General features: G+C 41.3%; 5 protein-coding genes and 1 long non-coding RNA gene across 8 annotated transcripts; 3 read left to right on the top strand and 3 right to left on the bottom strand.

Annotated features, from left to right (window-relative positions):
* Positions 1–104652: 104652 nt before the first annotated feature.
* Positions 104653–117201, bottom strand: LOC150065528 (uncharacterized). Its single transcript, XR_016534964.1, has 4 exons — positions 117080–117201; positions 114240–114349; positions 108185–108228; positions 104653–104915 (listed from the first exon to the last, which is right to left on the bottom strand). It is a non-coding gene; the product is annotated as an uncharacterized LOC150065528 (long non-coding RNA).
* Ndufb6 (NADH:ubiquinone oxidoreductase subunit B6) lies at positions 112742–124658 on the top strand. The gene is made up of 4 exons (XM_090330089.1): positions 112742–113020; positions 115254–115346; positions 121326–121370; positions 124478–124658. The coding sequence occupies exons 1-4, from the start codon at positions 112841–112843 to the stop codon at positions 124544–124546; spliced, it is 387 nt and encodes a 128-aa protein (XP_090186215.1). The 5' UTR covers positions 112742–112840; the 3' UTR covers positions 124547–124658.
* Positions 124659–124871: 213 nt separating this feature from the next.
* Positions 124872–126059, bottom strand: Tzmp1 (transition zone microprotein 1). Its single transcript, XM_090330090.1, has 2 exons — positions 125731–126059; positions 124872–125180 (listed from the first exon to the last, which is right to left on the bottom strand). Exons 1-2 carry the CDS (start codon positions 125773–125775, stop codon positions 125058–125060), a joined length of 168 nt encoding a protein of 55 aa, XP_090186216.1. The 5' UTR covers positions 125776–126059; the 3' UTR covers positions 124872–125057.
* Topors (TOP1 binding arginine/serine rich protein, E3 ubiquitin ligase) lies at positions 125978–135040 on the top strand. Of its 2 annotated transcripts, XM_090330087.1 has the most exons (3): positions 125978–126057; positions 127092–127295; positions 131840–135040. In XM_090330087.1, exons 1-3 carry the CDS (start codon positions 125995–125997, stop codon positions 134756–134758), a joined length of 3186 nt encoding a protein of 1061 aa, XP_090186213.1. In that variant the 5' UTR covers positions 125978–125994; the 3' UTR covers positions 134759–135040. The 2 variants fall into 2 exon arrangements, with proteins under 2 accessions (XP_090186213.1, XP_090186214.1); XM_090330088.1 differs by lacking the exons at positions 125978–126057; positions 127092–127295 and adding an exon at positions 127677–127793.
* Positions 135041–146855: 11815 nt separating this feature from the next.
* On the top strand, positions 146856–191345 carry Rigi (RNA sensor RIG-I). The gene is made up of 18 exons (XM_090330086.1): positions 146856–146961; positions 156930–157064; positions 161770–161951; positions 162620–162767; positions 163878–163985; positions 166248–166355; positions 166493–166643; positions 169168–169426; positions 171896–172058; positions 174647–174751; positions 175778–175935; positions 176524–176659; positions 179188–179336; positions 182626–182716; positions 183861–184031; positions 185130–185281; positions 189116–189259; positions 190747–191345. The coding sequence occupies exons 1-18, from the start codon at positions 146856–146858 to the stop codon at positions 191041–191043; spliced, it is 2763 nt and encodes a 920-aa protein (XP_090186212.1). The 3' UTR covers positions 191044–191345.
* Positions 191346–196932: 5587 nt separating this feature from the next.
* Positions 196933–240227, bottom strand: Aco1 (aconitase 1). 2 transcript variants are annotated; one of them, XM_090330084.1, is made up of 21 exons: positions 240130–240227; positions 227072–227190; positions 225899–226067; positions 225000–225137; positions 220160–220229; positions 219853–220036; positions 218274–218413; positions 215747–215918; positions 214496–214596; positions 213493–213609; positions 211615–211774; positions 209734–209869; positions 208775–208859; positions 207728–207884; positions 206216–206340; positions 204793–204897; positions 204106–204248; positions 201308–201455; positions 199593–199715; positions 198589–198774; positions 196933–197747 (listed from the first exon to the last, which is right to left on the bottom strand). In XM_090330084.1, exons 2-21 carry the CDS (start codon positions 227166–227168, stop codon positions 197634–197636), a joined length of 2670 nt encoding a protein of 889 aa, XP_090186210.1. In that variant the 5' UTR covers positions 227169–227190; positions 240130–240227; the 3' UTR covers positions 196933–197633. The 2 variants fall into 2 exon arrangements, with proteins under 2 accessions (XP_090186210.1, XP_090186211.1); XM_090330085.1 differs by lacking the exon at positions 240130–240227 and adding an exon at positions 239323–239369.
* Between the last annotated feature and the right edge of the window lie 48131 nt (positions 240228–288358).

Genomic DNA, 288358 nt, shown 5'->3' with positions numbered 1-288358 from the left:
CTACAAACATCTAATTCCCTCTAGCTTTGAAGCCAGTTTGTCTAGTTAGGCATTAAATAAGACCTATGCATAAAACCACAGGAAACTTTAATTACTGTTTAATTATAAGCCTCATTTTCAACACAATTCCTTCTAGGAGGTAATTTCAGTTTGTCTTTGAACAGCAGGTATACTTTCCCAAGTCAGCAACAATAGTGGGTAGAGGTGAGAGGTGAGATAAAGCTTGGTGCTTAATTTCTTGCTTGTATGGGACAATTTCACTGGGGTTTTGAAACCTAAAGCCATTCTTCCAATGCTGTGAACAGCAGTGTGCAGAAACTTTTTATTGTAAGAGAAAAAAAATTCAGCTTGAAATGAAGTTTTGGCATGCAAACATTACAGGAGACAGAGACCCTTTATTTTTCAAATGATAGAAATCTTGATATCTCACCATTTGTAGATATCTAATAAAATATCTACATCAACTCCTTGTTTTTCAGATGAAGTTCAGAAAGATTTCACTCCTTTCATGTTATTTGGGTATTTCTTTATGCATTTGATATTGTGCTAGGTGCTGGGGGTATAAGTCAAATAAGATATGTGTTCTACCTATATAAAGCAAGAAACATATGTTAATCAGGTCAGAAAAGACTTATAGATGGCAGCAAAAGACTTACAGATTTCCAGGGCCACATGCTTAACATGACTACAGTGGGCCAGCTACAGGTTGTTATGTGTTGTCGTCACAGACTATCAAGTATTCATCTGGGATGGTGCCTGTCTTATAGCAAATGGACAATGAACAGTGCCAACCTAATGGTGACTAGTAAAGCTTCTGCCCTAGACTTTTCCATCACTCTCCATCTCTCAGGCTTTTCCTTATTTTATGTTCTTTGAGCAAACTATTTTACCCTTACAGAATGAAGATAGGGATTTTTATATAATTACTGTAAGGTTCTTGTTGTGGTTGTCACTAAGACTGACAGCTGTTCCATATTGTGCAGGAGAGCTCTTTAAGCCTCAAAGATTCCATTTCCCAGTCCCTTCAGCATGTGACAGTGGACACAGCCACACCTGGAACACAGTACTGTGAAGGCAACATGACGCCAGGTCTGTATTAGCCCTGTTCCTTCTCTGGAATTGTCCTGGAGTTAGTCCTCCCTAAGCCATTCAGTACCATCTGGGTTTGAAGTTTTAGTCCTCAGACCTCATAAAACACGGTTGTATGTATCTTCTTTCTGTATTAGGGTTGTTCTTGAGGTAACAGAAATGTCATTGGAAGTCACTTAAGTCAGAAAAAAGAAGTCTTCCTAGGATTTTCCAGACATCTCAAGGGCAAGGATGCTGGTCCTTCCTTCTCACCCATCTCTCCATTCCTTTCCTCCTCCCCACTTCTTCTTCTCCTCTTTTTATTCTTCTTCTCTTCCTCCTCTTCTTTCTGTCTTCCTCCTCTTCTTCCCTCCTCCTCCTCCTCCTTTATCACTGTACCAAGACTTGAACTCAGGGCCTTTCATATTTGCTCAGCTTTCTTGGTCATGGTGGACACTCTACCACTTGAGACATCCTTCCAGTACATCATTTTGATAGTTAATTGGAGACAATCTTGAGGACTTCTCTACCCAGGCTGGCTTTGAACTGTAACATGGAAGGGTGGGTGGCATTCTCCGTGTAATGAACCACAAGTGTCCGGTTCCACTTGAAAGAGATAAAATTAGAGACTCAATTATTATCAGGCCTTTCTCCTAATGTTCATTTTCTTCCTTCTGCACACATTTTTCCGTGTTGTTCTTCCTATATCTGGTATCTCTGTGGAAAAGCATCGTCTTATCATCTTTGGTGTATAAATGTTACCAAGCAAGTCATATAGAGACAGATGGGGTAACCTTTAGTATGTTCCAGGCAAAGAATTGATTGGATCATTTCAGGATAGCTAGCCATTCAGTCCTATAAGCTGTTAGCTGCCATAGATTATAGGAAGCCCTTTGCTTGGGAATGGTAGAGGAATAGTTCCTAGAGGAAAAGGATTCAATAATTTTCTGGTGCCTGAGCTGCCAGTTTAAGAAGTACCTATATTGTTTATCACGTAAAAGCTTTCTAGAGTCTAAACTGCTTGAAAAAAATGATCTACTTGAGAACAAAGTCTGTAGCTCTGATTTCTTTTTAGAAATATTTTTATTATCTTTAAGTAGTTGTACAAAGGAGCTGCCATTAAATAAAGCAGCTTATAAACACAATGCCTCCTGAGCGATGTCACCCTTTTCAACATTCTCACCCATCCATAGTTCTGACTTCAAACACAGATTGGAAGTATATCCAGCATAGCAGACAAATTGTAAGCAAAATAGGCTCTGCTAACAGATAGTGCTAATGTGAAATGCACCTAGAAAACTAGAAAGCTTTATAGAGATTTTTTTTTTGCCAGTCCTGGATTTGAGCTCAGGGCCTGAGCATTGTCCTTGGACTTTCTCAAGGTTAGAGCTCTACCACTTGAGCCTCAGCACCACTTCCAGCTTTTTTTCTATGTATGTGATACCAAGGAATCGAACCCAGGTACATGCTAGGCAAGCACTCTACCACTAGGCCAAACTCCTGGCCTTTATAGAGATCGTTTAAGGAAAACTGAACTAGTGTGTTTCTTAATGGACTGTGGTAAGGATTCCAACACTTCCCCAAGTAGCTTATAGACTGGCACAATTTCAGTTAAAATCCCAGTGGAAGTTTTATTGGATTTTAAATAAAGCCTCTTAAAGTACATCAGGGAAACCACATTTATGGTTAGTGATATAAGTACCAATAAAGTCAAGGCTTTGCTAACCATGAAAATAAATAAGTTCAATATGAAATAGAATATGCTGATTGTATCATGGTAGTGTGTAAATTACTGTTAATTATAAAAGGTAAAAGACAAAGGTGTTATGAATAACTGCAGCTAAGCTAATTTATCAATGGAAACACAATATTAAAGAGACAAACTGTGGGGTTGGAGGATGGCTTGTTGGCAGAGCTCTGGCCAATGAGTGAAGGTACCAGGTGCTGATTTTCAGTGATAATCTTGGACCTAAAAAAAGAGAAAAGATGAAAATTGTGATATTGATAATAAAATGTTGGTGAGAGGAAAATTCAAACTATTGTTTTTATATGTGATCAGCTTAATGGCTTAAACTATGTAAGGTATTTATGTAAACCTCACTGTAATCACAAAATGGCAGTACAGACAATAGTTACCCTTATACATCATAATTTAATGTAAGTGAATTAAATTCTCCAATCAAAAGTCAAAGTAAAGTGGCTAAAATGTAAGATCCAAGTAGGTAAGATACTCACTTTAGCTTCAAAGACATACATGAGTGGAAAGTGGCTATGGGAACAGATAGTGAGGAATATCCCTAAACGCCACCATCATCTTCCAACTTTCAGGCCCACACAAGCAATCTGAGCACATTCTTGAATTCAGGGCCATGGAACCAGAATAGAGGATCATTTTATGAGTGATATAACCATCATTATCCTCAAAATTTTACTTAATTTAAATGAAATAAATAAAAATCACAGTCTCCGTTATGCTATCTATATTTCTAACGTGCAACAGCTCCAAGTGTTCAATTGGCTACCATGTTAGATCCAAATATAAAACATTTCATCACCACAGGACCTTCTAGTGGGGAACATTGTGCAGTTCTTGGCTCAAGCATTGTTATTGTTTTATCAATCTTTCCTACAGGAATAATTAGTGGCACCAAAACATTCACGTCAAAAACAGTAGTTTATCATGGTATGACCGAAAAATACTGGACAAGCTGGAGATGTCCGGCAGCAGAGGGGCAACTAGATGTTGTATACTGCCTCCACTGGTCATTGGATATTCCGTGGAGAGAATAGCACATAGGCATAAAAGGTTAAAATATTGATTGTAATTCTCCTGAAAATATTCCCAATAAGTATTAAGTGAAAAATCCTAAGAACAAAGAATTCTATGTATGATTAGGCCTTGACTACTAGAGAAACTATAATAGAAAAAAAAGACTGAAAGGAATTCTCTTAAAAAAAAATCAGCAGTGCAGGCTGGTGCTGGTGACTCACGCTGATAATCCCAGCTACCCAGGAGTATCCTGGCCATGCCAGGCTAGCCCAAGACCAAAAGTGTTAACACCATCTCTATAGGAAAAGCGAGGTATGGAGGCATCTAGACAGTCTGTCACCACACGGATGGCAGAAGGCATAAGTAGGAGGATTACTGTCTAGATCATCTTGGACAAAAACATGAGATCTTGTAAAACAAATGAACAAACAAACAAATAACCAGAGCAGCCAGGCACTGGTGGCTCATGCTTGTAATCTTAGTCACTCAGGAGGTTGAGATTGGAGAATCATGGCAGGAAAGTCCATCTGCCAAATAACCAACAAAAATCTAGAGACATGGTTTAAGTAGTACAGCAGTAGCCATAAGAAAGAGAGCGAAGTGAGGATGAGATCCTGATTTTAAGGCCCAGTACCAGTAAATAATAACAGTATTAAGTAATGTTAATAATAATAATAACCAGAGTAAAAAATGGCTGGGGACATGACTGAAGTGGTAGAGTACAAAGCCTTGAACTAAAGCCATGTTGATATAAATTATACATAAAGACTTGAAAGACTGAGTAAATAAATTCAAATCTTTCCAACTTTGCATTGGCTGAAAGTTCATCTTGCCACCATCATGCCAGCATTAGGGGAGGAGATAAGAAATGGATTGGGGAAAGATGTCAGTTGAAAGAGAGCAAGTGAAATATTTATGTTGAGTTGGGGTTGGATCTTGGGGTTGGGGTTCCTCCTGAGTATGTGGTAATCACTTTTGAGATTTTCTTCTAATCTTGTTTCTTTTAACCTAGGAATTAATAAATGTATTGTTTTCTTCTCTTTTTGGCTTGAACATGATGATGATGATGATGATGATGATGATTAAGTAGTTGCAATTTTGTATGTCAAGTTATGAGTACAATGCCTCTTGGTCAGTTTCACTCTTTCTAACATGATGGTTTTAATGAACAAGTAGTCTTGATTTTTATTTCTATTTTTTTTCTGGCTATATCTCTCTGTCTCTGTCCTCTCTGTCTCTCTGTCTCTCTGTCTCTCTGTCTCTCTCTGTCTGTCTCTGTCTGTCTGTCTGTCTCTCTCTCTCTCCTCCACCCCCACACCTTCTCATTCCTTCTCTCTCTCTCTCTCTCTCTTCTTCTCTCTCCTCTGATTTTTTCCTTCTGGTAGCAGTGGGGTTTTTTTTGTTCATTTTTTGTTTGTTTGTTTGTTTGTTTGTTTTTGTGGGTCATAGGGCTTAAACTTGGCCTGGGCTCTGTCCCTGAGCTCTTCGGCTCAAGGCTGTTGTCTTATCCCTGGTTCTAGGTGCTGTCCCTGAACTCTTCAGCTCAAGGCTACCTCCCTACCCTTGAGCCAAGCCCCACTTCCCGTTTTCTAGAGGTTAATTGGAGATAAGAGTCCTTTTGTGCCCAGGCTGGCTTTGAACCTTGATCCTTAGATCTCAGCCTCCTAAGTAGCTAGGATTACAGGTGTGAGTCACTGTGCCCAGCACAAGTATTTTCTTAAGTTAAAAATAAACCTAAGCAACAAGATGAGGGGCGGGAGTGGGGGGAAGGAAAAGGGGACCAGGACTTGAGAAAGGGTATCAATGTATGTGAAGTAATGCACCTCCTATCTGGTGAATATAATGTAACCCTTCTATTAATTACAATAAAAATATATGGAAAAAAATAAACCTAAGCTAGGCTATGGTGACGCATACCTGTAATCCCAGCTACTCAGGAGGCTGGGATTTTCAGATCACAGTTCAGAGTCAGCCTAGACAGGAAAGTCTGTGAGACTCTTATCTCCAATCAAGTGACAAAAAGTCAGATGCGGAGGTATATCTCAAGTGATAGTGTACTAGCCTTTAGCTTAAAAGCAGAGGGGAATGCCTAGGTCCTAAGTTCAAGCCCCATTGCCAGCAAAAAATAAGCAAAAAACTATTTTAAGTTAAAAGTGTTGGGTAATGGCTGGATGGATGAAAACCTTTTTGTTATCTGAGTGATTTATTGCATCACCCATGTTCTCTCTAGGACTGAGCTTTTTCAAAAGTTTAGATCTCCCTCTACTTTTCTCTTATTTCTGCTCAAGATCTTTGGTGTGGGACTGTAAAAGGGCAAGAAAATAGAGAACTCTGATGGAGTTGGCACCACAAAAATTGGTCTGGTTTTCTTTACTAAATACTTGTTTAGACATAGTGACAAGTAAAAAGTTTATATAATTAACATGATATCAAACAAAATTGTGTATCGTTAAGACGTACATGTTATTTTGTTACATGTACATAGCACCTTCCTTCCTTCCTTCCTTGCTTGTTTCCTTCCTTCCTTCCTTTCTTCCTTCCTTCCTTCTTTCTAACAGTCTCTTGCTATATAACTCAAGCTGACCTGAAACTCATGATTCTCCTGCTTCCATCTTCTGAATCCTGCGATTATAGGCCTGCACCATCAAATTCAGATCATGCCCACATTAATTTTAATTGAAACATCATGTGCCTAGAGCACAAATCGTTATATATCTGAATGATATATAATGTCCATGTAACCCACACCAGATCAAGATCATGCTAGCAGCACACTACCTTGATCCCTTCTCATTCCCACACTCCCCCCTCCCTCCAACAGCCATTGTCGTGACTGTAAATCCTAGGTTACTTTTCTTGCTATCAAACTGGTACCACATGAAAGTGTCAAGACCAGAGTGTGGCACTAGCCTCAGGTGCAAAATTCAGCCAGCTAAGTGCAATCATTTCACAGCCCCAAAAAATCAATGAACAAATCCACAAAGAACATAATACCAAAAACTTAAAAGTAGGACTATCCTATTTGTGTCCTGTAGAGAAATGAGACAAATAGGTTCTACCTACCTACTTACCTTTCTGTCAGTTGATTGAGATTTATTTAGGGGAATTGGCTAGCATGATTGTGCAGGTGTGCTGCGTCTAAGATCTGCAGGGGAGATCTTAGCACAAGGATGTGCTGCTGTTTGAGTCCAGGGACAGTCTACTGATAGAATTCCCTCTTCTGGGGACATCCATCTGTTCATCTGAAGATCTTTAGCCAACAGGATAAGGCCTGTGTACATGATGGAGAGTCATCTTTTTTACTCAAAGGCTGTTGGTTAAAAAGTTAATTCCATTGAAGAGTATTTTTTAGCAATATTTAAATAGGTTTCATCAGATAGTATGGTACCATGGCTTAGCCAAATTGACACATAAAAGGATTAAGTTCTGAAATGATTGTTTGTTCAAAAGAGGCCGGGAGTTTGGCCTAGTGGTAGAGTGCTTGCCTAGCATGCATGAAGACAAGGGTTCAATTCCTTGGTACCCCACATACATAGCAAAAAGCCAGAAGTGGTGCTGAGGCTCAAGTGGTAGAGCTCTAGCCTTGAGAAAGTCCAAGGACAGTGCTCAGGCCCTGAGGTCAAGCCCAGGACTGGCAAAAAAAAAAAAAAAAAAAAGATGGAGGTAAAGTGATGGTGCCCAAAGCTCTCCAAATCTGCGAACATTACTTTTTAAGGAAGCAGGGACTGTGAAAGTGAGATTATCTGAATGTGTAATAAATGTTATCGTGAATCCTTCAGAAATGGTAGCAAGAGAGATTTCACCTACGAGGAGGAGGCAACGCGACCACCAACCAGAGCAAGGTGCTACCTGCTTTGAAGATGGAGGAAGGGCCTGTGTGCCAAGGGATATAAGAAATGCCACTTTAGAGGCTAAGCAAAACACTGCCTTGCCAACACCTGGGGGTTTTTTGTTTCTTCAGACAAGTTCCTGCCATGTTGCATGTACCAAGATTATAGGCATGCACAGCCATGCTTGCTGATGCCTGAGGTTTGCCTAGTATTATTGATCTTGGACTTTTGACTTCTGCCACGCTAAGAGAATAAATGTGCATTATTTCAGGTCACGGATTGTACAGTAACTCATTATTGCAGGTATACAATGCTAACAAAAGAAGTGCCCTGCTGGTTGCCAGGAACCTACTGCAGCAGGTTGTGGGCCAACAGCAGCTTCCATTGGTCTCCAAAGAGTCCTGTCCACTCTATCCTGGTGTCTTTCCCCTCAGAGGCCAGTCTTTAACTATAGATTCTTGAGGGATTTCCACTGTGCTTCAAGAACAACAGAAAGCAAGAGGCAGGGGTTTTCTAGGCTAACAGAAGTAAATTAACAAGCACTACAATGAAATCATAAATATGCATTAGGAAAGCTTTATTGAGGAACTCCAAAGGCCAGGCAATTCCCTGCTGATATTAAAATGAACTCCGATGATCAGCCGTGTTCCTTCTCCTGCAGAGACTCAGATCCCACAGCCAGCAATGGGGTCATGAGTGCTTCTGTGGGATGTGCATTTTTTTCCCTCTCAGATATAGACCTCACCAGGCAGAGGGCCTACTTGCATGTTTACCTTTGTCCACTTCAGGGATTGGTCACACTAGACTAGGAAGCACCTCCTGGTTCTTATCCAGTGCTCTAAGCTGGGCACTTCTTAAAAATGCAAAAAGGCAGGTATGTTGATGTATGCCTGTAGTTCCTGCTCCTCTGGAGGCAAAGGCAATAGAGTTGAGTCCATGAGTTCAGGACTAGTCTGGGCAACACAGTGAGACTCTATCTTAAAATCAAAACAACAAAAACAACAAAGAACTTAAACTAGTGTTTCTGAGATAACTAAGGGAACTTGGGGCCGGGAGTTTGGCTTAGTGGTAGAGTGCTTGCTTAGCATGCACGAAAACTTGGGTTCGATTCCTTGGTACCACATGCATAGAAAAAAAGCTGGAAGTGGTGCTGTGGCTCAAGTGGTAGAGCTCCAGCCTTGAGAAAGTCCAAGGACAGTGCTCAGGCCCTGAATTTAAGCCCTGAGACTGGCTAAAACACATTTTTAAATATCTTCAAGTAATTGTGTAAAGGAGCAGTGCATCTTGACTAGTGTCACCCCTTTCAACAATCTCCCCCACCCCTCCCAACCCACCTCTTCCCTCACTTTTGGTAATTTTGTAGGCTATGTGCTGAATTTGTTCACTATTTAACAAAGCACTTTACCAGTACAACATGTCTTGATTTGTGTCATTCCTTCAACATTTTCACCCCCCCTTCAACTCACCCCTTTCCTTATTTTTCTTAATTTAATGGTATATACAATGACTTCTTGATTGCATTCTCCCTTCCCCCTCATTCTCCTTGACCCCCTGTCTTGCAAGTATCCATTTCCTGGTGCTTATTTTGTCAGTCTTTTACTTAGTCTTTTAAAAGAATTATGCTATTTGAGCTTTCCATAGAGTCAATTATATCTCAGTAATTCATTTGTAATGGCTTCCATACCACCCAGTGTGTTTACTTATAAATTTATAGATTTATTCCAGCTACCACAAATGAAGGAAACCATGCAACCTTTGTTTCTCTGGGTCTGGCTTACTTAATATAATTCTTTCCAAGTCTTTCCATTTCCCTATGAATGGTACAATATCATTCTTTCTAGTGGATGAGTAAAATTCCATTGTGTATATATACCACATTTTCTTTAACCATTCCTCCACTGAGGGTCCTACCTTGGCTATGGTAACTCTAAGATATTAATCATGGTCAGTGGCTATTTCTGTTATTGCAAATGACCTGTCATGTTCTCTGGGTTTTCTCAGCACTGGACCCTGCTTTCTCACCTGTCTCCACCTTTCTTCCTAGCTTTTCTCTGCCTTTCATGAGGGATCTGACCCCAATTCTCCTAGGCCTTTGCATATAGACTTGAGAATGTGCTGGGGAATTGTGGGAAATTATGTTCCTTACAGGTTTAAAGGAAGTGAGTTTGGAGGAGTCCATACCCTTGTTGGGAGAATATTTTAGAAAGGGGAGATATTTTTGTAAAGCTCTGGCCTCGGGGAATGTGATTGCAGATGGCGGGTGATGGTAGGGGGAGGTAGTTTAATTGTCTCTGGCTCTAGAGGGAAGGACTTGCCTGAACTTGAAGCCTTACAAAGTTTTCCAACATTGGCACACTGCATACATTTGTTTTTGTTGTTGTTGGTGGTGGTGGTTGTGGGGCTTGAACTCTGGGCCTAGGTGCTGTCCCTCAGGTCTTCAGCTCAAGGCTAGTTCTCTACCACTTGAGCTACCAAGCCACTTCTGGTTTTCTGGTGGTTAATTGGAGATAAGAGTCTCCAGGGCTGGCTTTGAACCTTGATTCTCTCATCTCAGCCCCTTGAGTAGCTAGCATTACACTGGCCCCTGGCTTCTGCATACATTTCTTAACTACCAGTGAAGTGACCAGAAATTCAAAGACCAGAGGGAAGAGGAATGTTGGTCTGCTACACTGCATTGTTACATGTACCCAGCCTGGTTCTCCAAACACTTATTTCTCATCCAGCCCTGCCTGTGAAGGGAACAAGCTGATGAGTAGGGGGAAGTGGGACTAGAACCCTGGGAAGGGCAAGCTCTATTTTTTATTTCTCTACAAGTCCCAGCAAGGGGTAGTCTTGGCTCTTGGTGTATCCGTGGTCCTCCTGCTCTTTCTGCATTTGGCACATGAAAAGGAATGAACCATCCAATATCCACATAAGCTCATACAAGCTTCTGAGAGGACCCAAGAGTATTTTTACCAGTGTAAGGTGGCCGAAAATGATCATTCAAAGGCTCCTCTTCTCCAGTGCTCAGTGTTCAGCTGGCCACACTGTCATGACATCTAGCAGCATATCAGGGCCGTGGCTGGGTCTCACCATACCAAGTCTCTGGGATTTATTACATATATTCACTTCAGCCAGAGATTAGAGTTGCTTCAATGGTGGAGAAGGGGTTCTACAGGGGAAAAGGGAAAACTTGTCTTCTCGAAATGCCTAGATCTCCTCTGGTCTTCTCACCCTCTTTTTCTTCCAAGTGAGTAATGAAAGGAGTTCTTGTGTTACTTGGATTTGAAAACTCTGGCCTTTGCACTTGCTAGTAAGCACTCTAAAGCTGAGCTATATCTCTAGCCTTTTTATTTATCATTCCCCCACTAGTTATTTTTGTTTTGTTTTGTTTTTAGTTTAATTTTTAATTTTTTATTGTAATGTATAGAGGGGTTACAGTTACATTTGTCAGATAGTAAGTCTATTACTTAATTTATTTTTTAAAATATATTTTATTATTATTGTAAAGGTAATATACAGAGGGTTACAGTTGTATGTCAGGTGATAATTATGTTTCTTTTGAACCAGTCACCCCTTCCCTTGTTGGCTCCCAGTTTTCCCCTCTTGTCCTTAGCCACAAATTCATTTTCAACATAGCAGTGCACCACTGCTGTATTTTTCATTACCCTTTGTTCCTCAATTTCTATGCCCCACAATCTGGCTCCACAGACACATAAACTAACAAACAAGACAAAAGGAAAAGACACCAACAAAAATCTCCTTTTTCCACTTCTTGGAGTTCATTTGGCAAATATTATTTTATGTGATCATATATACATAGCCATTGAGCCTTTATGATCCTCTCCTAAGAATGTCTTCTTTGGTCTCACTGCGTGACAGTCTTGTGGCCTGTATAATTTATCCTATTCCAGTGTATTTTTTGCCATTCCCCACTGGTTATTTTTGAGATAGGCCATGCTTTTTATCTAGGCCTGAACCTGGAACATTCTCCTTCCATTTTACACTCCCCAGTGTAGCTGGGTGGTGTGCCACCATGCCCAGTTTCTTCATTTAAAATGGACTCTCATTAATGTGTGTGTGTGTGTGTGTGTGTGTGTGTGTGTGTGTGTGTGTGTCTGGCCTGGAACTACAGTCCTCCCAGTCTCTGCTTTGTGAATATGAAGGATAACAAGCATGTACCACTGTGCTCAATTATTGGTTGAGGCCAGCTTGAATCCTTCTGATCTCACCTTCCAGAGTAGCCAGGATCACAGGCATGAGTCACCACACCCAGCAAAAACCAGAGGGCTTGGAAACAGCTTTGACTCTTAACTACTATTCCAGTATTCAGGTGCTGTGATCATGGGCCGGTAAGTGAACTTCAGCCCTTCATCTGTAAAGTGAGGGTGACAATATCAGTTTCCCAGGGACTGTGATGATTAGTTGAGATGTGAAGTTGGCACTAGATCTGAAGGTCCTAGGAACATGCCTGGTGAGTTCTGTACTGACATTTGCTGTGACATCCCACATGGCCTCATCCAGGCTGCCAGTGGTGCTGGCTGTGATTTATCCCCTTCTCTGGACATGCTGGCTTTTGCACAAAGTACACAGCATGTATTGTGTGATCGCCTTCGAGGACAGGGCTGTGTCTCCAGTTTAGACCTGCTTGTCAGGAAACAGGACCAAAGGGGTAAAAACACATGTGAAAGGTTATTCAGCAGATTGGACGCCAGCGCCTTCATTCATTCAGTGCGAATTGCCTTCTCTCTCTCCTCTATAACTTCCCGTGGATCTTTGTATTCAGTCTCTCCTAGCATGATTTTAAATCAGCCACTTGCTCAGCATATTGTGACACCCCAGTTCATCACTCTTTATCCCTCCGGCTCCTTTCCTTCCCTTGCTGACTGACGAGTCCCCATCTGAGCACTAAATCAAAGGCTTGGCAATATATTCATGTCCAAGAACGAATTCAAGAGGTGCTGAGTTAATTTTTTTTATCAGGGTCCATTCTGAAATGCTTGGAGAATGTGTACTCTAGAAATCAGCTTCTGGAAAGGCAGGCTAGAAAGAATGAGAACGAGGGGCTTGCTGGGCTCTGGTGGGAACCCGTGGTTTTTCTTTTTTCTTTTTTTTCATATAACCCATGTTTTTTCAAGTGGCCTGGCAGTGTCAGCATTTGGTGGGAGGAGTGAATCTTAGAAAGTTTTAATGATTATAAAAACTAAGAGAAGCTAATATTAGAAAATCTGAACAACACAGGACACGTTTTTCTATCTAGTTATTTGCTCTTCTCAATATAGATTCTAGATATACCTTATATTGGCTTTATGTTGCCTAAATATTTCCTATTTTTTGCTGCTATTGTTGTTACTTTTTTGTCCATCCTGGGGCTTGAACTTAGGGCCTGAGCACTGTCCTTGAGCTTTCTCAAAGCTAGCACTCTACCACTTGAACCACAGCACCACTTCTGGGTATGTGGTACTGAGGAATAGAGCCAAGAGCTTCATGCATGTTAGGCAAGCAGTTTACCACTAGGCCATACTTCTGGCCCCAGGGCTTCCAGCTTTTATTTAAATTATTTTTTATTGTGATTATTAGAAGGGTTACATTATATTCACCAGATAGAAGGTGCATAACTTCACAAACATTGATACCCTTTCTCATGACATGGTCCCCACTTCCCTCCTCCCCTCCCCCCCACTCATCTGATTTCCCCCCTTCCCTATCCAATTTCAAATAACCAATTAAGCACATATGTGTGCTTTTGTATGTTCTCTTCTGGCTTACTTCCCCTCAGTATATGGAAGAGTCATGTGGTGATACTAAATCTGGAGAGCAGTAAAGGCCAGAGCTGAAATCCAAGCTTTCCCATTTATGATTCGGTGGCTGAGAGATAATGAATCTCCTAATGTGAATGTATCCCTAATTACCTTGAAGGTCTTAAATGACATGGTAAAAATAAATTTCTTCCTCCATAATAAATATCTTTCCCTTCTGTTCCAGAAAAAAAATATATCAGATAACCAGGTGAAATATTGTAACAATATGAGATAACCAAGGGATGGCAAAAGAGATGAGAGATAACACAGTACATTAAGGACAATAATCACTCATTACATGGCTTTTGTTTCCTTATCCTGGAGGTCCTTACATTTAGTGTCATACTATTTGGCCTAATGTCTCTAGATTTTGTTCTATTGTAAATCTCTACTAGGCGAGCCCAAGGTTCCTACTGATTATGACAAATGAGGAAGACTCTTGGGCCTATGTTCCTTTGAGTCTGGCTTACTTCACTTAATATGATTTTTTTCTAAGTCTTTCCATTTCCTTACAAATGGGGTGATGCAGCATAGAATTCCATTGTGTACAAATACCACACCTTGTTGATCCACTCATCAACTGAGGGATTTCTGGTTTGGTTCCATATCTTTGCTATGATAAATAGTGCTGCAATGAACATAGTTGTGCTAGTGGATTTAGTAAGTCCTTATTTCTGGACAATTGGGTAAATGCCAAGAGGTGGAATTGCTGGGTCATAGGGGAGCTCTATGTTTATTCTTTTGAGGAACTGCCATACTGCTTTCCATAGTGGTTGAATGAGTTTGCACTCCCACCAACAGTGTAGTAGTGATCCCTCCTGGCCACATCCCCTCCAGCATCTGTTGTTATTAGTTTTCTTGATCCTGGCCATTCTAACTGGAGTGAGGTGGAATCTTAGAGTTGTTTTGATTTGCATTTCTTTTATGACCAGAGATGTTGAGCATTTCTTCATGTGTCTATAGGCCATTTTTGTTTCTTCTTCAGAGAAGACTCTCTTTAAGTCTTTGGCCCATCTTTTAATGGGATGGCCCATCTTATTTTGGAGGTTAGTTTTGGAGTGATTCAATTTTTTGAGCTGTTGATATATTTTAGATATGAGGCCTTTGTTGTATGGTTAGTGAAGATCTTCTCCCACTCTGTAGGCTTTCTAGTTAATTTGCTAGCTATGTCCTTTGCCAAACAGAAGCTCTGCAGTTTAATGCAGTCCCATTTATCCAGCCTTTCTCTGATTTGTTGTGTTTTTTGGTCCTTATTAAGAAAGTTTCGACCTGTGCCAAGGAGGCTTAGTGTATCTCCTATTCCTTCTTGTAAAGTTTTCAATGTGTCAGCTTTAACCTCAAGGTCTTTGCTCCATTTGGAGTTAATTCTAGTACAGGGTGACAAAAAAGGATCCAACTTTAGTTTTCTGCAGGTGCTTAACCAGTTCTGCCAGCACCATTTGTTGAAGAGGTTGTCTTTTTTCCATTCTTTCCAGCTTTTTTTGAGTGGTGTATTGGAGATAAAAGTCTCACTTTTCTGCCCCGTTGGCTTCAAACTGATCCTCAGATCTCAGTAGCTAGGATCCTGAGTAGCTAGGATTACAGGTATGAGCCACTGGCACCAGCTAGTATGTCCTATTTTTTTTTTAATGATACTGGTGGTTTAATCTAGGGCCCTGTGCTGGGTTAGCTGCTGCACATTGAATTACACCCACAGTTCCCTTAGTATCTTTTATTTTGAGATAAATGCCTGTTAAATTGCCCAAGCTGGCTTCAAATTCATGATCTTTCTACCTCAGCTTCCTAAGAAGCTGAGACTCCAGGCATGTACCACAGAACTTGTCTTCAATTCCTTCCACCATCTTCTATGATACCTCCAAGCAATTTTAATGTTAGAAAATTTATCAACCTTTTTTCTTTATGATTAGTGTGCTTTCTTTCTTAAATATGAATTTTTCCCCTACCCCAAGGTCATGAGATAGACTCCTATATTTTCTATTAGCTGATTTTGATATATTAATACATATAAAATTTACTTTTTTTCCATGGTAACAGGCAGAAATGTAATTTCTTATTTTTCTACTATGGATACACTATTTGTGGAAAAGCTCATGTTTTCCTCACTGATCTTCAATGTTTTTTTTTTAATTTTTGTATGGATACCAGAGCTTAAACTCAGGTCCTTGTGTTCTCACTCAGCTTGCTTGCGCACCCACCTACACTGGTGCTCTACCTCTTGAGCCACATCTCAAGTCTGACATTTTGCTGCTTAATTGCTGCTGAAATGGTGTCTAGAGGATTTAGCCAGCCTGAGCTGGTGTCAAACCACAATCCTCCAGGTTCCCGACTCCTGAGTGGGCGAGCTATTGGCATTCAGTTTGCAATGCTATTTTTTTAAATCTTGTCTTATATAGACATATAGAAGAGAATCTGTTTCTAGGCTGTTTATCTCTGGTGACTTGATATCTATCTGTGCTTGATGTCTTCGTCATGAGGACGGGAATTCTCTTAACGTATCCTCCTAGAATAACCTAGCTATTCTCTGTATTTCCGTATTAGTTTCAATAGCAGCCTAGCACATTCCAGAATAGATGTATATGAGTTTTTTTAACTTGTATAAAATCTTTAAGATGAATATTTTGCCTCTCTTTTATACGTTTTTCTGTGAATGCTTCACATATTTTTGTTAGATTTTTGAAAATCTTCTAGGCTGGGTGACAGTGGCTCACACCCATAGTCCTAGCTAGCTAGGAGGCTAAACTTTGAGAATCATGATTCAAAGCCTGAGCCGGCAGAAGAAGTCCATGAGACTCTCATCTCCACTAAAAGCTAGAAGTGAAACTATGTCACAAGTGGTAGAGTGCTAGTCTTGAGTAAAAATGTCAGGACACAGAGGCTGGGCTATGAGCTCAAGCCCCTTTACACACACACACACACACACACACACACACACACACACACACACACACAGAATGATGCAGCCACACAGCCATGTATGCAAGCATACTTGTTTTTTAATTGTTGGGGTAATGTATAGAAGGGTTACAGTTACATTTGTCAGGTAGTGGGTTTATTACTTCTTGCATCCCCCTTCCCTTTCCTATTTCAAATAAACGAATAAATGTATATACAATATGCCAGGTAACAAAGTCAGATACTGTAACAATATGAGATTAGCCAAAAGGCAACAAAGAAAAGGAATAACATAGTACATTAAGAACAACAGTCTCCTCTGCCACGAGAGTCCTAGCATACCACAAATTTCATAGCCTTTCATGATAAAAAAAATCTTCTGTGAAATAAGAATGTGTATCTGCCAAAAGCACAGCAAATATCACACTTCATGTGGACTGCTAAATGTAGCCCTTCTATGGTTATAACAGAAAGACAAGCTGTCTAAAACTTTCCCGCCTCAGCCCTGCACTAGGATCTAGCCAAGTCAGAAAAACAACAGAAAACATTTACAACAGCAAATAGCCAGCAGAGAAACAAAACTGCCATCATCAACTGATCATAGAATTATGTCATGAAAATCCAAACAATTTTATAGATAAGTGATTCTAACTTAATAAAGGTATGTTAGCAAGGTTTTTGGATTCAAAATGAGCATTCAAAAATCAGTCATGTACTGACATATCCAATTTTTTTAAATGTCGTTTAGGAAAAGGTGTACTTCAACAATATTCATTGCAGCATTATTTACCATAGCTAAGATCTAGAACCAACCCAGATGCCCTTCAGTAGATGAATGGATCAAGATGCGGCACTTAAACATAATGGAATTCTATGCGGCCATTTTTAAGGAAATGGAAAGACGTGGAAAAAAATCATGTTATGTGAAGTAAGCTAGACCCAAAGGAACATAGGCTCAATGGCTTCCCTCATTCGCAATAATTAGTACACATCTAGGACTCTCCTAGCAGAGGATCACAATAGCTCAAAAGCTATGTACATATGGTCATATAGGATAAGACTAAATGAAATGAACTCTGGGATATGGAAACAAGAGGTTTATCTTTGTGATTGTTGTTCTTAATGTACTGTGTTATTTCTCTTCTCTCTTTTCCCCCTATGGTTAATCTCATGTAGTTACTGTATCTGATTTTGTTACCTGTTATATTGTATATATGTTTATTTGTTTATTTGAAATAGGGAAGGGGGAAAACAAGATGATTGGTAGGGAGTGGGGGGAGAGAAATGGGGACAAAAACATGAGAAGGGTTATCAATGTGTGAAAATTAATGTACCTACTATCTTGTGAATATAACTATAACCTCTTCATGAATTACAATAAATAATTTAAAAAAGGAGTTTGTGGGGTCAGGAGTTTGGCCTAGTGGTAGAGTGCTTGCCTAGCAGGCACAAAGACCTGGTTCCATTCCTCAGGACTACATACATAGAAAAAAAAGCTGGAAATGGTGCTGAGGCTCAAGTGGTAGAGTTCTAGCCTTGAGAAAATCCAAGGACAGTGCTCAGGCCCTGAGCTTAAGCCAAGGACTGGCAAAAAAATAATTTTGTGGTATGCTTTTTAAAAATATATTGAGATAGTAATGTAATTTTCCTATATTATTAATATGGCAAACTGCTTATTGGCTTTCTAATGATAAGACAATGTCATATTCCTGAGTGGAAGCTAGCCTACTGAATTCACTTTGCTAATAGCTTATTTAAAGATTTACTTTCGAGCAGCCAGGCCCAGTGGCTCATGCCTGTAATCCTAGCTACTCTGGAGATCTGAAGATCACGATTCAAAGTCAGCAATACAGAGCCATGAGACTCTTATCTCCAATTAATAACTAGAAAACAAGAGGTGGGGCTGTGGCTCTAGGGTAAGGCAGTAGCCTTGAGCTGAAGAGCTCAGGGACAACGCCTAGGCCAGAGTTCAAGCCCATGACCCCCCAGCCCCCCAAAAAATTTTTACTTGCTCAAGGGTTGTTCTAGAGTAAACATTTTCATAAGTGATATTGTCCAGATAATTTCATTCTTGCATTTTTCCTCCCTGGGTTTCAGAATCACAGTTCTGCAAGCCTAGATATTCTGAAGACCTTTGGATATTATAGTAGTACTGAAATACTGGTAGAAAATGAATAGACTTGGGGTTTGAGGGTGGGAGATATTTTTTAGATTTGATTTTGGGAATATAATATGATAGACTCTTCATGTGTTCTACCTCTTTGTGAATTAGCTTGAATTTATAGTTGTAAAGGAATCACTCATCGTGTATAAGCTAATCAGAGTTGGTTCATGTAATAGAAGTGGTGTTAACTGTCATTATAACACTTGGAGCTCTTTTACTCTGTGATTCTCCTTGTGTGTGTGTGTGTGTGTGTGTGTGTGTGTGTGTGTGTGTGTGTGTGTGTGTGATGGGGCTAGAACTTGGCCTGGGCACTGTCCCTGAGCTCTTCAGCTCAAAGCTACCACCCTACCCCTGTGCCTAGGCGTTGTCCCTGAGCTCTTCAGCTCAAGGCTACCGCCCTACCCTTGAGCCAAGCCCCACTTCTCGTTTCTAGAGGTTAATTGAAGATAAGAGTCTCAGGTCCTTTTGTGCCCTGGCTGGCTTTGAACCTTGATCTTTAGATCTCAGCCTTCGGTATAGTTAGGATTACAGGCATGAGCCACCTGCTCAGCTATGATTCTCCTTTTATTCTATCCTAGTTATCTTGATAAGGCTTCTTATTTCAATCAATCTTTGCAGAGAACAACCATGAAATCTCACTGATCCTTGGCATGCCAGTTCTAGTTCATGAATTTCTGCCATCATCTTCCTTTATTTCTACCTCCTTGGTTTGGATGGACATCTGGTTTGAACTCCATAGCCTTTATGGTGCTTTCAGCAAAACACTGTTTTATCCTCAAATTCTTCCCTAGATTTGGGTCTGATTTGTTCTTTTTGTTTAGAAGCACATAGAGCTTTGTCCCTTTCAGTCTTTGGCCACTGGCCAAGGCAAGGATGGCCTGAATGACGGTCCCTATCTATGTACACACACCTCTTTCTCACTCGTGGCCTCCCTTTTGTAGTTTATCAGAGGGCATATTTGTTAAAGTGTTGCAAATTTATGACTGACAATAACTTCAAGATCAGAGAAGAAGACCTCGTATGGACAGAGCAGGTTAGACCTATAAAAGTATGCTCTGCCGCTTTTCCCTCTTTTTCCACCAACACAACAGTCTCGCTTCATTTCTAGGCAATTAGTGATCACTGTGGGGATACAAATCACGCACATAAAGTATGCCTCCTGCACGGTCTCACCAAACCACAGGAGGATTAGTGCATCTTTCTCCCCTTGTCCCCCGTTTTCTGTCATGTGGAAAAAAATTAGTCTTGGGAATTAAAAGCAATTTGAAATATGAAACTTGGGAAACTATATCTTTGGAGCTAAAGTCCTTTAATAGCATTACTTATCCTGGAGTCCCCTCCATCCCAGTTGCCAACCATCTCCTCCAATGCCAGAGAAAAGAAAGTCCATCGGTAAGTGTGATTGCATCTGCAGTGGGCAGAGCACTGTCCAGAGAGCTTCATCAACTCTTTTCCCCTCAGAAGCTGTCCTGGAGCACAGTGCCTCATGGTTCCCATTCTTAGAGCAGACTTTTCCTGTCACAGAATCCATGAGATAGATCTTGGCACAAAGGCTTTGTTCCCAATTTCTTCCATGTTATGCGACAACTCTGGCAACAAATAAAGGAGAACAAATAGGTGAAGATGCTTGGAAGTCAAAAGAAGGAAGTTACCCAATGAAGATGCTGGGATGGTTCAGAAAGCCGTGAGTTTTTAATCACTCTGTGATGATTGCTAAATTCCATCAAGAGATTTGTTTGACACAATCAGTCATCAGCCTCAGCTCCATCAACACATGAACAGTGCCATTTTCTTCATTCATCCCTGGCGGTGCTGTAGAAAAGGAGATACGTTCCAGGACCCACGGGCCCTGGGAACACCGACAGCAGATGCCCCCAAAGCAGGCCATATGGCACTTATTTTTTTTTAAAGCTATTGCCTTAAATTCAAACTCAACAAATAATTCTTAGGGCGCAACACTGAGCTTAGCTTTGTGATGGTACAACCACTAATGAGAGTTGGTTCCTGCTCTTAGGGACCTCTGTAGAGAAATGTCAACACAGAATTGTTTATTTATATATTTATACTTTTTTTTTTGCCAGTCCTGGGCTTGCGCTCAGGGCCTGAGCACTGTCCTTGGGCTTTCTCAAGACCAGAGCTCTACCACTTGAGCCTCAGCACCATTCCAGGCTTTTTTCTATGTATGTGATACCGAGGAATCGAACCCGGGTCTTTGTACATACTAGGTAAGCACTCTACCACTAGGCCAAACTCCTGGCCCCTGTATTTATACTTTTAAATGATCTTTAAGTAACTGTACAATGAGGTTTGAACTCAACATGTCAGCTTATGAGTACCATGCATCTTGATCAGTGTCACCCTTTCCTCTTTCTCTCCTCTCTCTTCTACTCACCCCAGCTCCTTCAAGTTACCTGACTCTATTTCAGTAGGTAATTATTATTAAATATAGAAAATGTGAAAAAGAGGTACAAAGGTCCTACAGGATTTAGAAAAGAGCGTGTCCTGTGTGTGGGAGGGAGGGGCATTCTAAGTCCATTTTTGTTGTTGTTGTTGGTGGTGGTTTTGGGGCTTGAACTCCGGTCAGGATGCTGTGGCTGAGCTCTTCAGCCCAAGGCTAATGCTCTACCACTTTGAGCCATAGCACCGCTGCCAATTTTCTAACGGACTTTTGTGCCTAGGCTAGCTTTGAACCATGATCCTCAGATTTCAGCCTCCTGAGTAGCTAGGATTATAGGCAAGAGCCATCAGCATCCCACTCTCTATGTCCATTTTCCACCCTTCTTCACCAGCTCTCTGCCCCAGGAGACTGAGCTGCATGAGCTGCAGCAAGAGGTACCCTTTTCTTCTGTTCCTTGCATTGGTGGCCACAGGAGTGCAGATATGAGTGGGGAGGTGATGTAGCCATGGAAAGTGAGGAAAGGAAGAGAGCTGACATTCATTCACCTGACTGCCTCTGCATTATGATCTGAGCCAGTTACTTCCCTTTCGCAAAGAGGCCTCTGCACAACTTTCCTCATGGTTTCACCAACTCTTCTTCTCTTTGCCTCTGTGGCTTTGGGTGTCAATAGCCCTCCTCTTAATACCCTGTGTACTGTATTAGTCCTTGTATTTTTCTCTATAAATGGTGTATACATCTGTAAATGATCCTTTAGAGGCTGGGGATGTGGCTTAAGTGCAGAATGTTGAGTTCAATTCCCAATGCTACAGCCCCCCCTCCCCCCCACCAAATCCAACTTTTTAGTAAGGCGTCAAATTATTATATCATTTTCCCCTGGGACCTTGACTAATGGTATGTCTAGTCCCTGTCAGAGCTGGGCAGTGTGGTGACCCAGCAGGGAAGTTTCACAAAGGGGTGACATTGAGATAAGGCTTTAAAATCAAAAGAGGATTTTTATTTAAACTGACTTTTATTTTCATTTTTCATGATTCAAAGGCAATAGTCAAATATATAAATCTCCAAGCACAATTCTCCAGGCTGTGTTTTCCTCATTATTTTCCACACTGGAAGAACTCATTACAGTCAAATAAGATGCCCATGTGATGGTAGTTTTCCATTGCTATTTTTGGATTTAAAAATATATTATAATAGGATTTGTTTAAAATGAATTGACATTTAAATGAATGCCAGAAGAACTTGTGTGGATTTGAAAATAGTAATTATATAGGGAGCATTTTAATTCTGTCTGTAGATGATGCTTGGCTTGCATATGGAATTGAGATCCCCTTCTTTCCTCTGAGTTCATGGGCAAAGTCAGGTGCCACCGAGCTAGACAGAGTATGTCTCATCTCATCGCCCACTTCTTCCTGTGCTGCACAGACTCCCAGATCATCTAATACTAAAGCTGGAAGGCGGCATACAATTTATTTGATCCAATCACTCTATTTTACAGATAAGAAAATGGAGGTGAAATTATAGTCTCAGGATAATATAACAGCCAGTGGCTGAGTCAACAGGAAAACATAAGTACCTTGTCTCCTAGTCTCAAGTTTTTCCTACTACTAAACATTTTGAAAATTACCATTATTCCATGGTAACATTTTGTGCCAAAAAATGTGTGATCTCCCAGTGTCCTCCAGATTGAGCACATGGTAAACATTTCCTTTCTCTCCTACCCGCCCACTCCCTGCTCATTCTAAGGCAGCAGGCCCTAGAATGACAGAGAGTCTGTCCCAGTTGAGGACCAGTTCCTATACCATGGGAACAGCGTTGGTGATAAGGCTTAACTGTTTCTGAATTTAATGGCAAGCATGAGCATCTAGCCCCACCCCCAATCCCCAGAGCCAGGGGGCATTAAGACAGCCATGAGCAGAACAGACAGGTTCTCTCTCTCTTTTTTTTCCCCCAGTTGTGAGGCTTGAACTCAGGGCCTGAGAACTGTCCCTGAGCCTCTCAGTGCTCAAGGCTAGTGCTCTACCACTTGAGTCACAGCACCACTTCTGCCCTTTTCTGTTTATGCGGTGCTGAAGAATCAAACCCAGGGCTTCATGCGTGCTAGGCAAGCACTCTACCACTAAGCCACCTTCCCATCCCTGCAGACAGGTTCTTAAAGAAACGAAAGGAGCTCTGATGTGTAAGGCCAGCTGGAAAGCTCTGAGACAAATTGTAGGTAGATCTGTATCATCAGCCATCACTGTGTCTGCATTGCCTTCTGCAGTGCAGGTGAATGCACTCATCTTCATAGTGTGTCTATCCTGAGAAACAGAAAAATAGATACTGGATCCCTGAGTCCCAAGAGAAGCGAGCTGGCCAACCGCACCTGACTTGGGAAGGCAAAAGGATCAGAGGCTTTGTCATCTATAGGCTACCACCTCACCAGAATCCACAGGCCACCTAGAGACTTAAGGGTAGAATTATATCCATTAGGACTAAGTACACTTATGAATATATTTCATTTTTAGGACCAGGGCATAGACATTTGATCCTTTCAGTGATGTTCTCTGGACCAAATAATGATCAAATTTGAAGGACAGAAGAGTCCTTGCAAAGAAAATGCCAAGTCTAGTCCATGCATCAGAGGCATCTATATACAGTTGGAGAATGTTATATCCCACTGAAAACTATGTAGCCCTTCTGAGAGGTGCCTTTTAGAAGCCTGCATGTGTAGAATGAACTAGATCTTATGTGAGTAGCAGTAGTAGTTCTTTATTGCTTTGCTTGATAAGAATGACTTTAGACATATAATGTGAATGAGATCTACTGTGTTTTTATGCTTCTCAGTCCTCTATGGATTGGCCAGAGATAGATATCTGGTCTGAGTGGAGTCAATTGTATTACCTATCCCATTGGCCACTTCAGATTGTCTGAAAAATGCACAGCTGAACCAAGATGGGTCAGTCTAAACCCTTTCCCAGACTCATTTTTTATTAAAGAATTTATTAACATTGATTTTTATATCATATTTCAAATGACGTGTTTAACAAGGAAGTACTTAAGAAGGGACTCTCTACCAGATTCATTTTTATCTTGAGTTATATCTGGAGACAAAGTTACATAATATTAACTGGGTACTGCTGGCAGTCATGTTTCTGGTGACTTAGAGAAGACTTAAGTAAATATAACTGGCATACAACGAGAAGGCTCAGGAGAGAGAGAGTCCAGGTTGCATTCCATGATTTAGTTATATGAGTAAAATAAAATTCTATCTGTTGCTTGCAACCAAAAAAATCCTAGGAAATTCTGATGTGGCTTACTAGTAATAAATGTTATGAAAGGAGGTGTCACATCAGCCTCACATCTTATTTATCTTAAAATCTCTACTGCCTAGTGTGATTTTCACTAAGAAGACCCACAGGGATTCATTTTTAAAATCATTAAATTAAACCTCTATTATTCCAGCTCCCTAAGGTATGGAATGATTATCTACAGATCTATCCTAGAAAAGCAACAGAGTGAAATCTCCAGAGAACTAAGTGTAACTGCAGGAAACACATACCATGTTTAAGAAATGCCTTTCAAATTGTAGATCTGGAATGGCTACTGAGAAAGGAGAATAAAACATGGACAGGATCAAACCAAGCCAACTGGTCCCAAGACCAGTTCTAGAGATTAGGATCCTTAAATTCTCCTAACTCAGGAGCTCATGACATTGGCTGAAAGTGATTTTAGCAGAAAGTTTAGCTACAAGTAAGGAGACAAGTAGGAGAGAGCATTAAAATGAAATACCTTGCTCCTGAGTTTGACTTTCTCCTAGATCACATGTCATGTTTGTGTATTGCTTCTGTCCATTCTTATGTTCTTGAGGAACCTACTGTGTGCCACAACACTGTCCTGGTGCTGTGGCCATTGCCTCGTGATACAACTTGTGGCTCTAGTTAAGTTCTAGTTCAGAGATGATTCTAGTTCACTGAGATTCTGTGCGGCCTTGGTGACAGATGGCAGGGTGTAGGGAGGGCAGCCAGCCTTCCTGTGGTAGAGGAGGTGGGTGGGAAGGGGGTGGGTGGATTTGTCCCAAGTGGCGTCCCAGCTGAACTTGAGGCTGAACCAAAAACCCTGGGACTACTGACTGGTCATGGCAAGGCTTGTAAGAGTTAGGAGATATCATTACAAAGACCTGAGCCAAATGTATATTCTGCTCTCAGCTTTGTTTTCTAGAATACAACTTTCCTCAGGACACAAACTTGTGGGAATCTCCTCCCCATCATCATGGCTATCTTTTTGGAAAGTCTGCTGATTTTCAGTGGGATTCCTGACTCAAGAGCCTAACCCTATTCCTAGATCTCCAAGAATGAGATGGAAAGAAAGACAGCTTGTGTATATTTTCTATGAAAAAAAAGCACTAAGATGACTGTCCAAAAGGAGAAATTAAACAGTTCAAAGTGGATCTATAGTAATAATGCAGAAGATTACAAGCTGCCAAAAGTAAACAATGTATAGCCAACTAAATTTCTCAAAAAAATAAATAAAAAGTAAAGAAATTGTGTGTTTTTATTTATTTATTTTTTGCCAGTCCTGGGCTTGGGCTCAGGGCCTGAGCACTGTCCTTGGACTTTCTCAAGGCTTAGCACTCTACCACTTGAGCCTCAGCACCACTTCCAGCTTTTTTCTATGTATGTAGTACCAAGGAATGGAACCTGGGTCTTCGTGCATGCTGGGCAAGCACTCTACCACTAGGCCAAACTCCCGGTCCTGAGTGTTTGTTTTTAAATAAAACAAAAAAATATTTACAGACTTTAGAGAGATATTTAAATAGCCAGGATTGGAGGAAGTTCTAGAGAGAAAGCAAGTTCACTGAGTTGAGCCTGATATTTCAAACAGCTTTTGCTTCGTAGGCATTTCTTTAAATTCTTAAGCAGCCAAGACCAAGAGCTTGAGAAACCAAGCAGAGAGTGACATCCAAGAGGCAGTGAATTCAAAGAGAGTTGTCATCAGTTTCCCATGGTTGAGCAAATCAAAATTGGAGTTTAGGGCTTACAAGAGACTGAAAAAAGTCAAGAAGCCAAAATCCTGCAGAGAAATGAAGTACTCTGCATAGATGGATCCAAAAGAGACAAAGCTGCCAGAGTGTTCCCACAGTGGACTGGAGGTAAGAATTGAATTTTAGGTCTTTCAAATGGGAAAGTTCCAAATTACCAACCAAAGCAATTCTAGAACCAGAAAAACACCCCCTGCCCCTGCCACTTAGCTACTTCCCTAAATTCTCTGAAATTAATAACACAATAAATGAGTTTCATAGCATGTTGGAGCCATAGTCATCTGAAAACTAGATGAGTATAAAATTTCCAGATTGAAACATGGAAAGCAAAAAAATAAATATATAAAAAATTTTAAAAAGTCTTGGAAAGTACTGCACAAAACCTCTGGAGCTATCCCAGATAGATGAGAAGACCAAGCACACCTATAATTTAAACATAATAAAGAAGAATTATTTGGAAGTAATATTTTATGGAACAGAGGACCCTGGTAAAGTGCATGGTTAGTAATATACTCAAATGTGAGTAATTACATTAAGTGTAACATGACAAACTTACTCAAAGAGCACAAAGGAATAGAAAAGATACTAAAAAATATCAGGGTTTGAATTCAGGTGTCAAGCACTTGGTAGTCAGGAGCTTTTTTCACTGAGCCACACCTCCAGCATTGATTTTGCTGTTGTTCTGTGCCAGTCCCAGGGCTGAGGCACTGTCTCTGAAGATTTTCCTCAAGATTAGTGCTATAGCATGTGAGTTACAGCTACACTTCTGGAGTTTTGGGTGGTATTGGAGATAAAAAAAAATCTCATAAAGTTTCCTGCCGAGGCTGGCTTTGAACTGTGATCCTCAGATCACAGCCTTCTGAGTAGCTTTGATTATAGGTGTGAGTTACTGGTACCCAGCATGCCGAGGACCATTCCTGGTGCGATCCGCCTGTGTTGAGCTTCACATCTAGCCGGTCCTGCAGGTGTGTGCCGTGGTGTCCAGTTCTCCATTGAGAAGGCAGGAATCTTATGAGCTTTTCTGAATGGGTTGACCTCAAACCACAATCCTCCTAAACTCATCCTCCCCAAACTAGCTAGCATTATAGACATGAGCTACCAGTGCCCAGCTTTGATAAAGCAGGATTTAAGCAAGGTCTGTTACTAGAAACAAAAAGGAAGTTTATTTATTTGTTTGTTTTTAGCATTTATGATTCTGAAACTGGCCAAAACTGTAATTTTCAGTTAGGAAGGGTTTTCAGAACTTTTTCATTTTTAAAAGGTTCCTTTTCTTTCTTTTTGCTTTTTGTTTTTGATGTTACTGTTGTTTAAAATTTACTCCTTCAAAGCAAAATTTTGTGCCCTTTGGTTAAGTATTACTCTTTCCTCCCACCCAACCCCCCCCAACACTGGTCATGCCCATGTCACTCTTTACATCCATGATTATCATTTGTTATATTTCACATGTAAGTGAGATCACAAGCTAATAGTTTATTTGCACTTGACTTATCTTACTGAATGTATGTACTCTAGGTTCAACATTATTATCACTAATGATTGGATTTCCTTCTTAAGTTACTTGACCATTCTCTTACTCCATTATCTGTTAATGGACACTCATCCTATCTCAAGTCTTCCTTTTTAGGAACAATGAACCTGGTAGGAGATCAGTTCCTTTGGCTATGTACCCCAAAGTATATTTACATTTTTAGTAGTTCATTTTGGACTATGAATATTAATTACCACAACTGAATTGGCCAACTTAGAACACAATTCAGAAACATAGCGCTGAAGTGAATATTTTCATCAGGGCTGAAATATAGCAGTCGAATTTGCCTAACAAACAAACAACAATAAAAAGAACTGCATCTTGCTACTTGCCTTATATTTCTTGCCTCACATTTATTTTTTTATAATTAAAAATGTCTTTTATTATTTTCTAACAATGAATACTGATAAGACACAGTGTCTGATTCTCTTTTGCTTTATCAGAGGCTGGACTGTCCTAATTTTAGTTTCTCTGTTTGATGAGAGTTTGCCTCACATTTCTTAATATTTCAGCTTTTTTTTGCCAGTCCTGGGCTTGAGCTCAGGGCCTGAACACTGTCCTTGGACTTTCTCAAGGCTAGAGCTCTACCACTTGAGCCTCAGCACCACTTCCAGCTTTTTTTCTATATGTGGTACCGAGGAATTGAACCTGGGTCTTCATGCATAGTAGGCAAGCACTCTATACCACTAGGTCCAACTCCCGGCCCCATATTTCAGCTTTTCTGTTTCAGATTGGTCATAAGGTTTGGATCTAATACTCATTGCCACCTTTAAGGACTATCTCTTAGACCCACAAATTACTATGTTGGGGATTAATAATGAATACATCAGAATCTGCCTTGGATATCTGCTGGTGTTTGTCTTAAATCCCAGACATGTAGGACAAAACAGAGCCATCGACTTACTGCCTCCTGATGCTGAAATACAGCCTGTGAAGCTGAAGCCTTCGTATCTGTCTAACATGTGTCATCTGAAGCAGAGATAAGCCTATTTGGAATCAATCTGTTAGGAGTATTACTTGGCCATACCCATTCCACTAGAATGCCAACAACTTAACAGTGATAGGTTGGATGTCCTGGGTTTTGGATTCTTCACTTGAGAGTACCTAATAGGATTGTTTAATTTGGAGCTTTTATTAAAACAGAAATAAGTTTATTCATAATTACCAACTCTAACTTTAATTAGGACTTCATAAAGTACTGATGGGTCATTAAGTATACACAGTGGATTCTGGAATCAATTTTCAGTCACTTCTCATCAGGACACTGGTGAGCATGCAGGAGCTAAGATCTAGATTAATTTCCTACTTTAATGTTTAGGGATTTTTCTTGGTCCTAAAACAACTGGCCTTGTATTGTTTTTTCCTAGATGTTTATTTTTTTCCCCTTGGTGCCTGCCTGTCTGTCTGTCTCCCTGCCTCTGTCCCTTCCTCCCTCTCTCCCTCCCTTCCTTCTTCCCACCTCTCCTTTCATTCCTTCCTTCATCTCCTCTTTTCTCTTCTTGCTCTTCCCTCACTTCCCTCTTTTTCTCCTTCTTCCTCTCTTTCTTTCTCCTTCTGTCTCTGCCTTTCTCTGTCTTCTGTCTTTATGTTTCTCTCTGTGTCTCTGTCTTTCTCTGTCTGTCTCTCTCTGTGTCTCTGTCTCTCTGTCTCTCTATCTCCTTTCTTTCTTTTGTGAGTTGTGGCTGGGCACTGTTCCTGAGCTCTTTTGCTTAAGGCTAGCCACAGGGCCACTTGAACTTTTCTGCCTTAACTGACTTCGAACCATGATCCTCAGACCTCAGCCTCCTGAGTAGCTAGGATTGTAGGTGTAAGCCACCAGTGCCTGGTTATAAAACTATGAAAATCTGATGTAGTATGCCAATGAAAATTTAAGGATTCCAGGATACAATAATTCCTCCTCCTCCTCTTCCTGCTCCTGCTCCCTCCTCTTCCTCTTCTTGCCAGTCCTGGGTCTTGAACTCAGGGCCTGGACACTGTCCCTATGCTTCTTTTGCTCAAGGTTATCACTCTACCATTTAAGCCACAGTGCCACTTCTAGCTCCTTCTATTTATTTGGTATTGAGGAATTCAACGTAGGGCTTCATGCATGCGAGGCAAGCACTCTACCCAGCCTCATTCCCAGTCCTATTTCAAACCTTTCTAGGGGAAGAAAGGTCTACTTTTTGTTAGGATATAAAAGGAAAACTGACTTATGCTTCTTCTGTGTGGTTATAATTTAAGCCCCTCCCCTCCCCCAGCTAATACCAGGGCTTTATTTATAATCACTTTATTTTGTGCTCCACAAGATGGGGCCTTCCTAACCTGATGCTCCAGGCTGAACTTTTCAGTGGATTTGTCTTGCACATGAATCCAGATGTAACCAACTCTATGTTTCTGAGATTCATTTTTAATTTCAGTGAAATGGCATCATGAAACTAGGGCATGATGAAGAAGGATTCCTGGCAAAAGAAAAGTAGGTTTGGCGGGAGCCTCTGTAGTCTTTGACTCATGTTTGGCTCATACCCACTTTCTGCTCTCCAAGCTGGCATACTCTCTTTCTTGGCACTGGGAAGCCTTGGCCTGATGTTTGGTGTTGTGGACTTTTCCATGACTCTAATCATCAGGGTTGGGACTTGTCACAGAGACATGGTGGCCCTGCGCCCTCCTCCACAGAGCTCATCACTGCTCCTGAAGCAGGTGGGAATCTCACTGTTGTCGCTGCTGCTATCTGCAAGTGACCCAGAGCAAGGCCTGCCACACTGTGCGGCCTCAGCAGCTCCGCCTCTGTAGGACCACAGGTCCACAGCTTCATGGCTGCTTCAGAGAGGCTGCTTGGTGCCCTCCAATGCCTCAGACCTGTCAGTGCCACTCTCCTCCCACCCCACTGGCTCTCTTTGGCTGGGAACCTGGTACTAAAAGCTGCTCCTGTGAGAAATATGAAATCTCTCCATAAGTAATGGTAACCAATAGCAACCACTCGAAAGTACTTTCACAACACAAACATAATCCAAAGTCTTAAAAGAATGGCCTTTAGAATAGTGCAAGTAGCTGCAGTTTATACAATGGGCTGGAAAAACAGCCAACAGGATGTGCAGTTTGAGTTGGTTCGAGTCAGTGAAACTGAACCTGAATAAGAGGAGGAAATTCCAGGAATAAAACAATAAAATATGGCCAGAAACAAGACATGCAGTCAACTGCCTGCTTAACCAAGTGGAAATTCAATAAACCCCTAGCTGAGTCTTACCTAATGTGATTATAATCAATCATTACTCTGTAACTATGCTTCTGCTTCTGTAACCTGCTTCAGCCACCCATAAATATCCCCCTCTCCCCAGCCTAGGTGCGCAAGTCTCCTAGGAGACCTTGTTGCCCCGAGTACTCGTGTTCCTGAATAAACCTCTTGCTGATTGCATCCGACTGCGTGGTCTCGCTGTTCCTTGGGAAGGGGGCTCCGTCTGGAAGACATCCCGCTGAATCGGGAGTCTAACACTCCCAGTTGATGAACTCCTTTGCGTGAAGGCAGTGTCTCTAGAGAGTTTCATTACCTCCCACCCAAATTCAGATTCAGAGGTCACATGACCATGGCCTCCCCTCTTCTGATGGCACCCAAGACCCACTTCTTTCTGCAAATACAGCACCATAGGCCTCTTTCCAGCAGAGGTGGAACCTTCTAGAATTGTAGCCCTCAGAATGAGATTGCACATATTATACTTGAGTTGGCAAAGCTCCATGGGTCTAAGGAAAACTTCTTGTATAATATATCTAATATATATTATAGCTACTCTTAATAGGCTCTGTTGGTGGGGTATATACTGTGTGCTAAGCACTTAATGTGTGTGATAGAATTTAATTTAAAAAACAAAACAAGAAAAAACAGATGACCTCTATTGGCTGATTATTTCTATCTCTATTTCTGTCTCCTGACAGAACTTAAGGAGTATGTTTGAAGTGACAGAGGGACCCTAGAAGTTAAAACTCCGACGGGAGTTTAATGGACAGCAGTGCTTATCCTCTTCCCAGTCCAGGTCTCCTGAGTGGGGGAGGGGAAACCCTACGATGCAATGACTGTAATTCTTTCCTAATGCTTCTGGGCAGTTGATATGCCATGAGCCCTTGCTAGGCTGTTATATAAAACAGAAAGGTCCTATGAGTCTCTAAATCCTATGATGAATGTGGGAGGTTTACAGGAGACTAACTAGTAAGTTCTTCACTTTAGAATTTAATAATTCCAGAAATAAAAACTAAAAGAGAAGTGATGCTTAAGGGATAATATTATATATATGGTCCACGAGACAGGGCTTTCCATCTGTCACAGGAAGAACCTAGCTCGGGCTTTGGCAGAATGAAACTTCCTGCTTGATGCCTCTTTCACTTCTGCCTGGGCTTTGGGTCCAATTTGTATCAGTTTGAATCTGTTCAGCAAATTCTATGCCCGCTTATCCTTTCAGCTGTCCAAATGGAGCCAGCTTTGTATCTCTTCAAATGTAGGAGGAGAATACTCCCAGAAAGGGAGGAGGCCAGTGGGAGAGCAGCAGGCTCAAGGGGTAGAGCCAGGAACAGAGAAGCACTTGGTTGCCGGCTGAATGGTACTCTCCATGCAGAATCTCAGAACAAGTCTGAAACAGGTGGGAAGCAAGAAATAAAGGCCAGCCCCGTCCTTACTCCAATTCAAAGTTCCACCCTCTGGCCATTCGGATCAGTGGAAGTCAGCATATCCCATGCCTTCAAGCAGATCAGTGAATCTTCATCCCACGAGGAGCAACCAATGCAAGAGAGGAAAGAGCAGACAGCATGCTCCTAAATAGCTTCTTCCCGGAAATAAACCCTAGAAAAGAAAAACACGTAGTGGAGAGAATCCCATCAGCAGTAACAGTGCCTTATCCTGCTGGCAATGCTTCAAAGAGGATTGAGGGGACAGCAGCAAGCACCTAGCCTGAGAGTAGGAATTCTAGCTCAACAGCTCCCTCAGACTCTTCTTGCATTCTTTGGATTTTGTAGCTTTCAAAAGTCTCACATGCCACACAGTCTGTGGATAAGACTATTCTGAGATGACATTAGTATTCTATTTTCATTATAGTGCTTATATAGTTTAGACCATTGGCTTTATTTGCAAACTAATTATCCAAAGAGTGAAGACATGGAAACCCCACCAATATCAGAACTTCTGCAGTTGATAGGAACACATTTGATATGTATCAAAACATCAGGAAAGGATCCATTTGGGCCACTTCCAGGGTCAAACAGAATTCAAGGCACTCCCAGGAAGTAAGGAGAATGACTGTACATGTCTCTTCTACACTGAGAGCAAAGGTTGCACGGAATGTGCAGCTTTAATTTTTTCCTACTTGATTACTGCTTATCAAAGTTTGGAGACAATTGTGTATTCCAGAGGGTTGGGTTAAAAAGCAGGTATGATCCATCTTAAGGACCATTTCATTTTTAAAACTGGAGAAGGTCCAATTATAATACGATGGTGCAATGTGTGGGAAGACATAACATATATTTCTAATCATGTTTGAATTAAGTTTGTGTTGCTTACTTTGAAGACATTTATAAATTCTTCTGTCATTTCCTGTGATTCTGAAGACCAATCAAGTCTTTATGATTGTGACCAGAATCTCCCTCTAATTTTCTTTCCCCTTCCTCCAGTTTTCTTCACGCCAATTCTCTTGTAAGCATAGCATATGTCTGAAGAAGTTATTATTGGCCCCTCATGTCTTATCAGGGTATAGAGTGGATTATTATTATTGAAGTCTACCAAATATGAGCATCAGGTTCCAACACAGTCAGGAGGAAGTCATTGTCCTGACTTCCAGCAAATAGAATTTTTTTTAAACCCTCAATGATTAATTCAGCTTTCTCATCCTCTTTAGCTTTAATGTTTTGTTATTCTGTCTAGTGCTGTAAATGAGAAAAATCAAATTTTATAATACAAAAAAATGAGACAAGAAATATAAACAACACATACACCTTACATATCAGAACCGGGATAAATATTACTCATAATGCTAAATCCAACCAGAAGAGTAAAGGATAGAATTCTGGTTCTGAAATGTAATATATGCCACACAGAAGATTGATCTGGTTTCATTTTTCACACTTCCATCCCTTCACTACCTTTTGTTCCAGGAACCCAACTGCTGTATTCAGACTAAAATGTTCAAATATTCTGCTAAATGACACCACAGCTGCTCTGTCAGAAACATCACATTAAAACATGTTCCAAAACCATTTGGCAGTGTTCTAAGGACGACTCTGATTCTGAGAGCTGCAAAACCAGCTCTCAGCAACTGGGGGCTTTGAGCAGTCCATGCTGTCCTTAAAGGGAGGCCAGGACTGCCCTGGGGAAGGAGTGCTGGGGCCTGCCACAGCCCCAAAGAAGAGTGAAAACAAAATGAAAGCAGATGTTCAAACTCAATGTTCTTTCTCTTCTCCCTTTTCATTTTTTTTTTTTTTGCCAATCCTGGGGCTTGAACTCAGAGCCTGAGCACTGTCCTTGGGTTTTCCTCAAAGCTAGTACTCTACCACTTGAGCCACAGCACCACTTATGGCCTTTTCTGTGTATATGGCACTGAGGACTTGAACACATGTGCATGCTAGGCAAGCACTCTACCACTAGGCCAAACTCCCAGCCCCTGTTATTTCAACTTTCCACAGGCATTCACATAGTTCACGATTCTAAAGGTACCAAAGAAAAGATAATGATGTTTCCCTTCCTTCCTAATCTATCATCCACTCAATTTCACTGCAAGCAACCATGTCAGCATTTGATGGACAAAATTACAGATATCTTATTGCATATCTCATATGATTACTTCCACATGTCTTCTCTGTCTCTCCTAATTCATTAGTATAAGTGATATCTACTTTCTCTAGCACAGGTAGAACAGGCTAAGTTAAATGTCTTTCAAGGGAAGTTGATGAAGCTGTCTGATATTTTTTTCACATATTTTTTATTGTAATTAATAGAAGGGTTACATTATATTCGCCAGATAGAAGGTGCATTAATTCACATACACTGATACCCTTTCTCATGTCTTGGTCCCCATTTCCCTTCCCCCACCCCCAGAAGCTGTCTGATATTTTAAGAGCATTTTCCTTTCTTTTCCTGTGGAGTGGTAAGTCCCATCACAAGCTATTTTTGGTCTTTTGTCTAATTAATCCGTGAGCACTCTTTTATCCAAGGCGCTTACCCTTTCTCAGTGATAGAAGTTGGAGACATCTTGGTTTCTGTTGGTGTTGGGTTTTGAAGTGTAGAACCACTGTTTTTTAAATCAAATTTATAATTATTGTCTGACATCTGTGAATGTTTTACAGTTAGGTCTTTCCCATTCTGAGATTATAAAACTATTTGTAATTTCTCAGTGCCTTTATTTTATTTTATAATTTGATTGCCAGTCCTGGGGCTTAGATTTAGGACCTGAGCACTGTCCTTGGATTTTCCTCAAAGCTAGCACTCTACAACTGAGCCACAGTACCACTTATGGCTTTTTCTGTGTATATGGCACTGAGGACTTGAACCCAGGTCTTTGTGCATGCTAGGCAAGCACTCTACCAGTAGGCCATGCTCCCAGTCCCTTCTCAGTGTTTTTATGATGTCACTTCTTACACTTAAATGTTTTATCCATTAGATATTTATTTCTGTTGTTGTGTTTTGTATTTTGATGTCTTTTTATTAAGTTTGATGTTGAGGTAGTTCTCTCAAAAGTTGCCATAATCTGAATAAGCCATGATCTACAAGTGCGAGAACCCTGACCACAGGAAAGTTAGGTCCATGTGTGTGTCCGGTGAAGAAACAAAATAAGAAACATGAAATGGATGACTTTGTATGCTCACAGGTCTTAAGAGAGGTGAGAGGTTAGAAGTCAATAGGAAGTCTGCTGCTGTCAGAGAGATCTACCCAGTGGATGGGGAGAAACAAGGAGATGAATGACGGATCTATGCCTTTATTATGGCATAAACCTTTGGGCTTTCCCTCAGAGTTTGTGAATTGGGGGACTTACTTGCTGATGTTGATAATTTGGTTTTATTATGGTCAGCAGCTGTAGTATCTATTGGCTTTGGAGTCCATGAGATAGGGAACAAGTAGGCTACATTACAAGAAACTACACCGGGAAAAGGAAATCTTAACTAGGCCAAAGGTAATGAGGTAGTATTGGGTTGCAAATAACTCACATTAGGCCCAAAAAGGAATGCTGAGGCAGCAACTATATTAAACAAATTTATGACAGTGTTGTAAGATGTTGAATATGGATCCAACTTTATTTTTGTCTCAGTGGTTAGCCAGCGTCCCAATTTTATATTTTGCATGAATCATTCTTTCCCTGCTAATTTCAGGTATCTCTACATATTAGGTCTATTTCTAGACTTTCTGTTCCATTGCCTTGATCTGTTTGGTTTGATCATATGCCAGCACTGTGCCCTTTTACTACGTCTTCATAATGCGTTTTGACATCTGCCAGTGATTTCTTCTGTGTTTTTCCTTCTGAATATCAGATCATCTGCTGAGTTACAAAAATCCTGTTTTTATTTTTTTTAGTTCACATTTCATTAAATAACTTAGAGAAAACTGATATGGTGCTCTATAGTCCTGGAGTTATATTGTTAAGGACATAGTCTGATGAAGCAGAAGCAGCGGAGAGAATAGAGTCCTCCTTATGCAGAATGTATCTATGAGAGGAATAAAAAGCAACTATCATCAGAACTTCCTTCTGGAATAGCCTTTGCAATAGTGTGTCTCCAAGCTGCTTGCGACTGTAGCAGAAGGAATTCTGTACCAAAAGTGTTGGATACAAAAAGCAGAAGAACAAAGGATGAACAAATGAGGCAGTGGTACTCATTAGACACTATGTTGAAAATGAACTAATCAATTTGTGGATGGGAATGGGGGGGGAAACAGAGAGAGAGAGAGAGACAGAGACAGAGACAGAGAGAGAGAGGTCACATTGTCCCAAGAGAAATGCACTCTTTACCTGACTTACATAACTGTACCCCATTTGTACAACACCTATGAATTTTTAAAAACAATTAAAATTTTTTTTAAAAAGTCTTAGATACACATTACTATATAGATTGTTTGAGATTTATGATAAACAGTAGTAGTCAATAAAGACTATGAGAAGTCCTACAGAAAAGATGCCTAATTACCTCTCTTTAGCATGGTGCTTTCCCAAATTTATCTTGCCATAGAATTATGGCAAGGGACAGGGGCAATATTAGAGTTTGGACTCCAGGTCTTGTGCTTGCTAGGTGAATGCTCTACCACTTGATCCATGACCTCAGCCCTTTTTGCTTTAGTTCACTTTTTCGGAAAGATTTTATGTTTCTGTCCAGAATTGGACTCAGACCATGATCTACCTACCCCAGCCCCTCATGTAGCTAGAATTATAGAACAGTGCCACCAAGCCCAGATTGAAAAAGAAAAAGAAAAAAAGGCACCTCTTATTATTTTACAACACACAGGAAACTCAGTTTTTCTGCATGACAGTCATTTTCAATGTTGATCCTCATTGATTCTGAGGATCAAGAAGCTAAGCATCTAGAAAATAGTATTTAGGAAATTACTTTTTAATCCTCAAGTACATCCTGAGAGTTACAACAGAAGAGCAAATCCTGTTCTTCTTGTACTACTAGACTCCTAAATAACTTCAATAAGATGAAGTTAGAAGTTTGATGCCATCTTCCATTCAGTACCTACTATGTGCAGAAGCCCTGCCTCGTCTCCCTTCATGGCTACAGTGAGTGCCTCTACAGCAGGGTGAGGACACAGGCGCGCTTGAGCCTCAGGGCCCCTCTCTTCCTGATGATTTCCAATCCGTGTTCACTTTGAAGTCCATATTTCTAAGCACTATTTGAAGTATATCAATGCCCTGAAAACTATCATAATCTGGTTCTTCTTTAAGAATACTGTCTCTGGGCCGGGAGTTTGGCCTAGTGGTTAAAGTGCTTGCCTAGCATGCATGAAGACCCGGGTTTGATTCCTCGGTACCACATACATAGAAAAAAGCCGGAAGTGGTGCTGAGGCTCAAATGGTAGAGCTCTAGCCTTGAGAAAGTCCAAGGACAGTGCTCAGGCCCTGAGCTCAAGCCCAGGACTGGCAAAAAAAAAAAAAGAATACTGCCTCTGTCTCTAAAAATGATGGTGACACAGTCGTCTGACTCCAGGTAGGATAAGACAGCGGGGGAATAGAGGAGCGAATAGAACCTGCAAGTGGCAGGGACTCAATTTAAAACATAGCCATTTCAAGGATATAATTTGCAAATGGAAAAGGCACAAGGGTGTGTCAGAAGAGCCTAGAAAGAAGGCCCAGGGGCTCCTATGTGAGTAAAAAATCATCTTCTTTGGTGGTAATCTTTCTCCATTATGAAATTTCTTTCAAATGAGAACAAGGAAGATGAGATGAAGCATTGACTCAGCCGGCTGGGTGACTCAATGCCAAAACCCCTCTAGGCCTGGGATGCTGGAATAATAAGCTTTATTGAGGACATCAGCATTCACAGTGACCCACACTGACTGAAATGCTTTGATAGACTTCTTGCTCTTGATAGGAATTTACAAATGATTCATGTGAGAATGCGAAAAACCTCAAAGACACATAACAGGAGCTCACCTTTAGTCCTATTCGAAATACTAAGTATCTGAATTTGCTTTCAACAACCAAAACATGTACATGTGAGCCTGAGGTGGCTCCTTTACGAACATGGGTGGTAGGACATGTGAGCACCTGGCAGAAGCCAGTACACGTAGCTGACAGATTTGATCTGTCCATCCCTTTCCTTTCTTCTGCCCCAAATGAGTAATTATATGGCCTGTTCTCCACTCTCCACAATTAGCTAGCAGCTGACATTGCCAGTGACATTTTCCTGGTGTTCTCATTAACCAGCATTTTTTGTTATTTCAGAGACAGCAATGCATTTTCTACGCCTCTGTGCCACATCAACAAACGATGAGAAACTAAAAAGTCTACAGCCCCACAGGCTCATAAGAGACTTAGCCATCAGCAGTAGATTTCAAACTGTGTTTAGAAAGCTTCACTCAGAAGTGAAAATACCTGCAAAAATCAAAAGCAAAGTAAACTATCTGGAAAACTTCAAGTTAATAGTAGTATTAGATATGTCTATTGGGCATATCAAGGTATGCCATCTCCCTCTCCTTCCTTGCCTCTTCGTTATCTTTCTTCTGATTTAAAGCCTCTACACCAGAAAGCAGCTAAGATAGCCAAAAGCAACTCTGACCAGAATAAAGAACATCCTTTTTCTGGATGTTTTCAGTAAAAAGTCTTAGAATTGATTCTCTCTGGCCTTGGACAAGTTGTATGTGTTTTTCTAAACCCAGAAAATGGACTGTGTCATCACAAATTTGGACAATTTAAAAACAGCAACCAATCTCCAGGACGCCTTCTCAGGGCCATCACAGAAGCCACAGGGAGAGAAGGGAAGTGGGTAATTCTCCACTCCTGCTTCACATTGAACATCTGCTTTTTACAAGTTTTCTTATACGCTAATGCTCTGCATTAGAAGTAATTCAAAGGAAGTGATGTGTCATTTGCTGCTAAACCAGAATATTCAGAAATGGTTTAGCTCAATGTCCTCACTTTATACATGGAGTCTCAGAGGTGTCCTGTAATTTTTCCTCACAGACACAGAAAATCGTGTCAGAAGATTATGATTTTATTTTGGAGACATTTCACCAGTCAATGTATTTTTAAAGGTCTTTTGTATCAAGTACTGTTAGACATACTGCAGAGAGAGACAACTCAAAAAAAGCTATAAAAAGCATAGCTGAAGAAAATTCACTAGAAGAAAAATTGTCCACATCCTGAGTGTGTCTACAGCAATATTTCTGGTCCCCCATCCTCTCTCCAACATTTGCCACTCATCAAGACACAAAGTCCATTCCTCCTCCCCTTGAGTCTGGCAGACTTGTGAGACTTCACCAACTAGAATATAGCAGAACTCTGGAAACTAGGCTAGAAAAGTAATGCAGCACCCATCAAACTCACTCTCCTCTTCCCTCCTCCCCCCCCCCAGATGTTTTGCTGTGGGCCTCAGCACCATCTGTGAAAAGACCTAAACCATTTTATGGGAGACACCTCAGGGAGAAGCCCATGTGGCAAGGAACTGAACCCAGCAGGCTAGTAGCCCACATTATTGGGCAGGCACTGAGTGAGTAGGCCTTCAGATGGAGCCAACCACTGGCTTAAAGTTGTTCATCTTATATCCAGGCACTATGGAGCATAGTCAATCCATTCTTGTATGTCCCATTCAAATTCTCCCCTCCTTTCCACTTTGGACATTACTGAGATATGAACTCAGTACCTGGTACTTACTAAATAGGCACTTTACCACTTAACTAGCCTTGCATCAAAATTCTTAACTCAAAGAGTATGTGAGGATAATAAGTAGTCATATATGTAAAACAAAGGAAAAAAAACTGGAGCAAAGTAATTCTCCCTGGCTCTTCACGATGGTGTAATCAACTGTAAGAACTAGTTCCATGAACTGTGCAGCGTGTTTTCTTCTTTTCTACCTACTTGTGAGAAAATCCAGTCTCTTTGGCCTGGCTGACATAATTCTTCAGTTCCTTGTGATTATAATAGGTCAGGTGCGAAGTATTCGATGCAAATAGGTTTTTATCAGAGTCTTATTGGATAATGGGCTGGGGGAAGGATATGAAAGAGGTAGAACAAAATTCTAGCTGCAGTACATTCTCTTCAGGCCGACTGTCTATGGCAATCCATTCAAACATGTAGGCCACCTCAATATTCTTCCCAACCACTGAAACCAGTATTTCCTTTATTGTATTTTTTTTTCCTTTTCCTTTCTGAGTTCTGCCTAACTTAAAGGCATTTAGGAAGGAAATGGCATTTGAAGATACCATTTGGAAGATGGTATTGGCATTCTGACTGAGAAAGGGGCTTTTAGCCAAAGGGGTGTTGTCCTGGAGACAGGAAGACATAGCAGGTTTAGAACTTACTTATCACACAGTACTTGGTCTAAATTCTAGTTTCACCTGTTACTTATTCAGAGAACTTGGGCTTAACCTCCTCAAAATGCAACTTTCTCACTCATGAAATAACCAGAACAGCATCTAAGGCATGGAGACATTGCTGGGATTAGATAGGGCCCCAAACCCAAGTTAGCCCAGTGCCTGGTGCATGTCAAATCTTAGTGGCATAGGCAGGGATACCCAATATGCACTATGGAGTGTGGGTGAGGACAGCAGATGGCAGGAGACTGGATGAGAAGAGCTGGAATACGAGGTAGAGCCAGATGCATGAGCGTTATGAATGCCACCTGTGTTAGATGGGCAATGGGGATTAGAGGCTACGTGCTATGAGCAGAAATGATCAGAGGTGAAGAAAACATGTACCTTCCATCAGTTTTGCTCAGAGGAATTCTATTTCAATATGGAGCCACCATGTAGTTTTTGCTAGCATGCGTAGCACATTGGCTGTAATTGTGAAGCTGGTTCCAAGAGCACAGGGAGTCAGATAGAAGATGTTCTCCATTCTCTGCACCTACTACAGGCATAGGTTTGGCTGCTATTCCCTGCACTTTGACCTGGATGAATGTATCAATTTCTCTTTTTTTCTTTCAATTTATGTTTTTATTCCCATCAAGAATGTCTCATACACAAAGCAGTGCTGTAGCTCAAGGGGTAGGGCACACAGGCCCAGACTTCAAGCCCCATGACCGACAAAAAAATGCTCATACTCAAGCACTGATGACCAGATTAGTTTGTTATTGACTTGTGTAGTAGACAATATTTGTCATATTTTCATATTTCCTTCATGCCTCTTTTACTATATTGTACTCTATCCCTGTCCCCAAACTAATACTACCCCCCCCACACACACCTAACACAGTATGTGTAGTTCTTCAGAGGGCTTCCCTCAGGTCTGGGAGCCACTTTTCCTTTATAGCAGAGAGTCAGAAATGCTTAGACACTTAGTCCCTTCCCCTTACTTTGTTGACAGCCCCCTCACCTCTGGATAGGACAACTCCAGCGTTCTTCTGCAGGATCAAGAAGGACTTTGCCTAGGATCTCCTTTTTGCCTGACTTTTTCCTCTTCTCTGTCTTATTTCCCTCCCTCTCCTACTCATCTCCCTTGGGAGTGTCTCCATAAGTTCTTATGCACAAATCCTGGGTTCAAAGTACGCCTTTGGGAAACAGCAACTGGAGGGAACAGTCTACCATGTACATCCTACAGAAAATAACTTCACAGTCTCTCAATCTTTCACCTCTCTCCCTTGGCTAAGATGTGTGTATTTTCTTCTGTCTTGCTAAAGCCTTGATTATTGGCTTACATTCTTGAATTTTTCTTCTCAGTTTCAAATTCTTGCCCCTTTATTTTACAAAGCAATGGACCTCCATATTTACTTCTCAAATTACTAAGATGTAACAACAGAACTCAAAAGTCAGCAGGATGTTCTCTCCATAAAAAGAAATTTAGGGCTACGAGTTTGGCCTAGTGGTAGAGTGCTTGTCTAGCATGCACAAAGACCCAGGTTTGATTCCTTAGAACCACATACATAGAAAAAAAAAGCCAGAAGTGGTGCTGAAGCTCAAGTGGTAGAGCTCTAGAGCCTTGAAAAAGTCCAAGGACAGTGCTCAGGCCCTGAGCTCAAGAAAAGAAAGAAAACAAAAGAAAAGAAAAGAGAAGAAAAGAAAGGAAAGGAAATTTAGAGAGCCATGATTCTGGTGGCTTATGCCTGTGATCCTAGCTACTCATGAAGCTGAGATCTGAGGATCACAGTTTGAGCAGAAAAGCCTGTGAGATTCTTATCTCCAATAAACTACCCTCCTGCCACCCCCACCTTCCAAAATCTGGAAGTGGAGCTCTGGCTCAAGTGGTAGAGCACTACCTTTGAACAAAAAGAAGCTCAGGAATACTTCCCCAGCCCTACACAAAAGTCCCAGGACCAACACAAAAAAAATTGGGGGCCACTTTTTTTTTTTCCAGTCCTGGGACTTGGATTCAGGGCCTGAGCACTGTCTTGAGCTTTCTCAAGGATAGCACTCTACCATTTGAGCCACAGCACCACTTCCAGCTTTTTCTGAGGAATCAAGCCCAGGTCTCCTTGCATGCTAGGCAAGCACTCTACCACTAAGTCAAAGCCCCAGCCTCTGGGGGCCACTTTTTGTCCTAAGATTATGACTTTGAGGGTCACACCTTTCACTCCACGTGATTTAGCAACATAGCATACTGTGGTCCCAGGGAGGAATTACCTTACTATCTGAGCAAACACACTTTTTTGTGTGTAGGGTAGGGGTCATGGGGCTTGAAGTTGGCCTGGCTGCTGTCCCTGAGCTCTTCAGCTCAAGGCTACTGCCCTACCCTTGAGCCAAACCCACTTCCTATTTTCTAGAGGTTAATTGGAGATAAGAGTCTCAGGTCCTTTTGTGCCCCGGCTGGCTTTGAACCTTGATCCTCAGATCTTAACCTCCTGAGTAGCTAGGATAATAGGTGTGAGCCACCTCGCTCAGCAGCAAATACATTTTGACCTCCCATTTTTAAATACATACATACATGCATGCATATATATACATACTTATGTGTGTATATACATACATGTGTACATAAATATGCATACCCATACATACATGCATGCATGGGTACACGTACATGCTAGTCTCTGTCTGTCCAATTAAACAGGTTGTTATAACAATTTGTCTGTGAGAACTGTTTCCCAGTGATTTAATTTTTCGAGTTATAAAAGGAGGTGGGGCACTGGAATGGCACAGAAATGGAAACGCTTCTCTGGGCTTGGGAGAACTTTTTAAGCAGGAAAGTGTAAAGGAGGCATGATGAGACAATGTGCAGATTTCCAAAGCTCTTTTGTTCCCACTCTACAACTCAGATCCTAGAAGTTTCTCTCAACATCTAGGCCTGTTTTTATCATTCCAGAAAGTTCTGTTCCAGAACCCTCATCTACACCTCCTGCAGCAGGTTTCTCAGAACTTCCATGGAAGCCTCTGGCTGCTGGTGCAAGCTAATGAGCATTTTCCTACACAAAGCCTCAATTGAGATTACAAAGCAATTTATTAGGTCCTACTGCAGTGAGCACACAGTTCTTGCCCAGAATGGACTAATTAAAAACTTCCCTACCATGTACAATTTCTATTGTGTTAGGGGGAAAAAAGGATCAAAGCCTCAGTGGTAATTTTTCATAAAAAGGAAATAATAATTATTTCTTTAAAAAATTGGGGAAAAAACATGGAGGCCTTGCCTTACTTAAATAGACAAAACCAGAATCAGTGGATTTGGGCTTATAAGGCAGAACAATATTGTTTTTGTACAGAATAGACATAGATTCTTGCCTCTAACTCTGCTGTGCTGTTCTCTGAGTTTAACTGATGATGTGAGACAGTGTTTGAAAAAGAATTCTGTTCTTGTGATTTCATTTTGGAGGAGCTGTTGCTTTGACACTATAACTCCAGTAGCTTCAGATGTTCTGGGTTCAAGAGTCTTTTCATGGATAATTCCCTTTTGGTGGGGCCATTTCTTTTCTACCAGAATAGCCTGTCCAGGGTGCTCTCAGAATCTCCCAGGAACACTTAGACATTTCGAATTTTACCCTGGCTGCTGTTTATCACCTTGGCCTAACATGAGGCCTTGAACTCTCCATCTATGTAGAAAAGACTATTACAAACTACTTGTACATGGCTTTACCTCATTGGGAATGCCGTAGAAAACATTTCATGAGGCCTTAAGCTTCTCATTCATATTTGCCCACTGAGTAACACTGAGGCCTGCCAGGGCCTTTACCAGCCCATTCTGGACCTACGTGAGAACCACACCAGTGCCTTATTGATTCAAAATCAATTTCAAGTTCAAGGGGAGCTTTACTTTAAACTGATCAGCAATGCAGGGGGTAAGTGTATCCTCTCTTCTTCTTGGTATGATACCTATCCCTTTTATTCTCAACTTGAGGGGAGACATGCTGCTTTTTCTCAAGGAATTTGATTCTTTTCCTGATTGATAATAAACTCTGCCTTCATCTTAAACAATTTTGTTCAATCTATTAACAATAGTTGCTGACCACTGTATTAATTCCTTAAATCTCAACTAAGATGGGAGAAAGTTGGTTATGAAGCATGATAGGAGAGTAGGGTAACAGAGGGAATAACATAGGAAGTTAAGATACCTTAAAACCAGATAGCTAAGACTGAGAAAACGTCTTATTTTTAGAAAGTGGAGGTCTGGTTTGTAACTTTCCTTATATTAATTGGGTAAAAGTCCTTTCCACAAACCACCATCTAGCTTGTGAACTTTGTTAGTTATCGTTTATTTGGTAAATTATGAACTGGTGTAAATTTGTACAATTCATGTATATTGATTATGGCAAAGTTGTACAGATTTCTGTATTTTGGATGAGAATTTTTCTGTCTATATAATAAATTGTTTCTTATCTTGGCATTTAAAAAAACAGATACCACATGTACCTTTCCTCAGATCCTCTGGCACTGCTCTTCACCGATTCCCTCCTGGACCTCCCCTCACCACCAGCCTGGGTGAGTCTGCTGTTGAGTAGAATGCATAGGTCCTGCCTGTCACAGAGGCAGATACCCACTCCCTTAATACCCAAGAGATCACTCCCTTTCTCCCATCTTATCCACTCTCTCAATATCATAGTGGTTCTGGGATGCCTCTGTGTCATCGATTTCGTACCTTTTATATTTTCATGCAGTGCAGTTTACCTCTTTGTCATCTCTAGAAGCTCCATTACAACTAAGGACAATAGCCTTTTATGTAAGGGATCCTGGAAATTTTCTAGATACTAGGAACCATGTACCCATAGAGGGAAATACCAACTAGCATCTTTAAAGGACTAGAGAAATTACTGACAACTTTTTTTCTTTTCTTTTCTTTTCTTTTTTAATGCCAGTCGTGAGGCTTAATCTCAGGTCCTGGGCACCATCCTTGGGCTTTCTCAAGGTACAGCACCACTTTTTCTCTCCATCTGTTTAAGTGGTACTGAAGAATCAAACCCAGGTCTTCCTGAATACTAGGCAAGCACTCTACCACTAGGCCAAGCTCCTGGCTCTTTTTTCTTTTTAACATCCCACTCCCCGTCTTTGGTGTTGAGTAGAAAGCATCTCTACACCTGCAAAGAATCATTTGCTGGTAGCATATGCCAAGCACAGCCCAGAGTTGAAAAGGCAGAGCGATGAGATATGAGCCCTACTCTGAAGAGGCCTAAAGGAAAACCCCACTGAGATGACCATAGGCTATATTCTAATAAAGCATATGGAGACAACAAGAAGCAAGGGAGATGGGAAGGACTGTAAGGAAGAGGCTTTCTGTGAGAATTATTTGAATTGGAAGAACGTATCCAATTGGGGACGAGAGCATGGCCACGAGAACATGGCCACCAGAGCATGGCCAAGTGGTAGAGTGCTCACCTAGCATGCACAAAGGCCTGGGTTCAATTTCTCAGTACCACATACACAGAAAAATCCAGAAGTGGTGCTGTGGCTCAAGTGGTAGAGTGCTAGCTTTGGGCAAACAGTGACCAAGGACAGTGCCCAGGCCCTGAGTTTAAGCCCAGTACTGGCTCAGGGACGTGGCTGCGTTGGTTGTCTTTGAACGATTCTCAGATCTCAGCCTCCTGAGTGGCAGGGATTATAGGTGTGAGCCACCACACCCAGCCTCATTCATTCACTTCTAACTGCATATCTGGTATGTCACGATTTTTTTTTTTTTAAGATCACATAGAAATTGTTACACTGGAAGTGAAGATAGAAACCAGAGTAACAACCTAACTGAGAGGCTCCACAGTGGCAGAAAAGCTCTTAAGAATGTTCATCTCATAGGATCTGTTTCCTGAAGGGTAAGGAATTCGAGGGGATGACACTTCTGATGGGCGGATGACCTTGCGCTAAGAGACTCCAGGGAAGCCAGTCCTCAGGTGGGTAGGGAGGGACTGGGAGAGGTGAGGAAAGAAATGGAATGGCCAAACAGGGAGTCATGAATTTGATTTTAGCCAGGCTTCTTGAGATTAGTGGCTGGATATTCATATCTAAAATTCAGCATTGATGGATGGACTGATGGTGTTGATTTCAAGTACAAATGGTAATCATAAAACTGTTTTATTTACATCAGAGTGAGAAGAGATGGGTAAGGGAATGGCTTGATTTTTGAATCCTGGGATATGTTATCCCTACTTATATAATATCTGCCTCTCTACATCACTAGACTGTTACATGTACTGAGGATATTTGGCAAATAATGTAAAAGAAAATTAAACTCGCTATGAACTGAAGATTCATGCTCAATATCTATTTCTGAAAGAACAGGATAGATAGTCATTTTTGCTTCTTTTTGTCTTAAGCTCTATAGGAGAAGGGTAGCACCTCTGCCCCAGCTGGCATGAGGGCAATTGGCACAAATCAGTGTTGCTGACATAGAGTCACAGAAGGTTAAAAGACAAGAGCAGTTCTAGCCATAGCAACAAGGTTGGGGGCGGCTCCATGCATGGCATTACAGAGCTGTTAAAAAAGAGTGTCTGCTCCCCACGAGTCCTAGCAATAAGCAGCAATGACATCTGTTCACTCTGAGTAACAGATTAAAAAAAATGACCTTGGTGCTCTGGAGAAAGAAGTGTAGGTGGCATGGAGAGATTCATATATAACTTTACAGGGGGAAAAGATCAAGGCACAGTCCCTCAGGACCGCATGACAAACACTAAATCTCACATTTCCATATCTCATTATACATTGACACATGGTGCCCCACACAACCCCCATGGCTGTGACTTGACCCTTGGCTTAGCATTGATGCCAGATCTTGCAGTTGGGATATACAGCAACACTTTTGCTCACAGGGACTGAATGATCATGAAAATTTGAGTCAGTGGTAAGCCTAGTTCCAGGGGCTGTGAATATGACAGTGGAGAGGCACCCTGGTAACACCTTCCAGAGTCGTGATACCTGCTGTAGTATCCTACAGCTACCGACTTCCTGATTTAAGTGTCTTGCTGGAGGAAAGAAATGCTACATATCATTTCTGTCCCAGCTCAGCTACTGAGACGATCCTGTACAAAGAGAATTGTCTCAACTCTTCAGATGACACAACCAAGTCCAACTGCCCTGGGAAGCTTACCAGGACTCAGTTCAGTTGCAGTAGCATGAGAGATGAAGTTGGCCCCATCTCATGATTGCTTATCTGTGGACTTCTACTTGCCAGCACAACAGGTATGTCAGAATTTCTCCAACATGCTAGCCCTTGGAGGATGATGTGTAGAAATGGGTTCGGGTGGACTGACCTTAGACCTCATCTGATGCCCCCACTTAGCCAGCAGTTTTTCAACAAGTGATCACTTTGTTCTGACTTAAGTACTGTGTTGTCAATCAAGTACGGAAGCTTGTTAAAGATTTCCATGGTTCCTTTGTCAAAACAGGTGAACATTATACTATAATAATGTTCCTTACCCTCAGATATTTTTTTTATGTGTGTGAGATGGTGAGGAGAAAAGGATTTTTTTGATAAAATTTGAGTATCATTTTCAGCCTCATCTCTGGAGGCTATACAGTATTCTATAGACCTTTGTCCATTCTTGACCTGCTTCAGAACATGGCAGGCTGAGCCTCAAGCCAACTTCAGCATCCCAGGGTGTGTGCCCAGACGCTCCTCCACTACAGCCTTATCTTCCAGTTATTAGACACCTCTTCTTATCTATGTGCTTCCGGTTGGTACTAGAACTGGTTCTGCCCACCTAAGCTCAATAGAGAAATTCCATCTCCACTTGTGGTGAGTGGTATCTTTTCTCTGTCAACACTTCGGGGGAATCAGTTTGCTCCACTGGGACATGATCCAAACCATAGTACCAGCCCAACTTTCCCTCCCTCCTTTCCCCTTCCCTTCTTCTCGTGGCCTTCATGACCGGCCCAAGTGGTGGAGATGTCAAACTGTGATTGGACACAGTCGCGATGATTTCTAAGCTATGTCCAATCACAATGCAATCTATCTTGAAAACAGAGTTTAGAACTTACATTTTACACTCTGAGAAGAATGAAAACTCTTAACAATAAGGTTCACTTATTGCTAATCTTTTCTTCTCATATAGAGAGGTGAGACTGGGAAGTGCGGTAGAAGAGCATTTGCCTAGCATAGTAGGGCCTGAGTTTAATGCCCAGCACTGAAAAATAAGCAAATCCAGTATATCAACTGGGGGAAAAATGCTGACCCCCTAAGTGGGCCTTTAAAAATGCATGAAAGCATATGGCAGTGTCACATATGAAACATTTTGTAATGCTCGGTAGAGTTTCACACAAGAAAAAACTGTCTCACTCTAGGCTTCTTCAAATAACCTCACTTTTCTCACCTGCTGGAATGCAGGGCTGTGCTGAGATTGCCTCAAGCATTGGACCAGCTTGATTTTGATGGCATTCAACAATCATGTGGTGTGAAATGGGCCTGACCCCACACTAACTCTGGTGGTGGGGTAGGTAACCTATATTTACCAGTCAGCTGATTCCATTCATGTGGTCAGTGATTGGCTTTGGGGAGGGCCCCAGAGTACAACGTGTGACAAACATAATCAAACCCTAAGTAGATTTTCATAAAACCTGTAAGAGGAGATACATTCTGTTTTCGGGTCAAATGGAGCCATGAAAAATATGAGCCTGGAGCTGTGATTGGCTGCCATGATGGGGCCAAGAACACTGCCAGCCCAGAATGAAGCAAAGCTATGATATTAGAGAAGTGATGCATAGATTATCCAAACTTGTGGGGAAGCCAAACCTGGCTTTAAAGATAGCCTGAGAATGAATGTTATATGGGAAACAGATCCCTTTTGTCAGCTAAGCCAAGTGGAACATCTTACAACAGAAATAGAAACCTTGGCTTACCTGGTACTTATCTGTGTCCGCTCTGTCCTCTCCTTGACTATGAGCTGGCAGGCAGTCATTTTTTAAATCTCTCTAGTGCCTTCAAAGAAGTAGATGTTAATGTAATATAAACCAGTGCCCTCCAAATATTTGATGTGTGAGTGAGTACATAAATGAAATGGCATGCATGGATTTTATTCACTTGCAATTACTTTGCAAAATATTTATCAAAGTTCTTGTGACTATTTCCTCATAAAACTTTTAAGATTAGTGTTCAAGCGATGGCATTGCTCACCCAGTTTGTTTTTCACAGTTGTCCCCGTTCCAACTTTGTGCTGAAGCAATCTGTCATCGCTAATGGTTTCCCTCATTAGACGGAGTTTTTGTAGTAAAAAAATCTTTCCAGTTTCATACTCGATATACATGGTAGGAGTTTGTTTTCATGAGCTCTTTCCCCCTTCTCAGTTCTCTCAAAAGCTGCCCTTCCAGAGGCAGCTGAAAAAGGGTATTCCTGTGATCCAAATACCTCCCAGGACTTGAAACCTATTCATAGCTGTGTGAGCCAGTATTGGGGTTTGAACTCAGGTACTTGTGCTATCACTTGGCTTTTTCCACTCGTGACTGGCACTCTATCACATGAACCATACCTCCACTTCTAGCCTTTGTTTGTTGGTTGATTTGCAATTCCTAGGGCTTGAATTCAGGGCCTGGACATTGTCCCTAAGCCTCTCTGTGCTCAAGGTTAGCAATCACAGTGCTCTAGTTTCAGCTTTTCCTAAGTGGTTTATTGGAGATAAGAAGCTCACTGACTTAAAAAAGAGTCTCACACTCTTTCCTGCCGGGGCTGGCTTCAAAACTCACCCAAAGGATCTCAGCCTCCTGAGTAGCTGGGATTACAGGTGTGAGGCACTGGTGTCCAGCCTCTTCTGGCTTTTTACTATTTGATTGGCAACAAGAGTTTCAGGAATTTTTCTGCCACGACTGATTCCAAACCAACATCCTCAGATCACTGCCTCTTGAACAGCTGGGATTACATATGGACCAGTAGTGCCTGGTGGTTCCTGATGGCAAAGTTTTGTTCAGAGGACTATCATAGAGCCCTGCTGTGTACTGGACATTTTCTCCAGGTTCCATGCTCTTGTGGTCGTCACATTTACAATCACCTAAAAGGTGATTCTGGATGTTTTGTGCAAAGAAAAATTTCTAGGATCTAGGAGAAGTAATGTTTGGAGAAAGTAGACAGGCTTGGGATAGGGACATGAGGGTAGAGTAGGCTGCCTCTCCTCTCTGGCAGAAGATCCTATCACCTCAGAAGCCTTCTGAGAACATGTTACATAGAAAGGTGATTAGAAACCCATGAACTTTTACAGTTTATAATCCTCTAGCAATGATATTAAAATGGAGTCTCTCAGCCAAATGCAGTCACTACTACAGTACACTACACATAAAATTACACAGCACAGTGCACATAAAATGGCTTTTTTCATATATTTTATTGTAATTAATAGAAGTGTTACATTATATTCACCAGATACAAGGTGCATTACTTCACAAACATTGATACCCTTTCTCATGTCTTGGTCCCCATTTCCCTCACCCGACCCCCGACCCTCATCTTGTTTCCCCCCTGTCCTATCCTATTTCAAATAACCAAATAAGCATATATACAATATACAATATATCAGATAACCAGGCGAAATACTGTAACAATATGAGATAACCAAGGGGTAAAAAAGAGATGAGAGATAACATAGTACATTAAGGACAATAATCACTTATATGGCTTTTGTTTCTATATCTTGGAGGTCCTTTCATTTAGCATCATACTATATGGCCTTATGTATCTAGGTTTTGCTCTATTGTAAATCTCTGCTAGGAGAGCCCAAGGTTTCTACTGATTATGACAAATGAGGAAAACCATTGAGCCTATGTTCCTTTGGGTCTGGTTTACTTCACTTAATATGATTTTTTCCAAGTCTTTCCATTTCTTCACAAATGGGGCAATGTCATTCTTTCTGACAGAAGCCTAGAATTCCATTGTGTATAAATACCACATCTTATTGATCCAGTCATCAAGTGAGGGACATCTGGGTTGATTCCATATCTTTGCTATGGTAAATAGTGCTGCAGTGAACATCTTTGTGCTCGTGGCTTTAGTATGTCCTTGTTTCTGGACGATTGGGTAAATGCCAAGTAGTGGAATTGCTGGGTCATAGGGGAGTTCTATGTTTAGTCTTTTGAGGTATTGCCATACTGCTTTCCATAGTGGGTGAACGAGTTTCCCCTCCCACCAACAGTGTAGTAGTAGTCATCCCTCCTGGCCTAAAATGGCTTTTATGATAATCCATTTCCTCTTTCTCCACTGCAGGGCTCTGTTCCTGAGTTCTGTGTGTTCTGAAACTGAGGGCCTCTGGCTATATGCTTTCACATCTCCCTTCTGGAGACTTCCCTATGTCAGGGGACTGTGGCAGAGCCCTGAAGGCCCAGAGGCAAAACTAGAAAGTAATTTCCTGTAAGGATGACTTTCTTAAAAGTTCACACTTAATCTTTAAATTTTGTTTAACTGTGTCCTCCCAGAGTATATTCATGCACTTAAAAACCATGTTGGGCCCAGTGGCTCACACCAGTTATCCTAGATATTCAAGAGGCTGAGACCTGAGGATCGAGGTTCAAAGCCAGAGGGGGCACTAAAGTCTGAGAGACTGTTATCTCCAATGAACCACCAGAAAACCAGAAGTGGCGCTTCTGTTCGAGGGGTAGGGCGGTAGCCTTGAGCTGAAGAGCTCAGGGACACTACTCAGTCCTAGAGTTCAAGTCCCACAACTGACCAAAAAAAAACAAACAAACCCAAAGCTAAAAACTACCATGTTGGGAATTATTTGGTATTGAGTCAAACTTTCACTTGGAAGGATACACTGAGGGGTAGAGGAGGTCAGTCATGAGGCTTGAACTCAGGGCCTAGACACTCTTCCTGAGCTCTTCAGCTCAAGGCTAATGCTCTATCACTTTGAGCTGCAGCTCTACTTCTGGTTTTCTGGTGGTTAATTGGAGACAGGAGTCTTACAGGCTTTTCTGCTGATACTTTGATTTAGCATCTCGTTCTACAAATCTGCTGTTTGTTTACTATGAGCATCCAATTAGATAAATGTATCAGGCAACAAATGCAAAAATATCAATCCAATGGGAGATGACATTTTACAAGCAAAGGTAAGATCAATTTGCGAATGTCGGGTTGAGAGGGAAATAAAAGTATGGGTTTGGGTGGAGACTGAGATTTCAGGTAACTATAGATAACCTGGAGCTAGGAATGGCTAAGGCTACCATACTAGTCTAGGCCAGAAAGGGAAGGCCTGGCCTAAGGAGGAATCAGCCTGTGTGAGAGGCTAATCCCCATGGTATCCATGCTTTGCTAACTCCTGAGCTCAGTCACTGACTTTCAGGTTTCTGATATCAGGAGATGAGATGGCAATTGTATAAAGGAAAAAAAACCCTATAGGCTTTTTTTAAAAATGCTTTGTCATTCTGGAATTATATGTGAAATTTTTTAGGAACCCCTATGAAAAGCTAAAGGAAAGTTAGATCTGCATGAATCTTGGTAAGTATCAATACAGGGTATCTTAGGATGGCTTCCTTGGAAAATCGAGTCAATGTGCTAGTACTTCTATTGTATTCCTTTCCCTGCCTTAATCCAAGAAACTTAGCCTGTGTGGAAAGAAGTCCTGGGAATGTGTGCCCTCTGGAGAGGGCACTATACCAGCGTGGCCTGGGAGTGTCTCTCCCAGGGAGTGCTTCCACCTGGCAGTCTTTGCTTCATGAAATGGAATGTGTGTATGTGAGTGTATGTCAGGGGAGGGGTGAGCACGTGTCTGATTTCATTGGGAAAAGGAAAGGATTTAATTCCCGCATATCATCTGAAAGCCACTAAACTAGATCAGTTAAATGCATGGCTGGAAGGAATAGTCATTGTTCTAAATACATAACTGGATTGTTACTACAGACACCAGCCACCCCCAATACCTCTTAGGTGGTAGAGCTCATTCAAGACATGAAATGTAGCCCCAAGACAGACAGACAGACAGACAGACAGACAGGCACACACACACACACACACACACACACACACACACACACACACACACCTCCTTCAAACTACAGGAAATGTAATAAGTTGTCTAATTTCACCACGATTCACAGAGATCAAGTGACTTACCCCTGGGTAAACTGTGGGCAGATGATTGGCTTTTGAGAGTTATCTAGAATATGGCATGTGCTGTTTGGCACCATCATGAGAGACAAACTAGCAAGACAGGGACAGATGGCCTCTGTGATTCTAGGGGAAGATGCTAGGGCTGCTATACAACTTGTTTCTGTATAACTTGGTTTCTATTAGGAAGAAAAAATGCGAATCAAAAGAGTTGAGGGTGTTTATTCTGTGAAGATTGATCAGTGCTTAAGATTGTCGTGCCAGTCATGTGTTCTCCCTCCTGAAGGCTGGGAAAAACTCCCAAATTCAGAAATAAACACATGCTCTCCATTAATATTTCCACATTGGCTTTCATTTAAAAAGAATCTCAGCTGGGTATTGGTGGCTCACATCTGTAATCCTAGCTATTCAGAAGACAGAGATCTGAAGATCCCTCCTGGTTCAAAGCCAGCTGGGGCAGGAAAGTCTGTGAGATTACTATCTCTAATAAACTATTTGAAAAGCTGGAAGTAGAGCTGTGGCTCAAGTAGTAGAACTCTGGCCTTGAGCAAAACAAGCTAAAGGTCAGGCCCTAAGTTCAAGCCCCAAGACATAGACACACACACACACACACACACACACACACACACACACACACACACACACACTTCAAACTACAACTTAACCTTCCTCCAAACATTGTTCAAACATAACCTACCTCCTCCAGATGGGAGCAGAAGTCCCAGACTCAGCTAGAATCCATCAGAAAGAAGTTTCCTAATTTCCTGTCTCTCAAGGAGAAGTCTTCCCTAGCAAAAGGTGAAGTCATGCCACCTTGACTGGAGCCAGGGAGGAATGGCCGCAGAGGGGACCAGGTGTTTCCAGCAACCAATTGCCAAGTGTGCAAAAATGGACTCCCTACTGAGCTGCGCTTGTTCCGGTGACTGGAGGGTCTCATTAGCTGTGTGCATAATGGGTTTCTTTAGGGAAAATTGAAGTCCTTAGGGATATGAAAGCTGGAGAAAACTGGAAACGTGGACGGAGTTTTCCAGATTTCATAGAATGGGGTTTGAATTTATCCTCACCTTCTGGTGTCACCTCAGCTGCCTTGTATTCAGTTGGCTTTTTGTTTTGTTTGTTTTTCTGGAAACCCTGACAGGAGAGCATTTTGACTTCATTATTAAGAATGTGACCCAATCCTAAGTTTGTTAAGGGGAGAAAAGAGAAGACAGAGGGGAAACTGGGAGAAAAAAATACTCGATGCCTACAAGGAAGCCGACAAAATGTGCTTGCTTAGGAAGTGTTTAGTCAGCAGTTTCCACCCCTGAAATACATCAAGCTGTAGGCGACATAAAGGCATCGCCACCCACGAAGCCCTTAGGGCCCTCCCAGTCTGTTTTCCAGTGCCTGCCCTTTCCTCTGTGACCAGCCTCAGTTTGTGAAGAGCCATTCCTTGTAAAGTGATAGTCCCTTCTATATTCCATACCTTTCATCATCAAAGGCGAGCGCCTTGATCGTCCAGGACCCGAGAAGAGCATCATTAAAGCCAGGCCATAGGATATTGTTGCACAATTTTCCTTACTGGAAAGCCCAAATCAGCTGTTTTTTGTTTTGTTTTGTTTTGTTTTTTGAGGTTATAAAGTCCAACGTCGTGTCTCCAGGATAAAACAGTTGCTCTGGCTATTGGGGCACAGCTAGGGAGGGAAGGATGCGTGTGTGTGTGTGTGTGTGTGTGTGTCTGTGTGTCTGTGTCTGTGTGTGTGTCTGTGTTATTATAGTGTGTGAGAGTGTGGAGAAGCGTGGCTACAGGTGTTGATCAAGCAGATCTGTGAGAATCCAAAGGACCAATCATTCTGGAATGAATGGGGGTCAGAATCACGTTGCGACTTCCAACCATCCAAGGCCAGCTCCCAGCCTGAGATGGAAATGTGTATGAGTAGCAAGACTGTTGACCTGGATAAAGAAAACCAGTCATGTCAGAAGGACTAGGAGACGGAGAAGAACCAGGTTCTTCCAATAGATACTGAACATCTATTGCATATTTGACTATCAGAGGTTACTTTCCATAGCTGTCTTTACTTAAACCTAATCTACAGAAACTCCTTGTGAATGAGGTGACTGAGGTGCTGAGAGTCTAATATTATAGAACTAAGTTCCTGGCTGGGCTTAGAACTTGAATTTTTGATTTCTATCCTGGATTCTGGATTTAAAGTTTTTTTAATTAAATTAAGTTTATTTGTTTTTTTGCCTATCCTGAGACTTAAACTCGGAGCCTGGATGCTGTCCCTAAGCATCTTTGGGCTCATGGCTAGGGCGCTACCTCTTGGGCCACAGCATCACTTCTGGATTTTTCGGAATAGTTTAATGAGGATAAAGAGTCTCGAAGACTTTACTGCCCAGTCTGGCTTCAAACAGAGATCTTCAGATTTCAGCATCCTGAGTACCTGGGATTGCAGGCATGAGCCACTTGTCTGGTAGATTCTGGATTTTTGTAGCAGGATGTACTGCCTTTTTTTCTACAGTATTCACACCTTAATTTCAAAGAAATAGCAGATGGCTGCTTCCTCAGTTATCTTCTCCATGTCTTAATTTTTTTCCTTGCTATTTTAGCAGGCTTTCCACTCATGGAATTTCTTTCTGTAGAAAGAGACAGTAACCTAAGCAGATGGTACCTTGGACTGTGGAGTTTTGGTTACTATGATTATAGCATAATCTTGAACATGAGTCTTAGCCATTTCCATTAAGTTAAAAGTATCTGTGTGGTTTTAGTCCCTATGCACTTAGTTTTTTTTAAGCCTCAAGTGCTCATTACAAGCTCTGTTTTGCTTCTTGGTAGAAAAAAATTTTTTTGGGGGGGGGGAGGTCATGTGGCTTGAACTTGGCCTGTGCACTGTCCCTGAGCTCTTCAGCTCAAGGCTACTGCCCTACTCTTGAGCCAAGACCCCCTTCCCATTTTCTAGAGATTAATTGGAAGATAAGAGTCTTAGATCCTTTTGTGCCTGGGCTGGCTCTGAACCTTGATCCTCAGATCTCAGCCTCTTAAGTAGCTAGGATTACAGGCTTGAGCCACTGTGCCAGCTGGCAGAAAAATTATTCTTGATTAATTTCAAGGAAAACCATTTATTTCAGGCTTATGCTTTGAGTTCATTCAAGAATTTATCCTTGTAGATCCCAACCCAAAAAGAGGCTAAATGTTTTACTCTAGGCAATATCTGTTGAAGTTAAGAGTCAAATCCAGGTATTAGGCCTCTGGTGTATATTTTTGGTAGGGAAAGGGACAAGTTCTTGCCATGTGGAACAAGCTAGCCTTGAACTCTCAGTTCTCTCCCTCCACCTTTAAAGTTCTAGTATTACACTTGTGTACCACCATGCTGGTCCTGTCTCAAGTGCTCACAATCAGTACATGGCTTCACAGCTTACATACATTAAGAATAGATTACTTTTGCTGGGTGCGGTGGCTCATGCCTGTAATCCTAGCTACTCAGGAGGCTGAGATCTGAGGACCAAGGTTCAAAGTCAGCCTGGGCACTAAAGACCAAGAGACACTTATTTCCAATTAACCACTAGAAAACCAGAAGTGGAGCTGTGGCTCAAGTGGTAGGGTGGTAGCCTTGAGCTGAAGAGCTCAGGGACAGGGCCCAGGCCCAAGCCACATGAGTGACAAAAAAAAAAAAAAGAATGGCTTACTCTTCTTTCAGACTGGGGCTGAGTTTGTTTCCACTTTTTAAAGCTGTCTTTAAGTAGTTGTACAGAGGAGTTGCTATTTAACAAAGCAGTTTATAAATGCAATATATCTTGATCAACGTCATCCCTTTCAATACCCATTGATCCCTCCCTGACCCTCACTCTTCTTAATTTTGTAGAATATTCATTGGATTTTTGACTGCATTCTCTCCCTCTTTTCCTCTTCCTTTATCTACCCCTTTCCCTTTGACCCTATCCTACCCCTTTCAAATGCCCACTTCCTGGTGTTTTATTTTGCTGAACTGGAATTAAGATAGAAAGGGAATGACATGGTTTCTACAGAAACCTGAGGCTGCTCATTTCCCATGATTTCTCCTTCCTTTTTGAACAAATTTACTATCACATCCTGAGTTATAGATCCTCTTCTCCATTCACATTGGACTTATAATCACTTGTCCAATCTAGTAAAAATGAAAAGCATCTTAGAATGAATCAAGGAAGGCAGATTGTGTGTGTGTGTGTGTGTGTGTGTGTGTGTGTGTGTGTGTGTGTGTGTGTGCAGGCATACATAGACTGGAGAATTCCAGGCAGACAAAACTAGGACTCTAGGTTTTATTCTTGGGATACACCAGAAGTGTCTATTTTATGAGCACTGAATGTTATGAATATTATATTCTACATAATATACTGAACATATTGTGGCAGCTATAATGCAAACTAAAGTTGGCAGTATTGCTCTTCTTTTTTAGATAAACAGTATGAACTAAAACACGTTGTCAAAATCTTTTCATGCATCTATCAGAACTTGTAATAAGCAAGTACACGTGATGACTTTATAAGATACTTGTCTTGTACAAATTTTCCCTTTTACTCTTTCTCCAGGCACACAACAACATTCTCTTTCTTTGGAAGATATGAAATGGGGACATTGCTGGTGACATTTACAATACGGTTTAAGAAGTGAGGAATTTAGAAAGTGATGCAATGCAATAGGATGAGGTGAAACTGAGAAAATTCTTACTTTCCTGGTGGAATTTTGCTAACACGTTTGATGTCTAATTCTGTGGAAATAATATAAAACAAAACTTGGCTTTTCCCCAATTGAAGAAATTGATCTTCATGTATGCATAGTTGTTATCACATGCAAAATAGTTGCGCAATTAGAAAAAAGAAGAGATTTTGACTCTTCATTGAAAAATTCTTGAAAATGTTCTGGGATTGAAGGAAAATGCAAATGGTAAATACATGACCTTTAGTGAATTATGTAAAAAGGTGTTTCCCAAAAGTGGTGGGATCTGGTGACTATAAGGATAGTGACTGGGGCACACATGACAACAGTGGGGACCCAGCAACATGACTAGTTACTGCCCCATTGCTACACTCTAATAATATGACTAACACTTGCCCATATCTTCAGAGTTGTGGATTGATCTGAACACTGAGAACGTGCAAGTGTGAAGAAGCCATCGCTCTGGTCTTAACCCCTCATGGGTTCTACTCAAATCCCTCGCATCTACCTTGATGTTAAGATCTCCATGCCAGACCGGGTTAGACCATTTGTCTTGTCTCTTCAGGAAAGCATCTTGAACTATCTAGCCTCCTCCATTCCACATTTCTGACCTGCTTCCTGGATCTAAGGTCTTTTTGCTAAGGAGTCAGTCAGCTGGAGAAGACAACTGAATTCTAACTGCTGTCCTTCCAGGCATGGTCAGTTTTGCATCTGTGGATGTGGAAATAGGGAGAGGTCTAAGTTCTCCTAAAGGCTTTTGCTCAAGAAACACTTAACCCAGTGTTACCCAAGAAGTGGTATTTTATGCTGAGCTGCGGGAGAGTTCTTCCTTCCAGGTAACTTCATAGCAAGAATTCTGGGAGACGGTAAAAGAACAGGTTTGAAAGGCTGGGTGATTGTGAGACAAGTATTGAGTAGGAATCTTATGTTTATTCAATTATAAAAATAAACTCCAATCCAATCCATCCCCAGTTAGTGCCCAGATAGAGACAGGAGGTCTTAAATAGGACACATGAAACATCCTAAATTGTACATACAGGCTGCGTATCTAAGCATTTAAAAAGAGAGAGAGAGAATTCATTTTTCAGATTGGATTCTTAAAGGAGTCTGTCGTACTCTTCTAGCCCCTGGCACCAAAGGTGAAAATCAGTGAGTGACGTACAGGGGTTAGTTTAGGAATGCCATTTGGTTCATCTTTATGCTGCATTTTTTTCTGATATAAAAACAGTCTGATTAACACAAAATGTTTCATAAATATTGAAGTCCCTTTAGTCTTTTTCTCTTTAAAACAGTTCCTAGGTAGGTCTTGGAAATGTTTCATGACCCTGAACAAGTCCACAAACCCTGTGATAAATTGTCCACCCACAGGTGCAAAAGACTAATGACGGGGTGGCAGGCACTCCTGGTTCATCTTCACAACGGAGGACTTGGTGACTGAGAACCCTTTGTCCCTCCATGTACGAAGGAACTGGTGAGGTTCATTCAGATTAGCAGATTGTGGGAAGGTCCCACCAGTGACATCACCATGATAATTTTCTCTTCCAATCTTCCTCTGAATATTCACATGTTTTGTTTGCTTTAAAAAACACTTTTCTGCTAAAGCAGCACAATGATCCATTTTTTAGGACAATTGTTGTTTGCAAAATCCCATTTGTTCAGCAGAAATATGAAAAAGAGAAATCACATTGATACTTGGCACCTTCAGTGTAGCTGGCTTTGCCCCTCCCAAGACTGAGGTTTGCCTTCCTTGAGTAGAAGTCACATCTGAGGAACAAAGTGAGGAGAATGACAGAATCCCAATCTCCACATAGGGTTTGTCATATGGGAAGTGGGAGAACAGACATTGATTCTCTTAATAAGTAAGTCACAAATGATGTCTTTGCCTGGAAGGGCAGAGATGTATGGAGAAGTCAAGTTCTGATTTAGTGGCTGGGCATACACAGAAGAAGCTGGGGAGAAATAACCAAGACCTTGTTTGAGCATGTTGCATGTGGATCTAAGTAGAGAGCTTTGTCTGCAATGTAGTATGAGGGTTTAAAGATTCAGAGGAGATAGGACTTGGGTGTCAGCAGCTTAAGTATGGCCTGGAAGTTGTTGGAGAATTTCTAAAAGGAACAGCAGAAGAAGCAAGTAAGAAAGAAGCAACTATTTTATTACCATAGCCAAGATACAGAGTCAGCCTAGATGCCCCTCGGTGAAAAGATCAAAGAAATGGGGTATATATACACAATGGAATTTTCCCATCTGTTAGAAAGAATGATTTGCATTATTTGTAAAGAAATGGAAAGACTTGGGGGAAAACGGTGTTAAGTGAAGTGAGCCCAACCCAGAAAAACAAAAGATGCACATCTACCCCCATTTGTGGTAGTTAGAATATGCCTATAAATTGATGAGTAAACACACTGGGTGGTGTGCAAGCAGTTACAAATGAATTAACTGAAGTATAATAGACTCTGTAGAGAGCTAAAATGTCATAATCTTTTAGAAATACTAGGTCAAAGCCCAACAAAATCAACCCCAGGAAGTGGATATAGCCAAGGGGGGGAGGACTAAGGGGGAGGGAAGGCAAATGAAGAGGGTAAGCAGGGATAATGCAGCCAAGAATTCATTGTATATGCCATAAAAGTAAGGAAGGAAAGGGGTGAGTCAAGGGGGGATGAGAATGTTGAAAGAGATGTATTCATAAACTGCTTTGTTAGGTAGCACTTCTTTTTTTTCTCCAGTCCTGGGGCTTGAACTCAGAGCCGGAGCACTGTCCCTGGGCTTTCTCAAGGCTAGAACCCTACCACTCGAACCACAGGCTTTTTCTATGTATGTGGTACTGAGAATTGAACCCAGATCTTCGTGAATGCTAGACTAGGCAAGCACTCTACCACTAGGCCAAACTCCTGGCCCTGGTAGTGCTACTTTTGTACAACTTATTAAAGGTAATTTTTTAAATATTTTTTTAAAAAACTGCTGAAAGTTTGGACTAGTGGTAAAGTGCTTGCCTAGCATGCACAAAGACCTGGGTTTGATTCCTCTGTACCACATGCAAAGAAAAAGCAGAAGTGGTGCTATAGCTCAAGTGGCAGAGCTCTAGCTTTGAGAAAGCTCAAGGACAGTGCTCAGGTCTTGAGTTTAAGCCCCAAGACCAGCGGGGAGGGGGAAAATTTATCATACCAGCTAATTACAGAAAGAACTGGCAAGCCACATGCCCTAATGAACTTATAAAAAACATGGCAAAAAAAAAAAACAATAAGAAAGTTGTCAGTGACTTGGGAATAAGTTGTTTCTATGTGTTAGAAGGGGTGGAAGTCACATCACAGCTGATAGAAGATTGGAAGAACAGAAAAGAACTGGTCAAGTCAAATGATTATCTCCCCAGAAGTGGAGTCCTGGCTCAAAGTGGTAGAGTCTAGCTTTGCACAAAAAGAGCGCAAGGGCAGAGCACAGTAGCTAATGCCTATAATCCTAGCTACTCAGAAGGCTGAGATCTGAGGATCAAGGTTCAAAGCCAGCCCAGGCATAAAAGAACCTGAGACTTTTGTCTCCAATTGACCTCTAGAAAACAGGAAGTGGGGCTTGGCTCAAGTGTAGAGTGGTAGCCTTGAGCTGAAGAGATCAGGTACAATGCCCTGGCTTAGGTGTAGGGCAGTAGCCTTGAGTTGAAGAGCTCAGGAATAGCATCCAGGCTAAGTTCAAGCCCAATGACCTGAGAGAGAGACAGAGAGAGAGAGAGAGAGAGAGAGAGAGAGAGAGAGAGAGAGAGAGAGAGAGAGAGAGAGAGAGAGAGAGAGAGAGAGAGAGAAAGCGCTCAGGGATAGCACTTAACCCCATAGTTCAAGCCCTATGGCCACCCTCCACCCCCTCCAAAAAAAAAATCTTGGTTCTATGCTATTGCACATTTAGAATTTCCAAATCATCTGAATCATTGGTTATTCTAGCCATCATTTCCTTTTCCAATCTTCTCCATGGTATATCCAAGTACTCACTATTCTTCTCTTGCTCCATAGCCCATCCCCAGACACCCTAACTTTAAGTGACAGAATTGAGATAGCCAGGAATAAGCTTTCAGTTCCGCACCTCTATCCACATGTATGTCCACATTTCTGTCCTTTTACAAGGCTAGCACTCTACCACCTGATCCACAGTTCCAGTTCTGGCATTTTTGATGATTAATTGGAGATTCGAGTCTCATGGACTTTTCTTTTTCTTTTCTTTATTTTTTTTCCAGTCCTGGGCTTGAACTCTGGGCCTGAGCACTGTCCTTGGACTTTCTCAAGGCTAGAGCTCTACCACTTGAGCCTCAGCATCACTTCTGGCTTTTTTCTATGTATGTGGTACTGAGGAATGGAGCCCAGGTCTTCGTGCATGCTAGTCAAGCACTCTACCACTAGGCCAAACTCCCAGCCCTCTCATGGACTTTTCTGTCTGGTTTTTGAACTATAATCTTCAGATCTCAGCTTCCTGAGTAGCTAGGATTACAGGTATGAGCCATCGGCCCCCAGCCATTTTGACCATTTATATGTAAAGTTATTATTGTTGTTGCTATTTTAAATATAAACTCTTGAGGATGATGCCAGTTTGTATTTCAGGAGCTGGTACAAACCTGAGTGTTCTCTGGCTTTGTCCTTTCCTTAAATTTTAGTTAATTGCAGGAAAAAAATGTCACCTATGGAGCCCAAGAGGACAGAGCACATCACTATAGCCCATATGACAAATGACTAATAGTAACAAAGTGGGCCCAGGAGGATGATGGGAATGCAAGGAAGGTGTTATGCATCATTCTGACCTAGATTGGAAGGTAAGCCTGAAACCCAGTTAGATGCAGATAGAACAGATGTGCATTGCCCCTAATTGAGGTACAAATCCATCGAAGGTTGATTTCGATGTACTTTTAGAAGACATGTTAAGGATTAAGTGTGGGTTTAATTTGAACACCAGCACAAAACCAAATATTTGTTATGTCTTATGTTGCAAAAATAGGCATTCTGCAAGTGTGCAGTTTAAGTAAAGATACCTATGCAGTTACAGGTAATGAATTGGAGTCTCATTTGCAGAGACACAGTCGCCTAAAAGATTTTATTAGTCAATAAGATCAAGCTGTTCTCGGAATCCTACTCAACTGTTTTGTAACTGGACAGAATCAAGATTGAGTTTATACTTGTGGAGTAGCCACCAGGATCTAGGAAAGAAAATAGTGAAAAGCAAAACAAAAACAGAGCATAGAGTGCCACTGAGTTTCTACTCTGATGGTTTCAGAATGCTCAAACCATCTATTAAGGCAATTCTTGTATACTTCTACAAGATTGAAGTAGGATGCTGTCTGGCCTGTACAAATGCTAACATAAACAAACCCTCCTAAGTGGAGTCTGTCCCCATCTCCTCTTTGATAGGATAGTGTTGATGGCTTTAACATCATCTGATTCCCATGCTCCTAGTCCCTGCTTAACAAACCACTTGCTATGGGTAATTTGCCTTCTTGTGGAGATTCTTCTAAAAAAAATTAGCAATTCCCTGGCATGCTGACATGAATATTCCAGTTTAATTAGCAGTTTTGTCTTTCTTTGTAATTAATGATATAACATTGTAGCTTATTTACCAGCCTCTTGTGAAATGACTAATTAGGATAAATTGCTGCCATGATTTGAGAAGGAAAATGTAAATTTCTCCTTAAAGAAGAAGAACAACAACAAAAAAATGAGAAGAAACAATCAACCCTCTGTTTGTAAGCATGGCTCAGTTGGTAGAGCACTAGTCAGTGAACAAAAGTGTCAGACACTGAGATCAAATCTGGGTGTCGAACCAAAAAAGGAGGAGAAAGAAAAGAGGAGAAAGAGGAGGATGTGGAGAAGGAGAAAAAGAAGAAGAAAGAGGAAGAGAAGAAGGTAAAGGAGGAAGAGGAAGAGGAGGAGGAGAAGGAAGAGGATGAGGAGGAGGAGAAGAGGAACAAGAGGAGGAAGAGAAAGAAGAGCAGGAGGAGGAAGAAGAGGAGAAAGAGGAGGAGGAAGAGGAGGAGGAGAAGGAAGAGGATGAGGAGGAGGAGGAGGAGAAAGAGGAACAAGAGGAGGAAGAGAAGGAAGAGCAGGAGGAAGAGGAGGAAGAGAAGGAGGAGGAGGAGGAAGAGGAGGAGGAGATGAAAATCCACAGATTCTACAAAAATGCTGTCATACCAAGAATTTTTGGATGGGCTACTACCAACATCTTTTTTTTTTTGCCAGTCCTGGGCTTGAGCTCAGGGCCTGAGCACTGTCCTTGGACTTTCTCAAGGCTACAGCTCTACCACTTGAGCCTCAGCACCACTTCCGGCTTTTTTCTATGTATGTGGTACCGAGGAATCGAACCCGGGTCTTCATGCATGCTAGTCAAGCACTTTAACCACTAGGCCAAACTCCCGGCCCCTACTACCAACATCTTACCAAAAAATTTTCTGTTTCAATGAAGACTATGGTTTGACAAATCATATTCTAGTGTCAGTGCCAAGAATTCCCATGAATGGTCTGTACTCCCAGTGTCTTCAATGTGGATGGGGAACCTGGTGAGTTAACGAGGCTCAAACTTCAGTCTCATCCAAAATGCTTATGAAAATGCAGATTCCAGACCTCCCCTTAGAGATCTTGGACCTGAAAGCTATATATTTAGCTCAAAAGAACAGAAATAGGAGGAAATGATACAGAAAAGGAGTAAAAGAAGTACTGTTTGCCTCCGAAAAAGCTGGGAAACTTCCTGCAGGAATACAAGCCAAAGGGAGCAGCTTACCTATGAGGAGAAACCAATTAGTCTGCCTGACACGTTGGGCCCATCATTCTTCTCCCTGGCTTCAAAGCAGAATTCAGGTTTAGAGGAGTATTTCATTTGGCAGAGGAAGAGACTCCCTCAAGCTATCTCAACTCATGTTGGCAGTGTGTTGTGTTATAAATGTGTATGTGACAATACAACTTCTTCCTATCGTCTTAGGGGCCCGCAATATTGGGGTTCTCATCTATAGCTAGTGCTGGAGCCCTTAATAGCTGAATCTTGGCCATCTGATATGAAGAACCAGGGCTAATATAGTCTTATGAGCTTGCTTTGTGTGTGTGTGTGGTACTAGGACTTGAACTCAGGACCTGGGCACTGTACTTAGCTTTGTTGTGCTTAAGGCTGGCACATCTACTAATTGAGCCACAGCTCTATTTCCAGCTTTTTGCTGGTTCACTGGAGAAAGAGTCTCATGGACTTTCCCATTGGGGTTGGCTTCCAATCATGATCCTCAAATCTCAGCCTTCTGTGTAGCTAGGATTTTAGGCCTGAGTCACTGAAGCCTGGCTCTCCTCTTTGGTTTTGAAGATGTGAAACTAAAGCAAAGGAAGCATAGGTGATTCCACAGAGTCAAACAGTCTATTAGAGGGAAGATTTGAACTCCTGACATCAGTTCCCAGCACTGTTCTGTCTGGTTCCAAACCACAACCACAGGATTCTCCAGCATCCCCAGTCAATCAGTGAAGAGCCTGATAGATGTATTGGTTTAAGCATATTTTATCATAATGATAACAGACAATTGTTTTGCAATTCAGTTTTGTTCATTTAGCTCTCCATAATTCCTCACTGCTTTATGCAACCTACTGTGTGTATATGTATATGTATGTTCTTACCAGTGATTTCTCCTAAGACAGCATTCCTCCTAAACTAAGTACAGTTGCCATCTAGTGGCTCAAAGATAGCAACAGAATCTCCTGCAATGCTTTGTATGTAGGCCAGGTGGAACTGGAGAATCTTTACAACCTGAAAGAAAAGCAACTAAATCATTACTTTCAACACTTTTGTGTTATGAGTGAGGAAAACGAAGCTCCAGAGGGTATAAGGCCTCAGTGTAGCTCAGGAAGAGCCCTTTGCCCATACAGAATACAGGGGTCATTGCCTTCTTGCTGTAGGACATATCTTTCCGGAAGTTGGGAGGTATCTGGACTCCAGAGTGCAGGCCCAGTGCAGCATACACAGTCACGTATATCATAGAGGTATGTGGTTGTGAGTGGTTCCTCCATTGTCGCTCCCGTAGTGCCTCCAGGGGAAATAAAGCAAAAGAGCTTCCAGGAACAGGATGTTGGTAGATTGCCTGAATCCACTGGAGAGGATGTTGTGGCTTCCAGCTGGTAGAAGATGCTTTTTCTCCCATTCTCGGCTACATGTGTCTGTACCTTTTCCGGCTGAGCATCTCTTGCCTAGGATACTTTTGTGTTCAGGGAGAATTTTTGGAAGGCAGAAAATCTAAGCTTCCACTGCCAGAAGCAGGGTGAGCACACAGGGTCTCATCCTCTTCTATTTATAACGTGCACTGGTGTCAGACAGCCCCGAGGAGAGTGCTCCGGGCAGAGCTCAGATGCGCGGCCTGCAGCAGGAAGGGCTCTGCGTGGATGGGTCTAGCACGGGAGGCTGCAGATGGTAAGGGTGCCAGGGTGATAGATGGTGGGTGGCAGTTTTCTTTGTATTCCAAATCGGCTGAAAGTGTGTGTGTGTGTGTGTGTGTGTGTGTGTGTGTGTGTGTGTGTGTGTGTATTCAACTGACATCTCCTGGAAAAAGATGAGGACAGGAAGAGTGGCAGATGGAGCCAGGTCCCTTTGCCTGGGGACCACAGAAGGATTTTCAAAAGGGGTTGGGTTCTAAAGCCCTTGTTTTTGTACAGAATTGTGCAGGTTTCATGTCTTAGTCTGATCTTCAGTGCCGAAGGCATTTTTTTGTCAGATCTTTAAAGGATTCCATGACCCAAGCATGTCATAAACAACCAGCACCATAATGAAACCCATCTTCACATTCTTTGGAACTAATTTTTCATGTAATTCTGGAAGGGAGGATTCAACCAGAACTAATATTCTCTCACCAACCTTCTCACGCTTAAACCGTAAGAAAAAGATATGTGCACACATTAGCCATACGATGGTGGCTCACCCCTGTAATCCTAGCTATTCAGGAGGCTGGGATCTGAGGATAGCAGTTCAAAGCCAGCCCAGACACAAAAAGTCCATGAGACTATTATCTCCAATTAACCACCAGAAAACTGGAAGTGGCACTGTAACTCAAAGTGATAGAGCAATAAAGAGCTCAGGGACAGCATCCAGGCCCATAGTTCAAGCCCCATGACTGACAAAAAAAAAAAAAGAAAGATACATGCACTTAGCAAGTATATAAGTAAAATTCTATCTTCTTTGATAATGGGTATATATATATATATATATATATAAAGGGTATATATTTATCCAAACCAAGGCCTACAGAAATTATATCCTTCCACAATTCATATTTATTTCTATTGTGAGCCACTATTCTAGACTTCATTTTGATGTTGGGGATTTTCTATTCCTTTCCCCAACTCCAGAGGAAGGTGTCTCGAAACTGAGTCACTTTCTGAAACAGGGGCATCCAGCTAGGACCAAAGAGATGGGTTGTAATCAAGTGTAGTCCTACGTTCTATGACATTTGTCCATAGAGCAATCTGCTGAGTTCGACTGTTCATCCCCTTGGGTCCTTGGCCCTGGTATGCCACATGTCCCCACCAAGCTGAGCTGTCTCTCTCTGGATCCCAGTGTGGGCAGATATCCCATGATGCTCATGGGGAGTTTCTGCAGCCACCTGTGTCTCTGTCTACCCAAGCTTTGCAGTATTGTTTCCTTCCCAGAGTATTTCCAGACAAGAAAAGGAATCTGAGTTTCTCTTTAAAGGGTTTATGTTTTTAAAGGAAAAGCTGGAAAGTTTTACTTTATGTAAACCTTTCTGACTTGAAATGTTAACACTTTAGTTCATTTTGAAACACAATATCACAATGGGTCAAACAAAACACATCTGTTGCCCAGCTTTATCCTGAGAGTTCCATTTTTCATCTTCCAAAGCTTGGATTTATAAAAAAAAAAAAAGCAAAGCAGAGAGAAAACCTTTCTTCTTCAGTAAGCACAGACTTGACTACCTACTTGAACTGGAGAGAGACACATGGGGATATTTCTGGGGACAAAATGTGAGTCAATATCTCTAAAGCATTAACCTTCTTAAACCTTTCTTTTTTTAAATTAGTGCTTTCATTCCCAGAAAAGGGGGCACAGTATACTTTCATTTAAGTAAAGCCATATAGCAAATGCTTTCTATGGGATTATAGAGCTTCCTAATGGGTCTTTTAAAGGATTGTTTAAGCCAATTCCTGAAGCTGGAGTTAACAAATGAGGCTAACTCAAAGAGGAATGATTAGGCTTCTGTTGTCTAACTAGTCACTGCTGGCCAGACATACAGTTTGTCTTTCAGCTCTGTCCAGTGCCTCTTCTCAGGCCAGCAGAGGCTAGGGCACTGAATTCTGCTTGGGATGAAAGGGGTGTGCCAAGTAAGGATCTACCTGGTGTCCTTAAACTACATCTAGTCCTTTAACACTGTGCGGTCCACCCAAAGAAAACAAACAAGCAAAATAATAGCAAACACCCCAATCCAACTTGTATGCAATAGGAAGAGACTGTACAACTCATAGAGACAGGTGTTCTCACTAGTTTGGCACTCAGAAATATTTCCAGTACCGAGATTGGTGCCTGCCTGACTACAGAAAGGGATTGAATGAATGGATGTTGAGCAAGTCGGTGATCAATTTTCCTTTCTCCTCTTTTCTCATTTATCTTTCACTATAGTGAATCTACACTGTTTTGAAGCTATGCCTTGTTCCTGGACAGAATCACCAGGTATTCCTTCTTAACAAGATTCTGGCTCAGGAAACTTGCTGACCCTGACAGCATTTTTGCAGGCAAAATGTGAACTTATCTTCAGTAATATTCTGAGTATTTCACAGAGATGTGATATATTTTTTTCAGAATGAATATAATACAATTTGAAGACTTTTACTTTTATTCACTATTCACCTTTACCTAAATAAGCTCTGTTTCTCCTCTCTCTTCTCTTTCTCTCCCTCCCAAAGAAGAACACAAATTACACTGAATCATTACATATTGAACATCATTCACATTTGACAAACTGGGCCTCCACACTCTGTCCTGAACTCAAAAGTGCCTCTGCCCAGTGGGCTGAATCAGCACTGAACTTGATGGTCTCTTGTTGACTGCTTATCTTAATAAATTGCTGATGAAGAATGACAGCATGTGAGAGCTGGAAGCGATCTTAGAGATCGTCTGGTTTAACCCCGTGTATTTGATGGATGAGGAGGCTGAGATGCAGAGACATGTCACTTGCCTAAAGTAACACAGCTCATTAGTTGCTGAATAAGGACATCCGCTGGTGCCCTATCTTTTGGTCACCTGCATTTTCTGTTTACCTTATTAGTCGTTCTAGAATCTGCCCTCTGCTGAGTCTGAATTATTTAATGGAGAGATGGCAAGTCATTCTCTGTCCCTCGTGACAAAAACAAGGAGGATTTTAAGAGAATCTTTTGGCCCCTTGAAAATTTGTTGCTTCTGATAAAAAGTAAGACTAGAGATATGTTGCTCTCAGCTTGAGGGAACAGATGGTAATTAGTTATTTATTATTCAGCTATCCAGCTGAAAACACTGGCCTTGACCTAAGTTTTTCTTAAAAAAAAAAAGAAAAAGAAAAAGAAAAAAAAGAAAGAAAACAAAGCAAAACAACAACAAAAAACCCACCCTAAACTCTTTTCTTCCAGACTGAGAATTTCACAAAAGAAGTGAGCCAAGGACTTTGTCTTAACTGAGATTTACCTATTAATCACTCCAGTACAGTTGATATTTATAGATTCTCCTTTTCCTTGTTAATCCACTCTCTCTCCTGGCTGATTTCTAAGAGATGCATCCCACATGGTTTTTTAAATCCACTTTAAGTTTCTAAATGTTCTCTTGAGCACATACCTTGCCTAGAAAAATACCTTCTTTTTTCTTAACTTCTTTAACATTGGTTAGATACTTTATTAATGTTCATCTTATTATATACTAGGAAAATATATACCAGTGTTGGGAGCCAGAGTGTGGAGTAAGACTGAAGCATGAATCTGCATAACTCAGTAAATAACCACACAAAGATAAGCGCTGTCATGTATGGCTCTGTGCCTAGGAACTTTTGAGCTACATTGTCTGTTTTGGGAGCTCCCTGACCTTATCAATTTATTGCTTTATTGCTTTATTGTTTTATGGCCTTGTCCTGCTTAACTGATCTGAGATTTATTGCTTTGTAAGAATGTAACCCCTGGGCCAGGAGTTTGGCCTAGTGGTTAAAGTGCTTGCCTAGCATGCATGAAGACCCGGGTTCGATTCCTCGCTACCACATACATAGAAAAAAAGCTGGAAGTGGTGCTGAGGCTCAAGTGGTAGAGCTCTAGCCTTGAGAAAGTCCAAGAACAGTGCTCAGGCCCTGAGCTCCAGCCCAGGACTGGCAAAAAAAAAAAAAAAAAAAAAAAGAATGTAACCCCTGGTAGGTCCCTGATTTCAAGTAAGTATATAAGACTGGATTTAAGGGGCTACAGTCTTAAGCTCACAGCCTTCTTGGGCTGCTGACTTGGGCTGTAGTTCTCCTGATCCCATCTGTTTGTCTCTTGTCTATTTCTTTTCCAAGTCTTCAACCCCTAAATCAGGAATCCCAGTTCGCTGCTGGCTGGCTCCGGCATGTCAGAATGCCAGATTTATGATTTTTTTTCAATGTATGTTTTGTTTATTTAGGAGGCAGGGTCCTAGGAGGATCTAGGCTGGCTTTGAATTTGTGAGCACTCTGATTTAACCTCCCAAGTCCTGGGATTATAAACACATGTATCAGTATGCCTGGCCACAGTTATTTTTTTAAGGTGATATTAAAAGTCCTCGTGGTTGCAAAATAAATTACTGAAAAATTTAGTGGCTCACTAGATAGATAGACAGATATAGATACTAGGGGTTTGTGTTTTAAAAGTGATTCAATTTGGTTTCATCTAGGCTCCTTTGTATGTCTTAGGTAAATTGCAGATTAGGTAATTGTTTTGGCCCCTGGGTTTGAATATCAGCAAGAGCCTCTCTTTGACCTGCCAGGCTTTTCCTATGAAAGAGCCAAAGAGACTACTTAGACCTGGCACCATCGCTTCTGCTGCATTTTGTTGGTCCAAAAATCACAAGGTAATGTCTTTCTTTTAATACAAAATCATGCTGTTAAGTACCGTGAGTTTGGCTGGGAGTTTGGCCTAGTGGTAGAGTGCTTGCCTAGCATGCACGAAGACCAATTCCTTGGTATCACATACACAGAAAAAGCCAGAAGTGGTGCTGTGGCTCATGTGGTAGAGCTTTAGCCTTGAGGAAAGCACTACAATAGTGATCAGGCCCTGAGTTCAAGCCCCAGGACTGGCACCAAAAAAAAAAAGAAGTACCATGAATATAGAAAGGAGAGGAAAACAAGTGGGGGACACATTGTAATCCATCTACTATACAAGCACATATAAACACATGCTTTAAGGAGATATTGTGAATACCGTGAAGTAATTACTCAAATGGCTGAATAAAGAGAGTACTCCAACCCTCTGATACCTGCTTATACTTGGTTATCGTCCAGTGATTTTGGTTTGACCATCCAGTAGCCCGAGCCTGCAGTTCAGTTTGTATATCTGCATCCTTGCTACCAGATTCCTCACACAGGTCTTGAGGCCTCCCTGAGGATCTCAGGAGTTGAGATGGAGTGTTGGGGTAAGGGAGGATGAGGAGGGGCATTTTAGACTGTGTTGTCTTCCTCCCACTCTACTTGGGGTAGAACAGAGGCTACTCCCAAATGTGTCTGGGCATGGGCTAATCTAGTGTGGGCCAAATGTCTGTCCAGTATTTTGATCCAGCCACCTTACTTAGACATGGTGATCCAGCTGCTTTGAAGACAAGAATATTTTGGTGAGGCTCCAACGATGATAATGACATTTTAGTTTCCTCATGCAAACCTGACATTTATTCACTGCACTTCTGAGCTCTGCCGCAGAGGTGTGACGAGGGTATCAGGTTATACCAAGTCACGCCCTGAGGTCAACTGTGAGGCTCAACTGAGCTTTAGGATGAACTGCTAAAATTAAATTTCAAATCTATTAGAAATATGATTCCTATTAACTCAAGTCTCCACAAGCAACTGCTTACATAACTTGAAAAGTACAAATTGACCCACTCTTGCTGAGGGAGACAGCATAATCAAAATGAAAAGAAACAAAAGAAAGAAAGAAGAAAAGGAGGGCAGGACGAGAAAGAGAAGGGTGAGAAATAAAGAGAAATTTCTCTATAGGGAAGACATTGATCTGTCAAGACCTTCTACAATGCATGAGTGGAAAATTATCTGGTACAATGAGAGACCAGACCTGGGGATATCCAGCGCCTTGTCCTTTCCTGGTAAAACAGTCAGCTGGAATGAGGAGACTCTATTCAATTACCAGGTACTGGGGAAGCAGTGGGGACAGGCTTGGGACAACAACAACAACAAAAGGTTCTTTCATAGTTCTGGAGACTGCAGATAAAGTATTTGTCAGGCAGTGGTCTCTTAGACATCTTTCAAGGAGCTTCCTTTGACTCTTTCAGTGGCAGTGCCCCTGGGATTATCTTGGCTTGTGCCAACCTCATTCCAGCCTCGCTGTCTCCTAAGGTGATGTCCCTGCCTCTCTACACATAGTATTTCCTCTCTGTGCACATCTGTCTCTTTCTCCAAACCTTCCTTTGTATAAAGACATTAGTCATATTAGGCTAGAGCATCACCAATGCCATATTTTAATTCGCCCATTGTTTTAAAGATCGTTTCTCCCAGTAAGTGGACAGTTTATGGTACAGGGTTAGGAGCTGCCATAACCTTTTTGGAGGGACACAATTCACATGGTGCTATGGATTTTGAGCAAGTAGTTTATTTTTTATTATATAAGTAGTAAACTCTTTAATATACTTCTAAAGAAACCATCTAAAGAAACTATTGTTGGATTTTTTTCCATGGGGAAACAATTTTATTTTTTTCCATATATTTTTATTGTAATTAATAGAAGGGTTACATTATATTCACCAGATAGAAGGTGCATTACTTCACAAACATTGATACCCTTTCTCATGTCATGGTCCCTGAAAACAAGAATTACCAATCATGAAATGTTTTTCCTTCAGTAAACCTTGGGGAAAAACATGTTTCAAACACATCTTAAATGGATATATTGAGCTGAGAATGTGTCTTAGTGGTAGAGTGCAAAGTCCTGGGTTCAATTCCTCGGTATCACATAAACAGAAAAAGCTGGAAGTGGTGCTGTGGCTCAAGTGATAGAGCACTAACCTAGAGCACAGAGGCTCAGGAACAGTTCCTAGGCCATGAGTTCAAGCTCCAGGACTGGCAAAAACAAAAGCCAACAAAAATCTGTTGTATTTGTGTATATTCTAAGTCATCTCTTATCGATGTTGTTTGTATTAGCCACAAATAATTGTGTACTCATAAAAGATTGAAAAGCCATAAAATGCCAGGTGCAGTGCTCACGCCTGTAATCCTAGCAACTCAGGAAACTGAGATCTGAGGATCATGGTTCAAATCCAGGTTGGGGAGTAAAGTCCATGAGACTCTTATCTCCAATTTACCACCAGAAAACCGGAAGTGGCACTGTGTCTCAAGGGGTAGAGTGGTTGCCTTGAGCTGATGAGTTCAGGGACAGAATCCAGGCCCAGCGTTCAAGCCCCACAACCGACAAAAAAAAAGCCATAAAATGATGCCAGTTTCAAGGATATTGAGTATTTTTGTGGTTAGTATATCTTACAAATGTGTTAACTTTATAGTCCACATATATCTGGAGCTCTGTCTTGATTTTCATGCTTTATTATATGAGTAGATATGTATGTCCCAAGATTATCATATACTTGGAAAGTGGTTGTATAATGTCAATATCTTTTGACACAATGCTAACAGGCATATATCTGTAACCGGTGGTAGAAGTGTAAGAAAGAGCTGTTTCCTTTTTTCTTGTCTTCTTATATAGACACATATGCATCCAACACACACATATATCTATCTGCCAGTGACTCCTAAAGTAAATGATCCTAGTCTCTCTTCTCGTTCAGTATCTTCTAGCATATAGCCATGTGATTACTCTTTCAATTTCTCCTTTTTTCTTTTTTGGTCAGTCCTAGGGCTTGAAGTCATGCCTAGGCACTGTCCCTAGCTTTTGTGCTTGAGGCTAGTGTTCTACCATTTTTAACCACAACTCTACTTTTGGATATTGGTGGTTAATTGGAGATAAGAATCTGATGAGCATTCCCACTACTCTGGCTTTGAACCCAAATCCTTGTATCTTAGCCTCTTAAGTAGATAGGATTTTAGGCTTGACCCATTGCCCTGCCAGCTTTCCCTTCTCTTTCTAATAGACCCCTTTATTATGGAGAATTTTGAATGTTTTGTTTCTTCCTTCCCTTTGTCTCTTCCACCCTTCCTCTTCTCCTTTCTTCCTTCCAACTTGATTACTTCTATAAGGACCTTATCTCCAAATGAGGTGCTTTTTAAGCATACTTCTTTCTCTCCCCATCTTCCCCTTCTTCCTTAGCTTCTCCCATCATTTTCTCCCTCCACCTCCCTTTGTTCTTCTCATTTTCTTTCATGGTACTGGAGATTGAATCTAGGACTTTATGGATATAAGACAAATACTCTGCCACTGGGCAGGTTTTGAACTTGCTATGTAGACTAGACATGCATCATGCTTGTGATCTCTCTGCCTCAGTCCCCCAAGTAGCCGAGGAATAAAGATATGTACTGCTTAGCTCTTTTCTTTTTTCTTCTCTTTTCTGATTTGTTTTGATATTTCTCTTTTTCACTATGTCTATTTCCTTTTCAGAGTAAAGGAAAGCCTGGGAGCCCAATACAATCAGCTAGTCCCGGCGTCCTTAGAAAAATGGGAGAGGCTGTGATAGTCATATGTTAGTAACATTTCAACTGCACTATATTCATTTTGACCTGTTACAATTTCAATAGGAGTTGAGGATAATATTGTTTTATTAGAAGTCAGACATTAAGTAAATGTCAAGTCAACATTTAAAATTAACTAAGCACCAAGTTATTTGTCTCCTGAGTTCCACTATATGTGTCTGAAGGTCTTGAAATAAAACCCTTTATTAAGCAAATGCAATATGGCGACTTGGCAAAGGAGACCAAGACCGAACAACTAAGACTCCATGTGAAAAGATGATTGAGATGGGAAAAAAAAATGTTGAAAGGGATGACGTTGATCAAATGCACTTTATTCATAAACTGCTTTGTTGAATGGCAACTCCTCTATACAATTATTTAAGATAATAAAAATATTTTAAAAATGCAAAGCCAGAGAAGTGGATGAATCTAGAGTGAATCATGTTGAGTGAGACAAGTCAACACCAAAGGAACAAAAGGCTCATGGTATCCTTAATATATGGCTATTAAATCCAAAGAGTACAAGAGTGAGGACTCAATATTTGCATGCCCAATGCTATAGACATGGTACTGGAAATATAAACACAACTACATAGACATAAAAACTTATGACTCTATAGACTTATGACTCTATTTATTACATAGCTTAATATGTATCTATGATATACAAACTCTTAGCCTAATTTTGATTATGTTCTAATATCTAAGTGCTAGGAATAGAGATTCCCTTCTTGAATACTTGTTTGTTAAACACATCATTTGAAATATGATGTAAAAATCAATGTTAATAAATTCTTTAATAAAAAAATGCAAAGCCATTAGCAGTGCAGAGACTATATGTATATGAGCCTAAATCCATAATCCCAGGATAGAGTAGTTGTGTTTAGAGACAAAATAGAAGTCGAATTTATAGCGATTTTAGTAAGTTTAAAGTTCAGTCCATATCATTTAAAGTTTTGGCCTGATGACAAAGGATTTCCATGAACATCCCACGGATTCCAAAAAAAGTGCTCACATGTATAATCCTAGCTATTCAGGAGGCGGAGATTTAAGGATAGTAGTTTGAAGCCAACCAGGTCAGAAAAGCCAGTGAAACTCTTATCTCCGATAAACTACTAAAAACGCTGGACGTGTTCCAGTGATAGAGCACTAACCTTGAGCACAAAGGTCACAAACAGTGCCCTGGCCCTGAGTTCAAGCCCGAGGATCAACACAGATACAAAAAAAAAAAAGGAAAAATAGCTGTGCCATCTTGGACAAGTTACTTAATAGTTTGTATGTCAATCTTATATCTGTGATATAAGAATCATAACATCTGGGGGCCGGGAGTTTTGCCTAGTGGTTAAAGTGCTTGCCTAGCATGCATGAAGACCCAGGTTCGATTCCTCGGTACCACATACATAGAAAAAAGTCGGAAGTGGTGCTGAGGCTCAAGTGGTAGAGCTCTAGCCTTGAGAAAGTCCAAGGACAGTGCTCAGGCCCTGAGCTCAAGCCCAGGACCGGCAAAAAAAAAAAAAAAAAAAAAAAAGAATCATAACATCTATCTTGTGAGGGGGTGTGGATATTCAGTGAATAATGTCTATCAAGTGCTTCAGAATCACACTGTGTACATTTAAGCTTACAGTGATAACCAAGTCAGGAATTATCAGCATTGGCTTATTTAAAAAAAGGAGAATTTTGAGAAAAACAAAACAAAACAAAACAACTATGTGGCATAAAAGTCAAAATGGCCAGAGACTAAAAAGGTCCTACTAGATTTCGCAGCTGGAAGGCCATTGGTGGTGCCTGTAGTTGGGGTGAGACAAGAGGTATGGGGTGCAGAGGGAGTGGAAAGTGAGGAACAAAAGGCAGGAGGAGGCAGTATTGGTTCTGGCAGGAAAGATTCTGAAGGAGAGATAATTAGGCAGTGTCTACTATGCCTTCTGCCTCCACACGCCGTAGAGCAGGGTAGGGACTTACAAGGACAGTGCATCAGCAGTTTCCCAAGTCCATGGAAGGGAGTCGGTCTTTTTGCCTCTCTCTCAGTTGGTACACTTCTAATCTTTCTCATAAAAGAAAACTTCAAACCCCAAACTTCTATTTCTGGCTTCTCTGTAGTTTGCTAAATTACAACTTTAAATATTTAGAGATTCCAGCATGCACAGCAAACTAAAGCTAAAGCCACACACACACACACACACACACACACGCGCGCGCGCGCGCACACACACATCCCTATCAATTAAAGAGCTATGAGCTACAAACTCACAGCTGGTGCAGGAATGAATAGAGGAACATCTACTCATTTGGGAATCGAATGCAAGGCAACAGTGGTATGTTTAGATCCAGAGGTTTTAATACCAAACCTACTTGGCATGAGACTGTTGATAATGGGTAACATGTAGGAGCTGGTATTTGTACTTTTTCTATGTTCCTCAAAGGACTGATGCACGTGGCAGTAGGCTTTTCAAGCTAGAGCCATAAGGCAAGATGATTGAGTTTGTAATTTATTTATTTTTGTCGGTCATGGAGCTTGAACACTGGGCCTAGGCACTGTCCCTAAGTTTTTCAGCACAAGACTAGCGCTCTACTACTCCAGCTACAGTGCCATTTTCAGTTTTCTGGTGGTTAATTGGAGATATGAATCTCATATGGTCTTTTGTGCCCAGGCTGGCTTTAAATTGCGATCCTCAAATCTCAGCCTCCTGAGTAGCTAAGTGTAATTTATTATTCTTATCTTTTGGTGTGCCAGTACCAGGTCTTGGGCTCAGGACCCTGTGCTCTTCCTTAGCTTATCTGCTCAAGGCTGTATACCTCCACGTCTGGCTTTTTGCTAGTTAGCTGTAGATAAGAGTCTAACAGACTTTTCTGCCCAGGTTGGTTTCAAACTGTGATCTTTAGAAGTCAGCTTTCTGAGTATCTAGGATTACAGAAGTGAGCCATCAGCACCCAGTTTGTACTTTATTATTATTCTACTGAGTACTATGGTTGATGCCAAAAGTCAGACTTACTTAAATTTTCTCTGAATAATTTCAGTTTATCAACCAGAAAGAAGAATGATTTCTCGGGGGTAAGGACCATAGTTCCTGCTTCCTACTGAACCAAATGCTGTGTCTTGACCTAAAAGGGGCACTAGGTATTTTGTGCAGTGGAGTTTCTGAAGTATTATCAGAGCCAATGGACTGATTAATTCTTCCCCTTGAGGATGTTTCTGGAACATTTCATACACTGTTACTGTGGGGTAAAGAAAGGACCTGGTTTGGAGTCACAAAACCTTCTATAAAACCCAACTGTATTACTTCCAGTGCCTGGATCACCTTTTGTCCTCACCCAGCCTCATTTTTACCCTGTGAAATAGACCCATCACATACACCTGATGACAAATTTTATAGATGACGTGAGAGGCTGGGTGTGTGGAATATACAGGTTTCTGAATATTCTTCCACATTTGGATTCCTAATATATCTCTTATTCTCAACTCAACATTTTGAATTCTCCCTGGTAGTATATCTGTGATAACCTGAAAGATAGAGTGGCAGTGAGTTATCTGTTCACCATTCATCCCACAGCTGTACTTGTTGTGGAATGTCCTGGAAGTCAAAACGTTTGCCTGTACCACTCACTCACTGAATGACCTTGAAAATGACATTGACTCGGTGAGTCTCCTTCCTGGATCACAAATTGTGCTTGGGAGCATGTAGTGGCGTGGAGTAAATGCATTCCAACTCTTCTTCTGTCCTGAACATTCTCAGTCCTCTTTCCATATAGGGCTATTTTGTCATACTCATGGCCATTCATTAAGAGACATTATCAGCCATACTATGACCGATAATTCTAAATAGTTCCCCTATAAGATGTTAGTATGTAATGAAATCATTCACAGCAAAAGAATTTGCTAACTAGAATGTGCTTTATTTTAATTTAAATTTACCATAAAAAGGTCATTCAGAAGTCTGGATAAGTGGGACCGCATTAACCTGCAGAGCTTCTGTATGGCAAAGGACATAGCCATCAAATTAACTAGAAATCCTACAGAGTGGGAGAAGATCTTCACTAACCATACAACAGACAAAGGCCTCATATCTAAAATATATCAACAGCTCAAAAAATTGAATCACTCCAAAACTAATCTTCAAAATAAGAACCATCCCATTAAAAGATAGGCCAAAGACTTAAAGAGAGTCTTCTCTGAAGAAGAAATAAAAATGGCCTATAGACACATGAAGAAATGCTCGACATCTCTGGTCATAAAAGAAATGCAAATCAAAACAACTCTAAGATTGGCCAGGATCAAGAAAACTAATAACAACAGATGCTGGAAGGGATGTGGCCAGGAGGGATCACTACTACACTGTTGGTGGGAATGCAAACTCATTCAACCACTGTGGAAAGCAGTATGGCAGTTCCTCAAAAGACTAAACAGAGAGCCCCCCTATGACCCAGCAATTCCACCTATTGGCATTTACCCAAATGTCCAGAAACAAGGGCATACTAAATCCACTAGCACAACAATGTTCATTGCAGCATTATTCACCATAGCAAAGATATGGAACCAACCTAGATGTCCCTCAGTTGATGATTGGATCAATAAGATGTGGGATTTATACACAATGGAATTCTATGCTTCAGTCAGAAAGAACGACATCGCCCCATTTGTAAGGAAATGGAAAGACTTAGAAAAAATCATATTAAGTGAAGTAAGCCAGACTCAAAGGAACATAGGTTCAATGGTTTCCCTCATTTGTCATAATCAGTGGAAACCTTGGATTCTCCTAGCAGAGATTTACAATAGAACCAAACCTAGATACATAAGGCCAGATAGTATGATGCTAAATGAAAGGACCTCCAGGATAAGGAAACAAAAGCCATATAATGAGTGATTATTGTCCTTAATGTACTTTGCTATCTCTCATCTCTTTTGCTGTCCCTTGGTTATCTCATATTGTTACAGTATTTCACCTTGTTATCTAATATATTGTATATATGCTTGATTGGTTATTTGAAATTGAATAGGGAAGGGGGAAAACAACATGAGCGGGGTGGGGAGGAGGGGCGGGAAATGGGGATGATGACATGAGAAAGGGTATCAATGTATGTGAAGTTATGCACCTTCTATCTGTTGAATATAATGTAACCCTTCTATTAATTACAATAAAAATACATGGAAAAGGTCATTCAGAGGAGTATGAGCAACAGTTTTTTTCATAGCACGTGAATATTTTATTGTAATCACAGCCTTCAAATTCTAAGTTAACTTCTTCCTCAGAGAATGCAGAAGCTTATTAAATTCCCCAGCAAGTGCAAAGTAAATATGTCTATCAAATATTATTTCTTTCATGTTTAAAGTAATAGATTTATAGTACCTGTTGAAACTGTTCCTCATATTTAAATTATAAAGAGTACTTGTTTTTGACAACACACATACACACACACACACACACATTTATATAGCCTCTAAGACCTCTAGTAGTCAACATTATTTAACTACAGAATATCTTTACCAAAAGCTTGTTCAAAGGACCCCCAACAAATTTGCCTGAAAAGTCCTTTATTTTGCCACTCCTGATGCTTGGATACAGGGCTTGGGCAAATAGTTTGTTTTAAAAAAAAAAATCACAGTGGCAGGCTGGGAGCTTGGCCTAGTGATAGAATGCTTGTTTAGCATGCACAAAGACCGGGGTTCAAATCCTCGGTACCACACACACAGAAAAAGCCAAAAGTGGTGTTGTGGCTCAAGTGGTAGACTGCTAACCTTGAGAAAGCCCAAGACAGTACTCAGGCCCTGAGTTCAAGCCCAGGACTGGCAAAAACAAATCACAGTGCCTACTTGTGAAGTGTTTAAACAAGGAAGACTATTTTAATTGAATGATCAGTAAGTAAGTCAAGAACCAGCCTGCCTACCTTGCTTCCTTCCTCCCTCCCTCCCTCCTTCTCTCTCCCTTGCCCCCTCCCCTTTTCCTTCTTTCTCTTTCCTCCACCCTCCTTCTTCCTTTGCTTCTCCCACCCCCACTCCTCATCCATTTAAGACAAGTTCTCTCTATGTAACCCAGGCTGGCCTCAAACTCATTATCTTCCTGCCTCTGCCTATTGGGATTCACAGGCATGAACCATCACATTCAACCTCACAAAAACACCTTGAAATCAAAATAAAAATTATAAGTGTAAAACAAAAAAGGCCATTAACATTCCGTTTTCGGAATTTTGGGCACATGGATGTTTGTCGACATACTGACAAATAGATTCTTGAATTCTATACAAAGAACGCATTAAACAGAGTCAAATATGAACACGAGCTGTTTGGGCATTTGAGGAGACACGGAACGGGATGTGTTCTGACCCCTTGCTTTTTTTTGTGATCCACACAGCTGTCCTAAAATATACCTTTGCCTACAAGGATCCTGCAGGCTAATTTCAGCAGCTTGGGAACCTGGCCAGACTGTCATGGGCTTTTAAGTAAGCTGCCTCAGGCAGTCACCAGCTCGCATCTGTCTCTAGAGTTAGGGGGAGCTTGCAGCAGTACTGCCCCAACCCCAATAAGAGCCTAATGGAAAATGATAAGCCATGGTTACAGATTTAAATCCTTCCACTCACATAGATGTGGAGCTTGTTTCAAACCTCTGTGCACACACAAAAAAAGAGTTGCCTCAGCTCCACAGACATCAGCTCTGTATTCTGGACCAACTCTTGTCTGACTAACAAAAAGGTACAGAATAGGGCCCCTAGGGGATGCTTGGTGCATCTACCATCTCTTGGGGTTCTCCTGCATAGCCATCAGGCACCCAAGCCTTTGCAGTCAGCTAGCCCTGAGTCAGCAATTCTGCTTCTTATTAGCTGGATGACCGGGACCTTTTCCTCATCTGTCAATTGAATATGAGTACTGACTTCCTACAGTGAATCTGAGGATTTAAATGAGATAAAGCATGATATGCTTTGTAAGGTGTTTTTCATATGGAATAATATAATTTTTTCATATGGTATCATATTTTTCCATATGGTACAATACCCATATGGGGTATTGTAATTTACTATTTGGTGATAGTGTTTGTTTGTTTGTTTATTTATTTTTTGTGGGTCATGGGGTTTGGACTCTGGGTCTGGGCATTGTCCTTGAGCTCTTCAGCTTGAGGCTACCATCCTGCCACTTGAGCCACAGCACCACTACTTCATGTTTTCTAGTGGTTAATTGGAGATAAGAGTCTCACAGTCTTCAGTGCCCGGGCTGGCTTTGAACTGTGATCCTCAGATCTCAGCCTCCTGAGTAGCTAGGATTACAGGCGTGAGCCACCACGCCTGGCTTGTGTTTATAATTTTTTAAATTATCTTTCAATAGCTTTACAAAAGGATTTCAATCCAACATGCCGGTTTATGAGCACAATGCATCCTGATTGATGCATCAATCTCCCCCAGCCCTCTTGACCCACCCATCCCTTCAGTCTTCCTAATTCCATTTCATTCTAGTACTATTAGTACTCATACCTGGGGTAAAGAGGTGAAGACAGTCACTCAAGGTCACCAGGTTAGTCATTGCCAGGACCTAGGTTAGAACCTACAGATGCCCGCCTGTGTTTACACTACATTTCCTCCCAATGAAGAATGAAGTGGTTGCTTTTAGTCAGAATATTGTCAGGAGCACAAAATTAGGACCCTGAGAAACAGAGGTTGCCAGGGTGACTCTGGCCAGAATGATGTCTTAGAAATGCTAAGCACCGGGCTGGGAGTTTGGCCTAGTGGTAGAGCACTTACCTACCATGCACAAAGACCCGGGTCAATTCTCCAGTACCACATACATAGAAAAAAGCTGGAAGTGGCACTGTGGCTCAAGTGGTAGAGCTGTAGCCTTGAGAAAGTCCAAGAACAGTGCTACGGCCCTGAGCTCAAACCCCAGGACTGGCAAAAAAAAAATGCTAAGTACCCCAGGGGAATGCACATTGCTGCTTCCAGTATTAATGGATGATGTCAAGGTTTGACTATAGACATCACTTTCTGCAATATCCCTGCGTGTGCTGCTGAACAGAAATGGCCAATAAACCTCTGACTTCTTTGATTCTTTTTTTTCTCCTCACATAAACAAAGCAAAGCAAATGGATGCTTCACAAGTGAACATGTATGGAAAAGCCTCACTGTGTTCTTAGTAAGACAAAAGGGTACAAAATGATCAGCTATTGGGGCCCACGGTTCTCTGGACGGCACTGGGTTCTTATTGCCCTACAGGATTTTGATGCTGTTACCCCCAACTCACACACTTTGTATTAGGCTTTTGTTCACACCATTAGAGCTAGACACACTTTCTGAACCTTTTCACATTACCTAAGGAAGTTCTCCAAATTGGGCTACGTAGTGAGAATCTGTGTCCAGGAACCTTGGAGTATAGCTCAGTGGTAGAGAACCTGCCTAGCATGTGCAAAGCTCTGGGTTCAATCCCCAGCACTGAGGGAACAACAAAGACATACATGACTCCCATACTTCTGTTAGGTAGTGTTAGACAAGAGCACAGAGTAAATATTAAAGAAGAAATTACTAGAAAATTCCATTAAATCCTAGGCTTGGAAAGTGCTGAAAAAGGACTTATCAATCCCTCTGAGTGTGCCAAATATTGTCTACAGTGGACAAAAAGGCACAGTATTTTCACTCAGGTTTCGTGACTTAGATGTTGCATGGAAACTGTAGAACTCCAGCGTGTCAATATCTATAATGGCAGCCAATACTGTTTCCATGCCCTTGTGCTTGTTGTATTTTATGAAGTAACAAGTAGCTAGAGGGGGAAAAAAAACCTACCAAGAATGGAGACTGCAGAGGACACAGTCCACAAGGGAATTCAAAAGCCTCTGTGTCATTTCTATCTAGGAGTGATGAAAATGAAAGCCCCAAGTCATCTATTTGCTTAAGGTCTGCTCTTTGCAAGGCTTTCGGCAAGAGACATTGCATCTATTTAAGTGGGTCACAGCCTGTTCATTTCCATTCATGGAATTTGTTTCATTTCCTGGTGCTTCAGTTGGCTCCAAGACCAGGCTTTAAATAGTAGTGAAGGCATTTGTAGAAGGAATCAAAGTTTCTAGAATGGTCATTATAAACTTCCTTTGTCAGTATTTCTTCACCTCCTGATGAGTCTTCTGCAGAGTCTGGGCTGTGCTCCTGGAATCCAGCAAGCTGTTATCAGAATAATCCAGCCAGTCCTGGTACCACTGCCAACAAGCTGGAAAGAATCGTGTAGAAGGAAGTGGCAGTTTTCCTGAATCAGGCGATTTGTGTAACCTAAGGGTGACTTGGCCCTTAGCATGGCTGCATCCATGGGACTGCAGGAGGGCTAGCCATCCAAGACACAACACTTTCCACTTCTGCCAGTCAGAAGCATCCATTGTGGCAACTTATTCCAAGTCCATACAGAGAAGAGCTTGCAGGGTCAGCTGTAAGCCAGCAGCAGGCATGGCTCCCCAATCCTTGAGATCCTGGGGTTCTTTGAGTGTGGCTAGATTGTGGATGGAAAAGAAAAAGAAAAAGAAATCTGGGGACCATGAAAGCTTGTGCCACTCATTCACTCATGCTTTAGATTCAGATCCAGACAAACTAGGAGGAGAAACTCTAGTCTGAACACTCCCTTAAAGCAACTCTACTTTGGGAGGCTAATAAAAACACACGGGCTTTGGAGTGCCAAGAAGCAGGACTGTGCAGTGATTCTTTCAGTTAGCATGTGTCCTTGGCCAGGTCACATGGCCTCTCTTGGTGTTTGGGTTCCATCTGTGACATGGACATGCATGGCTTCCCTTCTGGAGTTGTTGCCAGGCTTCACCAAAAGTGGTATGTGAGGGCCGGGAGTTTGGCCTAGTGGTAGAGTGCTTGCCTACCATGCACGAAGACCCGGGTTCACTTCCTTGGTACCACATACATAGAAAAAAACCTGGAAGTGGTGCTGAGGCTCAAGTGGTAGAGCTCTAGCCTTGAGAAAGTCCAAGGACAGTGCTCAGGCCCTGAGCTCAAGCCCAGGACTGGCAAAAAAAAAAAAGTGGTATGTGAATACACAGAATGAGACAGATTCTTCTCACTTCCCCCTTCTTGCATTTTATGGTTAAATCTTGGTTATAAACAAATGTCTTACTAAGGAACCCCAATTCTGACATCATTTACTTTAAAAACTGTTGTATGATGACCATGACCAAGATAATGACAGAAGGACGAGGCAAAGGATATTATTTTTATGCAGTAACAATCCAGTGCTTGACCAAGATCACATAACTGTTTATTTGCAGGCCAATGCTTTCAGCCCTGTAAAATCACTACAATACCCCCTCGTAATATCATCTCCATTTTACACATGAGAAATTAGATTAAGTAGTTTGCCTCAAGGTTACAAAACTGCAGTAGTAGACCTGGAGATTTAAACCTAAGTAGGACTTACACCACAGTCAGTCATTCTTAACTAAGTGACATTGCATCTGTGTAATGAGTTCATCTTACTTAAAGACAAAAAGATTTTCTTCGTTTATAAAAATCAAACTATTTTTTAAAAAATTGTTTCCAATTAATAAGTTTAATATCTCATTTAAACAAAAAATTGAATTGGAAAGTGGATACAGAATGCTTTTTTTGGGGGGGGGGTCAGTCGTGGGGCTAGAACTCTGGCCCTAAGCTCTTCAGCTCAAGGCTACCACCCTACCCCTTGAGCACAGCACCTCTTCCAGTTTTCTGGCAGTTAACTGGAAATGAGTTTCACAAACTTTAGTGCCCAGGCTAGCTTTGAATCATGATCCTCAAATCTCAGCCTCCTGAGTAGCTAGGATTACAGGTGTGAGCCACCATAACCAGCTTATCCAGAAAGTTTTTTAATGAAAGAAAATGGCCTAATGGTAGAGTGCTTGCCTAGCATGCACGAAGATATCAGGTTCAATTCCTCAGTACCACGTATACAGAAAAAAGCAGAAGTGGTGCTGTGGCTCAAGTAGTAGAACTCTAGCCTTGAGAAAGCCCAAGGACAGTACTCAGGCCCTGAGTTAAAGGCCCAGGCCTAGCAAAAGGAGGAAGAGGAGAAGAGGAGGAGGAGGAGGAGGAGGAGGAGGAGGAGGAGGAGGAGGAGGAGGAGGAGGAGGAAAGAAAAGCAATTTCTTATCTATTTAGAAATTTAAGAGTCTCAGCCTCCTGAGTAGCTAGGGTTACAGGTGCAAGCCACCCCTTCTAGCTTCACTCAGTATTCTTCATGAGAAAGGGTGACACATTCCTGTCTTTTGAGTTGGTATCACAATATTTTCTGTCACCTAGAGGATCCCATTAAAATTCTTCTTTCTAGGTTTTTCTTTAAAAAGTTATCCTGCTGGGCATGGTGGCTCACACCTGTAATCCTAGCTACTCAGGAAGCTGAGATCTGAGGTTCAGGGTTCAAAGCCAGCCTGGGCACACAAAAGGACCTGAGACTTTTATCTCCAATTAACCTCTAGAAAGCAGGAAGTGGGGTTTGGCTCAAGGGTAGGGCGGTAGCCTTGAGCCGAAGAGTCCAGGCTGAGTTCAAGCCCCATGACCCCCCCCCCCCACACACAAAATTATCCCAATGCTCATATTGTGAAATACTGTTTACTTCTGGGATTTACCTTCCTAAAATTTGGCTTAGACATTTGTCATTCCACAGCCATCAGCCATTGTTGATCAGAATTCTTTGGTAAACCACTTTTTCCTTTCTATTCATGCAAGATATTATTTTTCTTTGGGTGCATTCCCTTGGCTGGTTAGGTTCTCCTAACCTACTGATTTCTAACCATTAGAACACTTTACTGGTTACCTCTAAAACATTTTCTTTACTTTCTAGGTAATGCCGTCCTTAGTCTCTTAGCATACCCATGACTCAGATCTATAGTTCTAGGTCTGATCTCTTTTCTAAAATTATAGACTTGTGGTCAACAATCTCCAGAAGGCTTCATTGGACTATCTGGTGGAGATCTCAAACTTAAGCAGTCCCAAGATCAAACTTCTAATTCAGTGTTCTCTTCAAGAAATGGTTTCTGTGTCCTAGTTTCCTAGGAGGAGGAAAGAAACCCTATGTCCATTTTTCTGTGACATTTCCTAATGAATCTATCAGTAAATCCTATTGGCTTTACCTTCAAAATACTGAATGCCAAAAATATGAACACTCTACCACCTCCACTGCAACTCCCTGGCCTAAGCTTTCATTATGCTGTACTTTCTCGCTTGAATTAGTCCAATAACTGAACCATTTTCTACCTTTACTAGAGTAGATTCTTGATAGAGAGGTCAGAATGACCTGTACAGAACTCAGAAAGCAGAAAACCTTTCTTTTTGCTCAAAAGTTTAAGTGGCTCCTCTAGAAGACGATTAAGGACCTGCAAGTCCTCCCTGGTTTTGCCCTTTGCTAACACTCTTGTCTTATTATCTTATTTCTTGTTTCTAGTCTCTCTTGCACACAGCCTGCCTTTGATATACCCAAAGAGAAGCCTAAAACCCTGATCACTCTTATTTGGATATTATTTGCTCAAGTTCCATTAGTTTAGAAAGATATTCCCTAGCCACTTTTTCTCCATTCCTGCCATTTTCTGTATCCCTTGTCCTGCCTATTTTTCCCCTAGCACACCACCTGACATAATATATACTTACTTACTTACTTACTTTTGGTCTCTCCCATTAAAATATTAGCCCATATTTTAGATTCTGTGACTGACTAGATGATTCCTATTGAATCTTCCACTTGAACACAATTTGAAGAGCTAAACCAAAGATACACACACACACACACACACACACACACACACACACACACACAGAGCACACATTCTAGCAAACATCAGAGACTTAACATTATAGGGGGAATTGGAACAAGGAAGTAATTAGAGACCTAAGACATAAACCAGAATCCTTTGGGAAAGGAGGATTTGCTGAGAGTTAAAAGCAATTAGAGAATCATTACACTAAGATGTAGGGAAATCATTTCACCTTGAAACCCCATGAGCTGCAACATTGGCTCTGAGGATCTTTGACAATTCATTAAGTGCAGCTGAGACACGGAGCTAAGCTTTTATGTGAGCTATGTGAAGGTTTGGAGACTGGTCTTTTGTCCCCCTCAAAGCCAGAAATGCCCTTATGTAATATTCTTTCCTATGGCTTGAGACAAATACTATGACCTAGAAGCATGTAGTATAGATTTTAATCTATCCTTTAAATCTCTAAACTTGATTCCAATCTCAAGTATGAATAGGAGAAAAAATAAAAAGCCAGAATGGAGAAAAATAACATCATCCTGGCTTTCATCATAAAGCAAATGAAGAATCAAGGCATTTCAAACTAGAATCAAGTACAACAATAGACAACAAAGCTAGGCATACAAATAGTATTATTGGAGCATTATTACGAAACAATACTGATATGCTTAAGGCTACAGATGTAATAGCATGATGTGATAAAGCCATAAGGGAGCAATTTAGAGATTATAGGATGAAAAATTATAGGTAGTACATTTGAAAACTGACTGGATTGGTCTAACATTGTCAATTTCTGTTGTAGCAAATGTTAAATATCTCTAATATATCACAAATGTTTATAGTTTTATTCACAATAGCATAAAAAGGGAATCCAGAGAATGTTTATCAACTGGTAAGTGAATAAATGGACCATTACAAACTCATAATGGGTTAGTACTCAATAATACTTGTTTGGAAAAAAATCACTTATTTGTTGGCCATGGGAGCTTGAACCCAGGGCCTCGGAGCTATCCCTGATCTTTTTTACTCAGGGGTAGAGCTCCTACCACTTTGAGCCGTAGCTTTGCTTCCAGTTTCCTGGTGGTTAACTGGAGATAAGAGTCTCATTGACTTTCTTGCCCAGGCTGACTTTGAACTGGAATTCTCACATCTTGGCCTCTTGAGTAGCTAGTTTTACAGGCATAAGCTGTTAGTGCCTGGCAAGAATCACTTTCAAAATGTTCCTGATAGCGGGGCACTGGAACTAGGCTTTGAACTGAGTGCCACATGCTTAACTCCTCTGGCACTCTCCCACCTGTGTCACATTTCCAGCTTTTGGCTGGTTAATTGGAGACAGTCTAGAAGACTTTTCTGCTCAGACTGGCTTTGAACCTTGATCCTCTCAGAGAGCCTTTTATGTAGCAAGGACCACAAGCCTGAGCAGCTTGGCTGGAAGAGTCACTTTTAAAATAGCCCACACTGATTGTTTCAGAACTAGTCTGACATGTAGTTGCCTCTGGGAATGACTGACAGAACATACCAGAGTCACTGAGTGTGGATGATGATAAGCCCTCTGGGCAGCGAAGGGCACACATTTGTATCACATCACATTTCCCCTTCCATGTGTTTCCTCCCTCATCTGACTGGGTGCTGTTTCAGGCATTTCTGTTGTCCCTTGTCGTTTGGCTGACAGTCCCCTGTGACACAGCCAGAGAGCCAAGGGTATTGCAAAGGCATTCAGCGTGGATGCTTCCCTGCTTCACCCATGTCTCACATCACCCAGAGCGGGAGGGAGCCATAGACTTGGAATCGGAGGGTTGAACTTGTATTAAGGACACTAAACATATTCAGTTAAATAACCTTCTCTACTAGTCTGTTGCTACCTTATTTGTTCCCCGCCCCCCGTGTTTTCTCTCCTCTAGACCTTCTTCTTTTCATGATTTTTATCATGCTTTGAGGTTTTGTTTGTCTACTTTTAGATGTTTATTTTTGGATTTCTCTTGCTGTTAGCCGTAATCACTGTTAATTGAATCTTGTCCAGCTTGCTTGCTTGCTTGCTTGCTTTTTCTTTTCTTTTCTTTTTTTTTTTTTGTGGGCCATGGAGCTTGAACTTAGCCTGCGTGTTGTCCTTGAGGTCTTCAGTTCAAGGCTACCACCCTACCCTTGAGCCAAACACCACTTCACGTTTTCTAGAGATTAATTAGAGGTAAGAGTCTCAGGTCCTTTTGTGCCCAGGCTGGATTTGAACCTTGATCCTCAGATCTCAGCCTCCTGAGTAGCTAGGATTACTGGAGTGAGCCACTGGCCCCCTTTTCTTGTTCATTTTTCTTGATGCTAAGTAGTGACTTCATATCGCTTGAGACAATGTCTGGTATGTAGCAAATTTTTGTCACTTGAAAATAATATACAAGGACTGAAGGTGTGACTCGGTATGCCTGCCTAGCAAGTCTAAGGCTCTGAGTTCAAACCCCAAGTAGTATAAGGAAAATCAAAGTGGACCAAATATCATCTGACACAATAATTTGTAAAAGTCTCTTCCTCCTCCTGCCAAACTTCCCAGCTTCCATAAGCACATATGCTCTTCGAATAGCAACATGGTAACCTTGCTATGCTGGTTGCAGAGAGCACTGGAAGAGAGCCATCCCTGTTGAATCTAAGTAATGGGCATTGCTGCAATGCAGGCTACGTGGATCAGAGAGGAGGTGAATTTTCCGAGGATTCCTATACCCAGATGATCCACTCAGTGGAGCATGCTTCGAGTTAGCAAGAGCTGGCTTTGTAATGAATCAGGACGATCCACTCAGCAAAGCAGCATGCTTCCTGTTAGCACAGCTAGCCTTGTAATGATGATCTGCTGATAATCACTTCTTCAGGAGCTGACTCCTGCAGACTCTGCTCAAGGTAACTATTATTCATGAAAGAAAACACATCTCCCTCTGTGGACCAGGAGAGGCCCCTGGTCTTTTCACAGTTGCAGGCTCTGTTCTGTCATCAGATCTACCTGCGGCTCTTTTTCCCTGGACTGTAGCCCCTTGTTCCCATCCTTCATGCCCTACCCTCTGCTCAGATACATTCTACTCTTTCTTTAGGTCCCAAGCTAATGGTCACTCATCTAAGGATGAGTGACATCTAGGGATGAGAAAACATCTAGGGATGTTTCCTGGGCTCCCCCAGCACAAGTGGCTCTCCATGTACCCCGTATTTCTCTTTCTTCACACCACAGGGCTGATCGCCTGGGTTCTTTGATGGGGACTGGGATGGCACAAGTAAACTCCACTGAGGATTCTTGTCTGCCTTCTTTTCTATTGGCTCTTGCAAGCGAGAGGTTCATCTATCATCGCCTAAAAGACTGATCATGGCTTCTCCCAGGCCATAGAGAATGAGTCTCTTGTGGTCCATTTCTCTTGATTTGGAAAAATAAAGAAAAATGACACCAGGGTTTGTTGCATTTCTTAGTCTGAAACTTGTATATAACAGAGGTCATATATGTAAGTTTAATGAATGCAAGGCATATACAAGGACAGCTAGATGTTTTTGTGACCCAGGAAAGAACATATATATATATATATATATATATATATATATATATATATATATATATATATACTGAGATAACCCAATAGTCAATCCTTGTATAGCCCCATGGAAATCTTAGGGCTCTATATAATGACATTAACACGTAGAGGGGAAATGATCTGTGCACAGTTACATAGAGGAGTGAGCATTGTGTGGGTGAAAAGGCACAATTAATATTATGTTTGGAGATGTGAAGGCTTTTCCTTTACTTTTAAAGAGGAAGCCCTGCCTCTCCATTCAAATCTTTTTTTTTATTGTAATATGTAGAGGGGTTACAGTTCTATTTGCCAGATAGTAGGTTTATTACTTCTTGCACATTAATACCCCTTCTCATGTTTTTGTCCCCATTTCCCTCCCCCCGGTCCCTCCCCTCATCTTGTTCTCCCCCCCTTCCCTTTCCTATTTCTTAACCTTCAACCTTTGTCTACCCAGTGAGCTGCTTTGCCCCCTAGGTAGAGGGTGCGGATGTCCGCTCCTCACACTGCAGGCTATGTCCCTTGAGTATTACATACTTGATTTTCCAGAGTTTGGACTTTCTCTGAGCTCTTGTCTTTTCTATTCTTTTCATAGTACTTTCCATGGTTTGCCATCCATTCATCTGTTCTAAATCAACCCAGAGTTCTGCTCTTCCAGAAGAAACTTAAGATCTTAAACACTGGGGAAAAAAATACAACAATTCATCTGATATATTGTATATATGCTTGATTGGTTATTTGAAATTGGATAGGGAAGGGAGGAAAACAACATGAGCGGCGGGGGGTGGGGGGTGGGGAGAGAAATGGGGACCATGACATGAGAAAGGGTATCAATGTATGTGAAATAATGCACCTTCTATCTGATGAATATAATGTAACCCTTCTATTAATTACAATAAAAATATATGGAAAAAATACAACACTTCTAAAAACTCTTTCAGCACCCTACTGTCCATTGCTATTCATAATTCTTATACTGGGTGAGCAAATGCAATCATGATATTCAATATGCAGTATTGAATGATAAACCAAGTAACCCCTGGGCAGGGGCAAGAGGGGAAAGTGGGAGAAAGTGAAAGAAGAGATGACATTATCCAAGAAATTTTGCTGTCGTTCTCTGGCTTGTGGAATTGTGACCCCTTTGTACACTCTTTCATAATAAGAAACAAAAGTTCTTATATTTAAATGAGTGTATCTTTAAAACAAAGCAACATATCTGGCTTTTTTTTTCCTTTGGTCAGTCCTGGGGCTTGAATTCTGGGCCTGGGCTGTCCCTGAGCTCTTCAGCTCAAGGCTACCACCCTACCCCTTGAGCCACAGTGTTACTTCCTGTTTTCTAGTGGTTAATTGGAGATAAGAGACTCACAGTCTTTAGTGCCTGAGCTGGCTTTGAACCATGATCATCAGATCTCAGCCTCCTGAGTAGCTAGAATTACAGGTGTGAGCCACGACTTCCAGCCATTCCAGCTTTTTATCATTCTCAATATACGATATCATAGCTTGCCAAGGCAAGCTTTTCCTGAGGTTTACATCTTAATGCTATTATATTTCATTTTTTATTGCCATTGCTGTTATTAACAATACATCTTTCTTATGTATGGACAAGGTGATGGGTACTGATGAAGCATAAAATTAGGTTCCAGTTGTTGCTTGTCTATGAATTGTGTGCATAATATATACATCAATTAGTGTTTCCCAAAATTTACTCATGGGACACAGCAAATAATTACCGATTACAAAGACATATGCTTTAGAAGACAAGGCATTTGAGTAGTTGGGAAGTGCTCCAGCTTAGTGATTAAGAAACTAATGTGGTCTTTTCAGAGCACTGAGTTGAGTTGAATATGATTATTATAAAAATGAATTTAAATGAAACCTGACTTATAAATGTATATATATTCAACCTACGTGTGGATATTAATAGACCGTGAAAGATCTCAAGAATAATGAATGAATGAATAGATATTAATAGACCGTGAAAGATCTCAAGAATAATGAATGAATGAATAGATATCACTCTAATTGGTAATGTTTACATTTTAAAATAAAATCTTGAGATGGCTCCATAATGCAATAGATAGCACAATAAACTTACAAAATATGTAGTAAAGAAAAATTGGGAAAGCTGAACCTTGGTGGCTCACACTTATAATTCTGGCTACTCAGGAGACCCAAGCCCTGAGAATCATGACTCAGAGCCATCAGAAGCAGAGGAATCTATAGACTCTTAGCTTCAAACAGTTAAAACGTGGAAGTTGATGTGTAGTTAAGTGCTTGAGTGCCAGCTTGATGTGAAAAAGCCAAGCAAGAGCACAAAGTCCTGAGTTCAAGTCTCAGTACCAGAAAAAAATGGAGAGCCAAGAGCCTATGACCCATATCTACAATTCTATCAATTTAGGAGACAGACTTGGAACATCATGATATAAAACCAGCCCAGCTAGAAAAGTCTGAGAGACTCTATCCTCATTTAACTAGCAAATGTCACACTAGAGCTGCAGCTCAAGTGGAAGGGTATCAAATGGGAAAAAGCTAGCTGAGTGCCTAAGGCCCTGCATTCAAGCTCCAGTAATGGCACACACAAAAAATAAAGAACAGAAAAAACAGAAAAAAAGAATATTTGGGTCAAATTGTAATTAGAATTTAGAACCAAAAGTTTTTTCTATGAATTCCTATAAATTTCTACTCGCATAATAAAGTACATGTACACATACACCTTTGTATAAAACAACATGGAACATGAAACTAGATAACTCCTTTGTCTTGAGAACATTTCCATGATTAACTATTGCTAACACATTCATTTAAAAACCATGATCTCTATTCTTTTTAACACATATTATTTGTTTCCTAAGGACATAAAGAAAGAGAGAAGCAATTCTTAATATACTTCTATAGAAGCAATTCTTAATATACTTGTATAGCACAATAAATCAAGTAATGAAGAAAGCAGGAAAAAGTAACAATAGTATTTCTACAGATACAAGAAATAAAAGGCTTAGGACCCAAAGCTACTGACCTCTGGATTCCATTTTTCCATAGATACACGTTACAAAACCACATTGCCTGTGTGCGCATTCTCTTGGAGCATGTCAGTGTGTTGACAGGTATGCATACATTCTGCTGCTGATGCAGTGTCTTCAGCCTCGTGATTACAAAGAGCTTGTTGATGTCACTCTGAAATGGCTGTGTTGAAGGGGTGTATGACCTTTGTGCTGTGCTGGTACACCTTCTAAGATTCCATTTCTGTCTCATAGACGGGCCCAGTAGTCATGTTCAGACTTCTAGCTCCCTGTATCTCCCTCGCTGTTGGTATCTAGAATAAGGACAGATGACATTTGGCAAGTCTCCAGGACAGGGCTAATCTTTGGAGGCGAGCCTTTGAATCAATAAATGTTCCATTACTTGGATTAGTGATGATTACTGATGTGCTTTCCATATCACTTGCCATCTTCAAAGCCTGAAGTCCTCTTGGCCGCCTCTCCTCCACGCCCTGGGGCACCTCCTTCCTCAGTGGTAGCCCTTTGATCAGTACTCCATTTTTTTAAACTATTGCTAATTACCATTAGTAGCTATGCGTTCATGGCCACTTTTCCAATGTTTGGCTTGTTTTATATTTCTAAAAACTTAACATACGAATGGTAAGATAAACAGCACAGTACAGGATAAATGTAAACGCATGCAACAACCCCCTGTGTGATGGTGTCTTAATGACGGGATCCTGCCTTCTCTTAGCCCCCACCAGGAAAGCTCTCAAGTGTGGAGGTTAGGTATGGTGGGAGATTAGGAAAATAAGGAAATGATATTGGTGTGTGTGTGTATGTGTGTGTGTGTGTGTGTGTGTGTGTGCAGCACACAAACTCCTAAATTCTGTCTGATCAGGTATAGCCAGTTGTTTTTTTAAAAAAGAGAGGATTATATCCTTTTTCTTCTCCTTCTACAATCTGCTACTTGGACATGGATGCAATGGCAGAAACTTCATTGTTGCTCTTCTCTTGTGTGAGAGAGGTAAAGTATTTATCTTGCTCCAGTCATATCTGAATAGTCTCGGTTACGTACAGTCATATTTAATCTTTTTTTCTCTTTTGTGCTGATACTGGGGCTTAAATTCAGGGCCTGGACACTGTATCTACTTTTCTCTCAAGATTGATATTCTATCACTTGAGTAACAGCTCCACTTCTGGCTTTTGGTGGTTAAATAGAGATAAAGATCTGGTGGACTTTTCGGCCTGCATTGGCTTTGAACCAAGGGCCTCAGAGCTCAGCCTCCTAAGTAGCTAAGATTACAAGTGTGATCCACTGACAAATCTAATCTTCAGTGATACAGACAGACTCTACTTGTACTTAAAGTTACTTATTTATACACATATGCATGCATAAAATATTTGTAAATATACAAAACAAGCTGGTAACCTTTTGTGTCTGTGAGTATGAATTATAAATGATTTTGAACAGGAAAGCTATGCACTCCTTTGCACTTTAAATATGTTGGTAATTGGGGCAGGCAGCATGGTAGTGTGCTTGCTTCGCATGCACAAAACCCTGGGTTCGATTCCTTGGTACCACATGTAGAAAAAGCCAGAAGTGGTTCTGTGGCTAAAGTAGAACACTAGCCTTGAGAAAGCCCCAGGACAGTGCCCAGGCCCTGAGTTCGACCCTCAGGAATGGAAAAAATAAATAAGTAAATAAATGTTGGCAATAAGCAATATTTTCAGGAAGAATTAAAATTTCTATATTTATATTTTTATGATGAGAACAGTTTGACTAATAGTTCCTTAAAATTAAAATGTTAGATAACTCCCTTACTTATTTTAGAATTCTCCAAGATAAATGTCACATCGATGGAACAGCCACAAATCCATCTACTTTTCAATGCCTCCAGCATCATCTAGAAAGGCTGCTCTTTCTTCTACTGTTAATATTTCCACCCTTTTAAAAACAGGCTTAATCCTTCTTCTAATCTGAGCCATTTGAGAGGAGGCTCCACTAAATAATGAACTGAATAATGGACTTATGGAGATAAGACAGACACAGCTGCCTTGACAATAAAATAGTTCTCCTCCAAAGAAGACGTCTCATGATTACTGATACTTGGTGTTTCCATGGTTACAGAGTAACTTCTATAAGAAATGATGTTGTGCTTGGCTTTAAGCCAGATTCATCTTGCCATGCTTGGAGGCCCCAAAAGTTCAGCAACTTCTGTCTGGTCTGAACATCACAATGCCGTGGCTTGTCGGAGGCCCTTCAAGTTGTGTTTAATTCCATGGATAACACAAAGAAACAAGGACAGGAGATATACAGAAAAGGGACAAGGCAACTGGTGCTGAAAGAAAACAAAGCAATGAGTGGAAGGTAGGATGGTGAAGATATAAGTTAACTATAAAGGTATAAATTCCAATATTACGCATAGGCAAGGGGCTTTGTAAAATGTTGTTAATATCAGGGCTAAGAAGTGTAAAATTGTTCTATTTACAAATTCTGCTTATAGCAAGTATTTAGTGCTATGTATACACATTCTATCTCTGGGTGCCAAGAAATGTTTAGACATTAAGAGGCAGATGGTTAGGACATTGGCTCCTGGGCTGTTAATTCTAGCTGTTACCTAATACTACATGGTCCCAAGAGGGAAAAAATGTATATCTATCCATCTACCTATCTATCTACTATCTATCTACCTATCTATCTATCCATCTATCTACATACTTTCTATGTATTCTATGCATATATATGCTTTTATATGTATGAACATATATTACATAGCATATGCATTTATATACACACACACATATACACAAAAGATAATCCTGAATATTGGAAAGTTGTCACTTGAGCCTGGATCACAAGCCCCAGAGTAGAACTCTTGTCAGGCTTAGTAACTACTTTTAAATTCAGTGTCTTTGAGGTTTTTTAATTATTATTTATTTATTATTATTATTGTTCCTGGGGCTTGAATTTAGGGGCTGAGCACTGTCCTTGAACAGTGCTCAAGGCTAGCACTCTGCCACTTGAGCCAAAGCACCACTTCTGGCTTTTTCTGTGTATGTGGTTCTGGTGAATCGAACCCAGGGCTTCATTCATGCTAGGTGAGCCCTCTACCACTAGGGTACACTCCCGGCCCCTGGTTTTTATTTTTAAATTTAAATTCACTTTTGTAAGAGAAAAGCATGATAAGAGCGAGAAAATAGTAAGCATGAAATTAATGTTCCTCATAATTCTAGATATCAGAGATAAACACTGTAGCCAATTCATTTTACATCATGTAGTCATCCTAACAATACCCACAATGTCATTGGGAAGGACCCCACATTTTACTTAATCAGTCCTAGGCTGATGACTTTGTAGTTAACAACTTTTCTCTGTTTTGTTTTTGTTTTTACTAGTCCTGTGGCTTGAACACAGGCCCTGGGCACTGTCCTTGAACGTTCTTAAAACTAGCACTCTACCACTTGAGCCATAGAACCACTTCCAGTTTTTTTTTGTATATGTGGTACCAATGAATTGAACCCAGAGCTTCATGAATGCTAGACAAGCACTCTACTACTAGACCACACTATTGTCCCCTTCTCTCTGCTTTAAATAATCTACAGGCGATAACTTTACGGATCATTATGTCCTTATTATCTTCCAGAAAAGTCACACAAACTCTGTCAACCAACAATACTATAAGACTATCTGCTTTCCTCTGCGATACTAACAACCTGAGAGGTTTATATGTTTGTATATGTATGTGTAGCTCTAGATGGTCTAATTCCAGATCTGGATCTGGATCAGACATTTTATTTATTTTTTAAGTGAATTGTTGCTTCACTTGTTAGGGGATTTTTTTCCATTATTTATCGCTGTCCAACAAATGACCACAGATGAGACAATACTCAATGTATTATTGTTCACAATTTCATGGATTTGGCATATGGGGAGGATTCAGCTAGCTGGTTCTTTCTTCCACATCATATTGACTTGAGTCTCTGGATGATGCAGAGCTGATAATAACTTAATAACTTAAATTGTGCAGTTAATGTATGTATCCTGGAACTAATAATATTAATAAGTGAAATTTCCCTTGGCAACCTCTAAGATGTGAGCTCTCTGCAGGCAGAGAACAGCCATATTCATCTCTGCTATTCTCATCATTTAAACTGGCCCTGGCCTCTGTAGACTTAGTTCACAGTACCAGCCAGGTCCACTGACAAGGTAAACAATAATTCTTTGTAAATTCACAGAGTTCAGTGACGACCACTGCCACCACTGAATTTCAGAACACCTCTATCATTCCCTCCCCAAGAAACTTTGTGCCCATATTTGTTCAGTTTTTCCCTCCACTTCACCCTTTTCCTGAGCAACTGACCTACTTCATGTATCTCAATGTGCCCATGATGGAAATTTCATATCCAGGAAATCCTATAATGTATGACCACCTGTGCCTGTCAAACCCTGCTTTCACCCAGCAGGGTCTGAGATCATTCTTATGAATACCTGGATTCGCACTTTGCTCTATTTCCATCACTGGAATTCCGTTGGATGGATTTGTATTCCGTTGTATGGAATCACCATGTTTTGTTTCTCTATCCACGAATGAATAGTTAAATCATTTTATGTTGGGGATGTTGTGGATGTTTCTATGAGTACTCACACATAAATTTTTATCTGACCGTAGATACTCATTGACTAGGCAAGTAGGAATGGAATTGTGTAGTTATATTCTAACTACACATTTTGAGAAACTACCAAATGTTTTACAAAGCAGCTGTACCATTTTACCTTCCCATCGGTGAAGTTACAAGTTACAATCTCTCTACATCTTGTCCAATACTTGTTATTGTATGTCCTAGTCCACTGGCTTTGTAAATATTGTAAAGACTGCACAGAACCCGATCCTACTTCTGTAAATCCTGAAGAGGGGGTGTCTGTTCTAAACCACATTTCCAGAAATAGATTAATTATTTTCCATGGAAGCTCAGAGCCTCGTACACCTTCCAGCTGTTGTATTCAAAGCTAAAATTCTAGTACTTTTGTAAAAATGTCACACTACTTAAAGCTTAGTGTGCATATGTGTCAGGGGAAATTAATTGTATCCAATGTCCAGGCTCCTCTCCTTGCACAGAAATAGAATTTTTTAGGGGGCCATAGCCAAAGAGGACATTTCCCACCATCCCTTGCAGTTAGAGGTAGTCAGATGACTAAATTCAAGTGAATGGCATGGGAAAAAAAAATGTTGTATGCTTTTAAACAGAAAACATGAGCTGATCCTTTACCTTTCTCTTCATCCTCAATTGGAAAGTAGGCACGATGGTAAAAGCTGGAGCCACCACCTTAGAGTACACCACAAGAGGTGGAGGCATCAGCATCTCAACCCTGAACTGTTAACACGGCCTTGAACCTGAGACATGAGTAACTTCCTTAGCTTAGAGTTCTATTCAGGTGCATGCTCTGTTTTACCAGCCAAAATGTGAACTTCCTAATGTCTAGATGAGATCTGTAGAAACATCTCCAGACATGAATATACTGACACAAAGAAAAGTAGGCTAATGGGATTTTAAACATGGGCCCCACATCTCCATTTTACAAATGAGGAACCTCAGGTCCTGGGCAAGGCTAACTACTTTACCTTGTCCTGCAGATAGTTGAAGAACCTGCATTTACATGAAGCCAGCCATCCCCTCCTCCAAGCCCAGATCCCTGTGATGCAAAGCAGAAAGGCCTTGGTGATGAGCACAGGCCTGTCTGCCCACTAGGACTGGAAGGGATCATTACACTGCAAGGTGGAAGAGCATTTCTTCCTCATGTGCTCACTGGGTTAAAGTGACATGTGGGGCAGCACAGAATCATCCGAGGAACACATGGGAATGAGCCAGCCAGGAAGCACAAACATGGAAATAAGATAAGCAGCTCTCAAGAGCTAGAGACCCAGGTCAGGAGCAGCCATGGCTGCACTCCAGGGATCGGATGGCTTTAGCTCAGTGCTCAGCTGCAATCTAGGTGGAAATGGGGGAGGGGGTGGAGTTGAGGGTCAGGTTCCAAGATGCTCTAAGATTGCTCTTCTCAAAGCGGCATCAGAAAAGCTGAGCTTGATCTTCTCCCAGCACAGGTTAGGTTCTCCTCCTCCTCCCCCTTCTTTTTCCTCCCCTCCCTCCCTCCCTCCCTCCTTTCCTTCCTTCCTCCCTCCCTCCCTCCCTCCTTTCCTTCCTTTTCTTCCTTCCTTCCTTCCTCCCTCCCTCCCTTCCTCCCTCCCTCCTTCCCTCCCTCCCTCCCTCCTTCCTTCCTTCCTTCCTTCCTTCTTTCTTTTCTAAGGGTTTAATAAAATGAACCTCACACCTAGGGATTTATCCACTCTTTTGCTGATCTGGATGTGAGGGGTGCAGCTAAATCCCTATACGCAGCAGGGACTCTGTCTCCTGGGGTGTTGCTTAAAATGTGGCTAAGCACAAGTGGAAAACATCGTCAGCACCCAGAATTAATCTCTACAAGTAATGGAAGAATTCGTTTCACAGTGTAAGATAAACGAATGCAAAGGATGCCCGGGTCAGATGTTCAGCTCACTTGCTGGTGGAAGGGGCCATCTCAGGGAAGAGCCCTGTGGGCCTGGAACACACTTTATGCCAGGCTGATAGCTCATGAGATTAGAAGGGTATTTTGGTAGTTTTTATTTTTAAAGTCTCTTTGATTACATGAGGATTTTTTTTGTTGTTGTTCATCTGGGCAACTGTTTACTGTTAGTGCATGGAAAGATTAAAAAATTCAATCTCTTCATTCTCTCTTTTTGCTCTTGAAAACAAAGTATATGATTTAAGTAAATATGAAATTAAAACATCTCGATCTTTAGAATCATTATGAAATAAGGCTGTTGTTTTGTTCCCACTCCCTTTATCCTTATTTTATTTTCTTTTATTTTGCCCTGACACTGTATTTTGTGCTTTGCATTTTCCCAAGTGTAATTCCCATCCATCCCCCCTGAAGTCACCAGCAGACCTTAGTAAATGTTGTTCTGTAACTCAGGATCAAGGGAGTCAGAGGAGAGCACATTTTTTTTCTGTAGCATCTAATGAAATGGGCAAAAATATTGCATTTCAAAAGGAAAAAAATCCGCACCAGCAATGGAGATTGGAAAAAGAGGAAAATTTTAGGTAAGCTCGAAAAGTTCTCTCATTTTGCTGACCACATCTACTTTCCAGAAAGAGAATGGAGGAAAGGTGAGTCAACACAACTCTGCTATGTTTCTTGAACTCACCTTGATGTGGAAAGGAGAGGGGATGAAGAGGCAAGGACTGTGGGGTGATGGAGGAGGGCCACACAGCTCAGAGTTCTTGGTCCCACTGCAGAGATAGGCTGAGGAAAGCAGGGTTGACAAGGCCCAAGCCATTCCCAAGGTCCCAGGCCAGTGAGGAGAACCAGGGTAGCTGATGGACCAGGCAGGCCCCTCTCTGACTAGAATCACTGGCCCTGGTGAAGGACACTGCTGGGACTCAGAAATCAACCCCAGAGTCAGATCCCAGTCCTCAGAGAAGTAATACAAAGTATTATCCTGCCCTCGGGTTGCTATCAATAGGGGTGATAGAAAGTTTTCAGGAGAAAAGCCAAGTCTACTGCAGTAGAACAGAGAGACTGAATAGTTATGTGGAAGTGCCCAAGATTAGCTTAAGTGAAACACAGTGGTCAAAGTTTAGTTGCTTGACACTGTCTTATCAGTTTAGTGCTCCTTGAGGTTCATAATCTCATCATGGGTAACTAGTCATCTCTGTGGAATATGATTGTGCATCTCCTGCAATCCAGCACTCAGAAGGCTGAACTAGGATGACTGAAAGTTCAAGACCAGTCTAGGCTACATAGTGGCATACTTTCTCAAAATTAAAAAAAAAAAACAATCCTGATTCCCCTCCTCTTTAATAGAGAAAAATAGGGAAAAAGAAAAACAATATAAATGCTGGACCACAGAACCGGATGCATTCTCATTCTCAGGACTAGAGAATTCTTCACGGCTCTGTGCACTGATTGGTTTCATTTTGTTCAACTCAGACTCATTTTGTGTTGTTTGGCCAATTGGGCCTTTCAAGTAGAGTAATGTATGGCTTAAAGTTAAATATTTCCCAGCAAATAGTTCTTTAAAATATACAGCATGATGGTGATTGAGAAGCTAATACAAAAAAATGGTGCCAGGTACCACAACAGTAACAGAACTTCACATTTTTCTGGGGTTTTGTTTTTTATCTTTTTCTTTTTATTAATGGAATGTGCTGGATGTCTAATTTTGTTCAGATGACTGCAGAACCTGGAAAAGCTGTTGCTGCTATCGATGCATAACATACTGCTATTATTGATCTTTTTATATAAATATAAATATATATATATATAATTTGAATTTTTGGAAACTTTAGCTGTGCTGTCAACTTTGGAAAAAAGTATCCCAGTTTACTGTGTTGAGTTGGCATTGTACAGAAATTAATAGCCATATTGGTCTAGAAACGTTAAACTTAATTTTTTTCATTTGTACAGAGGTAAACACACTATTAAATATGTAAGGTCTTATCTATGTGGGTTTGATTACAGAAACTAATAAAGTATTTTCTAAATAATAAAAAAAATATACAGCATGAGCTGAGCCCTGGTGGATCATGCCTATAATCATAGCTACTCAGGAGGCTATCACAATCTAGGAATTGTAGTTTGAAGCCAGGCAGGAAAGTCAGTGACACCCTTATCTCCAATAAAGTCCTAAAGAAACAAAAGCCAAAAGTGGAGCTGTGATGGTAGAGTGCTAGTCTTGAGCAAAAAAGCCCTGAGTTCAAGCTCCTAGACTGGCAGGCCCATGTGTGCCACACACACAATATGTATATATACACATAGGCACATATACACATATGTGTGTACATATATATATGCACACATTATTGAAGCTTTGGCTTCATTCCTGGCCCACATCTCTCAGTTCTATATTTAGCATTTCTGGGCTTAATTTTCCTCTTTAATGAAAGAGTATTAATGATTCTAACTTTAGATCTTCATAAGGCAAAATGACTGGTATTTTATTTTTATACTTGTACATATTATTATATTTATATGAAGTAACAACAAATTTTTCATTCCCTACTTCCATAGAGTTTTATTAAATCCAGGGTATCTTGAGCCACAAGTGTTTGGGTCTGCAAGTTTGTGAACTGTATTTAGGAAAGGAACTAAATTGCCTACATAAGAAAAGAAAAAAAATGTTGAATTTAGGGGTGTTGAGATTGAGAATGTAAGATAGAGAAGCAAGCATCAAAGTCTGCAGGCACTTTGGGGATAAAAATCATAGCCAGGAAGGGATTTTATGTTATTTATTTATCCTCTTCTTTCAGTTTATTTTTATTATCTTTAAGTAGTTGTACAAAGGGATTTCAAGTCAATGTGTCAGTAGGTGAGTACAGTGTATCTTGATCAAGGTCACCCTTCCAAGAGTGATTTTAAAGGTCAAAGGGTAGAATGTAGAGTTTTACCCTGGTTTCTTCCTAGTGGAATGAATGATTTAACTTCCCTTCCTCGCCCTCCCTTGCCTCCAGGTCACTCAGAATCTTCAGTGAAATTGACAATGCTCACTAGGGCTTTTGCTGTTGGATTTGGCAGTAGGCAGCAAGATCAGAGGTGCTGAGTTCTGAATCCTGGTGAGGTGCTGATCCTCGTAGGGTGAGCAGACACAGGATCTAGAGGAGATGACATCTGCCTGCGGTGTAGATTTCTGCAGGCCTCTTCAGGCTGTGCATCTGCCATCTGCCAGACTTTAGGTAGCTTTTGGCCTAGGTAGATATGAAGTCACAGTTTGAGGGCTTCCAGCAGTTCTTTCCATTGCAGCAGAGAAGTAGGAGCAAGGGTGCTGAGAATAGTACTAGCACCTTGTATTTTCTAGTATCTTGATGGAACCCTGCTCTGGCCATCCCCCATCCATTTCCATGGGGGACACAGACCAGGTCGACTTCACTCTTTGGTTGGAGATTATTGGAATATACTCTTTTAGTTCTCTACCAGCACTCTGGCTCAGTCCTCTCAAGAAAGGCATGCCCTGTTCCTGTTAATGGTTCCCCCATATACCTGGGTCTTACAGGCTACCGTCCTCACCTGTGACTGAGCATCCAAGGATTTCAGAGGCAAAATATACCTCACAGAACAACAGAATGTGACCATTCTTTATAGCTTAAGAGGGCAAGGAAGGTGTGATCTCCCCTGAATAGAGTTGATGGTTCTGCCATGCATCAATTGGTAACCTGGTTGTAAATGATGCTTGCTTGTTGGATGTGTGCATCTATCGTAAACCCGCTATCTGGGGGCCTGGCTACCCCTCTTAATATCTTTCTCCCCACCACACTCAGGCCATCAGTGTATCCTGCCTATGTTATTTCTGAAACACTCCATATATTTGCAACCTGCTGCTTCTTAGGCCTCCTTAGCTCTAGATGGTTATACTAGCCTCCTGGTTGGCTCTGGTTAATGCTTTCTTAAAAAAAATAATCATCTCATTTTAGCTTCTGAGAATATTTTTAATTGGGTGGTTTGGACTTACTTGAGGTTGTGAGAATCCATATAACATAGCAGAATAACCTGAGGGATTTTGAAATGTGTGTCTCAAAATAGAGCTGAGGAAAGAAAGGAGGTAGAATCTGTGTAGGTTTTAAAATCCACTTGGAGCAAGGCAAATTTACAACTTGGGCTTCTCTCTGGATTTTCTCCACATCCAGCCGAGTCAGCACTATGGGGGACTGACTGTCATTTCTGTGCTGGGTTTTCATTTCCAACAATTTGTTCAAAATGAAATTCTCTCTGTTAAAGAAAACTTTGGGTTAAATTACCACAACATTTTCTGTGTCAGACTAAAAGGTAAAATTTGCTACATCAGTAAGAGTTTAAGAAAACCAGCGACAGTGGATAATAAAATATCCTAAATCCTTGAAAAGGTCTGAGAGTTATAGTTCATCAGAAAGCTCCGCATTTATCTCTAGCTTTGTAGTGTTTTAAAAAACAGGGCCATCTAGTGGAACCTCTTATCTGAGAAACCCCTTAACTATGAAACCTTATATTTTTTTAGTCTTTAAAATGCCCCCCTTTTAGGCCAACAGCATAGCTTAGTGGTAAAATGCTTACCTAGCATGCATGAAGCTTTGGGTTTGATTTCTCGGCACCAAATACACAGTAAAGGCCTGAAGTGACACTGTGGCTCAAGTGGCACAGTGTTGAGCAAAAAGTATGCAAGGACAGTGCCCAGACCTTGAGTTCAAGCCCCAGAACTGGCAAAAAAATAAAAACAAAAACAAAAACAAAACCTTTTAAATACATCTAAGCCCAGTTTAACCATCTCCGATAGAAATTAGCCTGTTACTGAATAAGTATATATTTTCACCCAAATTCTAGCACTAATTAATTTGGCATAGACCTTGTTTTGTGTATACCTTTCATGTTTCTAGAAGTTCTAAATTGTGTATTTTTTTCCTGTGAGGACAGGTTTTCATCATCTGCCTCCTCTCACATTACCACTTCTGGAACTTTGAGAACTGACTGAAGTATCAAGTAAGGTCGTGTGAAGCAAAATAAAAGATTATGATCCAGGGGGCCAGGAGAGTAGCCTAGTGGTAAAGTGCTTGCCTAGCATGCACCAAGACTCCGGTTCAATTCCTTGATACCACATAGGAAGAAAAAGCCAGAAGTGGTGCTGTGGCTAAAGTGGTAGAGCACTATGAGAATGCCCAAGGACAGTGCCTGGGCCCTGAGTTCAAGCCCCAGGATTGGCAATAAAAAAAAGACAAAAACAACAACAAAAAAAACAAAGATTATGATCCAGGATGATGCAGATGTGTGTTACAAATGTAATTGGACTGATATGACTCATCAAATACTTGTTGGCATTGTGTCAACATGTGTGCTCATGGACGAGTGGAGAGCACATTTAATCAAGGGCAAATGCAAATCTCTCCTTAGCTAAATGAGATGGAGCATTTGTCTTTCTGTAAATGTAGCTAGAGTGTATGCCTCTGTAAGGAATGAATTTCACTATGAACGTGTAGAGTATGCTGGCTTTTATGTATCTCTAAATGCCCTGTCTTACACATCGTCACAGATTTTTCCGATTTGTGCAGCAAAATGTCCTCCTTCTTATTTTGCTAATGGCAGTGCCTTCATTCAATTATTGAAAAGTCTCAAAATCTTTTTTTTTTTTTTGCCAGTGCTGGGGCTTGAGCTCTGGGCCTGAGCACTGTCCTTGGACTTTCTTAAGGCCTGAGCTCTACCACTTGAGCCTCAGCACCACTTCCAGTTTTTTTCTATGTATGTGGTATCAAGGAATCAAACCTGGGTCTTCGTGCATGCTAGTCAAGCACTCAACCACTAGGCTAAACTACCATGCCCCCTCAAAAATCTTTTTAAAAGCTACTACTAAAACGAAAAATGTTTTCTAAAGGTGCTATTGCCGGGTGCCAGAGGCTATCCTCTGCCATCTTAGCTACTCAGGAGGCTTGAGGAGTGTGGTCCAAAGACAGCCTGCACAGACAAATCCAAGAGACTCTGATCTCCTATTGACCAGTTACCATTTGAGCTGTGCCTCAACTGTTAGAATGCCACACTCAAGTTAAAAAGTTTAAGAACAGTTCCCAGGCTCTGAATTCAAGCCCCAGGACTTGCACACAGACACAGACACAGACACAGACACAGACACACACACACACACACACACACACACACACACAGTTGCTATTAAAATGCTGATCAAAAAAGATATACAAACTTATGTATAAGGTGATGCAGGTTTCCTAAGATAAAAAATAAGATGGGAGAATCTTATGTGGAGATAAAAGAATAACTTCCCTGCCTCAATTATTTACTTTAAGTGGTCTTTAAATGATGGGAGAATGTGGTTCCTAACTTAATGAAACAGGGCAAGGCAATGGACTCCCATCTTAATTCCTGGTTACAGGTTCAATCTGGTGAACCAGATCCTGAACTCAGATCAGCCTTCTGTCCACACCACTTGGAATCCATAATCTCTGTCCAGACTAGTGTACTCAATGGGGCGCAAACTGAGATGCCTACTGGCTTTTGAGAATATAGCCAGGCCAGGCACAGTGGCTCATGCCTGTAAGCTTAGCTACTCTGAAGGCTGAGATCTGAGGATCAAGATTCAAAGCCAGCTCGGGCACTAAAGTTCAGGAGACTCTTATCTCCAATTCCCCACCAAAAAACCTAAAGTGGCACTGTGGTTCCAGTGGTAGAGCACTGGCCTTGAGCTGAAGAGCTCAGGGACAGCACTCAGGCCTAGAGTTCAAGCCCCACAATCAACCCCCCCCAAAAAAAGAAATAGAAAATAGAAGAGGGCTCCTTGACCCAAGCCTGTAATCCTAGCTATTTAGGGGGTAGAGGCCAGGCCTGGCATAAAGCTGGCCAGATTTCATCTCAACCAATGCCAAGGCACAGTGGTGTGAGCCTGGCATGTACAGTCACACTGGGAAGCACAAGTTGGAGGTAGCAGCCCAGGCTGGCCCAGGCATAAAGTGAAATATATCAAGGCAGAATTTTCTGGAAGCATAGCCCACAAGTAGAGTACCTGTATAGCACCTGCCAGGCTACTAGACAGATGCAACCTTGAAAAAGTGATTACCAACATAAAACTATTTTTCATTTTTAATCTTCTGGCCTCTAGTTTCTCTGGCCACTGAGCTTTAGATCCTTTCCAGTTTTATGGACTAGTTAACCTAGATTTAGATTTTAAAAACAAACAAACAAACAAAAAAACTGTTTAGATGTAGTTATAATTTTTCAGCAAGCCAGAGTGTCCTCTAGTGGAAGTGTTTGGTAGTTATCAGGAAATGTCTAATTATTGTTCAGTGTATAGTGTCAGCCATATTCTTGGAAGCCTGTAGGGGTCTTGGTTTGCTACAAATAAGTGTACTAGTTGGGTCAGTGAGATTATGAATTTCAGGTGGTATGGACAGAAGGATGATCTGAGTGCAAGATCTGGTTCACCAGATAGAGCCTGCAAACAGGTTTTCAGTAAGTTAAGAGCTGCTGAGTCCATACTTTTCACTTGTGACACACATACTCACACTGCTTTATTTTCACTTAGTTCAGTCTTGTTAGTTTCACAGGCCTAGGAAAATGAGACAGAACAGAACATGGTAGGTAGTTGCCAATGGTATAACAATATATTATTATTATTATTATTATTTTGCCAGTCTTGGAGACAACTCAGGGACTGAGCACTGTCCTTGGGCTTTCCTCAAGGCTCGAGCTCTACCATTTGAGCCTCAGCACCACTTCTGGCTTTTTTCTATGTATGTGGTACTGAGGATTCAAACTCAGGTTTTGGTGCATGCTAGGCAAGCACTCTACCACTAAGTCAAACTCCCAGCTCCTGATTTTTAACCATATCAATCTCAGTTCTTAGAGGGGAGAGGACCATTTTCCAGAAAAGACAAAACAGGTTTTAGGTCAAGAAATTACTAGATGCATTGAACCCCACTTGCAAAAGAAGGCATTGAAATGCCTTGTTGGTGATTTGAATCTCTTCCTTTCTAGCAAGGCTAAGCATAAAGGACTCACTGACACTTGAGCAATAATTGATTGGATCTCGTCATAATAGTTAAGGGTAAGATGCAGAGTTTAGTATAAAATGTAGCTGCAATAAGCAGAATTTGGATTAAGACTAGCTTAAATACATAGTTTACTTAGTACTTCAAGACTTGGGGCTTCTTTTATTTAAAACGTTTATTTGAAGAACTTTGAGTATTTATAACACAACACATGAGCTCCCATCTACCTCCTATAATTTTTATCAATTGCCAATTCATTACCAAATTCACTTCTTTCCTCCCCTCCTGTTTCCTGCCTCCTTCCCCTTATTTAGAAGTAAATTCCAAGCATCATAACCTTTTGCCAATAAATATTATAGACTATATTTCTTTAAAAAAACCCAGAATCTCAAAAAAACCCAGAAATCTCTTTTTGAACATATCCACAATATCATTATAAGCAAAAATTATTAATAATTTATTAATATCATAAACTACTAGTATACTGTTTTAATTTCTCTCTTTATGGGTTCTTTTTCTCTCACTTTCCCTGCAATATATTTTTGTTTAAGAATGAAATAACTTTCAGAAAACTCCTCTAGTCTGGATTCATCGGATTATATCACTCTGGTACCATGTAAGGAGTCTCTCTGTGTTCTGCATTTCATGCAAATGAGCAGTATAATTTAGAAACTGAGTACATTCAAGTTCAATTTGTTCTGCAATGCTATTTCACAGAGGTCGTGGCAACCTTCCACCAGAGGGTACAGTTGTTTGTTGACACAGCTATTGATGGATGATTACCACACTGATTATTGAATGTTGCAAAACGGTGTTATTCTAACCCTGCCCATGCTTCTACTTGGACTGAGTTTTAAGTGCTTCTTTTTTACATTTAATTGTATTGTCAAGGTGATGTACGGGGGGGGGGGGGCGGTTTACAGTTGTATAAGCGAGGTAATGAGTGCATTTCTTGTTGAACACTATTACCCCTCCATCGTTTTTCTCCCATTTCCACTCCCCTCCAGGTGTAAAGTTCATTTCCAACAGAGAATCTTTTGACTATTGCTGTTGCACTGGTTCACTCTTGGTCCATTGCCTCACCATTTTGTTGTTCTCCTTCCCTTAAGTGCTTCTTAGAAGAAAATTTCTCCATCAACTATTTTGTTATTTTAAGATGTAATAAAAAAAAGATGTAATTTGAATAGACTGGCCAGGGCAGGGGGGAATATCTGATTTTTTTCTTACCAGATTTCAAAATAATAACTTGCTTAACAGCCAAAAGCAACAAACACATTTTAAAATTTATTTTGAATGTATGTGAATATATATTTCAAATTCCACTGATGTAATAATCACTGAGGCTCAAAATTTTAGACCAGTTTTAACCTATTCAAGTTGCCTACTGAACTTTTGACATGACCCTATCGTCTTTATTTTATTTTACTTTTAAAAATTTTATCTATTTTTACCAGTCCCAGGGCCTGAACTCAATATCTGGGCCTTGTCCCTGAGCTTCTTTTTGCTCAAGGCTAGCACTGTACCACCTAAGCCACAGCACCACTTCCGGCTTTTCTGTGTATGTCTGATCAAGGAATCGAATCCAGGGCTTCATGCATGCTAGGCAAGCATTCTACTATTAGGCCAAACTCCCCTCCCCGACATATTGACATTAAAAAATGTTTTAATTTCTAATGCAGTAAACATTACTGGGTATAACCCACAACCTAAGAGCTCTCTGAACTCCTCAATAATCTACATGTTGAAAGAACTCTTTGGGGCTAGGAGCATAGCCTAGAGATAGAGTGCTTGTCTAGCATGCACAAAGCCCTGGGTTTCATTCCTCAGTACCACATACATAGAAAAAGCCAGGAGTGGTGTTTTGGCTCAAGTGGTAGAGCGCTGGCCAAAAGAACAGTGCTCAGGCCCTGAGTTCAAGCCCCAGGATTGGCAAAAAAGAAATTGTCATGAGTTTATACTGACTCATTCATGATTACATAATTTTTTTCATATATTTTTATTGTAAGAAATAGAAGGGTTACATTATATTTGCCAGATAGAATGTGCATTAATTCACATACATTGATACCCTTTCTCATGTCTTGGTCCCCATTTCATGATTACGTAATTTATGTCTTTCTCCGAAACCAAAACACCAGTTGAAGATTTGGGGATGCAGCTCAGTGGCAGATGTCTAACATATGTGATGTCCCCAGTTCAACCCTCAGCACCATGAAAAAAAACATGACAAATTAAAAACTCAGTTCTCAAACATTTATTTTCTGGCTAAGATGAACAATGCCATAACCACCCCAACCACTACCAACAATGATTACTTCAAACAGGGTATGGCTCTTGTTTGTAGTTATTTTGTGAGGTTGATTTTTTTTTTCCTATGGCTGTTCTGGTGGTTTAAAAGTTGTGGAGTTTTTTGTTTGTTTAAAATTTATTTTTAATTGGATGTCTTTGAGATTATGCTACCAAGTTGATTAGTTGGATCCATGTGTTTGATTTTACTTTTGAGTTTTAAAGACTGCATTTTGTAAGTAAGTATGCCTGCTTATTTGTTTTGCCAGTCTTTGGGCTTGAACTCAAGGTGTGGGCACTGCCCTTGAGCTTTCTCAAGGCCAAAGCTCTACCACTTGAGCCACAGCACCACGTCCAGCTTTTGCTGTGTATGTGGTACTGAGGAACTGAACCTGGGTCTTTGAGCATGCTGGGCAAGCATTCTACCACTAGTCCACACTCCTGGCCCATGCACTTTATAAGTTTAATTTTGTTTGAAGATTATGTGAGATGGTTAGTTGGTTCTAATGTCAAATTTATGAGATAGGCCATATCCAGAATCATCTAGGTTCTATTTCTGTCCAATTCCTGTCTCATTTCTTCCCTCTCCATACAAGTTGCCTTGTTCTAAAACTCAGTTGCTTACACTTCCACTGTTTAAAAAAAATTCAGAAAGTACATTTAGCTTTGAGTGTGTGTGTGCGTGTGTGTGTGTGTGTGTGAGAGAGAGAGAGAGAGAGAGAGAGAGAGAGAGAGAGAGAGAGAGAGAGAGAGAGAGAGAGAGAGAGAGAGAGAGAATTACAAGTACTTTGCCTTTTGAATTCAGACAGCCCTGAGTTCAAGGCCCAGGACTGGCAAAAAAAAAAAAAAGTTTGTCTAAGAGCATAGCCCAGCCCAGTGGTGGAGTGCTTGCCTAGCATGCAGGAAGACCGGGGTTCGATTCCTCGGTACCATACACACAAAAGGCCGGAAGTGGTGCCGTGGCTCAAGTGGTAGAACACTAGCCTTGAGAAAGCTCCCAAGGACAGTGCTCAGGCCCTGAATTCAAGGCCCAGGCCTGGCAATAAATTAAATAAATAAATAAGATAGCAGGCAATGTACATTTCTTCCCACTTAGTTTAGTTTTTTCCCGAGATGACAGCTGTTTACGTGGATATGACTTTCTATAACTGCAGGAGCACCCCATTGCTTTAGCGTACTAACCTAGTCTCTGCTGAGGAACTTTTGGGGCAGACTCCCGTGTTTTGCTGCTGCAGACCATGCTGCCGAGCACCCTTCGCGCACATTCTTTCAGGTTCTTGTCACCATACCTTCGGGGTAGTCTTGCCCGTGGGACGGCTGGTCAGAGGGTGACCCTAGGAAATCCTCCCAGGTGCCAGCTCATCCTCTTGCTCCTTCCACTGCGCCAATGGAAGAGCTCGCTGAGATGGCGGCTCGCCTTGAACGTGGACGGTTCACAGTACAGATCAGGAAGAGAGGAGCTCCAGGTGGAGGAGGGTGGACACACACAAAGAATTTTGCAGCCGGACCCCACATTCCCGGCTCCCAGGACATGTAAGTCCCGACCACTTTCCTTGAATCCCATCTTTGAGGAGCCCGGCCCCGCCCACCTCCACCAGGCCCCGCCCACCTCCACCAGGCCCCGCCCACCTCCACGCAGGTCCTTTATACTCAGGCGGGCGGGGCGGGGCGGGGGCGGGGGGGGGGGGTAAGAGAGAACGAGCTCTGCGCATGCCCAGACCCTGCTGGCGTTACGGAGCTACGTCATCACCGCGCGCCGTTCCCAAGCGTTCCCGCAAGGTCGCCCCGCGCACGGCCGAGGGTGACCGGGCCGTGGTTCCGGGGTTCCTTGTTGCTGTGCCTCCTTCTCGGTCGTCCCCCTCCCCGGACATCTGGCGCGGCCACATGGCGGGGTACACGCGGGATGAGAAGCTGAGGCTGCAGCAGCTGCGGGAGCTCAGAAGGCGATGGCTGAAGGACCAGGAGCTGAGTCCCCGGGAGCCCGTGCTGCCCCCGAGGAAGGGGTGGTCGGTCGAGGGGTTCTGGAAAAAGTTCGTGGAGAACGGGGCCCCCTGGAGGAAGCTGGTGAGTTGGGGTGTCTCCCGGCAGCTCCGTTCGCGCTCCCCCGCCGGCCCCGTCGTTCCTCCCGGGATCGTGAGTTTCGGAGCGGCCGGGGGGAGCGGAGACGCTACGCCGGCTTGTCCTCCGAGGCCCGCGCCGGCCTCAGCGGGGCCCAGCACCGCCGGCTCCGCACCTTGCCCGGTAGCCGTCCAAGCGTGATGGACTAGGACGCGGTTGATAGGTTCCGCATGTCTACCTCTTCCCTCAGAACAGCAGGCAAAGAATTCGCTGGAGTTGCCATCTCTGGATCTTAGAGTTTAAGACCACATGCCTCTCGCTGGCACGTAGCTTTTTGTCATCGCATAAAAGGACAAGGTAACTAGGTATCACTCTAGGAGTCAGGATTTGTAAAGTGACCTCTCTAAACCGTCACTCTATGCTTCTCACACATTGCTTCCCTTTTAAAGTAAAACTGCATTCTTGGACTTTGTTGGGCGGGCAAGTCAGTCATTCGAAGATCCAAGTGGCAGAATGCTAGCCTAGCAAGAGCAAGGTCCTGAGTTTAAACCCCAGTATCGTCCCCCCAAAACAACAACCACAAAAAAACCCCTCACTAGCCAAAGACTTGTCTTAGGCTCAAGTGACAGAGTGTAATAGCCAAAGTCTGGCTTTTATTTTCACAATTCTGGATATTTTCTTGGTCTGTTAATTAAATCATATCAATTATGAAAGATGAATAGTGTGTTACAGTTGCTTCCAGTTACCTATAATATTGGCTAATAATAGTAATAAATAGCATGATATGCTGGGAGCTGGAGGCTGAGATCTAAGGATCATCAAAGCTAGGTTCATGAGACTCTTATCTCAATAAATCACATAAAAATCTGGAAGTGGCGCTGTGTCTCAAGTAGTAGAGTGCTGACTTAGGAGCAAAAAGGAGCCAGGGACAGCACCCAGGCCAGGCTCAAGGATGGGCAATAAATAAATATAGCATGATGCTTTTGCTGTGCAGATGCCTAGTATTCTGAAGACATTATATACATTACTCTTGTATAATAGAAACTGTTTCTTATCCTCTTATTAAATGTGAGGAAACTGAAGACTAACAACATTCATTGAGTTACCCAGGGTCACAGCTAGGGATTGAAGGGAGTTCATGCTGAAATTCACCTGTTTTCTACTCTCCTCTTGTATTACAACAGAATTGGTGGAATTTTCTGAGAAAGTGATATTAAATACTTACGGTGCTAATATTCCATTCTTGTAATTTAAGTTGTTTCCAACCCTATGTATCCTTGACATTCCCTGTTGATTTTGGCAATCACTGGTTGAAAGTTGATCTCACCTGTCAGCCTGGAGATTGAAAGCAGTAGGTAACCATGTATTGACTTCCATTTTAACTTTGAATTTATATTGTGCAATCCTATCTGTTACAATACTGTTACATATCCTGAAAAGGCTATAGGTGTGTTTCAGTCAGATGAGTTGCCATGGAAAAATTCCATTTTCCATTGTTTTGTATTTCTGTTTGGAAATAGTCTGGCAGAAGGCATCCTAGAGTGAGTGTAGAATACTCTTACCTTAGTATGTAAAACATTCTTTATGGCCTGAGAGTTTGGCCTACTGATAAGAATGCTTGCCCAGCATGAACAAAGACCTGGGTTCGATTCTTTGGTACCACATACATAAAAAAGCTGAAGTGGTGCTGTGGCTTAAGTGGAAGAACTCTAGCCTTGAGACAGCCCAGTGACAGTGCTCAGGCCCTGATTTCAAGCCCCACGACTAGCCCAAAAAAAAAAAAAATCTTTTTCCAATGTGTGCTAGAGGATATCTACCTTACATTAAAAGTAATGCATGTGTTATTGATAGTGGGTACTAAAGTTGATAAATTAAGGAGGTGACTTTACCTTAAAAATTCTATAGGTTTGATCATTCTTGTTAAGTCTATTAAAATTTTTTCTTATGCTATGTTTAACAAAATTGAAATATGGATATGTTTTAGAGGCCTTATGCTTTAAAAGGAAAAGTATTAATAAATGCTTTGCTATATAGTCTTGCAAAATGCTGCCTGTACTGAGCCTTGTTTTAGATGCTGTAAGGTATCTCCCAATAGCCCCTATAGTTAATAAAAGTGTTTGGGTGGGTAAAATTCACTATAAAATACAAGGAAACATTTTAGAGATTTGTAGAATAATGGTATAACCTAATGATGGATTATCTGCTTTTTTTGTTGTTGTTGTTGTATGTTTTTCCCTAGGTCTATAGCACATACCGAAACAGCATGTTTGCTATTTTTAGTGTATTTGTACCTGCTTGGACTATTCATTATTACCTCAAATATCATGTGGCTGTAAGTATGTTCTAAGTACAAGCTTATTTAAAATATTATCCAAAACAGTTTCCTATATAGGCATACCATATCTGTATTGTGTAAATAAACTGCCATATAAAAGCTTATTTCAAAGTACTTTGAGCCTCTTTATGTAAAAATAATTAATGAAACTTACTATTAATGGTTAAGTAGGTAAGTCAGTATGGTTTTCCAAAATATTATTCTTTAGTTTATAACTTGAGCTACATTTCCTCCTGGAAGTAGTATTTAAGTAATCAGAATGTAACTGACAGAATACTAGTGTGAACATCAGAGTTCTGAGCAGGAAGGGAAAAACTTTCTGCTCCATTTTTGGAGCACAGATCTAATACAAGATGAAATTCAAAATTAGACAGAGGTTATTTTTGACAGCATCTTCTTTCTCTTTCCTTCATTTTTGCCTTGTTTTTCCCACTTTAAAATTCAGCATGTTCAAAAACTTGAACTCTCCCACTGCCAGATCTTGCATGGGCTGACTAAACGGAGCCAGTGTCCCTGTTTTAAATACGAGGGAGAGCACAGTGCAGTACATGGTGTTGGATTCCAGACAGGGTAATAGGAGCATATAGTTTCTGGAATAACATGAAAGGGAGCGGCAGACTTCCCTGTATGGAGTATTCAAGCATAGAGTGAGAAGGCATTTTTTTTTGGTCCAGTCTTGGGGCTTGAACTCAGAGCCTGAGCTTTGTCCTTGGACTTTGTCAAGGCTAGCTTTTTCTATGTATGTGGTACTGAGGTATCAGACCCAGATCTTTGTGCATGCTAGGCAAGTACTCTACCACTAAGCCAAACTCTTGGCCCGGAGAACGCATTTTTTTTACTTAGTGAAGGCTGTTAGATCCTGAGTAGGCTGTGGGTAAGGTGAGCACACCTGTGTGGAAAGCAGTAGTAGCAGGAAGCTGGTGTAGCTACTGGAGTCTGAGCAGAAGGATGGTGATACAAGTTGGTGACAGATGATACAAGTTGGTGACAGATAGAAAATACAACCCAGAGCATATGTGAACCTGCATTAGTTGAGAAGTTTACACATGTTAAAGTGTAGTGGTAATGATGGGAAATTTGTTACATATAAGGATATGCAATAAGCAAGCATATATGATAATAATAAAGGGACCTCAAATTCTTACTGCTGGAAAAGAGAGATATGGAAAGAGGAAAAACCTTATGGTGCTGGAACAGAATTGCAAGTATTGGTATGAACTCGGGGTTTTCACTATGTATCCAGAGGTAGACGAAGAAATATGAATGTAAATGTGAATGTGTGTTTTTATATATTTATTTTCACCATCTCTCTCCACTAAGAAAGCATGGGAACAGTGCTGCATCTTAGGACACTAAGCAGCCAGGTCTTGCTTTCTTTTTAAAATTTTATTCTATTAGCATATATTAGTTGTACAAGAGGATTTCATTGTGGTATTTGTGTACAATGAAAATCCATGCATACAGTGTCCCTGAATATGACAATGTTAATTTTTTATTTGTTTTTAAGAATATTGTTTGTATAGGAAATTTATAATGGTGAGAAATTTAGTAAAAAATGATTCAGAAAACATTATTTTTGTAATGTTTATAACCTTCAGATGCTTCCCAAATAAAACATTACAAGTTAGAGACTAACAAGCTATGGAGTATCTAGTTGATGTTTGTTTTCTATTGGTCTTTCAAAAGACCAATAATTAAAAATGTTTGAATTTTTTAGAAAGTCCCCTTACCAGATTTGTTTTCTGTTGATTGTGTAGGTTCTTTAGAATTATGATCACTGATGTCATCTTTGTTTTTTTACTAAGCAGTTGATGTCCTTTGATCAATAACTGTGGAGTGTCTAGTATGTCCTCTTTCCCTAGAAAGAGTAGGGAAGAGTAAATATCCAGCCTCAAGCATTGTATATAGTGCATATAACATACTTTGAGTGTTTGAGGTAGATTTTATTTGGGTAAGAATATGGAGAAGTTTTTGCTTGCCTAGCATGCACAAAGACCTGGGTTCCATTCCTTGGTACCACATACATCATAGAAAAAAGGCGGAAGTGGTGCTGAGGCTCAAGTGGTAGAGCTCTAGCCTTGAGAAAGTCCAAGGACAGTGCCCAGGCCCTGAGTTCAAGCCCAAGACTGGCAAAAAAAAAAAAAAAAAAAAAAAAAAAGAATATGGAGAAGTTATCCCAGTTAACAGGAAAATAGGGAGTGACTAAGGATTGTATCCAAAACAGAGGTGATTGGGATAGAAGTTCTCGGTCAACTCATTTGGCTGTGACTGATTTAAGGAAGATCTTGAAAATTAGGCAGGATATTGTATTTAGTGGTCATTGGGAAATTCCTTTGTAAAAGAGAAGTTACACGTTGAATGTGAAGGAAATTTAGAAAAACACTGCTATCCAGAGTGAGCTGAGGGGAGAAACTTTTAGACAGTAGCAGTTCACTGGAGGCTAGTATTTCAGTGAGGGTGAGGATGAAGACAGCAGAGATGAAAAAGAGAGATGAAGGGCTGGGAGTTTGGCCTAGTGGTAGAGTGGTTGCCTAGCATGCACAAAACCTAGGTTCCAGTCCTTGGTACCACATCCATAGAAAAGCCAAAAGTGGTGCTATGCTCAAGTGGTAGAGCACTATCCTTGAGAAAGTCCAAGAACAGTGCCTAGGCCCTGAGTTCAAGCCAGGACTGGAAAGGGGTGGGTGGGGGGGAGGTGTGAAACCAGGAGACACTTTTAAAGGAAGGTACACCTGAAGTGTTAACAGTTGGTTAACTTGAGGATAAAATCCAAGTTCCAGCCAGGGGTGATGGTGCACACCTGTAATCCTAGCTACTAAGGAGGCTGAGATCTGAGGATTAAGGTTCAAAGCCAGCCTGGGTACAAAAGGACCTGAGACTCTTTTCTCCAATTAACTTCTAGAAAAATGGGAAGTGGGGCTTGGCTCAAGGGGTATAGGGCGGTAGCCTTGCACTGAAATGCTCAGAGACAATGCCCAGGGGAAAGGCAGTAGCCTTGAGCTGAAGAGCTCAGGAACAGCACCCTGGCCAAGTTCAAGCCCCAAAACCCATCAAAAACAAAACAACCAACAAACCTAAGTTCCTCTTTACTTCCTTAGGAGTATACAGTTATCACTCTGCCACTTGAGCAACAGCACCACTATTTTTATTTAAAGAAATTTAAATTCATGTTCTCACCTTGAAAATCAACAAAGTCTTTCTCAACCAATTAAGGGGGCTTACAGTTTAGATCTCTAAGGATCAGGTTAGTAATTTCTATTATTTGATGGGTTTAAAAATCTTTGTATATTCATCAATATGTTGATTTGCCATTTATACATGTTATTTTTTTTCCTTCACTATTTTAGCACATATGACACAATAAAGAAAATAGTACTTCCAGTGAATTTTTTTTTTTTTTTTTTTTTTTTTGCTAGTCCTGGGCTTGAGCTCAGGGCCTGAGCACTGTCCTTGGACTTTCTCAAGGCTAGAGCTCTACCACTTGAGCCTCAGCACCACTTCTGGCTTTTATCTATGTATGTGGTACCGAGGAATCGAACCCGGGTCTTCATGCATGCTAGGCAAGCACTTTAACCACTAGGCCAAACTCCCGGCCCTGAATTTTTTTTTTTTAATTTTATGTTGTTTTGTGCTGGTACTGGTGCTTGAATTCAGGACCTTAAGCTCTACCTCTGCTTTCTTGGGCTCAGTTAGTACTCTACAATTCGTTGAGCTATGCCTCTAATCCAGCATTTTGCTGGTTAATTGAAGATGGAGTCTAGTGGACTTTTCCTGCCTAGGGTGGCTATGAACCATGATATTCTCAGCCCCTTGAGAGGCTAAGATTATAAGCATGAGTCACCTATGCCTGGATCTGCAGGGAAAAAAATATATAACATCCAGAAAAAACTAGTCATGGTAATCTGGAAATAAGTTAGTAATTATTTTTAAAAGCTATTGTTTTCTTGTCATTCAGTTTTCAAATTCTATGAAATTTTTAATGCTTTAAACTGAATTTATAATTTTTGTTTATTAAGTGGTGTAGGGATTTTGAACTCAGGTGTTTGTTATGCTAGGCAAGCACTGTAACATCTTTGAGCCATGCCCTTGGCACCTTTTTTCAGTAGTCCCTTGTGCTTTTTTTTTGTCTGAGCCATGACTGGATTGCTATCTTACCTGTGTGTTCCAATAACTCATGTTATAGGTGTGAGTCACTAAACTTGGCTTGTTTCTGAGATGAGTCTTTACAAATTTTTTGCCTTGGGTGGCCTTGAACTATGATCCTCCCACCTCAGCCACTAGTATAGCTGGGATCACAGGTGTGTACCACTTTACCAGTCATTCATACACACATACACACACACACCTGGTGAAAAGACTAGGTTTTTTTTTTTTTTTCAGTATTCATAGGCAAAGCTTGTAACTCTAAAAAATAGATATTTTGAACTTAATTATGCATTTTTAAATAGAGTCTTAAACTTAACCCATTCGACCTTCAAATGGTTGGATTATTTTTTATATATTACAATCAAAACATTTAGATTATCCCAGTGCATTCACAACTTTTAAAAAGATGGGATTTCTTGAGCTGAAGAGCTCAGGGACGGTGCCCAGGCCATGTTCAAGCCCCATGACCTCCCCCCCCAAAAAAAGGTGGCATTTGTTTATACTCTAGATTTACTTTATCATGTCTATAACTAAATTGTTTTAGAACTGGAGGGATATTTTCAGAAGCAGATTTGACAAACCATATTTGCTGGGGTGATGACAGAACAGGACATTATTGTTGTCTATATGGAGTCTCACTACCAGGCCAGGTGATTTTCCTTAAACAGAGGCAGACATACTTGACTGTGTTAGTTGAGGTTTTCAATAAGATTGCAACGAGTTTGCTTTGGCTCACTCCTCTGCTTTCTAATTGATTCAACATTTCCTGGAAAACATTTTGATGTTTTGCCTTTGGCCACAGTTCTTATAATGACATTTTAATGTCTACATATTTTAAGAATTTTGTTACATGTAACTGTATCCCACAATTATTTAGCATCTCCTCTTTGCAAGGCATTTTATAAACAGGAATACAGCAATGAACAAAGCAGATTGTGTCACTGCCCTCATGAACTATTTGTTCCAGTCTTGGAGACAGGTAACAGACCAATGAAAAAAGTTTATCACATGTAGGAAGGAATCGGGTTTCTAGTACAAGAATTAAACAGGGCAAAGGATCAGAGAATGGCAGGGACTGCCATTTTAATTTGGCCTCTCTGAGGAAGTGATATTTGAATAGAAACACAGAAAAAAAATGAGACTATGGGCCAAGCAGTTTTCTGAGAGTCTTCTTCATTCAGGTAGAGGTATTTGTGAGTACAAAGGTCCTTAGGCATAATGGCTCACTGACTGAACCTAGTGGCTGCTATGACCATAGGCACAGCAAATGAGGGAGAATGTGTAGAGGGAGATAAATAAGCCCAGAGTCAGATCATGTAGAGCCTTTGAGACCATAGCATGGACTTTATATTTAAAGTCTTTTGCTTTAAATATAATGAAAATATGAGTGGAGAAGTGATACATCTTAAAGGGGTATGTCTGAACTGTAGCAGACACGGATGAAAGCAAGAAGGCCAATAAGTATTGCTGGGCAGTCCATGTTGAAAAAAAAAAAAACCAACTGATTGAGGATTGTGGAAGGGATTAAAGTTCTAGAGGTGGTGAGAAGCACTTGGAATCAAGGTACATCAAGGCACCCCCAACAGAATCTGCTGAGGAGTCAAGGCTACGGGCCTTTGCACAGAGGGTAATGGAGTATGGGAGGAGCAGTTGGGGTTGAGGAAGTATGCAGTGGACCTGTTTCAGTTTCAGATGTCTCTTGAGAGCTAAGTAGATATGTTGAATAAACAGATGTGAATGTGGTGTTCTGTGAAAGCCCAACGCTTAAGTTTACAGTTTAGGATAGAATGTTTTATTTCCACAAGAAATTCTATTATATTTTTATTGCAGACGAAACCGTATGCCGTTGTTGAAAGGAAGCCCAGAATATTCCCAGTAAGTCCCAAACCGATTTTGTTTGCATATTATTGTTCTTCTCTAAGTGATTATTTATTAGACTAAAATGTTCTTTTCTTCATACTGTTCATTTATGTGCCCATTTTATATAATAGTATGAGGAGGTAGCAACTACAGGTGAAATTGGAAATTGGCAGTGGACATGTCAGTGTTCAGCTTTGCATGTTCAACCTCTCTGATCCTACAGTGAGTTGTAGTACAAAAGACTCAGGGCATAGTCTGACAAGACATCTGAGCATGGGATCTGCAACAGAATTCCTGTTATTTCAAAGTCTTCTGTGGCTTTATGCCTCCGTTTGTGAATTTAAGATATATACGCCCTAATACTAATTCAAAATGAGGTCTTTCATCATTATTACTACTCATTAGGCAATTTGTGTATGTATGAGTGTATATGTATGTGTATTTCTTTTGGGTTTATTTTTTGGTCTATACTGGGGTTGGAACTTAGGGTCTTAAAGAGATTGATCTGCCACTTGATTCACATCTCCAGCCTACCTTTTTGCTGATTTATTAGAGATAGTCCCACAGACTTTTCTGCCCAGGCTGGCTTCAAAGTACCCAGTGGATCTCAGTTTCCAGCTTTTTGGTGATTAGTTGGAGATAATTGAATCTCAGTCTTTAGATCTCAGCTTCCTGAGAAGCTAGAATTACAGATCTGAGCCATAAGCACCTGGCTCAGTTGAAATTTTTATTCTTGGTGAGATTATTGTTTCGTACGATGTTGTTTTTCTAGTCATAGATGAGACACCTTTGCTTACTGTCCTTCCTGGTGTTTGCATTGTCTAGGTAGTTTGTTATTATCAATCTATACCATAGCTGAGTAGGTATTGGGAACTTTCTTAGGGGTGTACAGCCTTCAAAGTTTGCTTCCTTGAGTTGGGCACTGTTCGTTCATACCTCTTCACTCATGAGCAGTACCTTCTCTTGGGTTAAAGACAGATGCAATTCCTGGACGACTAAATCAAGCAACACTAACATCTTCATGGCCAGGGTTATTCTACGGCCAATGCTCAGAAATTTGTAATCCTAATCACTCAGGTGGCTGAAGTCTGAGGTTTACGGTTCAAAGCCAGCACTGGGAGGAAAGCCTGTAAGACTTTTTTGTTTTCTTGCCAGTCCTGGGGCTTGAACTCAGAGCCTTTGCACTGTCCCTGAGCTTTTCTGTTCAAGGCTTATGGTCATCACGTTGAGCCACAGTTCCACTTCCATCTTTCGTTGGTTGATTGGAGATAAGAAGTTTTAGGGACTTTTTTGCTCATGCTATGATCTTCAGATCGCAGCCTCCTGAGTGTCTAGGATTATAGGCATGAGCCACCAGCTCCTTATTCCTGTGAGGCGCTTATCTCCAAGTTATCACCAAAAAGCAGTTGTGGCACAAGTGGTAGAGTGCTAGTCTTGGGCACAAATGCTTAGGGACAGAATCTAGGCCTTCAGTTCCAGCTGCAGTACCAGCGCAGACAGACACAAGAAAAAAACAAAAAAACCCCCAAGATTTTGCCTCCTGCTCACAGGGAGGAGCTAGAAGTGCTAGAAGTTTTCATTTCAAGCTTTTGTAGACCATGTATGTGGCTTATTGACTTATTGATTTATCTTAATAATTGGTGAGGAAAAGAAAAACCCAACAAGCAAAAAAAACCCAAAACCAAAAAAACCTGTCAGGCATTTGTTTCTAGTCAGTCCTACATGCCAGCATTCATTCTTTCACTAGTTAACAAGCTTTGTTTGCCCTCAAGCACCCGTTTCTAAGTCACTGGCAATTATGGAGGCCCTCTGAAAGATTAGTTCAAAGATTGTCTTCACTTTGATTTAATCTTTGTCATAGGACCAAGTCTCCCTGGTACTAACTCTGTGCAAGGATTCAGAAGCAGTCTGGTGTCCTAATACTGTCTCATTTTTTTTTTTCTTTCAGTTACAACTTCTTCCCTGGGCTCATGTTTCTTTCTTTCTTTCTTTTCTTTCTTTTTTTTTTTTTTTTTTGTGGGTCTTGGGGCTTGAACTCTGGGCCTGGGCACTGTCCTGAGATTTTTACCTCAAGGCTACCATCCTACTCTGGACCTGGGCATTGTCTCTGAGCTCTTCACCTCAAGGCTACCACCCTACCCCTGGAGCCACAGCCCCACTTCTCCTTTTCTAGAGATTAATTGGAGATAAGAGTCTCACAGTCTTTAGTGCCTGGGCTGGCTTTGAACCTGGATCCTTAGATCTCAGCCTCCTGAATAGCTAGGATTACAGGCATGAACCACCACGCCTTAAAAGTTTATTTCTAAGACAGCCAGCAGTTTTCACATACTCTATAATTTTTCCCCTTTTCTGGAAACAGCTACTTTTAGAACCTCAAGCAACTAGGCACTCTGCTTTCAAATTATAGGAGACATTTTCACACTGCCTTTATTTGAGAGTTTCATGATGTACTGAGGTTGGCCTTGAACTTATCAGCCTTCTGAGTACTGGGATTATAGGCATGTACCACCATTCTTTGCACTACATTTGTTTCCATGTTTTTAGCCTGAGAGCCTGTCTTTGCCTAGATTGCTAAACTGCCCAGCCAAAGTTTACATCCTGTTTCCAGTAAATAAGCCAGTAAGAAACTGGAAATTGCTTAGCATATTCAGTTGCTAGAAATAAGATTACTATCTCTTTTTTTTTTTAATGGAATATATTTCCCACTTCTTTCTAGGGCTTCTCTTTCTCAGGATCTTGCAAAGTTATCCCAGACCACCTGGAGACACAAAATTCATGCCCTTTCCAGTCACTGTGTCTCTAAATTAAAGTTGTTTTTTCACTTATACCTTAAAATTGTGAGTATTAGTTACCATTTTTAAACAGCTTCTACCTCAGTGAAGTCCTCTTACTATTAAGCCATAGATCCACTTCTGGCTTTTGGTAGGTTATTGCAGTCCTCAGCTCTCAGCCTCCTCAGTAGCCAGGATTATAAGCAAGAGACACCAGTACCTGCTTGAAATCTTTTTAAAAGTGAATGCAAGGACACAGCTAACTTTTCCATGCACTCTCACCAACATGAATAGATCTACCTACCACCTCTGCAGACTTTGAGTTTTATTATGCTTTTTTTTTTCCTCTAGGGTGATACAATTCTGGAGACTGGAGAAGTAATTCCCCCAATGAAAGATTTTCCTGATAACCATCACTGAAGATTATGTACAACTTTCAAAACTTACATAACAGCCTACTTGTACTTATGTACTATATTTACTGAATATATTCCTGGAAAAGTAAATAATAAAATGTGTTCTCCGAAAAGTATTCTGTTGTTTTCCAAACATTGTCTAGTTCAGCAAATAATCTAATTTGACTGAAAAATCTAACAACAAAAAATAAACCATTTAGTTTTTCATGATTTGAAAAGCAGGAAGCAAAAAAAGTGATCACATGATAATTTTTCTTACGAAAATGATTTCAGTATACGAATGTAAGGACCAACACCCGAGTTTCGTTTTAAAAGAACCGAAGCAGCAGTTAGATAGAAAGGCTTGTTATTTTATGACGTCGTGTGCAAAAGACGTTAGTCCATAAAAATTATCACTAGGGCTGCTTACAAAGGACGAAGCAAACGTTAAGTTTGGAAACTGCATTTACAAGCTTTTTAAACGTACAGAGGCGTCAGATTAAACATGAGGGGACAGGGAATTAAATCCTGAAGACTTAGAAAAGTTCCTTCATTCCGAAGACTTTGTCCGGGTATTCCTGGTGCAGCTGTCTCCGGGCGTCCACGGTGGAGGCATAGATGACCGATCCCCACGAGAGCACCACGATCATTACCAGCAGCTGGAACCATGGCGGGGCCGGGGGGGGGGGGGGGGGGGAGGGAGGCGAGGAGAGCAGACGGAAAAGTGAGCGGATCCGGACGCCCCGCCTCGCTCCCGCTACGTCCCGCTGGAGGACGGGGACGCCCCGGCCCCCCACCGCTGCCCCGCGCCTCCGCCCCTTCCGCCACCCCCCGCGGCGACCTGTGACCCAGTGAGCTCGCCCCGCCCCCGCTGCCCTGAGGCCCCGCCTCCGGCCGGTCTAGTGAAAAGGCGAACCCGCTGCCCCGCCCTGTCCCGCCCCCGCTGCCCCGCCCCGGCCCGGCCCCGAGGCGACCAGGCCTCTGAGTAAATGAGCTGCGGCCCCCGCGGAGCCCGCCCCGCAGCCCTTGCGTAGGAGGCGGAAGAGCGTGTCCTGCAGGAAGAGGCGGAGTCGAGGTGAGCGGGCGAACCGCTTAATTCTGGAATGGGGTTTGGGGTTTGTGGTCGCTGAAGAAGTCGCGTAGGCCTTAGCGCCTGTGGGCCCAGGGCGCCGACGCTGGGGAGGGGGGCCGCTGGCCCCAACTACTTACCACGGAATAAATCCAGTCCAGGCAGCGGCGGTTCACCGGCCTCATGGTAAGCGGACGGCGGCGACGCGCGGGCGTCGGCGGGGGGCTGCGGGGCCTACAGCTTGCTCCGGGGCGGCGGCCGTTGAGCAGCTGCAGCCATCTTATAACCGGGCGCGCACGCCCTCCCACGGGCTGTCGGGACGCGGGCCCGCGGGCTCGGCCGGCCTCTTCCGCCCGGAGTTGGGCGCGTGGTCACGTGACCGGGGACGGCGCCTGCCTCGCTGGATGGATCCGGGCAGCGGAGGCGAAAATGGGTCCAAAGTTGCTTATTTTCGGTTCTCTGGAGGGGTAAGCCGATCTTCTTAACTGCCCTCCTCCCAGCCCCACCCCAGGGCCCGTGCGGCGGTAACGCCACGCGTTCCTTCGTATGCACGGAAGAGTTTTATTCGGGCAACAATCCACGTTTCAAACGTTAACCTCGACGCCTCGCACGGGGAGAATTCATGTCTCCCCGCGCCCCGCGCGGTGTCCACGGGGTACAGGCAGAGCGTTCATCTTTGGCATGAATAATGCCACCCACCATTCCGTATAACTCGAGTCGTTTCTTGATTAAAGAGTTCGCGGGGCTGCCCAAAGAGGTGGGTGTGACACGTTTGTAAGAAGGCGTACGTGGCGTCCCAGCCGGTCAACAGGTGTTTGTCGACGGCCCCGGGGGCCGAGGCCTGCGTGAAACGTGGAGCCCAAACCTTGGCGCCAGGGCGCGCAATCCCCCCCCTTGAAGACGGTGACCGCGCCCGCACGCTAGGCCTGAGCCGTTCACGGTCGAGCCCCAGCGCCCCGCACACCCGGGGTGTAGTGTTGCAACACGTTTCAGGGACAAAGCCGCCTTTGGGGGGAGGGGGAAAATCCCGCTGTGTTTGGGGAGGAGGTTGGGCCCCCGATCTCCTGCCAGCTAGCATCGACCGGCTGGGAAGACTTTGATTGGGCCCCGGTTTGGGCTCGGGCTCGCATTTCTGGGTTTGGTGATAGGGATGTAGCAGTTCCTTTCCATCGGCGTAGAGGTGATGTTGGTAATTCCCGGGAGGGTTGGAGGAGGCCTGGGTGGCATCGTGAAAGTAGACCGGGAGCTCGCCGTCCCCCTACACCCCCTACCAGCCGGGGCAGCGTGCCCCCTGGGCCGCGGTGGGGGCGGGGTGGGCCTCGCGCCGCAGGCCCGGCCCCTGCCAGGCCCCGCCCCCGCCTCAGGCCCCGCCCCCGGCCGGGATGCTGCTGTCGCGAGAGCGGTGGGGAGTGTTTTGACGCGTGGTTTGGGGAAGCGGGCTGGGTCGTCCTTCCTGCCCCGCCCCCGGGATGCTTTCGGTAATGAGCGTTCTACGTCACAGGGGTCGCAGCAGCCGCCGGGGTCCCCGCTGTCTCGCGAGGAGGGCGAGGCGCCTCCGCCGACTCCGGCTACTCCTGCTCCGGAGGGTAGGCGGAGAAGTCGCCGTGTGCGCCTACGCGGGTCCTGCCGTCACCGACCTACCTTACTGGGCCACCGGGACCTCGCCTCGAGTGCCCCCTCCGGGCCTGCGCCCGCGTCCTCTGAGGTAAGTGGGGTCGGAAACAATGGGGCGCGGGGGTCGGAGGGCTTGTGGTCCGATGTCCCACTCCTCCGGCAGCACGCCCGGGGTGGGAGGAGAGGCGCCGGCCCCAGCCCTTAGGCCGCGCGGGCTAAGGCCACTTGTGGCACCTGTGGATTGGCGGCGATGGGCGGGCGAGGGGTGGGATTCTGAGGCGCGCCGGACTGCGCCGCCCCCGGGACAGCTTGACGTTTGGGACCCTAAGGCCGCTCCGATGGTGGCCTTGCCATGGACGAGGAGCGTGACCTTGGCAGGACCCGCACCTCGGAGCTGTCTGTGGAATGGGAATGACGGCGTTTTGGTTGGAGGTTATGTAATGCGTGTGGTGCTGTCGCCGAGCCTCCGCAGTTCTCCAGGCCCTGGAAACAGCCGTGCCCAGGACTCCTGGAGTTGACTGCGTTGTTGCACACGTCGCACACTCAGAACAGGGCTTCTCTGCCCTGGACTTCCCCAGTGCACTGTCCAGTGAGTTCAGTTTTTCTTCCGGCCTGCTGATTTCATAGGCAGAAAGAGGGCAGTGCTGAGATGAGTGAAACCGAACAGAAGTTTTGGTAATTTTCTAGATTAAGTTAGGAAACAGCTTATAATTTATGTTAATAGTGGTGAGCGTTTTTTGTTTTGTATGTGATGCACAAAATTGTATAGGCCAGTCAATCATGCTTGAGTAAGTAGGAGGGTGGGGGAGTTGTCATGCAGTTTTGTTTTGTTTGTTTTATACCCTTACTGAAATTTAGACTCTTGAGCCTGAGGCTCTTGTGCCCATGGCTGACATTCATCACTTAATCCATGCCTTCGGTTTAGCATTTTTCTGGTTAATTGGTATTTTTCTTCTAGTCTCAGCCTCCAGAGTTCCTAGGAGTAGCCATTGAATGTCCAGCCCAAGCATTTCTTTTTTTTGGGGGGGGTTACAGTATTTTATTTTATTTTTTAATATATTTTTTTGTAATTAATAAAAGGGTTACATGATATTTGCCAGACAGAAGGTGCATTAATTCACATACATTGATAACCCTTTCACATGTCTTGGTACCCGTTACCCTACCCCCCACCCCCCAAGCATTTCTTTTTATGGCTGGAATTGAAACTAAATTTGGTAATGGTAAAATCTGGTCAGTGTATCTGGTAACTGGGGAACCTCAACAGTTCTTCCCACTTCTTTGGAAATGAGGATTAAGGTAATTTAAGTATAGGACCCTAATTGGTTTTAACATCTGGGATGGCTTTCTACTTCATCCACGTAGAAACTTTATTAACCACTTTGCCTAGGTAGTATAATTATGATTATTTGTTATTATAAACTATCCTTGGTCTAGGCATTTGGGATTCTGTACCTTCCACCTCCTATGTGTTCCTGTGGATTATCTGCAATTCCCACCCACACATTTTGGCCTGAAGGGTTCCTATCCAGTTTTTAGTATGTTTATTGAGTGATGCCATCACCATAATTTGATTGCAGAACAATTTCATCTTCCTAGAAGGAACCTTCATTACTAACACCAGTTCACTTTCCATGTTTATAGATTTGTCTATTCTGCACGTATATTAAGTTATACAATATAAGTGGTCTTGGTTACTAATTTTTTGAAGATAATTCTTTATTTGATAATGGATTGTGGATTTTTTTGGGGGGGGTTCATGGGGTTTGAACTTGGCTTGGGCACTGTCCCTGAGTTCTTCAGCTCTAGGCTACCGCCTTAGCCAAGCCCCACTTCCCATTTTCTAGAGATTGATTGGAGATGAGAGTCTCAAGTCCTTTTGTGCCTGGGCTGGCTTTGAACCTTGATCCTCATATCTCATGAGTCACCACACCCAGCTTGGATTGTGGTTGTTTTGTTTTTGTTTTTTTCCTTCTCTTTGTGTCAGTTGTGGGGTTGAGATCAGCACCTAGGCACTTTCCCTAAGCTCTTGCTCCATCACTTTGAACCACTGGGCCACTCCTGTTTTCTGTTGTTAATTGGAGATACAAATCTTAGACTTTCCTGTCCAGCTTTGTTTGTTCATTTGTTTATTTTTTTTGGGGGGTCCTGAGGCTTGAACTCAGGTACTGAGCACACTACTACTTGAGACACAACACCACTTCAGGCTTTGTGTGCATGCTAAGCAAGCACTCTTACCACTAGGCCAAATTCCCAGCCCCCAGGCTAGCTTTGGAAGGTAATTTTAAGATCTCAGCCTCCTGAGTAGCTAGAATTATAGGCATGAAATACTGGCACCCAGCTGGATTATGATTTTAATGAGTACCAGTTTTTGTAGTTATAAACTTATTGTGTGTAAGACAGAACTCTTCTTTTTACCTGTTATGAGGATGTGATTGGGTCACTCATTAGCCTATATCTTCAAACTGGTTAATAGACTTAAAAAACGGAAGAAGAAAAAAAAACAGTTTTTCATTGCTTATTAAAACATATACTCTTCTTTTTTCTTTTTTAGTGCTGGGTATAGTGAGGTTTTACTTCTGCCAGGCAAGTGCTCCCTACTGAGCTACACTCAAAGCCCTATGTTTTGTTTTTTTGTTTTCTGGTGGTTAATTGGAGATGAGTCTTAGGGACTTTAGTACACAGACTGTCTTTGAACAGTGATCCTCAAATCTCAGTCTCCTGAGTAACTAGAATTACAGGCAAGAGCCCCCGGTACCCAGCTTCCAAGCCCTATGTTTTAATTTTTATGTAACCTAGAAATGATAAACACTAAAATTTTGCATTCCAAAGAAGCAAATTAAGATATATAAACTTGGAATTTACAAGTTGCCTTCCCTGATCAAAGTCTAGCTATCCCTCCTTTATATAGAGGATAAACTATAGTTAATGTGCATTCCTTTGGTAGTGATAAGTTGTAGGTGAAGCTAAATATTCTTGAACCTTCCCCATTTCCTTCACTGTTCTCTTTTCTCTTAATTTTACATAGTATCTCTGGTCCCGTTTCTGATTTTTAATCTTTTTTATTCCTTCTCAGTGGAGCATTATAAGTAGAGGAGAATGTTGAAATTTATATATTGACAAAAGCTGGGAGTATAGTTAAGTGGTGGTAGCACTTGCCAAGTTCCTAGGTTCAAATCCCTAGGACCACGAAAACACAAAAATGCAAAGAGAATTATTTATAATTCAGATTTCCAAGGTTTGTTAAATATTTTTTAAAAGTAGTGAATTTTGAAAATAGAATACTAGAAACATACAGGTTTTGTTATGAGTTTTGTTTTTCATGCAATTTGTTAAGGCCAGTGAGTTTGTAATTTAGAAAATTACAGTTATTTAACTAAGTTAATATTTGCAATTTGACTAGTGATAGAACTTCCTGTGATAGAGGAAGTGGAAGAAAAGGCTCATGTGAGGCAAGTCTCAACCACTGAGGTAGATTATTAGATTATAATTTTTATGTGAACTAGAAATGTTTAACCAGGTACTAGTGGCTTACACCTGTAATCCTAGCTACTCAGGAAGCTAAGATTTGGAGAATTGCCATCCCAGGCAGAAAAGTCCTTAACATTCTGTCCCCCAAATAGCCAGCAAACAGCCAGGCTTTGGAGGTATGGTTCAGATGTTAGAGTGTCAGTTTTGAGTCGGCAGTTGTGTAGATGCCCCAGAGTTCAAGCTTCATACTGATTTGGGAGAGTGAGGAACAGAGATTAATTATATACAGGATGATTAGAGCAAACTAGCTAGCAAAGGGGGGAGATTGGGAGTTTATGTGGAGGTTGTAAGTAACGGGCCAAAATACAATGCAGAGATTTTTGTGGGTCATGCCTGGACACTGACCCTGAGCTCTTTAGCTCAGGGTTACCGCCCTACGCCTGGGCCTGGGTGTTGTCCCTGTGTTCTTCAGCTCCAGGCTACTGCCTCACCCTTGAACCTTAGCCCCACTTCCGTTTTCTAGTGATTAATGGGAGATTGGATTTCTAGTGATTTATTGGAGATTAGAGTCTCAGGTCTTTTTGTATGTGGGCTGGCTTTTGAACCTTGATCCTCAGATCCCTGCCTCCTGAGTAGCTAGGATTACTGGCATGAGCCACCGCACAATAGCAGATTCACTTTATAAATACATCTTTATGGCTCTGCTTTGCATTAAATACATAAGCTAAGATGGCTTGGCCTGGATATAAGGTTCTAGTGATACAGTATCTTGCATAGCAACTATGAGTTTAATGGATACAGAACTTCCTGGCAAGTCTTTAGTTCAGTTTCACTGCCAAAAAGTGAAGGGAAAAAAAGGCAAAGAAAGGCATGAGAGTACTTAGAAAAGGAATCAGTGTAATCAGCTACATAAAATAATGTGGCAATCGTCCTGTAACATTAGTAATATTATAATAATAACCACCGCCATATGTCAATGTATGTCAAATATTTCTCTTTTTTTTTCCTTGCCAGTCCTCAGGGCCTGAGCACTGTCCTTGAGCTTTTTTTTTTTCCCCTCAAGGCTAGTAGTCTGCCACTTGAGCCACGGCACCACTTCCAGCTTTTTAAATTTTCCAGTTACTCTTTCATTAGCTTACTGATATATTTCTTTCCCTTTTACAGATAATGGCATCAGCAGCCAAGGAATTTAAAATGGACAACTTTTCACCTAAAGCGGGCACTAGCAAATTGCAGCAGGCAGTACCAGCTGATGCGTCTCCAGATTCGAAATGTCCTATATGCTTGGACAGATTTGATAATGTGTCTTACTTAGATCGCTGCTTGCATAAGTTCTGTTTTCGCTGTGTACAGGAATGGTCAAAAAACAAAGCTGAGTGTCCACTGTGTAAACAGCCCTTTGACTCTATATTTCATTCAGTGAGGGCAGAAGATGACTTCAAGGAGTATGTCCTGAGACCTTCTTATAATGGTTCTTTTGCTACTCCTGATCGACGATTTCGCTACCGCACCACAATGACAAGGGAACGAAATAGTTCCATCTATTCACCTACTACTACTGTAAATCGAAGAACAACAACACCACCAGATAGTGGAGTGCTGTTTGAAGGGTTAGGCATCTCAAGAGCTAGAGATGTTGAAATTCCTCCGATTATGAGACAGATTACAGTAAGGACTGCTACAGATGAGAGAGCTTTACGGAAAATTCAAGAGCAAGATATTATTAATTTTAGACGAACCCTCTATCGTGCTGGTGCTCGAGTTAGAAATATTGAAGATGGTGGCCGTTACAGGGATATTTCGGCTGAATTTTTTCGTAGAAATCCAGCTTGCCTTCACAGATTAGTTCCTTGGCTAAAACGTGAACTTACAGTTCTTTTTGGAACTCATGGATCATTAGTCAATATTGTCCAGCACATCATTATGAGTAATGTTACTCGCTATGACTTGGAGAGTCAGGCATTTGTTTCTGATTTAAGACCATTTTTACTAAATCGGACTGAGCATTTTATACATGAGTTTATCAGTTTTGCTCGATCTCCTTTTAACATGGCTGCCTTTGATCAGCATGCTAATTATGATTGCCCTGCTCCTTCATATGAAGAAGGCAGTCATTCTGACTCTTCAGTCATAACAATATCTCCAGATGAAACTGAGACCCAGGAGTTAGACATTAATGTAGCCACTGTTAGTCAGGCACCATGGGATGATGAAACTCCAGGACCATCTTACTCAAGTTCAGAGCAGGTACATGTAGCCATGTCTTCCCTCTTAAATTCTTCTGACAGTTCAGATGAAGAACTTGTCACAGGAGGAACCACTTCTCAGAATCAAGGTGTACAAACCAGTGGGGACCTGCATAATGACAGTGATTCATCTTCAGACAACTGTGTCATTGTTGGCTTTGTTAAACCACTAGCCGAGAGAACCCCAGAACTTGTTGAACTGTCCTCTGATTCTGAGGAGTTAGGCTCATATGACAAAATGGAGACAGTGAAGGCACAAGAACAAGAGCAGTCTTCCAGTTCGGGTGATAGTGATGTTAGTAGATGTTCAACTCCACGATCTGTACTTGGAAAGGATGAGCAAATGAATAAAGGCGATTCAGTTACAAGGATCAAATCAAAGAAGGAAGAGAAGCGATCTGCATCATTGTCATCTTCCAGAGACCTGAGTTCATCTGTGAGAGGAAACCGAGGGTGCTCCCCACCTAACCACAGACACAGGAAGAGGGGAAGATCTAGAAGTTCAGATTCACGTTCCCAGAGTAGAAGTGGGCATGATCAGAGGAATCACAGGAAGCACCATGGGAAGAAAAGGATGAAGAGCAAACGTTCCAGAAGCAGGGAGACTAGTAGCAGACCAAGAGGGAGACGAGACAAGAAGAGTTCAAGAACTAGAGATAGCAGCTGGTCGAGAAGAAGCCAAACTCTTTCTCTAAGTAGTGAAAGCACCAGCAGATCACGGTCTCGCAGCAGTGATCATGGCAAGAGAAGATCACGGAGCAGAACTAGAGACCGTTACTATTTAAGAAACAACTATGGAAGCAGATATAAGTGGGAATATACTTACTATAGTAGAAACAAGGACAGAGATGGTTATGAGTCATCTTATAGGAGGAGGACTCTGTCCAGAGCCCATTATTCTAGACAATCTTCAAGTCCAGAGTTCAGGATTCAGTCCTTTTCTGAAAGAACAAATGCTCGGAAAAAAAATCACAGTGAGCGGAAATATTATTATTATGAAAGGCACAGATCAAGGAGCCTGTCCAGTAATAGGTCAAGGACTGCATCTACAGGACCTGACCGGGTGAGAAATGAAAAGCCTGGAGGCAAACGAAAGTACAAAACACGGCATTTGGAGAGTACGAATGAGGTGGCTCAACAATCTCATGAGTTTACTCCTAAAGTAAAGGACAGTCATTACCAAAAATCCTCAAAATTGGATGGAAACTACAGAAATGAGAGTGACAGCCTTTCAGATGGACGATCATCAGACAGAGAGACAAAACACAAGAAGAGGAAAAGGAGGACGCGCAGCCTAAGTGTAGAGATAGTTTATGAAGGAAAAGCTACTGATATAGCTAAACACCATAAGAAGAAAAAGAAGAAACACAAGAAGAAACACAAGAAACATCATGGAGATAATGCTCGGTCCCCAGTGGTTATTACCATTGACAGTGACAGTGATAAGGATTCAGAAGTAAAGGTAAACATGGAATGTGACAATGGTATTCCTCCAGAGCCTCTACAGAGTGAGTATTTGGCTTCTTCCTTGGAATCATTGGAAACTAAAGATGTAGTCACAATAGAGGATGAATTTACTGTCCTTGATAAGGAGTGTGATGGTAGTATACTTACTGAAAACTTGAATACTGCCAACAGAACTGTGAATAATATTCCACCCCAGGCAGCAGCTGAAGTTGAACAGACTCTTGATGTAAGAGAAGAGAGCATCTTTGCCTCTGATTTAGAAAGCCAGCCTACTAATGTTTCTGTTCACGCTGAGCCATCTAGGCAGTTGCCATCTCCAAGGACATCATTCGTGTCAGTGACTCTTGGTAGAGACTGTGATGTATCTTAAACCTGCCAAAGCATCTCATTGAGGATTTTGATGGTATAAAATGAAAAAGAAGAAAAAAAGAACATGTTGTCATCTGCGGTTTAAAGATGACTTTTGGTAAAAGTTGTTTTCCTCAAAAATGTTTTAAGTGATTTTTATTTTGTGTTTGTAAAAATTATTTGTTCAAAAAGTATGTATGTCCTACTCTGAGTTAAGCACTTTTAAGTGAAGAAAATAATACTGCTAGCAGTTTATTTAAAACTGGGATCCTTTTTAAATAAAAAAAAAATGTAAATTTTAAAAGTTATTTCATAAAGCCATATGGTATTGACATATTTTTAAGGTAGTCAGTGAGTATTTTTGATTTTGTTTTTGAGAGTTATTATGGAAATGTGTTAAAAGCTAGGCAAATCCCTTTAGGCAGTCTTATTTTTCTTGACGTTTGATTCAGATTCATTTCTTCAGGCTGAATTGGGCATTTTAGTTTGCAGTTTATCTTGACTTCTGCCAAAAGAAAACAATATTTATATACTTCTAGACTGTCAGTAACATCATAAATGTGTTCAACAAGAAAAAAATAAAGTAGTAACACTTTAAAACAAAAATTCAAAACTTTTCTTGTGTACTATTGCTTCCTTTTTTTACTTGGAGCCAAGTCTTGAAAATAGGTGGTCAGCATTTACAAGTATCTCTTGGTTTTGTTGATTGTTTCAGTGCCTTCGGACTTTGAGGAATGTTTTTTTGTTGTTTTTTTGGTTGGTTGTGGGACTTGAACTTTGGGCCTGGGAGCTGTCCCTGCGCCCTTCAACTCAAGGCTACCATCCTACTCCTTGAGCCATAGTGCCACTTCCAGTTTTCTAGTGACTAGATGAAGGAGGTAAGAGTCTCATGGACTTTTTAGTGCTTTGAACCATAATCCTTAGATCACAACCTCCTGTGTAGCTGAGGAATATGTTACTTGCTTTCTTTCTCCAGTAAAATGTGGTTTGGAACATTTAGCTTACTAAAAACAAAGTGATCTTGTTTTATACAAAGTAACTATTTTATTTCATATCCTGTATTAGAGAAGATAATGCTCTGCATCTCTTCTAGTATAGGACTGCAGTGCATAATAACTTCAGTGATAACTAAATTCAGCTTTCAGTTTGCTTTGCTGCTGTGCACATTCCAATGGAAACTGGGATTTCCTACAGTGTAGCATTTCTGGAGTATTTTTTAGTGCAAAAGGAAGCAGGTAAACTTAGATTTTTACAGGTTGTTAGTCCAACAAGACAAATGTTAAGTAAATGTATCATTCTGAAGAGAGTATAATTTCCTTATGGAGACATAATCTCAGTTGGAATTGTTGGAATTCCAACAGAGACATTAACTAGAAATAGTCTGGGTTGGTGAAGAAGAAAAATTCGTGCAGCAATCAAAAGCAGATGGGAAGCATGACATGTTCTGTAAGAAGTAATTGGGTTAGCAAAAGAACAGTGGAAAGCAAGTCTTGTAGGTTATGTTGAAATTTTTTTTTTTTGTAAACTGCTTTTAAATGGCACTCATTGATGTTGACAATTTTTAGTAAGTACAAACACTGAGAATTTGTGGAAGGACTAGAATTTAGCTGATCAAGGAATAAACTGAAATTTTGTAGTCAAGCTGTCTTTCAATCCTGGTCTTGCGTATTCTTCATCTAGTTACCAAGTGTTTCTGGGCTTGAGTGCAGGTCCTTGCCACTGTCCTTGGGCTTTCTCAAGGCTAGAGCTCTACCACTCGAGCCACAGCATCACTTCTGTCTTTTTTCTATGTGGTACTGAGTTCATGTACCTTGAACTCTGGGCCTGGGGGTTGTCCCTGAGCTCTTCAGCTCAAGGCTACCACCCTACCCCTAGAGCCATAGCCCCTCTTCCCATTTTCTAGTGATTAATTGAAAATAAGAGTCTCATGTTCTTTAGTGCCTGGGGTTGGCTTCTGGCTGACTTCGAATTGTGATCTCCAGTCTCAGAGTAGGATTATAGGCGTGAGCCATGGTTTAAAGCCACCCAGAGCAGAAAAGTCCGTGAGACTGCATCTCCAAATTAAACAGCAAAAAGCTGAGCTTAGGTGGTGAATCTCCAGCTATACAAGCTCAAGGTCCTGAACTCATTCTGGTCCCACCAAAAGGAAAAGGTTTCCATGTCTGTACTTAAGAATCTTTTAGTAGCTTTCCATTATCTTGAGGGTTTTAACACCAGACAAAAAAATTGCAGTACTGTGGTAATGCCCTAAAAATCTGTGCCTAATGAGCTTCCTGTTCATCTCGAGGGCTTCTCTCATCAATTTTGTACTGTGGCTATAGTAACCTGCCTTGAATGATGGTCTGTGCAGGCACCACTCTTTCCTTATATTCTTTTTTCATGGCATTTCTTCTGCCAGGAACTGGACATCTTGGCTGTATATAGTGTTTCTCTCTCTTTTTTTTTTTTTTTTTTTTTTTTTTTTTTTGCCAGTCCTGGGCTTGAGCTCAGGGCCTGAACACTGTTCTTGGACTTTCTCAAGGCTAGAGCTCTACCACTTGAGCCTCAGCACCACTTCTGGCTTTTTTCTATGTATGTGGTACCGAGGAATCGAACCCGGGTCTTCATGCATGCTAGGCAAGCACTTTAACCACTAGGCCAAACTCCCGGCCCTATAGTGTTTCTCTTAAACGGTTCCTCACTTCATTATTTCATGTAATGGGTTTTTTACATTTTTCTGGTCCTGGGCCTTAAACGGGGCCTGGGCTCTGTCTCTGAGCTAGAGCTCTACTATTTGAACCATAGTGCCACTTCCTGGCCTTTTCTCTTTATGTGGTACTGAAGAATTGATTCCAGGTCTTCAGTGCATGTTAGGCAAGCACTCTACCACTAAGCCACATTTCCAGTTGTCACCTAATGATTTTTGAAAAACTTTCAGTGCGCTATAAATGATTATAAAATGTCTTTTCACTAGTCAGAAAGTCCTGTGAGTTATATTGGTATACATCCTTTCATCCTTTCATTGATGTGCTTAAATAGTAATGTTTGATTGACTATGTACACTGATCATACTCTGCATTCTCCCATTTTGTCTCCTTTTCCCTTCACCTTTTACATTTTTTTATGATCTTGTTTTTGGTGTTTTTTCCCCCTCTTGGCAAGTGAGAGGAAACTGACATTATTTTAGGGTGGTCATCCATGTTCAGTGCCCATTATTTTACCTGAAGTTTTCACATTTTTGTGATTTTTATTTGTATAAGGAAAACAGCCTTTCATGCTTGCTCATTAATCATCCTTGGGTTTGCAACCCAAGAAGTTACTTCCTAGTCTGAGGCTTAGTTCACCAAGCTAGCCAAGTGCAGGAGTCACACCAGTCCATCTAGTCTATAGTGATGGCTGATATGTGCCATACACAAGGCAAGCTGATGATTCTAAGTCATCATTCTCTCATGAAGGATAATTGTTTCTGTTACTGCTGGGTATGGTCACACAGTCTTTTAGGACATTTCTCTGGGAAGTTTTTCAGAAGTTTGGAACTTTACTGGTTTAGGCTATCTTCAGTCCCAGTCTCCCTAGTAATGGGCAGTGAGTGAGAAGCAGAGGAAGAGAAAACTGCACTGTAGCAAAAACTTGGTATCTGACAAGTCTACTTTTGTGCTTGTGTTTTTCCCTTTTGCTGAATATACATTCTCAATCTGACATACCCATGTAGACAGACTTTTAGTATTTAAAAACACTTTTTTTTTTTTTTGCCAGTTCTGGGTTTGAACTCAGGGCTGGGGCACTGGCCTTCGACACTTTTTGCTAAAGGCTAGTGCTTTGCCACTTGAGTCACAGCTCCACTTCTGGCTCCTTCTGTGTATGTGGTTTTAGGGAATCGAACCCAGAGCTTCCTGCATGCTAGGCAAGCACTCTACCACTAGGCTACGCTACTGGCCATAAAAGCACTTCTTTAAAAAAGAAAAAATAGGGGCACCACTTCCGGCTTTTTTCTAGGTGTTTTGTACTGAGGAATCAAACCCTGTTCTTTGTGCATGCTAGGCAAACAATCTACCACTAGGCCAAACTCCCGGCCCCAGTCTTGAAATATTTTGAAGCTGATGGAAAAAAAAAATAGTTTTAATACAGAAACTTCCTGTCTACCCTCGGCAAGTTTTAGCAGTTTGCCACAGCTGTATTATTTTCATCTATATACATTTTCTTAACCATTTGTGCCTAGTAGTGATTAATATTGCCATAAAAGGAATAGTCTGCAAGAGCACAAATTGGACTATGATATATTTAGGACAGTACAAGATTTGAGAGTTACTGCAGTACAAAATGTGGGATGGATAGTGTATGATGTATAGGATATGATGGAATGACTGAATTGATGGATAAATTATAGGACACCATGTAGATTTCACTTTGTGTGTGTATGTGTGTATGCGCGCGTGTGCACGCTGCTGTGCATGTTGAGAAATAACTAAAGGTAAAGGAGGTTGAGGTTTAAGAGTAAGGAGAGTTGGCATTATTAAATCATCCAACTTGTCATCTGAAGCAAATAAAGGTGCAATTTCAGTAGTGTAGAGCAAATTTATATCATAGGAAAAAACGCAGAGAAGACGAAGTAGTGAGGAAACTTCTTAGAGGCCTGGCTAAGAAAGAGTTGAGCTCAGATAGAAAGAGTTGAGCTCAGATTAGATGTGTATGAAGTCAAAGGAGAGGTGGTTTTCAAAGGCGCTCCTGGGTCAGGAGATGTTGATAATGGAGGGCAAGGCTGGGAAGGTGGCTTGGTGGTAGAGTGTTTGCCTAGCGTACAAGAAGCCCTCTGTTCAATTCCTCAGTACCACATAAACAAAAGCCCAAAGTGGCCCTGTGGCCCAAGTAGTAGAGTGCTAGCCTTTTACAAAAGAAGCTTAGGGACAGAGGCCAGGTCCTGAGTTCAAACCCAAGGACAGACAAAAAATAAAGGAGGGCAATAACTGATTAAGAATCAAAGCTAAGTGGGAGAGATGATTCAGAACACAGTGAGTAAATTAGTAATGGGTAGCAACAGATAGAAAATGCTAAAGTAATTAAAGGCAAAGACACTGGTGGAGCAGTTAAGATGAGGTAGCACAAACCCACTTCTTTAGTGATTGGCTGGGAACATCTGGGAGGAGAAGGAAAGTATATGCGATCTCTTTAAATTGGCTGACAGGACAATACCTTTCCACATTCTATTGTCCCACTCAAGTCCTCGGTAAAATAGACTCTAGGGGGAAAGATGGGATGGGAGATGCTGCTACATGACATGGTAAAAATGAAACAGGGAAAGAGGGGTTAACATCTTTCACACCTACCACACTATCCATCTTCACACTGAGTGTGTGAAGTTCCCTTCCTCCATATCTCAAGTTCTGAGATTTTTAGTGTATGTCAGAATCAGCTGATGGATTTGTTGAAACATTCTGGTCTTCCCTTTTCTCCTTGTACCCAGTTTCAAATTCAGAAGATCTTGAGTGCCAGGATTTCTCCAACAGATTTCCAGGTGGTAATTAATGAACAAGACAAGAATCTACTTGAAAGCAACATTGACACTAATACACACGTAAGAACACTTAAAAGTTTCATTAATTCAGAATTTATTTTGCCTTGTTTCACGCCCCTCCATTGCTTCCTCCTCTTTTTTCTTCTCCCTCTCCCCTCTTCCTTTTTTCTTACCTCTCTTGGTAGTAGACTAGTAAGCTAGAATTGTACACTGCTTTTCACTCTAGCAAATCACAACAGAGATCTCAAATACAAACAGCTTTTTCAGTAAATGTTATATCCTTTATCACAAATGGCAGCACATCCTATTGAGTGCAAATGAACCCAAGTGTTCTAAAGAATCTCCAGAAAGGATTCAGATTCTCTGACAAGTAGCAAGAGCCCCCATTGGTTTAGATGAACCCCAACATCCCCAAAGAGCCACCTTACATAAAGGAAAAGTAAGCCAAAGGTGTAGGGAGAAGTGACTAAAGGTCAGTCTTCCTAGCCCCTACACCAAATGATGGTAAGAAGCAGCCAGTGCTAGCTGATGTGTAAAAATACTGAGAGGTCCCTGGAAGAAAAGAAATTTCAACAGCTGCAAGGAGCCAATTCAGTGTTTCCATCTGATATTGACTCCCTGTGAAAAATTTATGTGGCACAGGAAGGAAAGCACCTCAGCCCTTCTAAGAATGGCTTTTTTTTTTTTTTTATAAGATAAAAATAATGAGGCCAGGAGTTTGGCCTAGAGGTAGAGCGCTCGCCTAGCATGCACGAAGACCCGGGTTCAATTCCTTGGTACCGTATACTTGGAAAAAGCCAGAAGTGGCGCTGAGGCTCAAGTGGTAGAGTTCTAGCCTTCAGAAAAATCCAAGGACAGTGCTCAGGCCCTGAGATTAAGCCCAGGACTGACAAAAAATATAAATATAAAGAAATAACGAGTTGTAGATGTGGCTCAGTTCTTAGGATGCTATCCAATGAGCAAAAGTGTCAGGTACTGGGTCCTGTCTCAGACCAAAAACAAAGAGATACTAACATATATTGTGAAGAAATATGAATTTAATAATTGAGAGGAAATAGTAAAATACATTATATTGAAAAAGCGAATTTGACACATTAAAATTTTAAACTATTTGAGCAGATTTGTGAATGGGGAAGTTTAAGACAAATGATTTGGGGTTCTGTCAGGGAGACAGGAGTCAAAAATTTGAGCAATTACAATATTTAAACTATCCAAGTGAGAAGTTCAAGACATTGGACTAATGCCCAATTTTCCACATGTGTTTGGCTGAGTTTGCTTCATTCTGCTTCCAACGACATTAGAAGCATAATTTACCAAACAGATTTAAGATGAAATTATTAAAAAAATCAAAATAGCCTTATAGTTAATAAAATAATTTAATTCAAAGTAATCTCTAAGCAAAGAAAATTCTAAGCCCAAATAATTTTGTTGGTAGATTTTGTTAAATATTTAAGGGAGAAATGATACTAGAAATGATACAAGTCCTGGGCCTTGACTCAGGGCCTGAACACTGTCCTTGGGTTTTCTCAAGGCTAGAGCTCTACCACTTGAGCTACAGCACTACTTCTGGCTTTTTTTTTTTTTTTTCTATGTATCCTGGCCTGTAATGATACAAGTTTTGCTTTTTTTTTTTGCCGGTCCTGGGACTTGAACTCAGGGCCTGCGCACTGACCTTGGACACTTTTTGCTCAAGGCTAGCACTCTGCCACTTAAGCCACAGTGCCACTTCTGTTTTTTTCTGTGTATGTGGTTCTGGGGAATCAAACCCAGGCTTTCATGCATGCTGGGTGAGCATGCGACCATTAGGCCGTGATCCCAGCCCCTACACAAATTCTTGTTACGTGACTGTCAGTATGTCCCTGACCTTAACACCTAATAACGACGCTGGGTATGGTGGCTCAAGTTGGTCACTTCAGAGGTGAAGAGGGGAAACCTGGTTTGATGTCAGCCTGGGAAAAAGTAGTTCATAAGGCTCCATTTTCAGGAGGATAACAGCAGGATGCAGGGCCCCATGGCCTGTCTTCCCATGAACACAGGAGGGTACAAACAGGAAGATCACAGTCTAGGCGGCCCAGGCATAAAATAACACCCTGTCTCAAAAAGTAACCTACAAAAAAGGGCTGTTAGAGGTGCTCAAGTGGAGAATGCCTGCTAGCAAGAGCAAGGCCTTGAATTCAAATTCCAGTACTGACAAAAGGATTACAAGAAAATTGTAGTCTATCCCTCATGAACACATCAAAACAAAAAGTTCTAGAAAGTTGAATCAGAAATCAGTAAATCAATAAGATTCTGTGTTAGTGGAATGGATGATCACCTCAGTTAGTGTGTTGTATTGTTGAAAATTTCAACACAGGACAAAAATATCAACAAACCAGGAATACATTTGTTAAGCTGGTAAAAAGTGTGCAAAGAAAACATCAGCCAGCATTACAATATGAAATACTGAGCCTGACACCCGTGGCTCATGCCTATAATCCTGGCAACTGAGGAGGCTGAGATCAGAGCATCACAGTTTGTAGCCAGCCTGGGCAGGAAAGTCAGTGAGACTCATCTGCAGTAAACTACTCAAAAAAAGGGTTACAAGTGAAGCTATGGCACAGGTAGTAGAGTGCTACCCTTGAGTAAAAGAAATTTAGACACAGCAGCTAGGCCCTAATTTCACTCCCTAGTATGGGCACCAAATAATAAAATGTGAAACACTGGGTCTGGGAGTTTGGCCTAGTGGTAGAGTGCTTGCCTAGCATGCACAAAGACCTGGGTTCAATTCCTCAGTACCACATACATAGAAAAAAGCTGGAAGTGGTGCTGAAGCTCGAGGTAAAGCTCTAGCCTTGAGAAAAGTCCAAGGCCAACGCTCAGGCCCTGAGTTCAAGCCCCACGACTGGCCAAAAAAAAAAAAATTTGTGAAACACTGATCATTTGATCATTTCCCCACAGGTTTTTTGTTGTTGTTGTTGTTGTTTTGTGGTAATATGATTTAAACTCAGGGCTTTGTACATCATAGGGAAATGCTCTTCCCCTGGAGACTTAACTTATGCATACCTATTAACTGATAATACTGAAAATTTGGTTTGTAAATTGAAGATCAAATTTATCAGAGTAGTATGTAAATTTATTGTTCAAAGTGAAGTTTGTTTTCAGACATTATTAATCCCCTAAAGTCCTCCCCCTCTCCCCCCACCCTGTATTGTGAATTGAACTCAGGACCTCCTGCTTGTTAGGCATGCACTCTACCATTGAAGCTATGCCCCTCAGATCTATAACTGTGAGATCTGTAAAGAGTGCTCTCACCTCTTTTACTCAAGTTTTAGAATCCCTACATATTGCAGTTAGGGAAGAAAATTATGGAAGAAATTGTATGATGATTGGAAACAATTGAAACTAGAAGGAAAGTCAATGGAAAAGTCATAAGATCAAGATATTCAAGGAAGAAATAAAATGATGTGATTATTTACCAGAAAATTTTAAGAAATTTCTGAACAATTACTAATAAGTCATTTTATCAGTGTTGCATACCAGGTCATGAAACAAAAGAAAGTTGCACATCTACTAGCAACAAGCAATTTGAAATGAAATTTAATTTTTCTATTATTAGCATATATGGTACAAAATGATGGGGTTTGTTTTCTTTCTTTTTTTGGAATTTTTAATTTATTTATGGCTTGGCTTGGCATTGAATCAAAATCTCCAGGTCTCTGCCACTCTAGTAGAGCAGGCAAACAGGCTTAAGCCAGTGCTCCTGGCTCCAATATTGATTCTTTGGATTTTTTTTTAATGTTCTTCTGCCAGTACTGAGACTTGAACTCAGGGTCTCAAGCATTCCCTCAGCTATTTAGCTTAAGACTGGCATTCTACCTCTTGTATCACACCTCAAGTTCTGTTTTTTGATGATTAATTGGCGATAAGAGTCCAAGGTATTTGTTGTGGTTGGCTTCATAGCACTGTCTTCTGATCTCAGTCTCCTGAAATTACAAGTGTGAGCTTCTGGCACTGAACCTCTGATATCACTTTAAATTCTTTTTAATTGTAGAAATGATGTGCAGAGAGGTTACAGTTACATAAGTAAAGTACTGAATACATTTCTTTTGAACAGTATTATCTGCTCCCACATGTTCTCTCATTTTTCCTCTCCCTGACTTCTCTTCCCCTCAAGTTGTAAAGTTAATTTCCAACATAATGTCTGGTGAGTATCGCTGTTGCATCATTTTACCCTTTGTCTTACCATTTCTGTGATTCCCCTTCCATTCCCCAAATGAAATAAACTTACAAGGCAGAAGGTTCAGAAATTAAAAAAAAAACTAACAAAAAACAGAGACAAGGGGGAATAAATGAAAGGAAAAAAATGAAAGAAAAAGAACTGCAAACAGCACACACACACACACACACACACACACACACACACACACACACACACCTCTTGTCTCCATAGCTTGGAGTTCATTTCAATTAGCATCATTTTATATGGTCATATGTACATAGCTATTGAGCTATCGTGATTCTCTGCTAGGACTATCATAGAGATACACTAATTACAAATGAGGAAAACCGTGCAGCCTATTTTTTTTTTTGGCAGGGGGGTGTCTGGCTTACTTAATATGATTTTTTTCCAAGTCTTTCATTTCCTTACAAATGGGGTGATGTCATTCATTCTGATGGAACATAGAATTCCATTGTGTATATACCAATCTATTCATCTACTGAGGAGCATCTGGGTTGGTTCCATATTTCAGCTATGGTAAACAATGCTGCAATGAACATGATTGTGCTGGTAGTATTAGTGTGGCTGTGTTTATGGTCATTTGGGTAAATGTTCAGGAGTGGAATTGCTAGGTCATAGGGGATCTTTATGTTTAGGCTTTTGAGGAATTTCCATACTGCTTTCTAGAGTGATTGAAAAAGCTTACATTCCCACCAGTCGTGCAGTAGCAATTCTTTCTGGCCACATCCCTGCCAGTATCTGTTGTTATTAGATTTCTTGATCATGGCCATTCTAACTGGAGTGAGGTAGAATCTCAATGTAGTTTTGATTTGCATTTCTTTTATGGCCAGATGTTGAATATTCTTCATGTGTCTATTAGCCATACTTAATTCCTCTTCAGAGAAGTCTCTTTTTAAGGGGCTGGGAGTGTGGCCTAGTATTGCTTCTTTAAGGATTTGTTTAGGGGGATCTAAATTTTTGAGCACTAAGTATATCTTAAATATGAGCCCCTTGTTGTTTGGCTAGTGAAGATCTCTCACTTGTGGGCTTTCTGTTTATCTTTATAGCTATGTCCTTTGCCATGCAGAATCACTGCAGTTTAATGTAATCTAATTTATCCAGCCTTTCTTTGATTTGTTGTGTTTCTGGATCTCTATTTAGGAAGTTTCGATCTGTGCCAAAGAGCTCTAGTGTTTCCACTATCCTTTCCTGTAATATTTTCAGAGTATCTAATCTTACCTTGAGGTCTTTGACCCATTTGGAATTCTGGTGCAGGGTGATATATAAAGATCTAACTAGTTTTCTATTCATGATAGATAAGTCTGCAGGCACCAATTTTTGAAAAGGCTTTTCTCCATCTAGTGTTTTTGGCTCCTTTATCAAAGATAAGGTGACCATAGGCCTGTGTTCATTTCTAAGTCTTCCATTCCATTCCATTGTTTCTCAGGCCTGTTCAGGAGCAAGTACTTTATGACTACGGCTTTATAACAGGGTTTGAAGTTTGGTGCTGATATTTCTCCAGCACTGTTCTTCCTACTAAGAATTGTTTTTGCTACTTGGGGTCTTCTATTATTTCGTAAGAATTTTTAGATTGCGGGGCCGGGAGTTTGGCCTAGTGGTTAAAGTGCTTGCCTAGCATGCATGAAGACCTGGGTTCGATTCCTAGGTACCACATACATAGAAAAAAGCCAGAAGTGGTGCTGAGGCTCAAGTGGTAGAGCTCTGGCCTTGAGAAAGTCCAAGGACAGTGCTCAGGCCCTGAGCTCAAGCCCAGGACTGGCAAAAAAAAAAAAAAAAGAATTTTTGGATTGCTTCTTCTATTATTAAAGAAGGTTTTTTTTTTTTTTTTAATGGGTATTGCATTAAATTTGTAGATAGCTTTTGGCAGTATTGCCATTTTGACAACCTTTATTCTCCCGATCCAGGAGTTTGTTATATTTTGATACATGTATATAGTGTACTTGAATTTAAGGCAGTGGAGGGGTGACTCAAGTGGTTGAACTCCAGCTTTGAGCAGAGAAAGGCAAACGAATAATAATAATAATAATAATAATAATCAGTATAGAATGAAAACCGATGTGTATATAGTGGTCGTTGTTAGGCACTGGGCCTATGAACTGCGGGCACTTTTTTGAAGTTCATTGCATTGCATACTGAATGGCGCGCATGGCATTGCACTAGGCCACATGGTCAGGGACCCAGCGGAGGCTGGGGGACCCGGAATCAGGAAACGAAACTGGAAAGGGAGACACTGGGGTTTCAGTTTCCTCCATCTGGGGTCCCGGAGGGAATCAGGACGCGTTTTGTGCAAGCCCCGCCTCCCCGTCCCGCCTCCCCGTCCCGCCTCCCCGTCCTGGGACCAGCCTTCCCTGGGACCCAGAGCGGTCCGGGTGGAGACGGTGGCGGCTCGGGGACCTGGCCGGCGGCGGCATGACCGAAGATCAGCGGCGGAACCTGCGGGCCTTCCACGACTATGTCCGGAAGACCCTGGACCCCACCTACATCCTGGCCTACATGGGCACCTGGCTGCGGGACGGTGAGTGTCTCCTGCCGGCTGGCTCTCCCAAGGCGCTCCGGTCGGGGCCCGTCGACCTCCGAGGGCCTGCGCGGCCCTTCCCTCCCCTCCCAGCCCCGGCCTGGTGAGTGGAGCCGGGGTGGGGCCTGGCCTGGCCTCGGCTCCCCGGGGAGAGCTGGAGTCCCTGCGCGGGGTTGGGCAAGTGGCTGGGGTCGAGGGTCGAACTGGTTTCAGAGATGGATGGGACAAACTTCAGAGCGCAGAGCGGTGGCCAGGTGCTGTTGGCTCACGCCTGGAATCCCAGCTGAGAGCTGAGTTGAGGGTTCAAGGCCAGCCCAGACGACACCAGAGCCCTTCCCCCCCCCCCCGCCCCCGTATGCCAGTTAACCACCAAGGAGCCAACACACACACACACACACACACACACACACACACACACACACACGGAGTCAATAAAAATCAGGGCTCACCTTGGCGTCTACTTTGGGAGGGGGTGAGAAGGGCGGGGGGGAGGGGCAGGACTGAGGATGCATACGCATGATTTATGCAAAATGATCTTCGAACTACAAGGAAGCTGCAAAATCTGCCAGGACTTCCCAACTTTCCCCACACTGAACGTGTGTGGGCCTTACGACACGTTTCTGTGTAGCTTTGAAAGGCTTAGCCGCTTTGTGAGTGCTGTTGAGTAGGTTGTGCCCTGGAGATGAAAGCCTGGAGGCTTCCCCCAGCCAGAGCCCGAGGTGGCTGGCACCTTGGAAGGCGCCCAGGTGAGAGAGGGAATCTGGCAGTTCCATTTAAGTCTCCAAGTGCCTAAATGTTTGGATTAAATTGCATCAAGAACAAGGCAGGTAATTTGGATGCTTAACTGCCTTCCAAAAACCAAACTACGTATAGCTTGTGGAGTGAGGCCAGAAAGAGTAGTTCCAGAAGTGGAGCTGGAGTTTCAAGTGGTAGAGAGTGCTACCCTTGTGCAGAAAAAGCTCAGGGACAGAGCCTAGGCTCTGAGTTCAAGCCTCCAGGACACACACACTACTACTACTACTACTACTACTACTAACAGTAACATTTCTAGTTGTATCCAGAGAGAAATGACAACTTAATAACCATTGTAGCCTGGACTCTTGAAGACTGTAAGTTCATGTGAGATATATCTCATTTAGAAATCCCTGAATGAAACACTGGTGTGACTTCCATTCTTTAATGTACTCACTGTGTAAAACAAACAACTTGTGTCAGACATTACATTAATTAAAGTTGGAGTTCACTACCAGAAAGTGCCCTGCTAGGAGCTGAAGAATAAATAAATGGTGAGCACATTAGAGTAGTCCCTGGCCTCTCAAGTTAGAGTGGATGTGTAAAGGCATGTAACTAAATGACAAGTGATTGAGCAAGATCTCTGTTGGAAAGCATAGGGTACATAGTTCAAGTATCTACCTAGTCTCCAGGGCCCAGGCATTGCTTTCAAGATTTGTGGCATTTGAATTGAGATGAAAGGTAGGAATGAGCTATCTGGAAGGAGACAAGCTATTGCAGGTAAGAAGGCTTATGATGTGAAAAGGACAAAGGTCAAAGGTGGACCGACAGGTCCCAGGAATCCAGTGTTTCTACGGTGTAAATTTGGAAAAGAAGGTAGGAACTGACAGAATGAGATTTAAGAGAAAATGAAGACATGAAGTTTGGAAATGTACCCCCTAAACAAATATGAAGAGGCAAAACAGAATTTGCATCGTAGAAGTATAACTGATTTTTGATCCTGGATAGGTATAGGATTAAGAAGAGATGGACTAGCAAATGCAGTTCTAGGATAGTGAAGTGGCAGTCTAGAGACAGAATGCTGGTGTCATGATGCATACCTGTAATCACAACACTTGGAAGATCTCAAGTTCAAAGCCAGCCTGGACTACACAGTGAGATATAGTCTTTAAACAACACAAAATAAAACCCCAACCCGAACAGCAACCTTCCTGCTCTTCTCCTGACGTACTTTGGATGCATCTGAAAGAGATAATCTTCAGATGGTTGGCTGCATTAGGACTATGGCTTGGGGTATAGCTATATGGTTGAGGAAATCTCTACGTAGAGATTTTCAGTGGGGAGAAGAAAGAGCGTGGGACAGGATCCCGAGAAGCCTGTCAGTAATGAGACAGAGAGAAAGAACTTGATGTGGATGAAGTGAAAACCATGGGAGAAGGAAGCAGATAATGGTTGAGTGTTGAAAACAAAGGCAACATGAGAGCTGAAAACAAACAACTGCAATTTTTGACATTGGCATTGTAGACCTTTGAGGCTATACATGGGATTAGCTCCTGTGGAGAGGGAGAGAGAGAGGGAGAGGGAGAGGGAGAGGGAGAGGGAGAGGGAGAGGATGTGTGTATGAAGGTACATGATAGGCTGAGGAAAGTGAATATAGAGGTTTGTTTTGAAAACATGGTTTCTAAATACAGATGGAGCCAGGCTTACTCACTTGTTCACACACATCCAGCTGTGTAGTTTTGGTAAAACGAAACAGAAACTTTTATTTTTCTCAGAAAGAAACAGCTTGTTTCCTGTGAGTTATTTGACAAGAGAATCATTTTTCTCACACACACTGATGGGATTTTCATACTTAATTTTTTTTATTATCCTTAAGTAGTTATACAAAGGTTCAATTCAGCATATGATTCTTTTTTTTGCGAGTCCTGGGGCTTGAACTCAGAGCCTGGGCACTGTCCTTCAGCTTCCTTAAGGCTTCCTGCTCTACCACTTGAGTCACAGCACCATTTCTAGCTTTTTCTGTGTATGTGGTACTGAGGAATCAAACACAGGGCTTCATACATGCTAGGCAAGCACTTCTCAATTTTGTATTTCTGAGGTCAAGAAATAAGCATTCTAGAAAAACAAGGTGACTGTGGTCTCTTATAATGGAACCAGCATCAAATTGCTGGTTCAAACTATGTGGTTGAAGATAACTACACAATTATGCGATAAAACTCAGCATGTTCTGAGAATAATAGTCTTCCAGTTTTTGTGTTTAACAAGTTTTCTTTTTTAAAGTTTTTATTGTAATGTATAGAGGGGTTATAGTTACAATCTCCAGATAGTAGGTGCATTACTTCTCACACATTGATACCCCTTCTCATGTTTTTTCCCCATTTCCCTCTTAACAAGTTTTTTATATGTATGAGCAAGAAAACATTATTGCAAATAAGTTATATCATATTAAATCCTTATGAAAATTACTTGAAACAGGATTGCAAGCAATTGAAAGCCCAACCCTCAAATTAATAATAGTTCATTAAAGTGTGGCCTTAGAATATAAGGCTTGCTAATCAGTGTTGAAACCAGACATTTAGAGTTAGTTATAAATGTGGCTATAACAGTAAATCCAAACTTTTTTTTTTTTTTTTTTTTTTGCCAGTCTTGGGGCTTGAATTCAAAGCTGAGCACTGTTCTTGGACTTTTTCCTTAAGGCTAGCACTCTGCCTCTTGAGCCATAGCACCACTTCCAGCTTTTGTATGTATGTGGTACTGAGGAATTGAACCAGGGTCTTTGTGCATGGTAGGCAAGCACTCTACCACTAGGCCACACTCCCAGCACCAATCCAAACTTTTTTTTTCTTTTTTTTTGTGGGTGATGGGGCTTGAACTCTGAGCCTGTGTGCTGTCCCTGAGCTCTTCAGCTCAAGGCTACCCTACCCCTTGAGCCACAGCCCCACTTCTCATTTTTTGGGGATTAACTAGAGATTAGAATCTCATGTTCTTTAGTGCCCAGGCTTTGAACCATGATCCTCAGATCTCAGCCTCCTGAGTAGCTAGGCATGAGCCACCCACAGTGCCCGGCCCAAACTTTTTTTTTTTTTTCTGAGTCATGGGACTTGAAATCTGGGCCTACTCCTTGAGCCAAGCCCCATTTCCCATTTTCTAGAGATAAGAGTCTCAGGTCCTTGATCCTCAGATCTCAGTCTCTTGACCAAACATTTTTTAAAGAAGTGAATTTATAGTATAATGATGTTAAAGGAATAATTTGGACTTAAAAATAAGTCTGCATAGAGCTAGGGATCGTAATGATAAATACTTGTACAGCTTCTTGCTCAAATGGGAAGAGCCTGAAAATATGTACTTTTTTTTTTCTTTGTTGTAGGGCTTGAACTCAAGGCCTGAGTGCTGTCTTGAATTTACTCACTCAAGGCTAACACCCCAAAATCCAGTCCTGGGCACAAACCTCCAATCCCTCGGGAAAGTCTGTGCACCTAGCTGTTCCCCAACGAACAATCCTCACCTGTTGATGATCAAGTCTGGCCTCTTCCCTTCCTGTTCTCCATTTTCCTAGCAACTAATAGTTGCTAATTTTTTGGGGGGGTGGGGGTTGGTCCTGGGGCTTGAACTCTGTGCCTGGACATTGTTCCTGAGCTCTTCAGCTCAAGACTACCACCCTACCCTTTGAACCACAGTGCCACTTCCGGTTTTCTAGTGATTAGTTGGAGATAAAAGTTTCAAGACCTTTAGTGCCCAGGCTGGCTTTAAACCTTGATCCTCAGATCTCAGCCTTCTGAGTAGCTAGGATTACAGGCGTGAACCACCATGCCTGGCAATAATTGCTAGTTTTTAACAAGCAACAAATATTTAGGCTTTTTTGTATAATAATCATCTAGTTACTAAATGAAAGTAATATTCTGACTAATAATTTTTCATTTTAACATATTTTTCAATTGTCTTATTTTTACTTTAGTCTGTGTATATTTAGACTCTGCCATTTTTGTTTTTCTTCTCTCTCCTCCCTGTTTTCTTTGAGGCACAGATGAAACAAACTCTAGGAATAATGATATAGGGAGAATTTCGGTGCCAAGGGTTCTACTTTCAAAAATTCTTGGTTTGGGGGAGGAACAATTGTTCCATGAGATATGGAGAAGATTTTGTGTTTTCTTGTACTATTTCCTATTTCTTTTAATGCTAAGTAAAACAAACAAACAGCAGAATCCTTCAAATTGTCGGGTGTGTGGGGAGAACAGCCCCTCCCCCCTTCCTCTTCACCTGCCTGGAACCAGGAGTCACCTGACTGTTAATCACCTGACTGTCAGTCAGCAAAGTATCCTGGGCTCTGAAGTCACCACCTCATCTGCTGAGGTCTTCCTGAACCGCACTGCTCAAACAGTTGGAGATTCACTAGGCTCTGAGATCACTTCCGCATCTGCTATGGTCCCACCTCCTGCCTTTCTCTATATAATCCAGCTTGACAAGCATCTCTTCTCTCTTCCTTTTTCTCTTTTCCTTCTCCTCTGTCTCCATAGGCCTTCATTTTGTGTGGCCCACAGCTTGCTCTCCTTTCTCCGACCCCTTGCACCCCGAAACTTTTTTCTGCCTGAACCATATGGTGATTTTCTTTTCCTTGCAGTCATTAAAGTAGCATACATGTTTCCCATCAATATGTGCAGATCTAAATCAACATTTACTGACATATAACTTGAGATCACCTTAGAAATAAGGTAACTACTATGTGTGTTTAATATAGACACATCTATGCCTTTACCTAGTTTACCAAGTTTTCCTCACAATAAATTCTCAAGTTAAAACAGTATACATGTTTATATGCTGATATATACTTTAGAATAGTCTTTAGGGGCCTGGAGCGTGGCCTACTGGTAGAGTGCTCGCCTAGCATATACAGAGTCCTGGGTTTGATTCCTCGGTACCACATACACAGCAAAAGCCGGAAGTGGTGCTGTGACTCAAGTGGTGGAGCAATAGCCACGAGAAAGCCCAAGGACAGTGCTCAGGCCCTGAGTTCAAGCCCAGTACCTCTGGCAAAAGACCCCCCCCCCAAAAAAAAGATAAAAAAGAATAGTCTTTCAGGGGAACCTAATTATCATCTGTGAACAATGCACAGACCTTCTTGAGAGATTAGAGGTTTGTGCCCAGGACTGGATTTTGGAGTGAGCTTAGGGCTTAACAAGGAAGCAGAGAATAGAAAATGGGTTATGGTCTCTTGGGGGTCCACTATGGAATGCTACCACCTCTGGGGACGAAGGTCACAGTGACCTCACCTGGTCAGTGCACCTGGTATTTTGCTTGACCCTGGGGAATAATAGAGGACTCAGTCCTTTAATTAGTAGCTTACATGTTATTTTTTTAGACATTACATATTTATATATAAGTAGATACCCAGAAAGATATTACTATCTGTGATAGATTTTAAGGAATTTTTGGTGTGATTTTAAGATTTTTTTTTTTTTTGCCAATCCTGGGGCTGGCACTCAGAGCTGGGCACTGTCCTTGGGCTTTCTCAAGGCTAGCACTCTACCATGTGAGCCACAACACTACTTCTGGCTTTTCCTGTGTTTGTGGTACCGAGAAATCAAACCCAGGGCTTCATACATGCTAGGCAAGGCTCTTTACCACTAGGCCATGCTCCCAGCAATTTTTGAAAAGGACTTCTTCATGTCTATTTACAAGTGTTTTCCACTGATACTTTTAAAACTGTCATTTGCGCGTGTGTGTGTGTGTGTGTGTGTGTGTGTGTGTGTGTGTGTGTGTGTTAGTTTTTGGTACTGGGGATCAAGACCAATGTGTTCCCTTTTTTTTTTGACAAGCGCTTTGTCAGTGTGCTGTACCCAGCCCTGATACTGATCTTTTATAATCAAGTTTTTCATCTAGAATCTGGACTGAAAAGTGATATGCAGAAAACATAGAAGAGTATGTTCATTCTCCTCAAGTTCATTATAATACAAAGGTAGCTTTTTGTTGTTGTTTTAATTGGTTGTGGAGCTTGACCTCTGGGCCTGGGCGCTGACCCTGAGCTCTTCAGCTCTAAGCTATCACCCTAGCCCTTGAGCCACAGTCCCACTTTGTGTTTTCTAGTGGTTAATTGGAGATAAGAGTCTCATAGTCTTTAGTACCCAGGCTGGCTTTGAACTGAAGTCCTCATATCTCAGCCTTTTGAGTAGCTAGGATTATAGGTGGGAGCCACTACATCAGGCTATTTTATCTTTTAATCTGAGAAATTCAGTGCAGGGGTTGTTTTTTCCCTTCCCCCAGAAACCATCTCCCAGCCTAAATTATGCAAGTTGTTTGTTGTGTTGAGGGCGTAATGCAGTGGTAGAGCTTGTGACTAGTATATGACTAGCATGTGATTAGCATGCACAAGGCCTTAGATTTGTGCCTCTATGCTTTATCATGTGTGTATACATAAATCTATTACTTTCTCCTCTATTTTTTCATTGGCTTGATAACATTTTCAAATTTTTCTTTGTCTAGCCTTTTGGAAGTTTTTGATTCTGTTGCTTATCCATAGTTATGCCAAATAGATTCTATCAGTCAGGATTTAGGCAGGAACTGGAGACACTGTCATGTATTATAGCTAGGCATTCAATTTGAGACGTCGTACATTTTTACTTCATTAGAAGGGAGTAGCAACATGTCAAGCACCTTGTCCACTATAATCCTCTTCTCCATGAACTTGATCATTGGCACAAGTTGCACCCAGAGAGAGGAGTACGGAAGCTATATTTCTTCTGGAGATCTTGCATGCTACACCTATCTTGCTGGGCTTTGCTTATTAATATAGTTTTCTGTGGTGTTTGGGAGACTTGAGTGTGGGCTACAGGATTTATTTATTTATTTTTTGCAAAGTCTATCTCATATGCTGGTTGTGGTGTGTGTGTGTGTGTGTGTGTGTGTGTGTGTGTGTGTGTGTGTGTGTGTGTGTGTATTAGTGATTGAACTCATTGCATCTACTGCTTGATCCATGTCCCTATCCTTTTGCTTTCAGTGCGTTTTTCTGATAGGGTTTTATACTTTTGCTGGAGGCTGGCCTCTTCCTCCTCCTCCCTCTGCCTCCCTAGTATCTGGAGTTATAATCATGTATCATCATGCTTTCCCCTTCTTTTTTCTGTTAGATCTCTTATTTCCTTAGCGAAAGCCTATACAGACTGTCATGAGTATCCCAGTTTATTTTGAATGGATTTCTGGGTCTGCCAATTGTTACCAATGCCATGGTAAGAAGGCCCTCCACCTCTTCATACTGCTACTTCAGCAGTGGCTCTACTTTTTTTTCATATATTTTTATTGTAATTAATAGAAGTGTTACATTATATTCACCAGATAGAAGGTGCATCACTTCACAAACATTGATATCCTTTCTCATGTTTTGGTCCCCATTTCCCTCCCCCCACCCCCACCTCTCATCTTGTTTTCCCCCCTCCCCTATCTTATTTCAAATAACCAAATAAAGATATATAAAATATATCAGATAACAAGGTAAAATACTGTAACCATATGAGATAACCAAGGGACAGCAAAAGAGATGAGAGATAACATAGTACATTAAGGACAACAATCACTCATTATATGGCTTTGTTTCTATCGTGGAGGTCCTTACATTTAGCGTCATACTATATGGCCTTATGTATCTAGGTTTTGTTCTAACGTAAATCTCTGCTAGGAGAGCCCAAGGTTTCTACTGATTATGACAAATGAGGGAAACCATTGAGCCTATATTCCTTTGAGTCTGGCTTACTTCACTTAATATGATTTTTTCTAAGTCTTTCCATTTCCTTACAAATGGGCCTATGCCATTCTTTCTGATGGCAGCATAGAATTCCATTGTGTATAAATACCACATCTTATTGATCCAGTCATCAACTGAGGGGCATCTGGGTTGGTTCCATATCTTTGCTATGGTAAATAGTGCTGCAGTGAGCATCTTTGTGCTAGTGGCTTTAGTATGTCCTTGTTTCTGGACATTCGGGTAAATGCCAAGTAGTGGAACTGCTGGGTCATAGGGGAGCTCTATGTTTAGTCTTTTGAGGAACTGCCACACTGCTTTCCATAGTAGTTGAACGAGTTTGCACTCCCACCAACAGTGTAGTAGTGATTTCTCCTGGCCACATTCCTGCCAGCATCTGTTGTTATTAGATTTCTTGATCCTGGCCATTCTAAGTGGAGTGAGTGGAATCTTAGAGTTGTTTTGATTTTCCTTTCTTTTATGGCCAAAGATGTCGAGCATTTCTTCATTCTCATTTCTTCTTCAGAGAAGACTCTCTGTAAGTCTTTGGCCCATCTTTTAATGGGATAGTTGTTTCTTTGGAGATTAGTTTTGGGGTGATTCAATTTTTTGAGCTGTTGCTATATTTTAGATATGAGGCCTTTGTCTGTTGTATGGTTAGTGAAGATCTTCCCCCACTTTGTAAGCTTTCTAGTTAGTTTGCCAGTTGTGTCCTTTGCCATACAGAAGCTCTGCAGTCTAATGCAGTCCCACTTATCCAGACTTTCTCTGATTTGTTGTTTCTAGATCCTTATTAAGAAAGTTTCAACCTGTGCCAAGGAGGTCTAGTGTATCTCCTATTCCTTCTTGTAAAGTTTTCAGTGTGCTGGCTTTTACCTCCAGGTCTTTGATCCATTTGGAGTTAATTCTAGTGCAGGGTGACAAGGATCCAACTTTAATTTTCTGCATGTGCTTAACCATTTCTGACAGCACCACTTGTTGAAGAGGCTGTCTTTCTTCCATGTGGCTCCCTTATTAAAGATTAGTTGGCCATAGGTCTGTGGTTTAATATCTGGGTCCTCAGTTCTATTCCATTGGTCCTCAGGTCTGTTCTTGTGCCAGGACCAAGCTGTTTTGGTCACTATAGCTCTGTAATAGAGTCTAAAGTTTGGTATTGAAATTCCTAGTGGCTCTGCTTTTTAGACACTTAAGAGGATCCGTTCTCTTTCCATTCAATCCGGTACTACTATGACTTCTCCCTTGTTGAAGGGAGACTTTTTCAAATGTCTTAGAGAAATTTCTAGAGTGTGCTCTGAGATTCATACACCACATGAGAAGGTCCTATAGGATGGGAATCAAGGGACATGGGCATGGTTAGCTCAGGCAGAGAATCTGCTGCTGTCTAAACGTTTCTGTCAAGGCTGTATTTGCTATGGGTCCCATTCCATCTGGTATCCCTTTTTTTTGGCTTTTCTTCCACTGACTAGGATAGTTCTGTAGTCCTATGAATCATTTGTGTTTCTGTTTGCAGATCAGATGCAGTGTATTCAGGCTCAGAAAGCCAGTAAAGGCCCGATGGAGGCTGCCTCACTTTTCCTGCAGTTTCTTTTGGAGCTCCAGGATGAAGGCTGGTTCCGTGGATTTTTGGATGCCCTATTCCAAGCAGGTTAGTTTGTTTTTCTCAAAAATTAACATTTATTGCTTTGCTGTGTTAGAACACTATAGAAGGAAAAAGCTACTAATGTTCAAGTATTTGGATATAGTTCTTATCTCTTGGTCTCAAGTAGAAAGACTGTTTTCAGGCAGATAATATAATTATCTACCCGAAACATTCCATGAAATCTAGAGAAATTATGGTAACCAGTGGAAAAGGTGAACAAGACTGTGGAATGTAAAATCAGTATACAAAACCTAGTTATAGTTATATCCTCAGGAGACACACAGAAAAATGTAATCCCAAATGCCATTTATTTATAAGGTGACTGCTTAGTGATAAGAATCTCATGGATTTTCTTTCTGTGGCTGTCTGTGATTCTCAGCTGCTAGCCTTCTAAATGGTCAGGATTACCTGGCTTGTCATGCTATTTATGACAATAACAAGAAAATGCAGAATATCTAAGAATAAGTGTAAAAATATGTTCACTGAATGGAGAAAATGATAAAATATTAGTGAGAAGTAATAAAGAAATCCAAAGTAAAGAGACACATTTTGGCACATGGATAGGAAAAGTTGGTATTATATGAATATCAGTTTTCCTTACATTGATCGCTATACTTAGTACAATTCTATTAAACATTTATATGCCTTCTCAATGAGATTGATAATCTGGCTCCAAAATATTTATGGAATAATTATAACTTAACAACTGCCTGAAGACCTGAACAAAAAGCTATAAAACTCTAGGTGAAAAAAAACCCATTACGACCTTAGACTTGGCAGGGAGTCCTTACATATAATACCAAAAGCACAATGGAATATTATTTAGCTTTAAAAAAAACAGGAGGGCTGGGAATGTGGCTTCATGGTAGGGTGCTAGCATTGAGCAAAAACAAGCTCAGGGACGGTACCCAGGCCCTGAGTTCAAGCTCCAGGACTGGCAAAAGGAAAAAAAGGAAAAGAAAAACTGAAAAAAGAGAAGAAAACATGGAATCTTATCACAACATACAACATACATGAACCTTTGGACAATTATATTAAGTAATTAGCAGTCCCAGTAAAGCAAATGTCATGATTCTGTATGAACAATTGACTCAGATTTATTGAAATAGGAGAGGTGGTTATCAGAAGGTTAGGGGATGGGGACATGGAGTTACTATTTAAGGGTTTAGAATTCAGTTTTTTTGTTTTCTGTTTTTGCCAGTCCTGGGCTTGAGCTCAGGGCCTGAGCACTGTCCTTGGACTTTCTCAAGGCCAGAGCTCTACCACTTGAGCCTCAGCACCACTTCCGGCTTTTTTCTATGTATGTGGTACCGAGGAATCGAACCCGGGTCTTCATGCATGCTAGGCAAGCACTTTAACCACTAGGCCAAACTCCCGGCCCCTAGAATTCAGTTTTACAAGACTTAAAAGTTCTTGGGCTCCGTTTCACAAATTTATTTAACTCCAAAAATGGTTAGTATGATAAATTTCATGTTATGTTTAAGATTTTTTATTTTATTTTTACCTCCAAATAGATTTATTTATTGTATATAAAAAAATCTGTAGATAAGGTAACCTGTGCTGAATAGTTTACCTCTTGGCTAAACAGTCAAACTAATTCACTTGTTGTTACATAAATACTCATTTTGGTTTGTCTTGTCACAGCCATTTCCTCTTGGTGAAAACCCCTTGTTCCTTACTGCAAATATATTATCTTTGTACACACACAGAAAAACATGCTTCAAGAAGCTGGATGTGGTGGCTCACACCTGTAATCCTAGCTATTCTGGAGACTGAGAACTGAAGATCATAGTTTGAAGCCAGTCCAGGCAACCAAGAGTCAGGGAGACTCTTATCTGCAGTTAAACAGTAGAAAACTGGAAGTGGCACTGTGGTTTAAATGGTAGAGTGCTAGGCTCGAGTTGAAGAGCTCAGGGACAGTGGTCAGTTCCAGAGTACAGGCCCCATGACATGGGGCATGACATGGGGCATGTTTACAGAACATGTAAACAAACAAAAAACCCTTTCAAAACATGATCCTTTCTTAGTCAGGTGATGGTGGTTCATTGCTGTCCTTACTCCTAGATACTGTAGATACTCAGGAGGCCAAGATCTGAGTATTATAGTTTGCAGCGAGCCTGGGCAGGAAAGTCCACGAGACCCTCATTTCTAATAAACTAACATCAAGAAGCCAGAAGTGGAGCTGTCCCTCAAGTAGAGAGCTGGCCTTGAGCATGAAAAAGCTCAAGGACTTTGCCAGGCACTGAGCTCAAGCCCCATTTCCAGTACCAAAAAAGAAAATTGGGATCCCTTCTTACTCGCATCTTGAGAGGATGGTTTAAAGGCAACTTATATAAATTGAAAAATGCCCAGTGTATGTTAAGCTAATGATCTAACGATCTAATTGCCACTTCAGTAGTTTTGCAAGGTAATTAGCGTAGCTATGATGAATCTCTATGACAGGTTTCTAGAAAATGGCCATGAAATGTCGAGTCCATTTTGTGCACTGCCACTATTCTGCCATCATGTTTCTGGATCGTAATATTCCCATTATGTGATTCTAGACACACCACAGTACTGTCAGTGCGGTCAGAGCTTAGCTTAGTTGCTTAGGGCAATCAGATATCATTCCAACATGTTCTTCTGACAGTGTTCTCCAGCAGCCCAGATTAAGTCCTCATAAAGCTACATGACACTCCAACAATGGACAGATTCTTCACGGAGTCCTCGGGGTGCACTGCCCCCAAGTGGCCTCCATTCTGCCTGCGGCCCACCTTGACCTGAGACCCCATGGCACTTCACATCTTCTCATTGTGGTTATTTTTTCTTCTCCAGGCTAGCACTCTACCACTTGAGCCACAGCGCCATTTCTGACTTTTTTTGTGTATGTGGTACCAAGAAATCACACACAGGGCTTCATGCATGTGAGGCAAGCACTCTACCTCTAGGCCACATCCCCGGCCCCTTGTTATATTGCTGTTGTTGTTTTTTTAAATCACAATAAAAATAGTGTTGCACATCTTTTACTAATCATAACTTCTTTCCTCTGAACTTAGCACATATGATTTGTTTTAAAAGTGCCCTTTGCAGTGAGGGGAGGAGGGAATGGGAGAGAAAGAGGGAATAAGAAAGAAATGTACATATCACCCGATTGGGAAGAAAAAATTTTATCGAAGAGTTAATCTTTTTTCCTATGTAAAACTTGAGGTCTTTGTACTTTTTGTTATTCATAAGCTTTGTAACTCAGAACAATGACTCATGTCAGTGTGAATATAAAAATGAACTCAACCTCAATGAAGGGAAAAAAAGGTGCCCTGTAAAAACATATAAACTTTAATTATCATGAAACATGTTAAAAAATTACATGCACATGCTTCTGAACTGTCCCATTAAGAGATCCAGTGGTATTTTCTGAAAACAGATACGCTGTAGTATCATTTTCTGTTTCTGATTATAGTTTATAAAATATTTCTTATACTTTGTTTTGAATATACAGATCCATATACAGGTATCTGTCTGAGATTCTTTTAAGAATACCAGGGATTTCTTATCTCTTCCAGGCATGTCTGCTCACAGAAGCTTCTTTATGGTTTCTTTGGTTACACACACACACACAGACACACACACACACACACACACACACTCACACATATGTACACATATACACATATGTATAAATGCATGAGTATCTGTCTGTCTGTCTGTCTGTCTTTCTGTCTGTCTTCCTTCTATTGAAGGAAGTATGGGTCTTAAGCCTGGTGATTCTGCTAGAGAAACCTTAGAGTAAGATATTCTTGTGGGAAATTGTTTTTTTTTTTTCCCTCAAATTCTCATTTACTTAGTATTTTTTACTTGAAATAGTATAAAAGGAAAGTTCCTTGTGAGCAAGAATTAAGACATGTCTTTTGGGATATTTTTACTTCTTTTTTTATTAGAATGAATTTAACATATTTAACAAATCCAAAACTTTCAGGTGAAGTCTATGGGATGTTTTGGAATATATACTAAGACCAAGTATAAGACTTCATATCTGTTCTCAGTACTTTATCATTGTTAGAAGATCTAAACTGAGAGATTCCTAAATTAGTATTGAAGAATCATTGATAACTATATTATGAGCCTCTCACCATTGGCTTTGGGGGAAACAGCTTTAAGGAGGTAGCCTTTACTCTGGCTCATGTTTTCAGAAGTTTCAATCCACTGCTTCTGGGACTGTATGTGGGAGGCTGAAATACATGGGTGGAGAAGCTTGTGAGAGAGCAAAGTACTCATCTCTTGGTGAGTAGGAAGTTGACAGCAGTCAGAAGGGCCAGGAGGATGTATTCTTAGAGGCATGTCCCGCAGTGACCCAGCTTCTTCTAACCAGGCCTTACTTCCTAATAGCCTATGCAATATGAGCTTATTAGTACATTAACCCATTGATGAAGTGAGGCCCTCTGGATCTAGTTATGTCTAAATAGTCACCATCTAGTTTTCAGAACTTCATCATTTCACTCTAGAACTTCATCATTTTTTCAGTCCTGGGAGATTGAACCCAGGGTCTGAGCCATACTCCCAGCTCAAGCCTTCAGCTTTTTGTGATGGCACTTGAGACTCAAACATAACAGTGAATGAGGTGATGTACAGACATTTGAGAGTTTGGTGCCATATATTCAAATATGAGTTCTGTTATATTGATGTCTAAATGTTTCTTCTTTAGTCTCATAAACATCCTCATTTTCTTTCCGTTCAGGTTATTCTGGACTATATGAAGCCATTGAAACTTGGGATTTCCAAAAACTTGAGAAGTTAGAGGAACACAGAGCTCTTTTAAGACGTTTACAACCAGAATTTAAGTACAGAATTATTCCAACAGATATCCTTCCTGATATATCGGAATGTTTAATTAGTCAGGAATGTGAAGAAATTCAGCAGGTAAGTTTTCATAAAATACTAAATTTTGAGAGAATGATTAGAATATGAGAAGTGTCTTCTGTTTCTCTACTGTTTTGGACCACTATTATTTTTAATCAAAAGCTTTTATAATCAATAATAAAGTCATACAAATCCCTCCACTCTGCAAAAACATTAATGTTCATTATATCTTGCCAAACATCCCTGTATTCAATATGTCACTTATACTCCTAGACAGAGAGATAGACAGGTAGCTGTAGATATAGATATATTTAGCATTTTTATTAGATAACAGATATATAGGGAAGATTTTATTGTTACGTTTCCATATATGTTTACAATATATCCCAAACTCACATCCTGTCTGACTTACCATTGCTCCATTTTTCCAACAATAAATTTGTATTATGAGTAGCTAACATATATTGCTAATGACAAATAGGTGTAAACTCTCAGAAGATGAGAAGATTTGGCTAATGATGTTAGTGAAGGACAAAAATGAAGGGAGGAGTGCCTTGCCACAGTGTAGGATGGCGCAAAAATGGAGATAACAGATGCCCATTAGACTGGGATTCAGAGTGTTTTCCACTTAGGTAGTAGTGGAATTGCTATTTCTTTCATGAAAAGAAAGACTAAAAAAGGAAAACAGTTAAAATGATTACTTAGTACACTGCATTTGCCTTGCTTAGATATGCCTCAATATAGGAAGGATGGCAGGTGCAGAGAAAATGGTTGAATGCCTTATCAGATCAGATAAAGAGAACTGGCCCAAGATTTTGAAACTTGCTTTGGAGAAAGAAGACAACACGTTCAGTCAACTGTGGTGTGTTGATGAAGGTACGATATTCCAAAATGACTTCTGAAGAGGATACAAGGGATGTTGTACAAACCACTTCTTGGTTCTCTTTGGGGCTTCCCTCAATCCTACCCATTTCAGCTCTCCAGCAGAGTTGCTTTCCCCTTCATTTATGCAAGAGACCAGCACAAAGTTGCATTGTGAGGGAGGTACTTGACTATGGAATTAGTTTGATTGTTTATAGCTCCTTATAAATGGACAAAGAAAATTATTATCACACAGAATTAGCCCATCTAGCCCAAAGAATCTGAAGGCAGGCAGAGTGTGAGCTTAGGTTATTTAGAAATCACTTGAGAATTCTAGGGTTCAGTATTCAAATATAAGAATTTACTGTCTATGCAGAATAGACTCTGAATGTCAAGAGTCCCTTGCTTGATTCTCTTCTATGGAAACCATCTGGAATTTAACAAGAGAAGAGACAGGATCATTTGCTGTGGCTGTCTGAGCCATCCTTTGACTTGAAGTTCACATCTTCTAGAACTTTGCTTCATATAGCTGACTTTGATAAGTACTCCTGTCTGAAGATCACCTAGACTTCTTTTTTTTTGCATTTTTTATTGTAATTAGTAAAAGGGTTACATGATATTTGCCAGATAGAAGGTGCATTAATTCACGTACCCTTTCACATGTCTTGGTACCCATTTCCCTCCCCCCCCACACCCTCACCTAGACTTCTTTAGATCAGAAATTGTTCCATAGACTGTCTATATAAATACATATCTGATTTCTTGAGTTAAAAGTCAGTCAGAGGTGAAAAAACATGAATGTCTTTTACGTCAAGCCTCTTTTCTGTCGTGTGCACCTGAATCCCTTGGACACTTGTTAACCTGGAGCTTCAGCCTTGCAGGATTTACAAGCTGCATAGTTTCTGGCTTCATATTTCACAATGTTAATATTTCATATTAACATTGGAATTCAAATACAAATTGAGACTTTAAACTCAGAATAATTATTTTAAGAAGTGAAAGGGTATAGCTGTGAGACATCTTAATAGTTAAATTTTTAGTGTTAGGATTGTTGAGTTCTTTTTTTTTAAATCAGAACTATGATCAGATTACCTTGAGGATCAAAGATTATTTTGTCTCATAAAGGTCTGAAAGATGTTGAAGATGACAGAATGGAAACTTCCAGCATACAGATTTTCTACCAGGAAGATCCAGACTGCCTGAATCTTAGTCAGAATTCTTGCCCACTTCCAGGTACTTAACATTTGCTTGTGCTTTTCCACAGTGGCACCCTTCAGGTGTTTTGTGGAGGAACATATTTTGGTAGTGTCCAGTCAGCCTTGTAAAAAGGTTCAATTGAAAATAGATATTTCCTAGTGAGAAATATGATTCTCTCCTTGCATGACTGCTGCTTCTGCTTTTATTTTCTCTTCTAAAAATCTTGTTTTGCTAATAAGACAATACGTGTATATCTGCACGAGGAATTTCAGACACTCAGTGGCTGTGAGATCACAAAGTAGCCTTGCTTTCTAAAATACTCCTTTCAGTGAGTCATGTGCTGCATGATTCCCAGGCCACGCTGGCAGTTGGTGTTTTTCCCCTCTGCCTTGGTTCTTTCTTACTCCAAGTTGCTGTAGGCTGTGACAGCTCCCTTTCCCTGCCCTGTCCCTATTTCTTTCCTTGCCCTGTCCCTATTTCCTTCCATTATTTTTATTTTCTTTCTTTCTTTCTTCAGCAGACTTGAGTTAGTTAGAACATAACAATAACTCACACTTTGAAATGTATGACTCTTACTGTATACTAGGAAGTGTTTTTTAAATATAATTTTATTGTTGTTACGGAAGTGTTGCAAAGAGGGGTTACCTTTTTGTAAGTCAGGCAGCGAGTACTCTTGTATGTTGCCTAAAGCAAATTTCATAGTGAGACCACCAGAAGGTTATATACCATGCCATAATAAAACAGGTATTTATAAAAGATTATCAGAAAGGGAATGAGGATTACTAATAAGTAGTGTCAGAGGAAAATGTAGTATAATAAAATGAGAATGTAAGAGGGTCACTGGTGGCTTATGCCTGTAATCTTAGCTACTCAGATCTGAGGATCACAGTTTGAAGTCAGCCTGGGCATGAAAGTCCGTGAGACTCTGATCTCCATTTAACCACCAGAAAACCAGAAGTGGCACTGTGGTTCAAAGCGGTAGAGCACTGGCCTTCGGCAAAATAAGCTCCGGGACAACAAGCCCCATGACCAACAAAAACAAGAACAAAACAAAAATAAAATGAAACGAGAGAGTATAGATTACTTCTGCAAGGCTTTTCCCCCCATTGTTGAATAAGCCATGAATACAGATTGCTTCTAATATTTCCTTCTTTTTTTTTTTTTGCCAGTCCTGGGGCTAGAACTCAGGGCTTGGGCACTGTACTTGGGCTTTCTCAATGCTAGCACTCTTATCACTTGAGCCACAGCACTACTTCCAGCTTTTTCTGTGTATGTGGTACTGAGGAATCGAACTCAGGGCTTTGTACATGCTAGAGTCAAGCACTCTACCACTAGGCCATGCTCCCGGCCCCTGCTTCTGATATTTCTGATGCTTACAGATCCTTACATGTCTTTTAAATGAAGATAAGTCTTTTAATCTTCCAGAAATTTTCCCTCTTTTAAAAATGCTAGTTTAGACTCGCTCCATGATTACTTTGATTATGTTTCCTTAACATTTTACATGCTTACAAGCCACTGATTATTTATTTTAAAATATTTGAGAACCCAAATAAGTATAGAGCATGGTTATTCTTCTCTTTAAAGATTTTATTAACATTGATTTTCACATCATATTTCAAATGCCATGTTTAACAAACAAGTATTCAAGAAGGGATTCTCTATATACAATCACTAGCACATAGATTTTAGAACATAATTAAAATTAAGCTGAGGGTTTATATGTTATAGACATATCAATCTATATACTATAACATTATGTCTATAGAGTATATATCCCATCATAGATTTTTATGTCTATATAGTTATGTTTATATCTCTAAAACCATGTCCATAACCTGGTACCTGAATATTGAGTCATCACTCTTGTACTGTTTGGATATAATATCCACATATTAAGGATACCAAGCATAGTTATTCTTTATGAAGAAGCTGTTTTGAGATTCCAAAATTAACCATCTGATTTTGTTCAAGGATCTTGATGAGTCTTGTTTGGTCCCTTTCTCCTTCCCTCCTTCCCTCTGTCCCTCCCTCCCTTCCTTTCTTCCTTTCTTTTTTTCTTTTTTCTATCTCTTTTTGAGTGAATTTAATAAGACTTTTCTCTCCCCTTCTTGCCATTGATACTTTGCTGCTGAAGGAGAATTCTGTGCTTCAACTCAGCGCAGAAACCAGAATGGTTATTAAGAGACAAGATTCCCAAACCTTCACAAATGAGATCTCAGAATTGATGTCTCCCAGACGATTACTGCCAGCTTCCTGGAGCACACACTGTTTAGTAATTTTGTTCCTTTTGTGTTATAGATGTGGCTTATACCAACTTGAATGGCCTATTAAAACCACGAAATTACCAACTAGAGCTTGCTTTGCCTGCTAAGAAAGGAAAAAATACAATAATATGTGCTCCTACTGGTAAGCCTGTTCTATTACTTACAACCAGTTTACTTGTCATTCAAACAGTGTTATGAGAGTCCCGATTAAATAAATACCTTTTTTGCAGAAATATATAATGTAACAGTAGTGATATATTTTTTCTTACTTATTAAAAGGTTGTGGAAAAACTTTGGTTTCCCTTCTTATTTGTGAACATCATCTCAAGAAATTTCCAGGACAAAAAGGGAAGGTTGCCTTTTTTGCTAATCACGTTCCTGTGTACTTACAGCAAAAGTCTGTGTTCTCCACGTATTTTGAAAGACTTGGGTAGGTATAACAGAGTGTCAACTTTTTAATTTTATAGTTTCATGTAATCAATGTGTTGTGTGTTGTTTTAAAGTTATTTCAGTACTGGGGATTGAACCTAGGGCCTTGTGCTTGTTTGGTGAATGCTATGCCACTATCATTTGAATTATGTTCTGTTTTTTGTTTAGCCGTGATTAAAAACAGAATTGTGTGTGAGTGTGTGTGTGTGTGTGTGTGTGTGTGTGTGTGTGTGTGTTGTATGGTATGAACTCGGGGCCTGAGTGCTGTCCCTTAGCTTTTCTACTCAAGGCTGTATCACTGAGCTACATCTGGGTTTTTGGTGGTTAATTGGAGATAGGGTCTCATGGACTTTCCTGTCCAGGCTCATTTCAAACCAGGATCCTTAGATTTCATCCTCTTGAGTAGCTAGGATGATGGATATAAGCTACCCTCACTTACTAGACTCAGTTTTTATATTATTGAGTGCCTTGGCCCACAGGGTAGTCAACTAGAGCCCGAAGAGGAGCAGACCTGAATGAGAGACAAACCAGACACGAGAAAGGGGACCAAGACAGTATTCTGATCAAGGTCTCAAACTCTATTTTCGCACGGCTGCTTATATATCTCAGGGAAGGTAGTTAACCTAGGGCAGGTTACTAAGCAATGCTATTTGCACCTACTCTCCAGGAATGCACCAAGGATGAGGGTTAAAGATTATTCTACAAGGTAGGATATTAGTCAAGCTTATCTTAAATGGATGAGGTTTTACAATCACTAGATGTTCTTATCAGTTAGATAAACACCAGGTTTTCTTATCAGTTAGATTCCACTATATGGCAGTTTAGCTTGGCTCCCGACACCTCCTCCTTTTTTTTTTATTAATTTAAAAGGCCAAATTTTGTTATAATACAGGTGAAGGGGGCTTGAGGTAGAGCTGTGTTCTAGAGAGAATGATCCTCCAAGCAGGGTTGGCATTAACCCATGGAAGGAAGTAGGAACCCATCCCCCTGGAGTGTTTTACAGGATCCTTTTTGAGAGGGGATTTTGACTGGACCCAATCCCTAAGCAGAGGGTGTGCTTCCACGAGCCCGAACGACGCTTTGTATTGAGCCCTCGTTGGTAGATACCGCTCGGTTCTACCCTTCCATAGGTGCCGATGGCCTACATTTAGCTGGTTTGGGTTCCGGCAGCCCTGGTAGAACTGCTGTGTTTTTTTTCATATATTTTTTATTGTAATTACTAGAAGGGTTACATGATATTTGCCAGATAGAAGGTTCCTCTTTCCCTCCCCCAACCCCCACCCCTCATCTTGAATTAGCAGGAGATGCTGGCCTCTGAGCCTTCACCTGCCTCTTGGGTGGCTAAATCTAGCCTGTGATAATGAATTTGAAGAGGTTTAGATGCCAGGGAGTCAATTTGCTGCCTTACAAAACTCATGACTCTATTGAGTATGCACGGTCCTATGGCTATAACAACAAGGATTCCCACCAAAGGGCCCAGCTGTGGAAGAAGGTAGGGGAGGAGTCCATTTAAATCGGACCATAGTAGGTTGTCAGTTCATCAAACTTCTAGATTAATTTAGGCCTCACATTCCTCCCTCTCACTGGTACATAAATGAGTCAATTATGACTCATTAGTGATTGCCACTTTTACTGGCTGGTATTGTCATCTAAGAACCATTACTTGGACTGTATTGATCCTCTCTTTTATAGAAGTCACCAATCTGTAGATGTTTTTATCAGTTAGATAAACACCAGGTTTTCTTATCAGTTAGATTCCACTATATGGCAGCTTAGCTTGGCTCCCAACAATTGAAAAGTAATTCCTTCGTGGATTTACATTATTTTTTGTTTTGTTATGCCAGAAATCCTAATTATCATAGTTTGCTCTTACAGAGAAAATACATGACTGAGTAGATACATTTATAAATGGTACATTTAATTGCTTTGTTTTTGTCATTTATTTGATACTGCTTTTTAAATGTTTTTTGAAACAAGGCCACGCTAACCTTGTACTCCTGATCTTTCTGTCTCAGCCTCCTGAGTGCTGGGATTGCAGGCATCTGCCATCATTTCCTCCTGGTATTACCCTTTTAAGTATTCTCTACCTCATAGTGACTTGGAAGAATAATGCACACTGTAACTAATAATAGCCAGCTTCCATTTTGGGGTCACTGTAATATGTCAGTTTTTTTTTGCCAGCTCTGGGGCTTGAGCTTATGGTCTGGGTACTGTCTCTGAGCTTCTTTTACTCAAGGCTAGCGCTCTACTACTTGAGCCACAGCACTGCTTCCAGCTTTTTGTGGGTATGTGGTACTGAGGAATCAAACCCAGGGCTTCATGCCTACTAGGCAAGCACTCTACCACTAAGCCACATTCCCAGCCCTAATATGTCAGATTCTGAACCAAGGACTTGAAGAGTGTCAGTTGTATTTCTTTTGGACTCAGGAAGGACTTCATCCATAGCTGTTCTAATCTCAAATTTCATCTTTGAGTTTGCTCGCCCACATTTGGGTTGGTACTAAGTCACTTCCATTGTTTTCCAGGTACAAAGTTGCAGGCATTTCTGGAGCAACAGCTGAGAGCATCCCCGTGCAGCAGACCATTGAGAACAATGACATCATCATTTTGACGCCACAAATTCTTGTGAACAATCTTAAGGAAGGAAGCATTCCCTCAGTGTCTGTTTTCACGTTGATGATATTTGATGAGTGCCATAATACTAGTAAACACCACCCGTACAACATGATCATGTTTAACTACCTAGATCAGAAACTCGGAGGACCTTCGGATCCATTGCCCCAGGTATCTTCCCTTACGTGGACTTCCTCAAAGGGTTGTAATCTTCCTCAGTCCTATTTACTTACATCTGAGTCACTTGTAAGACTGTCTTCCTAAGTTTCTAGTTCACATCACACAACTCATTGATTAGTTTTGATTCACTTATTCGTTTATTCACTTAACCAGTAGCTCTATTGGTATCCAAGAGGGAGGGAGATTATTTTCAGGCCCTCTTCTTCTGTACAGACTCAACGCAAATGTTTACATCCTTTCTGTAAAATGATACAGTGTTTGTTTGCAACTATACACGTTCTCTGTGTACTTTTAAATAATGTCTAGATTACTTATATATAGTATAATGTAAAGGCCAAGTAAGTTGTTATTGTACTGTACTTTTTTTTGCCAGTCCTGGGGCTTGAATTCAGGGCCTGAACACTGTTCTTAGGCTTTCCTTAAGATTAATGCTCTACCACTTGAGCCACAGCACCATTTCTAGCTTTTTCTGTATGTGGTACCGAGGAATCGAACCTGGGTCTTTGTGCATGCTAGGCAATCGCTCTACCACTAGGCTAAACTCCTGGCCCTGTACCGTGTTCCTTGTCATTCAAAACAAGGAAAAGGTTTGTACATATCTAATACCTCTGCAATTTGTTTTGAATATTGTGTGTGCTCATACTGTGGCTTGAACTAAGGGTCTCTCACTTTCATTTGGCTTTTTTGCTAATAGCTGATGCTTTTGTTACTTGAGCCATATTTCCACTTACCTGTTTTTTGTTTTTTGGGGTTTTTTTGGCGAGGCTTAGGGATTGAACTCAGGACCTGGGCATTGTCCTTGAGTTTTTGTGTTCAAGGCTAGTGCAGTGCTGTACCGCTTGGAGCTACAGCCCCATTTCCAGCTTTTTTGTAGTTAATTGGAGATAGTCTTGCAGACTTTTCCTAGCAGGATAGAGTGAGGAGGGAATCATAAATATAACTAGATGTATGGAGAGCAGAGGGTGAGATGAGTGGATGAGCACATCAATTTTCACATAAGAGTGTCGGGGTCCTTCGTCCCCGGTCCCTCTCAACTAGTAGGAGGGATGGGGAAAAACACGCCCCGACCAGGACGAGCCTTGAGAGGAGAGGGCCTACTGTCCTCCCGTACTCAGCCTTCTTACCCCGGGGCACGAACAGAGACGCCACGCAGCTTCATCAAGGCAGGAAAATCTCCCCCCAAAAACCCCTCCTGAGGAAGTCTCTCCAGCTAATATCCTCACTCTAGGTTCTAGCAGAGAGTGATAAACAATAACACATTTGTAACCAATGGTAATCAAGTCTTGCGCCCTGCCTCTTGCGCCTTGCCTTGTCTCAGCAGAAAGTTATTAGACATGGTGAGAATGGAGAGAAGCCACGTTGCTGGTGGCGCACACCTCTAATCCTAGCTGCTCAAGAGACTGAGATCTAAGATCTAAGGATTGTGGTTTGATACTAGCCTGGGTAGGAAAGTTCCTGAGACTTTTTTTTAAACGAGTCCTGGGGCTTGAATTCAGGGTCTAGGGTCGTTGGACACATTTTGCTCAAGGCTAGTGCCCTGCCACTTAAGCCACAGCATCACTTCTGGCCTTTTCTGAATGTATGGTACCGAGGAATCGAACCCAGGGCTTTGTGCATACAAGGCGAGCACTCTACCACTAGGCCACGCTCCTAGCCCCTTCTGAGACTTTTAGTGCCAATTAACCACAGAAAACCTGAAGTGAAACTGTAGCTCAAAATGGTAGAGTGCTAGACTAGAGCAAAAGAATGCTGGGGCAGAACCCAGGCTCTGAGTTCAACAAAAAGAAAAAAAGCTTTCAGCTCTAATAATTACACATTTAGAATGTTCGTGTTAAAAGAAAGTACTTAGCTCATAGGAGAAAAGTACCCTTCCAAGATGAGCTATGGCATCTCACACCTATAATCTCTACCTGTATTGAAGTTCAAAGACAACTCAGAAAAATTGTAGTGTAGATGGTGATTCCAACCAACTAGCAAAATGCCAGATTGGAGACATAGCTCAAATGGTAGAACATAAGAGGAAAATAAGCACACACACACACACACACACACACACACACACACACACACACACACACCTACTTCCAAAGTACTCACATACCGTGTAGCTTCTTCTAGAGCAACATTGGTGTTAACCAAATTCCTTACTGGTGAGTTACTCACTCAGTAATTGAGTGGCTATCTACCACACCCACCCAGATCCTCATTTTATACAGTTGCTGTTTTCCATGTTTCTTGAGGAAGGACAGGAATTGTCTAGGGGCACACCATGGGTGAGTGGGACACAGCTGAGACTGGAGTGAGCATGTGTCTCATTTTAGTCTTTCTTCAGTAGGATCTTCTCCCTATGGTAGAGGACACAAAGGTAAAGAACAGAGAAGACTTGGCTTGAAAGGGGAGCCTTCTTTATGCAGTGTCAAGGAGAATGTCAGGAAAAATGTGCTGGACTGCTCCTTTCAGGTCGTGGGGCTGACTGCCTCCGTGGGCGTCGGGAACGCCGCAACCATCGAGGAAGCCATGGGGTACATCTGCAGACTGTGTGCCGCCCTAGATGTGTCTGTGATCGCCACCATCAGAGAGAACGTGGAGGAGCTGGAGGACGTTGTGTACAAACCTCAGAAATGTACGTGCAGCCATGACCAACACTTCAGGTTTTTGTTCCTCTCTGCTGCCTCCAGTTTGGAGCCATGTAGATAGACTCTGCTCTTTCCCCCCATATCTATTTAGGAGAAAACTGAGGAGGAACATCATGAAATCATATAATTAAACCCCTTAAAAATTTTAGAAAGAGGGGCTGGGAGTTTGGCCTAGGGGTAGAGTGCTTGCCTAGCATGTATGAAGACCCAGGTTCGATTCCTCGGTACCACATACATAGAAAAAAGCCAGAAATGGTGCTGAGGCTCAGGTGGTAGAGCTCTAACCTTGAGAAAGTCCAAGGACAGTGCTCAGGCCCTGAGCTCAAGCCCAGGACTGGCAAAAAAAAAAAATTCAGAAAGAAAATAAAGGTGATGAGGAGAGGAATAAGAAAGAGTGAGTGTGATCGAGGAATATCATATGCCTCTATGGAGCTATTACAGCCAAACTCCTCATGTTGTACAAATTATTATACACTAACAAAAACTTGTGAAATAGGGAAGTTATTTGATCCCAAACATTGCACAGTTACATTTGCAGTCTGTTTTCCTGAGTTCTTGCCTCTGGCAATGAATGAATCTTTGCCGTAGCCTGTAAGGAAGCAACATTCCCACCTTAGGCTCCATGAAAACCCCCATCAAAAGGCCAGCAGTAGTGCCCAGTGATTCCAGTGATGAGGAAATCTAAGCCTGTGGTACCAGAGGTCAGGCCAGCCCTGCCATGCGCTCCTTGCCGAAGGTGGGCTGTGTGTGGTCATTGTGTTCGAATGCATATATGATCATTGCAGTGGAAGTGATCTGACTTCATCTGATGTCACATGATTAGCACATGATTAAAAAAATAAGATTGCATAGCAAATACTTGTTGACTTTATTATAATGCCAGTCCTGCATGGGGAGAGATATGGAGGTATAGGTAGAGAAGGCTTCATCTTTGCTCTCTGAGTAGCCCATAACTATTTGAGTCTCAGGCAAAAGAAATACATATGAAGTCGGTAGGGGCACAGTTAGATCCCCTTTGGGGAGTTAGCTGTTAAGAGTATAAAGAAGTTGCACACTCTTTTTAGTGCCCCATGTGATTTTTTTTTTGCAGTACTGGAATTTGAACTCGGGGCCTTCATACTTGGCTAGCTAAGTGTTTTCTTCTTCCTCCTCCTCCTCCTCCTCCTCCTCCTCCTCCTCCTCCTCCTCCTCCTCTTCCTCCTCCTCTTCTTCTTCTTCTTCTTCTTCTTCTTCTTCTTCTTCTTCTTCTTCTTCTTCTTCTTCTTCTTCCTCCTCCTCCTCCACCTCCTCTTCCTCCTCTTCTTCCTTGTCTTACTCTTCCTCCTCCTCTTCCTCTTCTTCCTTGTCTTCCTCTTCCTCCTCTTCTTCCTCCTCCTCTTCCTGTTCCTCCTCTTCTTCCTCCTCCTCCTCTTCTTTCTCCTCCTCTTCCTCCTTCTTCTTCACCTTAGTTATTTTTCAGATATGGTCTTATACTTATTGTCCTGGATGCCCCTTGACCCACAGACCTGCTACTTAATGTCTGAGATTACAGGTGTCTGTCACTTCTGTGACTTGTATTTGTTGAGATGGGGGTCTCACTTTTTGCCAAGGCTGGCACTGAACTGCAAATCTCCCTGTCTCCAATTCCTGAGTAGCTGACATGACAGGTGTGAGCCCCTATGTCTAGCTATGTGTGGATTTCTTTATCATTTGACTCCCTGTCCTTCAGAGCTTTGTCCTACCCCGAATCTCATACACCCTGCCAGGTTACGTTCCTCATATTTGACTTCTTCAGACATGTCATTTTGTTTTCTTTCTGACCTTGTATTCCTTCTTTTATACCTGCTCTTGCTTCCTCCTATTTATTACCTGTGTGTGGGGGCGGAGTGTGTGTGTGCGCGCATGTGTATGTGAGCACCGGAGCTTGAACTGAGAGCCTTGTACTTTCACTTGGCTTTTTTGATCACAGCTTGGCACTCTGCCACTTGAGTGGTATACCTCTTGTGTAGCTTTTTTTATTTTTTTGGTTGATCAATTGGAAATTGAATCTCTCAGGATTTTCTGTCTGGGCTTGCTTCAAACTGGGATCCCCAGATGGTAGGCTTCTGAGAAGCTAGGATCAGAGGAATTAGCCAGTGGCACCTGGCTTCCCATGTTTATTGCATAGTGCTGCCTCTTCCTCAGTGACTTTGATATTCCTCCCTGTGCTCCACCATCCCTTGCTCATCCTTCCATCACAGAACCCTGCAGCTTCAGCTCACATATGTGAGTGAACACATGGCCTAGGCAGATAGGTATGACATGTGTGCTGGAAAAATTGCTTCAGGGAAGAAGGAGATGGCTAGATTTGTTAGCACAAGGGAAACTTGGAAATCAGGAGAGGCTGGGTTAGACCCAGACAAAGGAAAAGCTGTGCGAATCAGTTCAGTGAATGGCAGGGAAGTTTGGGGAAGGTTTTTGAGCATGGGTTGTATGGAGGTTTGTGACCTCTAGGTCCTCAGAGAGAGTAACCAAGATAACAAAAGGTTTGGAGATTTCCATCTTCTCCCTGTCTGTCCCCCGATGCCCTCACCCACTTTAATTTTAATGGCTCTAGTTTTCAGGAAAGTAGAATCACGGACTACTGACAAATTTAAAGTCATCATATCTCAGCTGATGAAGGAGACAGAATGTTTGGCAAAGAATGTGTCTGCAGAACTTCGTAAGTTCGGTTTCAGCTTTGCATGTGCTATATCTCATGTTTTGTGTTTCTTTTACTTGCATTGTTTGCTAGGGTCTTTTTGTTTTCTCCTTGACAATGTTTATATGTGGACTCTACTGATTACAGGTTATTCAGGAGCTTTGTAAGCCCTCTTTTAGTCTCTCTTAGCATTTAACACCATAATAAAACAAAACAGACAAGAAAAATCCATTGGGACACATACATCTGGAAAAATACCATCTTTTAAATAGTTCATCTTTCTCTCCTGACTTCCCTACTTATATGGTATTGAATTATTCCCCCATCTTGCTTGGACTCAAACCTAGGAGTGATCTTTAATTCTTTTTTTTTTAATTCATAAAGTCACTCCATTTTATCCTTTCACTTTTATTTGTTCCTCAATTCATGAAATAAATATTTGTTATACCATACATTATGCTACATAATGGAAATAGTGACATTCTGACATTGGAGATGTACTGGTACTGTGCAATAGAAAGGTGATGGTAGGGCCATGTAAATGTTTGCTTTTTTATTCCTCACCTCAGGTACTCTGCATTCACTGTTTTTATTTCCCCAGTCCTGCCCATTTCCTAATTATAAACATTATTTTAATGTCTATACATGTTCATTCTGTACATTCTTGAGGATTCATTCGATTTATTAGTGGCTGCCTCCTTTGTCCCTTTATTCAAAAGCAATGCATGCAGGAAAGCATTTAACCCAAAAACAAAACTCTTGACTGAATTTTACTGTCCAGTGCTCATCCCCAGTTACCTTGGAGAACAGATACTACAGAAACTCACAGACATATGCTTTTCTCTTCTTTATCCCTAACCCCTGAGCCTGGACCACCACAGGCTCCTCCATTTTGGAATGAAGCCAGAGCTTAGCTTAGGAGATGCCTTTATGCTGTGTGTCTGTGACAAGCATCATTTGAGCTCCTGGTCTTTGTTTCCTGTTTGGCTCTGCAAAAGGCATTACTGCATAGTTAAAAAAAAAAACAACCTTTGTTTTCTTCCCCAGGACACTTATTTGAGATTCAAAATAGAGAAATTGGAACACAGAAATATGAACAGTGGATTGTTGGGGTTCATAAAGAGTGCAAAGTGTTTCGGATGGTAGACAAGGAGGAAGAGAGCAGGATTTGCAGAGCACTCTTCCTGTACACTTCACATCTGCGGGTATGTCCCTTCTTTGACCTTTCCTGGAAACTCGACTGTGGCAGTTGAGAGAATGTTAGCATCTCCTCCCATTCCTATGAGCTCACTCATCCTTCTCAGGAAGTTCCCATGAAGAAGACTAGGTGCTGTCCTAATCAATATCATCTTTATTTTCTGAAACTTAATAGGCCACAGGCTGAAATGAAGGCTCAGGTTCTTAGCCATGCCTCTGGCATTCCCATATTTGACATGGTTGGAAAGATGGTGATGTTGAATGCCCAGATTTGACACGAGTTAATGTGGAATTTAGTTTGCTTTCATTATTTTTTAAAAATCTAAGTATGCATGTGCTATGTGGTTATTGCTTTCTTTTCCAAGAGAGAATCCTAGAATCCAAAGTGCTTTGATCATTGTTTCTAGCAGTTAACATTTAAAAAAAATAGTCTTTGATTCAGATATTTCCATAGAACCATTAGGGGCCATTCTTGTTAAACTCAGTTGGAAGAGACAAGAAACATTGTCTTTGTATACAGACTACTGAGTACAGATAATTGAATTTAAATGGAGAACTTGGAAACATATTGACACTTGATTTTTATTTTTAAACAGAGATATAACGATGCTCTCATTATCAGTGAGCATGCACAAATGAAAGATGCCTTGAATTATCTGAAAGACTTCTTCAACAATGTCCGTGTGGCAGGATTTGATGAGATTGAGCAAGATCTTACTCGAAGGTTTGAAGGTAAGGAATGTGTTTACAGAGGAGAAAGCCAATGGAGCCTGGTGGCTTGAAAGGCAACGTGCATATCTGGTATTGTGTTAGCATCCATATGTTTGGATGCTGCCGCTGTTGTCCTGGGCTTAAGATATAGGAATTGGGGTATAGCTCAGTGGTAGAGTGTATAAAACCCCCAAACTGAAAAAAAAAGGTAAAATCATTTTGCTCCAGTGAAATCATTTTGCTCCAGTGAAATCTAGTTCCCAAGTAAAGAGTCTATTGCTCCTACCATTTTATGTTTGGAAAAAGGAAAAATAATAAGATTTACAAAGGATATTTCTCCTAAACAGTTTAACAATTCCAGACAATAGATACAGATGGCAATTACCTTGCTTTTTTTTCTTGCCAATCTTGGGGCTTGAACTCAGGGCCTGGGCACTGTCCTTGAGTTTACTCCTGGCTCAAGCTCTACCACTTGAGCCACAGCACCACTTCTGGATTTTTCTGTGTTTGGTGGTACTGAGGAATGGAAACCGGGTCTTCGTGCATGCTAGGCAAGCACTCTACCACTAGGCCAAACTCCTGGCCCTTGCTTATTTTTTATTTTAAATTACAATAGAAGTTATTATGTATTGAGCATACTTTTTTAGAGGGTCATTGTGAGTATGAATATCAGATCTTTGTTATTCATACTGAATTCTTTTTGGAAACTAAGTAAACAGTACAAATTTACTGTCAAAGAGATTGTCACATTTTGGGGGGATGGAAGTTTGGCCTAATGGTAGAGTGCTTGCCTAGCATGCACGAAGACCCAGGTTCCATTCCTTGGTACCACATACATAGAAAAATCCAGAAGTGGTGATGTGGCATAAGTGGTAGAGCTCTAGTCTTGAGAAAACCAAAGTGCTCAGGCTCTGAGTTCCAGCCCCAGGACTGTCATTAAAAGAGAGAGAGGGGGGGGGAGGGAGAGAGAGAGCGATTCTAACTTTTTTGTATAACTTTTAGTAAGTTTGTAAAGTTTTTTTTTTTTTTTTTTTTTTTGCCAGTCCTGGGCTTGAGCTCAGGGCCTGAGCACTGTCCTTGGACTTTCTCAAGGCTAGAGCTCTACCACTTGAGCCTCAGCACCACTTCCGGCTTTTTTTTTTTAATAAGACTAATTTATACACACTTCATATAAAGAGAAAACCAGAATGAGCTGTAATGTCACTCTAAATACTACCAAAACAAGGAAAGATTTTAAATCAAAAGTAAGTTTCTCTTCTTTCTCCAAATATTTTTCCCAGATATGATCATTATTAATTTTTTGGCCAAAACGGAAGTACTTGCTGTATTTATGTAAATCCATTGCTGTGCTGGGCATGATAACTACACACACACACACACACACACACACACACCCCAAGTTTAAATTTTACTGATGTGCTGATATATAGCACACAGCCTAGAGTTAATAAATACTGTACTAAATTTTTGGTGTTATTTGGGCTTCCGTAAACACTTCCATTGTTGTCAGTTTCACATAGTCAATATCATGTCATTGAACAAATGCCCAAAAATGAAAATTAGCACAGCATTCTATAGTATTTCTATCATACAGACACACTGAATGTAAATAATATGAGCAAAGAGTAAGATGCAATAAAGTATTTGAAAATAAGCATGAGCTATTTATTGTATTTTTAATATAAGTCACCAAGTTGTTAAGTTATATAATGGAATTTTAAAATAAAATTAAAGATGAGCTCTCACAATTTTGAAAAATTTAATTTTAGACTTTCACAATCTGGCACGATCTGGCTCTATATATCACTATAAATAAATAAACAAATAACTGTAGATACCTGCTTACAGATGTGCTGAAATATCCTGTCCTGTTACTTTGGCTTTTAACTTAATTAAGATATGTATATGCTTAGGCATCAGTAGCACAGGTCTGTAATCTCAGCTATACAGGAGAATGTGCTCTGAGGATCAAAATTCTAAGGCAGTGTGGGCAGAAAATCTGTGAGACTCTCATCTTCAATTAATCACCACCTGTAAGTGAAACTGTGGCTCAAATGGTAGAGTGCTAGCCTTGAGCAATAAAAGTTCAGAGACAATGCCCAGGCTTTGAATTCAAGAGATAAAACTGGCATACACACAACAAAAAAGATATGTTTCTGATCTTTCCATATTAGCATAGCTGTAGAGCTGTATTAACATCAAGTATGTGGTCTATGATCTACTGTAACTGTTTCTTGCTTGTTGGATATTGAAGTTGTTTTTTACTCTCAATAATAGCACTATCCTTGAAATTTCCAGCATAGTTTTCTAAATGTAACTGTGTCTCAAAATTCCTACATGGAAAATTACTGGTTCAATGCTGTGTCAGCTTTTTGTTTTGACAAACACAGCCAAATAGCCTTCCTAAAGTTTGTACCAAATTTAAATTGGCAGTTATTATTCAGAAAGTTCTGGTCAGAGATTGAGAGGCTAACTATTTGATCTGAGTTTCAACATGCCCTCAAAATTTCGGATTTAGAAGCCATTTGAAAAGTTTTCTCCATTTGCAGAAAAGGTACAAGAACTAGAAAGTATTTCCTTGGATCCTAGCAACGAGAACCCTAAACTGAAAGACCTCTACTTGATCCTACAAGAAGAATATCACGTAAATCCAGAGACAAAAACCATTCTCTTTGTGAAAACCAGAGCCCTTGTGGATGTAAGTCTTCCTTTCTTTTTTGGGTAACAGACTGGACCAGCAGTGTTTATTGGAAGATTGTTCTTTCTGCACTGCTCTGCAATGTGGATCTGTTTTGATTATCTGTTTGTTTATACTCATACTTCATGGTCTTACCTCAAGCATGTCTTAATATCTAAGCACTTCATCCTCTTTTTGTAGTTTTAGTCATATTTCTAAATTCTAACTAAGGGTGTGCAATAGGATCTAGCTATTCTAAGGGTGTGCATTTTTATTTGCATTCCATTAATGGGTAATGTGGCTGGTTATTTAAAATTTTTTATTGTTATTATAAAGGTGATGTATGGAGGAATTACAGTTCAATAAGTCAGGTAAATAGTACATTTCTTTTTGGACAGTGGTACCCCCTTTCCTCACTCTCTGGCTGGCTGTTTCTTTTTTTTTTTGCCGGACCTGGGGCTTGAACTCAGGGCTTGGGCACTGTCCCTGGGCTTTCTCAAGGCTAGTGTTCTACCACTTGAGCCACAGCACCATTTCTGGCTTTTTCTACGTATGTGGTACTGAGGAATGGAACCTGGGTCTTCATGCATGCTAGGTAAGCACTCTACCATGACAAACTCTTGGTCTGGCTGGCTATTTTTTCATTATGCTTACTAGTTATGTCTGTGTCATCTTTGGTGAAATGTCTGTTCTGATGGCTTTTGCCCATATTAAAATTAGGCTGGATGTGATGGAGTTGATCTGTAATCTCAGCTTCTTGGGAGGCAGAGGCAGGACGATCATAAGTTTGAGATTAACTGGGGAATAATTAGACAGGCCCTATCTGTCTTAAAAACAAAATCTATCTTTGATGAATCTCTGTCTGGTTTGGGGATGAGGGTTATACTGGCTTCGTAGAATGAGTTTGGCAAAGAGCCTTCGTTTTCAATTTTGTTGAAGAGCTTGAAGAGTATTGGTGTGAGCTCTGCTTTGAAGACCTTATAGAATTCAGCTGTGAATCCATCTGGCCCTGGGCTTTTCTTAGGTGGAAGGTCTCTTATTGCCATTTCTATTTCAGTGCTTGAAATAGGCCTGTTTAGTTGGGCTAGGTCTTCTTGGTTCAGTGTGAGTATGTTAATATTGGCTAGAAATTCATATATTTCTTCTAGGTTCTCAAATTTGTTGGCATAAAGGTTTGAGAAGTATTCCCTCATGCTGCTCTGGATCTTGGTAATTTCTGTCCTGATATTATTTTGGTATGCTCCCTTCTTTTTTTGGTAAGATTTGCTAAGGGTCTGTCAATTTTGTTTTTCAAAGAACCAACTCCTTGTTTTGTTGGTTCTTTCTATAGTTTTTTTTGGACTCTTAATTCATTTACTTCTGCTTTGATTTTAATAATTTGCTTCCTTCTACTGGGATTAGGGTTGGTTTGTTGCTGTTTTTCCAAGAGCTTAAGTTGGGACATTAAATTGTTGGTTTGCGATTTTTCCAGTTGGTTATTGTAGGCACTCAGAGCTACAAATTTTCCTCTGAGTACTGCCTTTGCTGTGTCTCAAAGGAGCTGGTATTTTGTGTGTTCCTTTTTTACTATGTTATCTCTCATCTCTTTTGCCATCCCTTGGTTACCTCATATTGTTACAATATTTCACCTTGTTATCTGATATATTTTATATGTGCTTAATTGGTTATTTGATATTGGATAGGGAATGGGGGAAATCAAGATAAGCGGTGGGAGGGTGGGAGGGAAATGGGGACCATGTCATAAGAAAGGGTATCAGTGTTTGTGAAGTTATGCACCTTCTATCTGGTGAGTATATGTAACCCTTCTATTAATCACAATAACAAAACAAAACAAAAACAAAATCCAAACTGAAGGACTGAAGGCATAGCTCAAAAGGCAAAGTACTTGCTAAGGCTCTGAGTTCATCCCCTAGTACTGCAAAAACAAAACAAAACAAAACAACCAACAATCAAAGCCAAATAAAATTGGGTCATTGTGCTGGAGATGCAGGATAGGTGATTGAGCTAGGAGGCCTTGATTTATCTCAGCATCAGAGAGACATGTGGCTAATTTTGTTTTTGAATTTTGGAATATTCTTTTTCTGTTTTGACAAAAAAAGTCCTCTGCAAGACATGTAATTCATAAGTACATCCCTTTGGCTACAGCTTGTTTTTCCACTATCTTAATAGCATCTCTTGCATTTTCAGATTTTTTTTTTTTTTGCCAGTCTTGGGCTTGGGCTCAGGGCCTGAGCACTGTCCTTGGACTTTCTCAAGGCTAGAGCTCTACCACTTGAGCCTCAGCACCACTTCTGGATTTTTTTCTATGTATGTGGTACAGAGGAATCGAACCTGGGTCTTCGTGCATGCTAGGCAAGCACTCTACCACTAGGCCAAACTCCCGACCCCTCATTTTGAGATTTTTTTAAGTCCAATTTACCAGATTATACACATGAACCATGGTACCCAAATGTATTGTCATTTTCAGCATAGAAGTCTAGCTTTTTTTTTTGTGATGGTATTTGGAGTGGCTCTTTAGAATTCTTTCAAACTTGAGGTGTTTATTGCTCACTTATATGTTTGATTGTATAGATTGCTCATTTTTATTTATGATTTGTATCTGTTGCTTATTCATATATATGGCTTACTTATACTGATCTTGCATCCTGTGGTCTTGCCAAACTTATTTATTTTACTCGCTGCCTGTGCACCTAGTTTTTCACTTAAAGTACATTTTAGAGATTTAACTGTAATAGGTCACTCAGATCTATACCATTAAAGTTAGTGTACACAGTTAAAGATGGTTTGTCAGTCTCACACACACCAGTATATTAACTTTATGTTTTCTTTTCTTTAGGTAGTGCTAGGGTTTGAACCCAGGGCCTTACACTTTCTAGGCAGGTATTTTACTGCTGAGCCACACCTCCGGCTCTTTTTTAGTGCTGGTTAGTTTTGAATAGGACCTTGCTTCCTATTCAGACATCTTCCTGGACCCAGGACACACCTCTTTTAGCTTCCTGTCATAGTTAGGATGGTGGGTATGCACTGCAACCCATCTTGTGAATTTTTCTGTTTGAGACTGGAAATGGAATCCTCCCAATTTTAGCCTCCCCTGAATTTAGGAAATGTGCACCACTGAGCCCAGCTCTGGGTTGAGAAGGGGTCTTGAATTGTGATCCTCCCCATATAAACGTTCTGAGTAGCTGGGATTATAGGCATGGGCCACCGGTGCCCAGAAAGTTCTACCTTTTTTTTTTTTTTAAATATATGTCAATATTGACTTGATACAATACTGAATTGTTTCCAATAGATAATTGCTCTTCAATTTTAGGCTTTAAAGAACTGGATTGAAGAAAATTCTGCTCTGAAGTTTTTAAAACCTGGCATATTGACAGGACGTGGCAGAACAGGGGAAGTAACAGGTATTTATATGTAGAAAAGTCCTTTTTGTGTGCTAGCTCTATAGTCTATCTTTATCTGTACTAAATTAGTATACTAGCTATCATATACTATTGTTTTTTTTTCCAGTCCTGGGGCTTGAACTCAGGGCCTGGACACTGTCCCTGGGCTTCTTTTGCTCAAGGCTAGCACTCTATCACTTGAGCCACAACACCATTCTCACTTTTTCTGTGTATGTGGTACTAAGGAATCGAATCCAGGGCTTCATGCATGCCAAACAAGCACTCTACCACTAAGTCATACTCCCTGCCCCAATCTTTTTAGTATTTATATTAGGAAGAACAAGGAGATTATCCATATACATGGTATGTATATATTTATATGTATGTGTGTATTTGTAGATGTATGTTTGCACAATTGGGCTGATAAACCAAGACTGAGGGTTTAGGGCAGGTAGTTGGAATTCCACGATCATAAATTATTTGAAGCCTCTGAGCTCAGGAAAGGCCTAAGACCTTCTTTATAAAAATTATCTGCATAGGAGAGCCCCACCTAAATTGAGCTTCCTTTTGATTTAACTTAAGTCAATTGACTAGGGAGTTTAATGGAGGAACATGCAGAATTTCACATTTGAAGGCCTGGTAGTGTATGACTGTTAGATTATAGAAGATGTCAGGGCCTTGTGTTTGGGTTATGGACTTAAATTCCTGAAACCTGGAAGTCCTTGTGCATATAGGGGCACCACAGAATTTGCTCCAGCATGAATAACAAGGGCTTTGTAAACTTCCCATGAGTGAGTAGATCTGAAAATGATTTGTCAGCTGTAGACTTCTATATGCATTTAAAGATATTACTAGTAGCTATTGGTGAAAAGGTCATTATTTCAGTAGTTGTTTTGGAATAACATTACTTAAAGTCAAACAACTAGTTAGTGCTAGCAGTTGGACTTGACTTTAGGTAGTATTGTGACAGATTTCTAGCTGTTAAAGGCCAACCTAAATGTCTTCTCTAAAAACAGGCACAGGGCTGGGCCCAGCTGCCTGTGATTGGGAGATCATGAATAGAAAGCACTTAGCACAATACCTAGCATGTAATAAGCATTCTGGTTTTCCAGGGGAAAAAAGTACTGTGGTTGGTGAGTTGCCCTGTGTTTTCTGCTCTGACCAGGAATGACCCTCCCTGCACAGAAGCATGTGTTGGATGCATTCAGAGCCAACAGCAATAACAATATTCTGATTGTCACCTCGGTTGCTGACGAAGGCATTGACATCGCGCAGTGCAATCTGATCATCCTGTATGAGTATGTGGGCAACGTCATCAAAATGATCCAAACCAGAGGTGAGATGTCATTAGGAGCCCATTCCCAGCATGGCTCGCATTTTGCCTGAGTTGTGGGTTGTCATTTGGAACTTTTTCTCTTATGGAGCCATGGTTGAATAAGTGATCAGTGCCACCACTGGTGACTTACCTGGTCAGGAATTGGGTGGTCACAGCCTTGCTCACCAACTTCTCCAGCACTGTGATTCTAGCTCTCAGTGACACCACTTAACCTGGCCAGCACTGATGGACGTGTTTACTAAAGGACAGTTTTGACGTGGATTGAGGCCTTACTAATCCACATGTAGGCCATTTATGACCCTCAAGGCTGGAGGCTCACTGCATTCCAGAAGAAATGCTCTGGAGTTCTTCTGTGCCACTGAACTCGAATCTCTGTTCTGGTCTCCTCTCCTTTGTGCCACTTACCTCCACTTTCTAGAACAACTGTCACACTACTTTCCTGGAAAAAAAAATCCCTGAGCTTGCTACTTCCTTAGATAGAACAGTGATTTTCCATTTCTCTTAATGCTGCAGGGTCTTCAAAGTTTTCAGCATCCATTTATCTTCCTAACTCACTTCCCATTTATGCACCTGGTTTGTTAGCTAGTTTAGCCACTGGACTTGGCTAACTGCTTGTTGAGAGTCACTCTTGTACTGCCGATCTTTATTCTGTCTCCTGCCTCCGTCTCACCATGCCTTCCAATTTATCTGTCTTTCTAATGGCATTTATGTTATTCTACCTATGTTATAGTGATTGTGAACTGATTTCCTCATTGCATAAAAGGTTCTTGGGGAATATCTGTTTATTCTTCATCATATTGTACTCTGTCACATAGAGGGTTGATGTTGGATGGCTCTGACAGGATGGCTGCCCCCACACTTCATCATTGGAGTCCTTAAAAGAGTTAGCTGAGGTGGATGTTCAGTGTGTGTGTATCTTTAACCCACAGGTGGGCATCTGCAGTTTATGTCTACTTTGGGAAGTTAAGATTTCCTGGAAAGCAGAATACATGGAAGCAAAGTTTAATTCTAGGAATAGTTCTATCCCTTAATTTATATATTCTCATATTGTATCCAAATTTTCAGTCAAAGACACTAAGTAAAAATATTTTCTGCTAGGCAGAGGAAGAGCAAGAGGTAGCAAGTGCTTCCTTTTGACAAGCAGTGCTGATGTAATTGAAAAAGAACAGATGAACATATATAAGGAAGAAATGATGAATGAATCCATTGCCAGACTTCAGGCATGGGATGAAGCACAGTTTGAGAAAACGGTAAGCATCTTCCTCTGTTCCTCTAACAGGGTCTGGCTGTATTAGCATAGCAGTAGCTTAACATCAAGTATGTGATCCAGGACTGCTGACCTGCTGTTTCTTGCTTATTGGATATTGAAATTGTTTTCAATCATAGCACTGGCTATCTTTGAAATTTCTAACCCAGTTGTCTAAACATAGATATGTCTCAAAGTTCCTAGATGTAGAATCATTGAGTCAAAGCTGTGTGTCAAAGCAATTTTCATTTTGATAAACACTGCCAATCATCTTTCTAGTTTGTACCAATTTAAATGAGTAGGTATTACTCAGAAAATTCTGACACCCCTTACTATTTGTTTAGATTTTTTTTTAATGCCAGTACTGGGGTTTTTACAGTCCCTTTGCTTTTTATGCTCAAGGCTGGCTCTTACCACTTGAGCCACAGCTCCACTTCTGGCATTTTACTTACTAGTTAGAGATAAGAGTCTCTTGGATTTGAGCCATGGCTGGCTTTGAACCATGATCCTCATGTGTCAACCTCTTAAGAAGCTGGGACTACAGGTTTAGTCACCAGCAGCTGGCTAGTCAAGATTTTTTGTTTTAATTAAAACATTATATCTATGTTTCAAGTTCCGCTCTGCGATAACAATTAATTGTATTGTCTATGTTTTAACGTAATGAAATGGATGTCATCAGTGCTAATACCTGCATTTTCTGTTTCCCAATGTAGAAGGCACGCTGTGATATGTTTTTTCATAAACTGAGAGACAGTTTTTGTTGAGAATTACATCTTGACACTGCAGGATGCAACTTTTCTCCTCACCTGTTCCTCAAACTCCTTTCTCTGTTACCTACAGAAAGCTCATAGAGCCACACTGGGTCATGGGGCAGGCACAGGGTGGCCCTGCAGGGAAGGGACAGTCACACACATTTCTCTGGACAGCTCTTGGTAGTGCGTCATTGTGTTTCAACTTGTTACAGAATCATCAAAAGAGATTAAGACAGTAAAAAACACAGCCATACATGCATGTATGCTTTCTGTGTCTTCAGAACCCATGTATGCCTCCCGTGTCTCCAGAACCTTTACAGGAATTATAATCTCAGAATCTGGGGAGAAGATTAAATATCCCAGGCTTAGGGAAGAGGTTTTTTGTTTGTTTGTTTGTTTTTGCCAGTCCTGGGCTTTGGACTCAGGGCCTGAGCACTATCCTTGGGTTCTTTTTTCTCAAAGCTAGAGTTCTAACACTTGAGCCTCAGCACCATTTCTGGCTTTTTTTCTATGTATGTGGTACTGAGGAATTGAATCTGGGTCTTCATGCATGCTAGGCAAGTACTCTATCACTAGGCCAAACTCTTGGCCCCGTGAGTTTTATTAGAACCAGTGATCCAAATCCCTGTTCTATGTATGGTGCTACTTCTACATCATGATTGACAATGTCTTGTGAATCATCAATCTCTTCATTTGTAAAGTTGGGGAAACATAGTTATTTATTTTTTGGTCAGTCATGAACTCTGGGCCTGGGTGCTGTCTCTGAGCTCTTTAACTCAAGGCTAGTGCTCTACCACTTGAGCTACAGCACCAATGCAGGTTTTCTGGTGGTTAATTGGAGATAGAAGTCTCACAGACTTTCATGCCCAAGCTGGCTTTGAACCTTGAGCCTCAGATCTCAGCCTCCTAAGTAGTTAGGATTATAGACATGAGCTACAGGTGCCTGGCTAAAACAGTTTTTTTTTAAAGTTCAGTGGACAGTTATGAGAACAAAATGAGTATTAGCACAGTATGTGCTAAAAAAAAATGAGAGTTGTCGTTGGGAAGAACATGAAGCACAACCTGACCTCATGAACACGGACCTTGCACCTCAGCAGGCAGCTTCTATAGTGTTCATAATTTTAAGCAGTATTTTCTGTGCTAGAAAAATTAATGAGAAGCCATGTTATAAAAACAAGTTAACCATATTTTATGACAAAATTATGATTTTGGGGGTCAGTGTTTACTTTTTTGTTTTTATTCTGGTATTGGGCATCAAACCCAGGGCATCATCCATGTGAAATTAGTGTTTTTACCACTGGTGAGCCACATCACCAGCACACTTTCAAAGGATATTTCTCTTTATGTCTGGAGAGTAATAGATCTAAAACTACCTTTTTGGTGAGAGAACTACAGGAAAAATTTGGTTCCTCTCTTTTGATTTTGCTAGTGGGGTTTTCTTTCCACTGACCTGTCTGTCCAGGAAAATTTGTAGATTGAAGGGATGTTACTAATAAAAGCTTGAGTTTGAATTGAATGATTCATTTGTGGCACAATTTCTCACTTCTATTGAGTGACAAGCTCCTTTGACTCATGTGACAGAAGCAATATAGTAACTGTAGAGGAAGACAGGTAGACCAGATGCATACATCATTTTGTTGCACACAGGAAAAGAAGTGGGATGGAAACAGGGAGCCAATTGCTCATGCCTGTAATCCTAGCTATGCAGGAGACTGAGATTGTGGTTTGAAGCCATCCCAGGCAGGGAATCTGTGACTTTCATCTCCACTTTATAACACAAAAGCCAGAAGTGGAGTTGTACAAATGGTAGAGTATTGGACTTGGGGGAAAGAGCTGAGAGACAACACACAGGAAGGCCCAGAGTTCAAACTGTAGTACTGGCACACCCACACAAAAATAAGTAGTGGGGTGAAGAGAAAGCAGCTTACACATGTGCTGACTTGGGCTATTTAATAGCATCCACAGAGAGAACACAGGCAGATATAGTAAAGGAGGAGAGGGAGCCAGGAGTCATTGGTGGCAGGTCATCCATGACAACTGGGAGCAAGACCTTGGGTTCATCCCAAGATTCGTCAGTGATCAGCTTAGTGCTGTTTACAAAGCCTTACCAGAACAACCTGGGGAAAACTCTTATATTCATAAAACAAGAAGAAATCCCCTTTTATAGCATATGATGAAGACTCAGGTTGGATTTCAGTGTATTATGTATAGGTTAAGAGCTGATTGGAAAGCTCAGGTGGTCCATCGTTTGCCACCATGGCAAGTGCAAGGCCCCGAGTCCAAGCCCAAATACCACTAACTGGCTAAAAAATATCCATGTTAAATTCTTGGAGTTCAACATCATTTTCTGTGGTTGAAAGAGAGAAAAAAACAGATTTTAGATAATGGGGCTCTCTTGTTTCACTCAACTGGTTAGTGCACACAGTAGGTGCAGTTATGTTTGAAACAATAGTATGTATCTATATTTAAAGGATTTGTAGGGCTCGGAGTTTGCCTAGCATGGATGAAGACCTGGGTTTGATTCCTTGATACCACATACATAGAAAAAGTTGGGAAGTGGTGCTGTGGCTCAAGTGGTAGAGAACTAGCCTTGACAAACCCAAGGACAGTGCTCAGGCCCTGAGTTCAAGCCCCAGAACTGGAAAAAAAAAAGGATTTATAAAGTTTTTTTTGAGGAGGGCAGTCTTGGGGCTTGAACTCAGGGACTGGGTGCTGTCCCTGAGCATTCTACCACTTGAGCCACAGCACCAATTCCAGTTTTCTGGTGGTTAATTGGAGATAAAAGTCTCACATTTTGTTCCTGGGCTGGCTTTGAACTGTGATCCTCAGATCTCAGCCTCCTGAGTAGCTAGAATTACAGGCGTGAGCCATTGGCCCCTGGCTTTAGTGCTTCTATGGGAATTTTGAAGAAGCAATTGAAAGACCATTTGGAGGCTACAGAATTAGGAGAGCCAATAAATCACCTGTGAGATGCTTACAAACAAAACAATACAAATGGGTGTTAAATTTTCATGAAAGTTGCAAATCATTTATGTTGTGGCAGTTCTCAGAATTCCATTTAATAAGGCTTTTCTTTTGGGGATTAGGTTTACCAGATACAGGTTGATGAAAAATTCATCAGAGAAAGTCAACAAAAACCCAGACCTGCTCCTGTTAAGGAGAGTAAAAAACTGCTGTGTGCCAAGTGCAAGGCCCTGGCGTGCTACACGGCTGATGTCCGAGTGATAGAGGTGAGCAGTCTTCTCCCAAAGACCCTGCTTCTTTTCCAGGCTGAGTTAATGTTAACTGTCTATGAGTGAAATATGGAAGGAGTACTATTATTTCTGTTGCTATTGATGTCATAGCTCTTGTATTTAAGAAAGTGTGGGGCTTTCTTGTTTAGTGTAAATTGTATAAGAATACCTTACAGTGTCACAAGAAGATAATAGATGACAAGATAACAGTTGGACAGGAAGAATAGGTTGTAGGGCCCACGACAAGGTAGAGTGATATGATACATATTTTGTCAGAGGGTTAGATGAACAGAGTTCAGCTGTGACCTCGCATGTCACAGATCTTAACAGCTCTCCTTTTTGAATCAGTGAAGAACATCCACTTCCAGAAGCCAGGTTTTCTGGAAAGTCGTTTTCCTCCTCTTTGTGAGGTACTCTGGATCACCTCACTTAACACTTCTGTCTCTGTGTGCAATTTGGTGAATGGATCCTGATCTGGCCCTTGGGTGACTCGGTATTTCTTTCTGTGAGTTAAGTGAGAATATACCTTTGAGGTCACTGTGGATTTATTTTTTACTCTTGGGGTTTAAACTCAAGGCCTTTGCTTGCTGAGCAAATGCTTTACCGCTTGAGTCATCCCTTCAGTCCTTTTTGTTTTTATTTTTCAGATAGTCATTTTTTCTTCACCATGGATTGGACCATGATTCTATTTATAGTTCCCAACTGGGGTGGCAAATGTGCCCTGGATGCCAAGCTCCTCCTTGAGAAAGGAGATTCTAAACTTTGGGTTCTAGTTATGAACTTCAGTCCTCTTGATCTCAGCCTTTCACATAGCTAGGATTATAGCTGTGAGCCACCATGTTTGGCTTGAACTTTTTTTCCTTAAAAAAAAAAAAAGTCATAGAACATGGGAAGGGGTAACAATGTTCAAGAAGTAATGTATTCAGTACCTTACAAATGTAACTGTAACCCATACATCACAATAATAGTAATAATAACAATAACAATAATAATAGAATACATTAGTTTCCTGGAAAAAAAAAAGGTCATTCCAGGAGCCTGGTGGTTTACCTCTGCAATCTTAGCTACTCAAGAAGCTGAGCTGAAGATCAGGGTTTGAAGTCAGACAGGGCAAGAAAGGCTCTGAGACTTTTATTGCCAACTAATCACCTAAAAATTCAGAAATAGAGCTGTGGCTTGAAGTAATAGAGCACTATCCTTTAGCAAAAAAAGCTCAGGGACAGTGCCCAGTTCAAGTCCCATGACTGACAAAAAAAAATAGAAAAGAAAAAGATTTCTTCTAACATGTGACTGTCCTTGGACTTTCTCAAGGCTAGAGCTCTATCACTTGTACCTCAGCACCACTTCCTGCTTTTTTCTATGTATATGGTACTGAGGAATTGAACCCGGGTCTTTGTGCATGCTAGGCAAGCACTCTACCATTAGGCCAAACTCCCAGCCCTTCTAACATGTTCTTATGTGCATTGTATCTCCCTTTACCTTAGGATTGCCATTACACTGTAGTTGGAAATACCTTCAAGGAGCGTTTTGTGATTAAGCAACACCCCAAGCCAAAGAGCTATGGGAGTTTTGTGAAGAAAGCAAAGATCTTCTGTGCCAGACAAGACTGCAGCCATGACTGGGGAATCCATGTGAAGTATAATGCATTTGAGATTCCGGTCATCAAAATCCAAAGTTTTGTAGTAGAGGATGTTGCAACCAGTGTTCAGACATGGTACTCAAAGTGGAAGGACTTTAACTATGAGTGGACACAGTTTGCTCCATCAGAAATGTCTAAATGACTCAAGACCTCGTCTTTTGCTCTGAGCAATGGTGATTGAGTGAAATTAATCCGATGGGTACAACCATGAATTGCTGTACCCCTGTGATATTTGACAACTTATTCTGTAATAAATACTTATCACTTAACCTCACCTCCATTTTCAACAGTTTGAACCGCATCATATACAGAAAACACACAGTGCATCATAGCATCGAATACGCTGCAGGTTAACAGAACTCATAGTGCTTGGGGAAAAGTTAGTCTTGTTTAAACCAATCCTTCTTTTAAGAACTGAATGCCTGCTAGGTTCTAGTAACCACGCCTGTATTCCTAGTGATCAGGAGGCTGAGATCTGAGGATTGTGGTTTGAAGACAGCTCAGGCAGGAAAGTCTGTGAAAAAAAGCCAGAAATGGAGCTGTGGCTCCCGTGAGTGGCTAGCCTTGAAGGGGGAAAAAAACTCAAGGACAACACCCAAAACTCAGCTCCAGGACAGCACCCAAACCCAAACCCAAACCCCAAAACAAACCCTACTTCACATAAGGTCCCAGTGTACACTGGGGTGAACAGATGGGATGTTGAGAGGTTTTCCATACCCACCACATAGACCTTTGTCCTTAAAATCTGCTGAAATTGTTCTTTTTTTTTTAAAAATTATTAAGTAGTATAAAGGGCTTTAAGTTAACATGTCAGTTGATGAAACAGTTCAAGGCTAGCAGTGATTGTGGCTGCCAGACCCAGCCATCTGTCAGTGGTTATGCTTCATTTGTGTGCTACACTCCTTTCTTAAAAACACCTCCAGAAGGCTGGCACATGTCTGCAATCCCAGCTACTTAGAGGTGGAGAATCCAGAGGATGATAGCTTGAGACCCCCTGGGACAAAAAAGTTGAGACCTCAACTCAATAAACAAAGGAGCTTGGTCTTGTAGATGGAATTCTAGCTAAGGGGATATGCAGTAGGTAGATCATGGTCTAACCCTGGGCAGGAAGCTTGAGATCTCATCACGAAAAAAAAAAAAGTGAGAGAGCGAGAGAGACAGAGAGAAAAGAAAAGCTAAGCAAAAAAAGGGATGATATGGTCCAAGTGGTAGAGTACCTGCTAAACAAGTTCAAACCCCATTACCATCAAAAACAAAAATCAAAGAAATGGTGCAACTCTTGTTGCTGTCTTTTCTAGTTCTCTCTTTCCATTGGTATTCCTTTTCTTGGTTCCTCTTTTCTGGTGCCTATGTCATTCCAAGTATTCAACATATACACATACATATGTTTATGGTGCAATGTATTGCCTGGCAGTGGAAGCACTTTAGTAGTGAGGGAACATCAATTACACAGCATTCCTTGAAAAGGCTTCTTTGTATTGTACCAGACTCCTAAGTTCTACTTATTTCTTCCTACCTGTGTCATGATTTTTACACAGTAATCTGAAGCTGTTACCCAATAATAATGGTTAATGGTTAACATGGTCCCTTGAGTGATACTGCCAAGTAGTTTTGTTTGGTTGCCCTTTATAATCAGAATATGTACCCAAGAATATTCTGCTGTCTCTCAGAAAGGTTTGCTGCCAATTCAGAAACATGGAGACAACAGGAAGAATTTTATTATTTCAGTCAGATCAAGAATTTGATTGAGCTGGGTGCTGTGTCTCATACCTGTAATCCTAGCTGCTCAAGAGGCCGAGATCTGAGGTTCACAGTTCAAGGCCAACCTCTGGGCAGGAAAGTCCACGAGACTCCAGTTAGTCACCAAAAAGCTGGAAGTGGAGCTGTGGCCAAGTGGTAGGGTGATGCAAAAAAAGTCAAGACCACAGGCCCTCATGTCAGGCCCTAGTCCCACCCCCCCCTCTCTCCCTCCTTCCCTCCCTCCCACACAGAAGTTCACTGAAGCTTCTTCCTAAAACAGGTTGACATTGTGTATCACTAGATTAGCAATGACATCTGTAAAACTTAGAGGTCATAGTCCAGCACGCAGGACCTCACAGCCCTTTACCGGGGACTGTCCAGTGCACAGCTGGCCGACACTCGCGTCACCTTGTAGGTGGACAAGATGCTGAGCAGTCGTACAGGCAAGCGGCCTGAGAAGTTTGCCAGTTAGGTAGCTTCTCTCTGCTCTGATTTTTTTTTTTTTTTGCCAGTCCCAAGCTTAAGCTCAGGGCCCGAGCACTGTCCTTGGGCTTTCTCAAGGCTAGAGCTCTACCATTTGAGTCACAGCTCCACTTCTGCCTTTTTCTTTGTATATGGTAACGCAGACTCGAACTCTGGTCTTTGTGCATGCTAGGCAAGCAGTCTACCACTAGGGCAAACTCCTGGGCCCTCTGCTCTGATCTTTGTTTTGCAAATGAGGAAAAACAGCCTAAGGATTAGTTTTCATAAAATGTATGAAAAGTACGTTTTACATAGTAGGTGTCTGATGATTCCTAATAGTCTTAGTAAGATGCAATAAAATGGATTGCTTTAATCAACTGGCTGGGAGCTTCTTTTGTATTGGTATTTCATTAGACTCTCTTTATATAGGATTCCTTTCCTTTGCTGCTATAGTTTAAAAACTATAATAGGATATATGAAGTATCTACTGGAAATGTGTATCAGAAATTAACAAGTAGGTGAAGGCAAACAGTCCTTCAGCCAAGGAAGGAAAACAAGCTAAAACAAGACAATCAAGAATTTCTTTGACTTTCACATAGAATCAAGTCAGTTCCAGGCGTTGATCTAGTCTTATCCAACAGTTGAAATGCTGGTCACTGGATTTCCTGGTGAAAGCTGCACTTCAGCTGGGGACTCTTTCTCATGGTCACAGGCCCAGTTCCCATGAGAGTACCCTAACAGGACGTGAAGGCATTTGTAGTTTTCAGAGTTCTTCAGGTGGTTCAGATACCTGTTCTACAACCACGGACCTCATTATCTCTAGAATTCCATCCAGTCCTGATATGTTTACATGCTGAAATGAAGTCTTCAGTCAAAGGCCCAATTGTGAAACAAGATATTTCAAAACACACTACAAAGCTGTAGCAATCTAAACAGCACTGTACTGTCATAAAAATAGACACACAGCACAAATGGAAAGGAACAGAGGTGCCAGAAATGAACTAATACATATATGACCAATTGATTCTTGACAAGAGAGCTAAAAATATACATGCAATGAAGAAGGACAAGTCTCATGAATGGTGTTGGGAAAACTGGATGTCCATATGCAAAAAATGAAATTGGATTTTTATCTGATGCCATGTATAAAAATCAACTCAAACTACATTAAAGACTTAAACATGAAACCCGACACTAGAAAATACTGGAAAATATTAAATGCCTCTGTGACATTGGTATTATAATTCATGTTGGGGCTATAATCCCCAAAAGCATAAGCAGCAGACACAAGCCTACATAAAAATTAGTTTTTTTTAGTCAGGGAAACAAGGAGAGAGAATGTTTTCAAGTCATACACTTGATAAGGAGTTAAGATCTAGAACTTATAGATATTACAACTCAACCACAAAAGTGAAATAATCCAATTTAAAAATGACCTTAACAGACATAATACACAGAAATGGCCAATATGTATGTGAAAAAGTATCCAACATTAATAATCATCAGGGAACTGAAAATTAAAACTATAGTGAGATATAATTTCAAAGATGTTAGAATGGTACTAAGAGAGAGAGACCAAAGAGATCAAAGATAAGTGCGATGAAAATGTACAACCATAATGGAAAAATTCACGGAGCCATGATGGAAACAATATACAGTCTTTTTGTTTTTCTTTGCCAGTCCTGGGGCTTGAACTCTGGGCCTGAGCACCGACGGTCCTTGGGCTTTGTGAAGGCTAGTTCTCTACCACTTGAGCCACAGCACCACTTCTAGCTTTTTTCTGTGTATGTGGTAGTGAGGAATTAAACCTAGAGATTTGTGCATGATAAGCAAGCACTCTACCACTAGGCCACACTCCCGGCCGCAATATGCAGTCTTAATCAAACTAAAAGTATATGATCTAGCAGTCCTACAGTCAAAGGACATAGAGTCAAAGGCAGTGAAAGGAGAAGCAATATCCATATTTCTAAATTCATGGTGGCAGCATTTGCAACAGCTAAGATTAAGAACCATACTCAGAGTCCATTACTGGTTCATGAGTAGAGAAAACATGCAGTACTTCCCTGTCACTTGTGGATTTTTTGCTAAATAAACGCTACTTGATTTCACTTGCATATAGAATATAAACTCATGGAAGCAAAGAACAGAAGGGTAATTGCCAAAAGCTAAGGAATCATAACTTGCATATTGAGTTGAAACTCCTTTGGACAACTACTTAAAGGCAGTAATAATGAGTAAAAATAGTAAAAACTGGGCACTGGAGGCTCACATCTATAATCCTAGCTACTCAGGAGACTGAGATCAGTTTGAAGCCAGTCTAGGCAGGGAAGTCCATGAGATTCTTATCCAGTTAACCACCAGAAAACCAGAAGTAGCACTGTGGCTCAAAGTGGTAGAGTGCTAGCCTTGAACAAAAGAGCTCAGGGACAGTGCCCAGGACCTGAATTCAAGGCCCCCGACAGACAAAACAGAACAAAACAGACAAAAAAAATCAAACTGGAAGTACTGGGCAAAAAAAATCAAACTGGAAGTACTGGGCTGATGTGAAAGGGCACAAGAGCTCTAATGTCCAACATGGTGATTCCAATGAATAATAATGTATTATTTTTAATATATTCCTGACAATCATCAATAGTATTCTACCCATGAGAAAGTAAGGTAAAATGTGTTGATTCAAGCCTCTTCACAAAACATATTTCATGTTGAACACAGTAAATACATGGTTTTTGTCAATAAAAGTATTTTGGAAAATATAAAACAAGCTCCTCTCCAACCATTTCATTGTAATCAGTAACTGAGTGGGTGGAGCTGGGGTTCAGAAAGCTGAATAAGGAGCTAGGGGATGTCCTTAGCTCTCTGATTCTAGTGCAGCTCTGGTCTATCACAGGCACAGGCTGTTAAGAATGGAGCCTGGGTGCCCGAGCCCGAGGCAGCAGGCTGGCTTCCAGTCAGAATAGACAGAGGGGAAATCAAGGATTTATAAACCGGTAAGACCTAGAGAAAGCTCTAGCTTTTGGTAGGAAAACCAACTTTCAAGTTCTGATATCTCCATTTACTAGACTTATGACTTGCTAGTTTACCTCTTATCTAGACAGTAGACTAATAATACTGTTCCTAACCACGATACTGGAATCTTATATTAAAATGTGAATGATAATGTTTAAAAATACCGTTGAAGGAGACTAACTTAGGTTCTCTGTAGGCACGGAAGGTTTGTGTCCTCTCAGTATTCATGTGTTGTCTCCAGCCACTACTTTTGCATGGAGCTAAGTAAGAAAATAAGGCTAAGTGAGGTCACAAGAAGGGGGTCTTATCTCATACAAATAGCATTTTTATCATAAATACTACAAAATCATTTCACTCTCCCTTGTCTATTGCAAATATGAGGAAGGGCCATCTGGAAGCCAGGAGAAGAGTGGGCTCACCAGAAATCAAATCAGCTAGAATGTACAGGGCCAGAACTGGGAGAATATAAACTTGTACTGATTAAGCCATACAATCTGTGGTATTTTGTTATAGCAGCATGAGCAGGCTCAGACATGTCCTGCAGTGCTTTCAGCAAAGGTCAGCAAATAAGCCTCAGAACAGTAAGTACAGCTCACACACTTAGATCCTGGCCGTGCTGGGGGCTGGCCTTTCTTATCTGTTCCTTCAAGGGCAAAAGCCACACTGGCTCCTTCCTGCATGCATCTCCCCAGATCCAATCTCGTTGCAGAAAATAAGAGGACCTGAGAGGTATGCAGACTTCAGAAAGATGTGCTCTGGCCATCACAAAACCCAGCCACCTTCTTTCCCCCCAGCCCAGCCAAACTCAATTCCAAAGTCAACAGAATTTCCAAGAAAATAGATTTAATCTCATTCAAGTTATAAAATGTTCTCTCTCCACCAGCCACTTCCAAACAAAGGTTTCTTCTTGACAAATGAAAAATTTTCTAGGAAAGAAATTTGTTGAGGATAATAAGAGAACATTTTCTCTTGTGTGCTGATCTCTCAAAAGGTACACAATTTAAAAAATTCTAATGTCTGCCCTGTCCACAAGGTATCTGGATCATTAGCTTTGAAGGGGAATCAGGCAGTGTGATTTGAAGTGTGAACTGATTCTAGCCTGCCTGCGTCAGTTAACACTGCTGTAATAAGCACAGCACCAGGCCTGAGCTGAGGGAAGGGCTTCACTAAGCAGAGGAAAATGAGGAACAATAAAAAGGATATAAAGTATTATGCTGGCTAGTGTTCAGCTTAAGATTACTGGGCATGGGTAAAGAAGAAAAATCAATGTCCCATGATGAGTAATTTTAAAGACAAGCTATTCTCTTTCTGATACTACCAATCGTCTCATGATTCTAGCTTCTGAGTTCTAGGAAAGGATCAAAAGAGGAATAGAAATAGAGGATGTGGAAATGTCTGGCTTTGTGCCTCCAGGCATGATGATCAGAACTGCAGGGCCCACTGGCTTTGTCCACAGGACTGCAGCCTCGGAGGGCAGGGTGGGCTGAGAGCCTGGGCCTCATGGCCAGTGGCTCCGGGGTGGGTCTACTGGGCCATCTTGCGGATCATGTAGTTGAGGATGCCCCCATTTCGGAAATACGTGAGCTCCACGTCGGTATCGAACCTCATGACAGCCTGGAAGGTCTTCCCCGTGTCTAGCTGTGGTGGAGAAGAGAGAGAAGATGGAAGAAGTAGGGGGGGATGGCTGAGGGCTCAGGAGACTACACCAGCCTGACGGCTCCTTAGCCTGCTGCTCAGTGGGGCCCTGGTACCTGCAACCTGTGGTCTTGGACCCAGCCTAGACCCACTGAACCAGACTCTGCATGCCCACTGGAGTGGTAATAGAGGTGAGGGGTGAGTGCCTGAGAAACAGGTGACACTGGGAAAATGTGTCCTTTGTCTCTCTGAGTTTGGCTTACCCCACTTAGCATGGTTTTTTTCTGGGTCCATCCATTTCCCTGTAAATGATGCGATCTTATTTTTTCTAATGGATGAATAAAATTTCATTGTGCACAGGTGCCACTTTTTTTTTTGGAGCCACTCATCTGTTGTAGGGCATCTGGGCTGTTTCTGTAACTTGCTATTCTGAATAGTGCTGCAGTGAACACGGATGTGCAGATGTGTTTATGGTGTCCTCACTTGTAGTGATCTGGGAAGATGCCCACGAGTGTTATGACTGGGTCACATGTGGAGTCGTCACGCTGCTGAATGATTTTCTTTTTTTTTGCCAGTCCTGGGCTTGAGCTCAGGGTCTGAGCACTGTCCTTGGGCTTTCTTAAGGCTGGAGCTCTACCACTTGAGCCTCAGCACGACTTTTGGCCTTTTTTATGTGTATATGATTGTACGTGGTACTGAGGAATTGAACCTGGGTCTCTGTGCATGCTAGGCAAGCACTCTACCACTAGGCCAAACTCCCGGCCCTGAGGGATGACTTATGTCTCCCTTAAACTTAGTTCCTGTAAGGAAGTACAGCAGGTGCAGGGACCGGAAGTCCTCTTACCTTGACCTGAACTTCCATGCGCGGCTGGAGGTTTTCTGGGATGCTGATGGTGTATCGCTCCCGCCCCGTGAGGCCCAGGCTGTCCGCGCTCTCCCCGGGGAGATACTCGAGGGGGATCACCCCCATACCCACCAGGTTACTGCGGTGAATGCGCTCGTAGCTTTCCGCCAGAACGGCTTTGATTCCCTGAAGAGTCAACAGAGGAGTTGTACACAGTGGTGCTTCTTTTTCTCTTTTTCCTTTAGGGGAATGGAAGCTTCTCTGCCTTCAGAGAGAGCAGGCACTCAGGAGGTAAAAGCCCCCTGAGTCCCCGTGGGTGGGGGGGTGCATCGAGCCGTGACTGGGCTGTGGGCTGTGGGGAGCTGCCTGGCGGTGCACACGGCACACCCCCCTGGCAAGGAAGTGTGCAGTCCTCACCCGAGACACCCAGAGCCTATTTGGAAGAGCAGGGCGCAGGCGCGGCTCCTCACAGCTCCTCACAGCTATCTATGTGGCCTCCTAGATGGTACAGTGGCGGCGGCCGTTCCTTACTGTGCACGGCCCATATGCTTCCCGTATCAAGGATCGAACTGAATTAAACATCTGTTTTTTCTTTTTCCTATAAAGGAAACTTCCACCAGTGGCCTCAAATACGTTTTGGATCCCCAACCTCTGAAAATGCTATGGACACGTTGAAACTGTATAGAAAAGACATCTGTGTATACACTTCTGGACGAAGCGTTAGCTTCCCAGATGCTCCCCCAAAGATGATCTACAGACACCCTCAAAGGCCCACGGTTGCTAGGACATGGTTGCTGACCTAAAGGAATGTTACAGCATTTCCCTCTGCTGAGCGAAAAACATCTAGATTCACCAAGAAGCTGGAGAAGATCCCTATCAGACGATTTCCAGAGCTGACCCCAGAACGACTTGGTGGTGAAGGGCAGCAGTCAATTCCTGGCACCTCCCGACCTCCCTTCCAGTGCCTCGGGGTAGTGGCTGTGGACGCTCTGCTTTGTACTCACCAGCAGGAAAGGGCCCTTGGCTGCCCAGTCTCGGGAGCTGCCTGAGCCATACTCCTTGCCAGCCAGGACGATCAAGGGAAGGCCCGCCTGCTGGTACCGCTCAGCGGCATCAAACACATCAAGCTAAGGAGGAGAAGAGGAACGGTTTACAGATGCAGAGAAAAGGCAACTGAAATGGAGCCAGGCCTAGTGAGCTCTGGAGAGAGGACGGAAGGTCTCTAGACAGCAGAGCCAATGCGAAGCCAATGGGAAACCCAATCTACGAGTCCTCAATGAGTCTACCTGCTTATTTCTACCAAGATGAGTTCTACATGTGTATATAACATTATGTAATTATGTATGTGTAAAATTAGATATAAATAGAATTTATAAAATGGAGCTGGAGTTTGACCGAAGGTTGCTAGGCAGGTGCTCAGACCATGGAGTCACATCTTGTTGATTTTTGCTAGTTTTGTTTTTTTTGAGATAGCCTCTTTTCCTATCCTGACACAGCCTGAGCACAATCCACTTCCCAATAGGCATAGTAACAGGCATGTGCCATGCACTGTCAAGTCTTCATGGAGAAGGGGTTTCATGGACTCTTCTCTGCCTGGGCAAGCTTCTGATTGCAAATCTAACTATCTCAGACTCTCAAGCAGCTGAGAATACAGGTGTGAACCACCAGTGCCTAGGTGAGGACCCAACAAACAGTTTGCTCGCTTACATAACCTCTCGATGCTGCACAGATAATGCCAGTTCACATCTTAAAGGGTTCTTAGGGGGATTAGAGAGCTTACAACAGTTCCTGGAATGCAGCAAACGCTACAGGTACCAGTGACCATCATTCTCAAATAAGTTGGTGGGGTTATTTTTCAAGTGGGTTAAATTGGCAGTTTCCCAGCATTCATTGGGGAGGAGGAGGTGCATCAAAGACACTGAGGACCCCTACCTCCCGCCTCCCCATCTCTACCCCATGGTAGACATTATCCACATTTTCATGTCATTCCACTTGTTTTATGCCTTCAAGCCTATAAGGTGTTGTTTCTACTATACTAATTTAGAGAAACAAAGCTTACAGAGGGAAATAATGGGCTGATGGCAGGAATGAATTGGACCTGGGACTTAAATCCAGAGTTGTGTGACTGTGGGTTCTCAAACACCTCATCTGTGAGTAACCAACTTCAGCCATATACCAGCTCCAAATGGCTTGCTGTAGGGCTGAAGCAGCAAATAAAATCAAATACTCCGAAGAACATATATTAGCACTTTTTTTTTTGTGCCAGTCTTGGAATTTTAATTCAGGGCCTGAGCACTGTCCTTGGGCTTTCTCAAGGCTAGAACTCTACCACTTGAGCCACAGCACCACTTCCAGCTTTTTCTATGTAGGTGGTACCGAGGAATCAAATCCAGGTCTTCGTGCATGCTAGGCAAGCACTCTACCACTAGGCCAAACTTCCGGCCCTGAATATTAGCACTTCTTGATAAATGTTCTCTAATCGGATCTGGAATTTCCCTTTAAATACTTGACAGATGAAATTTTAAAGAAATAAGACTTACACCATGGAGTAGAATTAATCTCCATAACTGTTCACAAACACGGGCACACAGAACTACAAGGGACTCATGGTAGGCTGGAGCCGTGAAGAAAAAAGAGTAAGAGGAAAAGCATGGTGTACACAGCCAGTCCCCCAGAGCCTGAGAAATGCTGCCTTCTGAGCAGAAGCGGCAGGACTCACGGTTTCTCCGGAAGGAAGATGTATCGTCTGTGGTGCCTGCTTGTTCAAAAATTTATTTAACAAGCGAATGTTGGCAAACGTTCCACGTGCCATGATGGCGTCATTCCCTCGGCGAGAGCCATAGGAGTTGAACTCTCTCGGCGTTAGGCTAATAACACAAGCAGGAGAGGCACGAGTTCACTAAAGTGAGCACAGACTGCACTTGGCTTGCCCCAAGAACAGAAAATTACAATAGACTTAGACATTTCTCCGATGCTACCAAGCCCCTTTCTACAAGGTGGAAAAGCTGTTCTTAGAGATTTGCCTAGGCACAGTGACACATGGGACAGAGAAGAGCAGAAATCAGTTTCTTCCTGGATCAACTCAGAGGCATTCAGACCTAGATAGGAAAACCAAGAGGGACTTTAAAAAAGAGTACTTATTTTGTTTATTCATCAGGGTAAGCTATAAAGTAAAAATAAAATACAAACAAGGACATAACTGGTAGGCTAGTCAGATGGGAGCCAACAAATATGCTGAAAATATATTAGAAACTGCTTTTAAAAAGCACTGGTATAAGGGACATGGTTCAGTGGTAAGGGTGCTGGGTTAACAAGCATAAGACCTTGATTTAAATCTCAGCACCACAAAAAACCAAACCAATAAAACCAAACACCAGGCACCAGAGGCTCATGCCTATAATTGCAGCTATCCAAGAGACTGAGACTTAAAACAAAAAATGAAGTTGAAAGAATGCCAGCCTAAACAGAAAAGTCTGTGAGACTCCATTTCCAATTAACCAGTAAAATGCTAGAACTCACAGATCAAGCGGTAGAGTGCGAGCCATGAGTAAGCAAGCTGGGCAAGAGCACAGACTCTGAGTTCAAGATCTGGTATGGGCACAAAAAAAAAAAAAAAGAAAGAAAAAGAAAAGGAGAAGAAGAAAAAGCACTGCCCGCTACCCAAAGGTGGGCTTGAAGTGCTTGCTTATCTTCTTCTTGTGGTATGCCCATGTCAAATAAATCTCTCTTCTCTGCCCTTCACTATTATTCATCCTGATGTGGATAAGTGGGACAGAATTAACATGCTGGAACCCCTGTGGCTGGGCCTCTGATTTAGAACTCTCGATATATATATATATACACATATATATATGTATATATATGTGCTAATCCGAAGTAGGTTAGACTTGGTCCCTGAGGTATTAAGAAATGCATGCAAAGGTAAGCAATATGATGGCAACATAATTTAGAACTTTACAAAATAAAAGCACAGTGGGACCAATGCAGCAGGATAAATTTTTCTGACCCGCCCCCCAAAACAGAAAAGTCTCATCTTTGGGAACCAGTATAAATGGGAGTTTGCACCATCAAGAACATTATCTTATAATGAACGCAATGACTGGCCCATTTCTGAAAACACTGGGGAGTGGCATGAGTATTAATACAATTTAATGCTTGGTCTAACTTGGACTCGGGAGCAGGTAAGCCTGCCTCGGAACCCCTGAGGTCCTATCTAAAATGTTGTGGGTTGGTGCATTTTGAGAAAATATATTTCCTTTCATTCAATTCCTAAAAGACTTCCTATGTCAAGATGGTGAAGAATCACCACCTCTGAGCTCCATTCCTGCAGGCGCTGACTACAAGCTGGGATAGGAGCCATGGCATTCTCACGGGAAATCAGACTTGAGAACCTCTAACCACAATTCCCATCAGTACAATAGAAAATATGTATCTAATACCACTGACCTAATGCCACTGGCATGTCTTGGGAACTGATGAATGGATAAGTGAACTGCAAGTCTGAAGCAGTTCTCTGTAAACATTATGCTTCTCCACTAGCTCAACGATGTTCACTGCAGCACTATTTACCACAGCAAAGATATGGAACCAACCCAGATGCCCCTCAGTTGATGAGTGGATCAAGATGTGGTATTTATCCACAATGGAATTCTATGCTGCTGTCAGAAAGAACATCACCCCATTTATAAGGAAATGGAAAGACTTAGAAAAAATCATATTAAGTGAAGTAAGCCAGACTCAAAGGAATATAGGCTCAATGTCCCTCATTTGTCATAATCAGTAGAAACCTTGGGCTCTCCTAACAGAGATTTACAATAGAACAAAACCCAGGTACATAAGGCCATACAGCATGATGATAAATGAAAGGATCTCCAGGATATAGAAACAAAAGCCATATAATGAGTGATTGTTGTCATTAATGTACTATGTTATCTCTCATCTCTTTTGCTGTCCCTTGGTTATCTCATATTGTTACAGTATTTCACCTTGTTATCTGATATATTGGATATATGCATATTTGGTTATTTGAAATTGGATAGGGAAGGGGAGAAAACAAGATGAGGGGCGGGGGTGAGGGGAGGGAAATGGGGACCGAGACATGAGAATGTATGTGAAGTAATGCACCCTCAATCTGATGAATATAATGTAACCCTTCTATTAATTACAATAAAAATATATGAAAAGACCCAACATATTATGCTTCTCAACTAGGACCTGGCCTCTGGGGTTCTGTCACTGCTGGGCATGGCAGGCATGACACCTTAAGGGGGAGGCAGGCTGAAAGGTACAACTTGCTCAAAAACAAGGTGACTCTGCTGCCGCCTGCTGGGAGTCATAGGCTGACAGATTCTGCTGTGGAGCCAGTAACTAACAAAAATTGACTAGTTTTCATGTCACGGGGTTCAGTGAAGAACAAGTCGGATTCCAAAAAGACCATGTGGTAAAAGAGACACACTGGACTCATTAGGCCCGGGTTTCTTACTTTGCCTTTAGTTTTCTCTCCTCCTGCAGACTTACCCTCTGTTAGTTAAGTATCGAGCAGCAGGGCTGTTTCTTGCGATATTTCCAGCTGGAGAGATATGGTCAGTTGTTACTGAATCTCCCAAATTCAACAGCACATAAGCACCCATGATAGATTTGGGAGGCTGGAGATCTAAAGTCTAGTAAAGAAAATGACAAGTTAGCACTTGCCCAGGTTTTCTTAAAACATATTACCAAGTGATCCAAACTGTGTGCCACCAGCTCTTCACCCATGCACATGTAATTTTCCTTTTCTGGGTTTGAGTGAGTACTTAGCGAAGTAAGGTGAATTCACTCAGAGGAAAAAGCAGAGAATCAGCACTATGCTCTCTAAAGCAATGAAACCAACCAGTCTTCCTTCCTCTCCACACAACTCCTTAGGTATGGGGGACAACTGGAATTCTGGCTTCTCTGCCATGTCCTTCTCAGTGACCTACTGGGAGAACAGAATGTTGTCTAGGAGTGTCTCAGTGGCCTCCTCACAGCCACAGAGTCCCTACATGGAGAAACGGTCCCCACAAACAGACCTCCCAGTGTCCTACGAAAGCGACAACACTGTCTTCTCAACTAGGCAAAGGTGTTAACAAAATGGCACTTCAAGCAAGTGAATGGGGTAGTAACATATATTTTACATGGAAAAAGAGCTTTTCAAAGACTTCATTATTACAATAAAAAAAGGCATACCAGATTTTCAAAGAATGGTGGTGATTTAATGTACGTAGATTTGGGGTTCCAGAAATACAGTTTTTCTGATGGAGCTTCTAGGGAATTCCAGCTTTCGTTGACAGTCTTAAAAAAGGAAAGAATGAAAGAAAAAAGAAAAATACAGATGGATTAGATCGTCTTCCACCCCAGGGAAATTGAAATATGCAAAATATTCTGGATCAGATGCACAACAAAAACCATTTCTTTAAATAGTCAATACAAAAGAGTTCCTTTATATGATACTTTATTAACTTAAAATAAATGAGCTGTACTTACCTTTTCTATAATAAATATGTAGTGTATGGCTAGTAAGTTTTCTTCTTTGATTTCCAAAATGATTGTTGTGTAATAATGCAATATATATTCAAATAAAAATAAAGTCAAGCATTTATTAGTTGCAATAAATAAATAAATAAATAAATAATAAATAAGCTGGGCCGGGAATTTGGCCTAGTGGGACAGGTTCCTTTACTGCAAGTCCTTGAGCACCTTCACACAGAAAGCAGGAAAAGGAGTAACATCAAAGAACCTCAGGAAACTACACTGAGCCCCACTAACTTTTTCCTGTTTGTAAAAGGCACAGAAAGTTCTTATTTCTAGAGTTTGGTACATCATATATTTACTATGTATATGTGGATGTATGTATATGTACGTGTGTATGTGTGTGTGTGTGTGTGTGTGTGTGTGTGTGTGTGTGTGTGTATTTTGGCAGTCATGGGGCTTGAACTCAGGGTCTGGGCACTGTCCATGAGCTCTTTTGCTCAAGGCTAGCTCTCTACTACTTTGAGCCACAGTTCCACTACTGATTTTCTGGTGTTAATTGGAGGTAAGAATCTATGAATGGTGGTTCATGCCTGTAATCCTAGCTACTCAGGAGGCTGACCACGGTTCAAAGCCAGCCCAGGTACTAAAGACCATGAGACTCTTATCTCCAATTAACCACTCACTAGAAAACAGAGTTCAAGGTTCAAGCTCCATGACTGACAAAAAAAAAAGAGAAGAATCTCATGAACTTTCCCACCCAGGCTGGCTTTGACTCTTGATCCTCAGATCTCAGCCTCCCGAGTAGCTAGGATTACAGGTATGAGCCACCAGCGCCTGCTTTACTACATTCTTAAAGCAACCGAAAAATGCACTGAATGGTATGTTCAACCAATCCAACAGAATCTCCTTCAGTGATACAACACAGTGACCCACACGTCACCCCACGTGACAGTCAGGTATGTGAGAACGAGGTGAGCTACCTACCACAAATGTGTCCAAATTAGGAACATCATGTAACTGAAAACCTCTTCCCTAATTATCCAGAGACATAAATATTATTTCCTATAGCTTATACTCCCCGAAGGTGTGCAGCTATAACGCACAGCAGTCTTTCTCTTAGATTCTGAGAGGGCCTCACCTCTATTTTCTGATAGACCTCCTTAAACATCCCGGGGATTACAAACTGTTGTTCTACCGCCTGGATCTCATCGCGTGTTGGCCAGATATCCTTCAGAAACACTTGCTGTCCCTTAGCATTTACTCCTGGGGGAAATAAGAATGTCATCAATGAGCAGCATTCCAGCCATCACTCCACTTCATTACTGCACAGAGGAGGTGCTTTCTCCGGTGCCTCTGTGCTAGAAGAGTCAGTACCAAATTACTGAACGTCATCCCTTCCTTTAGTGACAATACAGGTTAGGCCTTCAGACCTGCTGGCCAATACACAGCGTTGGGTTATAAGTGCTTCTGTCTAAAGACATCTTATTCAATACGTGGTGGGTCTTTCATGTTTGCAAGTTTTACATCTGCTCAACTGAACTATATCTTGAAACTACTTAGGGGAAACATAACATCTGTACTAAAATTATAAGGACATAGTACTTTTCATTATTTTCCAAGTAATACAGTATTTAAATAGGTATTCATATGCATTTGCATTGTACTGGTATTCAATCCAGAGATGACTTGAGTAGGTTATATGCCAATATGAGGCCGTCTGATAAAAGGTACTTGAACATCTGCAGACTTGGGTATACAAGGTCCTGAAATTAATCCCCTAGGGACCCGGATGTTGACTGTACACTGAGGACTCGTGAATAATGGACTGAGAGCCAACAGCACTGCTGTTAACTCATGCCTGCATGAAGTCTGTCCAAGACCAAGGCAGATCACAGTCCACTTGTGTTAGGATACCAGACAGCATTTCAGTGCAATGTTCCCGGGCCCAGGGCCATCTTAAACAACGAAGTCACTACAAAAGGTGTGTGTGTCGGGAGTGGGGGGGGGAGCAAAAATAAAAGAGTATAAATGGTATAAATGCAGTAACAAGGACACTTGTTGATAGTGACAGCTGAAACAGAAAGGCAGAGTGTAGCCTTCCTGGCCCTATTCCCTGTACATGGCAGGAAAGCAGCCGATATGGCTCTGGGGCATGTCATCAGGGACAGTGTCTCCACTTGAATACAAGCCCTGAGGAATCCACAGATAATAAAGATTAACCAACATACTACCTGTCATGCTATAGATTTCTAAGGGAGACTGCTTAAAATGAATTCAGGACCACAAAGCAAGTAAGGAGAAAGAAGACAAAGTATCACTTGTGAATACTGAGATGCTGAAGTATCTGGAGTGTGTTGCACAAAGTATATATGAAAACAATGTCTAAGTCCCCATGGGTGGGGGAAGGACTGAACTTCAGAACAAACCACAATAGCCAACCATACTACTTTTCCCATTTGCCTCCTCTCACCCTCAGCATCATGATATGTACTTCGGTCACTGGGAATTCTGAAGAGCTTCTCCTCTTTTTATCTTTGGAGGTTCTACACATCATTTTCCACTAACAAAAACAGCAATTTACTTCAATTCTTTTTCTCTTTCAGTTCAGTAGGAAAAAAGAATCCCAATGACAAAACAAAAAAAACCTTACCTAATGGCTCTTGCTCAAAGTCAATCCTGATGGTTCCAGCTATTGCATATGCTATTACTAAGGGAGGAGATGCTAAATAATTGGCCCGGGTGTTAGGGTGGACGCGACCTTCAAAATTCCTGTTTCCAGATAGTACTCCCACAGCTACGAGGTCTCCCTGAGTAAGGAAAGAGGAAAACCAGGTCACAAAGAGATAGACTTCTTATCACACACCATTTGCAACAGCTTTCGTATGACTGGAATGTATTGCTTTGCTAGCTGCCTGTTCACCAGGTCCTCTTCTGACACAGGGAGAAGGTAGACAGTAGCTTCCTAGTGGCAAAAGCATCAGAGGGGTATTAAGTGATTTCTGTTCATGAGGAGAGATTAGGGAGGTTAGAATGTAGTATCCTAGCTATGGCTGCCTGGCTTAAGAACTGGTGGGAGGGATTGGGAGTTTGGTGTATGGTAGAGTGCTTGCCTAGCATGCATGAGGACCCAGGTTCAATTCCTCAGTACCATATACATAGAAAAGCTGGAAGTGGTGCTGTGGCTCAAGTGGCAGAGCACTAGACTTGAGGAAAAAGCCTAAGGACAGTGCTCAGGCCCCGAGTTTAAGCTCCAGGACTGAAAAAAAAACAAAAAACAAAACCCAAAAAACCAAACAAGAACTGGTGGGAAAGTGCAGATATAGGGGAAGGAAGCCAGGTGATGCATACATATTGAACAGTAGCTTCAAGGCTGTAGAACTTCATAACACAAATAAAGGCAACACATGGGGACTTGCTTGACTCTGAACCAATCGTCCCTTGACCAGGAGCAAACAATTCTGGAGTTTACTGGCATCAAAACCAGCAAGAATTAAGCAATTAAGCTTGCTTGGGTACAGACGTGTTCATTATCAGAATTCCTGTAAACTGACACTACAGCCACCTCCAATGTACAGGTGTGCAAAATGAGGTTCAAATGCAGTGGACTGTTCTGAAACACCAGCATTTGTTTGTCCTCTATGATTTGAAAAGTACCAACAACATCTCTGAAGACTGGTGGTGGCTCTTCTTTACTTACCTGAGTGATGGCTTCTACCACGGGTTCGGGTAAGGGCCCGCTGTTGCCTATGCACGTCATGCAGCCATAGCCCACCACATCAAACCTAGGCACAAGAAAGAGAATCATGTTCAGTGAGCCGCTCTGCCCCTAACCCAGCCTGGAGGCTGTGGGCCACAAGGAGCACAGTGAGGAAGGCCAGGAGAGTGGTATTTCCACTGTAAAGCATTTCCATACACTATCAAAGAGGAGCCCCACTCACATCTTTGAAACTTATAACAAAGAGTCCAATGATGTCGAGGTTTTTGTTTTGTTTTGCCAGTCCTGAGGCTTGAACTCCAAGCCTAGGTGATATCCCTGAGCTTCCTTTTGCTCAAGGCTCTACCATTTGAGTCATAGTACCGTTTCTGAGGGGCTAAATGGAGATAAGAGTCTCACGGAGTTTGTTGCCTGGGTTGGCTTTAAACCACGATCCTCAGATCTCAGCCTCCTGAGTAGCTACGATTATAGGTATGAGCCACCAGTGCCTGGAAAATAAGTGTATAAACTAGAAATAACAGGTAACTGGAGAAGTTATTTGGCAACTAATAACTAACTTGACTGAAGGAATCAGAATGTTGTTAGCCATGGTAACTAATTATTTTCATCTCAAAAGATATACATCTCTGTGGCAGAGCCACGAGGCAGCTCCTGGCACACTCCAGTACACGTGAGCAAAGGGCGTATGCTACAGTGGGGCACAGGGCCCTGAATGCAGAGCACAAGTTTGGCCCTTAGATGGCGCCCTTGTGCCATGAACAACCAGCACACCTGTAGAGCAGGGAGGGCCCTGAGTACCTGAGTGTCAGGTTGAAGTCCATCTACCCTCTGCTGTGTAACCAGACAGTATCAGATACACCCACAGCTGCTCCACGGACATAGCAAGAGACACAAGGAATAAAAAAAACAACAAAAACAAGAAGGTCAAAGAAAACTCTCACCCAAGCTGGGACAGATAAGGCATAACACCACTTTCTCTCAGGTAGTAGGTAACCACACCACTTCCAGGGGACAGGCTGGTTTTGATGTACGGCTTCACATTCAGGCCAGCATCCACAGCTTTCTTTGCTAGCAGCCCTGTGAAACGGCGCATGAACATCTGTTTCAGGCCAAGAGGACCTCAGCAAAGAGCCACATTTCTTTTTTTTCTTTTGGCCAGTCCTGAGGCTTTGAACTCAGGGCCTGGGCACTGTCCTTGAGCTTTTTCAAGGCTAGCACTCTACTACTTGAGCTGTAGTACTACTTTCAGCTTTTTCTGTATATGAAATGCTGAGGATTCGATCCCAGGGCTTCGTACATGCTGGGCAAGCACTCTTCCACTAGGCCAAACTCCCAGTCCAGAGCTAGATGTTTCTGCCTAACAGAATACAAAAAAGTTCATGTCCCAGGGACATGTATATGCATTCAGTAAAACTGCAAGTCAGTTACAGAAATGAAGAAAGGGCTTGCTTACTTTCATGTTTTTCTTTAACAGATAAACCCCAAACATTTAGTAATAAGTTACAAAATGAGTTTCTCAGTTTTGGTGGAAAAGTTACTTTTTTAATCATGTTCTGTGTGGACAGAGATTAGAACTGGAGAATATATCATGTATTGGCTGACAAGGAATACAACTGGCTACCAGTAAAAAAACTGAGATACAGGCTTTATTTATTTATTTATTTATTTAGCCAGTCCTGGGCTTGAGCTCAAGGCCTGAGCACTGTCTTTGGACTTTCTCAAAGCTAGAGCTCTACCACTTGAGCCTCAGCACCACTTCCAGCTTTTTTCTATGTATGTGGTACTGAGGAATCAAATCCGGGTCTTCGTGCATGCTAGGCAAGCACTCTACAACTAGGCCAAACACCCAGCCCGAGATACAGGTATTTCTTAAGTGTAATATCATCAGCTCCTGGGATTTTGAACTTTGGACAAGTTCAGTTGCCATTACTAGAGATCTGCATACTGATAGCTAGGGGACAAGGGCTATGTAAGCTTGTGATGTGTTTTAAAGCAAGAAGGAAAGTTTAAGTGGCAACAAATGAACCCTTCAAAAAGCAAGTTCTTCTGTCCACCCTGGTCTGTGGACACAGTAATTCCGTATGTGGCATCTGAAGAGATGGTGTGTTAGTGACCTCCTGCAAGTACACATTAACTGCTTCACCGAGTTGTGTAAGGGGTCAAGTGCACTGAGCCTTATCACCCCATGCCCTGTGCCCCGACTCACACACAACTGCCAATCCACCAAGATGGCATGGAGTTCCACCGCTCAGGAGATTTTTCAGAGAATAAAGTCTATGCCAGGATAGAAAGCATTTTTTGGGGGGGGGGTGTGGCAGTCATGGGGCTTGAACTCGGGGCTTGGGTGCTGCCCCTGACCTCCTCAGTTCAAGGCTAGCACTCTTATCTCTTATCGCATGAGCCATATCACCACTTCCAGTGGTTAATTGGAGACAAGAGTCTCAGGGACTTTTATGCCCGGGCTGGCTTTGAAAACTGCGATCCTAAGATCTTAGCCTCCCAAGTAGCTAGAATTACAGGTGTGAGCCACCAGCACCCAACCAGAAAGCATTAAAAAATAAAAAATCCCAATGTTTGGTACAGATTCTAGTGGAAATTCAGTTTTCTGTGGTAATTCTAAAGAAGTCTATTATGTCTTTATATTAGAAGTGTCTATATTGTAAGTCTATATTATGAATCGTACCTTAATACTTTGCTTTGGATACTATTTCTTGTGTAGATATTTTTGGGCCAGACATCTCTGTACCAGAAAGGGACATATACTGCACAGGGACCGGATGGGCTGTGTCTCACACCTGTGGGGATGACTCACGCGAACTTACCTGCTCCTAGCATCACAGATGGGTTACTAGTGTTTGTGCAGCTGGTGATGGCAGCGATGACCACAGAGCCATGAGTGAGGGTGAATTCGCTGTTATTGTAGATGAATGTCTGACGGGCTTGGTGATGGGCAGGAGCAACTTGGAATCCTTTAAATCCTTGCTACAGGTACAAAAAGGACACATTATAAAATTATATACAGGAAGAAAAAACAAAGTATCAATATAGGAAGGAAGAATATATATGGTCAAAAGTTTTTACTTAGGTAGGAGGAAGAATATTTTGGTAACTGTAACTTTTTTTCCAGTTACAGGGCTTGAACTCAGGGCCTGGGCATTGTCCCTTAGCTCTTCAGCTCAAGGCTAGCACTCTACCATTTTAAGCCTAGCACCACTTCTAGTTTCCTGGTGGTTAATTGGAGATAAGAGTCTCAAGGACTTTTGTGTATGGGCTGGCTTTACATCACAATCCTTGGATCTCAGCCACTTGAGCAGCTAGGATTACAGGTGTGAGCCACCAGTGCTTGGCTTTGTAACTGTAATATTAAGGGACAATTACTGCCCAAACACAAATATCACTTCTCATTAACTTCAAAATGTTACAGAAAAATTAAGCTTCTCTTCATTCTTTGTGTGTGTGTGTGTGTAACAGTACTGGGGCTTGAACTCAGGGCCTAGGACTATCCCTTAGCTTGTCTGCTCAAGACTAGTGCTCTAGTGAGTCACAGCTCCACTACTAGCTTTTAGTTGGTTAACTGGAGATAAAATTCTCATGTAATTTTCTTTCCTAGGCTGGCTCCAAACCACGATTCTCAGATCTCAGACTCTTACTAGCTACGATTACAGGTGTGAGCCCAGTACCTGGCTTCTTCATTCTTTTTAAGTCTTTACAGAAGGCAGTCAGAATTCTTAAATCTCACTGTGCACTGGAATTAATAAGTTACTTTTTTTCTCAAAAATAAGAATGTTGATATTTAGGACTGAGTTCAAAATTAGTCTGTGAAGACTCTGTTTACATTCCTGTATGGATTAATGGAAGCAGATGAATAGCTACTGATGGAAATTTGGAGAAAGATGGCATTTTGATTTGAGTCAATTATTATGATCATTAATGTAAATACAGCTGAATAGTTGGTATAATGCCAGTGTCCAAGGGTGAATTCCTTTCATTAAACTTTTCTTGAAACAGACTGTCACTATGTGACTTCTGAAGATGAGCTTACAATCCCTCTGCTTCAGCTTCCTGAATGCTGGTCACCACACATCTGATTGTTTCTTGTTTTATTTGGAAAACGTTCAACTGAAAGTCTAGGCACAGACATTACGCTCGGTATTTTATGGGATACCAAAGTAATTCTAACACAGGTCCCATGTTCTAAGCAGGATCATGTTCTAAGCATGTTCAGTAAGGGAATTCATACATGTAAATAAAGTACCAACAACATAACTTTAAAAAATGATATCCCATCAAAGGTTGTCAGCCCAAGTGCCATGAAATTCTGAGGGGCAAAGAAGACTTTCTGTTAGGAGAAGTCAGGCTGTGTTGCAGAGCTAGTATCTGAGCCAAGTCTGAAGGCACTCACAGAACAGGACACCAGGTGATGGAGAAGAGACACCCAGACAGGCAAGGGGTGAGATGAACCACAGTACGATGGCCTGAGTGGGATAAGCAAAGTGGACACTCGCATGAAAAGCAGACATACATAAAAAGGTAGCACGTGAGTTGCCAGGCTGGTGAGTAGTGAAGGAATCACTAGGGATTTCAGATTTTAGAATGAACAAGACACACCCTCAGTAGCAGGCTTTAGGAAGATTCCTCATGGAGTGGGGTATGAAAAGCAGTATGAAAACAGGACGCTTGGCCGAGTCCAGAGGCCCTACCTTAGCTCCAAGGCAGCTCTCAAAGTCCTTTTTCATATCAGACACAGCGACTTTGTCCTGAGGCCTTTTGGGCCCACTGCAGCAAGGTACCACTGTTTTCAAATCTAAGTCCACGACCTGTTAACCCGGGGCAAAAGGAGTTGCAGAATTCATGTTACAGGTACTAAGAAGCAGCACAAGCAGGGCTAGAGAAATCAAACATTGCAATGAAATATAACGTAAGCCAATAAACAAAATGATCACATTCTATGACAAAGAAGCCCAGGCTCATTTTAACACCTGAGTCATTCACTTCCTAAGATCCCGCTGGACACTCAGGCAGGTCAGGCAGGACCTCCTGCTGCCTCTCAGAGATCAGAGCAGACGCTGCAGGAGACACAAGGGGTCTTCACGCACCCCAGTCTGTGAAACAGTTCATCATATACAGTTTTTATTGTTCACATTAGGTTGAGGAGGGTTTTGTATTTTTTTTTTCTGTTTGTATACAAACCAACACAATTCCAAGGTTATCTGGGAAGATACGCTAGCAAGTCACTAATTCCAGAAAATGGTCTTTAATTTCATTATGTTCTTCCTTCTCCCAATAAAATATAAAAATAAGGATTCCAAGTCTGGCTTACTCTCCAATCTTGGCTATTAAAAAAAATACGTAGGTTCAAATTGCAACCCAGGACATAAAGGTAAGTCACTGGATAAATAGGATCAACGGATGCGTTTGTACCTTGGTTTCTTTCAGGACTACGTCCATGATAAACTCAAGCCTGTAAATAGCTCTTGCTCCTCTTCCCTGCAGAAGGTGTCAATTAGTAGTTCAAACATTTCTCATGCTTTCCTTATCCTTTTCATATTTCAGCCTTTACCACCTGCTCCCCTGCCAGGACTTGACAGTGACTGGATTCTCACAAGTGTACTGCACCTTCCATCCCAGAGAAAACAGACACCAGTAAGTGCAACTTTGGGGAAAGAAGAAACGTGTTTGGTGAAAGATGCTCCTATCTCATACCTGAGCAAAGTCTGGGTCTTGTGAGGAGTCACTGAAATCTCGAAACATTCCTACAGCCTGAAGATACTTTTTAATGTGCTTTACTTTGTTTTCATCCCGACCTAAATGGCATAAGGGGGTGAAAAGTGACATGTTAGTATTTCCTGGTGACAGATCTTAAAAACTCTCACTTCCTCCATCGGCAGCTATGAAAGGAATATGCATTTCACACATACACTTAGCAACAGCTGACTGTCTGATCCTGCTGTCTTTATTTGGATAGAGCTGTGAAAGACCTGCTGTTCCTCACGAAGTAACTATCTTCTGGAAAGAATTCTGGATCTATCTGTATGTGCCCCTCTTCCTTTTGGTTTCCAACCCTTGATCAGGAGGAAGCTAAGCCTAAGCTAATTGTCAAAGTATACCTCCACATCTGCCTTCAGCTGGTTATGAAGACTGGCATGCCACATCCCTTCTGAATTAATGACCCACTGACTCCAGCCTAAATCCCTCACTAGTTATTGCTTCCTGTGTGCCTGGCACGATGTGCTAAGTGCTTTAAAGAATTGCTTCATACTCTATCATCTTTTATCATAACCATAAGGTTATTCTTGTTTAACAATTCAAGAAACTGTTCCATGGTGTACAGCCAGTAAATAGCTGAGCTAGAATCCAAACCTGTTTGTCTCCAAAGTTCAAAGTGCAGTATCACCAGAAATATGACTTTAAACTCTGCTATTTAATTCTTATCAAGATCCTGCTGTTGAAGATTAATAACGCTCACAAAGTATGCCCAGTGGTCCTGCTTCCTTGACAGTTAAATAGGCCAAATGCTGGGTCCAACTGCCCATCAAGAATGCATCGAGCTCTGGGGCCGGGAGTTTGGCCTAGTGGTTAAAGTGCTTGCCTAGCATGCATGAAGACCCGGGTTCGATTCCTCGGTACCACATACATATAAAAAAGCTGGAAGTGGTGCTGAGGCTCAAGTGGTAGAGCTCTAGCCTTGAGAAAACCCAAGGACAGTGCTCAGGCCCTGAGCTCAAGCCCAGGACTGGCAAAAAAAAAAAAAAAGAAAAAAAAAAAGAATGCATCGAGCTCTTTCTAGTGGTTGGACCATCCGTACACTTTCTTAAAGCCCAACAACACATTTTGATTCCAAAGGCAGGAGAAAACGTGTAACTCTACCCTAGGGCACAGGAAGAGGGGGCTTGGATTCTCCATGTCTAATGAGATTTTCAGCAGAAGCCCTCTGCCTTCCCCAGCCTCGCTTACCTGTCTGCACCAGATACTTGATACTAACTTCATCAATGGGGAAGAAGGCTGCGGTCGCTCCATACTCTGGACACATATTAGCGATTGTAGCTCGGTCAGCAATGGACAATTGAGCTACTCCAGAGCCGAAGAATTCAACAAATTTGCCCACAACACCAACCTGGCGGAGGTGCTAAGCAGAAGAAACAACAGAGAAGCCTGAAACTTGATGGCTCACATTGAAAACACACCATTACCCTCTTGTACTAGCCTTTTGAATAAGCACAAATAATAGGTTAGTCCAGTATGCTTCAGATTACTTTAAAAAATACTTTAAAAAAGTAATCTCAGTGACATGGCATCCTGATCCCAGGGATAGTAAATGACATTACTGGGAAAGCTGGGGAGTTCTGAGGAGTGCCACATGCCAAGTCCTTTTTTATTTTTATTTTTATTTTTTTTGCCAGTCCTGGGCTTGAGCTCCTAGGCCTGAGCACTGTCCTTGGGCTTTCTCAAGGCTAGCATTCTACCACTTGATCCTAAGCACCACTTCCTTTTTTTTCTATGTATGTGGGACCGAGGAATTGAACCTGAATCTTCATGCATGCTTGGCAAGCAATCTACCACTAGGCCAAACTCTCAGCCCTGCCAAGTTCTTAGTTTTGGGAAATGTGGTGTGAATAGGTAAGAGAGTAAAACTGGGGAGCAGGGATTCGGTACTGGCTTTCTCCCGACTCTCCTGTACAATTATATATACTTCTTAAGAAAAGGTAATCCTCTAAATAACACTGAATAAGTTTTTTCAAAATGAAAAAAACAAATGCTCTAATAAAATAGAAGTGCTAAAATTTAAGTTCTTTCAAACTAAATAAATCTAACTCAATTGTTATGTAATCACACTAGTTAAGTAAGTGACTTACTTTCAAAGGTAATAATAAGCAAGATTCAGGTTACAGTACATATCAGGGCAACTGTCTTTTCTACACAGACCAACAGCCAGGGGTGAGAGCCATGGCTAAGTGAGCTCTGCATAAAGCTGGTTTCACAGATTATGAAAACCTCTTTTTGTTATGTGTTTCCAAAGTTTGTGGCAAACTGTATTATTCCACATCTGAAACATGGACTACCCAGGCACCATGGTCAAAGGCGAAATCCCAGCCACCTGGGAGGCAGAGGTCACAGGATCATGATTTGAGGCTGGCCTAGACACTGAAGTTTGTAAGATTCTGTCTCAACCAATGACTGGTGCAGTGGTGTGAGTGTGTAATCCTAGCTGTGGGAAAAGCGCCCAGCTGGCTGGGTGCACTGGCTGCATGTGTCATTCCAGCGGTGTAGGGAAGCAAAATAGGGAGACTACAGGCCTGCATTTGATCCTTTAAAAAATGTAATGAAAAAGAGTGTACAGATATTTGTTATAAGTTATGATCTGGTCTTCAATAAATACAATTCTTTATTCCATAAAGATTAAATCAAACAGAAATTCTTTTGGATTTTTTTCCCTTTTTTTTTTGCCAGTCCTGGGACTGGAACTCAGGGCCTGAGCACTGTCCTGGGGCTTTCTCAAGGCTAGAGCTCTACCACTTGAGCTTCAGCACCACTTCTGGCTTTTTTTCTATGTATGTGGTACCAAGGAATCAAACCTGGGTCTTTGTGCATGCTAGGTAAGCACTCGACTTTTTTTTTTTTGGCAAAGCATCTAAATTATAAAAAAAAGAAAAAGCCATAAATCCTAATACTTTCCAACTTGGGAAAATGTCTGTTATAATAATATAACTTGCAATACAAAAGAGAAATTTAAAAGTCAAACAACATTCATGAAACTAATTTGCTATTTATTCAAATAAAGAGCCATGTGGAAAAAAATATATCAAAAGTATAATCAGCAGGGCACTGGTAGTTCACACTTGTAATCTCAGGTGGCTGAGATCTGAAGATGGCTGCTTGAGGCTAGTCTAGGCAGAAAAGTCCTAGTGAGACTCTTATCTCCAATTAACCACTCAAAAAACCGAAGTGACATTATGGCTTGGGGACAGTGCCCAGTCCCTGAGTTCAAGCCCCACAACTGACAGAAGAAGAAAAAGAAGAAGAAGGAGGAGGAGGAGGAGGAGGAAGAGGAAGAAAAGGAGGAAGAGGAAAAGGTAGAAGAAGGATGAAGAAGCAGTGGCAGCAGAAGAAGCAGCAAAAGTAGAAGCATAACCATTTGTATGGGAAGGCAGCTTCAGCCATAAACAATGTATATTACTTCTATGAAAAGATTTCAAAATAAGGTAAAATCTTATCATCTGCTAAATCTAAGCAGCAGGCATATAAATATCTTAATTTACATACAGTTTAACTGTGACACTTTAAAAAACTAAGCAAAAGCAAAATGAATACCAAAGGAAGATGAACCATTATTATCAAAAAGGGAAATGAACATAATTATCAAAACCAATCTCACCCCTTTAAATGATCAGTACATCATCCCCAGAATTTCCACAGCACATGGAAACCCAGACTCCACTGCCACTGGTTTTCCAATCCAGCAGGAGCGGTAGCAGGTCCTTACCTTGGTGATGGTGAGCACGATGTCAGTGGATGTCACCAGAGGGTGGGGCTTCCCTGTCAGCCTGTAGCCAATCACCTGGGGAAGCACCATGCTGATTGGCTGGCCCAGCATGACAGCTTCTGCTTCGATTCCTCCCACTCCTGCAAGGAAACAGCATGGTGAAAATAACTCACCCTCCTCACCATTACCCCAGCTAAGAATTCTGCAAACCCAGTTACAATGTTTAGTTTTCTATAAGAAAGTTTTTTTTCCCCTTCTGTCTCTTTTTTATTGTGATTAATAGAAGGGATACATTATATTCACCAGATAGAAGGTGCATAACTTCACAAACATTGATATCCTATCTCATGACATGGTCCCCATTTCCCTCCCACTCTCCTCCCACTTATCTTGATTTCCCCACTTCCCTATCCAATTTCAAATAACCAATTAAGTACATATAAAATATATCAGATAACAAGGTAAAATATTGTAACAATATAAGATAACCAAGGGACAGCAAGAGAGATGAGCAATAGCATAGTACATTAAGGACCACAGTCACTCATTATATGGCTTTTGTTTCCTTATCTGGAGGTCCTTACATTTAGTGTCGTACAATTTGGCCTAATGTCTCTAGATTTTGTTCTATTGTAAATCTCTGCTAGGAGAATCCAAGGTTTCTACTGATTATGACAAATGAGGGAGACTATTGGGCCTATGTTCCTTTGAGTCTGGCTTACCCAACCGTCCAGAAACAAGGGCATACTAAATCCACTAGCACAATGATGTTCATTGCAGCACTATTTATCATAGCAAAGATATGGAACCAACCCAGATGTTCCTCAGTTGATGAGTGAATCAACAATATGTGGGTGGTATTTATACACAATGGAATTCTATGCTGCTGTCAGAAAGAACGACATCGCCCCATTTGTAAAGAAAATGGAAAGACTTAGAAAAAATCATATTAATTGAAGTAAGCCAGACTCAAAGGAACATAGGCCCAATCGTCCTATAAAAATTTTAACAAGTGTTTTTCAAAGTATGTGACACCTATAACCCCCAGGGCTACAGTAAAGTCAAGGTTAAGAGTCTCCATGGCTCACTGTGTACCAGTTGCTAACACCTAGAATCCTAGCTATTGAGGAAGCTGAGATTTGATGACTGAAGTTCAAAGCCTGGCTGGGCAGAAAAATTTGTGAGACTCCATTTCTAGTTAACCTGCAAAAAAGCTAGACTGGGAGTGTAATTTCGGCAATGGACTGCCATCTATGAGGCAGAAAGCCGAGGACACAAGGCCCTGAGTAGAAACCATAGAACTGGCACAAAAAGAAAAACAAATATGTCTCTGTTGTTAATCATCTTATATTAGTTTCACTCATGTGAAGTGTCTCTAACACCTAATTCAAGTTGATTTTTCCAAATATAGATTGAGCACCTTTTCTGGGCACTGCTAAGTACAGGAATGAGTGAAAATCAGTGACAAAAACACTCCTTCAATACCGGTGGTCATGTAAGTCCACACCCGTGGGATACGATGTGACTTAGGATACTCTAGAACAGCTCACATGGAACAGACACCTGGGAGAAGACTCACCCCAACCCAGCACACCCAGGCCATCAATCATGGTAGTGTGTGAATCTGTGCCCACGAGGCTATCTGGGTAGTAATATCCATCTTGGTCAAATACCACCCTTGCCAAATACTCCAGATTCACTTGGTGGATGATTCCTGAGCCAGGGGGAATAATCCTCATGTTGTGAAAGGCCTGAGAACCCCACTAGGATTGAACGAGAAGAGAATTCCATGAATCCCTGCCATACTTCTACCAGTCCATCTCTACATCCCTCCCTCACCCCCCACGACCCAGAAACCCAACTGTGAAATCAAAGTTGGCCCATACCTTCAGAAACTCAAATCGCTCTCTATTTCTTTCAAATTCCAGGTCTTGATTCTTCTGTAGACTGTCTGCCCTATTAGAAAGAAAAACTAACCGTGTGAATTGCAAAGCTGAAGAAGTTAACAGTTACATTTAGTGGGTAATGAATGCACAAAATTGCAGCTGTATTCTCCCACTTGCTGGATGGTATTATAAATTTCACTATTACAATCTAGAAAAACAGGGTCAAATTTCAAAATTTATACAAACAAGTTATCTGGCTCACATGATTCTTTATAGTACCCTCAAGCATGGTGGAAAGGAATCATGAGCTGAATAATGTTAAAATTAATAGTAAAGTCTGGCTTCAATAAACAAATTTAAGACATTCACACAACAGCAGCAGCAGAGATGTTTAGGGAATGCTTGTTTTTGTTTCCCTTTCCTCCATCACCTTGCATTTCTCTGAGCTGCCATATGTGGGATGGCATGTTCCCTTGTTTATGTGGCTGTAAACTGGCAATGTCGAGAATCACAGTCACTTCCAGGATGATTTTTTGCCTTTTCTAGGTGACTACTTTCCAACTAAAATTAAAATTAAATTAAATTAAAATTACACATTCATGAATCTCTTCTTCTACACTGACTAGTTCCATGCACAAATACTGGCTTGTAGCAGGCTCATTAACAAAAACCAACAAAACAAAACAAAAAAACCACAGAAGGGATGTCCAACCATTCTGTCTATCTCTGGGTAAGGTTCTTGCTCATGTGTCCACTGCTCATCTCTTCTACTCTACTTTGCGTCCTTCTGGACTCAAGATGTTATTGTCCTCTGCCCTGGTCCCTCCCGCAGCAGGAGGCTGTCAGGACCTGCCCGGGCAGAAGCAGGGTTGGAAGGACAATGCTGGAGACACTGGTGTAACCAAAGCAACATATTCCTGGGAGGATCAGCAGCCAGTCATGTCCAAGCTGCCCAGGTTACTGTAATTCCCGGTAAAAACCTATTCCCTATGAAGATAGAACATCTGCTATGCTTATTTACCATAACATATGGAACCAACCCAGATGCTCCTCAGTAGAAGATTGGATCAACAAGATGTGGTATTTATACACAATGGAATTCTATGCTGCCATCAGAAAGAATGACATTGCCCCATTTGTAAGGAAATGGAAAGACTTGGAAAAATCATATTAAGTGAAGTAAGCCAGAACCAAAGGAACACAGGCTCAATGGTTTCTCTCACTTATAATAATTAGTACAAATCCTGGACTCTCCTAGCAGAGGATTACAATAGCTTAAAACCTAGGTACAGAAGGTCATATAGGAGGCCAGGAGTTTGTGCCTAGCATGCACAAAGACCCCAGTTCAATTCCTTGGTACCACATACATAGAAAAAAGCTGGAAGTGGTGCTGAGGCTCAAGTGGTAGAGCTCTAGCCTTGAGAAAATCCAAGGACAGTGCTCAGGCCCTGAGCTCAAGCCCAGGACTGGCAAAAAAAAAAAAAAAAAAAAAGAAGGTCATATAGGATGAGACTAAATGAAATGAACTCTAAGATATGGAAACAAGAGGTTTATCTTGTGTGATTGTTGTTCCTAATGTACTATGTTATTTCTTTTCTGTTTTTGCCCTTATGATTAATCTCATATTGTTTCTGTATCTGACTTTGTTACCTGGTATACTGTATATGTGTTTATTTATTTATTTAAAATAGGAAAGGGAAGGGGAGAAAACAAGATGATTGGGAGGGGGTTGGAGAAAGACAATGGGGACAAAAACATTAGAAGGGGCATCAATGTGTGAGAAGTAATGTACCCACTACCTGACGAATGCAACTGTAATCCCACTATACATTATCCCAACAAAAAAATTCTTTATCCCACTGACACAGCTCAGTGGTATATGGGGGTTGGGGGTAATTTGTCCTTTTCATGGGGAATTATGCAGTTTTCTAAATAAAAAAAAAATCTGCTACGCTATGCCTTGTTTGATTCACTTAATTCTAACTACTGGAATGGAATAAATAGACCTAGAATTCAGAGTTCTCATTACTCTAGACTTCCCTGAATTATCTCCATCTTGTGACCTTGCATGTGAATGATTTCACAGACAAACAGAAAATTTGCTTCTTAAATTATATAATTTGAATTCACATTTGTACATAGTTCATAGTTTCTGAGAATTTCAATGAATGGTGTGCAAGAAATTCCCCCCAAAACATAATTGGATCAATCTAGCCTCATCTAGATGAAATACTGTTAATATAAGTAATAAGACAAAATCAGGGGGCTGGGAGTTTGGCCTAGTAGTAGAGTGCTTGCCTCACATGCATGAAGACCCAGTATACCACATACATAGGAAAAGCCAGAAGTGGTGCTTAGGCTCAAGTGCTAGCATTGAGAAAGCCCAAGGTCAGTGCTCAGGCCCTAAGCTCAAGCCTGGAATTAGCGCAAAAAAAAAAAAAATTCCCAAATCATATTTAAAAAGAAGACAATTTAATTTAAGCACTGATGAAGTCTTGTCAGAAATTCTTGCTAGAATAAAAAGGAAGTACTTCCATCGTAATTGTATAAAATATTACAATGATGTATACAATAGCTATCTCCTAAATTCCCAAGCACAACATTAAACCAATATTATTCAAACTAGGCCGAGCACTTAGAAATTACCACCTTACCTATGATCTCTGGAAGAGCTGTTAGAACAATGAGGAACAAGACAGGAGGTCAAAACACCATCAGTGAAAACAATTCTAACTGTCTTCTCCAATTACTACAACTAGATCTCTATTTTTGTGAGTTATTTTTTCTCTCTGTGGTATTACAGTTTGAACCTCGGCCTTACACCTGTTAGTATGGCACTCTACTACTTCAGTCACACATCTTGTCATGCTTTTTGCTAGTTATTCTGGAGATGGAGTCTAGGGAATTTTTCTCAAACCATGATCCTTTAGCTATCAGCCCCTAGAGTAGCTGGAGGCAACAGCTGGCTTAAGATTTGGATATTAAGACCAGAAAGTTATCCTTTGGATTTTGCAATTTTCATAATGAAATGTTCATAGTGTAAATGGGAAAGATAAAAAATTGAAACTAGACTTGATGAAAGTTGAGATCTAAAGGAGGAAAAGTCAAGGTAAACTAAGTGATGATGCAGATGCACTAACAAGCATGAATACATTGGCTTCTAATCAAGAGATCTCTGAAATTCTACTCCTATCTCCATTTGTCTTTTGATCTTCCAGACAAAATACAGGTAAGCCATGAAGTGAGCATCTCTACAGTAAAGCTGCCTCTATCTTACCATTTCTGGAAAGGACCTTACGAACATCCTTAACTATCATATATCATATCATCTTATGCCTTTAATGCTTTTGAAGCAAAACTTTAAACCTACCCCCTGTGATTTAGAGGAATGAAAGCAGATTGCTAAGGATGGCTACAAAGTCTACAGGAAAAAGGAAGTTGATGAGAATTCAGTTTCTTTGTCCAAGATCTGTTAACTCAGAGAACAAAGTATATTTATCAGGATAAAAATTATAATACTGATTGGAAAATGATCATTTCCTAAATTTCCTTTGAGTTTTTCTGTAACCCAACCAAATCTCCAAGCTGATCTTATTTCTCTTTGAGAGGTTTATTTCCTAAGACTTAAAAATTATCAAGTAATAGTTTCTTACTGTAAAAATAAACAAAGACCAGTTATAATCCCAGTAACAATCACTTAGCACCTCATCTTTTAATATAAGTTTGGTCTAGCTGAGATTTGTACACATACAATTTAGTACCTGGCTCACTGAGATATCCTGAGCTTGTTCCGAGAATAAAATACTTTATAGATAAACATAATTGAACCTGATAATTTGTTTCTGGATGTACTACAATTTAACAAAGTGTTCATCTTTCTTCAGCATGTAGACTGTGCCTGGGCTATCATTTGCTAGTAATACTTTAATGGACATTATTGGCTATGAACATTATTGGCTTCTTCTGGATTTCAGATATGGATTATGTCAGCTTGGAAGTGGAAATTCTAGAACAAAGAATACAAATTCTCCAGACTACTATTGCAATAAGGTTTAATTTACAATGCTATTAGTTAAGTCTGGAGGATAGGAGCAGAGAAGAGAGGTTATCCCTATCCAAAACAACCGAAGACTAAACAGAAGTGGGGAAAAACATACAGAAACACAGGAGATCCACAAAATAGCTAGATACAAAGCAACTACTTGGGATTAAGAAGAGGAATAAAGTGCCAGGTGTACACATTTACAGGTCATGCCTGTAATCTCAGCTATTCAGGGGGCAAAGAGTAGGAGGATCACAGCCCAGGCAGGCTCCTGCAAAACGCAGAGACCCTACCCCTCAGATAGAAACAAAGCACACAGGCTTGAGGGGCGTGGCTTAGATGGCAGAGGATCTGCCCTGCAAGTAATCCTGAATTTAGTCTCCACTACCATCAAAGCCAAATGAACAAAACAAAACAAAATGAAAAGCAACAATAAAAGATAAAAGCTCTAGGAGGTGAAAACAGTCAAAACTTAACTCAGTTAAGTACATACTTATTGTAACAAGCTCTCATGGCAGAACTTGATGTATTGTGTTTCCCTTAAATCTTGAAGCCGAATACAAATGCAGGCTGCTCTTAACCCAAGTAAATACACATACAAAAACATCTTTAAAGAATACACTCTCTGTAAATGAAATTCACTGCCAAGTCCACATTCAGTCTGAATTTTCCTGGCAATACCTTTTAAAGATCTTCTTCTAAGTAGACAAACACATTTCAAAAAGAAGAGGCCAGCTTCTATTCTAAGATTTTTCACAAAGCAGAACACTCAAGAAATTCACCATCATCCTGCCTCACCTTCTGCTGAAGTCAACCTGGATGGAGTGATCGATCACAAGGTCCGCGGGACACACGGGGTTGATTTTCTCGGGATCTCCTCCTAGCTTCTTCACAGCATCGCGCATAGCAGCAAAGTCAACCACAGCTGGAACACCCCTGGGGGAAGAGAGGATTCAACAGCAGCTGAGCCCTAACCATGTATAACTGGATTGTGCAATTCTGCTATCACTAACGTGCTGACAAGGGACCATTCATTACATGAGCTAACAGTGGGTGACTTGGAAAGTGCAGGTTTCTAAGCATATTTCTTTGAGCAGAAATCTCATAGGTAGTATGTGCTATGGTTGAGGGACTCTTGGTACATGGCTGTAAAACTAGGTCCCAACTGTGGACTGGTTGAGAAATGGTGGGAAGGCTGGCATGTGCACTTGGAAACATTTTTTGTCATAATTGCTTCCCATTTACAAAAGGAGGTGTGTGTGTGGGGGGGGGGGAGTAAAGGCCTGGAGAAGGTAGATCACACTTTCATCTTCACACCAAATTGAAAGGAATGGATCTAATTCAGAAAACAAGGCTGTAAGTCATAATTATATCAAGTAAATAATTCCCTCTGTTAGCTAAGAACATATCAGTAATTTTCCTTTTAGAAAAAAGAAATTTGGTTCCAGGAAGAAATAAGGTAACATTATTTAAAACTGGGAACATTATGCCACAGAAAAAAAGGCCATGATGGGCAGTGAGCATTTTCAGGAATGGGCAGGCTGTGAGCCGACAGAGCTGTCTGAGACAGCCCAGCTTACTCTTGTGGATGTTGGGAAGAGACCCATATGCTTTCTAAAGTGACCAAATATGGGGTGACAAGTTATAGTCATGGACAGGCAGACAAGAGAGGCAGAGAGAAGTGACATCAAGCTCACGTAAAGTCCTGCAGGATGACACGGGCAGGTTTGAACGGAACTTCTATGTTCTTGTGCTGCAGGACATTCCAATTCAGAATATTTTCAACATCATTTTTCTTCACCAAAAACTCATCGCAGTTCCGAACGGCTGCTTCCAAGAGAACTCTGATAGAAAATGGTAAGCGTCCTGGAGTAAAGGGGAATGCATTAGAAAACAACCTGAAGTCATACAGCATCTTAAGGTAAGAGCATTCTTCGAAGTCAATCTGTATATAAACTTGATATGAGGCACCAGATTATTCTCCTAACAGGGAAAGAAGACAAAGTAATAGACAGTTTCAGGAAAGCAAGGACACTGGCGATATTTGGTGGTAGAAAATACTCACAGATGAATAGGCAAACCAAAATATTAGTTCACTTTTCATCTTCAATGGTTGACTTGCCATGGGTTGCAATAACAGGAAGTTTTCCTTAACTTACCACATTTTACTATCAGTAATATATACATTTATATGTACAAAGAATATATTTCTTACAAAAATTAAAGCTCAAGAAGTGAGAAATTAACTCATTTATAATTATTGTAACTGGACCCACAGTATATCCCCAGATAGCTTTCAATGGAAAATCCTATACATCACATCACGGTCACTTGCACCTGAAGTTTCTAAGATAACACTAAGGTAATTAAAGAATATTAATTTTATTTGGAAAACAGAAGTTCTACCTTGCTATAGAAAAATTACTAAAGTTACATGGAAAAGGCAATAAAGGTAGTATAAACAAGGAATGTGGGATAAAAATGACTTTGGTTCTTGCTTCCTTCTGCTCCTTTAATAATGTGCTATCTGAGCATGTGTCAGTGACTCTCTTTGGGACTTAGCTTCCTAATTTTTATATTTTACAAACATGATCTCATAAGGGTTGGAATTTATATACAATGGACTGATAAGTACACATAAACACTGTGCTACCTGTATGCTATAATAATATATATCATTACCTACTCAAAATCATCAATGTAAGTGTGTGCACGTGTGTGTGCACATGCACTCGTGGTTGTGCTTAATCCAAGAACCTCTGTCTCCCTCTTCCAACTCTCCTAGAGGGTAATGTGACAACGCATAATCATTAAGCGAATGATATTCCACCTGTTAAATCAGTACAATTACTTGAGAGTTATGTACATACCATATCTTGAATCCTCTAATTTATTCAAGTTGAAGAATTTCTTTTCTGGTTGTGCAGGATCTAGTGGCTCAACAAGGTGCACGAAGGGGTTCTTCATGATGACTGCTGGTCACGCTTCCCTGAAAAAGAAACTTCATTTTTACTGTGGCAGTCAAGGCCCTCTTTAATGATTATGGTACACATTCACTTAAAGAACCACTGGTTAGCCTGTAATCCTACTCAGGAGGCTGAGATCTGAGGATCATATGGTTCAAAGCCAGCCCGGGGCCCAAGACTCTTATCTCCAATTAACCACCAGAAAACCAGAAGTGGTGCTGTGGCTCAAGGGGTACGGTGGTAGCCTTGAGCTGAAGAGCTCAGGGACAGTGCCCAGGTCCAGAGTTCAAGTCTCATAACCGACCAAAAAAAAAAAAAAAAAAGAAACCCCCCAAAATAAACAAACAAAAGAATCACTTGTTTTCTTTTCAAAATGGGAGTAGGTAGAACTTTATGAATACCAGAATGATATTGTTAGCAACGAAATGGGCTTCTGTGAAGCTACTGAGAAAGCCAGTATTCACCTGTCAAGCTACAACTCCAACTTGACTTATTTCCACAACTTCCCAGTATCCTTCCACAGCTAAGAGGGAAATGGGAGTATAGTCCTCTGAAAACATACACTGACCTCTGATCTGGACTTACCTCACCTAGCAGTAGGCAAGATTCCATCATAGGTGACATTGTACAATTGTCCAAACCTGAAGTTGGAAATTAGGACAAGTGCTGCCATTTTCTGGTTCCTCTCTCTCTCTCCTCTTTCCCTCCCTCCCTCCCTCTGTCCGTGTGTCTGTCTGTCTCTCTCCCCCCTCTCTTCCTCCCTTCCCCCACTGTTCTTTTGGTACTGGTCCTGGTGCTTGAACTAAGGGCTTGGGGGGTTGTCCCTGAGTGTTTTGTTGTTTGTTTATTTTTGCTAAAGGTTAGCACTCTACTATTTGAGTCATAGCTGTACTTCTGGCTGTTTTGATGCTGAATTAGATAAGAGTCTTTTCTGGGATGGCCTTGACCTTCAGATCTCAGCCTCCTGAGCAGCTAGGATTACAGGCATGAGCCACCAGCTTCTCACTGGAAGTCTTAGTTTTTAATGGTGTATCCTTCAGTATTATTTGTTTTTAACCGTGTACACACAGAACTTTAAAGGGAAGCATGGACTGAATTTCATGTTGAGACTTCACTATCATCCCCAAGATAGCTCATTATAAATATGTAAACCTCCTAATCTTCGAAAGTCATCTGAAATTTGAAGTGCTTTTAGTTCCAAGCTTCAATACAGGATACCAAGGCTGTACCAGACAATTTTGGCACTGACCAACTGGTTGAGAAACCAGTTGTTCCTGGAGATATACCAGTGTGGAGATATACCAGTAACAGATCATGCATGCCATAGGTATCTGAGGCAGGCAGGAGAGGTCAAATACATGGTATCTGGCCAGCACTCCGACCATGGAACAGGTCATCTCCCCTTGTATTACACACCATTTGAAGCAGCTGCTTCTCAGCAGGAGAAAAGGACAAGGCTCATTCTGCACCAACTTCTGTCTCCAGGAACTGTGGAATGTTAAATCAGAAAGCCCCAGCCAGGCCAAACAATTACAGAGGATTTTTTTCTTACTATGACTTCTCAATGTAGTTTTTAAATGGATTAGATCCCCATTGTCTTGCAATTTTTTTTCCAGTTAGTGGTAGACCACAAATATCTCATTAGGATAGCCATGATATTTTACCTCACTTTTTTTGGCTTGTCCTGGAGCTTGAACTCAGGGCCTGGGCACTGTCCCTGAACCTTGTTGTGCTCAAGGCTAGCGCTCTACCTCTTGAGTCACAGTGCAGCTTCTAGCTTTTTCTGTTTATGTGGTACTGAGGAATCGAAGCCATGCGAGGCATGTATGCTACCACTAGAACCAACTCCTAGCCCTTATATCACCTTTAAATAAAAATTTACCAACTGAATAAATAATTTACTTAAATCCTTATCATTAAGATCTTTAGTGTGTTTCAAAGTATTACCATTCAAATAATGCTGCAAACTTTGTACACATACATAGCTTTAAGCTGTCCCTAATCAATTCCCTTAAATAAATCCCTGGCTTTCAGTTGTTAGCAGCAGGACAGCTGGGTGAAAGAGCTCCAATGTCCTTGTATGACATACACTAAGATGCTGGGAAAGGCTGAGTGGATTTAATGATCCTTCTTTGCACTGTGAACAGGGCTACCGAAACCAGGCAATAAAACTTGTTCTTACATTTCACCCAAGTTGAGAGATTGAACCGCCAATCTTGGCATTTCTTCAATAGCAAGTAAAGTTGAATAATTTCCTATCTGTCTTCTTAGATATGTGAATTTCTTCCTCTGTAAACTGCCTGTCTGCCAGATAGGTCAAACTGAATGATACGAAGGTGACCTCTAGTGACCAAATGTTCTCTGTTCCAAGGAACATGGCTAAAATATTAATGTGGATAAGACCTAGTTGTGTTACCCTGGGAGAGTTGGGGCTGTTTTAGTCTCCATCTATTCATGAGATTAGCAGTCAGCAAGAGTTCCCCTTACATGAATGACGGATCAAAAATGTGTTGCACAATTTGGCTCTCTGCATAATTGTGAACATAGCAAGATAAGAGGCTCATTAGTTTAAATCATGGACAAAATCCCCATCTGGGCTAGTGGGATTTGTTATGTATGACCCTGGGCTGAACTTCCACACCCAGGCAGCAATCCTGCAAAATGGGTTTTGTGAGGGAGACTAAGTACAGCTAAAACATCACCTTGTTAGCAAACCATAATGGACCCTACCCTAGCTGATAATAAATGAGTCAATACTGACCCAAGAGTGGTACTATGCTATGATTTTTATCCTTTTAAGCCAGGTCTTTAGAAATTTGTAGAACAGGTGACCTTTATTTATTAGCCAAATGTCAATGAACAGAGGGAAAAAAGATTTTCCCTTTAGGGTCTCTATTCCATAGAGTATAAAAGTTTATGATTCAGCAGTCTCTACTATCAGAGTTGAATCCTGTTAGGCTACCTTACAATAAAAAGGCATGGGTATTAACCATGATTTACACACCACAGAAGGAGAGAGGAGAGAAATGGCCCTTGACAGCAGAACTCTTGTTATTAGAGTTACTAGCAGTGAGGTGAGGATAATTTGGGCTTTGCGATTTTTGTTTTGGGAATGCAAATGGCTTCCAGAGAATGTGTATGGTTTGAAGGCACTTTCAAGTCACCGGCTGAGAATCACCTCTCTGTGGTCTGAAGCCTGGGTAGCACAAGACAGACTTTACTGAAGATTTCAAAAGACACACAGAAGTAGGTTTTTAAGCAAACAGCAGGAAGTTTCTTTTGTATTTCTTGTGGTGAGCCCACCTCTCTTCCTCACACTTAAATATATCACACTATTCACACTGCATTTTTTCTTTCTCTTTCTTTCTTTCTTTCTTTCGTTTTTTGGGTTTTTTTTTTGTTTTGTTTTGGGGGGGGGTTGGTCCTGGGGCTTGAACTCTGGACCTGGGCAATGTCCCTGAACTCTTCAGCTCAAGGCTACCACCCACCCTACAGTGCCACTTCTGGTTTTATAGTGGCTAATTGGATAAGAGTCGCATGGTCTTTAATGCCCAGGCTGGCTTTGAACTGAAATCCTCAGATCTCAGCCTCTTGAATAGCTAGGATTACAGGCGTGAGCCACCTTGCCCAGCTGTATTTTCTTAAGTCCCAATTTCAAAGTCAAAGTAATGTCACTTTATCTATAGGGTTCACTTCACTAAAAGATTAGTGATGCCTCATCTTCCCCTCTGTTTAAAGAGAAATTAATTGGTTCTACTCCTAAAGTAAGTGCTTACTGTATAATCTAAACATTCTGCAACTTATAAACAGCTAATTTGGGTGAAAGAAAGAATCCAAGGACTCCCCAAGACAGAAAATTACTATGGCTCTTTGTCAGCTGTGCTCTTTAACCAGCACAGGATTGGTTAGTTCTCTGCATTATGTGATACAGATGCAAGTGGATGAATTTACTACTGGAAATTTACCAGAGACCACATCACTGCTTTGGTGTTTCACTCTTGATAAATGTGATCTCACCAGAACAACAACAACAACAACAAACAAACAACAACAACCACCACAAAACCTCTTTACTCAGAACGAAATACAAGTATATCTTGATATTGGTAAATTAACAACTGTGAGTGCTGGAGAGGATCTTGGAGAAAGGATGGCTCTCTAACAGGTCAGCTAGATCCCACAGCTTCTCTTTTCTTCAGTTCTTTGGCTTCTCTTCTCATTCCTGCTCTGTGTACTAATTCTAGTGCAGCAATTCCTCTAGGTCAGAGCACTTTGCCATTGCCCAGTAGTCAGGTACCTTCTTTACTCAATACATAGATCATCAGTCTATTTTCTCCCAGTTTTCTATTTTCCTCTATGTAACCAATATATTCCAGATCTTTTAAAAGATCTAATGGTTGTTAAATAAATTGGTTGCATTTCTGTTTAGTCATATAACCCTCCTGGGCTTTAATGATCAAATGACTGAATATAAGGTTGGTTGATGATCTTTAGTCCTAAGGGAAAAAACACAATTTATGATTCACTTGTTTGTGCATTTGTTCATTTGTTCTTTCAGTATATACCTATGTTAATCTCTAATGTGTGTCAAGAGCCACTTTAGGTTCTAGGGAGATACCAGTGAAGAGACAAACTCTCTGCCCTTACAGTACAGTACTGCCATTTTATGGAAGGAGCCAGACTAAAATACACACAAAAAGAATGTCAAGACAGTGACATTGCTGTGGCAATGGAAGGCAAGAACAATAGTGAGTGGAGAAGCCTTAGGGCACTGGGGTGAGGCATGACCTCAAAAGAGCTCACTGACATGAGCCATCTGAACAGAGCCTTGAAAGAAGTGAAAGTACAAAGCTATGGGTATCCCATGCAAGAGCCCTGAGGTAGATGTATACTGATGTGGCTTTAAGGAATGGACTACAGAATAGTGTGAGGGTAAAAGAACACCAAACAGAAAAGATAAGGAGACAGCAGAGGTTGTTATGCAGGGCTTTGCCAGACACTGCAGGGACTGATAAAGACAACTACAAACCTTTGTGTGTACATCTGGTTTAAACTCTTGAACTTCAAAATCACCAGGGTAAAGGGCCTGGCTACAAAGATAGGTGACTAGTTCCCTTTCTGAACAGCACAGGTCATATGAAACAACATCCTCAAATGCAAGGCTAGCCTCAATCCCACTTTATATGTAAGATCACACCTACAAACCCTGTGTCACGGCTCAGTTCTTACATATGAAAGACTCTCAATAATGGTTTGCCTATCGCTCTTCTCAGCCTCACATTCACACCGGTTCATTACAGAGAAGGTCACTTTATGGACTAACAGCATTCCATGTACTTTGCTTTGTAGTTCTATAATAACGGCTCACAAGGATAATGCACAATTAAGCACCCCATATTGGAGCAATAGCCCCTGGTAAGTTCCATTACCCAAAGACATCATGGTACCCAGAGTTCTAAGGTCAGGAGGGAATGAGAGAGAACTGTAGAGGAGCATAAGCCCAGACAGAGACTGCTACATCAGCAGAGTGCCTAGATTAACTCCTAACACAACAAAGCTACAGTACATGAACAATCAGAGAAACAAATGGTTTAGAAAATGACCTCATTTTTGCAGTTTCAAGGCATTAAAGGGTATAAGAATTTGTTCTGACCCCAAAGATCGATCATGCCTAACAAGATGGTTTAGATGGTTTCATGTTTTTGCATGCTCACAACATCTAATCCCCAATTCTTTTGGTTTCTAATCTGCACTTAAAATCAAACTCTACCACTTAACTGGCCGTAGGCAGTATCCTTACAGTTCGTTGCAGTTTTAAGGTAACAATGCCTGTGGGTATAGTTCTAAGTTTGGATGACAAAGGCTGCTGGGATAATTAAATGTATTAACACCTGAAGCACAACGGATGCTGGGAACTAAATCATTCATAGTATAGCTATAGATTTACTTCATGGGGCTTGTGGGGAGGCATTCTAAATATAACTTATTTCTTTAGCTAAAGATTTTAGAAGCTGGGATGTGGCTCAGATGGGAGAGGTCCTTGCCTAGCAAGCATGAGGCCTTAAGTTCAAATCCCAGTACCTAAAAAAAAAAAGATTTAAAATAATAAATAATTAAAATACAGCCAAACTTCAGTCATCCATAAAAGTGCCTCTGTTTCATTTATTTATTTATTTATTTATTTATTTATTTATTTATTTTCAGAGAGTTTTCCTGGGATGGGGCACTTTAAGGTCAGAAAAGACTTAACAATTCAACAAATATATGTGATAAAAAATTCTTTTTTTTTTTTTTTGCCAGTCCTGGGCTTGAGCTCAGGGTCTGAGCACTGTCCTTGGACTTTCTCAAGGCTAGAGCTCTACCACTTGAGCCTCAGCACCACTTCCGGCTTTTTTCTATGTATGTGGTACCAAGGAATCGAACCCGGGTCTTCATGCATGCTAGGCAAGCACTTTAACCACTAGGCCAAACTCCCGGCCCCGTGATAAAAAATTCTTAAAAAAAAACAAAACAAAACAAAACATCAAACTTCACTTTTTTCCTTTTGGTAATGGGGTTTGAATTCAGGGGCTGGGTGCTCTCCCTGACCTTTTTCTACCTCTTTCAGTCACAGCATCACTTCCCCTTCACCTTTTTATATTGGTACATCACGAGTCTTTAAAACAATATGCACATAGGATCAAATGGTCTTAGCCCTAGGTAATGTCTGAAAATGTTTCTTTTAATATGATAGATTTTTTTATACTCAAATTTCCCACTCTATAACCTTGATCAATTCAAATTAATTTAGCATGTATTTCTTGAGTATCTTCTTTGCATTATGATAGTTAAGTAACCTCCCGAGAAAGGAAGATAAGGAAAACAGTGCTTTTTAAGTAAAGGTTACAATTTAATGAGGAGATGCAGATAAGTACACATTTAATTACAGTACAATAATGGTCCTAAGAAAAGTCCACAGAAAGAGCATTATTTCCGGGATTTAAGAAAACTGGACGAAGGAAGATAGGTTGAGACATTTAGAGGGAAGAGCAAATATGAAAGGAGAGAATGAGAAACACAGCAAGTACTCAGGCTCCTGCAAGAAGTTGGCATATTAGGACAAGGCAGTTTTGGGGGCTTATTTTAGGGGGGTGGTCAGTTGTGGGGCTGAACTCTGGGCCTAGGTGCTGTCCCTGAGCTCTCCAGCTCAAGGTTAGAGTTCTACCACTTCAAGCCACAGCACCACTTCCAGTTTTCTGGTGGTTAATTGGAGATGAGTCATCATGGACTTTCGTGCCTGGGCTGGCTTTGAACTGTGATCCTCAGATCTCAGTCTCCTGAGTAGCTAGAGTTATAGGCATGAGCCATGGGTGCCCAGCTGGACAGGACAGTTTTAAGACTCTTGGGTGATGGATAATATATAATTGATTCTAAAAAAACTAAGAATTGTGTGTGTGTGTGTGTGTGTGTGTGTGTGTGAATTTCAATAGTTGAACAAGAAGATGCCAATGCCTGGTAGAGGAAAGAGTAAAGTCAAGGAAAGATCCAAGGGAACCCAAGATTGGCCATGGTAGAGGGTGAGGATTTTCATTTTCCCTCTCACAGCTTTGTGCTTCTGAATGTTTTCACCAAAAATTTATAATAATAATAATAATAATGAAGTGAAGGACAACTTATAATGGCCAAGGGAAGGCATCAAATCCATGCAGAACCTTCTAATTAATGGTGAATGGGGGCCAGAAGAGACTGTGAGGGAAGTCCACAGCACTGGGCGCCTGTTTTCAGTTCCCTAGGCCTGGCTCTTCTCACTTATCTTCCCACTTCCCACTGGGGGAGGGGGAGGAGAACCCAGCAGGGTTCTGCTTCCAGGCAGGCTGGTGATAAGTCAGCATAAAAAAGAAAGATATATACACTGTGTCTTCAGTATGGACAAACAACTATAGAGGTTGATTTTGTTCATATCAAATGCATTATTTGCTCATGCTGGGAAACAGGGGTAAGTAAGGCTGAAGAAAACAAAAATTAACTGTACCCCTTCCCCCCATCAAAAGAAGCCACCTAACCTCTTCTGGCAAATCCAAGGCTTTGCCCCAGGCACATATACATTCCTATGCTTCCTCCTTTCAGAAACAGAGTCTTGTATAACAGTGTTTTCACTTAAAAACTATACAATAACCTTTTATAACACCAGTTAAAGATTGCATAATGGCCTTTTAAGAGACACTTTGATCAAGTACTTCTAACTTTGGACAGGAGTTAATATGAGTCAAATATTAATACTGTGTAATAAAATGTTTTCACTTGAGAAGAGCTTGCTCTCAACAATACTTCGAGTTTATATATGCTGGCATTGCTAATACTAGGCTAGAAATGTAATTTGACAATTAGTTTTATTGGGAGAGAGAAGGGTGGTGGCAGTTTTATTACCAAAGAAATAGACACAGCTCTGTTTTGAAAATGTAGCTTCCTAGCTTGGCGCTGGTGGCTCACACAAGTGACTTGACTACTCAGGAGCCTGAGATCTGAGGCTTATAGTTCAAAACCTGCCCAGGCAGGAGAGTCTGTGAGACTCTTATCTCTAATTAACTACCAGAAAAATAGAAGTGGAGCTGTGGCTCAAAGTGGTGGAGCACTAGCCTTGAGCAAAAGAGCTCAGAGGACAGTGCCCAGGCCCTGAATTCAAGTCCCATCACACACACACATACAGCTTACTCAGGTTTCAGGGCTTTAAATTTTTTTTGTAAAAATAAAATAATATATAAAGATACATGTATTATACAAATAAATTTTCCCAGCTGTCTTCCATCCCATTCTACTGCTCAGAACTTTTCTTTCTTTCTTTCTTTCTTTCTTTCTTTCTTTCTTTCTTTCTTTCTTTCTTTCTTTCTTCCTTTCTTTCTTTTTTTTGGCCAGTATGGGGCTTTTCTCAAGGCTAATACTCTACCACTTGAGCCACAGCACCACTTCTGACATTTCTATGTATGTGGTACTGAGGAATCGAACCCGGGTCTTCGTTCATGTTAGGCAAGCACTCCACCACTAGGCCAAACTCTTGGCCCCAGAACCTGTTTCTTGTATACACTGAGGTTTGGTGTCCATCTTCTATACATCTAAGAGGTTACTTTAAATTCACGAGCTATATAATCATACAGGCATACCACTTATGTATATAATACATGCATAGACACACATGTATAGATACCATGTGTCTATACAATGTATGAAATACACATGAACAAGGATGTCCCCTTCTTTTTAAGTACATCCTTTGTTGCTGGTCCTGAAATTAGGACAACTGTTAGAGATCCGATGGGTTTTTACATAAGAAAATCTACACACTGGGTTAGACTGCAGGTTTGTCTATGTCAGGCCTGGGATAGCTCCAAAAAAGGAGGGAATGCAGATTTCCACTGAGCATCTATGGCTATGCTTTCAAAACTTGAACACACATGGCATTCCTTTAAACAACATGCTATGTAGACTCATGATCAATCCCAAACGCTTTGCAGTTCCTACTTCCAGCTGTGTCTATCTATCTTGGGGATTCAGGTCCCTAGGATAAAGTCCTGAAGATTTTTCTTCCCTATGAAATGATCTCCTTGAAACAGAGCTCCTGCTTTGATATTTTAGGGCAAAGGCCTGCAAACTGTGGCCTAGCTCCTGCTTTTGTAAATAAAGTCTTATGGGACACCCATGCTTCTCTGCACATTGTCTATGACTGCTTTATGCGCTGTATAGTTGTGAGAGATAGTATAGTCCACAAAGACTACAATTCTTTCTTCCTCCTCCTCCTCCTCCTCTTCTTCCTCCTCCTCCTTTTTCTTCTTCTCTTTCTCCTCCTTTTTTTCTTTTGTCAATCCTGGGGCTTGAACTCAGCACTGAGCACTGTCCTTGGGCTTTCCTCAAGGTTAGCACTCTACTATTTGAGCCACAGCACCACTTCCAGCTTTTCTATGTATGTGGTACCAAGAAATTGAACCCTGGACTGTGCATTCTAGGCAAGCCCTACAGCACTAGGCCAAACTCCCAGCCCTACAATTTCTTTATTTTCCCCTTTATATTGAAAATTTGCAAAGTCATATTTTATTATGTGAATATCTAATATCTAATATCTTTGGTCAGGTAAGTTTGTTTTGTGTTAAAACAACAACAACAACAAAACAACAAAAAAACCCACAAAATACCTTTTCTCTGACAATAACAATGGTGTGGTAGTGAACGTTTAAACATTTTGTTCATTCCAAGGGGAAAGAGCCCAAATTTTGGTGTAAATATTCTCTCTATAGCTTATTGCACATTAAAATGACATGATGCCACAGTTCATAGAGTTGGGAAGAGCCAGCGGCAGTAAAGCACTGGTTATTATGAACACTTGCTATGAACGGCTCAAACCAATTTTTTTTTTTTTTTGTGGGTCATGGGGCTTGAACTGGGCTTGAGCACTGTCCCTGAACTCTTCAGCTCAAGGCTACCACCCTACCCTTGAGCCAAGCCCCACTTGCCATTTTCTAAAGGTTAGTTGGAGATAAGAGTCTCAGGTCCTTTTGTGCCAGGGCTGGCTTTGAACCTTGATCCTCAGATCTCAGCCTCCTGAGTAGTTAAGATTACAGGCATGAGCCACTGCGCACAGCACAAACCTTCTCTTTTAAGTCAAAGTAGCTATGGCCAGGAAAGATCAAGTACCTTCCCCAAGGCTGGCTAGTGACTGCTCTACATTAGGAGTAATTTTCCTGTAAAGTCTGGATGCTACACAATGAGTTATTCCATAAAAAGAAGGCTGGAGGAAACAAGACAAAGGAAGTTCTTTGCCAGGCACATGCTCATAAATGTTCAATTTTACCATTATTTTCACAATGTGGCATTGGCATTTTTAGCACATGCTTTTGAAGCAGTCTTTTATTAGGGAACAGGACCATGCTTCACATAAACACTCTGGCAGGATTGTCTCATTAACCTAAACTATTAGACTGTAATCCCCAGAAAGACAGAGACTGTATCTTTGTGCTCTGGACATTCCCAGCATCCAGTATAGAATTAGGTAGGTAATAAACAGATTATCAACTATCTCCTGACAAGGTGACCAGGTGAGATTCCATCATCGATGTGGAGAATCTTCTATAGAGAACACAATAGGGACTCCGAGTTTAGATTCCAGTCCCTGCTCCGGCCAGTTCACTGCAGTAACATATGAATCAGGTTTATGTGCACAAATTATTCTGAATTATCAGCTGCAGTGTCCAAGCTGTTCCATTTCAGCACAACAGACTCTTTGGGGAGAGGACAGAGGTAGAGAAGTTCTCCCCCTCCCCCCCATGTGTCTTTGTATATCATTTCATTCAGGAACTTGTGCCGATGAAGTGAAGTCTAGTGAAGGACTCTCCCTGTGTCACACACTGATATGTTGGACAACTGCTTTCTGGTAGGGGCTGGACAAGGACTAGACATAACACCAGACCTCTGAAATTGGAAATTGAAAGAGAACCAAGACTGAGATGCTTCTTAGAACAGACCCAAAGCCAATGCGCACCAGGAAAGGAGCTACAGCGCTGCTCCTTCCTTCTTTTAGAAATAACCTGTCAACGACTTGGTAATCTTCACACCAACCCCTTACACACTTGGCACCATCTCTCTAGAGATCTCCTCTAAACCCACAGATTCTGCTTGCAACATCAATGCTGTAATGCTGAGACACAAAACAGGTTCAGCTTTGATACAACCAAAGAAACAACTAAAGTCACACAGGAACCTTGCTGAGATTTCAGGAGACCAGCAAAGGAGTCACCATCAAATGTGGGCATTGAGTGTCTGGCCTCCCAAGTGATCAAACTTGGGCCCATGGATCACATTTTAACACCCTCTCTGGTCTGGGGTGGGGGAGGTGTCCCCCCTTACAGGAAGAACTACCAACAAGAAGTGGGCTCAGCGGGTTAAGTCACTCAAGCATTTCCTATACAAACAACTCTGAAAATGTGGTGCGCCCAGCCTCAAAACCACTACCATAATACTACTCAAGACTACTAAGATGTTATTTGTCTTTTTCAGCTGGACACTGTGGAGATCTCCAGAAACTACCCGGCGTGTACTGTTAGAATGGAATGCATACAAGAGCAGGCATGAAAATATTTAATTGTTTTTCTACTTTGAGACTAAGTAGCCCCAGGCCAGGCTAACCTTACCCAAACTTTGGATCCTCAGGCTACGGTCTTCCAAGAACTGAGATCACAGGTGAGTACCGGTTGACTTCTCTTGAGATTGAAATAGAAAAAAACAATTTTTTTTCTCCCAGAAATGGAAAGCAATAACACACTGTGTTCTGTCACTTTGTTTTAGAAAATAGAATCAAAACGATTTTTAAGTGTTAAGATAGGATTCGTCTAGTATTAATTTCAAGTGAATTATTAAACACACTCAAAGTTTCTGCGTTTTACTAACGGATGGCAAATGTCTCAGCAGATCCAAATCAGTCACTCATTTTGGAGAGCGCAAGGGGTGTGCTTGACCCAATAAAACTTTGGGAACTCCTTTCTAGAGGCCTGGGGCGGGGGTGGGACAGGAAGGAGGGTGTGCCGGGATGACCGGCCCGGTGGGGACAGGCAGCAGGGACGTACCGGCCTGCGGAACCCTTCCGCGGAGGGGTGGGGGGTTCTCTCCGCCTCACCCCCCCCTGCCCCCTTCACTCCACCCGGGCTCCCCATCGGTCTGTGCCGCGGGCAGGGACCCCACTGTGAGGCCTGGACGCCCTCCCCGCGCGGCGCCCGGCCGAGGCGGGGCGAGCAGAGCTCTGGGGGGAGGGGTCCCCGGCGCGACACCGCGGGACGGGGACAGCACCGAGAGGTCACGCCTCTGGAACCAGCCCCTGGGCCTCCCCCGGGCCGCGGGGCCCCGGGCGCCGCTAGACCAGGCCCGCGACGGCTCCTCCGGGCTGCGTGGCCCGCGCGCCCCCACCCGACTCCCGGAGGTGGGTGGGACGAGGCGGTACTCACCGCGGATTGAACGGTGGGGCTTCACGACCCAGTCGGAACCAAGCAGCGGGCCGCACCGAGAGCTCCGTTCGCCGGCTCCACGCTCCTCCTCCAGCCGTCCTCGGGCCACCGGACGAGGGGCGGAGCCGGCCGGGACTGGCGAGGGGCGGGGCCTCTGTGGCGAGGGGCGGGGCCTCGGCGACGACCAAACCCTGGCCATGGGCTGTAAGGGGAGCGATCTAAAGGGGAGGGGCCTGTACATTGGGCGGGTCTGAGGGGGCGGGACCTTCCCCGAGGGGCGGGGCCTCCCCGTGGTCCTGCCCGCCCTCTCCCGCCGGAGATAGCCCGAGGTTGCTGACCGCCCAGGGACAGGAAGTGGAGGCCGGGCCTTTTGGACTTGGTCCTTGTGTGAGAGCCCAGGGCCTGCGACTAGACTGGTTGTCACCCGCCCTGGGGCACCGGGTGAGAGGGCTGAGCCGGCGCTTGGAGGAAGCAGTGCTTTTTAAATTTCCTTTTTAAGTGCAGAGATGATTGTCCGGGGCACCAGTGCGAGTGGTCACCCGGGGCGTGGGGCCGAGGGAGAGGGCAGCCTCACCCCCCTGGCTGCCCGCCTTCGCCGGCCCCCCCACCTCGAGTCCAGTCCCAGCCGTTCTGGCATAGGACTCCTGGCTTACGACCGCTGTGTTTCTGTGGCCTACAAATGCAGTGTTCTGTGGGTGACCCCCTTTTTTTTTTAACGTATAGCCACACTTTATTAGGCACAATGTTCACAGATGATCTGCAGTCAGAGGCTCTGAGCAGCTGCCTTCTCCAAATCTGCTTTTGGTGTTGGTTAGATTGGTGCCATGCCAGGTAAACATGAGTTCAGAAAAGTGATTTGATCTTTCTAGGCCAAAGATGAGGTTTTTTTCTGCCCGGATTATTTGGAAAGTCATCATAGTTTCCTTTTAAAATAATTTTTATTTTTAGTAATTAATCATTAGTTTCCCTCTCCCCCCCCCCTCACAGTATTGGGGCTTGAACTCAGGACTCAAGTGCTCTTCCTTTGCTTTTTTTTTTTTTTTTCTCAAGGCACTCTACCACTTGAGTCACAGCTCTACTTCTGGCTTTTTGGTAGTTAATTGGAGTCTCCTGGACTTTCCTGTCAGAGATGACTTTACATTGTGATCCTAAGATCCCAGCCTCTTCCTTATGTTTATTGTTTTCTTAAAGGATTTAGAGCGAATGTTACTGAATAGCTGCCAGTGGGATTTTTTTTTTCTCTATCCAGATAGAAATCAGATAGGCATGGAGGAAGCTTGCTAGTGTTGAAGGCCTTGAATTCCAGAGATTCACAAGCTTGGCTTGGAGACCCAGATGCTTGTAGTTGTGAGGCTTGAGAACTAGAGGTCTATGGTTCTAAGATTTCTAAGCTCAGGGATCACTGCTTCAGGAACTCAAGAAATATTGCTCTGGAAATCCAGCAGGTAGAGTTACAACTTGGTTTTGGGTATCAGGACACGGAGTTCCTAAGCATTAGTAGCTCTTTCAAACATTTCTAGAGACCCCAGCTTGCAGTTCTTATGTACTTCCAACTTTGCTTCCACACAGCCTTCCACTGGGCTGTTTTTCTCCATCTTAGCTTGCAGTCTCTTCCCTCTGGATTGAGCTCTCTGAAACCCAGCTAGCTGCCTTCTAATGTTACTATGTAGACTTTTATGTATGGGGACCTTAGATCTCAGAGGCTTTTTGGAAGTCTTTGCTGCCTTCTGAGCTTTGAGTGTTGGGGACCTTTAGCTCTTGGTGAATCTCTGAGTGGCTCAACTGCCGAGTGACAATAGCTACAGATAAACAAGTGAACTTTAGAGTTCACTAGGCTTGTCTTGCCCAGAATGGAGTCTTTCTTCCAAAGACAGTGCAAATTGCTGGAGATGTATTGACTGGAACAGTGCCTCCTAAATCCTTGCCACCAATGATTAATCACATCTAATGTGGGATGTTAGTATTCTTTCACACTATCTGTCCCCTCCACTCCTCCACTTTCTTTCTCATCTTGTATTCTACATCTTGAGTTTGGGTCTCAGGGTCTTTTGAGAAAACAAAAACCATAAAGAGTTGAAAACCATATTATGATGCACATACAATATCTCAATAATAAGTTTTTCTATCCTAATACAAAAGATTGTGCTAGTATACAAGCAGAGTTTGCATACTTTATGGAGTTCATCTTTATCTTCTGAGAGGAAGCCACCCAAATATAGTAATGGCACCCACGCACAGAAGCGTCTCTTCATTGGCCAATGGAAAAGGGCCTTCGGGTGAGATAAGAGCATGGTTCCAGCTCTTTAGCTGCCAGGGCTTCTGCTTTTTCCAGAACAACAACAGGGAGTGTGATGGAGCCTGTATTCCACACTGGCTTTGGTTGTAGTCTGGTGGAGCCTGGGAATAAATTCTGAAACCTTGTGCAGACAGAGTATACTGACACACACTGCGATGGCTTTGGTGTTTCTATAGGATAAGGTCTGGTGACCAGGGTAGTGCATAAAGCCTGTTGTTGGCTTGGTTAAAATGTTGTTATGTGGCATATCAACTGGACTTCTCAGTGTGTTGAAAAGTCCTAGCACAAATTCCAACTAACCTCACATCATGTTTTGCAATACATGGTGTGCTTCCAAGCACATTATTACTTAATAGAAAAGAAATGGTGTAATATAAGACAGTCTAGCTCAGTGGATCTCCAGCCTTAGAGAAGACTATGAACACACATGTTGCACACACCTAGCCAGGGTCTGGGATTCCTACTGCAGTCAGTCATTTATTAGCATTGGGTAAATATAGCCCGTATTCTTGGAAAGCAGAAGTTAGAATCAGGGAGCTCAGTGAAAAATTTTAGGACGAGCAAGAAATTTCTAGATATCTAGCATCACCTAATATATATATATATATGTTTGTAAACTAAAATCGGTTATTTCTTCAGTGTAGGGAGAAATGTGCATGAATTATCCATCCAGCCTATTCAGTAACATAAAATACAATGTCACACAAACTTGATGCTTTTTTTTTTGTTCTTCAACAGATCATTTGGCAACATTGACAAATGAAAGTGTAAAAAAAAATCAAATTTGCTGTTAATGTGGCTCATTTTTAGTTCCAAGTTATGAAGAGATTACATTGACATGTGATTTTCTTTTTCTTTTCTTTTTTTTTTTTTTTTTTTTGTCGGTCATGGGGCTTGAACTCTGGGTCTGGGCACTGTCCCTGAGCTCTTCAACTTAAGGGTACGGCCCTACCCCTGAGTCTGGGCATTGCCCCTGAGCTCTTCAGCTCAAGGCTACTGTAACCTTCCCCCTGGAGCCACAACACCATTTTTGGTTTTCTAGTGGTTAATTGGAGATGAGAGTTTCATAGTCTTTAATGCCTGGGCTGGCTCTGAACCACGATTCTCAGATCTCAACATCTTGAGTAGCTAGGATTACAGGTGTGAGCTACCACATCTGGATTGGTTATGTTATTTTCAATGTTTTAAAAAATAGAAAATGAGTTTTCTCACAACTCCCATTCTTTGTGGGAAGCATGAAACTATGACAGAGAAAGATGCATTTCTTTATTCCAAATCCATCCTAGAAGGTACTATGGGATTGATTAAATGGTGGTGCACACCTGCAATTCTAGAACTCAGGAGGTGGAGGCAGGAAGACTGGGAATCAGAGGCCGGATTGGACTATACAGAAAGATCCTTCTCAAAAACAAAACAAAATCCAAATAGCATCAAACAAGAACGCCAATAAGATTGTGGTCAGCTACTGCCCTCTGCTGATGACCTGTAAGTTTGCAGTAAACATTGTCAAAGTAAATCGCTGAGAATTTGAGTATGGCTTTAGCATTAAGAAAGTAAATGCTAAGAAACACTGATCAATTAAGAAGTCCTCCTTCAGTCCTTTAATGTAGTTACTGACTTACTTATTTGGTCGACAATCTGGCTTTGCTAGGAGCTTGGCATGATGAGTACAAAAAACCTTGTGGGTAGGGATGGGAGGGAAAAACCGCAGGAGAGCAAGAGAAGGGGTGACATTGTTGGCAAAGAAATGTATTATTTATCTGACTTACGTGATTGTAACTCCTCTGTGCATCACCTTTATAATAACAATTAAAATGCACGAACAGTTATATATAATTATACATATAAACATACTTAAATATACAAACATATAAATGTAAAAGTATAAATGTTTAGAGATAGAAAATATATTTAAATATATAACTTACACATAATATACGCATAAACTTAAACACATACACACATTCATATATTTAAATAATTTATGCACACATATTGCATTTATACATATCATATACTTATGTACATTTGAATATGTAAAATAATTATAGTTTTATTTGAAAGTTAAAAAAGAGAAATTAAAAATAACAATACATTAGCCACAGAGTACACTATGGGGGCTAGCAAATAGCTTCTCAACACCGAATCCCTTTATACCTTGACTCTGATGCTGAAGTCTGGTTTTTCTATTTCCTCAGTTGCTTTTGAGATAATATCTAACAATAAAAGACAAAGAATCTTACACTGGCATTGGTTCTAAAAAGGCAAATCTTTGCTGGCAGTTTGGCCTAGTGGTAGAGTGCTTGCCTAGCATACATGAAGACCGGGGTTTGATTCCTTGGTACCATATACATAAGAAAATGCCAGGAGTGGTGCTGGGCTCAAGTGGCAGAGCTCTAGCCTTGAGAAAACCCAAGGACAGTGCTCAGTCACTGAGTTCAAGCCCCAGGACTGGAAAAAAAAGACAAATCTTTGAGTTCCATAGCCCCACGCCCAGATTTTGGTCCTTGCATGCCAATTCTCACCAAAGGGGAGCAAGGTTTCTTGGTGAAATGGCAGGCCTGGAGCATCCTAGGCACAAAATGATCGAGGTAATTTTGTATCAGAAAAGAAAGTTATCAAGGACAACTGGTTTATTTCAAAAGGAGTCAGAAGCCACCTTGGGAAGAAAAAAATCTCTCATAGACTAAAGAGAAGTGCCGGGAACCAAATAGCTGTTAACTGTAAAACTTTGATTGAAAATACTATCTGTTCTACCCCTCCCACAATGGCCCAACCTCGATATCTTGTCTGGCAGAAAGAACTTGACTAATATCCTGTTTGGTAGAGCAGCCTGACCCTCCCTGACGTCCCAAACCTGACTCAAGCACATGATGATAGTTACTAGGCAACCCACTTGCGTTAACTGCCTTCTCACTAAAGCATATATAAGCAGCTGTGTAAAAATAAAGTTTGAGACCTTGATCAGAATACTGTCTTGGTCTCCTTTCCCATCTTTGTTTGTCTCTCTCATTCAGGTTTGCTCCTCGAGTTCCAGTTGACTACCCTGCAGGCCGGGGCAGAGAAGTTAATGGAAACATTGGTAAAAATAATAATGCTGGCAGCTCATGCTTGTAATCCTAGCTACTTAGAAGCTGAGATCTAAGGCTGTAGGTTCATAGCCAACCTGGGCAGGAAAGTATAAGATTCTTATCTTCAATAAACTAACAAAAAGCTGGAAGTGGAGTTGTGGCTCAAATGGTAGAGCAGGCTAGCCTTGAGCAAAAAGCCCTCGGGGACTGCGCCCAGGGCTTAAGAGGACTGGCACACGCACAACAGTTATGTAGATGCTAGAAACAAAATGTCTACATTCATGAATTCATCTTAAAAGAAACTGATTGGTCTTTTTGGAAAAATGATAAAAATTCAATAATTGTTCTGAAAACTAAGGGGAGAAATCAACCCCTCTCCCCTCCTTTCTCTTCCCCTCACATTCCTTAGAAAAATTGGGCACCGGGGATACTGAGCATTAATGAAGAAAATAATTTTCATTATAGACCTAAAAGAAACAAACATCCTCACTGAAACCCATCAGAGTTTGAGAATTTTATTTCATTTAAAAACGGATGAGGGCCAGGAGTGTGACCTAGTGGTAGAGTGCTTGCCTAGCATGCACGAAGACCCAGGTTCGATTCCTCTGTACCACATACATAGAAAAAATCCAGAAGTGGTGCTGAGGCTCAAGTGGTAGAGTTCTAGCCTTGAGAAAGTCCAAGGACAGTGCTCAGGCCCTGAGCTCAAACCCAGGACTGGCAAAAACAAAACAGAACAAAAACAACAACAACAAAAAAACCGGGTGAAACCCATGACTATTTCATAGATCTGGAGAAGGTAGATTCCCGGCTGTAGGCAGCCCTTCACTCCTCACAATGCAGCCAACAGCAAGGGCATCAAGGGCACTGGCTGCCCACAGCCCCTCCCACAGGCTGATAAGGAGGTGCCTAAAGAGCCACACCCACAAGGATTTCCGTCACAGCCAGAAAGCTTTGCAAAGGGAATTGTGCATAGGTGGGTGAATGAAGGCTCTTGAGATTAAGATGAAAGAGAAACCTTATTGGCATGGGTTCAATAGAATCTCAGGGGGCCTTCCAAGAGGGAGATAAAAGGGTCACTCAGAGAAGATTTGATGAGAGCAGAGCTAAGGACACAAAGGTAACCCAGTGCTGGCTTTGAAGATGGAATAAGAAGCCATGCCAAGGACCCCATGTGGTCTCTAGAAAAGGCTAGGGAATGGAGCCCCGCCCCTGGAAATGAAACCTGGGTCTTTGTGCATGCCAGGCAAGCACTACCACAAAGCCACATTCCTAATCCATTGCCGTTCTTAGAAAGATTATTGTGGGCCACCTTGTAGTGAAATGGAGAATATAATGACATGTTGGACCTTCTACTTTCATATTATTCAGAAATATAATCAGTGCTGGAATTATTAGATCATCTGGTCTATCTATCTATCTATCTATCTATCTATCTATCTATCTATCTATCTAATTATGTATCTTTTTTGAGGACCCTCTGTACCAGTTTCCAGCATGGCTGTGCTGACTTTCCATCTCCTCCTCAGAGGCTGCTGGTAGAGGCTTGCCTGACAGGTGTTTGGCCTGAAATTTGATTCCCAACACTGTAAACTACAAACTCTGCCAGGACCAAGTGAAACAACAATGAAATGCCTAGTGACCCTGCATGGCATTTTCAATCTATGGCACAATCCTCAGGTAAGCACTGAGATGTCTGTGGTCAGATGGTTGCAGGGGCTGACATTAAGGACACTGTGAAAACACTTCCCACCTACACAGAAACATAACTCACACAGGTGAATAGCCAGTGACTAAGACTCAAATGAGGGTACATGGATGGAGCTTCTTGGTGGCAAGGGAGAGTTGTTTGGGAGATAGGGGCTGTGCATTTGCTCAACAATTAAAGACTATTTTTACCTTTTTGGTTGTTTTTTCTTTCTTTTAGCCAGTTCTGGGCTTAGACTTAAAGCCTCAACACTGTCCTTTGGCTTTCTCAAGGCTAGCATTCTACCACTTGAGCCCCAGCCCCACTTCCAGCCTTTTCTGTGTATGTGGTACAAAGGAATTGAACCCAGGGCTTCATGCATGCTAGACAAGCATTCTACTGTAGGCCACACTCCCAGTTCTGTTGTTTTATTTTTAATGCTAGTACTGGTGCTTGAACACAGGGCTTCAGCCTCTCCCTTGGTGCCCTGCCCTCCCCACTTAAGGCCAGTGTTCTACCACTTGAGCCATGCCTCCAGTTCTATTTTCAGGTGGTTCATTGGAGCTAAGAGTCTCTTGTATTTGTTTGCTTGAACCAACGTTGAATTGAGATCCTCAGATCTCAGCATCCTAAGTAGCTAGGATTACAGTTGTGAGCCACTGGTTCCTGGATTCTCTTTGAATATTTACAGAGATTTAAGCCTAGAATGCTTGTTGTTAGGAAATAAGCCTCCTTGATAAAAGTTCTTATTTGCTTATTTTGAGGTTATCTGTATAAAAGGGAATATCTAGAAAATTCCTCCATTTCCTCCATATGATGTTTTTATTCACAGGCATTTTTGAAACATGTATATTTTTATGCACGTATTTGCCCTTTAAGATCTTTTATTAGTGATACGATCATTTCTTGAATTATCTCTTCTTCCCAGCTTTTTTGGTTTTTTTTTGGAACACATTTCTTTCTTTTTCTTTTTTTTTGTGTGTGGGTCATGGGGCTTGAACTCAGCCTGGGCTCTTCAGCTCAAGGCCTCCGCTGCATCCCTGAGCCAAGCCCAAGCCCCACTTTCCGTTTTCTAGAGGTTAATTGGAAATAAGAGTCTCAGGTTAAACCCGCCCCCCCCCACGGCTTTGAACCATGATTCTCAGTTCTCAGCCTCCTGAGTAGCTAGGATTACAGGTGCAAGCCTGGCTTAGGACACATTTCTTATTTATTCTTTTTTTCCATATATTTTTATTGTAATTAATAGAAGGGTTACATTGTATTCACCAGATAGAAGGTGTATTACTTCACATACATTGATACCCTTTCTTATGTCTTGGTCCCCATTTTCCTCCCCCCACCCTTGCCCCTCATCTTGTTTATTCTTTTGGTGGTCCTGTGGTTTGAACTCAGGGCTTCATGCTTGTTAAGCAAGTGCCTTACCACTTGACCCACACCTCATAGTTCTCTTTTACTTTAGCTGTTTTTGAAACAGAGTTTTGTATTTTTGCTCAAGCCAGCCTAGACCATGATTCTCTTTCCTGTGCTTTCTGTGTAGCTCTAACTCTGGTGTGTACTACCAAAGCCACTTTTGTTGTTGTTGTTGTTGAGATGGGTCTCACTACCTTTTTGGGCAGTAATCCTTTCGACCTCTACCTCCTGAGATGCTGAGATTGTACGTGTGAGCTACTATATCCAACTTACTTTTGTTGAGATAAGGAAAACAAAATGTTCTTCCAGATTTTGCCTTAAGAATCGGGGTGTGTGTGTGTGTGTGTGTGTGTGTGTGTGTGTGTGTGTGTGCTTGTGCATGTGTGTGTGCTATTCCTGGGGTGTGAACTCAGGGCTTAAGTGCTGCCCGGTAGCTTTTTTGCTCAAGGCTTTTGTCCTACCACTTTAGCTATGGCTCCACTTCTAGCTTTTTGCATTTTCATTGGAGATGAAAGTCTCATGAGCTTTCTGCTTAAGCTGACTTTGAACCATGGTCTTCAGATCTTAGTCTCCTGAGTAGCTAGAATTTTATAGGCATGAGCCAGCAGTACCAAGAATCTTAATATAAATAAAAATACCAGCATCACAGTGGTTTCTTGTATTGGATTTCCAAATATGCTTTCCTATGGGGACAGTGACTCAGAGATACATCTCCTTACATTCTCCATTGTGTTTTGAAAGCTCTGATTGAAATCTGTAAAGTCGAAGTCATCATATAAATAGCAATGCTGTTAACAGTCACCAAATTAATGAGAATAATGAACTCAAGTGTGTAAACCGCCAGCATTAGCGTACACACCACAGGGCCTCTATGTATGACATTTGCGTTTTGCCACAGGGAAAAGTTCTGTGAGCTAGTTCCCTAGGCAGAGCGGATACGTTGTTACTGCAAATAAACCGCTCATTATCTCTGCTGTTCTTGCGACTTCCGGGTGGGGAAAAAAAGGAATCATTCTGGTATATTGGATTTATTTGTATTTGGTTATTTGAAATTGGATAGGGAAGGGGGGAAAACCAAGACCGGGGGAGGTGGTGGAGGGGAGGGTAATGGGGACCAAGACATGTGAAAGGGTATCAATATATGTGAATTAATGCACCTTCTATCTGGCAAATATCATGTAACCCTTTTATTAATTACAATAAAAAATTTTTGTCTTGCCCTGGCTGGATTTGGTCCTCCTGATCTCAGCCTCTTACTTGTATTATTTTTTTACACTGATTAAAAATTTTAAATTAAAAAAAATTGGGAAACACAAGTCAGTCTATAATAACAGCAGATCAGTGTTTGATATCTGAGGGGCAAGGATTTAACAGAAGAAGGAATCCAAGACGTCATGAAGAAATTTATCCGTGATGGATATGTTCATTATTTCAACTGCACGGTTTCATAAAGTTGTGTCCTTGTACATATTCTTTTTAAAGATTGGTATGACAGTCTTGAATGTCTCCCAAGGGCCCGTGTGTTAAACGCACAATCCACAGGGTGGTGCTCTTAGGGACTCTGGTTCATTCTTTCTCCATTTGCTTCCTAGACATAAGGCAGGAAGTTTTGTCCTTCCAGGTGCTCCTGACTTAATGTGCTACCCCTCCACGGGCCCAAAGCAACTGGTATAACTTGAGTGGATAAACTGGAACATGTGAAACTAAGACAAAATAAAACCTTTTAAAGAAAAGGTTTCGGTATCTATTATAGATGGAAGCCACTGGAGAATTCTCTCTTCTCCGTCTCTGTCTCTCTGTCTCTGTCTCTGTCTATTTCTCTGCCTGTCTCTCTCTTTCTCCCCTCCTCTCTCCCCCCAGGTTTGGAGACCCAGGATAGCTGTGAATCATAATCTTCAAGTCTCAGCCTCTGGAGTAGCTAGGATAACAGATGTGAGCCACTAGCAGTGGGCTGGGATTTCTTATTATATAAAAATTTGTCTTATAGCTGTCATTTTCTTGTAGCTATACCTCGCCTCTTAATTTTCTTTTGTATGATTTGTGATTCTTTTCTTGTAAAGGTAAAGATCAAACCCAAGGCCTCATGCCTGTTAGGTAAGTACTTGCTCACTGAGCTACCCTGTCAATGGAACTTGAGATTCTCATACAATGACAACGCAAGCATGCATGTTTATGAGCGTACACCCATGCACCCACACATTTTAGCAATGAGATCATCCTTGCCTTGCCCTGGCTGGGGCTCTGTGCACCCCCATTTTTCTTGGCTGGCTGCTACCTGTGAGGTTCTGTCAATGTGGGGTGAGTGCAAGGATGGCGGAGGAAGAAGCAATCTCCTCTATTGTTGTCGTTCCTGTCCTTTCTAGTCTCCACCCAGTCCTCTTGCTGATTGTGAAGCTCTCTGCTTTCAAATCCTTCGGATTGATTCTTTAGGCCAGCATGGCAATGCAGAAATGGTTGGGAGGTCAAGGAAATTATGGAATTTTCTCCTTACAAAAACTTCAACAACTACTAAAGCCTACCAGTTACTGTAACTAGTACTACTACTGCAAAAAAGTGTTTTATTCAGCTCTGCAACAGCCAAGAAATTGCTATTATTTTTATTTACATAGGAAGAGAGAACTGACAAAGGGTAAAGCCACTTGCTCATGGCATCACACTTTGTGCAAATGCAAGAACTGGGTTTTGAAGAGGAAAACCCAGGGTGTGTGTGTGTGTGTGTGTGTGTTGTATTTTTTTCTTTTGGTAGTACTGAGTTTTTAACTCAGGGCATTGCACTAGCTAAGCAGGTACTTTGCCTCTTGAATCATACCTCCAGCCTTACACTTTTTCTGGTTATTCTGGAGATGCCAGTGAACTCTGCCCTGGTAACCCCCAAGGTCTCTGCCCCCCTGAGTAACTCAGACTGAATGAGCCACTGACACCTAAATGATGATCACATCTTAAGGTATTTTAAAAGTGTATTTTATTGTTGGGGTAACATATAGAGGGGTTACAATTAAATTCATTGGGTAGTGGTACCTTACTTCTTGAACACTGATATCCCTTCTCCTGTTTTTGTTCCACTTTCCCTCTCCCCAACCCCTCCCAATCATCTTGCTTAAGTTGTTTTGTATTAGGCCTATCTATAATACTTCTTCATGCTTTATATCTTATGTTAAAAAATTGGCTTTACTTCTCTTCAGAACTAGACATGGTGATTCAAGGAGCTTCTCAATTTTGCAATAGTGTATGAAGTTACTATCTATTGGCTCATAAACTCCTGATGGTATAAAGCTTAAGGCAGGGGAGATATATTTAATTATTAATTGTAGAATCTTTCATTTTGAGAAAGACATATGGGGAAAACCATCTCCATACAGTTACAGGGGACTATTTTTGGTTTTGAACTGATTTCCCATATTAAATCTGGCCAGTAGATGGAGGAGTTGTTCCATATAAACCAGAACACTTGGCTTCTCTAATGAGGAATAAAACAATTCAAGTTTCTGGCACGTTGAAAATGGATTTCCTTAATAAAAATGAGACACAAGGAAAGTGGGTTACTTATAAATTTTAACAAGAAATAATGAACAGGAGACAAGAATTCCACTAATTTCAATTAAATATAGTGCAACTCTTACTGCCTATACTGTTTTTGATATCTGGTTGTAGCGATTTTAGATTTGTATGTATGCAGTTGTGTTCTTACTTCTGCTCTTGCACACACAGGGTTTTAAATAATGTACACAAGCAACTAAAACATATAGCAAGAAACAATGAAATGAACTTGCATTATAAATCTAGCCCGGAGTTCCCCAGTACTCCATGTAATTAGGGAAACAAGACCAGTTGCATAAAAGCAAGTTCAGTGCAAGGAGTCATACAACAATTGCAGTACTAAGCTCAGTATTTCTATCTTTTTTTTTTAATCAAAGAATTTATTAGAGTGTTTGCCTAGCATGTACGAAGGCTCGGGTTCGATTCTTTGGTACTACATACATAGAAAAAAAGCTGGAAATGATGCTGTGGCTCAAGTGGTAGAGCTCTAGCCTTGAGAAAGTCCAAGGATAGTGTTCAGGCCCTGAGTTCGAGCCACACAATTGGCAAAAATGAATTTAACATTGGTTTTTTTGCATCACATTTCCAATGTCATGTTTAATAAACAAGTATTCAAGAAGGAAATCTCTGTATATAATCACTGGTGCTTAGATTTTAGAACATAATTAAAATTAAGCTGAGGGTTTGTATGTCATAGGTACATATTAATATATGTAATAAAACATTATGTCTATAGAGTATATAGATTTTTGTATCTATGTAGTTATTTTTATATCTCCAAGACCATGTCCATAACATTGGGTACCCAAATAGTGAGTCATTGCTCTTGTACTGTTTAAATTTAATATCCACATATCAAGGAGACCATGCGCCATGATTCCCTGTAGCTTCATCCACTTCCCAGAAAATGACATTATTTTATCTTGTCTGTTGGCTATGTAGAATTCCATTGTATATATATATATATGTATATATATATATCACATTTTTTGTATGCATTCATCTGCAGTAGGGCATCTGGGTTGTTTCCATCACTTGACTATTGTGAATAGTGCAGAGATAAACATAGCTGAGCAGGTGTCCTTATCATATCCTGGGTTATGATGCTTAGGATAGATGCCCAGGAATGATATGGTGGGATCGTAGGGAAGGTCTATTTTCAGTTCTTTAAGAAACCTCCATACTGCTTAGTATTTCTATCTTTATGAAGAGGATGCTATGTAATGTGGAAAAGGATATCTTTACATGAAACCTAACGATACTTTTCACACAGCTCTGTCTTAGCATTTCAGCTGCTAGGAGCTCCAGAGTGCAATTCCATTAAAGGAGGTCAGGGTGGAAGGTCTGAGTGAAAGCCACACCCTAAGCTCTTGCTAGGTTCGTGGTCTTTTGATTCTCTAGTTTAATAGAAGGGGGTACCAATTACAAACCATCATTTCTCCATAAATATTATTTCTTTAACTTGAAGTTAGATACAGATGGAGGGTTGCTGTGAAGGTGAAATAGCATCTACATTCAGAACATTTAGTCCTGACCTTGACAGTGAAATTTCAATAAAAACTACTGGAGACTGGCCTGAACCACTCATCACCTTAAATCAAAGGACAGAGCATATTTTCCTTGGCTACCCATGTGAATCTCTCTGTATATCTCTTTCCCTCCCCTCCCCCTCTCCATTCTCCATTTTTGTGCCAATATTGGGGCTTGAACTCAGTGCCTCAGGTTCTTGCTTCACTCTTTTAGATTCTTCCCCTCCCCTCCCACCTCTAATAAACTGGAGACTGAAGTTTTCTGGTGGTGTCTGTCTAGGCTGGCTTTGAGCCTCCATTCTTAGATCTGTGAGTAGCTAGGATGCTGGGCTTGAGCCATCAGCTTTTGCCTGTATTGTGTTTTTCACCAGCCATTTGAACTTGAGGATTCTTGCCTCCTCCAGTTGGAAGAATTCTCTTTAGCCTCATGTTTGCTCCTTCATCTTGTCCCAGATTTCCAAAGCATCTGTTTCTTGTGAGTCTACAATTCTCCCTTGACATCTCTTCTTGCTGGGTTCTTGACTTGCCTTGTGGGAAACCAGGGCAGCTCAGAACCCTGGGACCAAAGCCAATTTCCCCACAGTCTCAGCCTTTCTACTTCTTCCCAGATCAAGCTTTCCTCTTTCCAGAGAGGTTGGATAAACAACCACGAAGTTTCTTGGTATCATTCTTGATCCGTTTCTGTTAGCTGGTGGACTTTTCTGAAAAACTTCTGGAAGCTTTCTGCTAGACACTGATTTAAAAACGTGTTTCCAGCTCTATCCAGCTACCAATTAGTTTATTCCCATCTCTGATTTTCTTCCTTTAGACATGGAATTATTACAACCCTGGTTGTAAATGACCAGAAGTCATTCTGTCCAAAGCCTGGCCACACACATAGCATCCCATCTCCCCACCAAACCCCTTCTGTTCTCCATTGTAACAGTCTCGAGCCCAGCCGAAGCAAATATCGAAGTGATTTTGTATTCTGTAGCCTATGGAGATGCTGAGAGTGTGTATTTTTTGCTTGTATTTCTACATACTCGTTGAGAAAAATGTGTCCTGAATTCTGTTTTGTTTCCATTAACCTTTTTTTTTCCTGAGAAATTACTGACCCTGAATATTGGAACTGCAAATGGATTCTTTTAACAACTATCCTGTCAGGAAGTAACCTCTCTGTGTTATGTAGCCTTTGCTCTGCAAATGCTTCCTAGTCTTTCAATGCATCGATTCCCCGAAGAAGGATTTGTTTGAGTGACTTTCCCTGTATGAAGATTTGAGAAATATTTCTATCTCTGCCCTTTTAGAACATCTACATTCAGAAGAAATTTACACTTCACCTATTTTTAGAGCTAACACGGCTATTTAATACCTTGACTCTAACTCCTTCCTATTTGAGATCTCAAAGCATTGATTTTTTTTCCCTCCCCGGATTTCTCCATACACTTTGTCTTCATCCTGTGCACTCAGCCTTAAGTGAGAGATGTGTATCTAGGCATATTTTCATATTCTTTTCATCCTTGAGGAAAGCATACAAAATTCCTCCCTATTTCGGTGCAAGGCTAACTGGTAGTTATACTGTCCTCACTCATTGTCTTGAGCTAGAGGCTGAGGGTGCAGACAAAGAAACAGCATGACCTTGATCTAACTTGAGTTGAATGGGGCCTGTGCATTCATGGAGATCCAGATGTGTGTGTATGTGTGTGAGACTGATGTCACCAGTGATGTCATCAGAAGACAGATCAGGACTGGAAATGTATCTAGAAGACAAACTCCACGGGTGGCTACCACGCACAGTCTTGGCTCTTTGGTTGTTTCCAGGTAAGGCTGGTAAGGACCCAGAACTCTGCAGCAATGTGCTACTTCAGTTCTCTCTCTTGTCTGTTTTCTACTAGGGTGAAAGTAATAACAAAGGTTCACTAGAGCCAGTGCAAATTGTTCCTACTAGTGGATTAGGCAAAGTTCTCTAGACAGAACAAATAGAAGTTGTACATGGTTACTGGGGAAGAGGGATTTATTAGGAGAATCCATTCCAAGAAGGCCTTCCCTCCCTCCACTTCCCTACAGGTCACCTGCAAGCTATAGATAACAACGTTGATGATATGGCTCAGTCTAAGTCCAAAGACCTCCAGAAGCAGGGGAGGTGATGTACCTCTCCATTTGAGTGAAAAAACCTGAGGATCTGGGGAGGTGCCAGGGTAATAAGTCCTAGAATCTGAAGGTCAGTGAATCTGGAGTTGCGATGTCCAAGGCAGGAGATGCATGTGCGCTAGCTGTCAGAAGAGGTCAGGAGGAATGTGACTGTTGACTTGCTGTGTGTTCTGTCCCCACACCCATTCTATCTGGGGTACTTACCCACATCACAGGCAATCTCCCCACCTTGTCCACTCAGGTTCACATGTTATCTTCAGGAAGCACCCTCCTGGACACACCCCCAAAGAATGATTTCCCGTCAAACTCACCATCCAACTAGCTACTATATTCTGAAATGCTTGAGATCTTGAATTTTATCATCATTTGTGTATGGAAGAATTAGAGGGCAGAGGGTAGGGTGTAGCAGGATGCAAAGAAAGATCAGGAGAGATGGGAGACAATGAGAATATGATCCACTGGCAAGCAAGTCTTCCTTGAAGCCTTGCGGGAGAGTCAACCCAGAAAACAAAAGAAACTTCATTTTTAGATGGCTGCAGCTCACTTTGTAAACTAGGGGCACATACATTCTTGACATCTAAGCTTCAGTGGATGGGAGCAAGAGGAAGCAGAGGACCTGGTTTCTAGGTAGCAGGTTGTGTTGCAGTGAAGTTGTTTGTGGCACATCTTGGCCTTTGGTAAAAGTTAAGGAGAACTTACTCCAGATGCCACCTGCAGGATACATTATAATCTTCCCATACACATCACTTGTGTTTGCATTCCTGGGGTGAAGTGGATTGCTGACTGAGAGGCTGGAGGAAAGACATTCCAGCACACTACTGCGTTGGTTACTGGGCTGAGAGTCTGGAAAGAAGAATACTGACAGTGGGAAAGATGCCTTTAACTTGGTTGGTAGTAGAGAAATGTGTGCCAGCAGATCCTCCTGGAATGGGTGATTTTCTACACTCCTTCATTACACGCAGTGTAATGAAAAATATCAGAGCAAATCTATGATACCTCCTGAGTTAAAGCCTATTGAAAATGAAGTTGAGAAATAACTTGTTGGGGGAAAGGCCTGGGGTGAGTTGGAAAAGAGGAACAGTTAAGAAATGGAACCGCAGAAGGCAAGAGAACAAACAGTATCTTACAAAGACAAATAGAAATGAAAAAAAAGAAAAAAGGTAGAATGGGAGAGAAGAAAAATGGGAGGGAGATAATTTGAAATAAGAGACAAAAAGAAGCAGGAAAGAACAAGATTAAATATCTTCAAGTAAAGAGAAAATAGAGTTCATTCGATATCTGGTCCTAGCCAAACTGAGGTAGTAACTATCATTCTTTAAAATGATATACAGGGAACACTGCAGAGAAAATTGTACTGTCACGCTGGCCCAGGACCAATACTGGCGGAGGATGTGTGGGAAAGCTATAAGAAGCCATTGCTGGACAGTTGATGGCAGCCCTGGAAGAGATGGGAACTGCTTTTACCAGGCCCAGGCCAAGGTGGTTTGTGGGGCTCTGAGAAAGAAATTAAAGCTGTGTTCTGCCCACCTGATGGAAGTGAGGTAGAGCAGGTCATTTATCCAGCGACTCAATTTAATAGCATCTAACTTATAGAACTCTCATGTAGGTCAAGAGAGATCATCCAGAGCTGAGTGCTGGTATCTCAATCCTAACGACTCAGGAGGTTGAGGTGTGAGGATCATGGCTTAAAGCTAGCCCAGGCAGACAAATTTAAGATATGCTTATCTCCAACTAACCAGCAAAAAAAAAAAAAAACAAGCAGAAGTGGAGATATGTCTCAAGTAGCAAAGTGCCAGCTTTGAGAAAAACAAACAAGCAAAGAGCACAAGGCTCTCAGTTTAAGACGTAGTATTGCTGCACGCACACACACACACACACACACACACACACACACACACACACACACACAAATTGTACAGCCAGACTCCTGTTCAATAAATGCTATTTCTAGCATTCAGTCATGTACAAAATATTATATATTGCAAGTTTAAATACACAAAATACTATTAAGTCATAGTTTTAATAATTAAAAAGAGCAATTGCAAAATAGCACTCACAACTTAAAATGTACATACATACACTGAGAATGAAAGAAGGGGACTAAAAATCTCAACAGTGATTATTCCTTCAGGAAGATTGATTATTGCTATTTGATTTCACTTTCTATTCATGTCTACATTTCTACCAAGAAATGTACTTGGGTACATTATTATTATTATTATTATTATTATTATTATTATTACCAGATCTGTCTCAGGCTTATTGGTAGAATGACACAGGCTACTGGCCCCATGAAGATGGCAGCCAGGGAGCCACAGTAGTCCTTCTGTCCTCACACTGACAGACAGAAGTCTTCATTGTGGGACCTTCCCAGGTCCTGGGCACCCTTCGGAGCTGCAGCCTGGGCCTAGAGTGGCAGCTGAAGTCTTGGGCCTTGGCTTGTGCCTTAGTCTTGACCTTAGACGGGGCCTGGGCTCTGGCCTTGGGCCCGGTGAACCTTCAACCCTTGACAATATAGGCACGAATATGGATTTAACGGGGTCAAACATGTCACTCTTCTTTCTCTTCCCCAATACCCATGCTTTCTAGTTAGGAGCTGTGACAGTCACTCCAATACTGCTTTTCTTTCTAGTCAGAGAGCATGCTTGTATTCTGGGGTCTGAGCCAGAAGAAGTCACTCCATTCTGAGTGTGTCACCTATGCTATGAGAAATGCCTCTGCAAAGTGTAACGAAAGGCTTTATTTCTTTTCACTATTGTCCTGATTAGAGGAGCCAAGAAACACAGGCGACTTCGGTCCAGCATGACTTCCTAAGACCTGCAGTTCGCAAACCTAATTATTTGGAGAGCCATCTCCTTGCCAATGCTTTATGAATCGGTCGGCATCACCACAAAAATCTGGCCACCTCTTGAGGTCACTCTGTGAAGCAGATGCTCTGGTCTGCGAAGTGTCACCCCGCCACTGCGTGTGTATTACAGCCACCTGCATGTCACCAGGCAGGCTGGGAAGCAAGCATTTGTCAATGGCGTAGTGTTTTCCAGGGGGTTTTATTTGGGGACAGAAAGTATCATGTTGGGTTTCTACTACCTGTCTGTCAGAATTCAGTATGAGTATTATTAATATGGTGGGATCAGGGTAGCTTTTGGAGGATGGAAATTTAGGAAGGAACGGGGGTGGTGATGGTGGATCTAGGTTTAGGGCTTCACCATCCATCAAGTTGCAATTTCAGGATGAAAGCAAAGAGAGTTTGAAGTCTGAGCAAACTCCTCTCCAACTATCCACTTCAGTGCTGCTTCATAGTTAGATCTGCTTTGGGCATGTCTTGATTTTGGGCACAGATTCAGCTAGGTCCACATTGCCGGAGGCAGTGTGTGTGATAGAGACATCCCACACAGTGACAAGCCTACACGAAAGCAATCTTCACTGATACAGATCAAACAGGAACATCTGCATTGACCAGTGCTGCATGATGGTCTTTCTGTGTCCCGGTGGCCACTTGGCAACTCAGTGACACTTAGAGGCCATCCAGGTGTGTGAACACCCAGTCCGACTGATGGGTTCTGAGCACCACGTGGCAGCATGCCTGGTTCTCGTGCGGAGGGGTGTGCTGCTTGAGGAAGCTTCCAGCACAGGACACGGAGGCTGTCTGGTGAACACTGTCAATGCACAGCCTGTGTCTTGGCTCCTCAGGTGCTCATGCCTTGGGCATGACTCTGATCCTTTGTCAGCAACTGACAATGGAAAGCTGAAGCAGAGATTACTCATTCTCTTTCTTCTTCATTCTTCTTCTGGCTACTGTCAGCTCTGTTGGAGGGTTCTAGAAGGCAGAACGCAGAAGACGGCATGTTTTCACTTCCTTTATTAGCATCTCGGTTAAAAGGTGGGAAACGGATGGTAGAAACAAAAACAAACTGGCATAACTTTTTGTTATAGAGCACAAAAGCATCCTCTCCTTTCATTCCCTCTCTTACCTGGGTTTAGTGAGCCCCTGGCCTTGCTTGGTAGACAGGTCCTATTACCTTGAGTTTGCAGATTCCGTGCAGAGGATTTATATTAATCCATTTTCATGTCCAATTAGACTGCTGAGCAGTTTGGCCACTCCATGGTTTTTTTTCTTTTCTTCACCTTAGCTTTGGCTGAAGCTTTATGTGGACTGAATGATAAAAATCCATCTTAAACATGTGTAGTGTGGCAGCTGTGGACCAGGTCAGGAGCAGAGATTCAGGTGATTGAGCCAAGGGCTATTCCACCTTCATGGAGCTTAATCCAATTAGAGGGACAGCAAGTTAAGCAAGTAATTAGGATACAGTGTGCTAAGTGCTCTGATAAAGAAGAAGACTTAAGTGTTTTGGAGCATGTAGCAGGGTTCTTGAGAGGAACAAGGAAGGTACTCAGGAAATGACTTCTAAGTCATCTGAAGACAAGTGGAGATAGCAAGAAGTAGCGGGCCAACCTGAATAACACTTAGTGATAATCCCCTTCTACTGTGCAGATCTACTGAAAAGTGACAATGTACCTTATAAATACCATTTGAATTCTCAATAGATCCTTCTCCAATCTACTTCCCCGTATCAGAATGAATAGAAATGAAAAAATTAAATATCTCTCTAATGACTAGACACAAGCAAAATAAACAAATAATAATTCATTCAATGAATATTTTAGTACAATCCATTTTAGCACATTTGATACCTTCATATGCTCTGGGTATGGAAAATTTGTGTTAATCCATTACAGACTCCTTAGAAAGTGCACTTACCCACATACCTACCCATGCACCTTCTGGTAGGTGCCCAATGAATAAAGATGAGTCAGTGGAACCAATACCTTTTAAGTTTTTGGCAAGCATTATATGCCCAGAGTCCAAGTTAGAGGTGGCAGTGGTAGGTATGTCCCTGAAGGAAGGTTCCAGAATGAAGATTTTGGGCAGGCTAGGTTTCCACAATACTGAAAGAGAATAAAGTGTCCATTCAGAGCTTCTAAGATAATTCAGATAGAAAATGGATTTTGGCCCTGTGGAGAGAGGCAGTAAGCTATTTTTCTTACTTTCTTCATGCTAATAGTTAGGAAGATGGTTGGATTTTTTTCAGATTGGACTCTCTAGACTTGGGGAAGGATGATGTTTGAAGTTATACTGGGGTGAGGCTGAGGTTATTGGAAGAGCTACATACTGTCTAGACTTTACAATGAAACTTTCAGAAAGAGTTGTGTCCTAAATCAGTAGATGCATATTCAAACAGAGAAACTTACATCCATTCGTTCAACAAATAATGATGCCAACTTTCTGGCCCAAAACAGTTGAAGAAATAACAAATACAAGATGGAATTAATTATCTGTTTGGTTGCTATGAGGCTGTGGTAAAGGTCCAATCCACAGTCCCTAAAAGAACACCCAGATAATTTCATAATGCCACTTTCAAGTAACTATTACTTTTCTTAAACCTCAGTCATTTGGATTCCATCACTTCAGAATTTGTGGGGATTTTAGGAACAGTTTGGACTAACTTTTGTTTTTCTCTTCTCTATGGAAAGGGAAGTAGGATAACCCTGAAAGGTACAAAGGCATAATAAGATTAACTATCTTTAGCAACTGGAGAAGCATGTAGAATCTGATATACTCATTAGAAACACATCTTCCCACGAGGTCAGGCCTGCTGAGTAGAGCTCATCTTATTGCATACATTGTTAAAATATTCTGATGCCAGCTTTTTCCATGAGGAAACTTAGGAAAACTGGTTTCTAGACTACAACTCATCTATCTATATTATACAAAGAGACAAATTAACAATGATATAAATCTAATGGGTTGTTGATTTCTGGAAATGGAAAAAGCTAGAAAACCATGGCAACCAATATAGTCAGAGATATGTGAAAGTGACTTTTACTTTTGGCAAAAATAAACTGAAACTCAATGGTAGAGCACTTGCCTAGGATATGCAAGGTCCTGGTTCAATCACCAGCACTGATTTAAAAAAAATAGTGTGGGGTAGGGAACGTGGCCTAGTAGTAGAGTGCTTGCCTAGCAAACATGAAGCCCTGGGTCTGATTCCCTGGTACCGCACACAGAGAAAAGGCCAGAAGTAGTGCTATGGCTCAAGTGGTAGAGCACTAGACTTGAGAAAGCCCAAGGACAGTGCTCAGGCCCTGAGTTCAAGCCCCAGGACTGGCAATCAATCAATAACTAGTGTGTAAAGTCCCAAGACATTCACTAGTAATTTGATAAAATTTAACTTTTTGGTATTTTGGGGAGGGGCTGATGGAGGAGTAATTATCATTTTCATTACAACTTTTTAATTTTGAATTCAAGGCTCAAAGGCAGAGGCCCAGTCAAAAAGCCCAGAGACATGTTTTATGACATAGGTAATAATGATAGCATACCAAGAACCTACAAGGAACTCAATGTACATTATGAATCTGAGCAAGATTTTCTCTTTATGAAAGCCATCTCTTAGGAGCTACAATAGCAGTGGTTGTGTGCATCGGATTCTGGGGATATGTTGAACACAGCATCGAAAGCTCATAAAATTAAAAAGTAGTCACTGCAACTTACTTTTGTTATATTTCACAATAGAAAATAGACTAGACCTTTTCACTTCTTTTGCAGACTTATTTTTATGCAAGCTTGCATCCTTATGCTTAGAGAGTTGATGAATTCTAGTCTATTCACTCAGCTTCTCAAGTTTTGATTTCCCACCCAGCATTGGCTTGCTTCTCAAACATCCTTTTTCACTGACAATAGCTGAGCTGCAACCATAGATCTCTCTCCTTTTCTCCCTTCAAGACTATGTATGATCTCTAGCAGGGCATATAGATAGGACTTTCACAGAGGATGATGATGATGATGATGATGATGATGATGATGATGATGATGATGTTTTACATTTATTACCTTCCAGAAATCAAATGAGAAAGCCTAGATGAGAAGATAGGCAAGAAGACTAGCATGAGTTTGGGTGAAGGAATTACTTCTGACAAAATGTTCTGAATCTAGATCAGAGGTCACTTTTCTCTGACAGAGTGAGATTTTTTTCTTATGTTGCGCTTGATGGATTCCTAGCTTCTACCACTCTCACTTTACCCTCTAAGTATTTACTATATGTCCATCTGGTCTACTTTTATCCAGCAGAGGCAGTGTACTTCTACCCACAATAGGTATTTGGCAATGTTTGGAAATAATTTTGGTGAAGCACATAGTAGGCATGCTTGGGCACCTAGTGGGTAGAGTCTCTGGATGTTCTGAACAGCCTGCCATGCCCCAAGACAAATAATTATCTCTCTCTCAATGCCAGTAGCACTGAGGTTGGACAACTCTGTAGTAGTCCATGAGATGTATGGGCAGGGAGCTTGTAGCCACATAATTACGATACAATAAATTAAAAACGTATTACTTAAGGATAGAGCAAAACATCTGCTCATATATTTTTTAAAATACAATTTTATTGTTATTAATATGTTTTCAGAGGGGTTACCATTTCATAAGTCAGGCAACAATTGCTTTTCTTTTTGGGTAATGTCACCTCTTCTGTTGTTTTCCCCCCTTCCATCCCTGTCTACAAGTTACATAGGTCATTTTCCACATGGTGAATACTGAGTCTGCTTGTTTCTCATTATTTCTTCTGGTTGTCAACAGTGGTTTGAGGGCTTAAAATGATACAGGAATGTTTTTCTTTTCTTGGTTGGTCACTGACAGGGAGATCCAAGAAACATCAGATAATGTATTTGTTCATATGAATGTTTGTCAAAAATTGATGAAGAAAGTTAACCTGAGAGGCACCAGTGGCAAGCTGGAAAATTAAATCCTTGGAACATCCTTAGGAAAGTTGGCTATAAGTACTGCCCTGGTGGACGGAGCTAGCCCGCTCCTGTTCATCACAATGGGCATAGACTTGTATCACTTGTTCCACTCCTCACTGTGGCCTTAGTGTATTGACTTGGTTTGTAGGTCTCTTGGCAGAGTCTAGAGACCCACAGAGTTGTGCAGAAAGGATGGCAGACAGAGTGTGAGTGGAGGACAAATTCTCTGTCCTTATCTGAGCCCATGCGGAGAAAACCCATGCTGTTGCTAAGAGAAATAGACAGCTTGACCTTCCAGATGTCAAAGGTCACTTCACAGCAGACAGATGCGAGGAAGAGAACTGCCCTGGCAAGGAGGCATCCCCAGCAACATCTTCTGCAGGGCCAGTGAGCACCTGACCCTCATCCACCAGCGTCTCCCTCGGAATATATGTGCACAGCACAAGAACACAGGATGCAGGAACGTTTGCTTTAGGGATGTAGGTTTAAAGGAATTAAAGCTGATAGAATTTAGAAAGAGACAGGGATGTTATAACAGTCCAACTAGTTAAAAATTTACTCTTTGCTAGGCCTTTGATAAATGCCACTTTCATTTAATCATCATTCCAGTTTTTCAAAGGTAAGGCTATTCTTTCTTTCTTTCTTTCTTTCTTTCTTTCTTTCTTTCTTTCTTTCTTTCTTTCTTTCTTTCTTTCTCTCTCTTTCCCTCTCCCTCATTCTCTTCTTCCCTCCCTCCCTCCCTCCCTCCCTCCCTCCCTCCCTCCCTCCCTCCCTCCATTCCTTCTTCCTTCCTTCCTCCCTCCCTTTCTTCTCTCTCCCTCCCTCAGCTTTTTCTAATGAAGTTTAGAGAGACTGACTCACTTGTCCAAGCTTGTGTTCAGATTTGAACCCACCAAGGATGGACCTGCATCAAAGGAAGGGCTTTAATTCCATGAGTCCTGCAAAAGCAGGAGAGTGGAGGAGTCAGTCTTTAGCTGGAAGCTGCCTCCGTGGGTACCTAGGCCCACTCTGTCAGTAGAAACTACTAATTTTTCTTTTACTGTTGTTTGTTTGTTTGTTTATTTATTTATTGGTGGTTCATGGGGCTTGAACTTGGCCTGAATGTTGTCCCTGAACTCTTCAGCTCAAGGCTACTGCTCTACCCTTGAGCCAAGCCCTGCTTCCCATTTTCTAGAGGTTAATTGGAGATAACAGTCTCAGATTCTTTTGTGCCCAGGCTGTCTTTGAACCTTGATCCTCAGATCTCAGCCTCCTAAGTAGCAAGGATTACAGGCATGAGCCACCTCGCCCAGCTTTTTCACTGGTTTTAATGAACACAACACTGAAACCAAGGAAGGTATCAATAAAGAATCTTTGCCTGACATGCTTAGAAAGTAACACAGTGTATGGGCTGGAAGTTTGGTCTAGTGGTAGAGTGCTTGCCTGGCATGCACAAAGACCTGGGATCGATTCCTCAGTACCATATACATAGAATAAATCTGGAAGTGGTGCTATGGCTCAAGTGGTAGAACTATCGCCCAGAGAAAGCCCAAGTACAGTGCTCAGGCCTTGAGTTCAAGGCCAAGGACTGGCCAGAAAAAACCCCAAGGGAAAAAAAAAGAAAAAAAAAGTGACAGCAGGGAGCTTTGCAAAAAGAAAAAAAAGTTTTTGTTTGTTTGTTTCTAAAACAAACCAACCAGAAGACAAGCAGTATTTTTGGACCCATCTCCACAATCAGCAGATAGTAGAATTTAAGCCACAGAAGCTAAGGGGAAATAGCATTTGATTGGTTTCATGTAGGCATCTACTGTTTCTTTGTTATTTTGATTTGTCCTTTAAATTGTGTGCTTTGAGGACCTATTCTTTTTTGGGGTTTGCCACTGGGAGACTTTAGGTTCCTCTAGTCTCTTTAGATCACATTAGGTCAGCTCCTAGGGCTGTGTGTCTGTGTCTTAACCAACAGCATGTATAGCAATGCTTAGAAACATTACAGTGCACAGTTCAGGATGCACCCTCACTGATGATATCCTTGGACAGGTGATGTACAAGATAATGAGGAAAAACTGACTCCTGCAAAGCCTTCCAAGTCATGGGGTTTCTGGTAGTCCCCTCAGCATCAGTCAGGCAGCTTCCTTACAATATCCCGTCTTTCTATCCACCATTCTTACTCTCACCACTGCCAACAGAGGCAATGTGCTGCAAACTTTGAGTACAAGCTCTGATTGGGCTCCTAGAATCCAGGTCCTACATCTGCCACAAACTGGTTGACAACGTGGATAATTTGCTTGTTCCTACTTTCCTTATCTATCATGTGGTAGCTTGTTCCTATACCCTGAAGATGTAAAGGCTGTATGAATCGATCTGGTTATACTGCTTAGTGTGGTTTCTTGAGAACAGACTTACTGAAAGATTGGCTATTAGTATGTTTAGCTTTACTGTCTCCCAGGAACAGTAAGAAGTCGCAGGATTTGGAAACTGCCTGAAAACAAGCACTATTTAGAGAGTTACTTACACACAGCTCCCTGTGGAAACAGAGAGTTCATTTTTTTCTCCCTCTTTGACTCTTTCTTCTTTGCTTCTTTAATTCTTTTTTCTCATTTCTATTTCTTTCTCTCTTTCTCTTTTGTTCCCTTTCATTTTTTTGTGAGACAAGCTTCACCATGTAGCCAAGATTGACTTCAAATTTGTCCTCATGATTTAGCCTACTGAGGGCTGGGATTCTAGGTATGCACAGAAGACTGCTGACCATAGGAAAAAGGGAAGATGGTGATTTCCTATAAAATGGGCTGGAAGTCAACTCTCAACTCCTCTTCACATTCCCTAGGCACTTGGAGTTTTGTTGATCTAATAGTGTAACCTGAAGTATTTTAATAAATAATTTCAAAACAATATATGGGTATCTTGTCTAAGCATGTAATTTGTGTTATGTACCTAGGAGTGTTAAATTTTATAAGTCTTAGAGGGGAGGAGAATTCCTTGATCTAGACAATAAAGAAATTTGGGTTCTCAAAAAATTTGAAGTCAAAGTCGAAAATCCTTATCTCAGAGACTCAGCTTTAGGTGATTTGACAGTACAGCAATACATGTTTAAAAAGTTTGCAGTTGGGCTGGGACTTTGGCCTAGTGGTAGAGTGCTTGCCTAGCATGCACAAAGACCCAGGTCCGATTCCTTGGTACCACATACATAGAAAAAAGCCGGAAGTGATGCTGAGGCTCAAGTGGTAGAGCTCTAGCCTTAAGAAATCGCAAGGACAGTGCTCAGGCCCTGAGCTCAAGCCCAGAACTGGCAAAAGGAAAAAAAATGTTTGTAGTAAAAAAGCAACAACTCTGTAGTAGTGTATATATTAGTTGACTAAAGCAGTGGGTTCCATTGTGACATTTTCATATCTATACATAATGTACTTTGATAGTTTGTTCAATTCAGTAAATCTATCTATCTATCTATCTATCTATCTATCTATCTATGCTCTACCACTTGAGCCACAGTGCCACTTCTGACCTTTTCTGTTTATGTGGTTCTGAGGAATCTGAACCCAAGACTTTATGCATGCTAGGCAAGCACTCTAAGCCACATTCCCAGCCCAGAAGTATATGGGTGCATTACTTCTGGAACACTGATACCCTTTCTCATGTTTTTGTTCCCCTTTTTCTCCCCCATCCCACTCCCAATCATTTTGTTTTACTCCCTTCCCTATTTCAAATAAACAAATAAACACATATATAATTTACCAGTTAATGCAGTCAGATACAGTAACTATATGAAATTAACCATAAGGGGAAAAAAGAGAAAAGAAATAACTTCACATAGTACATTGAGAACAACAATCACAAAGATAAATCTCTTGTTACCATGTCCTAGAGTTCATTTTCAGAAATATATTTTTATTATAATCAATAGAAGGGTTGCAGTTATATTTGACAGATAGAAGGTACATTACTTCACACACATTGATATCCCTTCTCGTGTTTTTGTCCCCATTTCCCTCCCCCACCTCCTCCCCTCATCTTGTTTCCCCCCTTCGCTTTCCTATTTCACATAAACAAATAAATGTATATACAATGTACCAGATAGCGAGGTAAGATACTGTAACAATATGAGGATAACTGACAACCAAAGAGATGAGAAATAACATAGTACATTAAGAACAACAATCACACATTATATGGCTCGTGTTTCCCTATCCTGGAGATCCTTTCATTTAACCTCATCATATGTGGCCTTGTGTGTGTAGGTTTTGAGCTATTGCAATACTCTGCTAGGAGAGTCCAAGGTTTGTAGTAATTATGACAACTGAGGGAAACCATTGAGCCTATGTTCCTTTGGGTCTGGCTTACTTCACATAATATGATTTTTTTCTAAGTGTTTCCATTTCCTTACAAAAGGGCATTGTCATTCTTTTTGATGGCAGCATAGAATTCAGAAATATATTTTTAACAAACATTAAGGAATTGGCATGGGGAAGGTGGTTTAACACTTTCTAACATAACCTAAAGCTACATTTGAGGAGCTGAATAGTTAAGGGGTGCGATGGTAAGTCTACCATGGATGTCAAACATGATTCCTGGGTTGCTGTGTAGAGGACTTTGCTCAGTCTCTTTGTGGAGTGTGCAGACTGGTGTGCTGAGAAGGAATCCTTCCTCCCCTTTCCCAAGGCCGTTTGAGACTCCATTAGAGGCTTCCTTGAACATTTAAAGATGTCACATTCCTGCAGCTTGAACCTCAGAGTAGTAATGTGAGTATGGGGTAGTTTCTACCCATTTCTACTATCAGTGGGAAACACTGGATTTAGTAAAACCTGACTTCTCTCCCATGAGGAAAGCCTGAAACTCTAAAGACAGATTTAATGGAAGCAATATTTAATTCTGCCTGCAAGGGTCTAACTATGTCTAAAGGATGCTCCATAAAATTAAGGTTCTTCTTTGCTATTAAGAAAATGTACTCAATGCAGCCAAAACAAAGGAAGAGGTATTTATTAAAGACAACAAAGAAAAAAAATTGCAGGGGCTGCAGACAAGCCAGGGAAACCTGAGGTAGGTGCTATGTTAGGGTACAAGATGAGCTTCCTGTGTTGATGTGAGAATGGACCCCTAATGGAGGCATCCATGTGTCATGGCCAGACACTAGAAATGCTGTGACTTCCACACTCTCTCTCAAGATGCTTCCTCTGTTGTCTCACAGGCAGGTGTTTCCCTGTAGTCCCCTCCTTTCTACAAAGCTCAAGTTTCCTGTAGGTGCCTCTGATTGTAACATGCCCGTTCAGCCACGCACTGGAGTTGGCTTGACTAGTGCTCAAGAGGTGATTGTTTTGAAAGTGTGTACCTGAAACAGGATGAAGAAGGATTATTTATGCCATGGAAACGATATAAACTTTGGGTTCCCTCTATTCTGCTCAGGAAGTCAATTGTAAAACATTTACGAGGTATCTCTGGGGAAGGGTTCAGAGTAGTGTGGTCTAATCTTTCTTTGGGGAAAATAAGGCTTATAAGGGAGGAAATTCTTTAAGTGCAGAATGCTATTTAAAACATGCTGTGTGGTCATAACCATTAGCTGCAATGTTTTCTCTGACCCACTGTCCTGCCAAAAGATCTCTTGATGTTCCAGAAGGCAGAATGAGCTAGAAATACAAATGTGATATAAGACAGTCTTGTCTTCCATCCACTGGGTTTCATTTCAAGCACTTCTTTTTTATTTTTCATATATTTTTATTGTAATTAATAGAAAGGTTACATGATATTTGCCAGATAGATGGTGCATTAATTCCCATACATTGATACCCTTTCACATGTCTTGGTGCCCATTTCCCTCCCCCCACCCCCACCCCTCATCTTGTTTTCCCCCGTTCCCTATCCAATTTCAAATAACCAAACACAAATATATCCGATATATCAGGGAACAAAGTGAGATACTGTAACAATATGAGATAACCAAGAGACAGCCAAAGAGATGAGAGATAACATAGTACCTTAAGAACAACAATCATTCATTAAATGGATTATGTTTCTATATCTTAGAGATCCTTTCATTTAGCGTCCTACTATATGGCCTTTTTTTGTGGAGAAATCCTGATTATTTTCTTTTTTTTGCATTTTTTATTGTAATTAGTAAAAGGGTTACATGATATTTGCCAGATAGAAGGTGCATTAATTCACATACATTGATACCCTTTCACATGTCTTGGTACCCATTTCACTCCCCCCCCCACATTCCCCACCCGTCTTGGTTTTCCCCCCTTCCCTATCAAATTTCAAATAACCAAATACAAATAAATTCAATATATCGGATAACAAAGTGAGATACTATAACAATATGAGATAACCAAGGGAGAGCAAAGGAGATGAGAGACAACATAGTACATTAAGGATAACAATCATTCGTTATATGGCTTTTGTTTCGATATCCTGGAGGTCCTTTCAATTAGCTTCATACTATATGGCCTTTTGTATCAAGGTTTTGCTCTATTGCAGATCTCTGCTAGTAGAGCCCAAGGTTTCTACTGATTATGATGAATGAGGGAAACCATTGAGCCTAAGTTCCTTTGAGTCTGCCTTACTTCACTTAATATGATCTTTTCTAAGTCTTGCCATTTCCTAACAAATGGGGCAATGTAGTTTTTTCTGACAGCAGCATAGAATTCCATTGTGTATAAATACCACATCTTGTTGATCCACTCATCAACTGAGGGACATCTGGGTTGGTTCCATATCTTTGCTATGGTAAATAGTGCTGCAATGAACATTGTTGTGCTGGTGGATTTACTATGTCCTTGTTTCTGGATGATTGGGTAAATGCCAAGTAGTGGAATTGCTGGGTCATAGGGGGAACTCTATGTTTAATCTTTTGAGTAACTGCCATACTGCTTTCCGTAGTGATTGAACAAGTTTGCACTCCCACCAGCAGTGTAGTAGTGATCCCTCCTGGCCACATCCCCTCCAGCATCTGTTGTTATTAGTTTTCTTGATCCTGGCCATTCTAACTGGAATGAAGTGGAATCTTAGAGTTGTTTTGATTTGCATCTCTTTTATGACCAGAGATGTTGAGCATTTCTTCATGTGTCTATAGGCCATTTTTGTTTCTTCTTCAGAGAAGACTCTCTTTAAGTATTTGACCCATCTTTTAATGAGATGGTTGTTTCTTTGGAGATTAGTTTTGGATTGATTTAATTTTTTGAGCTGTTGATATATTTTAGATATAAGGCCTTTGTCTGTTGTATGGTTTGTGAAGATCTTCTCTCACTCTGTAGGCTTCCTAATTAATTTACTAGCTATGATCTTTGCCATACAAAAGCTCTGCAGTTTAATGCAGTCCCACTTACCCAGCCTTTATCTGATTTGTTGTTATTCTTGGTCCTTATTAAGAAAGTTTTGACCTGTGCCAAGGAGGTCTAGTGTATCTCCTATTCCTTCTTGTAAAGTTTTCAGAGTGTCGGCTTTTACCTCCAGGTCTTTGATCCATTTGGAGTTAATTCTAGTGCAAGGTGACAAAGAAGGATCAAACTTTAGTTTTCTGCAGGTGCTTAACCAGTTCTTCCAGCACCACTTGTTGAAGAGGCTGTCTTTCTTCCATTCTATTTTTTTAGCTCCCTTGTCAAAGATTAGGTGGACATAGGTCTGTGGTTTAATATCTGGGTCCTCAGTTCTATTCCATTGGTCTTCAGGCCTGTTCTTGTGCCAATACCAAGCTGTTTTGATAATTATAGCTCTGTAAAGAGTCTAAAGTTTGGTATTGAAATTTCTCCTGCACTGTTCTTTCTGCTAAGTGTTTTTGCTATATGGGGTCTTTTATTATTCCACATGAAATTTTGGATTGCCTCTTCTATTTCTTTAAAGAATGACATTGGGATATTGATGGGTATTGCATTGAATTTGTAGATAGCCTTTGGCAAGATTGTCATTTTCACGATGTTGATTCTTCCAATCCAAGAGCATGGGAGGTTTTTCCATTTCCTTAGTTCTGCTTTAATTTCCTTTTTCAGGGTTTTAAAGTTTTCATCAAAAAGGTCCTTTATCTTCTTAGTTAAGGTAATTCCTAGGTACTTTATTTTCTTTGAGGCGATTGCAAAAGGAGTTGCTTTCCTGATTATTGCCTCATTCCTCTCACTGTTGGCGTAGAGGAAGGCAGTTGATTTTTGAGGGTTAATTTTATACCCTGCTACCCTTCCACAGTTTTGAATCAGCTCAAGGAGCTTGGGAGTAGAGTCTATAGGATTCTTTAAGTACAGGATCATGTCATCTGCAAAGAGGGAAAGTTTTATTTCCTCTTTCCCTATTTGGATCCCCTTTATGCTTGCTTCTTGCCTTATTGCATTGGCTAGGAATTCTAATACTATGTTAAAGAGGAGTGGAGAGAGTGGGCATCCTTGTCTCATTCCTGATTTTAGAGGGAATGGCTTTAGCTTTTTGCCATTAAGTATAATACTAGCTGTCAGTTTGTCATACACAGCCTTTACTACACTGAGGAATGTTCCATGGATTCCTAGTTTCTCCAGAGCTTTTAACATAAAGGGGTGTTGGATCTTGTCAAATACCTTTTCTGCATCTATTGAGACAATCATGATTTTTGTCCCTGCTCCTGTTGATGTGTTGTATTATATTAATTGATTTGCATATGTTGAACCAGCATTACCTCCCTATGATGAAACCTTTTTGATCATAGTATATAATTTTTTTGATGAGTTGTTGTAGACGGTTGGCCAGTATTTTGTTGAGAAGTTTTGCATCGATGTTCATCAAAGAAATAGGTCTATAGGTCTCTTTCTTTGATGAATCTCTGTCTGGTTTGGGGATGAGGGTTATACTGGCTTCATAGAATGAGTTTGGTAAAGAACCTTCATTTTCAATTTCGTTGAAGAGCTTGATGAGTATGTGAGCTCTGCTTTGAAGACCTTATAGAATTCAGCTGTGAATCCATCTGGCCCTGGGCTTTTCTTAGGTGGAAAGTCTCTTATTGCCATTTCTATTTCAGTGCTTGAAATAGGCCTGTTTAGTTGGGTTAGTTCTTCTTGGTTCAGTGTGGGTATGTTAATATTGGCTAGGAATTCATCCATTTCTTCTAGATTCTCAAATTTGTTGGCATAAAGGTTTGAGAAGTATTCCCTCATGATACTCTGGATCTTGGTAATTTCTGTCGTGATATTACCATTTTCGTCTGTGATTTTGTTTATTTCGGTATGCTCCCTTCTTTTTTTGGTAAGATTTGCTAAGGATTTGTCAATTTTGTTAATTCTTTCAAAGAACCAACTCCTTGTTTTGTTGATTCTTTCTATAGTTTTTTTTGGATTCCAATTCATTTAATTCTGCTTTGATTTTAATAATTTGCTTCCTTCTAGTGGTATTAGGACATTTCAAGCACTTCTGTATGTTCTTTTCCTCCCCCCCCCGAATGAACTCAGTTTATTATTGAAAAGTGAAACATGTAGAAAAGTGAAACCTGTAACCATTCTCACTGAGGGAGGGACAGAGGACAGCGCTTACCTTGACTGGTTAGGCCTACAGCAGCACTTTCATTCTTATTCATGCATTTAAGGTCTGCAGAAATCTAGACCTTCTAGAATTATCCCCTCCCATGAACACATGGCACAGATACCTTTGGAAGGGAGAGATGTCTCTGGAAGCCAGCAGTACAAACACAGATCCTAGCTCCAAGCAGTGTTTTTAACTTTGGTCGGGGATCTGAGGCTTGAACAAAGGGCCTAGGCTTTGTCCCTGAGCTGTTTTGCTCAAGGCTAGCACTGTACCACTTTTTCTGGCTCCTTGGTGATTAATTGGATATGAGAATCTCATGGATTTTCTTGCCTTGGCTGTCTTTGAACCATGATCCAAAGATCCCAGCTAGGATTATAGGCATGAGTCACTGGTTCCCAGCCATATAGACTGTTTGTAGAGTCTTTCAGTGAAGGACCATTCTCCAAGCTGCAGAGAACCTTCCCTCAGCTACAGCAATGGTGGGTGCCAGACACGAAAGAATGCACAAACTAGTTGGTCCTGGAAGGTGGCCTCAGGGCCCCAGCCTGGAGCACAGTGGGTTGTTTAGCATGTCATTCCTACCATCCACCAGCATAAAATAGAGCATATCATCAATCATCAAAGTAATGTGTTGCTGTGAAAAATTAAAAACATACAAAGAATATAGACAAAACTAATGATCTTGACACTCTAATATTTTTTCCTTTTTTCTCTTTTCTCTCTCGCTCTGTGTTTGTACATCTCTCTCTCTCTATATATATATCTTATATGTTGTTAAGATCATACTCTGGGCTGGGAGTTTGGCCTAGTGGTAGAGTGCTTGCCTAGCATACACAAATAGCTGCATTCAATTCCTCAGTACCACATACATAGAAAAAGCCAGAAGTGGTGCTGTGGCTAAGTGGTAGAGCTCTAGCCTTGAGAAAACCCAAGGACAGTGCTCATGGCCTGAGTTCAAGCTCCAGGACTGGCAAAGAAGGATCTACACTATCTAATATAGAATATATTTTTCTTAATCTTGTAAATAGTCTTTAGTATCACATTTCTAATCATCATCATTTAAAGTAATTGTATGACACTATACTACATATAGATTTGTATATATAAACATTTATGTATCATGCATCTATTTTTTTGCCAGTCCTAGAGACTGAATTCAGGGGCCTGAGTTTTTTCTGTCTTTCCCTCCTATTATTTCTGTGAGTTAGAGTTTATTCTTACTTTTCCTTATTAATTTTGTGTTAATTATTCTTATTTTATTCTTATTATTTCTGTGAGATAGAAATAAAATCAACACGTACATGGTAGGAAAATACTGTACTACTGAGCCACTTCTCCATTTCCCAAACAGTATGTATTGGTTAATTGCTATCCCTGTCATGTCATACCTCTCATGTCTTGAGCCGCCAACATTTCCTGCTGTGTAAAGTGGGGTGACAACATCTGTCTTATAGGGTTTATTTAATTTTACTTTTTTTTTTGCCAGTCTCCCAGGGCTTGAAATCAGGACCTGAGCACCGTCCTTGGGTTTTCCCAAGGCTAGAGCTCCACCACTTGAGCCAGAACGCCACTTCTGGCTTTTTTCGTTGTGTGTGGTCCAGAGGAATGGAACCTGGCTCTTCAGGCATGCTAAGCAAGCGCTCTTACCAGTAGGCCAAATTCCGAGCTCCTCTTATAGGGTTTCTGTCTGGATCAAACGGAAATGTATGCCAATACTGTCGTCCAGCAAGGGGTCTGCAGCAAGTGTGCTGCATGCCTGGTGTTTCATTACACAGCCTAAAGGTAGCCCCACCTGTGGCACTAACTTGGGGTGACCAGGTCTATGGGGGGTTCAGCTCCCTAGGTACCACTGGAACCTGGCAGCTATTGTCCATTCTCACGTTTTGTCCAACGCTTCTGTGACACCTGCTGTGCGACTCAGGTGTGAGAGACTGGATATACACTGACAATGGTGAAAGCAGTGAGGGGATGAGCCATGCTCCCCCCACCCCCCTCCCTGTCTTCTCTGGGTAGATGGATCTGAGCAGCACGTCCTAAAACGTCTCAGGAGAGGGAGGGAACCGTGGATCACAGAGGTCAAGGGTAGCTGGAAATCCTGGAAGCCTAGGCATTTTCTGCTTCTCTAAGTCACTCCTCTGTCCTCTGTACCTTTGCTGTTTGGGGGGGTCTCATTCCCCTCTATGTCACCAGCCTTGCCCATCGAGGTTCCATTCCCGAGGGAACGGGGGCTAGGGCCGCAAGCATCAGTAAACGTTAGCTTACTTTAGTAACCCTACTTTCCTATTGAACATTGCTCCCACCTGGCATGTTTCTACAGGAAATTCAGCCCCCCGTCAGGTATTTATGGAGCATTCTGGAGCTTCACATGCTGTTCTTTAAAGCTGTGTGAACGTTTGTTAGTTCTGCCACATCTCTGCCCTCTCTGCATTGCTGCTGTGCTACTCCAGCTGGGCCCTGCGTTGGCCCACCAATCCCTTCTAGGTCTCTACTTCTCTCTTTCCCCAAGCAACTCATTTAATCTAAGCATGAAAGGTAACAGACATACATGTAAATAACCCACGGGGATACTTTGACTTTACCCAATAAAGATATTTTTCTTTTTTGTTCTTGTTAAAGTGTGAACAAACTATAGTTGCAAAGTAAATGTTACTAAAATCTGTGTCCTTTCCAAGAAGATGTCTAATGCATACTTTAATAAGGAAAGGGTGTTAACATTTCCAGAGGCAAAAGAAACAGTTGATTTATTTTCCTCATTTGAGTGCATAGCTCAAGATCAGGCTTTTGTTTTCAACTTAAGTAGCCTCTGATACACCTTGGACATGCCTCTCTCTCTCCTCAGAGGCTTTTGATCTGACTTTATCATCTCCCAAGTGATTGACTGGACTGTGTTATAACTACCCTTCCATCACAGCTGCCTTCCTCATACACAAATGTGATTGTTTGCAGTCTGGTGCTTGGCAGCTGCCAACCTGCCTCCTTGTCTCAGTGGTGAATGCTCCATACATAGGCTCCAGGGCCACATTGACTCATGCTCTATCTTTTCTCCAGGGTATCTCCCTCCATTCTACTCACACTGCACCAAAGCCAAGCACCCCTTGACATCCTATCATCTTGTTAGAAATCCTATCATTTGTTAGAAATGTAAATTCATGGATCCCCTTCAGATCTATTCATTCAGAAATTCTGGGGAAGAAACCCAATAATCTGTGCTCTAACAACCCTGCAGCCCACTCTGATGCACGTTAAAATTTGAGAGCCACTCATCTAAGCAAAACAGGCTCAGCTTGCGATGCCTGTAACGCCCGTAATCCTAGCACACCTGGCATTGCCTCCAGTCAATTAGATCATCACCTCTTCCATGGAGACCCGCTGCCTTGTCTGACAATGTTTAATACTTCTGGGTGAATTGTTTTTACCTGCCACTTCCACTGTGAAGTGCTACGTGCCTTTTCACAATCACAGCAACTTTCTTGTCCAACTTTTTGGCTGGGCTGTGAGAGGCTTGGGGGAATGGGTACTCTTTAAAAATTTGTTTTAATGCTCTTTCCCCATCTGTCTACACATGCACACTCACAAAGATACACACACACACACACACACACACACACACACACACACACACCACATTCACAAAGACAGAGATCATAGAATAGAATAGGAAACCACTGTTCAAAGTTTATTACCCATTCCCACTAAGAGACCAACTAAGATCTCTTTCTGGCTGTTGCGTCTTCTTTACCTGCCAGGCACTATGGCCAACTTTACCCTATGTCCATTTCTTAAGAAAAGCACTCTGTTGGCAGAAAAATGGTCAGTTCTGTAATTTCCTGCTTTTCTGTAATCCTCTCCCTCAGTTTCTGTCTCTGTGTCTTCCTCTCCTTAGTGGTAAGGATTAAACTCAGGCATATCTACTACTGGGCTAAATACTCAGCTATTTATTATTTATTTATTTGAAACAGTGTCTCACCATGTAGCTCAAACTCTTTGTTTTTCTGCCTCTGCCTCCTATGTGTTGGGTTACAGGTCTGTGTCATTTTTTCCTCAGTTTGGACTCTCTTTTTTTCTCTTTTAAATGGATCATTTGAAGTAATGATTATCTTCTATGTTCAATTTGAAAGGTATAAAGACTATTAAAGACTGTTCACAGCAAGATATGGAAATAAGAGATTTTTTTAATATATTTTTAATTGTAATTAATAGAAGGGTTACATTATATTCACCAGAAAGAAGGTGCATTACTTCACATACATTGTGTTTTTCTTTTTAATGTAGTTTGCAATTATTACTTTTTTCTTTCATTTCTTTCCCTCTGGTTTATTCCCTGCAGTCACTGTTTTGGTCTTGTATATAGGTTTATCTGATTTAGGGACAGGATGGGGAATCACAGAAATGGTGGGTCAAAGGGCAAACAAATGCAACAGCCATATTCATTAGACACTATGTTGAAAATGAACTTTACAATTTGGGGGCCGGGAAGGTAGTGGGGGGGGAGGGAAAGTGGGAAAAAGTTAGGGAGGGGGTAACACTGCTTGAAAAGAAATGTATGTTACTTGTTTAACTGTAACCTCTCTCTCTCTCTCTCTCTCTCTCTCTCTCTCTCTCTCTCTCTCTCTCTCTCTCTCACACACACACACACACACACACACAAAAGATTGTTTATGAACTCTTAGCTTCTTAAATAAACCTCAGATTGTTGATGCGAGATGATCTACATAGAACATAATGAAAGACATGTTATTTATTTCTATCTGATCACCTGCTGAGAGCCAGCCTTGGGCTAGAGAGATCTCTGCTGGATACTCAGACAAGGCAGATCCAAGGAATGCTAGGACTAGATGAGAAATAGCTCTGTTTTTGCCTTCCACTTATTTATCTGTTATTGTTTGCATATGAAATTCTCTCCAAAGTCTCATGTATTGAAGGCTTGGTCCTCAGTGAAGTAGTTTACAGGATAGGGTCCTCTGGGAGGTGACTGGATCATGAGGCTATAAGCTCACCAAAGGATTCATCCAGTAATGAAACATTGGAAGCGGATGGAGACTTTAGGAGGCAAAACTTAGCTGAGGAAGCTGGTCACTGAAGACACCCCTTTGAAGGATGTCTTGTTCTGGGCATGTTCCATTCTCTTTGCTCCTGGTCACCATGAGACTTTTTGATCTGCCATGTACTCTTTACTGATGTCCTGCCTTGCCTCAGGCCCAAAGCAATGGGGACAAGCAGTCATGGGTAGAAACCTCTGAAACAGTGAATTAAAATAAACCTCTTCTCCTTTAAGCTAATCTCTGCCAAATATTGTGTCACATAACCTGAAGCTGACTTATCTGGAGGGAGGCATGCTGAGTCCATCTGGAAAAGGCACAATTAATTATAAGCACTTCCTAATGGTTCAAAGGATAGTTTCTAGTCTTTCCTTTGTCTAGGTCTTCTAGCAGGCTAGAACAATGTTCAATATACAATAAATCCAAAATAACTTGTGCTTCAACTTTTAGAATGATGAATTCTAGCATTTGTGGATATTGTACTGCATAAAATAATTTATCTTTTCCAGCAGTTTAAATTATACTCTAGCCTTTCTAGAAAAGTCTTAATTGATAAAGAGCACAGCAGCCTAAAGCTACATTGTAGTTTTTCTCCAGGCCAGAAGCTTTCTCATAAACCATTGGATGAAGTAGCAGATGGCAAGTTATAACCTTTGTAGTTCTAAGACTTAATAGAAACTACGATCAACTATAGTAATAGACTGTCTTGTAACTCAAATTGATGCTTTTATTGTGTTTGGATATCCTTGTCACTTGTTCTGTCTCTCTGTTAATTGTGACAAAAATCACTGTAATTACACATATTGAACAATAAGTCTCTTGCCAATGTCCTTTGGATAATTTGAGTTACTAAATACCCGCTTTTGACTATCCCTTTAAGAACTAAAAAGGAAGGAATGAGATGACTCTGACAAATCCAGGGCACTTCTGAATAAGTGTGAATTGGAATATAATGGACTGTGATGAGAGAACTAGAATGTGTCAAGATACTTTATATTCAGTGGAGCTCATCTGGGTCCTGGCAGTCAAGAATTCTGGGACAGTGATTTTCTTCACTAAAACTCTTAATTTATGCCCATAATAGGCCGTTTAAGGATGTCGCAGTGGAGTGATATGATTATCAGCTCAGCTTCCTCAGACAGAAGTTATTGATCTCATGAGGCCTATCCCTATTCCATTTCTGTGTGATGTTTCCCAGATGTAGGTCCTGCACAGTGCATGGTGAGTATGAATAGATGCTCCTCTGGTGGAAGGTGCCTAAGATGAATAGAAAAGCCATTCTTTTGTCAGATGTGATAATCAGCAAGAGGAAAGTTCCCTCTGTAGTATAGTTTTTGCTTCTACTTCTAGGATACTGCAATTGAGGGCCTGGATGGAGGATGGGAACATGAATAATGGTGCTGTCCAGCATTAGCATTACACTCCATTCATCACTGCAGAAGGGCAAATACGCAACCCTCAAGATGGTCCTGGCCAGAAGAGGGAAGGGAAGTGTGGGATCCCTCAGTTAGTGCTTCAAGATTCCCTGGGGGATGTGAGTGTCTGGAATGAACCATGTGTTCTGAACATCAGGAGGTGAAATGATATTTTTAAGGGGAACGTTATGGGCCATAGATTGTACACACTATGACCACATGGATCATTTCTAGATGAGCATTTTATTACATATGTATATGCTCACTGTTCAGAAAGAGACCCTTTAGGATACACATTGAGTGGAAGCCAGATTGATATTTGTCATTCACAACAAATCGCTTTCCCTTTATTTCATAGACTGTATTCTCTTTTATTGGCAACATGATTATATGATATCATTGATTTATAGTTTGGATCAGATTTTTATTGTGCAGAATATTATGAAGAAGATATGGGGACTGGAGACTTCCAGATCAGGTCAGAATAAATGGCGAAAGAAGCCAGGTGAGGTGGTTCGCGCCTGTGATCCTACTCAGCAGGCTGAATTCTGAGGATCGTGGTTCAGAGCCAGCCTGGATACTAAAGAATGTGAGACCCTTATCTCCTATTAACCACTAGAAAATGGGAATTGAGGCTGTGGCTTCAGGAGTAGGGCTATAACCTTGAGCTGAAGAGCTCAGGGACAACACCCAGGCCCAGAGTTCAAGCTCCATGATCCACAAAAAAACAAAAACAAAAACAAAAAAACCAAAAAGACAGTCAAAGACTTGCCTTTGGAAGAATTAGGAAGATTCAGTTTGAATGAAGTCCTCAGTCATATGTAGGAGGTGAAGAGAACTCATTTTCTCAGGAGAAAAGTCTGGTATTGTCTATGTTCCTTCGTCAGTCATCCTTGGACTCAGAAAGATCCTAGGAGGCAGTGGCAGCCTAAAGAGGAAAATCAGGGCAGATATAATGACTCAGAGTCTGGAATTCATACTTTAGGGTACCAGGTAGAACAAGGGTAGGAAGAGGAGCTATTATCAGGTATACTAGTTGTCTCAGCATAGCTCCTAAGTCCACAGATGTATGTTACTTTTTTAAAAAAATTGTTATTAATAGAAGGGCTACAGTTATATTTGCCAGATAGAAGGTGCATTACTTCACACACACTGATACCCCTTCTCATGTTTTTGTCTCCATTTCCCTCCCCCAACACCCTCCCCTTCTCTTGTTTTCCCACCTTCCCTTTCCTATTTCAAATAAACAAATAAATGCATATACAATATACCAGATAAAGTAAGATACTATAATAATATGAAAATATGGGAATAACCAAGGGACAACAAAAGAGATGAGAATAACACAGTACATTAAGAACAACAATCACACATTATATTGCTCTTTTTTCCATATCCTGGACGTCCTTTCATTTAGCCTCATCCTATACGGCCTTGTGTTTCTAGGTTTTGATCTATTGTAATCCTCTGCTAGGACAGTCCAAGGTTTGTACTAATTATTACAAATGAGGGAAACCATTGAGCCTATGTTCCTTTGGGTCTGGCTTACTTCACTTAATATGATTTTTCCAAGTCTTTCTATTTTCTTACAAATGGGGCAATGTTGTTCAGGTAGAAAAAAGATAGAAGGAGGAGCTATTATCAGGTATACCAGTTGTCTCAGCACAGATCCTAAGTCCACAGATGTATATTATTTTTGCATAGCTGTGGTCTGACAGAATAACATAAAAGAGAAAATATTTGTTTTGGATCACAGTTTCAGAGGTGTCCATCTATCATAGTAGGAAAGGTAGGCCAAAGCAGAGCAGTTCCTCAGAGACGTCAGGATCATAGTACACAAGGGAATATGGAAGGAGACCAAAAATAAGATATAACCCATCCCCAAGCATATGTATGCCCTCAGTGATTGACTTTTTCCAAGAAGGCTTCACCTAGAGGTTATCATAAAATTGTGTTTTAGAAATGAGAGGCAGGGCTTCTCTAATTGATCATGAATGGGAGTATAGAGTCTTATGATGGGTGGACGGTAGGGAATGGGAGAAGAATGGAAAATGTTGGAATGAGTTCTCTAGCTGCTTCGAGGGCCACACTATAAGACCATGTGCTACGGGCCAGCTTTGCTTACTTGCTGTCTCTCCCCATTTGGGAGCTAACACAGTTGAGACTCAGTTCTGTATCATTTTGCTAGACTCAAGCCTGATTTGAGTCCCACCTTGGCTTTATGTCTGCAATCATGAGCTTGTAGAGGATCAAAGCAATGATTTATTTTTATTTTTTAACCCTTTCTTTTTATTTCAAACTAAGAGAGCTAAAAAGGGAGTCAACATGCCAAGGCAGCGCAGAATGGCAGCCTTCTGAAGGTAAACTAAGGCTGGAACAAAACTCATTTCCTGTTCCTGAGAAATACACTCTTCTCTTAATTGCTCACAAATATTTAGAAGCAACTATTTCTGGTGGTACCAGAACTTTCTGTTTTTATTGGTGTTTCCATTGTGTGGCTCTGTCTTGGTTGGAGTTAAAACTTGAAATAAATTCACAGTGAGCTGGGCTGCACATACTATTTCTTAGACTTCCCCTGATAGAACCTTGTTTGGAGAGAATTACAACTGAAAGGGAAACAAATTCCCTCTGGCAAGAAGCTTGGCTTAGAAATGCTCATTTGGGGGATGCTCTTTTTATTTTTTTTGTTTGATGCTTAAATAAACCCATAGCTATATAAATCAACTTTTGTGAGTATTAGGAAAGACTAAGTAAATAAAGCCCTACATATTTATTACAAACAGAAATGTTTTAGAGATTCTCTAAGGATAGGAAATGAGTGAGAGAAGGGTCAGCATTTCCTTTATGGAGAATATTAACTGTTTCATTAGTTTGTATATAATAAACACATTTTTCTTCAAAAGTAGTTGTTACTGAAATCTTGCCAAGTTTGTTCCTCTTAATGGGTCTATGAAGCATCAGAAATGTTTAGTATAAATAAGTGGTATAAATAAGTGTAAGTGTTTACTGTAAATATGTAGTGCATTAGGATTAGTTATCATCTGAAACATACTCTAGATATAACTGCTGAAAAATAGAACAATGTTAGTGTGTGTGTGTGTGTGTGTGTGTGTGTGTATGTGTGTATACTAGTTCTCGGGTTTGAATTCAATGTTTGGGCACTATTCTTGAGATTTTTTCCCCCTTTTTGCTAAGGGTAGTGCTGTACCACTTGAGTTACAGCTTCACTTCTGGTTATTTAGTGACAAGAGTCTCATGGACTTTCCTATCTGGGCTGGCTTTGAACTCCAATCTTCAGATCTCAACCTCCTAAGGAGCTAAGATGACAGATGTGAGCCACCAGCATCCACAAAGAAGGGCACTTTTTTTTGCCAGTCCTAGGGCTTGAACTTAGGGCCTGAGCACTGTCCTTGGGCTTTCTTGAGGCCAGCACGCTACCATTTGATCAATAGCACCAGTTCCAACTTTTTCTATGTGTGTGGTACCAGGGAATTGAACCTGGGTCTTCATTCATGCTAGGCAAGGACTCTGTTACTAGGCCTAGAGAAGAGCAATTCTTTTTTTGGCCAGTCCTGGAGCTTGAATTCAGGGCCTGAGCACTGTCCTTGGGCTTTTTCAAGGCTAATCTCTACCACTTGAGCCACAGCACCAGTTCCAGCTTTTTCTATGTATGTGGTACCAGGGAATTAAACCTGGGTCTTCATGCATGCTAGGCAAGCATTCTACCATTAGGCCAAACTTCTGGCTGAAAAGAACAATTCTTAACAAGAGGATAATAGTCTGCCATTTGCTACTAGTTCGTCCTTTCCCCTGAAGGCACCTTGGTATACTCTCCACTTGATTTTTCTTCTTAGTGCTCTAGGAGTTCATATACCAGTTTATCCATCCATTCCATAGTATCAGAGATAACAAAGACTGCTAAAAAATCTCTTATTTGTACTTCTTAGGAATAGCAGCCAGTGAGTTGCTTGCAAGGAAATGTCTATATATATATATATCACTTTATTCAAAGAACTTCATCTCTCTAAGAAGCTTCTATGCATGCCAATAGAATCTGCCAAAATGGAGAGGAAGGACCTGCATCAAGGACTGTAGATATTACAAGGAAGTACCCACCACAGTTTTGTTGTTAAACCCATGTGCAGATTAGGGAGAAGCTGTTGCGACCAACAGAGCTGATTATATTCTGGCAAATGGCTTTGCATGGTTACTTAAAACATATATACACACACATGTACACACATGATTTCCAGACACAACATTAAGATGTAATGGAATTGAAGTCTGATATAAAAAGTTGAAAAACTTATACAGGAATTCACGGCCCAGAAGGAAAGGGGTAAACCTCAGTAGGAACTAGTGGAAACCCAGCTATTTTACATAGCTAATTTTGAGACAAGTCACATTTAGCACAAAAGAAATTATAGCATAAGTAACACTTCCTTCCCACAGCTTCCAAACTTAAAAAAAAAGACTGTCAGTCTTTGGTAACACTGTAATCACTCTTCCAGTGAGCGGGAATGTAGAAGGTGGATCAGACATTGACATGAATTTTAATCTCAGACTGCTTCATATTCTGAGGGGGACACATTTGCAGATTGTCATGAGAACAGCCCTGATAATATTAGCAATGAAGGCTGTGATGAACTAGGCCACAGAAATGTTAGGAAAAACTTACAGGTACAGATACAGCTGAGCCTACATCACTGTGTGCTGTCCTGATGGGAAGGTGGCTATTTGATGTCATTAGCATAGGGAGGGCAGGTGCCAGCTTATTGTGAAGGATTTGATTGGTGTTCTAACTTCCCCCAATCTACAGTGCAATAGATTCTGGAGGAAAAGCCATTGATGTCGCCTACTTTTGAAGAATCGTTTCCCATGTTATAAACCAGAAGGACTAGTGACACTGCAGATCCCACAGCAGGCTATTAGGCTCTGTAGGGACTAGAAGAGAAGAGACACTTTAGTTTAATTCTGGTTAAAGCATTCTTCCAGAGAGCTACTCCATTTTTAGTCACCCAGTTGGTCTTTGCCTTGACATTCACGTCTATCTTAACTCTGCATGAAGGTCAGTTATGGCATTTATGTCAACCTAATAACTCTTCAGTTGATTTTGCTTCTTAGTATCTGGGCGAGGCCAGGAAAACTCCTCCATTTCCTCACCTTCTGTGGCACGGAATATGTCACAACTCAAGACAACACAGAAAATGTACTTATGATTGTGCCTCGAGGGTTTGTCATCAGTCTACCATGTCATCTCCCATCTTGGACAGATGTAACTTCTGGAGTAGTTTCTTTGTTCAAGTCACAATTTCCACGCGTGGTGTGATACTGATAGTGGCCACTGGAGTTTATTTGGCTGTTGACTTATTGTGCTGAACTAGGTTTCTATTAGGCAAGTGCGTTGCATTATTCTGCATGGTCTCTGCTGATCTTTTATATTCCTGGGTAGAAACCTCTCTTTCTGGAGCTTCCTCCAGCTCTCCAATTGTGTGCGAGACTATTTACCCCAGCCTGGAGGGGCACAGTGGTAGACCAGAGATCATGCACAGGATTCCTATTGTTAAGATTGCAGAGACCTAACTTTGTTTCTGTCTGATATTTTTTCCAAGTTATCCTTTCTTATTTCAAAAAGTTTTTATTTTATTCTTATTTCAAAAGTTTAGATTTTATCTCTGGTGAAATCTTTCTTTTCATCCTGGGACAAAGAAGCAATTGATAAAGACACAGAAAACTGTACATCCTAGCAAGATGAGCCTGGTATCCCACAGAGGAAGTTTGTGAAAGCCCAGCAATGACATTTTGGTCCAGATGGTGGAAAAGAGGTTTATTCCAACTGTGCAGGCACAGAAATCTGCAAAGTCTCACAATCCACTTGGAGCTGGATCTGCCTTATGGAGGGTGAATGTACATACAAAGAAAAAAATAAAATGCCAGAATAATACCAGAAAACAGTGGAGGGATGAACAAAGATATCATAATTAAAAAAAATCTGTTCAGACCCCTTGGCTTCCTTCTGCTCCTTTGCCATGAAGGAGAAGCTAGTGATTTCACTGACAGCATAATTGATTGAAGAATTGGTGAGGAGTGAAAAAACAATGAAGCTACTGTTTGCTACACAGTACTGGATATAGGCTGACCTGAGCCATGGCGTGCTGCAGAGAGGTTGTCAGTAGCCTCTGGGTAAGGTTGCTAACATCTTCATATAGGTCCTGCTCTTTTGGATGGTTCTGCTTCCTTTGGCCTCCAGGAAGACTGTGTTGCTGTTTTGAAGGTGTTGCCTGGGTTGGAGGCTTGCTTCGGAAATCCTATACTTGAGTTCATAGCTATCTATACCCAACCAAACTGCTCCCATGGTGAACAACAAGACCAGGTGCAAGGAAGCCCAGGACTGGCAACTGCACGTGGTCCATCAGTTGACGAGATGGTAGATTTGAACCCAGGACCTTGCACTTGTTAGGCAGGTGCTTTAAGACTTGAACCACTTTGTCTGAACCCTTTTTATGTTACATAATTTTTTGGAAGTATAGTTTTGCAGAATCCTAAGTTGGCCTAGAAGGTGCCTCCCTTTGTCAATGGGATGACAGATGGATGCCACCATTCCTAACTGTTGGTCAAGATGGAGTCTCAAGAGCTTTTTTTTTTGCCTGGGCTGGCCTCGGACTGCTATTCCCTGATCTCCACCTTCCACCTAGCCAGGATTACAAGGTTGAGCTCCCATATCTGGCAGGTAGTAAAATCTTTAATTAATAAGAGAATTAGTACTCAGAGGATTATTACTCACAGACTGTGAGAATTCAAAAATGCTAATGAACAACATGCAATGTAAAGCATGCAAATTATAACAGGGAGACAAAGCTGGGAAGTTACTATGTTGTATATAGGCATCTGTTGTCTGGAGTTTCTTTGCCTTTGTATGGAGAGAATCATGGAGAAGAATTCAATGACAACGAAGAGAAATGACATGACATCATCATACAAGACCAGATAGGAGAAAATAAAAGAAATGGGCCACTGGGGAGCCAGTCAAGAATTGTGATGTGGTCACAGCATGGCCCATGAGAGTCGGAGGCATGTGTTAATCTGCCCCTTGCTTCTCTGTATTTTGACAAACCATTTTGTGAAAGAAGTCTCAATGTAATCTGATATTTTTATTTTGAATGCCTGTTTATAAATAATTTTCACCTTAAGAAACTTGAAAAGGCCGTCTTGGAAAAAATCTGTCAATTTGTTCCCTGCATAAGTTGTAGCATCAGCTGAACTGTTGACACAACTGATAAAAAGAAAAGAAAAAAATGTATCAGTTCTGATGCTGCAAAATGTAAAAGTCTTATTCTCACCAACACTTGATATTGTCAGTGTTGTAAATTTTAGCCGTTGTAATAGGTGTCTGTTGTAATTTTTAATATGCCTTTTTCTGATGATTACAGTTCTTGAGGATCTTTTTCATATGTTCCTAGAGAGTTTTTACAAATCCTTCAAATATTAAAATTATCTTTAAGATACATTTCCAGATTTAAAACACCAGATTAGATGGAGATTTCTTTCCCAAAGCAATATGTCATAGGCAGAGAAGCAAAGGGAAATCTGCTATCACATGCCCAGCACCTCACCTTCTTATATAAATGGGCTATATATAAAGACTTTCCAACTTAACCATGAAAAGCACAAAGAGTGGTACTTTTTCAATAGAAGATGCATCAGGAATTATACTTTGATGTTTGCATTTTGTTTTACCTCATTTGCCAGTCATTGTGTGGCATGATACTTTCTTGAATCTCTGTGTAGTGGCGGCAAGCCACAGTTCTTGGAAGTAAATTACCAGTGCTTTACAGTGTGGCTGCTAAGCATTGTTTAGTAGATTAGGTGTATTAAACACCTTTTAAATATGATGCTGTCCAATTCCTGATAGGTTTATCAGGATGTAACCCAATTGTAAGCTACACAATATTTGCATCTTCTTTTGTTGAGATACTTGTTACTCATTCCCCAATTTTTTTTCTTTTTTTGTATTTAATTTACATTGGGGTATATTCTTTTTTCATCTATTTTTATTGTAATTAATAGATGGTTACATTATATTCGCCAGATATAAGGTACATTACTTCCCAAACATTGATACCGTTTCTCATGTCCTGGTCCCTATTTCCCTGCCCTCACCCCCTTCCCTCATCTTGTTTTACCCCTTCCCTATCCTATTGCAAATAACCATATATATATATATATATAAAATAGATCAGATAACAAGGTAAAATATTGTTACAATATGAGATAACCAAGGGACCGCAAAAGAGATGAGAGGTAACATAGTACATTAAGGACTATTATATGGCTTTTGTTTCTGTGTCCTGGAGGTCCTTTCATTTAGCATCATCCTATATGGCCTTATGTATCTAGATTTTGTTCTATTGTAAATCCCTGATAGGAGAGCCCAAGGTTTCTACTGATTATGACCAATGAGGGAAACCATTGAGCCTATGTTCCTTTGAGTCTGGCTTACTTCATTTAATATGATTTTTCTAAGTCTTTCCATTTCCTTACAAATGGTGCGATGTTCTTTCTGATGGCAGCATAGAATTCCATTGTGTATAAATACCACATCTTATCAAAGAAAGTCTGTGTAAGTGGGACTGCATTAAACTGAAGAGCTTCTGTATGGCAAAGGACATAGCTAGCAAACTAACGAAAAAGCCTACAGAGTGGGAGAAGATCTTCACTAACAATACAACAGACAAAGGCCTCATATCTAAAATATTTCAACAGCTCAAAAAATTGAATCTCTCCAAAACTAATCTCCAAAGAAACAACCATCCCATTAAAAGATGGGCCAAAGACTTAAAGAGAGTCTTCTCTGAAGAAGAAATAAGAATGGCCTACAGA

Source organism: Megascapheus bottae, chromosome 3 (assembly GCF_031878675.1).
Source record: "Megascapheus bottae isolate mThoBot1 chromosome 3, mThoBot2.hap1, whole genome shotgun sequence".
Classification (NCBI taxonomy): Eukaryota; Metazoa; Chordata; class Mammalia; order Rodentia; family Geomyidae; genus Megascapheus; species Megascapheus bottae.
This window is presented reverse-complemented; position numbering and strand designations above follow the sequence as displayed.

Excerpts from the sequence above, each read along its gene's own strand:
- Rigi (XM_090330086.1), top strand. The coding sequence starts at position 146,856 with ATGACCGAAGATCAGCGGCGGAACCTGCGGGCCTTCCACGACTATGTC. Across the intron at positions 176,660-179,187 it reads TCTTACTCGAAGGTTTGAAG|AAAAGGTACAAGAACTAGAA; the intron begins GTAAGGAATGTG and ends CTCCATTTGCAG. Across the intron at positions 184,032-185,129 it reads CAAAATGATCCAAACCAGAG|GCAGAGGAAGAGCAAGAGGT; the intron begins GTGAGATGTCAT and ends ATTTTCTGCTAG.
- Aco1 (XM_090330084.1), bottom strand. The coding sequence starts at position 227,168 with ATGAAGAACCCCTTCGTGCACCTTGTTGAGCCACTAGATCCTGCACAA. Across the intron at positions 226,068-227,071 it reads ATTAGAGGATTCAAGATATG|GACGCTTACCATTTTCTATC; the intron begins GTATGTACATAA and ends CCTTTACTCCAG. Across the intron at positions 214,597-215,746 it reads CAAGTATCTGGTGCAGACAG|GTCGGGATGAAAACAAAGTA; the intron begins GTAAGCGAGGCT and ends TATGCCATTTAG.
- Ndufb6 (XM_090330089.1), top strand. The coding sequence starts at position 112,841 with ATGGCGGGGTACACGCGGGATGAGAAGCTGAGGCTGCAGCAGCTGCGG. Across the intron at positions 113,021-115,253 it reads GGGCCCCCTGGAGGAAGCTG|GTCTATAGCACATACCGAAA; the intron begins GTGAGTTGGGGT and ends GTTTTTCCCTAG. Across the intron at positions 121,371-124,477 it reads GGAAGCCCAGAATATTCCCA|GGTGATACAATTCTGGAGAC; the intron begins GTAAGTCCCAAA and ends TTTTTCCTCTAG.
- Tzmp1 (XM_090330090.1), bottom strand. The coding sequence starts at position 125,775 with ATGAGGCCGGTGAACCGCCGCTGCCTGGACTGGATTTATTCCGTG. Across the intron at positions 125,181-125,730 it reads TGGACTGGATTTATTCCGTG|CTGCTGGTAATGATCGTGGT; the intron begins GTAAGTAGTTGG and ends CCATGGTTCCAG.
- Topors (XM_090330087.1), top strand. The coding sequence starts at position 125,995 with ATGGATCCGGGCAGCGGAGGCGAAAATGGGTCCAAAGTTGCTTATTTT. Across the intron at positions 126,058-127,091 it reads ATTTTCGGTTCTCTGGAGGG|GGGTCGCAGCAGCCGCCGGG; the intron begins GTAAGCCGATCT and ends TCTACGTCACAG. Across the intron at positions 127,296-131,839 it reads CTGCGCCCGCGTCCTCTGAG|ATAATGGCATCAGCAGCCAA; the intron begins GTAAGTGGGGTC and ends TCCCTTTTACAG.